Source organism: Pelophylax lessonae (genome assembly GCF_965119305.1).
Source record: "Pelophylax lessonae genome assembly, chromosome: 2".
In the NCBI taxonomy this organism is placed as follows: Eukaryota; Metazoa; Chordata; class Amphibia; order Anura; family Ranidae; genus Pelophylax; species Pelophylax lessonae.
In genome coordinates, this window is record NC_138769.1 from 132,487,549 (window position 1) to 132,743,343 (window position 255,795).

At 45.6% G+C, this 255,795-nt stretch overlaps 1 protein-coding gene across 1 annotated transcript; it reads right to left on the bottom strand.

Annotated features, from left to right (window-relative positions):
• Positions 1-48,142: 48,142 nt before the first annotated feature.
• On the bottom strand, positions 48,143-213,398 carry TMEM248 (transmembrane protein 248). Its single transcript, XM_082244959.1, has 7 exons — positions 213,248-213,398; positions 173,091-173,267; positions 140,063-140,348; positions 113,557-113,707; positions 113,278-113,461; positions 50,384-50,527; positions 48,143-48,593 (listed from the first exon to the last, which is right to left on the bottom strand). Exons 2-7 carry the CDS (start codon positions 173,250-173,252, stop codon positions 48,573-48,575), a joined length of 948 nt encoding a protein of 315 aa, XP_082101085.1. The 5' UTR covers positions 173,253-173,267; positions 213,248-213,398; the 3' UTR covers positions 48,143-48,572.
• Between the last annotated feature and the right edge of the window lie 42,397 nt (positions 213,399-255,795).

Here is a 255,795-nt window from a genome sequence, read left to right on the forward strand (position 1 = left end):
CATAAACACCCTGGCCCCATGCAGCAGCGTTTCTGGATCCAGGCGTGGTCATAGGGAATGCCGTGTGTGGTGATGTATACTTTTATATTGCATATTCCATGGCAGCAGTTGTGTATGTTTGTCTCTTTTTTCTTCCCTGGCTCTAGTGTCTTCCAGACTATGGCAGCTGGAGCGCATTTGCGTTCCAATCCACTGCTCTTTCTTCCAGCCTGGCGTCCCTGGGTCACTCCTGCCCAGGTAATCAGCGCATGCACGCTTTGGGCAGAGGTGGCTTCATTACAGTGGAGAAATTCAATCAGTGTCAATACTGTTGATACTGGGGTTTCTCTGTGGTCAGCTTTCAGCAGTTTTCCCTAAATTCATTGTGCTGCCTGGGTCCAAGAATAAAATGCTGCCCCCCCCCCCCCCAAAAAAACTCACGCCCTCCAAAAGGCCCTCACATTCTAAAGGACTATGAAAGCAGTCAGAGGGGTGTGAGTGTGTACGGAGTGACAGCAGGAGCAGGACAGAGCAGTAGACACTGGGCAGATGAGCGCACCAGGCTTTCTCTTGTCTATAGTGCCAGAGTGCCCTGCAGTGCTGCGGGCATGGTACAGGAGAATGCAGTGCTGCGAGCATATTACAGAAGAATACAGGGCTGTAGGCATGGTACAGGAGAATGCAGGGCTGCGGGCATGGTACAGGAGAATGCAGGGCTGCGGGCATGGTACAAGAGAATGCAGGGCTGCGGGCATGGTACAGGAGAATGCAGGGCTGTGGGCATGGTACAGGAGAATGCAGGGCTGCGGGCATGGTACAGGAGAATGCAGGGCTGTGGGCATGGTACAAGAGAATGCAGGGCTGCGGGCATGGTACAGGAGAATGCAGGGCTGTGGGCATGGTACAGGAGAATGCAGGGCTGCGGGCATAACACAGAAGAACGCAGGGCTGTAGGCATGGTACAGGAGAATGCAGGGCTGCGGGCATGGTACAGGAGAATGCGGGGCTGCGGGCATGGTACAGGAGAATGCAGTGCTGCGGGCACGGCACAGGAGAATGCAGGGGCTGCGGACATGGTACAGAAGAATGCAGGGCTGCGGGCATTGTACAGAAGAATGCGGGGCTGTGGGCATGGTACAGGAGAATGCGGGGCTGTGGGCATGGTACAGGAGAATGCGGGGCTGTGGGCATGGTACAGGAGAACGCAGTGCTGCGGGCACGGCTCAGGAGAATGCGGGGCTTCGGGCATGGTGCATGAGAATTCGGGGCTGCGGGCATGGTGCAGGAGAATTCGCGTCTGCGGGCATGGTGCAAGTGAATGCAGTGCTGCGGGCATGGTAGAGGAGAATGTGGGGCTGCGGACATGGTACAGGAGAATGCGGGCTGCGGGCATTGTACAGGAGAATGCGGGGCTGCGGGCATGGTACAGGAGAATGCAGGGCTGCAGGCATGGTACAAGAGAATGGGGGGCTGCGGGCATGGTACAAGAGAATGCGGGGCTGCGGGCATGGTACAAGAGAATGTGGGGCTGCGGGCATACCACAGGAGATGCAGTGCTGCGGGCATGTACCATGCCCGCAGCACTGCATCTTCTGTAGTATACCTGCAGCCCCACATAATGGCAGGTAGTGTGGCTGTGGAGGTGTCTCACTTACCTGTTCCTAAAGGCGCCTTAGGATTTTAAAATGGCGCCGCCCGGCTCCAACACGTCACCGCGCATGCGCCACCGCCGCTCGGGAAAGCCTGTACATGTTTTTTTTTACTCGAGTATGAGCCAAAGAAGAGAAGAGGCAGCCGGGGGCTGCCCCTCTCTAAGTGCCGCCTGGGTCCCATGGTCCCACCTGGACCCATGGTAGGGCCGGCCCTTTGTGTAATCATCACAGGCATTTGCCCTGCATTAACACCCTTGTATGCTGCCTGGGTGTGTGATCCTGCATTGGTTCTCACCTGTGCAGTTTGGCTGTCGGTGCAGTTTCCACACTACGGATGTATCACCCAACCCCCCCCCCTGTGCCAAGCCCTTGTGTAGTGGATATGAGAGGCTGTGTTTAACCCTTTCCTTTCCTCCTTTGCCTGGGCACTCCTTTTGGGTTTTTAACCTTTTCCTTTCTATCTATTTTGTTTTTTTTTTTAGGTTTTTTAGTCCTTCTAGGTCAGATTGACAATACACGGCATGAGATGACAATGACCTTATTAGGTCATTACATCAACATTCTTCTTCCAGAATTAGTCGTCATTGGTCACCGTCAAGGTCTAGCCTTCATGGCAGAAGCTCGGATTCCACCTTTAGGCACCACATCCACCGCCATGTCAAGGAAGGAGCCTGCTAGGGATGCATGCCTTAGGTCCCAGAGGGCAAGTCTCTGTGTGAGCCATGCTAAGCCCAGGTGGTTGGAAAAGAGGATGGTGATTTCCAGCAAAGGGAATCTTTGGTGAGGTGCGTAGTGCAAGAATCCATAAAGAGTGCCGACAATACATTACAGCCGCGAGCAAGTTTAAATGACATTTTTTCCTTTAGAAACGTCAGTATTGCTGCAGCAGGCTACATACATCATACAAATGTGCCACTTTACAGGCACATTAAGGGGACCCCCAAAGCACGATATTGAAAGGAATTTTTCATTTTTATTGTTTTACTTTAAGCATTAATAAAATTACTGCTCCTTTAAAGAGGTTGTAAACCCATATAAATATATATATATTTTTTTGTAACCTGAAAGAGAAACACATAATGAGCTAGTATACACAGCATACTAGCTCATTATGAAATACTTACCTTAGAACGAGCCCCCGCCGTGCCGCCCGCTTACCTGTATGACGGGCGACATGTCCAGTCGCCCGTCTTCCGGGATCGCGGCATCCGGCCATCTGATTGGCCGGAGCCGCGGTGACGTCACTCCCGCGCACGCGTGCGGGAGCCCATGGTCACGGCACAGGACTCTAAAGGAATGGCACCAACGGCCGTTCCTTCAGAGCGCATGCGCCAGTGACGTCACTGGCTGCATGTAAGGTAAATATCTCCTAAACGGTGCATGTTTAGGAGATATTTACAGTACCTATCGGTAAAAGTGTCAGAGGAAGGTTTACTTCCTCTTTAAAAACGATTGTTTTAAAAAAAATTATTTGCATTGGTATATGTTCCCCTAGAGCAGTACCTGGACCCCCATACACTTTTTTTGGGCAATAACTTGCTTTGAAACCTTTAACCACTTTACGTCTGCTCACAGTAATACTACTGCGGCAGAGTGGCTCGTTATCGTCTGACGACGTAGTATTAACGTCGTCAGACACTCCCCCTTCTGGGCGGCGCTTGCGCGCCGCCGGAGGCTCGCTCCCGCTGTTTTCATTCACAGCGGGAGTCGGGCCAGGGGAGGAGCAGCGGCGATCGCCGCTGCTCTTACCCGATCGTCGGGGATCGAGTCTGGGCGGATCTCCATAGTGACAGGGAGTGACAGATCGGACTATTCAGCATAGCTGGACATCCGATCTGTCCATGACTCACTCAGTCACCTCCCCCCCTACACGTCAGTAAGCACCAGGCATACATTAACCCCTCCCTCTCCAATAAAATTAACCCCTTCCCTGCCAGTGTCATTTTTACAGTAACAGTGCATATATATAGCACTGATTACTGCAGTAATGTCACTGGTACCCCCAAAAGTGTCAAAAATGTCAGTCAAGGGTCCGATCTGTCCGCCGCAATGTCGCAGTCCCGCAAAAAAAATCGCAGATCGCCGCCATTACGCGTTAAAAAAAAAAACACCAAAAATGACAGAAATCTTTCCCTTTGTTAGTAAACGCAATAACTTTTGCGCAAACCAATCAAAATACGCTTATTATGATTTTTTTTACCAAACATAGGTAGCAGAAAACAAATTGGCCAAAAATTTTTTAAAAAATTGTTTTTTACATCTTTTTTGGGGGGAATTTCATATAAAAAAATGTTAAAAATATTGTTATTTTTTCAAAATAAACGCTCTTTTTTTGTTTATAGCGCAAAAAGTAAAAATCGCACAGGTGATCAAATACCACCAAAAGAAAGCTCTGTTTGTGGGAAAAAAAGGACGTAAATTTCGTTTGGGTACGGCGTCGCACGACCGCGCAATTGTCAGTTGAAGTCACACAGCGCCGAATCGCAAAAAGTGGCCTGGACGGAAGACAGCAAAATCCTCCGGTGGTAAAGTGGTTAAAATGAGGACTTTGGATTTTTCAGGTTCGAATCCCAAAGACTTTAATGGATTTCTAATGAACTTTTCCCCCGTTCGCGGTATTCTGGTACGAATCGAACAGGGGGGGTGTTCAAAACTTCCCTAGTTGCTGGTGGTTAGCTTCAGAATTTGATATAGAAACTTCTAAAGTACTGTTGTTACTTTTGGTTATTTATAGAGCTTCTTTTAGGGATTGGTTTTTGAATTTCAAATGTTTATATTGCTTAGCCATCCAACAAGCAGCAAACATCAGTGGTGTCTTTCCCGTGCGCTTACTACAATGTTTTTCAGTGAAGTTTAATTATTACATCCTTGTCCCTTCTGCCTGCAGACTTTCCTCCCTTAACCACTTAAGCCCCGGAAGATTTTACCCCCTTCCTGACCAGGGCCTATTTTGCGATTTGGCACTGCGTGACTTTAACGGACAATTGCGCGGTCGTGCGACGCTGTACCTAAATTAATTTGAAGTCCTTTTTTTCCCACAAACAGAGTTTTCTTTTGGTGGCATTTGATCACCTGTGCGATTTTTTGATCATGCGCTATAAACAAAAAAAGAGCGTCAATTTTGCAAAAATAACAATATTTTTCACATTTTTTTATATGAAATTCTCAAAAAAATTTAAAAATCAAAAATTTTTAACATTTTAGGGAAATTTTTTTTACCATGTGTTTGGTAAAAAAAATCGCAAAAAGCGTATTTTGATTGGTTTGCGCAAAAGTTATTGCGTTTACTAACAAAGGGAAAGATTTTTGTCATTTTTGTTGTTTTTTTTTTTTAACGCGTAATGGCGACAATCTGCGATTTTTTTTTTTTGCGGGACTGCGACATTGGGGCGGACAGGTCGGACCCTTTACTGACATTTTTGACACTTTTGGGGTTACCAGTGACATTACCACAGTAATCAGTGCTATACATATGCACTGTTACTGTAAAAATTACACTGGCAGTGAAGGGGTTAACTTTTTTTGAGAGGGAGGGGTTAAGTGTGTCCCTAGGGGCGTGTTTCTAACTGTTATTGGCTGTGGCTTGATGTGTAAGAACAGTGATCAACGGTCCTACATAGCAGAACCGTATGATCACCATTCTTACACAGGGGAGAATGACAGGCGGCTTTGTTTACATTAGCCGCCTGCCTTTCTCCCGATGTAACGGGTGATCGCGAGTGCCCGGCGGACATCGGGTCCGTGACCACGCGGGAGTGCGCCTCCGGCGGCGCGCGCTCGCTCCCTGGAGCCTCACAGGCTAGCGACGTACCCCTACGTCACTTTGCCTGTGAGGGGCTGACCGCCGCCGTAAATAGTCGTGCGGTGGTCGGCAAGTGGTTAATTCCAGCATTTCATCCTTTCCCTGACTTGCTGCTTCACTTTCCTCTTCCTGTGCCTCACAATCTCCCTGTAATTCACTTTTTACTGGGGTATCAAACGTGTTATTTTGTTGCTCTCTCTTTTTGTCAGCTGCTAAAAGGTGACAGTTCATATCAGCGCTTGAGCACTTTGCTGGGCAACTGCATAAAGCCGAAGTCCTGATAATTGCTCATTGTCCCCCTGTTCAAAACTGCCACAACTTTGGGCTTTTGACTTGTGTGACAGTTTCTACTTGTTTGGAATGATTTCTCCTTAAATCCTATAGTAAAAACATTCACTTGCTCTGCCCTATTCAATGACTCTAGCATCCTTATACTCCAAGCATCTCTGTCATTTTGGCATGACATCGTTTTGTAATGAACATAGTACAGGTCCTCCCATGCTTTAAGCCTAAATGTACCTCTTTTAGAAAACTTCTTTCCAGTCCAACCTTTATGAATATATTGTACCACCCGGGGGTCAAAATGTATCAATCATCTCTTCCCTTAGGGTCAGTTGGTAGGGCTTACCACACTTAGACGCCCTCATTGAGTTGATGTTGTTACCCATCCTTACGGATACAGGACCATGAAATAATTTCCCCTATCTTAAACGGTTGTCCCCAACCTTTAGAGGTTGCCCCCAGAGGTAGCTAATCTCTAGCCAGTAATTGGGTTGACAGGTACCGCCCCTGTCACCGTTGCTGCTTTTTACCTTTTCCCTGTTCTGATTATAGTCCTTCAAAATAGCCTGGAGATTTCCAGAACACGTTAATAGTACAATCTCCCTGTGGACTTTTCTGAAATATTCTGAAAGATTGCCTAAAGTAGGACTATTACTTCTATTATCTCAAAAAAATATATAGATATATATAAATTAATGCTTGGAGTACAGAAGGCAGTTAATGGAGGCACAACTATTTGCAATATGGTTTACAGCAGCCACAATATGACCAGTGTTCACAGGTTTACAAAGCTTACAATCCCCAGTTAGTAATTACGGAGAAGATAGATTCGTACACAGCAAGATCAATCAGTGTGATTCAGTCTCACAGGTGCATTTCAATTACAAAGATTGGGAAGCGCCTTGACCTAATCTCATTCAAGGGTCAACTGGAACTGCTTTTTGGCAAAAAGGTACAAATCCTAATTTTCTTTCACTGCCTCCAAGAAGCCAATCAGAACCCTGACGTTCATGCTGACACCCTCGTGCAATCAGGATGTTTTCTCATTCACTCTCAGTAAAATTTTATTATAATTATACTGTTCATATCAATCTCATCAAAGTATTAGTAAAGACAAAAGGTACAAAAGTGAGATTTCTATGAAGCTTGCTGAGTATTCAGACAGGGGATACAGAGGTGAAAACATATCTTAAGACTTTGCCACATTCAGTCAACGGAAGGGGGGCAATCTTAGGTCAACTTTAGGTCACCGACTCTCATTTATGATCAAGAGAGATGTGAAAACTGCGCTACAAACAATCACAGTAGCAACTATCCTGCGAAACACACACAGTACCAAATATTATATATCCATATAGAGTTGTGCTTAATATTGAAATTAAAACAAGAAAGAAGGAAAAAAAGTCAAATTTCTGAACAAGTCCTTTAAACGGTCAGTGCACCATCCATCCTCATAGAAAGTGCATGATCCCGAGTAAACACCTCCACCTTATAAAGTGCTCGCTTACCAGCTGATGGTGACCCCTTATTACGGAAGGTCAATATCACTTGTGGCTCAAAACCCAGCCATGGCCTCTGTCCATCCAGGGGGACTTGCAATTAAAGATAGGAGAACTCACCACTCTTAGGAGGACTTAATCATATAGGTTCCCCAAAAAGAGATAAAACTTGCTATAGCATAAAATCCTTTAAACATTTATTCCATGCAATTACACTTACAGACAGAAACTTTAGACACACATAAAAAGTACAAGCCGGTCGGCTTCGTGTAGCAGCCCATCCTTCGGGGAATTGCGTACGCGGGGGTGACAGCATGTCACTCCACCGTACGCATTTCATCACACTTTGAGTTCGTCCAGGGGCATGGGCGGCATACTGACTCACCACTATATATAGAGAATACAAACAAACCACACCTTGTTCTGAGCTTTGAGCAGTCTCTTACAAGAATCAACCATTTTGGACAAGGGCTATGCCCTTACAAATACACAAAAAAATAAAAAAAATGGTTAAAAAAAGTAACTACCACCTACCAAGTTCAGGGTCCGCACCATAAACAACAGGCGGATTTGTATCATAGATGGTAATAATATCTAATAATAGTACATTGTTTTATAGCAAACGTATGAGCCGCAACAACAGGTAATAGCAAAATAGTCCCATAGGTATTACAACTCAGCGTGTAATAAAAACTAAGATTACAAAATGAGCAAAAAAAACACGTTTTTGTAATATGTATTATTAAAAAAAGGATAAATCGGGCAGATGTAATTTAACATGTGACCGAAAATCCCAATACACTCTTGTACAAAATAAATGGATCAAAACATGTCAACCTCATGTTACCACAGTGGCACTAAATATCTTAAAACACCAAAATAGAACAAAAAAAAGGCGTCTATACTAGGCCATTCTAAATTAAAATATCAGGAAGTATCTTTTTTTCACCATATAGGGTCACATCAAGCAGAGGCCATTAGCGGCCCCTACTGGGAACACCATATACTGCATACCTGAACTAGGATTTATATCTTATATAGACTCCTCTCTATAGTGGGTTTAGTGAGTGTTAATTCACCCTCGGTACCATTTAATTCTACCTTCTCTATTCAACATCAGAGTATATTTTGGGCAATGATCGAGGGCTGAAAACAGTTTTGCCTGATAAACCACAAGCAAATTTTTAGGGGGGCTCCCTCTCTTAGGGATAAAATTGCTCCAAATGTATTTAATCCCCCATAAAAAAAATTTTTTTTTTTTTCAAAACCTTACAGGCTATTACCAATATCGAAAGTGTCAGTTGTACTCACTAAATGGGTGAAGAAATAGGAGAATGAATGGTTTTGTCTTTGCTAGTACATCTGTGAGTTTTGAGATTAAGCCATTCATCACATGTTCCACCACTGGAGTGGTGTTCCTGCTGCAGTGCCCGTGTGGGTTACAATATGTAGGCAGGACCAAGCGGACACTGCAAGTCAGGTTGATTGAACATATTAATAATATCAGGAAGGGTTTCAAACACCACTCTGTGTCAAAACATTACTAAGTGTTTTGAGGAGATTATCTAAAGTGTTAAAGTGTCGCCCCAGAACGAGAGCCACACCGCTCCGCCGTCATTTGATGGTGGGCGGGCGGCAATTGGTTAAGGTACAAGCTATAGCATAGCGCTTTTGCTTTTTCAATTGCCCCTTTATATCTACTACAAGAAGTGACCTACACTCAGAGCAAACATGCGTTCATATATACCATGAGTGTGTACTAAGTTTATCACTTCAGTTTTGGATAGGCGATCAGTGGATTTAGAGTGTTTAGCAATAGTTAATCTCTGTGCCAGGAGAATGTGGAAAGTTATGCATTGGAGACGTTGAGCTATCACGTCAATGCCTATGTTAAGCAATGCGAGTTCAGGGGATAGAAATGTTGAGATGCCAGTGACCTGGGATAATAATTGGGAAATGTCAGTCCAGAAATTGATAATCTTGGAGCATCTCCATAGAGTGTGGAGTCCCTGGGGACCCACAGTTTCTCTATCATAGGGGTGAGGAGGTTAAGTCATCTGCATATATCTGGGAGGGAGTTAAATACCTTCAAAGATTAAGTTTGTGGTTGAGTTCCCAAAAGTTAGAGGAGCAGGTTGCTTTATGAGTGGAATTGAAAGCTATTTGTCACTGGGATTTAGTGAAAGAACATCCCAGATCCCTTCCCCTTTTCACTGGGAGGTGATTTATTGAAGGATGTTTTGCTTTGTAATAAGTTATAAAAAACGGTAATACATTGGGGTAGATATTTTATCGTTAGATAGGTACAGGCATGCTTATTCTGGTGCATATTTGTGGAGTTGGGGTTTGTGTAGTAAACATTGGGTCATCTGTAGATACTTAGCGTAATCTGTAGTAGGGAGAGAGAACTGCCTTTGAAGTGATGGAAATGTTTTGAGGAGATTATCTAAATACAGGTCTATATATTTGAGATATGCCCTTTTTTTTCCCAACAGGTTAGGTGTAGGTTGGGAACCAGTAGCGCAATTACTGAGATAGGTAGGGGTATTTTGTAAGGCTTCAGCCCATGAACTGTGTTAGCGAGGAGATAGTTAAAGTGATTGTTACCCCCCCAAAAAAAATTATGCTTTGGTCTCTTTAACTACTTGCCTACAGGGCACTTTCACCTCCTGCCTTGCCTTCCATGTGCCATAGTGATCGTTCCTGACTTCTATGTGTCATACTGACACTTCCTTCCTTCCCTGTACAATAGTGACCCCTCCTTTCTTTGTTTCATGTATATATATATATATGTGTGTGTGTGTGTGTGTGCATGTGAGTATTTAGATGTGTGTATCTATAAATGCACCTTCGTATGAATATATATGCATGCATATATGTATACGTGCATTGTATGTATGTGCATTTATGTATGCGTATATATGTTTACATGTGTGGGCATGTGTGTATGTCCATTTATGTATGTAAACGTGTATTTATGTGTGCATGTGAATGCCTGTATATATGCTTACGTGAATGCATACATGTATGCATATACATATGTGTGTATCTATTAATGCATGTGTGTATACATTTATGTCCATGTATGTGTGTGCCTGTCCATGTATGTATGGGTGTATGTGCATGTCCATGTGTGTATGTATGTATGAGTGTATGTCCATGTGTGTATGTGTGTGCACGTATGTCCATGCGTGTATGTATGTATGTATGCGTGTATGTCCATGTGTGTATGCATGTCCATGCATGTATGTGTATGTGCATGCATGTATGTATGCATATATATGTGTACATGTGTGTATGTGCATGTGTATCTATGCATGTATGCGTTTATGCACATGCGTGTATGTATGTGTGCATGTATGTATACATGTATTTATGTGTGAAATGACAGGTTGAAAAAAAGTAGGGGCTTCAAGTAGTGGCTGTTGGGTACATAGTAAAGAAGCCTGGTCATTGAGGGGCTAATTGTAATCCTCTCCCTCCCCAACAGCTGTGGGGTTAAATCTGTGTTTTGTCTTCCACTGGCTCTGTTGATAATGATGACTCTAAAAGCACTCTCCCCCTGTAGTGTATTAACACAGACCAGGCTGTACAGGTTGCTTCTTTATTCACTGAACATCACGCATGCAACTAAACTTCAGCCACACCCAGCTCCCAGACATATACATAATTGTAACATTTTGCAGACAGCAATTTAACCCGTTGCTTACCATACTACATTCCCTCCTCTCTTTGAATAAAACATAACATGCACAACGTTTTAATAAGATTAACAAAATGCATGGATGAACAACTAAAAATTTAAACTATAAACTCCTGACTATACACATAGTCCTTAAGGTAGGCCGGTGGATTAGTTGCTCGTTTTTCTCTTGGCCATTCTGATGTGGATGGTTGTGGATTGAAGTCTGGATCACTGGCAGTATCATCACTACTCTTTGCCTGTTCGCCGTCTTCCGATACTTGACCTTCTGACTCAATAAATTTCTTCACAAATGAGGAATTACGCACTTTTGTGTGTCCATCTAAATCCTCTAAAACCACTTGAGTACCTCTTTTCTCCTTTACAACATAAGGCTCAGGTTCAAAGGACGGAGCCAGTTTGTTAAACCAATCATTTTGAAGCAACACCTTATCACCCTGTTGAAGGCCACTAGGTTGACACTGGCGGCGGTGGTTTGCATACTGTTCAGCACGAATCTTCCTTTCCTCATCAATATGCCGAAAAGGTTTCTGACTCGTAGGAGGACCCCCAATGTCTGGCAATTTTGTCCTGAATTTGCGACCACAAAGAAGTTCCGCAGGACTAACTCCAGTGACAGTATGCGGAGTTGTGCGATAAGCCAAAAGAAAACGCCACAGTTCCTTTTTCCAGTCTCTTCTCTCTAAATGAGCAATCCGCAAAGCTTTCAGCAAGGTTCGATTCTGGCGTTCCACTTCCCCGTTAGCCTGTGGCCAGTATGGAGTTGTACGATGATGTACAATAGCATTTTATTTCAGATAATCCTGAAATTCCTGAGAAGTAAATTGGGCACCGTTATCACTCACAATCCGTTTAGGCAACCCATGAGACGCAAAAATGCTCTCCAACCCCTCAATTACAGTTGATGATGTAGCTTTAGTGAGAACTACCACCTCTTGCCACCTTGAATAATAGTCCACAACAACTAAAAGATGGTGTCCCGATGGAATGTCACACAGATCAATGGCTAAATCTTCCCATGGTCCTTCAGGTAGAACAGTGTGAGTTACCGGTTCTGGTTTAGGTTTGCTGCCCACCAACTGACATGCTCGACATGAAGAAACCAAACGTTCCACATCCTTGTCAATTCCTGGCCACCACACTTTCTCACGTAATCTTTGTTTGGTGCGTACAATGCCTTGATGGCCCTCATGGGCTAAATGTAATGTACGTTTCCGTAAGTCTTTAGGCATCACAATACGATTGCCACGTAAAACTAGTTGTCCTGCAATACTCAGCTCCTGTTTGATTCTGTGATAGCTTGGGTCACAATCCACCCAAACCCCTTGTCTTACACATTTTCTCAACCGAGCAATTTCCGGATCCACAGATGACAATTCTTCAACCTCCCGCGGTGTCAATGCCTGAGGCATGGCGTTAGTAGCCACAAAACGAATGTACTCTTCTGCTAGGTTATGAACAGGTGCTGAAGACTGAGGCAATCTGGAAAGTGCATCTGCCGCATTAGTCGGTCCAGGTCTGTACCGCACTGTAAATCGATACGGTAACAATCTGAGAACCCATCTTTCAATTCTGGCGGATGGTTTTGAGCGTGGCGAATATATCACTTCCAGAGGCTTGTGGTCTGATGATTTCAAAATCAAGGCCGTAGAGATAGGTGTGAAACCTTTCACATCCCCAAACAACAGCCAAAGCTTCTTTCTTGGTCTGAGAATAACGTCTCTCTACATCAGTAAGGGATTTGCTTGCATACTGAATAGGCCTGTAATCGCCTGTGCTTTGTCTTTGAACCAAGATGGCGCCTAACCCCACAGGGCTAGCATCGACAATAACTTGGGTGTGTGCAGTAGGATTGAAATAAGCCAAAGTTGTGGCGCAAGTCAGCCATCTCTTAAGTTCATCAAATGCACCTTGTTCCGAAAGGCCCCACTTCCAAGGGACTGCTTTGCGAGTCAACAATCTCAAAGGTTCACTGACAGTCGCCATATCTGGAATAAACTTGGCACAGTAATTCACTAGCCCAAGAAAACTGCGTACTTCTGCAGGGTTTTCAGGATTTCTGGCAGCAGACACAGCTTTAATTTTACAGTCCTCTGGACCAATGCCCCTGTCAGACAGCACATGGCCCAAAAAAGTCATTTTATTCATTTGAAATGTGCACTTCTTCTCATTTAATGTTAACCCTTTCTCCTTCAAGCAATTTAGCACTGCACGGAGACGTTCATCGTGCTCCTGTGTGTTTGTTCCCCACACAATTATATCATCAGAAATGTTATGCGTGCCTTCTCAACCATGTAGCACCTGCTGAATCACATGTTGATAGGCCTCCGGTGCTGACGATACGCCAAACATCAACCTCTTGTATCTAAAAAGACCTTTATGGCTTGCAAATGTAGTGATGACTCTAGATGCTGGGGTCAATTCAATCTGATGATAACCCCATTTCAAATCAAGTTTACTGAAGACACTTGCCCCATTCATTGCATGTAGAACATCTTCAATAGTGGGAATTGGATGTCTCTCTCTCTGCACAGCTTGGTTAGCACATCTCATGTCCACGCAAATCCGAATATCTGGGCCCTTTGGTACAACAACTAACGGCGATACGCACGGAGTGGGTCCTTCTACAGGTTCAATAATGTCAAGGTCTAGCAGCTCTGCCAGTTTGTGCTCAACAGGTGATCTCAGGCTATAAGGAAGTCTGCGTACTGGCTGTGCAATAGGCTTTACATGTGGATCAATGTGAAGCTCCAACTGAAAATCCTTTAATTTTCCAAACCCAGAGAAGCAATCTTTAAATTCCTCTGTCAATGCAGAAATAGCAGGAGACACCATATTCACTCTTGCGCTGCCTACATCACGGCCAATCTTTAACACCCCTAGTGCCATTGCGGGTTGACGACCAAGCAGAGGCGACCCTGTGCCATCTACAACATAGAATTCGGTCTGCAATGGAGGACCAGTCTCATGTGTTTGAACAGAGGTATAAAATTTGCCTTTAAGTTGTAGTGGTGTACTGGAGCCATAAGTATAAATCTGTTTAGTGGTGTTACACAATTTAAGGTGATTTTCTCTGCCATTAAGACTGTGCCAAGAAGCTAAGTCCATAACATTGCATGTAGCTCCAGAGTCAATCAACACTGACACATCTGTATTTCCAATCTTAATGGTTAATGTCCCAGCTTGCAGAGAACACAGGGAGAATATAAATTCACAGTCAGGAGCACTTTCTTTATCCGCAGCTATAACATTTACTTGTGCTGATGGTCCTTTGGTTTTGTTATCTCTGGGTGTACTTCTACACACAGCTGCAAAATGACCTGTCTTTCCACAAGCATAGCACATTTTATTCTGTACCACAGTGCAGTCCTGACTTGTGTGTCCCTCTCTGCCACATTTACTGCAGGTTACATGTAAAGTCCTCTTTGGAAAACTCTCTTTCCTACTCCAGATATTCCTATTATTATAGGTAGGTTTGGAGACTGTATTGACAGATGCAGTGTCCTTGGTTTCAATATGCAGAGCCTGGAGCTCAGACAGTTCAATGGCTCTTGCAATCTCCTGCAGACTAGTAAGCGTGAGACTAGGTTCTCTCAATAATCTCCTCCTGAGGTGCACAGATGTGCATTTCTCTATGACCTGATCTCTGATTATGTCCTCAGTTACAGTCCCAAAATCACAAGACTTTGCCAGATATTTCAGCCTAGTCACATAACTGTCTGTGGTTTCTCCCGATTCTTGCACAGCCTGTCTAAACTTATATCTTTCATAGGGAATATTTTTCTTTGCCTCAAAGTACTCAGTCTATTCATGGCTGTCTCATAGTCTGAATCTTCCCCTGTTGCTCCCAGGGTTTCAAAAATGTCCTGAACTTGAGGTCCAGCTAGATGCAGCAGCATGTCTCTTCTGAGCAGGTGCAGTCACTCCCGTGGCTATAACATAGAGCTGAAATCCCTTCTTCCACTTGTCCCAGCGCTGTGAGAGACTAGTGTGGTCTCCAGACACATCAAACGGTCCGATAGCCGGTAAATCCAGAAAGTTAGCCATCCTCGTCGCCAAAATGTAGTGTATTAACACAGACCAGGCTGTACTGGTTGCTTCTTTATTCACTGAACATCACGCATGCAACTAAACTTCAGCCACACCCAGCTCCCAGACATATACATAATTGTAACATTTTGCAGACAGCAACTTAACCCGTTGCTTACCATACTACACCCCCCCCCCCCCCTTAGTAGAGATAAGCAGGAAGTGTTGGTTCTAATGATTTCTGACAGTCACTCTGCTCTCTCCTGCCTGTGAAATGCTGCATCCCCAATGCTTCAAATGTTGCTCGGCGTTTCACGTTCTATGCAGGCTGGATCTTGATTGCAGATTCTCCTAATATATTGGCACACTGCAAATCAGACACAAGGTCAAAGTTTATGCAGTCCTCTCAGCAGAAGTCTACCAGCCCTTCCCATATCAGTCTTGCAGCTGGAGAGAGGGAGCAGAAAAAATCACCTGACTGCTATATCAGGCTACATGGAAAAGGTATTTAGACACTTTATTTAAAAAAAAAAACTCTGCCAATATAGGGGCCCAAAATTAAAAGGGATAATACTGATTTAAATGTTTGACTTTACAACCACTTTAATCATTTCTGGACCGGAAGGTTCTACCCCTTACTGTAAAAAGCAGAAGGGTGCAGCGCCACTGATGTATAACACTATTGTGCAGTGATAATTCAAAATTACACATCAACATTGAAGGAATACATCATCACAATGTTGCTCGCAATTTGTGCATATAAACTGAACATTCAAAAAGTGTAGCAATTGGAAAGGAGAAAAATTTGAATCATTCCCCCAGCAAAAAAAGCATAAACAGACAGAAGTCCTTTCGGTTGATAGGTGACAAAAAAAAATAAGGGTAGAAGATTGAGGAGAGGTCCCGCTCCCAGAGTTAGATCTAAACCCAGTGGTAACTCCACCGTCATGCTCCACGCAGACAAAACCCTTACAGGAATGTGTGGACCCTCAACTGAATGAGTGGTCAAACAAGCCTATGATGTAGTACGACTGTCATAGGGTCCGCAGCGTGTATTTCGATCCTTTAACTCCTCACAATCTCCAGTGATGATAGATACCAATAAAAAGTATCCCCCTCTGAACTTCACCAATCAGCAGCAATCAGACAGGTAAACCTGTGCCATTGATAACATGCTTTCCATTATTATTATGGAGTTTAGTGTGGAGAGAGTATTCCCTTTTTAAATATAAAGCTCCTGTAATGGAGAGCAGGATACAAAGGTTCTTACATCACTCCCTTTTAATGACCAGGCCATTTTTTGCGATACGGCACTGCGTTACTTTAACTGAAAATTGCGCGGTTGTGCGACCCTGTACCTAATAAAATTGATGTCCTTCTTTTCCCACAAAGAGAGCTTTCTTTTAGTGGTATTTATTCAACTGTGCGATTTTTATTTTTTGTGCTATATACAAAAAAAGAGCGACAATTCTGGGGGAAAAAATATTTTTTAATTTCTGCTATATAACATTCCCAATAAAAAAATGTAACAATCAAATTTTTTTTCATCATTTTAGGCCAATCTGTATTCTGCTACATATTTTTGGTAAAACAAAATTCCAATAAGTGTATATTGATTGGTTTGCGCAAAAGTTATTGCATCTACAAACTAGGGGAAAGATTTATGTAATTTTTATTTATTTATTTTTTACTAGTAATAGCGGTGATCAGTGATTTTTAGCGGGACTACGACATTGCAGTGGACAGATCGGACACCTAACTAACATTTTGGAGGAACCAGTGACACTACTACAGTAATCAGTGCTAATACCCTGGCAGGGAAGGGGTTAATACCAGGGCCGATCAAAGGGTTAAAGTGTCCCTAGGGGGTGCTTTATGTAGCACTGTCCCCTTGAGGGCTGTTGGTTGATGGGTGTCCCTTAGCACTCCTGTGACCTTGTGAATCATCCAACCCACCTGACACTTTAGGTTCCGACATTATATGTATACCTTTAACCACTTCTCTACCACCCACTGCCTTTTTACTGCGGCAGGGTGGCTCTCCTGCGCAAACCGATGTAGGTCTACATCGGTCACGTGCGGGAAACTAGGGGGCGGCGCACTCCCGCCCCTACTCTGCAGCGGGAAAGCCGATGCACAGGTCAGGCAGCTTCGATTGCCGTCTGACACCCACGATCGCTTCCCGCTGAATAAGAAGGATGGTCTTCTATATAGGATCACATGTCTCTATGGTCATTTCAGAAGCCACGCCCCCCCACAGTTAGAACCACTCCCTTAGGGTCACATTTAACCCCTTGATCACCTATACTGTTAACCCCTTCCCTGCCAGTGTCATTATTACAGTAACAGTGCATATTTTTAGCACTGATTACTGTAGTAATGTCACTGGTACCCCCAAAAGTGTCAAAAATGTCAGATAGGGGTCCGATCTGTCTGCCGCAATGTCGAAGTCCCACAAAAAATCACAGATCGCCGCCATTACTAGTAAAAACAATAAAAATGACATAAATCTTTCTGTAGTTAGTAGACGCAATAATTTTTGCGCAAACCAATCAAAATAAACTTATTGTGATTTTTTTTACCAAAATATGTAGCAGAAAACAAATTGGCCTAAAATGTTAAAAAGTTTTGATTTTTACATTTTTTTTTTTCAGAATGTCATATAGCAGAATGTGAAAAATATAGGTTTATTTTTTCAAAATTGTCCCTCTTTTTTTGTTTATAGCACAAAAAATAAAAATCACACAGGTGATCAAATACCACCAAAAGAAAGCTCTATTTGTGGGAAAAAAAGGACTACAATTTTATTTAGGTACAGGGTCGCACGACCGCGGAATTGTCCGTTAAATTAATGCAGTGCCGAATCACAAAATAGGGCTTGATCATTAAGGGGGCAAATCCTTCCGGTCTTAAAGTGGTTAAGAACACACTGACACAAGATAAATGAGGTTTTGCGGTTTACTTAAAGGATAAACAGATATAACTCTATCAGTCAGCCGAATTTTGCCTAAACCAGCAGGGTTCAGCGAGACTGATATAAAGAAATTACAAATAAAGAATTACAATTAGAGATCGACTGATTATCGGCAATGCTGATATATCTAGGGCCCATATGCACTTTCCCCGATATATCGGAATGGGCCCCTGAGGTTACCGATATTGCCGATATTCCTGTATTCCTGTAGTCCGATCCTGGCTACATCCTCCCCCCACTTGAAAGTCTTTGGTTCCCAAAGACGGAGGAACCTTCCCTAAGGTGAATCTAATGTATATTAGTCCAAAAGAAGAACGAAATCAATAACTTCACTGAATGGAACTCACTGTAGCATACAACTGACTAATAGAAGAACTCTCAGATAACAAACTGTACAAAGCATCAGAAAGAGTTGAATTTCTCTCAAGCAGGCCAGTAATAAATTAGTGGCCCACCTAGTAGTGTCAGATGGTGGAGCAGGGTCATCCTCTACCAAAGGCTCGGTAGAGGAGGCTGGTGCTTGGCTAGAACGTTGAGTAGTTGTGATGAGTTCATCCAAACTCTCTCCAGGAGTATTATTAGTAAGTCTCTTTGGTGGGTGAATTTCCCTTTGAAGTCTAAAACACACATTTTCTGCAGACCCAGATTCAGGCCTCTGGCCCCAGAAACAACATCCAGGCTGTGGCTCTTCCAAACTGTCAGGTACCACTTCATGGTTATCCAATGGTGACGGGGCCGAACTTCCTTCCACAATAGGTGATTCAACAATTTCCAGAGGAAGAGAATCTAGATCTCCAGCACTGAGTGGTTCACGGTTAGTTAATGAAGGTACGACTGAAGTCTCTTCAACACTTGGCAATTCAAACCGGTCAATAGGCTCTGATTTAACCACTTCTGGACCGGAAGATTTTCCCCCTTAATGACCAGGCCATATTTTGCGATTCAGCACTGTGTTACTTTAAAGGACAATTGCGTGGTCGTGCGATGCTGTACCCGTAATAAAATTGATGTCTTTTCTTTTCCCACAAATAGAGCTTTCTTTTGGTGGTATTCGATTACCTCTGTGATTTTTATTTTTTGCGCTATATAAAACCAAAATAGCGACAATTCTGAAAAAAAAAAACAATATTTCCTGACAGTCTCCATGGCAGCCTACGTGTGGATTAACTCCGCCTCCTCTCCAATGGTATAGGACCCCCCTCTATGAATTTCAGCTTGCAGGTACAGCCAGAGTTCCTTTTTTGTCCTCCTCCAAGGACCCTTTTTGTATTATTCCTGTTGAAAATTTTGGTCGGCTTACCTCAGAATGGAATGCGGTGTCTGTGTCCAGGGCCCAGGCACGGGCGGGTGAGTGACATTCAAAAATCCCCTCTGGCTGATAAACTGTGATTCATATGGCCGACGGATATCCTGACAGGGTCTGAAGATTTCACTTTCTCTGTGGCAGCGTATTCGTTATGTTTTGTGTGTCTTAAAAACGTTCTTTTCTATCCCTGGTGGACCAATGGCGGCTGGAACGCTCCCTGCGTTCCAGCCATCTCCTTCCTGCTCCTCCTTCCGCACAGCCCAGAGGGCGCCTGCACAGTAAGGGATCGGAGTTCAGTTCCCGGCTCGCACATGCGCAGTTTGCCGCGATTGAAAGCGAGGCCTGGTTCGAGCATGTGCACTCGCAATTGTGTCCAGGTCACCGCTGACGGCTGTCAGCCCCAGTGCGATTGGGAAGCACTGTGGGCATAGCGACAACTTCCCTGTGCCCTTATCCTGCGTGATCCAGGTATGTGGGGACTGGGGGGGGGGGACGGATGCTGTACACAATGGCGGTGTGGAGAAGAGGAGGGGAGAGGATGGATGGATGGTTGAGGAGACACCTTATGGTTCTCTGTACTTTATCATGATCCATTGTATGCTTTTTCCCTTGTCAGTTGGGGTTTTGCCTGAAACATGGATCCTGCATCACCGCCCCCTTGTGGCCAGCTCTCTCACAACAGGTGGGTGCTGGTACATTTTAGGGGGACATGGAGGGGGGATGCTGGCTCATGATTCATGGTTAAATCCTGTGTCTCCCTGGTTTTCTCTTTCTCCCAGCTCCTCCATGTCTGGTCAAGAAAGAGACCCTGTCAGGCCCCATAGAGAATCTTCTTCACAGTCAAGACACCATGAGTCTCCTTCAGGGAGCAGGCTTGAGAGGAAACGCTCAAATTCCTCCTCCAGACAGCACACACACCGCCACAGTAGCCATACGGCCCAGAGAGCCTGTTGGGGTTGTAGGGCGCATGTCCCGGAGGACAAGTCCCTTTGCGAGCCCTGCTTTGCTTGCGCATCCGGCTCAGCACCTTCCAGGCAAGAAACCTCAAAGTCTTTTTGAGATTGGGCCCGTTCAGACATGCCAGGTGGGGCACGCCTGCTCCACTTTCAGCGTGTCTGGGCGGCCTCAATCTCAGACTTCTGGACCATCAAGACAGTGTCCAAGGGACACACATGGAGAAAAAGAAGAGGGGAGAAGCGCTCTAAGTGCAGACAATTTATTGCAGATAACAAGGCAGGTGATATACACTCACTAGACATGAAGACTGAAAAAGCTGTATGTGTCAAAGCAATCCTGCAGCCATCCTCTGGAGGGTGTCCTCTGGTCACAGGAAGCCGTATGCAGTACTGTCACTGGCGGTGGGAGGGAAGAAAGCCGGCTGTCTCCCACAACATCAGCGGTGAGCGGTCAAGCGGCTCGGATCTGCGGTTCCGTGTTGCGAGTGATGGATGGAGGCACTCTCACCCACAGGGATGGTGGGATCTGTCCGATGTGTTACGGCATGCACGACGCGTTTCTGAGCATGCGCGGGGTCCTCTGCACCCGGCGCGCTCTTTCATCAGGTGCTAGAGTGCCGTAGTCTCTGTGGGGCTTTATGTAGTGTAGACATGAAGACTGAAAAAGCTGTATGTGTCAAAGCAATCCTGCAGCCATCCTCTGGAGGGTGTCCTCTGGTCACAGGAAGCCGTATGCAGTACTGTCACTGGCGGTGGGAGGGAAGAAAGCCGGCTGTCTCCCACAACATCAGCGGTGAGCGGTCAAGCGGCTCGGATCTGCGGTTCCGTGTTGCGAGTGATGGATGGAGGCACTCTCACCCACAGGGATGGTGGGATCTGTCCGATGTGTTACGGCATGCACGACGCGTTTCTGAGCTATGCGCGGGGTCCTCTGCACCCGGCGCGCTCTTTCATCAGGTGCTAGAGTGCCGTAGTCTCTGTGGGGCTTTATGTAGTGCTGAACAAGAGGATAATTAGGCACAGCTGAAGTAAGGGGATGGCAACCGCCCACAGCACTGAGCAATAACCTAACCAATCAAACATTTTTGTAGCAATGGGAGAGATTAAAAACAACTTAGAAGTGGAGTGTGATCGGTCGGCTGCCCTTAAATACACATGTATGTGGGCTAGACAACCGCTTATCACAGTGATAGCAAACAATTAGGCAATACAAAACATATAATAAATGTAAAATAGGGGTAAGCCTGGGTTCATCAAGGCTTATGAAGAACATGTAAAAACGTTCCAGGTTTAAAATGATACAATTATAAAAATAAAAAAGTTAATAAAAAGCATCTTTAAAAGGTATATTTTAAGAGCTAATGCATAATACCTATACAGGCTGTGGTATGGAGAAACATATAAGCAAATGAAACAATAAAAGGAGGAAGGGGGAGGGGGGGGAGTAAAAAAGCCTTATATATTGGATAAGAAAATGGAGGATGGATATAACCCATATATAGGTGTACATATGTATATCCTAATAATTATATTTTCTGTATAAAGGATTTTTATATGGATTACCAACTACGGTACCACATGTATGATATATAGGGGAATAAGCCTTCTGATTGCTCAGTAGGTAAACCTTATAAAGTTTGTATAAAAGATTTATATACCAGAACCAGGGCCAAAGTGTATATATTAAAAAATCATCTGATATGATGTGATGAAAAAATAATAAATAAAGACCAACAGAAAACCCTGATAATAATTATAAGATAGTGTGCACGTCTAATTCTTCATTTAACCCTCGAGGAGCGAGAACATCTAACGTATAGATCCAGAAAGTCTCTCGCATACATAATTTGGAAAATCGTTCTCCCTCCGGCAAATCTTTGGGAATCGATTCGATAACCCAAATTTTTAGTCCCTCGGTGGATTTTCCGTGGACTTCTGAAAAATGTTGAGGGACACTATGAAGGTCACATCCACCTTCAATAAGACGGCGATGTTTGCCGAATCGTTGTCTGACTGGTCTGATGGTTCGACCTACATAGAGCAACTGGCAGGGACATATCAGACAATACACCACATAGTCTGTGGAACAGTTGAAAAAATTGTCCAAGACATAGGTTTTGTCATTATGTGTAAAGTTCTTTTGGCCATGTTGCACAAAACTACACATTTTGCATAACTTTTTACGGCAGGCATACATGCCTTTCAGGGGGATCATCCATGACGGATGATTAGTGGCCTTGATGTTCTTTAATTTGCTGGGTGCTATTTTGTTTTTCAAGGTGGTAGCCCTCCTATAAGTCACTTTTGGCTTGTCCAAAATGACCGAGTTCAAGTGGGGGTCTTGTTTTAGGATATCCCAGTGTTTTGATAGAATTTTTTCCATTTTTCTATACTGACAATGGAACTTAGTGACAAAACGAACAGGGACACACATGGACTTTCTCGACAGATCCCGTTCCCAGGTTCATTTCCACCCGCTTGCCTTATCAGTATGAGAAAAGAAGTGTTTTGCTCGACTATGTAAGCACTTTGGTGGCTCAGGGCGCAATAGTTCCGGTGCCCGTGCAAGAAAGATTCCAAGGCGTATATTTGCCCCTCTTTCTAGTACAGAAAAAGAATGGATCATGGACAGGGCCAGCCTTAGGTGTTCAGGCGCCCTGTGCGAGCTAATCCTGTGCCCCCCCCCCCCCAGCGCGCGCATTTTCTTTCACCTTTTTTGCACTATATTTGACTTTTCTTTTTTATGATCACTAATAACTTAGCCCCCCTTACATCAGAGACCCCCACACAGATCCCCCCTTACATCAGAGACCCCCCACACAAAGCCCCCATTAATTTAGAGCCCCCCTACATCAGAGAGCCCCCCCACACAGCCCCCCTTACATCATAGACCCCCCACACAGAGCCCCCCTCACATCAGAGACCCCCCCACACAAAGCCCCCGTTAATTTAGAGCCCCCCCTACATCAGAGAGCCCCCCCACACAGCCCCCCTTACATCATAGACCCCCCCCCACAGCCCCCCTTACATCATAGACCCCCCCACACACAGAGCCCCCCTTCACATCAGAGACCCCCTACACAGAGCCCCCCTCACATCAGAGACCCCCCACACAGAGCCCCCCTCACATCAGATACCCCCCACACAAAGCCCCCCTCACATCAGAGACCCCCCACACACAGAGTCCCCCTCACATCAGAGGCCCCCCACACAAAGCCCCCCTCACATCAGAGACCCCCCCACACAGAGCCCCCCTCACATCAGAGACCCCCCACACAGAGCCCCCCTCACATCAGAGACTCCCACACAAAGCCCCCCTCACATCAGAGACCCCCCACACAGAGCCCCCCTCAAATCAGAGACCCCCCAAATCAGAGACCCCCACACAAAGCCCCCCTTACATCAGAGACCCCCCACACAGAGCCCCCTTACATCAGAGACCCACCACACAAAGCCCCCCTCACATCAGAGACCCCCCACACAGAGCCCCCCTCACATCAGAGACCCCCCACACAAAGCCCCCCTCACATCAGAGACCCCCACACAGAGCCCCCCTCACATCAGAGACCCCCCACACAAAGCCCCCCTCACATCAGAGACCCCCAACACAGAGCCCCCCTCACATCAGGGACCCCCCACACAAAGCTCCCCTCACATTAGAGACCCCCCACACAAAGACCCCCTCACATCAGAGACCCCCACACAAAGCCCCCTTCACATCAGAGACCCCACACACAAAGCCCCGTTACATCAGAGACCCCACACACAGAGCCCCCTTACATCAGAGACCCCCACACAAAGCCCCCTTACATCAGAGACCCCCTACACACAAAAAGCCCCCTTTACATCAGAGACCCCTCCACACAAAGCCCCCCTTACATCAGAGACCCCCCACATCAGAGAGCCCCTTACATCAGAGAGCCCCCCTTACATCACAGACCCCCCACACAAAGCCCCCTTACATCAAATCCCCCCCACACACAGAGCCCCCTTACATCAGAGAGCCCCCCACACAAAGCCCCCCTTAAATCAGAGACCCCCCACACAAAGCCCCCCTTACATCAGAGACCCCCCACATCAGAGACCCCCCCACACAGAGCCCCCTTACATCAGAGAGCCCCCCTTACATCACAGACCTCCCACACAAAGCCCCCTTACATCAGAGCCCCCCACACAGAGCCCCCCCACATCAGAGAGCCCCCCTTACATCACAGACCCCCCCAACACAAAGCCCCCCTCACATGAGAGACCCCCCTTATATTTTTTGAAGGAGAGAGACCTCACTTACCTCACGCTGTCTGAAGCTTTTTTTTCTTTAAACTTCCCGCACACACATCCCCGGGGAGTGTGGGCGGGGCAGGAGGAGGAGGAGAAGGGGCGGGAGGAGGAGGAGCTGACGATCTCTCCTCTGGCATCCCTGCAGGGAGGAGGGATCTATCAGCGTGGATCGGAGGCTGAGCTGTGTGCGATACACAGCTCAGACTGCAGCTAGGAGACCGGGGCACAGCCGCACAGTGGGAGGTAAGCGGCGGCTGTGGCCTGTGTTAACCCTGTCCAGGCCGCGGTCACCGCTTACCTCCCACTGTGCGGCCTGATTTTCTGCGAGCTCTGATGGCCGTACGGCGCCCCTGTTGCCCATGGCGCCTTGTGCGGCCGCACAGCTCGCACACCCCAAAGGCCGGCCCTGATCATGGAGACCTGTGATAGACCTCACCTATCTCAACAAATTCATAAAGAACGAAAAGTTCAAGATGTTAACCTTATCTGCCATTCAAAAAGCAGTGCTTCCAGGAGATTGGCTAGCGTCAATAGATCTCAAAGACGCATATTTCCACGTGCCTGTAGCTGTGAACTTCCACAAGTACCTTCATTTTTCGCAATAGAGCATCGGCACTTCCAGTTCATCTGCCTCCCTTTTGGCCTGTCTACATCTCCAAGGGTGTTTTCCAAGGTCCTTCTGGCTGTGGTAGCTCTATTCAGAACAAAAGGTGTACGTCTACATCACTACTTAGACGATCTCCTACTGTTGTCCCAAGACAGGGATCAACTTCTGTCCCACAGGGATCTGGTCACTGCGACTCTCATGGAGTTCGGATGGTTGTTAAATCTACAAAAGAGTCATCTGGAACCTACTCAACATCTGGTCTATCTAGGGGCCCAATTCAACACCGTTCAAAATACACTTTCTCTGCCTCTAGAGAAAATCCGGTGGTACGGGAGAGGATCCGTCCGGCCCTCTCCTCCTCCTTTCTGAAGGCATCCCAGTGTCTCAAGATCATCGGCACTATGGTTTCAACGGCCCCTATGGTCAAGTGGGCACGTTGGCAGACACAGCCTTTTCAAAGGGGCTTCCTTCTTCAGTGGAATCTGGAAGAACCCGAGCAGCGTATCTTTATTTACCACAGCATGAGAAACAGCCTGTTATGGTGGCTCCAATGCAAGAACCTGCTCAATTGCCATTCCTTAGTTCCCATCTCTTGGGTTATCATTACAACAGACGCTAGCAACTCTGGTTGGGGAGCCCATTGCATGGCAGAAGTGGCTCAAGGGAAGTGGCCTCCACAAGCCCACTCCCTGGTCTCCAATATCCTGGAGCTCCGTGTGGCTTTTCTAGCTCTTCAAGCTTTCCATCATCTGGTAGAAGGCAAATCCGTGCTTCTCCGAATGGACAACACTACAGCAGTGGCTTATATAAAGAGACAGGGTGGAACCAGAAGTCTCTCCCTTCTTCAAGAGTTAGACCCAATCATGACATGGGCCCAGGTCCATCTATCCAACATCTCGGCGGCCTACATTCCGAGGCTGCAGAATGTCCAGGCAGATTTCCTTTCCAGAGTCCAGTTGAATCACAACGAGTGGTCTCTCCACATCGACTCTGTCACTAGGGGTCTCACCCAAAGTAGACCTGTTTGCATCTCCATGCAACCACAAGCTGGACCAGTACTTCATACGCAGCAGGTGTCACCAATCCTGCGGAACAGATGCTCTGACCCACAGATGGAAATTCAGCAGGGCATATGCCTTTTCCCCGTTTCCCATCATCCTCAGAGTTCTACAAAGACTCCAAGCAGAAGATGTGGAGATCCTCATGGTGGCCCCTCATTGGACGAACAGGCCCTGGTTCCCACTTCTCCTGCAGCTCAGTTATCGGAACCCAATTCCCCTGCCTCTCAGACCAGACCTTCTCTCGCAGGGAACAACATTACACCCCTGCCCTGCTCTGCTCCGGTTAACGGTCTGGTTCTTGAGAGGAAGAGGTTGGAATCCCTCGGATGCCCTCCTGGGGCAATCCCTACCTTAATGAACGCTAGGAGACCAAGCACGTACAAAGTTTACTGCAGAGTCTGGGCGAGATTCTTAGAATTCACGTATCCGGAGGGAAATTCTTCCTCAGAGTTTTGAGTTCAAGAAGTTCTGAAGTTCCTCCAAGCAGGACTAGATAAATCTCTCTCAGTTGGGACTCTCAGGGTGCAAATATCAGCCTTATCTGTATTTTTAGGGTTCCCCTGGGCCAAGCATGCACTTATACAACAATTTTTCAAAGGGGCGGTCAGACTCAGACCTCAGAGGAAACCAAGATTTCCGAAATGGGACCTTCCTCTTGTCCTTAATGTCTTTTCAAGATCTAGCTCAACGGATCCCATCTCTATCAGAGAACTTACCATTAAGACAGCCCTTTTGGTGGCTATTACTTCAGCCAAGAGGGTTTCTGAGATCAGTTCCCTTGGTCATAAAGAACCTTTCCTTACGTTCTTTCCGGATCGAGTGGTCCTAATTCCGATGCTCGATTCCAATCCAAAAGTGACATCGGTTTTTCATAAGAACCAGGAGATTGTTCTTCCTACCTTTCGATCTTCTGAGAATAATGAACCTCATCCCTTGGATGTAGGGAAAACTCTAAGGGACTATCTCCAGTCAACAGCTTCCTTCAGGCAATCAGATAATCTCTTTGTCCTCTTCTCAGGCAGAAATAGAGGAAAGCGGGCCTCATCAAGGTCTATTGCAGCCTGGATTGTGTCCGCTATTGAACAAGCTTACAGTGTAGAGGGTTTGGCTCCTCCGGAGGAGGTGACAGCTCACTCAACGAGAAGCATCTCCACGTCCTGGGCGGCTTCACATCATGTTGCGCCAGAAGTAGTCTGCAGAGCGGCTTGCTGGTCTTCTGTTAATACGTTTATGACATATTATTGTGTGGAGCCAGCCTCCTTATCATCAGTTAATTTTGGCTTGACTGTTTTGTCTGCTAATAAATTGAAGTAAAATTTTCTTTGTTAAAGCATTTCCCCCCGTGTGGCTTGGGCTAGTTATTTCCCACATGTAGGCTGCCATGGAGACTGTTAGGAAAACTGAAAATTCCTATCAGATACTTACCGTAATTTTCCTTTCCTGATGGTCTCTATGGCAGCCGGAGTTCCCACCCTCTGGTCTTGGATTCGGCTAAGATATGGAACACTGGCTGTACCTGCAAGCTGAAATTTATAGAGGGGGGGTCCTATACCATTGGAGAGGAGGTGGGGTTAACCCACACGTAGGCTGCCATGGAGACCATCAGGAAAGGAAAATTATGGTAAGTATCTGATAGGAATTTTCAGTTTTTTCACATTCTGCTATATAACATTCCCAAAACAAAAAAATTAAAAATCAAAATGTTTTAACATTTTAGGCCAATTTGTTTTCTGCTACATATTTTTGGTAAAAAAAAAATAGCAATAAGCGTATTTTGATTGGTTTGTCAAAAGTTATTGCGTTTACTAACTACGGGAAACATGTATGTCATTTTTATTGTTTTTTTTTTGTTTTTTTTAATAGTAATGGAGGCAATCTGCTGTTTTTTGCGTGACTGCAACATTGCGGCGGACAGATCGGACCCCTGATTGACATTTTTGACACTTTTGTGGGGACCAGTGACATTACTACAGTAATCAGTGCTAAAATTATGCACTGTTACTGTAATAATGACACTGGCAGGGAAAGGGTTAACAGTGTGGGTGATCAAGGGGTTAAATGTGTACCTAGGGGCGTGTTTCTAAGTGTGGGGGGGCGAGGCTTGTGGAATGACCATAGAGACCTGTGATCCTACTGTATGTAGTAGGATCACTGGGGCTCTGTGATCAATCCAGGGAGAAGAACGGTCAGCTGTGTTTACAACAGCTGCCCGTCCTTCTCTCTCAGCGGGGAATGATTGTGGGTGTCAGGCGGCACGCGCTCGCCCACCTAGCTGCAGACGTAGCCCTACGTCGGTTTGCCTGGGAGAGCCACACTGCCGCAGTAAACAGGCGGCGTGTGGTCGGCAACTGGTATTTCCCTGATTCCTCTGCCGGAGGGTGATGTAGACCTTCTCATGCCCCTTAATTGACGCCTCTCCCTTACAGGTGAGGGCAACATTTGGCTGCCCTCTGCAGAAGGCCGACAACTTTCAAAGGTATATCCCAAGGGAGGGGACCACAACCAGTCGAGTATTATCTCTTCCTCATCTCTATCTTACTCTCTCTCTTCCAAAGCCGAGAGCCCTGGCACCCGTTGAGTCCTGGGCCGCAAACTGTGAGGGTGAGATGTATCAGAACAAGGAACTGAGGGTACCCGAATAGCATCTGAAATGGGTAAAAGATGATTCCTATGCCAGGTCTTCACTGGTTCAGTCTTGCCCTCAGGACGAATCTGATACACGGGTAAGCCAGATAACCTTTTACAGATGATAAAGGGTTGAGAGCGTCAACGATCAGCCAGCTTATGTTTACCAGACACTCCCAAATTCCTTAACAAGACTTGATCGCCAAGCTGCAGATCTTGAATTCTCACCTTCAAATCAAAATTCTTCCTGTTACGTTGCTCCCTTATAGCAGATGCTTTTAGAGCTTTCTCATAGGCTAACTTTAAATTTTTCCTAAGTCTGTCCACATAGCCACGATAGGAAGTCTGAGAAGTAAGATCAGGTGACGTCCCAAAAGCTAAATTCACCGGTAGTCGAGCCTCTCTCCCAAACATCAAACAATAAGGAGCATACCCAGTAGAGTCATTTACAGTTCTGTTGAAGGCATAGACCACAGCAACAATGTGTTGCTTCTTCTCCAACGGTAAAGTCCCCAACATGTTCAATAGGGTACGGTTAAACTGCTCAGGTTGTGGATCCCCCTGAGGGTGATACGGAGTAGTTCTGGACTTCTGTATGCTCAGCAATTCACAAAGTCATCATATCAACTTACTCTCAAAGTTCTGACCATGATCTGAATGGATGCGTTGAGGTAGACCATAATGAATGAAAAACTTTTCCACAAGAGTCTTAGCAACTGTACTAGCTTGCTGGTCTCGAGTCGGGAAAGCTTTAGCATATCTAGTAAAATAATCAGTCACAACCAGGACATTACTACGCCCACCCAAGTCAGGTTCAAGACACAGGAAGTCAATGCACACCAGCTCCATTGGTCCTTAACTTCTTAAGTGGCTCATTGGGGCAGCTCTGCTGCAACGCCTTCTTCTGAATACACTGGATACAGGAACGACAATAACTTTCAACTTCCTTTCTCATGAAGGGCCAATAAAACCGATCCCTGACCAAGGTTCGATCTGGTCCCAGGTGTCCATGATCATCGTGGAGGGCTGTCAGTCGGTGCTTTTCTGGTAGGAACAACTGTTGAACTCCATCCGCCTCTTCCGCAGGACACATCCAATACACAATTCCATCTTCCAGTTTCAGCAGGTCCCAATCCTTATAGACCACTCCAATCAGACAATTAAACAGGATTTTGAGGTCTCCGGAAGTCAATGCAGTTTTTACTAAAACACACAGAGGATCCTCCCATTGATCATTCCTCAAATTCCTCCTTTGTCAACTGAGGAAGCTCCTGACTTTGTACTTGTGTCAGATCACAGTAACAACGTGGAACTCCAGCCTTGGAGACTCCCACAACTTCAGCTTCTGTAGCTCCTCTATGTCAGTACTCCACTCCTTCAAGCAAAAAGGAATGACCGCACTTCCGATGAAATTCAGAAAAAGGAGTGTCTTTATTCCACATCAATCAAATGGCAAATACAGGTACACACTGTGAGTGCAGGACAAAAAACGGTAGACGCGTTTCACGACTGGATGTGTCGCTTACTCATTACCAACATGAGTAAGCGACACATCCAGTCGTGAAACGCGTCTACCGTTTTTGTCCTGCACTCACAGTGTGTACCTGTATTTGCCATTTGATTGATGTGGAATAAAGACACTCCTTTTTCTGAATTTCATCGGAAGTGCGGTCATTCCTTTTTGCTTGATGTAATCCTGGATTGCGGATCCGACCAGCACCTGATCCCAGTCTCACCTGGAGCGGTCTCCCCAGCTTGGACTCTGCCTAGTACTCCACTCCTTGACATACAGCTTGAACTCCCTCAGGGGTCAAATGTACCCAGTCTCGAGCATCTCCATTGGGAGCATAGGGTCTTCAGGATAAGGCATTTGCATCCAAATTCTCTTTTTCTGGCCGGTACTTCAAGCTGAATTAGACTTCGGACAAAGCAGCCATCCACCGATGCCCAGTGGCACCCAGTTTAGCAGTATATAACAGATAGGTCAGAGGGTTATTTTCCGTCTTCACCACAAAGGAAGCTCCATACAAGTAGTCTCGCAACACGTCTACTTTTGCCCATTTGAGAGCCAAAAACTCCAACTTGTGTATTAGGTAATTCTTTTCAGAAGGTGACAGATTGCGACTCACATAAACCACAGGGCGAAGCTTCCCAGCAGTTTCTTGATATATTACTCCACCAAGACCGATTCTGCTAGCATCTACATGCAACTCGTATGGCTTGGCAGAATCAGCATAACCCAAAACGGGGGCCTGTGTGAGACTTTTTTTCAGACGCCCAAAAGGCCTGCTCGCACTTCGGGGTCCACTGAAATTAAAGAGTAAAAGAACATGAAGTCCTCTGCCCATTCAAACCCTTATGAATAAGGGGAATGATGGCACCAATATAGCATTTCACTGCTTCGTCCAGCTGGACCGGGTACCTCCACAACTAGGCTCAAAGCAGAGAACATACAAAAAGTCAGTCCATGAGATCCCCCAGTGGGGGGTACTCAAGGGAATAGTTGTAACAGAGAACCATCAACTGTATAAAATGCAACAATTTTATTGAAGTACTGGCACAAGGTATGAATTACAAAAAATAAAAGTAAAAAGTACCACCCAAACACCCAGTGGAATACACAAAGACAAGTACATAAAACGGGCCCCACCCACTCTCTCTTGCACTTCGGGGTCCACTAACCTTGGATAGATTCTCGGGGTCCTCTGGGCCCCATAGGACGTCGTTCCTTTAAACTTGACTGCAGACGATGGGTACAGCTGGAACAAGCTCAAACGGAAATACCACTAAAAAGGGCCGCTTGGTGTTTTAGTATTCTGCCATCCAAGTTGAGGATGCACCACTTAATAGGTAATACTCTAAAAATAGTATCAGGGAGCGGCCCTCGGATTTTGGGCCACATGGATAGATCTCCCTTATTCCCTTTTCTAGGGAATCCGAGTTTTCCTGTAGGCCTAGATGCACATCCCTTTGGAGATATGCGGGATAATGGTGTGTTTCAAGCTTTACACTTTCTGGTGGGGAAAAAATGGCCCACGATAGAACAGTTGATGGACAGGGAGGGTAGATATAGGTTACTATTTTGGAATGCGATACAGTTACATCATTTCTTGCACTCTATCCCTAACCCCCAAGACTTTGATAGACACTTGACTCTTTTTGAAAAATATTGTTCAGACCCAGGTGACATAACCCATACCTTGTCTAAAATGTACAAATTATTAATCACACCTCTGGATCAACTGAGCTCAATTAGGTTTGATAAATGGGAAAGTGAATTGGGGTGTTCTTTCTCTCCTATACAGCACCATAAAATAATAGAACGAGTTTTTAAATCTTCAATATGTACCAAGATCCAAGAGACTAATTACAAAATACTGACAAGCTGGTATTATACTCCAGATAGATTAAATAAGGTCTACCCTACAGTATCGGATAGGTGTTGGCGCTGTCGGACAGAACAGGGCACTTTAATTTATATATTTTGGACATATTCTAAGATAAGACATTACAGGGAAGAGATCAAAAGAGTGACACAAAAATTTACTGAAATAGAGATTACAATAGACCCTGCTTTCTTTCTTCTACAATTGTCAGGAATTTCAACCAAAAAATTTAAGAGCTCGATAGTAAATCATTTACTAAATGCAGCAAGAGCATGTATTCCGAGAAAGTGGAAGAAAGAGTTAGCACCTACGGTAAAAGATTGGGTAATGAAGGTCGAGGAAATAAATAAGTTGGAAGATTTATTTTTACCTCTAGACATCATAGGGAAAAATATAAGCAAACCTGGGAAGCCTGGAATTTATTTATTCTCTCGGAAGAAGGAAAAGCCCTTATGGAGTATTGACCCTATGGGGGAAAATGTAGTGCCATTGGATGGAAGGGATGTGGGAGGGAGGGGAAGGGCAGGAAAGGAGCAACATTTCTTTTTTTTTTGTCTTGTTTTTGGTTTTACAGTTTGTTTTGAGGTAAATGAGGGATATAATAGGTGAAGGCATCAACAGGTTTTTTTTGGGGGGATAATAAGATGTGACTACAATGTTCTCATTATTATGAAAATTATATTGTAGACAATGCATGTTTGTTTATCAATGATGCCTTTAATAAAAAGATTAAAATTGAAAAAAAAAATAAACTTGACAGCAGGAGTTCTTCACCTCCTTCCTTCTGCAGAAGTTCATTCAGGGGGTTTGCTATCTGCGCAAAGTTCCTCACAAATCTCCAGTAATAGGAACAAAACTCAAGGAAGGAGCGCAGTTCGGTCACAGTCCTTGGCCTGGGCCAGGCCGTAACAGCCTCCAGCTTCTGGGGACCAGTGGCTACTCCATCAGCTGAAAACACGTGCCCCAAGTAAGAGACTGACGTCTGATAAAACTTGACACTTCTCCAAGAACAACTTCAGTCCTTCTGCATGTAGTGTCTGGAAAGCCTTCTCAAGTTGAGCTTCTTTAACAAATAAAAACCAGAAAAATTGGGCGTGCAAAATTATTCAGCCCCCTTAAGTTAATACTTTGTAGCGCCACCTTTTGCTGCGATTACAGCTGTAAGTCGCTTAGGGTATGTCTCTATCAGTTTTGCACATCGAGAGACTGAAATTTTTGCCCATTCCTCCTTGCAAAACAGCTCAAGCTCAGTGAGATTGGATGGAGAGCATTTGTGAACAGCAGTTTTCAGTTCTTTTCACAGATTCTCGATTGGATTCAGGTCTGGACTTTGACTTGGCCATTCTAACACCTGGATATGTTTATTTGTGAACCATTCCATTGTAGATTTTGCTTTATGTTTTGGATCATTGTCTTGTTGGAAGACAAATCTCCGTCCCAGTCTCAGGTCTTTTGCAGACTCCATCAGGTTTTCTTCCAGAATGGTTGTATTTGGCTCCATCCATCTTCCCATCAATTTTAACCATCTTCCCTGTCCCTGCTGAAGAAAAGCAGGCCCAAACCATGATGCTGCCACCACGTTTGACAGTGGGGATGGTGTGTTCAGGGTGATGAGCTGTGTTGCTTTTACGCCAAACATAACGTTTTGCATTGTTGCCAAAAAGTTCGATTTTGGTTTCATCTGACCAGAGCACCTTCTTCCACATGTTTGGTGTGTCTCCCAGGTGGCTTGTGGCAAACTTTAAACAACACTTTTTATGGATATCTTTAAGAAATGGCTTTCTTCTTGCCAATCTTCCATAAAGGCCAGATTTGTGCAGTATACGGCTGATTGTTGTCCTATGGAGAGAGTCTCCCACCTCAGCTGTAGATCTCTGCAGTTCATCCAGAGTGATCATGGGCCTCTTGGCTGCATCTCTGATCAGTCTTCTCCTTGTATGAGCCGAAGGTTTAGAGGGACGGCCAGGTCTTCTTAGATTTGCAGTGGTCTGATACTCCTTCCATTTCAATATTATCGCTTGCACAGTGCTCCTTGGGATGTTTAAAGCTTGGGAAATCTTTTTGTATCCAAATCCGGCTTTAAACTTCTCCACAACAGTATATCGGACCTGCCTGGTGTATTCCTTGTTCTTCCTGATGCTCTCTGCGCTTTAAACTGACCTATGAGACTATCACAGTGCAGGTGCATTTATACGGAGACTTGATTGCCCACAGGTGGATTCTATTTATCATCATTAGTCATTTAGGTCAACATTGGATAATTCAGAGATCCTCACTGAACTTCTGGAGAGAGTTTGCTGCACTAAAAGTAAAGGGGCTGAATAATTTTGCACGCCCAATTTTTCAGTTTTTTATTTGTTAAAGTTTGAAATATCCAATAAATTTCATTCCACTTCAGTATTGTGTCCCACTTGTTGTTGATTCTTCACAAAAAATTACAGTTTTATATCTTTATTTTTGAAGCCTGAAATGTGGCAAAATGTCGCAAAGTTTAAGGGGGCCGAATACTTTCGCTAGGCACTGTATTTTGAAAGATTATGTCACGTCGAGTAAATAGATAACATGTTTCGGTTTAAACGTGTTACGGTTTAAAATTGGCGACAAACTACGGTCAGTAAAAATCTCCATAGGCGACATTTTAAAAATGTTTAATGGTTACCAGTTTAGAGTAGCTCTTTTTTTTTTTATTGCTCTCGCTCTGGCGATCGCGGCGATACCTCACATGTGTGGTTTGAACAACGATTTCATTTGCGGGCACGACTTCTGTATATGTTTTCTTTCGTGCGCGAGCTCACAGCGATGGGGGCGGTTAACATTATTTTTTTCCTATTTTTTTTATTTTAGCACAGGTTTTTTTTTAAAAAAAAAGTCTGATCACTTTTATTGCTGTCACAAGCAATGTAATTCCTTGTGACAGGAATAGGCAGTGACAGGTATTCTTTATGGAGGAATCGTGGGTCTAAAAGACCCTAGACCCCCTCCACTACACTTCAATGTATTCAAAATGCTGAAAACTGCATTTTTGAATACTCTCACTTTTTAAATTTGGCGCCATTAGCAGCCAAGTAACCCGGACGTGACGTCATGGACGCCACCTCCGGGTTACAACATCGGAGACCTGATCGAAGCCGCATCCGGCTTTTATTGGGACTCCAAGCAGCCGGCTGGTTGCTTGGGTCTCCCCGTGGGACGGCAGAGCCGCGAAAGGGGGGGGCATCCCCTCCCGCTCGCTGGGGTAACAATCGAGCGGCTCCTGAGCCACATCGGTCATTACCACCTGAAAGCCGACCGCTGGCTCTAAAAAATGGTACCGGGATAATGCCTCTAGCTGCAGGCATCACCCCGGTACAACCACTTATTGCAGCCAATGTCAATTTGCGGTAAGTGGTTAATGCAGTATATTTCAGTGCGTTAGGTGCAGTTTAACGCAGTATAATTCTGTGCATTACTGCACATTTAACGCAGTATATTTCTGTGCGTTAGTGCAGTTTTACTGCAGTTTATTGTAGTGTGTCAGTGGAGTGTGTCTGTGTAGTGAGTACTCAGGTTAAAGTGCACCAAACACCACTTTCCATTGATTAAAGTGCAGCCTTGCACATATTTCCACATCTTTATTACATTTTGTTAATAAGCACCTACCCATCATGTCTGGGAGGCCAACAAGGAGAGGCAGACGTTCCCATGGCACTGTGAGGGGGCCAACAGCGTGTGTATCCACACCCAAAGGTGGATGTGGTCAGTCCTCAGGCAGGGCATAATTTCCTCTGTTAAGTGATGTTGTCTGTGCTATCCAGCCACAGCATGCAGAGGAGGTAGTGAACTGGCTTACTAAACCCTCTTCATCCTCCTTGACACAAGCAGAGACTAGTGTGCAGGCCACTGCAGCTGCCAACGTGGCTAAATTTGCCTCCTTGTCCACAGCTATTCCTGCCAAATCCCCAGCATCAGGCATGGAGTAGTCAGCTGAGTTATTTGAATACAGCATCAGCCATTTGCTCCTTGATGATGCACAGTTATTACTTGATTCAGATGTTGCTTCTGAAGTTGAGGGAGGTAGAACAGGAGCCTACAGAGAGGGAAGAACACTGGTACACAAATTGGCAGTCATGTTCCCACAACCGCAACATGTTGCCAAGTTGTCTCCAGTGGTAATGAGGATGGAGGAGATGATGATGATGTCACTGACACGATTTGGGTGCCGTATAGAGCAGAAGAGGAAAGTGAGGTTAAGGCAAAAGCCTAACGAGGCAGCCATCATAGAAGTGTAGAGAGCAGAAAATATATTCCATCACATTGTGGAGCTGTTATTTACCGGTACCCTTCCCACAGCTCAGCTGTCTGGGCCTTTTTTAGCACATGTGCAGCCGATCGCACTGTTGCAATTAGCAAACTTTGTCTCAAGCAAATCAAGCGTGACAAAAACACCAGCCATTTGGGTACCACATGCTTGACAAGGCATTTAACCTCTCACCACTCAGCCTGTTGGCAAGAGCACCTGAAAGCCACACAAAAGGGACGCAATTCTGGTTCTCCTTACTCTCCTCAGTCTACCCCCGCTATACCTCGTGTCCCAGGTCCTTACAGCACATCTGCCACTAGCACAACACCAGCTGTCCACTATAGCTGGCAAATTTCTCTGCCCCATCTGCTGCAGCGAAAAAAAAATACAGTCACTGCCATCCACATGCCCAGTGTCTAAATGCAAGCTTGTCAAAGCTGCTGGCTTTACAACTTCTGCCTTTCTGTCTGGTGGTTTCTGCCCCCTTTTGTGAATCTTCAGAATGTGCTGTACCACAATGGCAGGTTCCCAGTCTGTATTTCTTTTCACATAAGGCCATTCCAGCTCTGTACCATCACGTGGAAGGCAATATTGTGTCATCGTTGGGCAAGGCAGTCAGCCGCAAAGTCCACGTTACTGCTGACACGTGATTCAGCAAGCATGGTTAGGGACGCTATATTTCATTCATAGCACACTGGGTAACTCTGCTTGCAATTCGGAAGGATGCAGGACAAGGCTCAGTGCTGCAGCTTGTTGTGCCACCACATCCCAATACAGCTAGTGGTGATGATGCAAGATTTGTCAGCTCTACCCCATCCTCCATGCCCTCCTCTGCTGAATTGTCCTACGAACCACAAGTACCCCCTATGCATTCCAGGGGCTATTCAATGAGTTAGGCTAAAAGGTGCTATGCATTGCTTCAGTTGGTGTGACTAGGGGACAGGAATTACACCGGAGCAGAGATTCTTGCAGCTCTGCAGGGGCAGGCCCAGAGGTGGTTCATGCCACACAAGCTGGCGCCAAGAATGGTGGTGTGCGATAATGGCATAAACCTCCTGTCCGCCCATAGACATGGAAAGTTGACACGTGACATGCCTGGCACACGTCCTCAATTTAGTGGTGCAGCGTTTCCTAAATAGGTACCCAGGGTTGAAAGATCTGCTAAAGCAGGCCAGAAGAGTATGTAGCCATTTCAGGCAGTCAAACATAGCCAGTGCTCGGTTGGCTGAAATTCAGCAGGTATTGCATCTGCCCATAAACCGCTTGATTTGTGACATGCCCACCAGGTCGAGTTCGACTTTGGCAATGCTGCAGAGGCTGCACATGCAGCAGAGGGCCGTCAACGAGTACCTGTGTGAGTATGGCACAACGACTCGGCTATTTTTTCCCATGCCAAAGGATGCATACAATGTACTGTCACCATTCGAGGAGGCCACAAGGTTGGTGAGCCGTGACAATGCATGCATTAGTGACACAATCCCTGCTGTGTTCCTGCTGGATTAGACTCTGCATGGCAATATGGACAGAGCACTCGAAGCAGAGCAGCAGGAGGAAGAGGATGACTTCCTTTCCTCTCAAGGCCCACTTTATGCAGACACCATGTCGTGGAAAATGTAGTTTTAACGCTTCTGTTGGTCAAGAGAGGAGCGTTGGAGAAGGGGGCCGCCTAAGTGATGCATTTCACAATTTTTTTAGTCCTCGCCAGGGCTCTCAGCTTCCACATCCCATCGGCAGCGTCTGCATCATATGATGGGCGATTATCTAGGGCCGAAAACAGAGATGGAGAGCTTTCCAGTTGATGATCCACTGGGTCATGAGAATAGACCACTGGCCATAACTTGCCCAGTATGCAATTGAGCTGCTGGAGTGCCCTGCATCCAGCGTGTTTTCCGAATGGGCATTCAGTGCTGCTGGAGGTTTTAATACAGATAATAGAACGTGTCTGTCCACAGACTCCGTGGACTGTCCGACATTTATCAAAATGAATCAGTCCTGGATTACCAGCAGCAATTACAAGCCCCTGATGCCAATGTCACCAGTGATTTTGGGATGTGGAATCACGGCAAAACTTCTAGGCTGCCTAGTGTTGTGGGTGTGGATTTAATCTGGAAGAATTTTTTTGGTGTAGGTTTCATGGGCACAATTAACACCCAAAGACCAATTTTTCCGCACCTGTTTGACAGGTGCATATCATTTTAATTTTTGACAGCAAGGCAAATCTTGCTTTCATCAAGCCTCTATAGAGTTACGGTGGGAAGGCACCTTCGACACACAAAGACCAATTTTTCCACACCTGTTACTTCTATCCAAAGTCTGCGGAAGAGACACCAGAATTTATCCAAAAAATCTCTAATCTTGTTCCCGGTGCACTACATTTTGGCCTCATCATACAGACTGTCTCCCCAAGCTGTTGTTTACAAAATAAAGCTTGCAGGGAAAATATAATTTTTTCTGGCTTCATAAATGCAATTATTTCTACAGATGTGCCACTTTACAGGTAGACTAAGGGGACCCCCCCCCCCAGGACCTATATTGAAAGGAATTTTTTATTTCTCACTTTAAGCATCAATAAATCACTGCTCATTTGAAAATGAAGTTTTTTACAAACTTTTTTTTCATTGATACATTTCCCCCAGGGCAGTACCTGTACCTCCATAACCATTGCATGCCCAATTACTTGCATATAAGCTTTCAAAATGGGCATGTTTGATTTTTCCAGTTAGAGTCCCATAGACTTCAATGGAGTTTGTTATTCAGTTTTGAAGTTTTGAGATGTTCAAAAGTTCTGGTGCGAACCGAACAGGTGGCCGTTCGGTCCATCCCTAACAGACATATATGAAGACCGCTTGCAACTGCTGACACAGGTCCATAAGCAGCAAGAGGTGTCACCAACAAGGAACATCTTTACAGATCACACTGATGCTTGTGTGGTGTACTGCAGCAGCTTACTCCCAATTTTGCCAGGATTCATTAGTGAAAGAGAATTGCAGGCCAGGGATGATATTAATTGATATCTCCAGGCCTGCATGTCAACGAAACAGAATGGTTTGCCACCACCAGGGTTTCAAATGCTTCCTGCTGCCTCCTTCTCTTGTCCAGGCATATCTTCCATGCAGGATCCTGCCACTAGCATGGCCTATGTTCCAAAACGCAGCCATAATTGGATTTTTGACTTACCGTAAAATCCTTTTCTCTTAAGCTCATTGACAGACGCAGACTTCTTGATTAATATCAGTAGGTATATACTGCCCCCTACAGGAGTAGGACACTAGGCAGGAAAAAAGTTCTGGCCACACCTTATGGGCAGTCCCAGGGGGTATATCCTCTCTCTCCCTGCTACAGGATGTCAGTTATGTAACAAAGCAGTGTCAGAGAATTCAACCCAAACCAACTCAAAAATAGAGGGGCGGGTCCTGCGTCTGTCAATGAGCTTAAGAGAAAAGGATTTTACGGTAAGTCAAAAATCCAATTTTCTCTGTCGCTCATTGACAGATGCAGACTTTTTGATTAATATCAGTAGGGATGTCCCAAAGCAGTGCCACAAATGAGGGGTGGGATAACAGAAATAAAAATCCAATCCAGAAGGCCCAACCGGAGCCAACCAGAAGCATCAAGGACTCATCGAACAAAAGGATGAGACCCAACTGAAAAAAACAAAAAAAAGATTTATCTAAAAAAAAAGCTTGCCAGGACCAGAGATCCCAGCAAGGAACTTAGGTCCTTACTCCTGACTAGGCAGAAAAAAACTGACATCCTGTAGCAGGGAGAGAGAGGATATACCCCCTGGGACTGCCCATAAGGTGTGGCCAGAACTTTTTTCCTGCCTAGTGTCCTACTCCTGTAGGGGGCAGTATATCCCTACTGATATTAATCAAGAAGTCTGCGTCTGTCAATGAGCGACAGAGAAATTTAAATTGCCCTCTCCTGGTGTGTATTTACCACATCATAGTTGCATAGTAGTTGAGGTTGGATAAAGACAACAGTCCATCCAGTTCAACCTGTGTAGGTGTGTGTGGACGTATTAATTTCCCATAACCCTGAATGTTGTGATCTTTGAAATGCAAGTCCAAGAGTATTTTAAAAGTAGCTATACTCCCTGCAGCTACCATCAATTGTGGAAGAGAGTTCCACAATCTTATTGCCCTTAAAGTGAAAAACCCCTTACGTAGCTTAAGGTAAAACTGCCTCTCCTCTAATCTCATTGTGTGGCCATGTGTCCTCTTACAGTCCTTGAGACTAAATCATTTTTTACCTATGCTGAGATCACCATTGAGGTATTTGTAAATCGCTATCATATCCCCCTCTCAGGCGTCTCTTCTCTAGGGAGAATAAATTGTGCTTGCTCCTTATAAGTAAGGCCCTCGAATCCCCCAATTAGTTTAGTTGCCTTTTTTTGGACTGTCTCCAGTTCCAGCACATTCTTTCTGAGGATTGGCGACCAGAACTGGACAGAGTACTCCAGATGTGGCTGGACCATGGTTTTATAAAGTGGTAGGATTAAAGCTTTATCTCTAGACTATATCCCCTTCCTTATGCATGCTGATATTCTGCTGGCTTTGGCAGATGCAGCTTGAAATTGCATGTTATTGCTTAGCCTATCTTCCATTAAGACTCCCAGATCTTTCTCCATTCTTGATTCACCCCACAAGTTCCCCCCCTAAAGCGTATTTTGTGTTTATGTTTTTAGCCCCCACGTGCAATACCTTACATTTCTCCACAAAAACCTAATTTGCCATGTAGTTGACCACTCTGTTATTTTGTTCAGGTCATTCTGTAAGATTTCTATATCTTGATAAGAAGTTCTTGCCCTGCCTATTTTTTTTGTCATCCGCAAAAACTGAGATTGAGCTAATGATCCCGCCCTCTATGTTATTTATGAATTTATTGAACAAAATTGGTCCCAGGACTGAGCCTTGGGGGACCCCACTTACCACTCCAGACCACCCTTTGGACATGCCCCTGTAACCAGTTTTCTATCTAAGAACAAATCTTGTGGTCGATGCCTGCAGACCTTAGTTTGTAGATTAAGCGTTTGTGGGGAACAGTATCGAATGTCCATAGCAAATTCTTGGCTATGGTCCCTTATCAACCCTTTCAGTAGTTTACATACTATTGACGTCAGGCTGACTGGCCTATAGTTTCCTGGGATATGCCTCTGCCCTTTTTTGAATATTGGTATCACATTGGCTTTCCTCTAGTCACCTGGTACAGTTCCTGTCAAAATACTGTCTGCAAAGATCAGGAACAATGGTCTAGCTATAACCCTACTGAGTTATTTGAGTACTCTTGGGTGCAAGCCACCCAGTCCTGGTGATTTATTTGTGGTAATATTATCAAGTCTTTCCTTTATTTCACCCTCTGTTAGCCATAGCGGCAAGTACTGTGATGTGCCACTAACCGTACAGTCATGGTCAGTATACCCCTCTTTTTCCTTTGTAAAAACTGAGAAGAAAGCATTTAGTACAGTTGCCTTCTCTGTGTCCCCTGTAACCATCCTCCCATCATCGTTAATTCTGTGAGTAATGTGCTCTGACCTCCCTTTTTTGCTATCAGTATATTTAAAGAATTTCTTAGGGTTTTTTTTTTTACTTTCCTCTGCTATGTGTCTCTCAAAGTCAATTTTAGACGTCTTGATTTCTTTTTTACATTTCTTATTAGATTCCTTGTATTGGTGGAAAGCCGATAATGTCCCTTCCGATTTACATTCCTTAAAGGCCATTTTTCTTTTCTAATAAGCTTTTTTTACATTACGGTTTAGCCACCTTGGCTCTTCTAAATGTATTTCCCGTTAGAATGCACTGTGAGATACTTTTGTTTAATATCTTCCCAAAGCTTTCCCATTTTTCCTCCGTGTTCAATATTCCTAGGATTTGATCCCAATTTATTTTCTCTATTATTGAGCACAGTTCCGGAAAGTTTGCCCTTCTGAAGTTTAGGGTTCTTATGTTCCCCTCTTGTCTTGCTATCTAATGATTTACGCTAAATGTGATCATCCTGTGATCACTAGAACCCAAGTTGTCCCGGACTTCTACATCTGTGATTAGACCTGGGTCGTTCGCAATTACCAGATCTAGCATCATGCATTTTTTCTAGTAGGAGAATCCATCAACTGAGACATGTAGTTGTCCTGTAATACATTCATGAAATGACGGGCCTTTAACCACTTTCAGACCGGAGGATTTTGGCTGCTCAATGACCAGGCCCTATTTTGCGATTTGGCACTGCGTGACTAACGGACAATTGCGCGGTCGTGCGACGCTGTACCCAAAATTGACATCCTTTTTTCCCCAAATAGAGTTTTCTTTTGGTGGTATTTGATCACCTTTGCCATTTGTATTTTTTGCGCTATAAACAAAAAAAAAAGCGAAAATTTTGAAAAAAAAAAAACATTCTTTTATATGAAATTCTCAAAAAAAAAAGTAAAAATCGAAAATTTTTAACATTTTAGTCCAATTTGTTTTCTGCTACATATTTTTGGTAAAAAAAAAAAACGCAATAAGCGTATTTTGATTGGTTTGCGCACAAGTTATTGCGTTTACTAACTACGGGAAAGATTTGTCATTTTTATTGTTTTTTTTTCACTAGTAATGGCGGCGATCTGCGATTAATTGCGGGACTGCGACATTGGGGCGGACAGATCGGACCCCCAACTGACATTTTTGGGGGTACCAGTGACATTACTGCAGTAATCAGTGCTAAAAATATGCACTGTTACTGTGATAATGACACTGGCAGGGAAGGCATTAACCCTGTGGGTGATCAAGGGGTTAAACGTGACCCTAGGGGCATGATTCTTGTTGTGGTTGGGGGGTGGCTTGTGAAGTCATCACAGACGAGACATGTGATCCTATATATCAGGGTCACATGACATCTGTGATAACTTCAGGGAGAAGTATGGACGGCTGTGTTTACATCAGCCACCCGTCCTCTGTCAGCGGCGGGAGATCGCGAGTGGCCGGCGGCCATCGGAGCCGCCTGTCACACGCACTAGCTTCCCCACTGACGAGCGGGGGTGGGAGCGCACCTCCGGCGGTGAATGATCGCCCCCTAGCTCCTCCCAGGCGAGCGCCGTACATGTAAGGGGCTTTGCCTGGGAGAGCCAGCCTACTGCGGTGGCTGGGGCTAAAGTGGTTAATGAATGTGCAGTCCCCTCTTGCCAGTCAATATCGGGATAAATGAAGTCCCACATTACAATGACTTGTCCCTGCTTTGCCACTATTCCCAACTGTGATAAAAATTCCAGCTCCACCTCCTCCATTTGGTTGGGAGGCCTATAACATACCCCCATTATTACTTTCCCCCTTACTTCTTCCTTATGGAGTTCTACCCACACGGATTCCACCTCCGCCCTCATCCCTTCCATAAGGTCAATCCTCGCTACCACCCTTACATTATTTTTGACAGAGGCGTACCCCTGCCCCTCTTTTTCCTTCCATGGTAAAGAATAAAACCAGACTCTTGTTAGGCAAAGTATGGGAGCTTAAATTTGTTCTGAAGGTATAAGCTTCAGGACCTCTTGGTGCATATCAGGTGCTCTGACAATTCACTGACTGCTAACTTCTGTAGCAGTGACTCATTTAGTAATACAAAAGCGGTGAGGGTACCTGCTCAAGCATCTGCAGGTTAAAAAAAAAAAATCCGTAATGACAGCTAATTTGTCATGACAGATTCCCCTTTAGGAGAAAAACTAGAATAAAGGTGCAACCATTCCTCTAGGATTTAATATGGAAGGGCATTGGAATTTTTGGCAAGTGAGGTAAAGGCATATGGGAGAAGCAGTGAGGGAGGTTTTAGGTATAGTGGTGAGAGGATAGGGGTGGGCTGGTGGTGCAGGCACAGTGATGACACTGGGGAGGAGGGTGGTGTGATAACCCTGTCAGCTGTAACTCCCTGGGTGGTAGTAGGCGGCGTGAGCTGACAAGGTCAGAAATTAGTGGGCTATATCCCATTGCAACAGACACCTACTCTAGATGTGTTTCCCACTGGGTATGGCTGTTGTAGATAGGGCTGGATTTATACAGTATTTAAACCTTGATGCTACAGCTCATGCATAGTAGCGACATTATTTCCTACCTGCATCACCTATTACCACCATTTTGGGTTATCCTAAAAGATCCACACTAGCCCCAGAGCACCAACTGCCATTTATTTAGTGCTGCAAGCCTGCAGTGATCTTTGCAGATATCAAAAATAGGCTCCCAACACTGGAAGTCTCCTGTCACAAATAGCTTATTTCTGGCTCCTACATAATGTTACAAGATCTACTGAAGAGTGCAGTTGATAAATTATTAGCAATGGGAAACATTCTGTGCCAGGAGCAGATTGTTGGTATGTATGGGGACCACAGAAAATTAGACGAGATCAGCAGCAAAGCCATTAACTCCAGAGTGTGGGTACTGCCTCCTATGCATGCACAGTAGAAGCTTAGACTTTCTATGCAGCAGGGCAACATCAATCTGCAGAGATTTAAAAGGCAGTGTTTTTCTACAACACAGGCAGCACAAAATAGAAGACGTGCCAGCTGCAGGTAAAGATTGCAGCAGGACTGCTGGTGGACTAGGTGCCAGAACTGCGACTATACAGTGGAGAAGCCAGAGGATGAGTTTGAGCTGCACAGTAAAAAAAAAAAAAAAAAAAAAAGAAGGGGGGGTTTAAAAACTTTCAGAAAATGCAGCATGAAAGTTCCTTATCCTTTCTGCATGATGATTCTTTGAACAATAAAACTGTCCAACTTATTCAAAGCTTTACTGCTTTAAACCTGTCTGCTAGGATCTCAAACATAATGTAGCAGCTGAGATTTAATCTAAACTAAAGGTCTCTCAAAAAAACATATGGAAAGCACATGTTGCCTTGCTGTTTTGGGATGTCTTTCCTAAGTCCTCATACCACATTCAGCACAGTGCAGATTCATTCTGCACAGTGCAGATCGCCTTCACATTATGCTGTTCAATTGTCTGCAGGTAAAAGTGGTTGTAAAGTCTCAACGTTTATTACCTAAGTGCATTCTATGCATTAAGGTGAAAAATCTTCTGTGCTGCAACTCCCTCTAGACCCCCCCTTTTTATTACCAGAGCCGATCCAGCGATGTGCACAAGCGCAGCAGGTCCAGCCGCTCTCTCTCTCCTCATTGGACAGATTAATATGCTGCTGTCAATAAAATCCAGTGACAGGGAGTGGCCGAGTCCCGCTTTGTCAATAGATGCAGCAGCAGGACTCGGGAGCGAGCCCACATGGGTGCCCGTATAAAAAGCAACTTTCTGTGGGTGCATCCGATGAAGAGGGGTCTGAAACGTCAGGGGGCACCCCAGAAGAGGAGAATAAGGGCTGATCTGTGCAAAAAAAATTGCACAAAGCAGGTAAGTATAGGCATGTTTTTTTTTTTTTTTTAATAAAAACAAAAGAGGGTTTCTAACCTCTTTAATGTGTGTTGAGGCATAAAGGCAATCTATACTTTTAAATAACCTAATCCCAATGGCCTCCTTCCCCATACTAACTTAACTCTTGCACATAACTTGGATCAGAAGGTGATACAGTCCAGAAGTTTACGCCCTTAACACTGAACCTGCCTGCATTCCAGCACCACTGCCACTGAAACCCAGCACCCGTGACTGCACCTTTCTAGCAGCTAGAACCTCCTTACCACCCAGTAACTATAGCACTGCATATTAGGACTATTGTACCGTGTGGCACTACTTCCCCCTTGTCACCTTTGCAGGGAAATCCAGAGAGAAGAGGCTGCACCCATTGTTTGTGTACTCAGCATTTGGCGCTGCCCACTTTCTCCCCAGAGCAGCCTGTAAAAAGGACAACCAACAGTCTGGGGGTGCTGTGCAAACTGTGTCTCTCATTTGGGGAAGAGGGAGAAGGTGCATACTTCCCAACCTAGAGGAAGAGGGAAGTCAAACGCTTAGATGTTACTATCAAGTTGCTCATTGCCTACGGAAACTCTACCACTGCAGAAGCAATTTTCTGGAACTCCAACATTGATATTTATTCTTCATTACTTTTAGAAGTGGTATTGTATTTTAAATAAAATACTTATATATGTTCTCCCAATCCTAAACTTTTAACATTATTATTTTAGGTATGCACGTTCTATATCAGGCTAATAAACTCCATTTTTCTTCCCGTTTTCTTTTACAATAAATATAGGATAAGTCAAAGTCACAGTACCAGGGATAGCTTTATTCAGAAAACCAAACAGCATTCCACATAAACCGGAGGCCATAGTTCAGGAGACTGAAGACAGATGGAAACAACATTGATGAAAACTAGGACGGCTGGCATTGGCAATTACAAGGATTATTTCAAAAGGAACCCAAAACTGTTCATTGCTGATTAGACAGGACATGTTGAATTGTGCTGGGCCTCCTCTCCATGGCTGAGCTGCATTGTCAAGCAAGGACAAGGAACAAACACTAGAAGGAAAACCTGAAGTGACTGGTATTGCCACCTGTGGCTCTTAGCTGAACTGTATGTCTATTGTGTTCTACAGCATAACCCCTGGAATATACCATATCTACATAACTGATCTCTTTAAAAGGGTAGACATCACTATCCGTTACCAAACATAAAAATAGCTTCTATGCTGCTTTTTTTGGTTTGCTTTACGAAAAAATGCAGTTTGTATAATGAACAGAAACAACACAGCTAATATTTTAGGGCCTAAAGAAATTTTCACTACAGTCTAAGTGGTGCAGTATTAAATCTGCTGGTTTAGTTTAGCCACAGGGCCCCTTTTCGTGTGAGGTCCATGGTCTCAAGGCAGCAAATAATTTTTATTAAGATGGTAACATGTTTCAAAACCTATAAAACATATAAAGCAATAAAATGTACCTGCGCAAATTTGAAAATGCAGTGTACCGCTAAGCACAGGTTGTAGATTATGGTGCCATTCAAATTGAACCAAAATGCACCACACTGCAATGCATGCATACTCATGTATTACTTTAGGTTTCCACAAGATAGGTGTAAAACCAGCATTATAGGGAATCTACATTCCTCCAAATTTAAGACGTTAAAGATAGTTTAGATATACTTAACCAGACAGCAATTTGCCTTTTCCTTCTTTGAAGTCAGGGTTAACATTAGTAGAGAGCAAAACAGCATTTACCATAAGCTTTAAAAAAAATTGGGTTGGCCTACCCCAGGCAATCTGCTTCTCAATGGCCACACACTGAATTGTTTCTGTTACTGTAAGCAAGCTACATACAGCTGAGTTTGGTAGGCAGCAGAAGGAAGCAGCCACTGCATTGTTACAACCGTTTTCCTGCCAACTGCAGTTTTATTCTACTATATCTGGTATGCCCTCTCCAAAGTAACCAATGAAAAGAAAATGTGGGGGGGGGGGGGGGGTGCGCAGATGATCTGCAAAGAATGAAAGTTGCCATCTCCAGAGTTTTTAAAATCCTGTAAATAATTAAATTTAATTCTTCTAAATGGCAAAAAAAGTACACCTCCAATACATGTAGCAGGGTCCCACAGTCACTAAAGGTGGCTCTGCTCTATTTTATTGATGTCAATGGTAAAGATACTCCCGGTAGGATACAATACAAAATAGAGGCTTTGCAAATAGGTCCCATTATTTCTGTAATGATTACGATTTTACATTCAAACCAACATTTGGATAATTAATGGATATATAGACTTCAGAGCTGGTGTGCTATGAAGAATGATGCTTTTAGACATACAGCTAACAGAATAAAGGCCTTTTCCATGCAGCAGCAACATTTCATCCTTTAATTCAAATAAAGATATAATTTCTCTAGATACTGAAAAACAAATAAGTGCAGTGTTGCTTGAGATCAGGAACTTATTCATTAAACATATGAATCAATCAGGCAAGTCATACTGCCCACTATACACAGCCACTAAACATATCTACACGAGAAAACAACGGCTAGTCCACAGGTACAGGGAGTAAAACACAAGTCCCTGCGATGCAGTACATTTGCACCAAGCCTCTTTAAGTGTACCTATTTATAAATATGTACAAATCAATTACAGGCACTTGAAATGTCTTTGGTTGGAAGAAACCAACATTGCGAAGTTGTGTGTTCCTCCCTCCCCCCCCTAGAAGGACACAGGACACATTCTCCTGGTGGGGTCAACAGGCAATGACTCCAGTTCATATCTGATGGTGCAGGAAGGATGGCTATGCCTCAGAAAGAGCAACCTGAAAAATAAAAAATGATACATTTTTTAAAAGAGGAAAAAATAGGACTTTTTTTATCGAATGTAAAATAATTTTATTTAAGTCAACTGAGAGATATGGTGTTCAGAAACAGTCATGTTATACTGCTGCCTACAGGAGGTTGGAACACTAACAGAAAAAGTTGTATACACTAACCCTCGTATAACCCATCTACTCAGTATTCCTCAGTTTTGTGAAAAAGCAAGTACATAAAGCCTATAAATAATAAATAACTGGCGCACCACGGGGAGAAACAGTATCACCAAAAGACTATACCGATAATACTGGACACATACTAATGAACTAGTGAAAAGGAAAATCAATGTGATATAAAAAGTCCATAAGTCCATATGTGACACAGTCAATAAAAAATTCCAATGTGCACTCCTTAGGCAGCTCTAGTGACAAGGTAGAAGTTTTGCTTGTTGCCAACTGAAAAGAAACACAGGCGCCACTCTAAGTGCAGTAGCTGGAATTTTATTAAAAGGATGCAACTTAATGTTGGGTACTCACAAGGGTAATAAGTAATCAAGCACAGAGAATGCTCCGGTGGAGAGTCAGGATGGCCAGAGCGATAGCAATGGGCAGGCTGCAGCGATATCGCTGTACTTCCTCGTCTCGGGGACACTCAGATGCCGGTCCGTCGTCACTTCCGAGAGCGTGGGCGTGATTACGTCATGGCGCCGGCCTGACTCTCCACCGGAGCATTCTCTGTGCTTGATTACTTATTACCCTTGTGAGTACCCAACATTAAGTTGCATCCTTTTAATAAAATTCCAGCTACTGCACTTAGAGTGGCGCCTGTGTTTCTTTTAAGTACATAAAGCCAACTGAGGTGTGGGCAACAGTCACTGACTCCAACAAATTTAAGAACCATACGCAATTCATCGGTATCTGAAAGACTAACACGTAAATCAACTCGAGATGACGTGAAACCCTGTGCAAGGGCCAGGTTAACGCAGAGGCTATTGGAACTGTAACTCCAGGCCCCTACCATAATATAGGCCCAAGCTGGCCAGGTTTGCTGTCACCACTATTTGCTGTCACTTGTAAACACAGAAGCCTGGCTTCTGTGCTACAAATGACAGCACGCTTCTCCCAACAGCTCCCTCAGAACCTCTGTGCACAGCACTCAGGGCAGACACAGAGGACAGCGGCCATGGCACAGATGTGTTTATAGGCTTCAGAAAGGGCATCCCATGCTGGCTTAAAAAGAGCCTGGTGCTTGGATGACGATGCCCCTTCCTGGACAATCTCATTGCCGCTGCTGCCCAGTAGTGGAGAGGCAGAGCTGCAAATGGACTGTGTGGGACATTGAGATCAGCGGCTTGTGAGAGGTGAGCAGATGGAGGAAGGGGTGGATGTTTATGAGGGCAGTGGGGGAGCAAGGGTCAAAGCTGGAGCAGCTGCACGGAGAGTTGCACAATATATGGCACAGGTTTATTGTTATTCATTGATGTGAAAAGCACTAGTACTTGAATATTTATAATTTTTTCTATACTACCAGGTACCAAAATCTGGTAGCTAAGGGAGTCAGATTGCATTTGCACTTTTCTTATTTGCACTATATGTTTGGATTTACTAGATTGTGTTAATTATTTATTTTGAATACCTCACACATAGATAAAGTCCCACATATTCTATTACAGCAATTTTGATCAATATTACGGAACAAGTTATTGTGCTGATTTTTCAAAAACTTTTCATTTAATAAAATTTGCTACCTCATAAAGCACTTTAAAATACAGGTTTTATTTTGGCAATTACGGTACCTTCTCTTGGCAGAAATCGGCATTGTTTTGTCTTATCTTGCTTGGTCGACCTCTGATGACTGCATAGCAGAACATAGTGATGACCATTACAAACAGGAAGTAGCTGGTGTCCATCAGATGCAGATTAATAAGGGAGCGGTCATCCTATAATCACAAAGAAAACACATATTGAGAAGTCCAATAGCAAAAGAAATCAGTCCTTTGAAGTTTCTTACAATACAAAACCCTTTTAATTAGAGTATAGCATCAAGTCAATCAAACTCCTGGGATATTGATCTAGTCAGTTAAGTAGCAGAGGAGGTTGTTAATCAGTTTCAGCTGCTTTTGTGTTAATGAAATTAACTAGGTGGGCAACAATGAGACAACCTCCAAAACAGGAATGGTTTTACAGGTAGAGGCCAGAGACTTTTTTCCATACTCCTCTTTTCTGACTGTTTCTCACTAGTTTTGCAATTGGTTAGGGTCAGTGTAACTACTGGTAGCATGAGGCGATACCTGGACCCTATAGAGGTTGCACAGGCAGTCCAACTCTTCCAGGATGGCACATCAATCTGTGCCATTGCCAGAAGGTTTTCTGCGTCTCCCAGCACAGTCTCAAGAGCATGGAGGAGATTCTAGGAGAGCTGGAAAGGGCCATAGAAGGTCCATAACCCATCAGCAGGATCGGTATCCGCTCCTTTGGGCAGAAAATGATCGTTAGCAGGCCACTGGTGTGAATATGTCTGACCAATCAGAAACCGAATTCATGAGGATGGCCTGAGGGCCGATATCCTCTAGTGGGCCCTGTGCTCACTGCTCAGCACCATGGAGCTCGATTGGCATTGGTCATTGAAATCCAGAATTTGCAGGTCCGCCACCAGCTGCCTGTGCTTTTCACAGATAAGTGCAGGTTCACCTTGAGCACATGACAGACATAAAAGGGTCTGGAGAAGCCGTGGAGAATGTTATGCTGTCATTAACATTCAACATGACCAGTTTGGTGGCGAGTCAGTGATGGTCTGGGGAGGCATATTGGTGGAGGGATGCACAGACCTCTACATGATAGACAATGGCACCCTGACTGCCATTCGTTATCAAGATGAAACCCTTGAACCCACTGTCAGACCCTACGCTGGTGCAGTGGGTCCTGGATTCCTCCTCGTGCACAATGCCCGGCCTCATGTGGCATGAGTATGCGGGCAGTTCCTGGAGGATGAAGTAATTGATATCACTGAATGGACCCCACGCTTGTCTGACCTAAATCCAATAGAACACCTCTGGAAGTTTATGTTTCGGTCCATCCGACGCCACCAGGTTGCACCCGTCTGTTCAGGAGCTCAGTGATGCCCTTGTTCAGATCTGGGAGGAAATACCCCAGGACACCACCCGTAGTCTCATTAGACGCATGCCCCAATGTTGTCAGGCATGCATACAAGCACGTGGGGGGGGGGGGGGTGAGATACAAACTACTGAGTACCAGGTTGCTGTTTACAAGTTCAAATCCGTAGTTTTTGCTAGAAAACTACTTAGAACCCCCCCCCAACATTATAAAATTGGATTTTTGTAAGAATTTACCGTAAAATCCTTTTCTCTGAGTCCTCTGACAGACGCAGCTCTCAATGTTTCTTCACTAATGGGTAATGCGCCATCTACAGGAGTAGACTAGGCAGTGAAAAACTTTCACTTGACACGCCTATAGGGGCTGTCCCTCATGACATTACCCCAGACACACTGCTCTAAAATCAGTTTCATAGCAAGCAGTGAAAGAAAACACAACAACCCCAAAATAGAGGGGCGGGAGCTGTGTCTGTCAGAGTACTCAGAGAAAAAAATCCACGTCCTCTGACAGACACAGCTCTCCATGTTTCTTCACTAATGGGACGTTCCAAAGCAGTGTAGGCATGAGGGGTGGGAAGAACGCAACCAAACATTAACGTATATCCAAGGCTAAACGTAGCCAACTGGTTGATATTGATAAAAAAGCTCAACTCAAAACAACAGGCGCTTACCCCAGAAAAAAATGTCACCCCCTAAAGAGAAAATAACAAGGCTCTTTAGCAAACAGCAGCTAGCAAAACTTTGCGGCCAAAGGAAGTATCCAAGGATGCCAGAAAAGCAATCTTGTATAATTTTGTAAAAATGTGTACAGACGACCAGGTCACCGCTTTACACACCTGAGCCACCGAAGCCTGAGGGTGAAAAGCCCAAGAGGCACTCAGCGCTCTAGTAGAATGCGCCCTCACAGGGAGAGGAGGCACCTGACCCTTCAATGAATAGGCCTGAACAATAGTCTGTCTGATCCACTTTGATATGGTTGCAGCAGACGCAGCCGAATCCTTACGAGACCTCTCAGGAAGGACAAACAGAGAATCAGATGTCCGGAAGGACTCAGTGGCTGACAGGTAGACCCTGACCGTCCTAGCCACATCCAGTGAATGCAAGGCAAATTCCTTGGGATGCTTGGGCTTAGCACAGAGCGAATGTAAAAAAATATCTTCACTGAGGTGGAAAGCTGACACCACCTTAGGGAGAAAAGATTAGTTAGGACGCAGAACAAGCTTATCACTATGAACAACCAGATAAGGCGAACGGCAGGATAGAGCCGCCTACTCAGACACCCTGCGAGCAGAGGTGATAGCCACCAAAAAGGCAGCCTTCTGAGATAAAGGCAGAGAAATTTCCCTGATATTTTCAATAAGAGGTCGTTGGAGAACAGACAAAAAGGGGATCTCCTCGGCAGAGCCAAATGACGCACCCCTTGAATAAAGGTGCAAATCAAGGAATTAGTCGCCAAGGGACGTTGGAAGTAAAAGTCTAAGACCGACACCTGACTTTTAAGCGTTCCTAAAGCCAAACGCTGCTCCACTCTAAAACCTCTAAAAGGCTAAAACCCTCGCCACCAAGATGGAACGAGGATGCAATTTTTGCGACTCACACCAGGTAATACGCATCTTCCAAGTACGATGATAAATCTTCCTGGAAGTCTTCTTCCTAGCTCTCAGCAAGGTAGGAATCACAGAATTGGAGAGACCTCTGTCCCTCAACACCTGGCCTTCAACAGCCACGCCGTTAAAACGAGCGACCGTAAAGCAGGATGGAAGATCGGCCCTTGAGACAGCAGATCCTCTCGCAGAGGCAGCCGCCATGGAGGCTCAACGGCCATCTTTACCAGGTCTGTATACCACGACCGGCAAGGCCAGTCTGGGGCCACCAGGATTACCTGCACCTTCTCCACGGCCAACCTGCGGAGGAACCTTGACAACAGCTGTATCGGAGGGCAGGCATAAATCAGCCAATATCGGCAGCAAGGCACCACCAATGAGTCTGTGGCGTCGGCCAGAGGATCTCGAGCCCTGGCCACAAAACCTCTCCACCTTTTTGTTTAGACGAGATGCAAACAGATCCACCTCCGGAGTTCCCCATCGGACACACAGGAGGCGAAAAACCTCCGGATACAGGGACCATTCCCCCTGATCCAGAACCGGACGCCTGCCAGTTCTCCACTTCTGGGATGTGAAATGCGGAGAGAGCCGCAACATGTGCCTCGGCCAAAGTCAGACTCTCGGCCACTTCCTTGCCCACCCGGGCACTCTTGGTGCCCCCTTGGTGATTGATGTAGGCCAAAGCTGTGGCATTGTCGGATTGCACCCGAACTGGAAGACCACGCAGCCGAGGCGTCCAATGGAGCAGACATAGTTTGATCGCCCTGAGCTCCAAGACATTTACAGGTAAAGACGATTCCGCCTGCGACCACGTTCCTTGGGCACAACGGGTGTCCAGCACTCCACCCCAGCCCGAAAGGCTGGCATCTGTGGTGATCACCGTCCACAACAGCGGCAGAAACTACCTGCCCTTGCTCCGAGTGGGCGACTGAAGCCACCATGCGAGCTCCGACCTCGTGAGACGGCTTAGACATATCATCCTGTCCAAGGACTGCGGATCCTTGTTCTACTTTGCAAGAATCTCTGCTTGCAGAGGCCCCATGTGAAATTGGGCAAATGAGACCACCTTGAAGGCCGACACCATCAGCCCCAGGGACCTCATACACGTCCGCAGGGAGGAGAGATCATTGTCCCCCAGGATCCTGATCTCGCCCTGCAAAGTCTGGAGTTTTTCTTCTGGAAGAAGGACCCTCGCTTGAAAAGGAGTCTAAAACCATGCCCAGATAACGCAGACATACTGACGGGGTCAGCGCAGACTTCTGGAAGTTGATGGTCCACCCAAACTCCTGAAGCGTCTGAACCGTGAAGGTCAGGTCGCCCGACAGGGTGGCACAAGAGCTCGCCCTTAACAGGAGATCGTCCAGATAACCGAGTACCGCAATCCCCTTTTTGCGTAGCAAAGCCAGCACCGGAGCCAAAACCTTGGTGAAGACTCTGGGAGCAGAAGCTAGACCAAAGGGTAATGCCACAAATTAAAAGTGTTCCTCCGCCACCGCAAAACGTAGATACCGCTGATGACCCTCGTAAATAGGGATGTGCAGATACGCATCTTTTAAAAATCGATGGCGGCCAGGAAATCCCCTTGAATTAAAGATGCCACCACCGACCGAATGGATTCCATCCGAAACTTCTGCACCCACACAAAGCAGTTCAGCGACTTGAGGTTCAGAATCGGATGCACCTTGCCCTCCTTCCTGGGCACCGTGAACAGGTTTGAGTAAAAACCTTGAAACCTGTTCTGCTGAGGAACCGGGACGATTACGCCCTGTGCAAGGAGTTCCTGCACTGCCTCCATGAGATGTGTCAAACGATCCGGAGACAGACGGAGATTTGATGGAAAGACCCTGTCTGCCGGGCAAGATCAAAATTCAATCTTGTACCCTGAACGAATTAGTTTGTGAACCCATTTGTCTGATATCAGAGACGCCCAGGTTTCTCGAAAGTAACGCAGACGTCCCCCCACCCCTGAACCGGGTGAGGGCGTCCCTTCATGCAGAGGAGGACTTGTCCGCTGCACCGGACTGGCTGGCCTTGGGCTTACCCGTCCAAGCCTTCTTGTTTCCTCCAGAGGCCCTGAATGGTTTGCCTTTTTCCTGCGCCCCGGAGGCACGAAAAAGCCCCCTTGTGAGCTTTGAAGGAAGGCCTCCGATTGCTGCGAGGTGCCTTACCTTTTGTGGATTGAGGGAGAAGAGTACTCTTACCCCCCCCCGTGAGACCCTTGAGTAACTCATCCAAGGAGTCACCAAACAGACATTCACCCAAAAATTGAAGATCAGTCACGGCCTACTAAGAAGCCTTGTCGACCGACCAGCCCTTCAGCCGCACCATGCGGCGTATGGCGATCCCCAGCGCAGACACTCTGGCAGCCAGAGGAGCCGTGTCCAGGGCCACATCACATAGGTACACCATGGCCTAAGCCATCTGATCCGTAAGCTCAATTAGAGTTGGAGGAACCGACTCAACGTTCAAGTTGCTCCTAAGCACCTTGACCCATTCAGTGACCATCTGAGAAACCAGGACCGAGGCGAACACAGGTTTTAGAATCAAACCCACCAACAAATGCAGGTGGTGGTAAACGGATTCCATTCGCCTGTCCACTGGGTCCTTAAACACCGGGGAGTCTTCTACAGGTACCACAGTAGATTTATTCAACCTGGAAACAGTGTGATCCACCTTAGGTGACACAGTCCAATGATTAATTAATGCGCCACCATTGCTCATTCACAATATCGTAAAAATCCTCGGGACAAGGAAAAACCTGACCCGACTTCTGGACTTTGCGGGAGCCGAAGACAACCCGCTTTCCTGACTGTGTGGGCTCATCATCAAATTGCAATGTTTCCCTTACAGAACAAATCAAAGCTTCCACCAGAGCACGTTGTCGCGCTGCAGCTGAGGACTCATCCTTCTCACTGTCAGACTGAGGACAGAGATCCCTCAGGGAGGGTGTTGTCAGTGGCAACCACATCAGACTCTGAATCAGAGGACTGAGAAGGCATCGGCTGTTTGTTGGTAGAGACTTGTTTCATCACAAGATCCACCTTTGACACCAGGGTTTCTAAGGCTGCAGAAAGAGACACCAGAGATGGTGATCCGGATAGTCAGGATGAACAAATAAAATCAGAGGGGAAATTTTCACCTTGGGACTCCATTTTTGTAGCAGAGAAAAAAAAGGAGCACACTGCCCCTTTAAATTGCGATCGTGGTCCGCACTGATACACCGTGCTAAAGCCGGAGTCCCCCTTTAATGTTTCAATGCATCCTGACAGGAGCCAAGTGTGTCAGAGGAATGCCCAAAGGACTAAACATCCCCTTACCAGCACCCTGAGAAGCAGCAGCTCTGCCGTCAGTCTTCCAGCATGTTTAACTTCTGGGAGGAAGTGACCAAACATCACAAGAGGCCGAGCCCGTCTGGTGCAGCCCAAAAACTACAACAAAGTGGTGCCAATAGAAAAACATAGGAAGCAAAGGGAAAATGGCCGCTGCCCATACAGCCTGACCTATGCCCACACTTACATGGTGCCCGAAAACAGCGGCAAACACTCAGGAGGCTAATAGAAAAAAAATGCGGCCTTACACTGATGCGGCCTATGCCCATACCTAAAATGGCAGCTGAAAACAGCGCCAAGCACCCAGGAAAACCAGGAATGAGGCCCCCGTGGGATCCACCTAAAAGGACCCCACAGGACAAGGTAACACCATACATACCCCCCGGCGTCAGACGCCGTTATAGCGCCCCCAGAGGGAGCGGGGAGGGCAGGACTTGTCCTGACAGGCCTGGGGGATCTTCCAGAGACACAGCCCTGTTATCCCCAGGAGAGGGCCCCATCTCCCCCTCAGAGGTCTGTCTCAGGGACACGGGGGATGTTGCATCACTCAACATACTCCGCTCTGAAACGGCTCCCCCCCCCACCCTGAGTGGAAGTGCTGCCAGCCAGAAGGGGTACGCTGCAACTCAGGGCTTTCCAGGACGATGTGTCTCGGTGAAGCATCTGCTCGCAGGCTCGTCCCCATCCACCGGGGCTCTGTCGAGGAGGACCACAACCTGCGCATGCTCGTTGGCCAGGCTGTTGCTTGTAGTTTGCCAGGATGATCCCCCTGACACTAGCTAGCAATAGTGAGTAAAGAGAAAAAAACATTTTCAAAAGAAAACAAAAAACTGAGACCGAAGTCCCAGCAGGGAACCTAGGTCCTACTCCTAAACTAGGCAGCAAGAACATGGTTTTAGAGCACACAGTGTGCATGGGGTAATGTCGTGAGGGACAGCCCCTACAGGCGTATCAAGTGAAAATATTTCACTGCCTAGTCTACTCGTGTAGATTCCGCATTACCCATTAGTGAAGAAACATTGAGAGCTGCGTCTGTCAGAGGACATAAGATAAATATATTTTTTAGCAGAGACCCTAGAGAATAAAATAGAGATGGTTGCAATACTTTATGTCACCCAGTATTTGCGCAACGGTCTTACAAATGCAATTCTTTTTTTTTTTTTTAAGAAATACAATCAAAAAGTAAGAAAACAGTAAAGCTAGCCTAATTTTTTTCTATAACGTTACGGCAAATAAATGTGATAACAGGTCATGCTTTAAAATAGCGCACAATCATGGAATGGAGACAAACCTTTGGTACTTAAAAATCTCCATAGGCGACATTTTAAAAAGGTCTACAGGTTACCAGTTTACAGAGGTGGTCTAGTGCTAGAATTTTTGCTCTCGCTCTAACGATCGCAACGATACTTCACATGTGGTTTGAACACAGTTTACATTTGTGGGCGCGACTTGCATATGTGTTCGCTTCTGCGCGCGAGCTCAGAGGGACGGGCCACTTTACATTTTCTTATTTATTTAACTTTTTATTTTTACACTGTCCCTTTTTTTTTTTTTACCACTTTTATTCCTATTACAAGGAATGTAAACATCCCTTGTAATATAAATAAGCAGGACAGTGCCTCTAATGTGAGATCTGGGGGTCAAAAAGACCTTGGATTTCACATTTACACTTTAAAGCACAAAAAAATATATATATGTATATATATATATATATATAAATAAAAAATGGGATTTTGGACTTTTTGACTTAATGTAAAAATCCATTTCTCTGATGTTCATTGACAGACACAGCTCCTGATTCTTCTTAGCCATTGGGTTATACTGCCCCCTACAGGAGTAGGACACTAGGCAGGAAAAAGCTTGACTACACCTATGGGCAGTCCCACTGGGTATACACCCAATCTCAGCTATAGGCACTCAGTTTTGTTACAAGCAGTGTCAGAAGAAAGCCAACTCCACAGAAGGGTGGGTGCTGTGTCTGTCAATGAACATCAGAAAAATGGATTTTAGGGTAAGTCAAAAATCCCATTTTCTCTTTCGTTCATTGACAAAAACAGCTCCAGGTTCTTAACCACTGGGACGTCCCAAAGCAGTGTCAAACATAAGGAGTGGGAAAAGAGCAGAAAAAATTCCCAAGGCTAGCCATAGCCAACCAGGTAACATGGAGCTCCACCTAACAACTGGAGCTCACCTGAAAAAAACAATACACCCTCAAAGAGGACCAGGTCCTCTAAAGAGCAGGGTGCAAAACCTTGCGGGCAAAAGAAGCATCCGCAGAAGCCCAACACATCCATTTTTAAAACTTTTTAAAAGTGTGCACAGACAAGATGGCCTCCTGCAAACCTGCATCACTGATGCCTGATGACGAAAGGCCCAGGAGGCACTAAGCGCCTGTGTAGAGTGTGCCTCAACAGGGAAAAGAGGAACCTGACCCCTAATTGAATAGGCCTGAATCACGGTCTGTCTGATCCATCCAAAAAAGGTAGCAGCAGAAGCGGCCAACCCATTTCAAGGTCCAATAGTGAGTACAAATAGTGAGTCTGACTCCCTAAAAGATTCCCTTGCTGCCAGGTACACCCTGATTGCCCGAATCACATCCAGGGAATGCAGAGCAATTTTCTTAGGATGTTTAGGCCTGGACATAGGGAAGGCAACACAATGTCTTCAATCAAATGGAAATCATACACAACCGTTGGAAGGAACAACGGACAGGGACGAAGAACCACCACCGTGACTCTGTAAACTAACAGGTAAGGTGAATGACAAGACAACACCGTCAGCTCTGACACCCTACACGCAAAAGTAATAGCCACCAAAAAGGTCACCTTCTGGGACAACGTAAGCAGGGGAATCTCCCGATATTTTTGAAGAGAAATTCCTGGATAACTGACAACCCCAATTTGAGGACTTATGGCAGTAATGAAGACCGCACTGGTGGAACCAAGTGTCAAGCTCCCTGGATAAAGATGCGCACGCAGGAAAGAAAACTGCCAAGGCCGAAACCTGGCCCTTGATGGTACTTAAGGCCAGGCGCTGCTCAATCCCCCATTGGAGGAAAGCCATGATCCGAGCCACCGAAAAGGAGAACCCCAAAAGACTCACACCACGCAACGTACATCTTCCAAGTACGATGGTAGAGCTTCCTAAAGGAATATTTTTTAACCTTTAACAGTGTAGGAATACCAATTCAGACAAACCTCTATCCTTCAGCATCTGGCTTTCAACAGCTAAGCCGTTAAAACCAGCGACTGTAAAGCAGGATAGAAGATTGGCCCTTGGGACAGATCCTCCCTGAGAGGAAGTCTCCAAGGAACATCGGTGACCAGCCATACCAGATTGGTGTACCAAGACCGGCAAGGCCAGTCTGGAGCCACTAGAAAGACCAGAATCCCTTGATGCCTCGATCCTGCACAGGAGTCTTGACAGAAGTTTGAGAGGGGGAAAGGCATAAATCAGACATTACTAAGACCAAGGAGCCACTATTGCGTCTACGGCATTGGCCAGAGGATCCTGAGACCATGCCACAAACCTCTGTACCTTCCATGGAATGTGTACAGCAGAGGGCTGGAATGATCATTCTGCCCATCTTAGAATCTCGGCTACTTCCTAATCTGCTAGGATACTTCTTGTGCCCCAGTGGTGATTGACATAGGCCACGGCCATGGCATTGTCCGATTCAATTCGTACTGGACACCCCTGAAGACAAAACTGATCGCTCGGAGTTCCAGTTCATTGATCGGCAGTATGGACCCTTCCCGAGTCCAGACTCTCTGAGCACAAGTTGTGCCGAGGACGCCTCCCCACCTGGACAGGCAGGCATCCGTGGCGACTATTGCCCAGCGTAGAGGAGAAGGATTTCTCGGTGGAATCGCCGGAGAACAAAGCCACCTCTAGAGAATGTGGATCCTTGTCCCATTTCACCAGAATCTTTTTGCAGAGAGCTCGTGTGAACTGTGCAAACGGAACCGCCTCAAAAAGGTAAACACCATCAGGCCCAGCACACCCGCATGCAAGCCTGGAGGGATGATTGTCTGCTGGACAACAAAAGCTGAATTGGGTCCTGCATTTTCTGGAGTTTTTCCAGAGGAAGCAACACTGGCTGAGGCCGAATCCCCATCCAGTTTTGTGGACGGAACCAGAGCAGATTTCTGAAGGTTCAGAATCCAACTGAGCACCCTCAGAGATCGCAGAGTAATCTCCAAGGTGCTCATCAGAGCAGTCCGACTCTACTCGTAGACGATCGTCCAGGTACCCCAATACCGTGATCCCCCCCTGATGCAACAATGCTAGCACCGGGGCCTTTGTGAAGACCCGAGGAGTGGAGGCAAGACCAAAGGTAAAACGCCACAAACCGATAATGCTCCTATCCCACTGCAAAGCAAGGGAAGTGCTGGTGACCGGCATATATTGGAATGTAAAGGTAGGCATTGCTTGATGTCGATAGAAGTGAGAAAATCCCCCAGATGTAGGGACGCCCCTACTGTGCTGATGGACTCTATTCAGAACTTCTGTACCCGCACAAGTCAGTTTAGCGCCTTGAGGTCCAGAATTGGACGTACCTTGCCTTCCTTCCAGGGAACTGTAAACAGGTTTGAGTAAAACCCCTGAAAACATTCCAAAGCCGGAACCAGGAAAATCCCCCCATGAAGTAACAAGTCTTGCACTGCCCCAAAGTGATCCCGTAAGCGATCTGGGGACCAGTGCAGGTTGGAAAGGAAGAACCTTTCCGGAGGAAGACCGAAACTCGATCTTGTAGCCAGAGAATGACTTTGTGGACCCACTTGACCTGTACCAGAGAGGTCTACGGATCTGGAAATCAGCAAAGACTTCCCCCCCCCCCACCCCAGATACGGGTGAGGGCACCCCTTCATGCAAAGGCCTACATTTTTGTGGATGCCCAGCCGCTTGGGCGCGACGCTCAGCGGAGCCGACCACCCAGGGGCAGTGGAGGGGAGGGCGGATGCCCAAACAAAGGGTAGTTGCTTCAGCCACCCTTATTGGGGCTGCCCCACATAGCTCCCGACTGGTAGGCTGCAAGGACGCAGCATAAATTTGAAGACTGACAGTGACCATCACTTTTTTAGAGGGCGGGGGGGGGTCGGGGATCCCACCATCTCAGGTAGTGACCCTGGTCCACCCCAAAACCCTCCAGGGGTAGAGGGGGGACAGCTACTTACCATACCAGGAACAGGACGGGCACTACTCCTAACAGACCACCGCTCCATTGGGATGTAGGTGGCTGTCGGCCAGGAGGAACGCTGGGACTCAAGCCAAGGCCCAGTCGTATGCGCCCTCACAAGAAGTTTAACTCTCAGGCCAGCCCCCGTCCAGTGGGAGTCCAGCCTAGCGTGGGACTGAGGCCTGCACGCCTGACCTAGCGGGGAGCTTAGGCCTGCGTGTGCTCACTGGCCAGACTGGGGGGACCCTCTGGATCTAGATTATCCAAACCATCTCCCAGTCTGGCAGTTGATAGTAGATTCTTACAGGAACAAAATAGCAAAGATAGAAATAAATCAATTTAAAAAGGAAAAAAAATTGCCAGGACCAGAGATCCCAGCAAGGAACTAGGTCCTTACTCCCGACTAGGCAGAAAAAAAAAAAACTGAGTGCCTATAGCTGAGTGTGGGTGTATACCTCCTGGGACTGCCCACAGGCGTAGTCAAGCTTTTTCCTGCCTAGTGTCCTATTCCTGTAGGGGGCAGTATAACCCAATGGTTAAGAAGAATCAGGAGCTGTGTCCGTAAATGAATGAAAGAGAAAAGTTTTTTTTTTTTTATAAAAAAAAAATGTTCCTTTTAAGGCTGGAGGGCGGAAGTGACGTTTGACGTCGCTCTGGTCCTCCAAGGGCATAGAGGTGAGTGGGAGCCATCTTGCCCTCACTTGACTTGCTGCCCATCCGCACAGAGAATCGGATCATTTTCCCTGCTACCAAGGGCCGCGGCAAGCGGGGAAAACGACCTGGAAGCGGTCACCTCTCCCACCGCCCATAAAAGAGATTCCTTGGCGAATCCACCGCTGGGACCACTTTTATGTTAAAGCTGACCGCCCTCTGGTTAAAAAAAAATATACCGGGGTATGGCAGCTATCTGCTGCCATAACCCCCCGGTATTTAACGTCAAATTAGCGACGTAAATACATGGCGGGGCGGCCTGGAAGTGGTTAAAGCGCGCCAGCCCATCGTGCTCACATGCAGAAACAAGCACATGCGTAGGTCATGCCCACAAATTTAAACCGCATTCAAACCGCACAGGAGGTATCGCCATAAATGTTAGAGTGAGAGCAATAATTATAGAACAAGACCTCCTCTGTAACTCTAAACTGGCAGCCTGTAAAAATGTTAAAACATCGCCTATGGAGATTTTTAAAGTATCAAGGTTTGGAACCATTCCAGGAGTGTGTGCAATTTAAAGTGTGACATGTTAGGTATCGATTTACTCGGCATAACATCTTTCACATTATACAAAAAAAAAAAAAAAGGGATCAATTTTTTTTTTTTAATTTGTGTTTGAAAAATTGCTGCACAAATACCATTTGACATAAATTGCAACAACCACCACTTTTTCCCCCCTAGGGTCTCTGTGGAAAAAGAAAAAAAAACTGAATTTTTGTAAAATCTTACCTGTAAAATTCCTTTCTCTGAGTCCTCCGACAGTCGCCGCCTCTTCATATTCGTCACACATGGGGTATTAGACTTTTCTCCGAAGGACTAGCTAGGCAACAAAATATGCAAAAGAAGCTTTTAACATATCCCACCCTCAAGGGGTGGTCCCCTCAGTCAATACCATCCTACTTCCTGCAACCATATCTCAGTTTCAGTGGAATAGCAGTAGAGTATACAACCAAACCCCAAAAGAGGGGCGGGGGCGTCGACTGTCGGAGGACTCAGAGAAAGGAATTTTACAGGTAAGATTTTACAAAAATTCCGTTTTCTCTTACGTCCTCCAACAGTCGCCGCCTCTTCATATTCGTCACACATGGGGACGTCCCAAAGCAGTGCAAACATGAGGGGTGGGAAACGCATCCGCGCCGAAAGGCAACGCAGTTTCCGCATCAAAGAAATGAACCTTACCAAAGGAAGGAAACCAGCTGGGCTACAGGAAAAACAAGTGCTCAACAAGAGCAACAACCCAGGAAAAGACAAATAACCAGGGGATAAAAAACTTATCCCAACAGCCAGAGGTCCCCAACAAGGGACCCTAGGGAATTGCCGCACTAAGAACCTTGCGGCCAAAGGAAGCATCCGCCGATGCCTGAACATCTACTTTGTAGAATTTTGTGAAAGTGTGCACGGTCGACCAGGTCGCCGCCTTACACACCTGGGCTACAGAAGCCCCATGACGACAGGCCCAAGACGTACTCAGAGATCTAGTAGAGTGCGCCTTCACAGGCACAGGGGGAACCTTCCCCTGCAAAGAATAGGCCTGTTCAATGGTCTGCCTGAGCCATTTGGCGATGGTAGAGGCCGACGCCGCCATGCCCTTCCGAGGACCCTCTGGAAGAACAAACAAGGAGTCCGTCTTTCGAAAAGACTCAGTCGATTTAAGGTAAACCCTTATCGCCCGAACAACATCCAAAGAATGTAATCTCACCTCCTTTGGATGTTTAGGCTTCGCGCACAGCGAAGGCAAGACAATATCCTCATTAAGATGGAATTCCGAAACTCGCTTCGAAAGAAAAGAAGGATTAGGTCGCAAGACCACCTTATCCAAATGAACAACCAGATACGGAGACTTGCAGGACAAAGCCGCCAGCTCCGACACTCTGCGAGCCGAAATGATCGCAACCAAAAAGGCGACCTTTTTGGACAACAGACAACGAGATCTCCCTGATCTGTTCAAAAGGAGCACGTTGTAACACAGATAGAACGAGATTCAAGTCCCAAGGGGGCAGAGGATCCCTCCTAGGAGGAACCAGATGCCGCACTCCCTGAACAAAAGTGCCAACCAAGGAGTTGGAAGCCACGGGACGTTGAAACAGAACGGCCAGCGCAGACACCTGACCCTTTATCGTAGCCAGCGCCAAACGCTGATCGACACCCGTTTGAAGGAAGGACAGCACTCGGGAAACCGAGTACGTGCGGGGTGAAAACCCCCTGGACTCACACCAGGCAAAATAGGCCTTCCAAGTACGGTAATAAACCTTCCCCGAGGAAGACTTCCTCGCGTTGATCAAGGTATGAACGACCTCTGGGGAGACCCTTCTCCTTCAGGACCTCGGTCTCAACAGCCAGGTCGTAAAAGCCAGCGACTGTAAAGCAGGATGGTATATCGGCCCTTGAGACAGGAGATCGTCTCGAAGAGGCAGACGCCACAGGGCGTCGACCGCCAGATTCACGAGGTCTGCGTACCAGGACCGGCGAGGCCAGTCCGGTGCCACAAGAATCACCGTGCTGCGTTCCGAGTGTAACCTGCGAAGGAACCTGGACAGCAACTGAATCGGTGGAAACGCGTACATCAGCTTGTACTGATGCCACGGGGCCACTAACGCGTCCGACGCGTCTGCCCGAGGGTCGCGCGTCAGTGCCACGAACCTTCTCACCTTGTTGTTGAGACGAGACGCGAACAGGTCCACATCTGGAAGACCCCACTTCGCGCACAACATCTGGAAGACAGCCGGGTGGAGAGACCATTCCCCCTGATCCAGGGTCTGGCGACTCAGATAGTCCGCCTGCCAGTTCTCCACCCCTGGAATGTGAACCGCCGTTATCGCCGGGACATGAGTCTCGGCCCAAGACAGAATGTCGGCCACTTCTCGAGCCGCTCGGGCACTCCTGGTGCCCCCCTGGTGGTTGATGTAGGCCACCGCCGTGGCATTGTCCGTCTGCACCCGAACCGGGCAGCCCTGCAGCCGGTCCGTCCAGCGATGAAGACAGAGATTTGTCGCACGCAATTCCAGAATGTTGATCGGAAGGGAGGACTCCCCCTCCGACCAAGTCCCCTGGGCGGACAGAACGCCCAGAACACCACCCCAGCCCGACAGGCTGGCATCCGTGGTGATTACCGTCCACGAGATAGGACCAAACGACTTGCCCCCGGACACCATCGGGGACTGGAGCCACAGAAGGTCTCTTCTGGTGCGATGACTCAACGAGATTTGAAGATTCAGAGATTGAGGTCGCCCGTCCCACATGGACAGGATCTCCGCTTGGAGACCCCGCGTGTGAAACTGGGCGAAGGGAATCGCCTCGAAGGCCGAGACCATCAATCCCAGACATCTCATGCACGTCCGCAGAGACGAGTGCGGAACGTCCCTGAGGGACCTGACTGCCTCCTGAAAAGTTCTGAGTTTGTCTTACGGCAGGAAGACCTTCGCCTGCACCGAGTCCAGAATCATTCCCAGGTAGGGAAGACGAACCGACGGACTCAGTGTCGACTTTGGAAAATGTATCGTCCAACCAAACTCCTGCAGAGTTTGCATCGTGACAGACAGGTCCTTCTCCAGACCCTGGCTGGTCGCAGACCGAACCAGAATGTCGTCCAGATACCCCAGGACAGAAATGCCCTGGGCCCTCAATAATGCCAGAACCGGTGCAAGCACCTTGGTGAAGACCCGCGGAGCCGAGGCGAGACCAAAAGGCAACGCCACGAACTGGCAGTGATCCTCCGCAATGGCGAATCGAAGGTACCTCTGGTGACCCTCGAAAATGGGGATGTGTAGATACGCATCCTTCAAATCGATGGAGGCCATGAATTCCCCCGGAACCAGGGCAGCCACCACCGACCGCAGGGATTCCATGCGGAACTTGTGAACCCGCACAGAGCGGTTCAGAGCCTTCAAGTCCAGAATTGGACGAACCTTGCCCTCCTTTCTGGGCACGGTGAACAGATTGGAATAAAACCCCCGAAATCTGTCCCGATGAGGCACTGGAACCACCACTCCCTGAGCCCTCAGGTCCCGCACCGCCAGGTGCAGGTCCCGTAAACGCTCTGGAGACAGTTGAAGATTTGAGGGAAAAAATCTGCTCTCCGGCCGAGAGAGAAACTCGATCTTGTAACCAGATCGAACGATCTCCTGAACCCATCTGTCCCGCAGGCGGGCCAAACAGGGCTGAAGAAAACCGAGCAAGCGTCCCCCCACCCCAAAACTGGGTGAGGGCGCCCCTTCAGGCCGCACTGTTATGGGCTGCGGATCCGGATTGACCGGACTTCTGTTTTCCAGACCAGGGCTTCTTCTGAGAGCCTTGACCTTTGAACGGTTTGCCCTTGTAGTGCGACCGAAAGGCACGAAAGGACCCCTGAGGGGGCCGAAAATTAGCATGCTTCTTCCCAGAAGCCCCCTTAGCCTTGGGGAAATGGGGCAAGAGAGTGCTCTTACCCCCGGTGATCCCCTTAATCAACACATCCAAGGACTCCCCAAAAAGGCGAGACCCATCATAAGGCAGATTGGCTAAGGTCTTACGTGAAGATTGGTCCACCGACCAACATTTCAACCAAACCAGGCGGCGAGACAACACCGCCACGCTGTGCACACGTGCAGCCAACGGGACTAGGTCCAAGTCCGCATCACACAGATACATGACACCCTGGTGGATTTGATCCACCATATCCAGGGTCGCCGGCGAGGCCGAATCGGCCACTAGGACGCGCCTAAGCATCTGCGTCCAACTTGCGACAGCCTGGGCCGCCATGAGAGAGGCAAACAGAGCCTTAAGCATAGAACCCGTAACAGAATAAGTATGACGGGCAAGAGACTCCAATCTCCTATCCGTGGCATCACGGAACACAGGGGAATCCTCTGCAGGAATCGCAGTGGATTTGTTTAAAACCGCAATTGCGTGATCCACTGGGGGTGGCACACACCACCTTTCATCAGTGGAAGGCGAGAAAGGATAACGCAGCTTGAACCTACTTGGTACAGCAAAAGGTTTGCGTAGATTGCGCCATTGTTCCTTAACAGCGCGCTGAAAATCATCATTGCAGGGAAAAACCTGCGGCGTCCTGCGTTTCCTCTGCGTCCCATAAGCCGCCAAGGCAGCGGGGGGACACACTTCATCCTGCAAACGCAACGTTTGTTTTATGGAAGCAATCAATTCATCCATGATTGCAAGCTCTTCAGGCGAGCCAGGGGGAGAATTATCAACCCCTTCAACTTCAGCCTCCACCTCGGACCCCACTAGATCCAGGGAGGAGCGGGACCCCGATAAGGAGGCCCCCGCCATAACAGCCCCATCACCTTCACCCTCAGAATCAGAGGAAAGAGAAACTCTGGGTCTTTTAGTAGATTGAGCAGCCACCAGCATCTGCACCTGAGCAGCAAAGCCAGCCACAATAGTGGCTAAATCCCCCCCTGGGGGGGGGGGAAACAGCGGTCCCCTGGCTTTCCACCAAGGAGGTAGGAAATTTGCCCTCCTGAGAATCCATTGCCCCAATTACAAATGCCGGATAATAAAGGGTTAACTGCCCCTTTAACAAGCGCGGCGAGCGCAGCCCACCGCACCACACACAAGCACAATGAGACCCCCACAGGGACAAACTGACACAGGCAATGGATAAGAAGGATATAACCTGAGGAGACCCTCGCTGCTGCTGCCTCGATCGGTGTATCCTGGAGAAGAGGAAGTGATGCGGCCAGGGCGCTCTATTAAAGCCTATGGTAGGCTACAAGAAAACGGCCGCCATGCATGTAGAACATGCGGCCGGAGCGAGTGTAGGCAAAATGGCGCCGTTTGGCGCCGAAACCGCCGCTCCACAGTACAGTAATGCACACATGTTATCCATGTATAAAAAAACATGCAGCGATCGCTGTATAGTGCCCAAACATGCCACAAAACATGCCCCACAGCACACAGCTTCTCACACTGACAAGGCTGACACACACAGTGTCACACAGCTCCCCCCCTTGCAGCCCACAGCATGCAGCCGAGTGATAGGGAGACAAACAGTGAGAACAGAGGCAGGTTACACAGTCCCAGACTGACACCCCCCCAGACAGACAGGTCCCCACATAGATACACTTACCTCACAAAAGCGTGGGGGGACCCGCACAGGCGAACAAGCCGCTACACATGAGGCAGGGAGAGTCGCATACAAGACGCACAGAATGGGGGTTAAGGAACCGCACAGCGTCCAGTGAGGTAGCCACCTCACCAATCATCCCTGCACCGAACAGGGATGGTTCGTTCACTGTGCCAGGAGCGTTACCTGGCTGAACGCTCGATGGCAGGCTGGGAAGCCACTGACCCACGACCTGCGACCAGGGGGATCAGCCCGAGACCCAGGCCGCATGATCCTCTTCATCCGAAGAACTAATTAATGCTGACAAAAAGAACAGCTAAGTAAAGGTAGAGAGAAAACTCAAACAAAAAATCAAAAAAGAAGAAAGAGTCTGGGGCACAAAGCCCCAGCACAGAGAGCCAGCCACTCCTGACAAGCTAGACATTGAAACTGAGATATGGTTGCAGGAAGTAGGAGGGTATTGACTGAGGGGACCACCCCTTGAGGGTGGGATATGTTAAAAGCTTTAATGTTAACATATTCTGTTGCCTAGCTACTCCTTCGGAGCAAAGTCTAATACCCCATGTGTGACGAATATGAAGAGGCGGCGACTGTCGGAGGACGTAAGAGAAAAATATATATTTTATATATGTGTTCGGCCCCCTTGAACTTTGTGTCCTTGTGCCACATTTCAGGCTTCAAACAAAGATATAAAACTCATTTTTTGTGAAGAATCAACAAGTGGGACACAATCATGAAGTGGAACGAAATTTATTGGATATTTAAAACTTTGTTAAATAAAAAACTGAAAAATTGGGCATGCAAAATTATTCAGCCCCTTTACTGTCAGTGCAGCAAACTCTCTCCAGAAGTTCAGTGAGGATCTCTGAATGATTCAATGTTGATCTAAATGACTAATGATGATAAATAGAATCCACCTGTGTGTAATCAAGTCTCCGTATAAATGCACCTGCACTGTGATAGTCTCAGAGGTCCGTTTAAAGCGCAGAGAGCATCATGAAGAATAAGGAACACACCAAGCAGGTCCGAGATACTGTTGTGGAGAAGTTTAAAGCTGGATTTGGATACAAAAATATTTCCCAAGCTTTAAACATCCCAAGGAGCACTGTGCAAGCGATAATATTGAAATGGAAGGAGTATCAGACCACTGCAAATCTACGAAGACCCGGCCATCCCTCTAAACTTTCAGCTCATACAAGGAGAAGACTGATCAGAAATGCAGCCAAGAGGCCCATGATCACTCTGGATGAACTGCAGAGATCTACAGCTGAGGTGGGAGACTCTGTCCATAGGACAACAATCAGTCGTATACTGCACAAATCTGGCCTTTATGGAAAATTGGCAAGAAAAAAATCTATTTTTTAAAGATATCCATAAAAAGTGTCCTTTAAAGTTTGCCACAAGCCACCTGGGAGACACACCAAACATGTGGAATAAGGTGCTCTGGTCAGATGAAACCAAAATCGAACTTTTTGGCAACAATGCAAAACGTTATGTTTGGCGTAAAAGCGACACAGCTCATCACCCTGAACACACCATCCCCACTGTCAAACATGGTGGTGGCAGCATCATGGTTTGGGCCTGCTTTTCTTCAGCAGGGACAGGGAAGATGGTTAAAATTGATGGGAAGATGGATGGAGCCAAATACAGGACCATTCTGGAAGAAAACCTGATGGAGTCTGCAAAAGACCTGAGACTGGGACAGAGATTTGTCTTCCAACAAGACAATGATCCAAAACAAAGCAAAATCTACAATGGAATGGTTCACAAATAAATATATCCAGGTGTTAGAATGGCCAAGTCAAAGTCCAGACCTGAATCCAATCGAGAATCTGTGGAAAGAACTGAAAACTGCTGTTCACAAACGCTCTCCATCCAACCTCACTGAGCTCGAGCTGTTTTGCAAGGAGGAATGGGCAAAAATTTCAGTCTCTCGATGTGCAAAACTGATAGAGACATACCCCAAGCGACTTACAGCTGTAATCGCAGCAAAAGGTGGCGCTACAAAGTATTAACTTAAGGGGGCTGAATAATTTTGCACGCCCAATTTTTCATTTTTTTGTTAAAAAAGTTTGAAATATCCAATAAATTTCGTTCCACTTCATGATTGCGTCCCACTTGTTGATTCTTCACAAAAAACGAGTTTTATATCTTTATGTTTGAAGCCTGAAATGTGGCAAAAAGGTTGAAAAGTTCAAGGGGGCCAATTACTTTCGCAAAGCACTATATATATATATATATATATATATATATATATATATACACACACACACACATACATACATACATACATACATACATACATACATACACATATACACACACATACACATAGATACACAGTTGTGCTCATAAGTTTACATTCCCTGGAAGAATTTATGATTTCTTGGCCATTTTTCAGAGAATATGAATGATAAACTTCTTTCACTCATGGTAAGTGTTTGGCTGAAGCCATTTATCATCAATCAACTGTGTTTACTCTTTTTAAATAATAATGACAGCAGAAACTACCCAAATTACCCTGATCAAAAGTTTACAAACCCCAGTTCTTAATACCATATTGCCCCCTTTAACATCAATGACAGCTTAAAGTCTTTTGTGGGATTTGTGGAAGAGGCTCTTTATCTTCTCAGATGGTAAAGTTGCCCATTCTTCCCGGCAAAAAGCCTCCAGTTCCTGTAAATTCTTGGGCTGTCTTACATGAACTGCACGTTTGAGATCTCCCCAGAGTGGCTCAATGATATTAAGGTCAGGAGACGGAGATGGCCACTGCAGAACCTTCACTTTATTCTGCTGTAGCCAATGACAGGTCGACTTGGCCTTGTGTTTACGATCATTGTCATGTTGGAATGTCCAAGTACATCCTATGCACAGCTTCCGGGCTGATGAACGCAAATTTTGCTCCAGTATTTTTTGATAACATGCTGCATTCATCGTGCCATCAAGTCTAACCAAATTGTGTGCCTTTGTAGCTCACACATCCCCAAAACATCAGCCATCCACCCCTGTGTTTCACAGTATGAATGGTGTACCTTTCATCATAGGCCTTGTTGACTCCTCTCCAAATGTAGTGTCTATGGTTGTGGCCAAAAAGCTCAATTTTGGTCTTATCACTCCAAATGATTTTGTGCCAGGTTTGAGGCTGGTCTCTCTGCTGTTTGGCATATTGTAAGTGGGATACTTTGTGGCATTTGCGTAGTAATGGCTTTCTTCTGGCGACAATACCATGCAGCCCATCTTTCGTCAAGTGCCTCCTTATTGTGCATCTTGAAACAGCCACACCACATGTTTTCAGAGTCCTGCATGTCACCTGAAGTTATTTGTGGGTTTTTCTTTGCATCCTGAACAATTTTCCTGGCATGTGTGGCTGAAATCTTAGTTGGTCTACCTGACCGTTGTTTGGTTTCAACAGAATCCTTCATTTTCCATTTCTTGATTAGAGTTTGAACACTACTGATTGGCATTCCTTGGATATCTTTTAATATCCCTTTCCTGTTTTATACAGTTCAACTACCTTTTCCCGCAGATCCTTTGACAATTCTTTTGCTTTCAGAATACAGAAACGTCAATGCAGCACTGGATGAAAGATGCAAGGGTCTGTCAGGAGTCCAGAAACTCATTGACCGTTAATACACACACAAACGGCCGGGGCAAGGATTTTTGCCGCCCTAGGCAAAATAAAAATTGCCACCCCCCCATATGCTCTCCCATGCCCCATCCCAAGTTGCTGAAGGGGTTAAAACCAGTGGCGGCTGGTGCTCCATCGGTCAGGGGGGCAGCAGACGGACCTGGCTATGGACCCCCGTCGCTCTAGAGTTTGGTCCACACCATATTCCCCCCCGGGCGCCAGTTCACTTACCTTGTTCCTCCGGACGGCGATGGCTTCCCCCCTCAGTCTCCTCCCTCCTTCTCCGCCAATAGGATGCCTTCTCCTTTGGCCAATTGGGAAACTGATCGCAGGACCCACTACCTGATTGGCCGGGAGAAGAATCAGTGTGGCAATACCAAATATTCATTTGCTATTGTCACACAACTGGGTGGGCTTTGCGCCCCGAGCCCACCCTTTTTTGAAGCCTACTAGAGCCTCTGGCTCTAATCACGTGCTTCTAGAAAAAAAAAAAAACCCTCATTGGAATCCATGCATCCAGCGCCCTGCATGTAGATTAGGGGGCCGCACGCATAGATGGGGGGGCGCCCCTGCGCCCCTAATGGACGGGTCGGCCGTCACTGGTTAAAACCCCTTCAGTGACTTACGGTAAGTCACTTACCTCGGGTCAGGCTCCGCCGGCGCCCCCTGTTAAGTTGCGCCCTAGGCAGCTGCCTAGGTCGCCTTACTGGTAGCACCGGCCCTGCACACACACACACAACTAATTACAAGCAAACAGATCACAGGTGAGGATGGTTACCTTTAATAGCCACTCAAACCCCTTTGTGTCAACTTGTGTGCATGTTATTAGACCAAAATAACCAGGGTATGTAAACTTTTCATCAGGGTCATTTCTGTTGTCATTAGGATTTAAAAAGAGTAAAACAGTTGATTAATAAATGGCTTCAGACAAACACTCCGTTCCGGTTCACATTAGTGCGATCACAGAGATCGCATGTAATTCGGAGCGCACTGCTCCTAAATTACATGCGATCTCTGTGCGGTGCAAATTTCAGCCATACACTTTGTATGGCTGAATTCGCACCGCAATCGCACTAAAGACGCACATGACCCTTTTTTTTATCCACAGCAGAATCGGATAGCATGGTGGTTCACACTAGTGTGGTCCGATTCTGTGTGAACTTGCAGATTGCACTGTGATATGCGATCTCAACTGGGGGGTGTCGTTAACTTTTAGTTGTCACCCCCTGCGTATCGCATATGGCAGTGTGAACTGCCAGGGGTGCAGATGCGATGCGGGAACACACTGTATATTCGCAGCGTTCCCGCATCGCAGAAGTGTGAACCAGGACTAACCATGAGTGAAAAAAAAAAGTGTCCGTCATCATTCATATTCTCTGAAAAATGGCCAAGAAATCAAATTCTGCCAGGGTATGTAAACTTATGAGCACAACTGTATATGTTTGGGGGGTTCTGATAATTTTCTAGCAATAAAAGTGATGATTTTTACATGGCTTGGGCTGGAAGAGATTAATCAATAATAGATATATTAAATTAACCACTTACCCACTGGGCACTTAAACTCACTTCCTAACCAGACCAATTTTCAGCTTTCAAAGCTCTCACATTTTGAATGACAATTACCCAGTCATGCAACATTGTATCCATATGAAATTTTTGTCCTTTTTTTTGCACACAGTTTTCTTTTAGTGGTATTTAATCATCATTGGGTTTTTCATTTTTTGCACTATAAATGTAAAATGACTGAAAATTTTGTAAAAAATGCATTTTTCTTCGTTTCAATTTAAAAATTTTGCAAATGTTGTAATTTTTCTTTATTAAATTTTGGCCAAAATGTATACTGCTACATATCTTTGGTAAAAAAAAAAAAAAAAACCCAAATAAGTATATATCATTTGGTCTTTGTGAAGTTTTATAGAGTATTCAAACTATGGTGATATGCCGACAGCCTCTCTAATTTCTTGAGACCCTAACAAGCCAGTAAAGTACAAATACCCCCCAAATGACCCCTTTTTGGAAAGCAGACATTCCAAGGTATTTAGTAAGAGGCATGGTGAGTTTTTTGACATTGTACTTTTTTTCCACAATTCTCAATGAATATTTGTATTATTTTTTTCACAAAATGGTCATATTACCAAGTTATTTATCACACAATGTATAGGCATACTTGCAACTACACCCCAAAATAAATTTTGCTACTTCTCCTGAGTATGACGATACTACGTGTGGCACTTTTTCACAGCCTGACCACATACAGGGGTCCAACATCCAAGTAGCACCTCCAGGTGTTCTAGGAGCAAAAATTACACATATTTTCTGACAACCAATTACACTTTTGAAGGTCCTGGAGCACCAGGACCCTATTTTGGAAAGCAAACACCCAAGACATAATCTAGGAGGCATAATGCGTCCTTTGAACATGTCATTTTTTTCCACAAGTTTTTGGAAAATGTGGAAAGAAAATGAAAACGCATTTTTATTTTATTTTTTTTACACACAGTTGTCCAATTAAAGATATTTCTAACAGTAGTATGTGCATAGCAAAAATGACACCCCAAAATACATTCTGCTACTCCTCCTGATTATGGTGATACCCCATGTGTGACACTTTTACACAGCCTAGCCACATACAGAGGCCCGTCATTCAGGGAGCACCGTAATTTCCTGACTTCCCATTACAATTTTTTGAGGCACTGATTACCACTGACGTGGCATGGATAAGGCTCGGATGACCACTGACATGGCATGGATGAGGCACGGATGACCACTGACGTGGCATGGATGAGGCACGGATAATCACTGAGGTGGCATTGATGAGGCACGGATGACCACTGACATGGCACAGATGAGCACTGACGTAGCATGGATGTTGCACGGATGACCACTGACATGGCATGGATGTGGCACGGATGAGCACTGACGTGGCATGGATGTGGCACTGATGTGGCATAGATGAGCACGGATTTGGCATGGATGAGCCACGGATGAGCACTGAGGTGGCATGGGTGGGCACAGGTGAGCACTGAGGTGGCATGGGTGGGCACGGATGAGGCACAGATTTGACACGGATGGGCATAGTTGAGGTATGGAGGCAGCTGCAGTCTCTCTCCTATCCATGCACACTGTACCGATCGTTGTGTACAGTGTGCGAGGAGAGCAGAGAAATGAACCAGACATGCGCCGGTTTGTTGACAAGTGATCGCTCCCTCATTGGACGGAGCGATCACGTGGTAAAGGGCTGCTGTCATTGGCTCTTTACCATGATCCGTGATTTGTGCCGGGTGCTGGGCACATGTGCCCGCCCCAGGGGAAGCACGATTCTGGGAGGACGTCATCGTATGCACTCCCAGAATAAGTCAACTGCACTGTAGCCATCATTTGGCTATGACCTGGTCGGCAGTGGTTAAAGAGACCGGAAATTGCTAACTAAGCCCAAAAAATGTCATCAAAGTATACAGTATTTGTGTAGTATATACATTCCTTCTACCCCTGCTACCACCACTCTCCCTCTTGCCAGCTGTAGGGCACTGATAATCACTGAAGTGGCACTGATGACCACTGACGTGGCACAAATGACCACTGACATGGCACGGATGACCACTGACATGGCACGGATGACCACTGACATGGCATGGATGTGGCACGGATGAGCACTGACGTGGCATGGATGCGGCACGGGTGAGCACGGATGTGTCATGGATGCGCCATGGATGAGCACTGATGTGGCACGGATGAGCACTGATGTGGCATGGGTGGGCACGGATGTGCATAGTTGTGGTATAGAGGCAGCTGAAGTCTCTCTCCTCTCTACGCACACTGTACCAATCGTTGCTTACAGTGTGTGAGGAGAGAAATGAACCGGACATGCGCCAGTTTGTTGACAAGTGATTACTCCGTCCTTGGACGGAGCAATCACATGGTAAAGGGCCGCGGTTATTGGCTCTTTACAACAATTCGTGATGTGCCGGGCACATGTGCGCGACCCAGGGGGGAATTCTGGGAGGACGTCATTGTACGCCCTCCCAGAATAAGTCGGCCGCGCTGTAGCCGTCATTCAGCTATGGTCCGGTCGGCAAGGGGTTAAAGACACCAGAATTGCTAAATATGCCCAAAAGATGTAATCAAAGTACGCAGTATTTGTGTAGTACATACAGTCCTTCTACCCCCCCGCTACCACCACTCTCCCTCTTGCCAGCAATTCTCATTATTTATCAAAGCTCTGAGTTGCTATGTAAATACAGCAGCTATTTCACAAAGAACCATTTTTATCAACACCATTCAGATGCGGCATAGAAAAGGTACCTGTGTTACTTTTACATCTACTCGGTTTAGAAAATGCATCTGTAGGTTAAGCTTCGATCTGCAGATGTCAGGTAAAGCAACTTGAAAAACTTTTTTTCTCTAGGGTAATACTGCCCCCTACAGGAGTAGGACACTAGGCAGAAAAAAGTTCTGGCTACGCCTATGGGCAGACCCTGAGGGTATACCCTCTCTCTTCCTGCATAGGATGTCAGTTTATTTCTGCCTAGTAAGGAGTAAGGACCTAGTTCCTTGTTGGTAGTTCCTTTGGTAGCTTTACTGCTCTACTGGTAGATAAATTTTTTTAGCTCGCCTTTTTTTCTCCGGAACTTTTTTCTGTGAGATCTTCAAGCAATTATGCCAGGCTGGGTGACAGACTGGACCTCCATATCCAGTGGTCACCCCAGTCTGGCCATCAAGTGCGTGCAGACCTTAGTTCCGCGCTGGGTTGGCCGCGACATAGTCCCACTCGACGGGGACTGGCCCCACGAGTTAAATGTCTCGCCAGGACACACATTACAGGGTCGAGGCTGATGTCGCAGCGTTCCTATTTGGCCGACAGCGTTCCTATTTGGGATCCTGTCAAGAGATGGCACCTGCCTGTTTTCCCAGAATAGTGAGTAAATGTACCCTCCCCCCCTTCCCTGGCAGATTTTGGGATGGACGCGGGCCCTCTCCCTGGGACGGTCGGACCCTCACACTCCTGGGTTTCCCTCTGTCCTACACCTCCACCAGATAAATGTGCCTCTTAACAGAAGCTGTGGATCACCATGACCAAGGTAATCAATCAAGCCTTTAGGAAAGAATACTTGGAACTCCAAAATGACATATGATATGCAGCAGTGTATAATCCAAGAGGAAAAAACGCTCTCTCAATGTCAATAGCCGGTCATTCCAAAGCAAGTTTCACATGTGTAGGATGGAAAAGAAGCTCATAGTGAAGTATGCTTAAACAGGATACTAGTTTATTTAGATGAATTACACTCACCAAAATGCAGAAAGTATACATCCAAAAGATAAAAGCTTATTGAAACAAAACACCGGAGCCACTACACAAGCGGTGGACCCCTTCTGGCAGGTGAAGTCTATCGCAGGGAAGCTCCCCCTATATGTTTTGTAGTAAAACTACGTCATCAGGGGGCATATACTTGTATAGTCACCTTGTCGTTTTGGGCAGTGGTTGACCGGAGTCTACTTGACTGGAGTGTTGGTTTGAGGCTCAATCTTCTAAGAAGGTCTTAATGGATCTCCCTTTTCAAGGGGTTCGCCTGTTTGGCGCTGCCCTGGATGACATTACGTAAGAGTCTCACGGAGGGTTTTCTTCCACAGGCTGTCAAGGGTGAGGGCCTTCGTCGCAGTTCCTCCCTTTCGGCTCAAACAGTTTCTTCATCCGTCGGGGACAGTCGATGTGGCGAAGTCCTTCCAGACTTCCGCGTGGGTTCCAGACGACCCTGGTCTGGCGTACATGAGATTGTTTTTTCCAGACCTGCGGACAAGGCCTACTCGGCCTGAAGGTGCTTCCTCTCCCATCTGTGGGGTTGGGGGAAGTTCTTGCCAGTCGAGGACCTATGCCTGGCATGGATCCCAGGCTACTGGGTTCAGGAGGTGTTGCCATCTTGTGTCCTAAGCCCCCTCATTCTACAGAATGTGCACTGCATACTCTGGATGGAGTTCGGGCACTTGAGGGGTACTTGGTGACTGAGTCTTCCCATAGTCAGGTTCGCTCTGTGCTCACTGATGGCCCAAAGACAGGGCTGCCTGTGTCTGCTGTGACTATTTCCAGGTGAATCGGACAGTCGGTGGTGCAGGCTTCTTCATTGAGGAGTCAGATCCTACCTTTCCCTGTTTCGGCACCTTCTACTTGGGCACCTAGTGCTTCCTGGGCTTTTTGCCATACAGGCATCTGTGCTTCAGGTTGCAAGACGACTAACTGGTCGTTTGTTCACACCTTTGCCACGTTTTATAAGGTGGATGTGCTGGCATCTGCAGATGCCTCTTTTTCGGCCGCAAAGGTTTTTTGCTGGCTGCTGTTTGGAGGGCTTTTGGCCTGCCTTGAGGGTGTTTACTGTTTTTTCAGGTGGGCCTCATCTTTTGTTCTGATGAGTCCTATGTTGCCTGGTCGGCTATGTTTGGCCTTGGGGACTTGTTCTTTTCTGCTGTTCCCACCCCTCATTTTATGGCACTGCTTTGGGACGTCCCTACTGATATGAATCAGAGCAAACTGCGTCCGTCAATGAACGATAGAGAAAACTGGATTTTTGACTTACCATAAAATCCTTTTCTCTTAAGTTCATTAAAGGACGCAGTACCCACCCCTCTATTTTGAGTTGGATTGGTATTACTTTCTGACACTGCTTTGATACAACACTGACATCCTATGTAGGAAGAGAGAGGGTGTACCCTCTAGGATTGCCCATAGGCGTAGCCAGAATTTTTTTCTGCCTAGTGTGCTACTCCTGTAGGGGGCAGTATTACCCTACTGATATGAATCAGAGAGAATTGCGTCCCGTCAATGAACTGAAAAGGATTTTTAAGTCAAAAACACAGTTTTTTCCAAACAAAAAATGTGTCCGCACCTAGTGTTAATTTCATCGACAAAAATATTTGTCATAATCAGCTGCATGTTTTCAGTGATGAAAGCTAAACAAAAATAAAATTAGAATTACACTAAAGAAAAATGATAAAAAAAATGCAACACTTGTTTTTGCCCCCATTTTTCACGAGCTGAACTCAAAAAATCTAAGACTTTTTCTATGTACACAAAAGGCCTATTTCTCTTCAATTATTGTTCACAAATCTGTCTAAATCTGTGTTCGTGAGCACTTCTCCTTTGCCGAGATAATCCTTCCACCGCACACGTGTGGCATATCAAGATGCTGATTAGACAGCATGGTTATTGCACAAGTGTGCCTTAGGCTGGTCACAATAAAGGCCACTCTAAAATGTGCAGTTTTACTGTATTGGGGGGAGAATCTGAAAACCTGTCAGTATCTGGTGTGACCACCATTTGCCTCACGCAGTGCAACACATCTCCTTCGCATAGAGTTGATCAGGTTGTTGATTGTGGCCTGCGGAATGTTATGTCCACTCCTCTTCAATGGCTGTGCGAAGTTGCTGGATATGGGCAGGACCTGAAACAATGCTGTTGTATACGCCACCAGCCCCTGACCCCCCCACCTCTGAAATAGTAAAAAATGTACAAGTCTGAATTTAAGCACAATAATTTAGGGATAATTTTGAAATACAGTTACAGTACATATTTTAGGAACTTCTATTTATTCTTTTGATTGTTACAAGTACCTATCGTGTACTGTACTGTACATTAATGACAGGTAAAAAAAAAAAAAAAACGCAAATCTTTTACCTTGGATATGAAGGTTAAAATGATTAAATTGTATAATGGTGTAACTCAAGCTAAAATAGGCCGAAGGCTAGGCTTCACTTGGACTACAGTTAGCACCATCATGAAAAACAGAAAAAATTCTTGCAGAAATTAAGTGTGCTACACCCGTTAACACAATTCGAAAAAGGGGTAGCATTGTTGCAGACACGGAGAGACTCTTAACACTTCAGACTACATGCCATGTTCCTGTCAACCAGGCAATCATACAAAGTAAAGCCTTAAGCCTATTCAAAGACCTGAAGGCTAAAAAAGGTGAGGCAGCAAAGGATGCAGATTTTTTTTTGCCGTGGATGGTTTGATAGGTTCAAGAAGAGATCTACCCTACATAACATTAAAATACAAGGAGAGGCAGCTGCTGCAGATACTGAGGCTGCAGAAAGCTATCCAAGCGATTTTGCCAAAACTATTCATTCATATTTAATGTGGATGAGACTGGGCTATTTTGGAAGAAGATGTCTGCAAGAATCTTCATTGCAAGACAGGAAAAATCAATGCCAGGATACAAGCCAGGTAAGATAGAATAACCCTTCCGTTAGGTGGCAATGCTTCTGGTACCGTAAAGCTAAAGCCTTTGCTAATTTAACGATAGCAAAATCCAAGAGCCTTGAAGAACTACGTTAAAACTAGACTTCCAGTGCATTGGAGAGCTAACAAAAAAGCATGGGTAACTGCAACCCTTTTTGAAGATTGGTTTGACAAGTGCTTTGCTCCTGAGGTGAAAGCCTATTGCAAAGGACAACGGTGTCCCTTTCCACATTTTGCTGCTGGTCGATAATGCCCCTGGACACCCTCGAACGCTAGATGAGCTGAACCCTAACATTCGAGTGCGATTCCCACCACCAAATACCACCTCACTACTGCAGCCAATGGATCAATGTGTCACAGCAGCCTTCAAGTTGAACTACTTGAAAAGAACATTCAGTAATTGTGTTGCAGCAATAGACAAAGAAGAAGGTGAGGGTAAAGAAGTCCTATCCAAATTCTGGAAAAGCTAAACCATCTTGGATTGCATTAAAACCATAAGAGATGCTTGGAATGACAAAGTAATCCCAGTGCACTGAATGCCTAAATCTAATAAAATATCTCTCCACTAAAAAATTGGATTTTTGACTTACCGTAAGATTTATTTCTCTGATCTTCATTGACGGACACAGCTCCTGATTCTTCTTAACCATTGGGTTATACTGCCCCCTACAGGAGTAGAACAAAAGGCAAGAAAAAGCCTGACTACGCCTTTGGGCAGTCCCATGGGGGTATACACCCACTCTTACCTATAGGCACTCAGTTTTGTTATAAGCAGTGTCAGAAGAAAGCCAAATCCACAGAGGGGTGGGTGCGGTGTCCATCAATGAACATCAGAGAAATGTATTTTACGGTAAGTCAAAAATCCCATTTTCTCTTTCATTCATTGACGGACACAGCTCCTCATTCTTCTTAACCATTGGGAAGTCCCAAAGCAGTGTAAAACATGAGGGGTGGGAAAAAGCAGAAGAAAAAAAATCCCAAGGCTAACCATAGCCAACCAGGTTACAAAGAGCTCAACCATAAACAACTGGAGCTCACCTGAAAAAAAAAAATACACCCTCAAAAAAAGGACCAGGTCCTCTAAAGAGCAGAGTGCAAAACCTTGCAGCCAAAAGAAGCATCCGCAGATGCCAACACATCCACTTTATAAAAAGTTTGTAAAAGTGTGCACCAACAACCAGGTGGCCACCTTGCAAACCTACATCACTGACGCTTGATGACAGAAAGCCCAAAAAAAAAAAAAAACAACACTAAAGCGCCCTAGTAGAGTGCTCCTTGACAGGGAAAGGAGGAACCTGACCCCTGATGCAATACGCTTGAACCACTGTCTCTGATCCATCAGGAAATGGTCGCAGAAGAAGCAGACAACCCTTTGCGAGGACTGTCCGTGAGCACAAATAGAGAATCTAACTTCCTAAAAGACTCTGTAGCTGCCAGGTACACCCTAATTGCCTGGACCACATCCAAGGTATGCAAGGTCATTTCATTCAGATGTTTCGCAAGGGACACAGGGAAGGCAACACAATATCTTCATTCAAATGACCATCATTTCTTCCTAAGGTGGTCCCTGACTGACAGGGGCGAAGCACCACCTTATCCTTGTGACTCACCATACAAGGTGATCGATAGGATATCACCACCAGTTCCGCCACCCTGTGCACAGAGGTGATAGCCACCAAAAAAGGCCACCTTCCGAGGCAGCGCTAGCAGGGAAACCTCACGAATATTTTCAAAGGGAGGCTTTTGTAGAGCTGAAAGCACCACATTAAGATCCAAGGGTGGCAATGGAGCCTGCACTGAAGGAACCAAATGTTGGACACTTTGAAGAAAAGTACGCATCGGGGAGTGTGAGTCCAAAGGTCACTGGAAAAAGACCACCCAAGCAGATACCTGGCCCTTGATGGTACCCAATTTCTGTTTAACCCCCCGTTAAAGGAAGATTAAGATCCAATCCACCAAGAAGGAGTGAGGATGAACCCCCAAGAGACTCACACCATGCAATGAAAGTCTTCCACGTACGATGGTAGAACATCCTAGAAGTAGATTTCCTAGCTTTCAACAGTGAAGGAATCAACGACACAGACAGACCTCCATCCTTCAGAACCTGGCGTTCAACAGCCAAACCGCAAAGCCAGCAACTGTAAAGCAGGATGGAAGATTGGTCCTTGGGACAGTCAATCCTCCCTGAAAGGAAGCTCCCAAGGAGCATCGGCAACCAGCCGTACCAGATCGGCATACCAAGACCAGCGAGGTCAATCTGGACGGAATCCCTTCTGCTTTGATCCTGCACAGGAGTCGTGGGAGAAATTTGAGTTGGCTGGAACGAATCTGTCAGCCGACCTTGGAATGCCGGCTACTTCCGGAGCCACCAAGACACTACTTGTGCCCCCTTGGGGATTGACATAGACCACAGCCGTGGCATTGCCTAAATTAATTTGTACCGGGCACCCCTGAAGACGAATTGTCCAATGAGCCAGACAAAGTCTGATCGCTCGGAGTTCCAAAACATTAATCATCAGTCTTGACTCTGCTAGAGTCCAGACCCCCAGAGCACATCTGTGCTGAGGACGCCTCCCCACCCAGATAGGCTGGCATCCATGGTGACAACCGTCCAATAGAGTGGAAGAAAGGAATTTCCCTGTCGAAGTGCTAGAGAACAAAGCCACCTTTAGAGACCGTGGATCCTTGTCCCATTTCTAAACCAAAGAGACCCGTAAGTGATCTGAGGACAAGTGCAGGTTAGAAGTGAAGAACCTTTCCAGAGGATAAGACCGAACATGAACTCGTAGCCTGACCGAATAACTTTGTGGACCCACGTGTCCTATACCATATCTGGGAGGTTTATGGATCCAGAAACCACTGAAGACACCTCTCCACCCCAGATACAGGTGAGGGCACCCCTTGATGCAGAAGCAGCCTTGTCCGCATGTCTGGAACAACCCCGCTCGTGGCTTGCAGGCCAGGTCTTCTTGGAACCTCCGAGGCCCTGACTTTTGATCCCTTGTCTTAAGACCCTGAGAGACGGAAAAAAACCTCTTGAGCCGAGGAGAATGGCCCACGTCAACCTTGCCCTTAGTAGCCTGCGGAAGAAGAGTACTCTGCCCCCGTAAGACCCTTAACGATGTCATCCAAGGAAGCTCCAAACAGGCAATCCCCTACAAGGGGGTTGGGATCAAATAAGGCCTTCTTAGAAGTCTGATCCGCAAACCAGTATTTCAGCCAGATAATACGCTGAAGGACTACTGCTGATACAGACAGCCTAGAAATCAAAAGGAACCGCATCCAAGAGGCATCACAAATAAACTGTAGCCCCTGGACCAACTTTTCCACCAGCTCTGCAAAGACAGGTGGAAGCGGTTTCACCTCCAGGTCCTGGCGTAAGAGTTTAGCCTACTCTGTCAGAGCTTGCGAACCCAGGGCAATAGTAAATACTGGCCTAGGTGCCGAACCAGCCACAGCGAACATATGGCGGGCCAGACCCTCTGCCCTCCTATCAGCTGGATATTTAAAGGCCAGAGGCTCCTCAACCAGGATGAAGGTAGCTTTATTTAACCTGGAAACCGACGAGTCCACTACAGGTGAGACCTCCCACCTTTAACGCAGTTATTCTTCATAAGGACACCGCAATCAAAAAGTGCTTAGGAAACACTGCGTTTTGGACAACCCCACTGTTTCATGACAATCTTGTCAAAGTAAGTGGAAAAGGGAACACCCTAACCGCTTTGGAGAGCCTGTGGGTGCCAAAAGGGACCGGTGCCTCTGACGCAGCATCAGCCGCAACCTCCTTTTTTAAAGTGTCACGCACTGACACAAACAGTGCATCCACAAGCGCCTTTTCATGTGGGGCTAGAGGAGCAGAGGAAACATCCCCACTATCTTAGCACTCAGGGTGTGGACGACGCAGACCCAGTAGGGTCGCTATATACTAAGCTCACCCTGAACACATATCAGGGGAGTTCGCCAACTGCAATCCCGCAAAGGGGATGCCAACTAAGGGCCCACAAATCAACAAGCAAAAAATTGGGGGAGCAAACCCTGAACATGTATATCTAAAGCCGGTGAAGCTATGGACCAAGCAACATGTATATTAAAAAAGAATAGCGCAAACATGCAAAAGAAATGACTATCAAATATGGAGACAATCCATAAATAAAAATGGGGATTTAGTTCCACCATATGGCCATATCGTGCTCAAGCCCACCACTGCGTCAAAGTACCCCATTATCAGTGGGTCCTACACTATCCATAAAAAAGGGGTGAATCCAGCCTCTCTTACCCTTGGAGACAACACTCCTTGCTGGGAAGATGTGCTAATGCACTGCAGGGGACTCCTCCTATATCTACTTGATAGAGAACACCAATAGAGTACAGGTGTGTGTGGGGGATGGGATGCTCAACCCCATAAGTCTGGTCAGACCGAATACATAATAAACAAGCAAAAAATTGGGGGAGCAAACCCTGAACATGTATATCTAAAGCCGGTGCAGCTATGGACCAAGCAACATGTATATTAAAAAAGAATAGGGCAACCATGCAAAAGAAATGACTATCAAATATGGAGACAATCCCCATTTTTATTTATGGATTGTCTATCGACAGATGCAGCTCCATATCTTCTTTAGACCATTGGGTTATGCTCCTCCAATCATGAATAGGTCACTAGGCAGGAAAAAGCTTTGGGGGCTGTCCCTGCAGGCATAACCCCACACACTCTGCTACAGCAGCCAGTTTCATTGCACGCAGTGTTTAGAAGACAAAAAAAAAACGATTCACTCAGAAGCAGAGGGGCAGGTGCTGCGTCTGTTGAACTTCAGAGAAAAGGATTTTACGGTAAGTACAAAAATCCAGTTTTCTCTATCGTTTGACAGACGCGGCTTCATATCTTCTTTAGACCATTGGGATGTCCCAAAGCAGTATTTTCTACAGCGCATGAGCAAGATCGCGATCTGCCTTCTTGGTAGCTGAAACCAGGAAGAATGACACAGCGGGGGACACAGCGGCTTCAGACGCCCACACCGGAGATGGCCGGGCTCTTCAATAAATTTTAAAGGTAAGATTTTATCTATATTCATTTACTGTACACTACTGTAATGTGGGGTTAGTGTTAGCGTAATTGGGGTTCGCTTAGGATTAGGGGGGGTATTTTTAGCTAAAAAATGTGTATGTGGCCGGAAATCCGCTTTAAACAGCAGCCTGCAAAACCTTGCGGCCAAAAGAGGCATCCAAAGATGCTAACACATCAACTTTGTAGAATTTTGTGAACGTATGCACAGAGAACCAAGTTGCCGCCTAGCAAACTTGCATCACTGACGCATGATGGCGAAAAGCCCAAGAGGCAATCAGCACTCTAGTAGAATGGGCCTTCACCAGGAGAGGAGGAACCTGACCCGTCAGCTAATAATCCTGAACAACCGTTTGCCTGATCCACCTGGAAATGGTCAGACGCAGCCAATCCCTAACGAGGTCCCTCAGTAAGGACATAAAAAGCATCTGACTTTCTGAAAGGCTCAGTAGCCATCAGGTAAACCCTAATCGCCCAAACCACATCCAAAGAATGCAAGGCAATTTCCTTAGGATGCTTGGGCTTGGGACAGAGTGAAGGCAGCACGATGTCTTCATTCAAATGAAAATCAGAAACCACTTTAGGGGGAAAAGATTGATTTGGTCGGAGTACCACTTTATCTCTGTGGACCACAAGATAAGGTGAACGGAAGGACCCGAGGCCGACACTTGGCCTTTGACAGTTCCCAAAGCCAACCACTATTCAACCCCTTTCTGCAAAAAAGCCAAAACCCTAGCAACCGAAAACAAGTGAGGGTGCACCATCAGCAATTCGCACCATGAAATGTACGATTTCCACGTACGATGATATATCTTCCTTGAAGTCGACTTCCTAGCCTTCAAAAGCATAGGGATCACAGAGTCAGAAAGACCTCTATCCCTCAACACCTGGCGTTTAAAAGCCATGCTGTTAAAGCCAGCAACTGTAAAGCAGGATGGAAGATCGGACCTTGAGAAAGCAGATCTTCCCTGAAAGGAAGCCTCGGCAGTAGTTTCAGTGGAGGAAAGGCACAAATCAGCCGATACCGACCCCAAGGAGCCACCAGTGCATCTGTGGTGTCGGCCAGAGGATCTTGAAATCTAGCTATGAGCCTCTGCACCTTCTTGTTGAGATGAAAAGCAAACAGATCGATCTCGGGTGTTCCCCACCTGACACACAGGAGATGAAACACCTCTGGGTGAAGGGACCACTCTCCTTGATCCAACACCTGACTCAGGTAATCCGCTTGCCATATCTCCACACCTGGGATGTTCCTAAACTAGACAGAAAAACTGGCTACTGTAGCAGAGTGTGTGTGTGGTTATGCCTGCAGGGACAGCCCCCATAGATGTGGTGAAGCTTTTTCCTGCCTAGTGACCGATTCCTGATTGGAGGAGCATAACCCAATGGTCTAAAGAAGATATGGAGCTGCGTCCTTCGAACGATAGAGAAACCCAAAGTGACCACCAAAATATTAGCGCAGCGGGGCTGGGAGGAAGGAGAGGAACCCCAGGGTCCCACCGTCCCAGCGAGGGGACAGTTACTTACCATACCAGGGACAGGGTGGGCACCGCTCCAGACAGACCACCGCTCCATCGTAATGTGGGTGCTGTTGGCCAGAAAACGCTGTCACTCTGGCGGAAGCCAGTTTGCATGCGCCCTTGCGAGACATTTAACTTGCAGGCCAGTCTGCGTCCAGTGGGGCTATGTCACGGCCAATCTAGCACCGTGCTACGGTCTGCAGGCGCTCACTGGTCAGACTGGGAGGACCGCAAGGATCTAGATTATCCAGTTCGTTGCCCAGTCTGACACTTGATTGTAGATCACACAGGAACAAAATAATAAAAAAAAAAAAAAAAAGTCCATTTAAAAAGAAAAAATTGCCAGGACCAGAGATCCCAGCAATGAACTAGGTCCTTACTCCTGACTAGGCAGAAAACAAAACTGAGTGCCTTTAGCTGAGAGGGGGTGTATACCCCCTGGGACTGCCCACTGGCGTAGTTTCCTGCCTAGTGTGCTACTCCTGTAGGGGGCAGTATAACCAAATAGTTAAGAAGAATCAGGAGCTGTGTCCGTCACTGAACGAAAGAGAAATATCCAAATTGGTTACTAAAATGCAATAGACAAGAATTCATGTTATTAAACTACTAAAAAAAACACCATAATAATTGTAACATGGGCTAATAACAAAAGGTGTCAAATCTAAAACTACTGTATATACTCAAGTATAAGTCGAGTTTTTCAGCATGTTTTTTCACGCTGAAAAAGCCCCCCTCAGCTTATACTCGAGTCACGGTCTCACTTACCTTTTCCCCGTCAGTGCGCATGCGCCGCCGCTCGGGAAAGCCCGTACATGTTCGGCTATTCCCGGGCAGACGGCGCATGCGCAGTGGCCATTTTTAAATGTAAGGCGGAAAGGTAAGTGAGACTTCTCCACAGCACTGCAGGTAAAAGGTAAGTGAGACTCCTGTACCATGCCTGCATCACCTGTACCATATCTGTGCCATGCCTGAACCTTCTCCAGTGCCATGCCTGAACCTTCTCCTGTGCCATGCCTGAACCTTCTCCTGTGCCATGCCGGATCCATCTCCCGTGTCATGCCTGAACCATGCCCACAGGCCTGCATCTCCTGTACCATGTCCGCAGCCCTGCACCATGCCCGCAGCCCCTGTTACGGGTCTCGTGGTGGTCCAGTTGGGTCAAGTAGCTGCTGCATTTCCCACCCTTGGCTTATACTCGAGTCAATGCGTTTTCCCAGTTTTTTTGTGGTAAAATTAGGTGCCCCGGCTTATATTCAGGTAGGCTTATACTCGAGTATATACAGTATATCTTACAAGATATCTGGGGTAGAATCAAATAATGATATAAAAACCCATCATAAAATTTATAATGTTAAATGAGGCATAAGAAATGACTAAACTAAAAATTTTAAAAATGCTTCTAAAACTGATGTCATAATAAATAAATAACTAAGTATAAGATATCATAATGGACACAGAGTCCATTATAACATCTTATACTTAGTTATTACTCACTTCCTAAGTGTGTCATAGAAGGAATACAGTACTAGACGAATTATGTCCGACTGTAAAATATTATATCTAAAATATAAATCATTAATAAATACTGATGAAGCAAATATTGTCAAATTGCAATATTGCATTACCACAAAAGTAGGAAGCATAATGTTGGAAGGAAAAAAAAAAAAAAGGCTTCTCATTCCATTTTTCTTAATATTTAATGTTGGTAATACACTGTATTTGGGTAATGTGCAATGACATTACAGCCAATAGAGTCTACATTTTTTTTTTTTTTTTTAGTTGCACTTCTGTTTGTAAAAACTGGATTTTTGTCTTACCGTAAAATCCTTTTCTCTGATGTTCATTGACGGACACAGCTCCATATCTTGACCCTTGGGTTTATGCTGACCCCAACAGGAGAAGGACACTAGGCGTAAAAAAGTTTGACTACGCCAATAGGGCAGTCCCAGGGGGTATACTCTCACTTCCTGCTATAGGTCTTTAGTTTTGCAACAAGCAGTGCCAGAAGAACATATAATCCAACTCAATAGGGGTGGGTGCTGTGTCCGTCAATCATCATCAGAGAAAAGGATTTTACGGTAAGACAAAAATCCAGTTTTTACTTTCGTTCATTAATGGACACAGCTCTATATCTTCTGGACCCTTGGGACATCTCAAAGCAAAGCAGTGTCAACATGAGGGGTGGGAAGAACACAGCAATAAATACACTGCCCAAAAGGCTAAACATACCCAAACAGGTAAAACAGGAGCTCAACCAGGAACAACTGGAGCTCACCATACAAAATACACCCTCTAAGAGGACTAATCCTCTCCAACAGCCACCTGCAAAACTTTGTTGCCAAAGGCAGCTTCCTCAAATGCTAACACATCCACCTTATAAAATTTAGTGAAAGTGTGCATGGATGACCAAGTGGCCGCCTTGCAAACCTGCACCACTGACGCCTGATGACAGAAGGCCCAAGAGGCACTAAGCGCCCTTGTAGAATGCGCCTTAACAGGGAAAGGAGGATCCTGACCTTTAATGTAGTAAGCCTGCAACACCGTCTGCCTGATCCCCCTGGAAATGGTCCCAGCAGACGCGGCCAGCCCCTTACGGGGTCCATCCATAAGGACAAATAGGGAAGCCAATTTACGGAAGGATTCAAGTCGCCGCCAGGTACACCCTGATCGCCCAAACCACATCCAAATAATGCAAGGCAATCTCTTCAGTGTGCTTAGGCTTAGGACACAAGGCAGGCAACGCAATGTCTTCATTTAAATGAAAACCAGAGATGACCTTATGAAGGAACGACTGGCAGGGAACACCGCTCACATTTTTGTAAATATTTTATTATATCTTTTCATGTGACAACACTGAAGAAATTACACTTTGCTACAATGTAAAGTAGTGAGTGTACAGTTTTTTATAACAGTGTAAATTGAAGTGAAAATGTCCAAATAGGGCCAAATTAGTCCTTTTCCCTCCCCAGTGTCATGTGACCCAGTGTCAGTGCTCAGACAATACGCCGCACACTGCATCAAATTGGTCTGCATGTCTGTTCTCCCAGAAGAAAGCCTCTTCTAGCCCGCAAACCATTTGCTGAAGACAAGCAGACTAAGGACATGGATACTGGAACCATGTCCTCTAGTCGGATGAGACCAAGATAAACTTATTTGGTTCAGATGGTGCCAAGCATGTGTGGCGGCAACCAGGTTGAGGAGTACAAAGACAAGTGTGTCTTGCCTACAGTCAGGCATGGTGGTGGGAGTGTCATGGTCTGGGGCTGCATGAGTGCTGCTGGCACTGGGGAGCTACAGTTCATTGAGGGAACCATGAATGCCAACATGTACTGTGACATACTGAAGCAGAGCATGATCCCCTCCCTTCGGAGATTGGGCCACAGGGCAGTATTCCAACATAAGGACCCCAAAACACACCTCCAAGACGACCACTGCCTTGCTAAAGAAGCTGGGGGTAAAGGTGATGGACTGGTCAAGCATGTCTCCAGACCTAAACCTTATTAAGCATCTGTTGGGCATCCTCAAAAGGATGGTGGAGGAGCACAAGGTCTCTAACATCCACCAGCTCCGTGATGTCGTCATGGAGGAGTGGAAGAGGACTCCAGTGTCAACCTGTGAAGCTCTAGTGAACTCCATGCCCAAGAGGGTTAAGGCAGTGCTGGAAAATAATGGTGTCCACACAAAATAGTGACACTTTCGGCCCAATTTGGACATTTTCACTTTTGTTGCCAGTGGTTCAGACATGAATGGCTGTGTAGTGAGTTATTTTGAGGGGACAGCAAATTTACATTATTATACAAGCTGTACACTCACTACTTTACATTGTAGAAAAGTGTAATTTCTTCAGTGTTGTCACATGAAATATATAATAAAATATTTACAAAAATGTACATATACATACACAGACACACACAGAGAGGGTAAAATAGGTATTGATAGCGTCACCATTTTTCTAAAGGTGCTATTGACATGAAGTTTTACCACGTCAGTAACATCATCTACCAGGGTGATGAAGATGAAATGAGGGTGGACATTTCATCAAGACAATGACCCTAAACACAAAGCCAAGGAAACTCTCAATTGCTTTCAAAGAAAGAAAATACAGCTGCTAGAATGGCTCAGCCAATCACCTGACTTGAATCCAAAGAATAAAAAAAAAAAAATTATAGTTTTTAATCAGAGTTCCTAGAAGAGGCCAACGGAACCTTCAATATTTGACTACTGTTTATATGGAAGAATGGGCTCAAATCAAACCTGAGCACTGTATACGACTAGTTTCTCCATACAGGAGGCGTCTTTAAGCGGTCATTACCAACAAAGGATTTTGTACGAAATATTAAATATATTTCAGTTAGCGCGTTCAACACTTTTTCCCTGTTATTCAATTTATACACATAACTTAATTTCTGAACAACTTATTTGTTGGTGAAAATTTCAGGTTAATAGCACCTTTAGAAATATATTTTCATTCTGTCTAGCTAAACTTGTGATCCAAGTACCCCTGCAAGACAGCAGATCCAGCTTCTAGACCCATGTAAGGGGAAATGGTTGTCGCTACTTGCGACACAGCCAGGTGAATAAACAATAAGGAGCAGTGTGGTCTCAGCCTACAAGTCTCCACCACACCACACACCCTGATGCATTTCACCCCGCCCACTACAAGCTGAAGTTAGAAGCCAATTGGCTACCATGGACAGCTGCACCAGATTTTGCAATCTCTAGTTTTAGTAAATCAACCCCTTAGTAGGTCACTAAAGCAGGTTATTCTGGGCCAGTTAGGTGTAATTCGAATCAGTTAGCCTCTCTTGCTCTCTTTGAGCCGGTGAGGCAGAATTTGCACTAGGATAGCGTAGATCTGAGACCAGAGTATAGCCAAAGCATCTGAGGCTAGTGCTAGCTGATTCTTGTTCATGGCTACTACAAACAGAGGAGGTTTGTTGTTAAAACCTGGATGCTAGGATATCTACATCTGTAGTTCCCCATTTCTGACATATCAGATTTAAGATGGCTTGGTAAAGGGCACTTTCCCCTTGATCCAGGAGATGGCAGTTGAGGTAGTCGGCTTTTCAGTTTTCCACTCCTGGGATTTGGACTGCAGAGATCCCTGCACAGTGAGTTTCCATCCATTAGATGATCTGGCTTGCTTCCTTCAAGGCTGCATGACTCTTGGTGCCCCTTAATGGTTTATGTAGGCCACAGCATTTTTTGACTATACTCTGACTGCTTGTCCTCAAAGAAAGGGCTGGCTTCAATGTTATAGAGCCAACTGAACTACTCTAGATTCTGGTATGTTGATGGGGAGTTTAGCACGCCTCCCCAACTCAAGACTAGTGCCTTATCACTTTCTACTGACAGGGAAGGAAAGACCTCCCAACTCCTAGGGCTGGGCTTCACCAAGATAGGGGGCCCTTTGCTTGGCTGGACAGGAGCATGGGTTGGCTGGAAGGAGGAGCATGTCTGTTCCAGGTTGACAGGATGTTGTATTGGAGAGCACTTAAATTAAATTGGGCAAAACAGTACTGCATCGAAAGAAGCTATGAGGCCTAGAACTCTAATGAAGAATCTCATTGCCTGAAGCATCTGAATAGTCCTGTGGAAAATTGCTGAGGTTTTTTGGAGGGGTAAAAATACTTTCTGGAGGATTTGTCAGAGATTGCACATTCTATCTGTTCACGGAAAAAAAAAAAAAAGTTTTGCTGGGCTTTTGCAGGCCTCTTTGTACAAAAAAAGGGTGTGGCAAGACGAAGAAGTATCAAGCTGCACAATGTCAAAGCTTTTGCGGATGGCCACAGCAAGTTTTTCCATGTTAGCCAGCATGTTGCATTAAGCTCCCACTTCAATATACTGCCAACCTGGGGGAGAAAAATAGGATTTTTTTTACTTACCGTAAAATTAATTTTGCTCAGTTTATTGGACGGATACGGCGCTCCATGTTCAGACCCAAAGGGTTATATTGCCCCCTACAGAAGTAAGACACTTGGCAGAAAAAAGACTTTGCTACCCCTATGGGCAGTCCTACCTGGTATACATACCTCTCTCTGCTATAGGCCTCTTTCGTTCATTGATGGACACAGTGCTCCACATTCAGAACCATAGGGATGTCCCCAAGCAGTGCCAAACATAAGGGGTGGGCCAAAAAAAAAAAAAAAGAAGATCCCAAGGCTAAACACAAGAAGCCAACCAGGTAACAGGAGCTCAACAAAAACAAGCCTGTAGCCTACCTGAACAATACACCCCCAAAGAGGGAACAGACCCTCTAAACAGCAACCTGCAAAACCTTGTGACCAAAGGTAGCATCCACAGATGCCAAAAACATCCACTTTGTAGAATTTAGTGAAAGTGTGCAAGTTATCGCCTTACAAACCTGCGCCACCGACGCCTGAAGATGGAAGGCCAAAAGGAGCACTAAGCGCCCAAGTAGAGTGTGCCTTGACAGGGAAAGGGGGAACCTGACAACAGAATAGGCCTGAGTCACCGTCTGTCTGATCCATCTGGAAATGGTCGCAAAAGAAGCGGACAGCCTATTTCCTGGCCCTTCTGTGATCACAAATAGTGGGTCTGACCTCCCAAAAGACCTCCCGAATCAACCGAACCACATCCAGGGCATGCAGTGCAAATTCGGGCATGGGATACAAAGGAGGCAAGACAATGTCTTCATTCAAATGGAAGTCAGAGACCACCTTAGATAGAAAAAAAAGGTGTGGACGAAGAACCACATTATCTTTATGAACCACAAAGTAGGGGGTATGATAAGATAATGCCCCCAGTTCTGGCACCCTGCGATAAGAGGTGATGGCCACCAAAAAAAGCCACCTTCTGAGACAGGGTAAGCAGGGGAATCTCCAGAATATTTTCAAAGGGAGGCTTTTGGAGAACAAAGCCCCAAGTTCAAATCACACGGCAGTAGAGGAGGCGGCACCAGTGGAGTCAGGTGTCAAACCCCTTGAATGAAAGTACGCACCAAGGAATGCGTGGCCAAGGGTAGCTGAAAGAAGACCACCAAGGCAGACACCTGGCCCATGATGGTACTGCAAGCCAACTTCTGCTTAACACCTTGTTCAAGGAAAGTCAAAATTCGAGCCATCAAATAGGAACGAGGGTGAACACTGATTGCCTTACACCACGAAATGTATGCTTTCCACATAAATCTTTCTAGGAGGTAGACTTCCTAGCCTTCAGCAGTGTCAGAATCACTGACCTAGGCAAAACTCTATCCTTCAGCACCTGGCTTTCAACAGCCAGGCACTCAAAGCCAGCGATTGTAAAGCAGGATGGAAGATCGGCCCCTGGGACAGAAGGTACTCCCTAGGAGTACTCTCCAAGGTACGTCCGTGACCAATCGCACCAGGTCGGTGTGCCAAGACAGGTGAGGCCAGTCCGGGCCACCAGAATGGCCGGAATCTCTTTGGCCTCGATCCTGCGCAGAACCCGCGGAAGAAGCTTGAGAGGAGGGAAGGCATAAAATCAGACAATACTGGCCCCACAGGGCCACTAGAGTTGTCTGTGGTGTCCGCCAGAGATCCTATGATCGTGCCACAAACCTTAGTAAACTTTCTGTTGAGCCGAGACGCCAACAGATCTACCTCGGGGGTGCCCCACTGCAGACATAGATGAAACCCGTCCGGATGAAGGAACCACTCCCCTTGGTCCGCCTGCCAATTTTCCACACCTTTTATGTGTACGGTGGAGAGGGCCGCAATGAAGCGTTCTGCCCACCGTTGAATTCCAGCTACTTCCAGAGCCGCCAGCACACTGTTCTACCCTGGTGATTGACATAAAGCACCGACGTGGCATTGTCTGTCTGGATCCGTACCGGGAGCCCCCAGTGCCAATCCGTCCACTGATCCAGGCACAGGCTGATCCCCCGAAGTTTCAAGACATTGATCGGTAGCCTGGATTCCTCCAGCATACAACAACCCTGAGCAGAGCTCAGTCCCAGGACACCACGCCACCCGGACAGACTGGTATCTGGAAGAGTCGAAGAGCAAAGCCACTAGACCAGGGAGACAGAAAAAAACCGAAGGCCTATAGCAGAGAGGGGGATGTATACCAGCTAGGACTGCCCATAGGCTTAGCCAAGTTTTTGTTCTGCCCAGTGTCCTACTCCTGCAGTGGGCGATATAACCCTATGGTTCTGAATATGAAGTGCTGTGTCCGTCCTGTGTATCACCCTGCATCTGACAACATGTATTGGCACAAGTCCCAAGGTGAGCACCCATGCAAGATCCACTACCCAAAGCTTTACCCACAGTGTGGGGTCCAGGTTTGGCTCCCAAGGTTTACAGAGGTTGCGCTTATCTGGATGCATTGCTTCTGTATGTGGTTTTAGAAGGCAAGGGTTGAAGAAATTAAACATACAAAAAAAAAAAAAAAAAGAATACAAGTGGTTAAGTGAAGGGTGATATGTAAAATAAGGAAGGTTTCTTATAGGATAAGGTGGGCAATTTAGAGGCATGCCTCACAGAAGTGACAGCAACAAGGAGGATCATCTTGTGTCTGATGTTAGAAAAGGGCTCTTTAAAGAGCTTACAGAACCAGGCTGAGCTCTCATGGAGTCATAGGTGTGAATGCAGGGAAAACTATGTGGGCAGCTCCCTAAACAAGGATCTTAATCAGGGAATGAGATACTCAATGTTCCAGTCTAAATTGGAGGAAGGTCAAAACATGTTCCAGTACGTACTTTGTGGGATGACAGCAACCTCCTTGCGCTACGAAAATATGTTTCGCATATGCAATAGTGCACGGAGAGCTAGAATGCCTAGCCTAAAGGAGCACAGGAATATCGGAGTTAGAAAGGCCCCTATGTTTCATGACCTGGGCTTTAACAGCTAACTTTAAAGGCCAGCTACTGAAGTAGTTAGCTGGTCCTTGGGACTGAAAGTCCAGGCAATCAGCGAGAGCCCGAAAAGAGTCTGCAAGATGTCAGATGAGGCCCAAGTACCAGTTTCCTGGATGAATTTGGTGCAATGAAAATCACCTGGATGGCCTCTCTCTTGATCCTGCAGAGCAGATGGAAAAGGAGCTTCAGAGGAGGAAAATCATAGATCAGGTTGATTTGATTACAGAGCTACCAATGCACTGTCACTACTAGTGAATATTTGCCTATGGAGAAAAGTATCCAGGTTCAACAACAAACTGAGCTATTAAGATCCTAATCCAGCGTTCCCTATCTGCACCAAAGGTTTTGAAATTAATGTGGGTGAAGGGACCACTATCTGGTGTCTTAAGAAAATCTACCAGCCAATCGTTAATGCCTGGAATGTGTACAGTGGACAGGATAGGAACAGGACAGTCTGCCACAGACAGAAACCAATTTGCTTTCTTTGAGATGTAAGACTTAGGATTCCTCCTTGATGGTTGATGTAGTCCACTGCTTAGGAATTTTCTGACTAAATTTGGGTTGGGTGACTCCGCAGAAGATGATTGGGGGGAGATCAGATCACTTGAAGCTCCAGGTGATCGGAAGACAAATTAACACCAGTGATCAAGTCCCCTGCACTGCAAAAGGTGTCCAGGACTCCTCCAGAGCTTGTTAGGCTGGCACCCGTGATGAGTATCTTCCAGGACAATGTAAGGACAAACTTTATCCACACCAAGGCTAGAGTTACCAGGCCAGAGACAGTCTGGTCTAAAAAGATAGGTGCATTGGAACCAAAATGAGTTCTCATCCAACGCAGCCCGAATGTTGAGTTGCAATGTCGTGGAGGGAAATTGGGCATACAAACTGTGTAAAGAGGCTACTAGCAGACCCAGAACCCTAATGCAGAGGGGGAGAATTAGATGTTTCCTGGATTAGGAGTCAAGAGCTTGTCCAGAGGAAGGAAAACCCCTGGACTGAGAAGTATCTAGGAGAAGACCAAAATACTCCAACCAAATCGTTTGAGAATCTGAATGGTCTATTCAAAGTCAAGTCAAATCAAGTTAAAGTCAAACTGTTGACTGAAAATGACTAATGACTGTTCCCTCAGCAGGAGGTGGTCACAATGGAAATGCCCTGTAAACAAAACAGAGCAAGCATTGGGGATAATTCCTTGGTGAATATGCAAGGAATATAGGACAACCCTAAGGGAATGGACAACAAAGTTCTGTATGCTCACAGCAAAGCACAGATTGTGTTGGCATGCTTGATAATGGGGAATGCGATTAGGCATTCCTGATGACCACAGAGTCCAGGAAACCTTCTGGCTAAAGGAAGGCGCTGACTTTTCTGGTGGGAATTTCTGTACCCAAATTAAGCCACTGAGAGTTTACAATCCAGAACGAGACCTATACTAGAAACCATATGTCCAATCAGACTCTCAATAACTTGTAAACAAGAAGTTGTAAAATGGTGATTCTTATACCAGGAGAAGAGTGGGAGGGTTATTTTGCCTAACTTGTTTGCCAAGTGTACAATATTCCTGTATGCAGCAATATATCTCAGTTGTCTCTAAATATATGATCCATTATTGAACGATTAAGAAATTAGACTATTTATCCAGTCGCCAGCCACCCTACAGCAGTTTAACTGCTACAGGGTGGCTGGGCTGCCCATGAGCACACACATACATACATACATACACACGTGATCCGCGCTCCCTGCATGTTCCCGAGCCGGGGGCGTATGCGCCCGCCGGTGTCGTGATTTGTTTCAGCACCAGCCACTTAACAGGTCTAGGCCAATGATCTTTGACCTGTGCCTGCTGATCGGTTTGGGCGACTCAGCAAACCACATGTGCCTCTTTTTACAAAACACAGGCACAGGAAATAATGCCCTCTTCTCTTGTGGAGCCCTTTTCAGTTCCACAGAGAAGAGACAACAGCCACTATGAGTAAAAACACTACACTGACACCAGTACAATACAATACAATTTAACGATTTGATTGCCAGTGACACACACACGCTATACACCTCCATTACTAGTATAGTGTCTGAAGGGATCAATATCTTTGATCATATTAGAAGTATGCTAGGGTCCTCAATAGTATAGTGTTCCCAAAAATGCAGGGTTCCCAGGATAAGATCCGACACCTGCCAGCACCTTCGTTTAGCCCCCCACCAAGTGCAGTGTCAGTAGATCACTAACTTCTGATACACAAAACCGCAGCTTTAGCAAGATCAAGAATGATCTTTGCTAGCATTAGGAGGTACATTTTTTTGTAGTGCTTCAAACAATCTGACAGCCAGGTGCTTTTTTTTTTTTTTACCTGTGAGCCGCACTAGGTACCTATAAAATTTAGTGGCCAAACTGTCCAAAGAAAGGTACACTAGTGAAGAGGCATAAAGGATTGTGAGCATGTCATATGAGAGCAATGGGGAAGCCTCACTGACAGAATAAGGCTCTGAATATGAAGCTGTAGAGAGCAGCGGCACCCTGACAGATAGCTCAGATGATGGAGTAGAGGTCCTTGCTAAGGTCAGGTGTACCAGACCCCATGCCCAGGTTGCTGAGAAAGTACAATCACATGATGATTCCCGTATGCAGCAAAGTGCCAGTACTAGTGTCGCTCTACCTTTTGGTGAACTAGTGAGCACCAGCGGCCTAGTACATCCTGGTCTTAAGACACACCAGCACTGCAGTAACACTTGGCGACGTAGCAAGTCCCATAAGTGCAGTTCAAGCTGGTGCGGTGGCAAGCACAAGTAATGTCTCGTAGCCAACCAGAATTCGAACACAGGCCTGTAGAGAACCCATAGTTTCCTTCCTGATGTGCTTCCAAATCTTGATTGGGAGCCTACAGATTCTGCAGCGCCCATACTTCCCCCATTCACTGGCCACCCGGAATCCAGGTGGAAACCGCAGATTTAACTCCCCTTGTTTTTTGGCGCTGTTTTTCACAGAAGATCTGTACAGATCGATTGTGGACTAAAGCAACTTATATGCCGAGCAATTTATCGCCACAAACCCAAATTCAAACCTTGCCAGGTAATTTGCATGAAAACATCACGGTCTCCGAATTAAAGACTTTTCTGGGCCTAACCCTCAACATGGGCATTACTAAAAAGAATAAGTCACGATTGAAACTAAAAAGAATAAGTTGCGGTCATATTGGTCCACAGACCTAATTTATCATATGCCCATGTTCTTTTCTGCCATGGCCAGGGGTAGATACAAGAATATCATGCAATTTATGCACTTCAACTATAATGAACTCCGTCATCCTCAGGATGACCCTGGATATGATTGGCTCCACAAAATTTGACCCCTCCTAAATCACTTTAACCAAAAATTTGCAGACATGCAAACAACCCAATAAAATGTCTGCGTTGGAGTCCATCCTTACATTTTCCTGGCCGCCTTGCTTTCAAGCAGTTTCTCCCCAGCAAGTGTGCCAGATCCGGGGTGAAAATGTAGGGAAAAAAATAGTCACGAGAAGCCCCACGACTGCCCAGACTGTATAGGGAACAGTGACAAGATTGTTTGGGACTTGGTGTCTCCCTTGTTCTGTAAAGCATACTATTTGTACATGGACAACTTTTATACAAAGCATGCCACTTTTTAGATTCCTTTTTGAATTAGAATTTGGCTCATGTGCCACAGTGCAATCTAATCACCGGGGCTTGCCCCAATGACTTGTAAATATCCGACCTGGATGGGGGGAGAAAGCCTACTTGAGAAACAATTAATTGCTTGCAGTGAAGTGGAAGGACAAACAGGAAGTTTTCGTCCTAGCGTCCATTCACGCAGATACAGCAATCCAAATTGCAATGGCAACTGGTGTTGAGAAGCCCCTCTGTGTCCACGACTTCAACCTTAACCTTAATTTCCCGTAAAGCCAGACGCTGGTACAAGAAAGCAAACATTTAAAAAGTCCCGCGCTAAGGATAAAGGGAAAGATAAGGCTGCAGCCTCCCTCAGATACAGCCAAAGGCTATATCAAAGATTAAGATAAAAAAAAAAAAAGGGGGTAAGGGAATTGGCGCTGCCAGAAATTTCTGAGAGCGCCAATTCCCTTATCCCCTTTTTTTTGGTACAAGAAAGCGTCTGTATATTTATTCCAATTGGCTCAGTTCAAAGCTCATGTACTATACAAAGCGTCAGGTAGAAGTGGATCCTTCCTTACATTTCAGGAAGAGATCATCACAGCCCTTTTGTATCCAGAAGGTGCTGTGGCCCAATTTCCAAATCCAGATGCAGCGAGCTGGCTGCTTGAGAGGCATTTTCCGGATTCCATTGCTGGTACCCTGACCCAAAGGTCACCCCAAAAAAGAGGTGTCTGTACCAGACACGGAATAAGAAAAGACGCCCGCTTTTTTTGTCCCTCCTGTCCTGGCCAACCTGGTCTCTGCCTGAAGGACTGCTTCCGTTGCTACCACAGCATGGCACGGTATAGGGCACATGTTCACACAGGGTCTCGAAAAATGATAATCAGGAAACTGGCTATCGCATTTTGAGAGACTGTAGTCTTGAAAGTTTAGTTTACAAAAAAGTAAAAAAAAAAGCCACAAAAATTTGTTTAAAGTTTTATTGAGTTAATGTTCTGTTCAGGAACACCATTTAACTGCAGCGCTGATCCATTTATTCTGACAGCAGCAGGGTGTGCCTTTAGAATATACATGCAATTGCAGCGCTGTAGATTTCTCCTCCGCCGTTAAAGAAAGTATATGCCCAAGCATGAGGGGCCTGGTGTGGTCGGGTGGATCGCATTACGCGTCAGCATATATTTTTTTCACTTTTTTTGGCAGAGATGTTTTTATCCACATCAATCCAATTTTTCTTTTTTATTCAGCCCACGGACTGTTTTTCCCAATTTTTTAAATTGAGAAAGCATCCGATCACACAGATCTTGGTGTGGTCCGATGCTTTAAGGGCAGAGGAGAGATCTAGAGTTTAATAGACCCCAGAATTCTCAGAAAAGAGTACCTAGCACCGTCTATTGCTAATCACAGGGGATATTTACATTCCCTGTGATAACAATACAAGTGAAAAAAAAGCATCAGTCTCAGGTCGCAAGTGAACAGCAATTGCACCATGCATGTGAGGTATCACCATGAACGTCAAATCAAGTGCATTAATTCTAGCACTAGATCTTCTGTCTAAATCTAAAGTAGTAACCTCTACAGGCTTTTTTAAAAAAAGTGTGAAATTTGTCGCTGCTGCACAGGAGTGCGCAATTTTAAAGCATGTCATGTTGGGTATCCATTTACTCGGCGTAAGACCTTTTATATCTTACTAAATTAGGAAATATATTGTATTTTTGTACATTAAAATTAAAAAATCATCATAAAAAAGTGATTTTTTTCCAAAAAATTTGCATTTGAAAAATCACTACACAAATACTATCACAAAACAAAAAATTGCAACACCCACCATTTTATTCAAGAGGGCCTCTGCTTTAAAAAATATATATATCATGCTCAAAAGTAACTTTCTGGCCAAAAAAAAATATGTGATTTTTGACTAAAGACTGTAAAATCCATATATATGATGTTCATTGACGGACACAGCTCCTGATTCTTCTTAACCATTGGGTTATACTGCCCCCTACAGGAGTAGGACACTAGGAAAAGCTTGACTACACCTATGGGCAGTCCTAGAGGGTATACACTAGGGATAGACCGATTATAGGTTATCGGCCCCAGAACTGGCCGATATTTTTGTGACGTCATTCTGCTTTCTTAGACCGCCTCCCTCGCCTTGGACAGCCTGGTCTGGAGTCGGGACTAGTCTTGCAGGAGTGTATCACAGCCATAGACCCACCCACAGCAGCCCGGTGCCAGGCAGCCACCCACATCCACAGGCCCTGTACCAGCCGGCCACCCACAGACAGGGTGCCAGACAGCCAGCCAGCCACCCACCCACAGACAGGGTGCCAGACAGCCAGCCAGCCACCCACCCACAGACAGGGTGCCAGACAGCCAGCCAGCCACCCACAGACAGGGTTCCAGACAGCCAGCCACCCACAGGCCCTGTGCCAGCCACAAGCACTGTACCAGCCAGCCAGCCACCACAGGGGGTCAGCCAGCCAGCCACCACAGGGGGTCAGCCAGCCAGCCACCACAGGGGGTCAGTCAGCCAGCCACCACAGGGGGTCAGTCAGCCAGCCAGCCGACCACCACAGGGGGTCAGTCAGCCAGCCAGCCGACCACCACAGGGTGCCAGCCAGCCGACCACCTCAGGGTGCCAGCCAGCCGACCACCACAGGGTGCCAGCCAGCCGACCACCACAGGGTGCCAGCCAGCCACCACAGGGTGCCAGCCAGCCACCACAGGATGCCAGCCAGCCACTCGACCACCACAGGGTGCCAGCCAGACACTCACCCACCACAGGGTGCCATCCAGCCACTCACCCACCACAGGGTGCCAGCCAGCCACTCACCCACCACAGGGTGCCAGCCAACCACCCACCACAGAGTGCCAGCCTGCCACCACAGGGTGCCAGCCTGCCTGCCACCACAGGGTGCTAGCAAGCCAGCTATTAAGCATTAAACAAAAATTAACATGTCCAGTACCAGATTTGTGTCAAAAATTGTCTATTTTTCAAAACTTTAAATTTACAAAATATCGGCTCATATCGGCGGACACCGATACGTTGTGACCAAAATATCGGTATCGGCCCTGAAAAAAACATATTGGTCTATCACTAATATACACCCACACTCAGCTATAGGCACTCGGTTTTGTTACAAGTAGTGTCATTAGAAAGCCAACTCCACAGAGAGGTGGGTGCTGTGTCCATCAATGAACATTGAAATGAGAAATGGATTTTACGGTAAGTCAAAAATCCCATTTTCTCTTTCGTTCAATGGCGGACACAGCTCCTGACTCTTAACCATTGGAACGTCCCAAAGCAGTTTTAAACATGAGGGGTGGAAAAACAGAAAAAAAACTCCCAAGGCTAAACATAGCCAACCAGGTAACAGAGCTCAACCATAAACAACTGGAGCTCACCTGAAAAACAATAAACCCTCAAAGAGGACCGGGTCCTCTAAACAGCAGCCAAAAGAAGCATCTGCAGATGCCAACACAACCACTTTACAAAAAACCTTGTAAAAGTGTGCACCATCGTGCCTTGGCTGCCTTGCAAACCTGCATCACTGACACTTGAAGACGGAAGGCCCAGGAGACACTAAGCGCCCTAGTAAAGTGTGCCCAAACAGGGAAAGGAGGAACCTGACCCCTGATGCAATAGGCCTGAACCATCGTCTGGATCCATCTGGAAATGGTCGCAGATGAAGCAGACAACCCTTTGTGAGGTCCGTCTGAGCGCAAATATCTGACTTCCCAAAAGACTCCGTAGCTGCCAGGTACACCCTAATTGCCCGGACCACATTCAAGACATGCAAGGCAATATCCTTCAGATGTTTAGGCCTGTGACACAGGGAAGGCAACACAAGGTCTTCATTAAAATGACAGTCAGAGACCACCTTAGGAAGGAATAATGGACAGCGATAAAGCACCATCAGGTGAACGACAGGATAACAGTCAGTTCCGACACCCTGCATGCAAAGCTGATAGCCACCAAAGAAGGCCACCTTTATTGGGCAGTGTAAGCAGGGAAACCTCCCGAATATTTTCAAAGATATGCTTCAGTAGAGTTGAAAGCCCCACATTAAGATTGCAGGGCGGCAACGAAGCCCGCACTGAAGGAACCAAATGTCGGACACCCTTTAGAACACCCTGAAGAAAAAATATGCACCAGGGAGTGTGTGATCAAAATTAGTTGTAAAAAGGATGCCAAAACCCGATATCTGGCCCTTGAAGGTACTCCAGCCAATTTTTGTTCATCCCCGTGTTGAAGGAAGGTTAAGAGCCAATCCACAAGAAGGAGCGAGGATGAACCCCAAGAGACTCACACCACAGAATGTACGTTTTCCACGTACGAAGGTAGATCTTCCTAGAGGCAGACTTCCTAGCTTTTGTAAAACAGGATGGAAGATTGGTCCTTGGGACAGCAGATACTGCCTGAGAGGAAGTCCCCCAAGGAGCATTGGCGACCAGCCGTAAAAGATCAGCATACCAAGAATCCTGCACAGGAGTCATGGCAGAAGTTGAAGATGGCTGGAACGAATCAGTCCGCCCTTCTTAGAATGCCGGCTACTTACCGAGCTGCCAGGACAATTCATGTGCCCCCTTGGTGATTAACATAGACCACTGCCGAGGCATTGTCTGAATGAATTCGTACCAGACACCCCTAAAGACGATTGTCCACTAAACCACACAAAGTCTGATCGCTCAGAGTTCCAGTACACTAATCCGCATTCTGCCAGAGTTCAGACTCCCTGAGCACGTCTGTGCTGAGGATGCCTGCCCACCTAACTGGAAAGGCTGGCATCCGCGGAGACAACCGTCCAAGTACAGGAGAAGGATTTTCCCTGTCGAAGTGCCAGAGAGCGAAGCCACCTCTAGAAACCGTGGATCCTTGACCCATTTCACCAGAATCTCTTTATCAAGAGATCTTGTGTGAAACTGTGCAAATAGACTGCCTTGAGGGTAGACACCAACAGGCCCAGCATACGCATGCAAGCCCAAAGGGATGACCGTCTGCTGAACAACAAACTGAATTGCCTCCTGCAATGTTTGGAGTTTTTCCCAAGAAAAAAAACACTCTGGCTGAGGCAGAGTCCAGAGTCAGAAAAAGATAGGCCATTTTTGTGAAGAGAACCAAGCCGACTTCTGAATGTTCGGGATCCCACAAAACTCCCTCACAGTTCACAGAGCAATCTCCAGTAGTCAGGGACTCTGCTCGCAGAAGAAGATCGTCCAGGTACCCCAATATCGCGATCCCCCACTGACTCAAACAATGCCAGCACCTGGACCAACACTTCTGTGAAGACCAGAGGTGCGGAGGCGAGACCAAAAGGTCAGTGCCACAAACTGAAAATGCTCCTCGTCCATGGCAAAAAACGGAGGAAGCGTTGGCGACCAGCACTTTTTAGAATGTGCAGGTAGGCATCCTTGATGTCGATAGATGCAAGAAGAAATCCCCCTGATGTAGGGATGCAACTACCATATGCATGGACTTGGACTCCATGCACAACTTCTGTACTTGCACAAAGCAGCTTAATGCCTTGAGATCCAGAATTGGACGTACCTTGCCTTCCTTCCTGGCGACTGTAAAGAGGTTTGAGTAAAAAAAAACCTTGAAAATGTTCAGAAGTCGGAACTGGAACAATCACCTCTTGAAATAAGTCATACACTGCCCCAAAGAGACCCCGTAAGTGATCAGGGGACAGGTGCAGGTTGGAAGGAAAAAAAAACCTTTCCGGGGGACAAGACTGAACCCAATCTCGTAGCCTGACCAAATAACTTTGTGGACCCACTTGTCCTGTACCAGAGAGGTCCATGGATCAGGAAAACAGTGAAGACGTCCCCCCACCCCAGATACGGTGAGGGCGCCCCTTCATGCAGAGGCAGCCTTGTCCACAGGTCTGGAAGAACCCGCTTGTGGCTTGCCAGACCTGGTCCTCGTAGAATCTCTGGTGGAGGCCCCGACTTTTGATCCCTTGTCTTGAGATCCTGAGAGATGAAGAGGCCGCTTAAGAGCCGAAGAGAAAAGCCCACGTCTACTATGGGGCTCCTTGCCCTTGGTAGTTGCGGAAGAGAACTCTTCCCCCAATAAAAACCTTAATGATATCATCCAAGGAAGCTCCAAACAAGCGATACCCTACAAGAGGGAGATGAAATAAGGCCTTCTTATAAATCTAGTCAGCAGACCAGCATTTCAGCATGACAATACGCCGAAGGACCACTGCTGATATAGACAGCCTAGAAATCAAAGGAGCAGCATCCAAAGAAGCATCACAGACAAACTGCAGCCCCTGGACCAACCAATCTGCCAGCTCTTCAAAGACAGGGGGAAGCGATTCTCCTAGGTCCCATTGTAAAAGCTTAGCCCACTCGGTCAGAGTTTGCGACACCAGTGCAATAGTAATTACGGGTCTAATTGCCGAACCAGCCACAGTGCACATATGGCGAGCCAGAGTATCCGCCCTCTTGTTAGACTCCTCAACCGGGATGAAGGTAACTCAATTTGACCTGGAAACCGGCAAATCCACTACGGGTGGGACCGTCCACCTTTTACGCAGTAAATCCTCATAAGGATACCGCAAGCAAAAAATGCCTAGCAACCACTGCTTTTTGGACAACCCCACCGTTTTGTGACAACGTTGTCAAGGTAAGCAGAAAGAGCAATACCCTCACCGCTTTGGAGGGCCCGATAGGGCAACAGCTGCAACCTCCATTTTTTAAGTTTCACGCTCTACACAAACAGTGCATCCACCAGCACCTATTTAAGTGTGGCTAGAGGAGCAGAGGAATCATCCTCACTATCTGAGCACTCAGGGTGAATGGATGCAGACCCAGTAGTGTCACTATATACTGAGCTCACCCCGAAAACATATCAAGGGAGGCCGCTGGCCAAGGGTCCACAACTGGACCACCTATTGGACCCCGCAAAAAACAAGGTGGTTGTCCTCTGAACCCTCCATAGAGGACATAATAGGATATAGCCCCTAAAAGGGGGCCGTCTGCCGTGACATGGACACGCAGGCAGGGTACCCTCGCTAAATCAAGGCAGGTGCCTCACACAATAATGGTGGCAAGACTGTCATTATAAATGAAGCACCCCCACAGCGCCACCCAATCCAAGGGAGGTGCCAAGCTGACGTGAGCCCCAGCAGAGCCGACCACCCAGGGGCAGCGGAGGGGAAGGCGGATGCCCAACGGGAGGCAGTGGCCGCAGCCATCCTCACAGGGGCTGCCTCACGTAGGTTCCAACGAGTAGGCCTAATATTTTGGCTGGATACGTGCGCGTACCAGCGGATGGTAAAAACATCCGCTTCCCCAGGTAACATCCACCACAGGGAGCATAGAGGACATCCCTGCACAAGTCACCAACCCCCAGATGGCGAAGGGGGGCCGAAAGACCCACAGTGACCAATATTTTAGAGGGGCTGGGGGGAAGGGAGGGGAACCTGGGGTTCAGACCATCGCAGGGAGGGGCTCACATCCACCCCCAAAACTCTCCAAAGGTAGTGGGGGGAAAGCTTACCACACCAGGAAAAGGGTGGGCACCACTCCATCGTAATGTGGGTGCTGTCAGCCAGAAGGAAATGCTGTGACTCAGGCCAAAGCCAGTTCATATGCGTTGTCACGAGACGTTCAACTCGCAGGCCTGCCCCCCCTCCATCCAGTGGGGCTTTGTCGCAGCTGACCTAGCGCAGAGCTGAGGTCTGCACACGCTCGCTGGCCGGACTGGGGGGGGGACCCTAACGATCTATATTATACAGTTCTTCGACTGGTCCGGAACAAAATAATAGAGAGACAAAAAATGTATTTAAAATGAAAAAATTGTCAAGACAAGAGATCCCAGCAAGAATTAGGTCCTTACTCCTGACTAGCAGAAAAAACTGAGTGCCTATAGCTGAGAGTGGGTGTATACCCCCTATGGACTGCCCATAGGCGTAGTCCAGCTTATTCCTGCCTAGTGTTCTACTCCTGTAGGGGGCAGTATAACCCAATGGTTAAGAAAAAGCAGGAACTGTGTCCGTCAAACGAAAGAAAATTTTTTTTCCATGTAAACAAAAAGTGTCAGAAAAGGCTTGGTCTTCAAGTGGTTCGAAGAGTGGGTGATGGGTGGCATAAGCTTCTAATGTTGGGCATAAAATGCCAGGACAGTTCAAACACCCCCCAAATGACCCATTTTTGGAAAGTAGACACCCTAAAAAGGTATTTGCGGAGAGGCATGTTGACCATGCAAGATTTTATTTTTTCCCACAAGTTTTTGGAAAATTGAATTTTTTTTTTTTTTTTTACACAAAGTTGTCACTTACATGATATATTGCGCACACGTCATGGGTTTATGTGGAACTACTCCCCAAAATACATTCTGCTGCTTCTCCAGAGTATGGGGATACCACATGTGATAGCCGCATACAGGACTCCGAAATCCAACAAGCAACTTCAGGCTTTTAAAAGGGAGTTATATCCTCATTACACTCGGACTGCCTATTACGGTTTTAGAGGCCCTGAAATGCCAGAATAGTATAAAACTCCTCCAAATGACCCCTTTTTTGGAAAGCAGACACCAAGATAATTGTGATAGGTAGTGAGGAAGTGAAATAAGCAGTTTACACCCTTTGAAATCCTGAAGGTGGGGATTGGTTTTTGGCAACCGTACACGGCTAGGCTCACAAAAGTCTCACATTTGGCATCCCCACACTCAGAAGCAGCAGAATGAATTTTAGGGTGTAATTGCAGATACATCTATGGCATGTGTGAGCAATATATCATTTAGTGACAACTTTGTGTAAAAAAAAAAAAAAGAAAAAAAAAAAAACCAACACAAAACTGTAATTTTTGAAAAACTTGTTAAAAAAAAAAAAATTAAAATTCCATGGGCTCAACATGCATCTCACCAAATGCCTTGCGGTGTCTATTTTCCAAAAATTAGTAATTGGGGGGGGGGGGGTTTGTACTGCCCTAGCATTTTAACACTACAAGAAATGTGATGACAGTCAGAAAGTAAAAGCTGCGTAAATTCCAGTATATATACACCACAGTTTTTTTTTTTTTTTTTCAAAACATTGTCATTTTTCGTTTTTATTACAAAAAATAAAAAACTTAGTGGTGATCAACTAGCTCCCAAAGATAGCTCTATTTGTATGAAAAAATTGGATTTTTGACTTTTGACTTACCGTAAAAGCCATTTCTCTGATGTTCATTGACAGACACAGTTCCTGATCTTCTTAACCACTGGATTATACCGCCCCCTACAGGACGACGACACTAGGCAGAAAAAAAGACTGACTACAGCTATGGGCAGTCCCAGGGGGTATACTCCTGCTCTTTGCTCTAGGTACTCCATTTTGTCCAAACAGTGTCATAATTAACACAATTCCACAGAGGGGTGGGCGCTGTGTCCATCAATGAACATCAGAGAAATGGATTTTAGGGTAAGTCAAAAATCCCATTCTCGCTTTCATTCATTGACAGACACAGCTCCGGATCTTCTTAACCACTGGGATGTCCCAAAGCAGTGTCAAACACGAGGAGAGGGAAAATCAAGAAAAAATCCCCAAGGCTAAACTACAGCCAACCAGGTAACAGGAGCTCAATCAAAACAACTGGAGCCCACCTAAAAAAGCAATAAACCCTCAAAGAGGACCAGGTCCTCTAAACCGCAGCCTGCAAAACCTTACGGCCAAAAGCAGCACCCGCAGATGCCAACACATCAACTTTATAGAATTTTGTCAAAGTGGGCCCTGATGACCAAGTGGCTGCCTTGCAAACCTGCGTTATGGACGCCGGATGATAGAAAGCCCAGGAGGCACTGAGCGCCCGAGTAGCGTGCGCCTTCACAGGGAAAGGAGGAACCTGACCCTTGATTGATTAGGTTTGAGTCACCATCTGTTTGAGCCATCTGAAAATGGTCACAGAGGAAGCAAACAGTCCTTTCCGAGGCCTATCCATGAGCACAAATAGTGAGTCTGACTTCCTAAAAAGACTCCGTAGCTACCAGGTACATCCAAATAGCCCGAACCACATCCAAGGTATGCAAAGCAATTTCCCTAGGATGTTTTGGCCTGGGACATCGGGAAGGCAACACAATGTCTTCATTCAAATGGAAATCAAAGACAACCCTTGGAAGGAACGCCGAACAGGGGCGAAGAACCACCTTTTCTCTGTGAACCACCAAGTAAGGTGAACGAGAGGATAATGCCATCAATTCCGACACCATGCATGCAGGTGATTGCCACCAAAAAAGGCCACCTTCTGGAACAGCGTAAGAGTATCTCCTGAAGATTTTCAAAAGGGAGGCTTCTGGAGAACTGACCAAGTTGAGGTCCCAAGGTGGTTAACAGAGACCGCACTGGAGGAGCCAAGTGTCAAACCCCCTGAAGACAGGTACACACCAGGGAGTACGTTGCCAAAGGTCGTTAAAAGAAGACCACCAAAACCAACACTTGGCCCTTGAAGGTACTCAAAGCCAGTTTCTGCTCAAGCCCCCGTTGAAGGTCGGTCAAGACCCGAGCCACCAGAAAGAGTGAGGATGAACACTAAAGACACTTACACTACGCAATTTTCATCTTCCACGTATGATGGTAGATCTTCCAAAAAGTAGACTTCCTAGCTTTTAACAGCATTGGAATCACCGACTCAAAGAAAACCTTTATCCTTCAGCACCTGGCTTTCAACAGCCAAGGCGTCAAAGCCAGCGAATGTAAAGCAGGATTGAAGATTGGCCCTCGGGACAGAAGCTCCTCCCAGAGAGGAAGTCTCTAAAGGGATGTCTGTGACCAGCTGCACCAGGTCCTAGACCCAGCAGTGAGGGAGAGCAGAGGGGGGGGGGGTGTGAGGGAGAGCAGAGGGGGGGGGGGTGTGAGGGAGAGCAGAGGGGGGGGGGGTGTGAGGGAGAGCAGAGGGGGGGGGGTGTGAGGGAGAGCAGAGGGGGGGGGGTGAGGGAGAGCAGAGGGGGGGGGTGTGAGGGAGAGCAGAGGGGGGGGGTGGTGTGAGGGAGAGCAGAGGGGGGGGGGGTGGTGTGAGGGAGAGCAGAGGGGGGGGGGTGTGAGGGAGAGCAGAGGGGGGGGGTGTGAGGGAGAGCAGAGGGGGGTGTGAGGGAGAGCAGAGGGGGGTGTGAGGGAGAGCAGAGGGGGGTGTGAGGAAGAGCAGAGGGGGGGGGTGTGAGGAAGAGCAGAGGGGGGGGGTGTGAGGAAGAGCAGAGGGGGGGGGTGTGAGGGAGAGCAGAGGGGGGGGTGTGAGGGAGAGCAGAGGGGGGGGGTGTGAGGGAGAGCAGAGGGGGGGGTGTGAGGGACAGCAGAGGGGGGGGTGTGAGGGACAGCAGAGGGGGGGGTGTGAGGGACAGCAGAGGGGGGGGTGTGAGGGACAGCAGAGGGGGGGGTGTGAGGGACAGCAGAGGGGGGGGGTGAGGGACAGCAGAGGGGGGGGGGTGAGGGACAGCAGAGGGGGGGGGGTGAGGGACAGCAGAGGGGGTGGGGTGTGAGGGACAGCAGAGGGGGGGGGGTGAGGGACAGCAGAGGGGGTGGGGTGTGAGGGACAGCAGAGGGGGGGGGTGTGAGGGAGAGCAGAGGGGGGTGTGAGGAAGAGCAGAGGGGGGGGTGTGAGGGAGAGCAGAGGGGGGGGGTGTGAGGGAGAGCAGAGGGGGGGGGTGTGAGGGAGAGCAGAGGGGGGGGTGTGAGGGAGAGCAGAGGGGGGGGGTGTGAGGGAGAGCAGAGGGGGGGTGTGAGGGAGAGCAGAGGGGGGGTGTGAGGGAGAGCAGAGGGGGGGGTGTGAGGGACAGCAGAGGGGGGGGGGTGTGAGGGACAGCAGAGGGGGGGGGGTGTGAGGGACAGCAGAGGGGGGGGGTGTGAGGGACAGCAGAGGGGGGGGGGGTGTGAGGCACAGCAGAGGGGGGGGGTGAGGGACAGCAGAGGGGGGGGGGGTGAGGGACAGCAGAGGGGGTGGGGTGTGAGGGACAGCAGAGGGGGGGGTGTGAGGGACAGCAGAGGGGGGGGGGTGTGAGGGAAAGCAGAGGGGGGGGTGTGAGGGACAGCAGAGGGGGGGGGTGTGAGGGACAGCAGAGGGGGGGGGTGTGAGGGACAGCAGAGGGGGGGGGTGTGAGGGACAGGAGGGGGGGGGTGTGAGGGACAGCAGAGGGGGGGTGTGAGGGACAGCAGAGAGGGGGTGTGAGGGACAGCAGAGAGGGGGTGTGAGGGACAGCAGAGAGGGGGTGTGAGGGACAGCAGAGAGGGGGGTGTGTGAGGGACAGCAGAGGGGGGGGTGTGTGAGGGACAGCAGAGGGGGGGGGTGTGTGAGGGACAGCAGAGGGGGGGGGGGTGTGTGAGGGACAGCAGAGGGGGGGGGTGTGTGAGGGACAGCAGAGGGGGGGTGTGTGAGGGACAGCAGAGGGGGGGTGTGTGAGGGACAGCAGAGGGGGGGGTGTGTGAGGGACAGCAGAGGGGGGGGTGTGTGAGGGACAGCAGAGGGGGGGTGTGTGAGGGACAGCAGAGGGGGGGTGTGTGAGGGACAGCAGAGGGGGGTGTGTGAGGGACAGCAGAGGGGGGGTGTGTGAGGGACAGCAGAGGGGGGGGTGTGTGAGGGACAGCAGAGGGGGGGGTGTGTGAGGGACAGCAGAGGGGGGGTGTGTGAGGGACAGCAGAGGGGGGGTGTGTGAGGGACAGCAGAGGGGGGGGTCTGAGGGACAGCAGAGGGGGGGGGGGTCTGAGGGACAGCAGAGGGGGGGGTCTGAGGGACAGCAGAGGGGGGGGTCTGAGGGACAGCAGAGGGGGGGGTCTGAGGAACAGCAGAGGGGGGGGTGTGAGGGACAGCAGAGGGGGGGGTGTGAGGGACAGCAGAGGGGGGGTGTGAGGGAGAGATAGTGGGCTAGATGGTCCACAGGGACCATCAGACACCGATGAGGGGGGGTGCCTAACTGGAAGAAGGGGCCCATGTCCACCCCAAAACCCTCCAGGGGGAGAGGGGGGCAACTACTTACCACACCGGGAACCAGGCGAGCACCGCCCTAGAGAAAACCTCCACTCCATCGAAATGGGGGACTGTTGGCCAGGAGGAACGCTGCGACGCAGGCCAAAACCCAATCGTATGCAACCACGTGAAGCATTTAAGTCGCAGGCTAGCCCCTGCCTGGTGGGGCTATGTCGCGGCTGACCTAGCGCGGAGCTGAGGTCTGTACGCACTCTCTGGCCAGAATAGGGTGACCATTGGATCAAGATTATCCCGCCCATCGTCGAGTCCGGCAGTTGATTGTAGATCTCGCAAGGCAAAAATAGAAAAATAAAATCCATCCAAAAAGGAAAAATTTTGCCAGGACTAAAGATCCCAACAAGGAACTAGGTCCTTACTCCTGGTTAGGCAGAAAAAAAAAGTACCTATAGCGGAGAGGGGGGTATTAACCCCCTGGGACTACCCATAGGCATAGTCAGTCTTTATTTCTGCCTAGTGTTCTACTCTTGTAGGAGGCAGTATAACCCAATGGTTAAGATGATCAGGAGCTGCGTCCATCAATGAACGAAAGAGAAAAAGGACAAATTTTGTTTGTGTACAGCGTTGCATGACCGTTGCAATTACCAGTTAAAGTAGCGCAATACCGAATAGCAAAAAATAACTGATCAGGAAGGGGGTTAAACCTTCCAGAGGTCAAGTGGTTCTAAAAGCTAGCAATATCTGTAGTCCACAAAATGTACAGTATAGGTACCTGGAGCTGGTAAGCTATGTGCCATTGATTATTAGAAGAAAAACTAGGAAAACAGTACAAGTATATATAATATATATAATATGACCAAATAAATGGATAAAAGCAATCATGTATTCACCTCTGGAACAATAACTGTAAGCTTAGGGTTTAATGCATGGTACACCTTCCCAATTGCTCCCTTATAACACCAGAAAGGGTTGTAGTCCTGTGCATATTTTGTGCCAGAGTCTCGAGCAGTAGTAAAGATTTTGTACCACAGGGTGGCATTGCTGTATGTTTCGGGAATGCAGTGAGGTGGTTGTCTGAAACAAACAAGACAATACATTAATGTCTTCTTTTTAATAGGCTATAATTAGCATACTGCGACAACGACTTTATTAAAAAATAAGCTGCTCACACAGTGACTGGAAACACGCTGCTCATTGCCGTCACAGTCATACAAGTAGTAAATACCACCTGCTCGCAGTGCCCATGGAGGATACATTCATCAGAGTTCCAGGCAGCCGGCAGAGTGAACGTTATATTCATTTCCTCATGGGACTCTCTGCCTTAGATAGGGAAGCAAAGGGGAGATATAAATAGACAGGCTTCAGAGAGCAATAAAAGCAGGATGTACAATTCTGTAAAATAAAAGCAAAAGGTCACATACAAGAGACCAACAGGAATCTAAAATGACATACATTTGACATAAACCAAAGCCTTTCAATAATTCCTGATCATTTGGAGGTCATTGGAATCTCAGCAAGTATAAGATCCATATTAAAGCTACGTTCCACCCAAAATCCCAGTTAACTTTACTCAACATTATGAACCGTGCGGAGGTTACATTATTAATTGTGATGTTTTTGCGTTAATTGTAACACTTTGCTATATAGCAAAGATTGGAAATTTTTGTCAAGTTAATCAACGCATATAGGCGCTGCGAATTTTGGACTCGGCTTCGATGGCTCCTTGGCACAAAAGGTTAGAGCATGGATCCAAACTGTATACTGTAAATCCCTGCAGTGAAACAGTCAAACTAATGGTCATTTTTAACATCACCCTTCTCTCACACAGAAATGCAGATTGAAAAATGTACTTCTATTTAAAAGTTCTTTACATCCTGTAAGAGGTACATCCAGATCCCCTGTGTATAATGCAATAATAGCCAAATTTTATAGAGCCATTTATTCCAAACTGAACACAGTTGTTTCAGGCTATTTGGCCATCAGTGCAGTGAAAGAAAAACTGAATTTTGTCTTACCGTAAAATCCTTTTCTTTAAAGTTCATTGACAGACACAGCTCCATATCTTCTTTGACTGGTGGGTTATACTGCTCTTCCTAGGAGTAGGACACTAGGCTAAAAAAGGGTTAACAAAAGTTAATGCCTAGCTACGCCCATGGGTAGTCCCAAGAGGTATACTCCCACTTCCTGCTCTAGGATCTCAGTTTTGTAACAAGCAGTGTCAGAAGAATACATAACCCAACTCCACAGAGGGGTGGGTGCTATGTCTATCAATGAACATCAGAGAAAAATGATTTTATGGTAAGACAAAAATCCAGTTTTCTCTTTCATTCATTGACAGACAACTCTCCATATCGAATTTGACCCGTGGGACATCCCAAAGCAGTGTCTACACCACTTTATCTCTGTGAATCACCAAGTAAAGTGAATGACAAGACAAGCTGCAAGGTCCGACAGCCTACGTGCAGAAGCAAAAAAGCCACCAAGACAACTACCTTCTGGGACATGCAAGCAGAATAATCTTGTGAATATTTTCCAACAGTAGTTACTGAAGAACCAACAGCACCAAGTGGAGATTCCACAAGGGCAATGGAGACCGCACTGGGGGAGCCAAGTGGCAAACCTCCCGAACAAAAAAGGTGCAAACCACAGAAATCGTAGCCAAAAGGACGATGAAAAAAACCACCAAAGGCCGAACCTGGCCTCGGTGGTACCTGAGGCCAAACGCTGCTCCACACCTAGTTGGAGGAAAGCCAAACTTTGAATCCCCGAAAAGAAGCAGGGTGAACCCCAAGAGATTCACACCGGCGAAATATGCTCTTCAAAACGTAATGGTAAATCTACCTAGAAGTAGATTTACTAGCTTACAGCAGCGTGGGAATCACTGATTAAGAAAACCCCCTAGACTTCAGCACCTGGTTTCCGACAGCCAGGCCATTAAAGCCAGCAAGAGCAAGACGGAAGATTGGCCCTTTAGCCAACAGATCTTCTCTAAGAAGAAGTCTCCAAGGAGCATTGGCGACCAACCGTACCAGATGTGCGTACCAAGACCGGCGAGGCCAGCCTGGAGCCACTAGGACGGCCGTAGTCCCTTCTGCCTCGAGCCTACGCAGGGGTCTTGGCCAAAGTTCTAGAAGAGGAAAGACATCAGTTGATACTGGACCCAAAAGGAGCCACCAGTTTGTGTGGCGTTGGCCAGAGGATCCAGATACCTTGCCACAAACCCAATCGCCTTCCTGTGGAGACGAGAGGCCAACAGGACCACCTCGGGAGTTCCCCTCTGGAAACAAAACTGGTGAAACACCTCCGGAGGAAAATGTCCAGTATATCAATCCGTAGTCTAGACTCTTTCAGAGTCCAGACCCCCTCAGCACATTCCGTGCCAAAAAAAAAAACACCACCCCACTCGGACAGGCTGGCATCCATGGTGATCACCGTCCAGTTCAGGGGAAGGAAGATTTACCCTGTCAAAGCTCCCGAGAGCAAAGCCACCGAATCAGGGACCCTCTCATATCCCAGCTCAACAGGATCAGATTGTATAGGGACTGTGGATTCTTGCCCTACATGGCAAGAATCTCTCTTTGCAGAGGTCTCGTGTGGACATATTTTTGGAACTCGTCCCATGGGAGGAACACACTTGCTGATAGTCCAACTAGGTGGACGAAACTAGAGCCAATACCTGGAAATTTAATTTCCAACCGAACTCCTGCAGAGTCCCCACAGTAATCTTCAGGATGTCCTTCAGAGCAGTCAGAGACTTTGCTCGCAGAAGATCATCCAGGTACTCTAGTATCGCAATTCCCCTCTGGCACAACAATGCCAACACTTGCAAAAACCAGAGGGGTTGAGGTGAGACATCTTGATAATGCTCCTTGCCCACAGCAATCGGAGGAAGCGCGGATGAGCGACATACCGGAATATGAAGGTAAGCGCCCTTACTATTGATAGAGGCCAGAAGATCCCGCTGATGTAGGGATGCCACTACCGTATGAATGGACTCCATTCAAAACAACTGTACCCGCACAAGGCGGTTCAGAGGTTGAGGTCCAAGAATGGACCAATAAACATGAAACAAACGTTCCGAGACCAAAACAATCACCCCTTGTACTAGCAAGTGTTGCACCGCCCCAAAGAGACCTCACAGGCGGGCTGGGGATGAATGCAGGTTGAAGGAAAAGAGCCTGTCCGGAGGAGAAGACCGAAAACTTGATCTTGTAGTCCGGCCAAATCAGCTTGTGGACCCACTTGTCTTGAATCAGGGAGATCCACGGGTCCGGAAAGAAACTAACCCACCACAGATATGGTTAAGAGTGCCTTTTCAGGCCTTCTCCGGAGAAGGTCATTCCAGGGAGGCTCCGAAGAGACGATTCCCCATAAAGGGAAGATCACATAAGACCATTTGGAAAGTCTGGTCCGCAGACCAGCATTTTAGCCATATCATGCATCAAAGGATCATTGCTGTCCTGGACAGCCCAGAGACTAAGGGAGCTGCATCCAGAGAGGCATCACAGCCTAACTGCAACCCCTGGACCAACTAGTCTACCAGCTATGCAAAAGCAGGAGGAATCCATTTCCCCTCCAGATCCTGGCGCAAAAGCTTTGCCCACTCAGGAAAGTCAGGGACACTATGCTATGGTGAACATCAGGCTAAGGACCGAACCGGCCACAGAAAACGTGACGGACAAAAGTCTCGGCTCTCCCGTCAAAAGGATCTTTAAAAAACTGAAGACTCCTCCATCGGAAATAGGGCAGAATTATTTAGCCTGGGAGACACAAGCCACAGGTGGGACTGCCCAAATACTCAGAGACTCTTCAAGGGATACCGTCTATCGAAACGCTTAGGCACTGCCATATTGGGTTTAGAAAAACTCCACTGACTCGCGACAATTTTGTCACAGTAGGCGGAAAAAGGGTTAATACCTTTGTCGCTTTAGGGAATCTGCAGGCCCCAAGGGGACCAGCGCCTCTGATGCAGCAGTAGCTGCATCTCCCATGTTTAAAGTTTTCCTGCACCGATACAATCAGTGCATCCACCAGTGCCCTTGCATGCACATGTGCAGTAAAAGAGAAATCATCCTCACCGTTAGAGCACCTAAAGTGCATGGACGCAGACCCAGTAGAGTCGCTATATACTAAGCTCACCCTGAGAAATAACAAGCAGGGGAGGTCGCCGACCACAGTCCCAAAAGGAGACGCCGGATAAAGGTCCACAAATGGACCACCTATTAGACCTAAGGGTTGCCCTCTATAGAGGACATAGCCCCCTAGAAAGGGGAAGAGGGGGCAGACACGCAGGCAGAGTACCCTCACACAATAATGGCTGCTTCACTTAGCTAAAAAATGCAGAGCCCCCACGGCTCCCCACCCGGTTCAAGGGGGACGCCAGACAGACCACATGTCCACCCCCTGGGGGGGGCAGCCACCAGTCCACTGCTCCATCAACCCAGTCAGCAGCCCGAACAGCCTAGTCATTAGCTCGGACAGCCTGGCCAGCAGCTCAGTCAGCCGCAGTTAGGCCGCAAAGCCGCAGCCTAAATTTGGGGCACGATCCGGCCGCGAGTCTGCCGGCAGCTCTGTTAGCTTGATCAGCAGCTCGGACAGCTTAATCAGTCACCTGGACAGCCAGCTCCGTCAGCCGCGGCCCCAACTTTCGTCCCAAACTGGCCATGTGAGGCGCACATCCATTGGTAGCACCATCCTTCATAGCAGCAGCTCGGCCAGGCACCCGGACAGCCGCGAATAGGCCCCAAAGCCGCGGCCTCAATTTTTGGCCCGATCCAGCCACGTGAACCGCAGACCCGCAGTTGATGCGAAATCTGCCCCCCCAGCCAATAACCACCCCAAGGAGCCCAGAGGACATTCCTGTCCCAGTCACTAACCCCCAATGGGCCAGGAACTTGCTCAAAGATCCCCGTGTGTGATCCGGACAGCCTGCCAGCAACAACCACATCCACCTTCCACAGAAGCAAGTGCCAAAGCCAGCTCCTACCTCATCCGGGGTGGGGGGTAGGTTGGGGCCAAAAGACCACCGTGACTGTTAGAGGAGCTGGGGGGAATGGAAGGGAACCCAGGGGTCCGACCATCCCAAGGAGGGGCCCACGTCCACCCTAAGGGACCACAAAGGGGAAAGGGGGAACACTACTTACCACACCATGGAACCAGGTGGGCACCAGTCCGGGCAGACCACCTTCCCCATCTTGAAATGGGGGGTGTTGCGGGTTAGAGGTACTCTGTGACCAGGTCGTGTGCGTTCTTGCGAGGTGCTTCACTCGCAGGCCAGTCCCCATCCTGTGGAACTATGTCGCCGCCAACCTAGCGGAGTGTTGAGGCCTGCGTGCGCTTGTTGGCCAAACTGGGAAGAAGGTAAGGATCTATGAAATCCAGTCCGTCGTCCAGTACGACAGATGAATGTAGTTCTCACAGGAACCAAATTGATTGTAGTTCTCACAGAAACAGAAAATAATAAAAAGAAAAAAAATTCTGCTTAAAAAAGGAAAAAATGCCAGAACCAGAGATCCCAGCAAGGAGCTAGGTCCTTACTCGTGACTAGGCAAAAAAAACGAGATCCTAGAGCAGGAAGTGTGAGTATACCTCCTGGGACTGCCCCATAGGCGTAGTTAAGCTTTGTTAACTTCTGTTAACCCTTTTTCTGCCTAGTGGCCTACTCCTAGGAAGAGCAGCATAACCCACGGGTCATAGGAAGATATGGAGCTGTGTCTGTCAATGAACGAAAAAGAAATCATGGATGTTAAGCAATGATATGTATGTCCTGAGATGAGGAAAAACCCTTTTGTTTTTGGGATAGGTTTTGAAATGAGTCAAGTGGGGAGGAAACAGGCTGGAGTTCTGCATTAATGGCAAACTTTTTTTTTTTTTTTTTTTAAAGAGTAAGAAAGGGTAAACCCCTATCTGGATATTTTTTGCTGTGTCCTGCTGGAGAAATTTCTTATCAAGAGGATGCAAGAGGACATCTCTAAAAAGAGAATTATTTTTTTTAACTTAAGAGAATTGTCCCCCTTTAGAAGAATTTCCACCACTTCTTGATCTAGTGACACTTCTGAAAATTTGGAAATTCTCATTACTTTGCCTCAGAGACAACGGTCACTAGAACAAATGGGCACTAGTGGAAACAAAGAATGCAAAAAAAAAAAAAATTATGCCTTTGTGAATATTTTAATTTCTAAAGATGAAAAGAAAAAACTTCAATTTTTAAACAAATGTAAACTTAAATTTTTATACAAATGTATTGGAAGAGTATACTGTAGAATATTTTATTTTATATTTTTTTTATTTTATTGATTTTTAACATATAGGTTTTTTTGTATACTTATATGGATTTTCAATTAGTTGATATTCGGCCTCATGGGTTTTCATTTTATTGATATTCGGCCTCATTGATTTTAAATTTGGGGTGCACATCTATGGAACATTGGGGGAATAGAAATAGGTGCTGAATATGTGTTTGGTTAACGAACAAACATGAATAAAATATGTATAATTTAAAAAGTTTAAATTGGAATGTCTACCCAGCCATCTTGCAGCCAGTAAAAGTTGATATAATCAATATTATTCATTCAGGGTATTGTAAACATAAAAGGGATTAAAAGATTGATGGGAGGAACAGGCTATAGGAGCGAACAAACCAGGAAGTGAGGTGGGTTAGAAGGGCAAAAGTAATGAGGATAGCGAGTATATCGAGAATAGTAAAGATGGAGAACTTCCTTCCGGTGGGCAGAAAAGCTGATTGCTTCAACAACATTAAGGTTATAAATACCACAACCAAAACGGCGATACTAGCTTCCTGATGATACATGTCCAATTGAGAAACGTGTTAAGACTATTAGAGGGAGGTTGGCATAACTTCGGGTTCCTGTCTCGCCAACGAAATCGGGGCTTGGAGCGCATCCCAGCTCCACTGAATGGAGCGGCGAATGTACAGGCTTAGCGATTGCTGCACAGACTTCGCACCAGTCCAAAAGGTACCATCGCATGTGAGTAAATTTTTTTATGGGATCTAAATACATTTTAATACAATGTTGCGCAATGATGGCTATCATTTAATTCCATGAACGTATGAGAGGGAATTTAGGTGGAGTGAACTGGGAACCAGTGGAACATTGTCATCTGTATCCGGAACAATAGGAGACGCATATACTGATCAGGCCCTTAATACACTACTTTCTGGTGAGTGTGCATTTTGGACAGTGGTGGATTTAGGCACGTTCAGCTGGGTGAATCACCATATGAGCAAGATATTACTAATGGCATGGAATAAACCTATGGACACTTTATTTTGAATTTGTACATTCACTTTATTTGGACTCTTTTTGTCTTGGATATGCATAGTTCATATATATCTTTTTTATTCGAATACATTTTTAACTTTTTTTGCAATACTGTTTACAGTACAGTTTTCTGTCATCAATCACTGGTTATATATCACTAGTGGTGTAGTGAACATGTCGGATAATTGAATTTAAGAAGAAATGGTTCCCCTAAGTGGGACTTTAAAGGCACATAGATAATAAAGGATATGTAGTAGTACGAAAAAAAAAATAATACATTTTATTGAATATAAAGTACAATTGAGGAATTAAAACAACATGTGCAGACAATAAGCAGCAAGACAAAAAAACTCATAACGCTAAGATGGATACCCAACATGTTTCGAAGCCATAAAAATTATTTGCTCCTTCAGGGGTTGTTCTCAAAGCGGTACTCTGATAATATAAAGATAAAGGTAAGAGACCCATATTTTATAGAAGATTAAATGATGTGCAATATTCTTGCAATTCGCATAACATAATAAATAGACTGTGAGTACTTACAGAGTTTTGAGTCAGAGTTGAGCTTACATGGTATGCACAATGGTTAAAAACAACTGATGGTATAGATCCGTCCGGCAGTATATGTGGCAGAGTAAAATTGCACTTATCATCAATCAATAAGCATCTTAAATGGTGGAATTAGAAGGGTGCCCTAATGGTAGCTGAGCATCTGAAGTCCTAAAAGAGAGGAGCCAGGAACAATCCCAGATGGTATAAAGTATCCCCAGGGAAACCGGGTATAACCGATCTAAAGAAATAGGCAAATAGTTGCTGGTCAATAAAATGGGTCTTGATTGAATGGGATGCAAATAATTAATATGCAAATCTAATTGCAGAAAGGTCCCAAAGGGGATCCAAAATTGGGGCAAAAGTATAATGGACCATAGAAGAAAAAGGAGTATAGACCAGTAACAGTACCTTAAAGTAGGGATGCACCGAAATTTCGGCCACCGAAATTATCGGCCGAAAATGAGCCTCTCTCATTTCGGCCGATAATGGGTTAACAGTGCCGAAAATAAAAATGGCCGCCGTGGGGAAGGAGGAGGGCGTAGCGCAGCGCATGGCAGGTTTCAAAAGTCCCGCCTCTGGCCGGCCGTCCGCCTCTTAATAATGTCCCTACTACTCTGTGCATTATGAATGGACATACTAGGCGGGGGGCGGGGAGAGCGGCCGCTATAGAGAGAACTATTGTGATCCTTCACTGTCAGCTCCTCACGTCTATGTATGAATGAGAACTGAACTGAGCTGACACCGGGCGGGGGGGCGGGCGGAGCGGCCGCTATTAGCTGTGACTATGTGAGAGTTTCACTTCCCTGACAGGCACGTATCTCCGCTGACAAGGAAGAGAAGCTCTCACATAGTCACAGCTAATAGCGGCCGCTCCGCCCGCCCCCCCGCCCGGTGTCAGCTCAGTTCAGTTCTCATTCATACATAGACGTGAGGAGCTGACAGTGAAGGATCACAATAGTTCTCTCTATAGCGGCCGCTCGCCCCGCCCCCCGCCTAGTATGTCCATTCATAATGCACAGAGTAGTAGGGACATCATTGAGAGGCGGTGCCGCCGGCCAGAGGCGGGACTTTTGAATGCAGGAGAGGACACCCGAGGAGGAGGACGCTGAGGCAGTGGGGGAGGGGGGAGGGGAGCTGAGGCAGCTTACCAATGCTATTAGTATTATGAGGCATGAGGGGTTAATGTATTGTCACTGCTGGTCACTCATCTATTAGTGACTGACCAGTGGCAGTTAATTAACCCCTTTTGTGCTGCATTAGTGCAACCAGTGTCAGTGTTAATTAACACTGGTTGCACTAATGCAGCACAAAGGGGTTAATTACCTGCCACTGGTCAGTCACTAATAGATGAGTGACCAGCAGTGACAATACATTAACCCCTCATGCCTCATAATACAAATACCATTGGTAATTAAATTAACCTCTTGCCAACCCATCACAGTACATATACTGTGACAGGGTGGCAGCGACAGGTGTAGGTGTACGTCGCTGCCTGTTTTTGGTTTATGTCCCTGTTCTATCCATTTCAAATTTTTTTGGGGGAAAAAGTCATTTTCGGTTTCGGTTTTCGGCCAAGGGCATCCTGCATTTTCGGTTTCGGTTTCGGCCCAAAATTTTCATTTCGGTGCATCCCTACCTTAAAGTATGGTGTAAGCGTTGAATGAGCGTCCTCTCCACACAGCAGCCAGCAGACGAATGCGCTGTCTGTCTGTGAGGAGAGGGATCTATTTAAATGCTCAGTAATAACAGCTGAGATGTGTCAGCTGGCGTCCAGGAAGGACTTCCTGGAGCGCCGGTGCCGAGACCGCCCCCAACCCACGTGACGCGCCGACAGCATGACGTGGTGTGGGCGGGATCGGCATCTGCGCTCCACCGACACGGGGAAAGAAACCGGAAGTGTACGAGTACACCCTGGCTTCTTGTTGGTCTACGCCGGACCGGAAGGTGCAGCGGAGGTGGATGGAGACCAAACCAACACATCGTGAGAAGCGATGGGTGTCTCACCCGTGCCGGGATGGACAGCTGGAGAAGGACATAATTTAATGGTGGAGAAAATGAACCGCAAAAGTGATAAATACAATAGTTGCGTTATGATGTACATAATGTACTATTGGCTGATGAAAGGAATTAATTAAAATGGGAATCCACAAAAAGCCGGAAGATCAACCATTCAGGTGTTTTGTCATTACAATCACAGATTACAATGAACAGAGAAATCAATGGGGGAAGAGAAAACATACAGAGTGGAATGTAATATAAGTTTGTTTGATTATTTTTACAAAGAACAAACAAAAAACAAGCAAAAACAAATATCATGATACATTAATGGTACATGAATACATTATACATTATACATTTTCTCCACCATTAAATTATGTCCTTCTCCAGCTGTCCATCCCGGCACGGGTGAGACACACATCGCTTCTCACGATGTGTTGGTTTGGTCTCCATCCACCTCCGCTGCACCTTCCGGTCCGGCGTAGACCAACAAGAAGCCAGGGTGTACTCGTACACTTCCGGTTTCTTTCCCCGTGTCGGTGGAGCGCAGATGCCGATCCCGCCCACACCACGTCACGCTGTCGGCGCGTCACGTGGGTTGGGGGCGGTCTCGGCACCGGCGCTCCAGGAAGTCCTTCCTGGACGCCAGCTGACACATCTCAGCTGTTATTACTGAGCATTTAAATAGATCCCTCTCCTCACAGACAGACAGCGCATTCGTCTGCTGGCTGCTGTGTGGAGAGGACGCTCATTCAACACTTACACCATACTTTAAAGGTACTGTTACTGGTCTATACTCCTTTTTCTTCTATGGTCCATTATACTTTTGCTCCAATTTTGGATCCCCTTTGGGACCTTTCTGCAATTATATTTGCATATTAATTATTTGCATCCCATTCAATCAAGACCCATTTTATTGACCACCAACTATTTGCCTATTTCTTTAGATCGGTTATACCCTGTTTCCCTGGGGATACTTTATACCATCTGGGATCGTTCCTGGCTCCTCTCTTTTAGGACTTCAGATGCTCAGCTACCATTAGGGCACCCTTCTAATTCCACCATTCAAGATGCTTATTGATTGATGATAAGTGCAATTTTACTCTGCCACATATACTGCCGGACAGATCTATACCATCAGTTGTTTTTAACCATTGTGCATACCATGTAAGCTCAACTCTGACTCAAAACTCTAAGTACTCACAGTCTATTATGTTATGCGAATTGCAAGAATATTGCACATCATTTAATCTTCTATAAAATATGGGTCTCATACCTTTATCTTTATATTATCAGAGTACCGCTTTGAGAACAACCCCTGAAGAAGGAGCAAATAATTTTTATGGCTTCGAAACATGTTGGGTATCCATCTTAGCGTTATGAGTTTTTTTGTCTTGCTGCTTATTGTCTGCACATGTTATTTTAATTCCTCAATTGTACTTTATATTCAATAAAATTTATTATTTTTTTTTAGTACTACTACATATCCTTTATTATCTATGTGCCTTTAAAGTCCCACTTAGGGGAACCATTCCTTCTTGTACTTAACCAGGGATGTGGCACCTTCTTTCAACCTAGGTCCTCAGCACCCCTTGCATATTTTTAGGTAGAAAATACCACCCCCGCCGCTCTTTTTGGACCTTTGGTTCTTTTTGGGTTTTTATAGTTTTCCCTACATATTTTCTAAAATATATAAACAAAACTAAATTTTTTCCTGATTATTTCTTTGTAATATTTTTGATAAACTTATAGGTAAATTATTTATCAATTTTTGACCAATCACTGATTTCCACAATGACACATGATACTACGCCATCAGGTTTCATTGGGGACGAGTGGAATAGCTTAACGCAACAATATGAACATGAATTTGAACACAAGGAATTTGTAGAGACGGAACTCACCTCCCTCTTTTTCCAACTCTCCAAGCTTTTGGAGAGGAAATCTACACTTTTCTGGAATATTAGATCCTTCCAGGAACATATTAGGGAAAACATTAGCCCATTTGGTTTGAGGCCCCAAGTGTTTCCTATACTTGAAGATTTAACCCCTTCGTTTAAACTCAAGTGGGAACAAGCCCTACAACACTGTTCGGCGGCTCTCATGAACCTCCTCATTGAGGAGTATACTCTGCGATCAACAGAATTGGATACCTTCATAGCTTCTACATGCGAGAGGCTAAAAAAACTAAAAACTCATACCACCTTCCCTCATCGGGAGTCCAAACTTAAGGAGCAACTGGATATCTTTAATAAGAACACTTTAACAAAGAAACAGAAAATCTTAAACAAGGACAGAAATGTTTTTCAACAGGGAAAGGCCTATCATTGGATAACCAGTAGGACCAATGCCAGACCCTCCCCCAAAGATACCAATACACAATTCAATCAAAACACTTTAAAACAACCACTAATCCCTAAACCTCACAAAACACTAGTAGAGCGTACTAAACGCCCTTATCACAATGACTCCGGTCCGGATCACAAATCCAAAAAATCTAATACTAAATCCCAACAACAAGAAGGCCTATCCCTCTTTCCACCATCCACCGAACTTCCACCGCCCGACACACCCACACCCCACTCTTCACTACCCCCTATACAATCTAATTCCACTACACTGCCTACACACCATTCCTCTATCACTAACCTTCAAGACCAATCTTTTTTAGATCTTGTCCACCTGCGCGCCCTCCAACTCACACCCACACCACTATCCCACCCTCCCCTTCCCACATAAATCCTCCTTTTCACTTCACCACACAAGACTCATTAGATTTTTCTATTATTAATCTATCTAAATATGAGTTGTCACAAGCGGAATTGTCCGTATTACAAAAAGGTCTAAATTTCTGTCCCACATCCAATATCAACAAGTTTGAAATTATCAAGGATATCCATTTGTTCGCGCGCAAACTCAATTTCAAACACATGTATCATGAAGACAATAAAAAAAACAGACAAACACGACCCGATCTTAGACACCTTAATCTCGCTCCTTGAGGAGAATGAAGATCTTATAGATCGAGTGGATCTTACCTCTCTTTTGGCTGTTATCCCTCCCAAACCTGTAGAGCAATCAACTGTAGGCATTGATCTCCGTAAGAAATCGGATGCCTACCCGCCAATTCAAAATGCAAATATCAATGCGTTTTTAAAGGTCGTGTCTAACGACATTGAAAAATTAAATACGCGTCCCACTCTTCAACCAAACATTTCCCAAACACAGAGAGAGGCAATCAACAAATTAGCTACCAATAAACAGATCACCATAAAACAGGCAGATAAGGGTGGTAACATCGTAATAATGGACAATACTCAGTACATACGAATGTGCAATAACATTCTAAAAAACTCCAATTGGTATAGGCGCATAACATCAGACAGTTTTAAAATATAATCTTGAGTTCTACCATTTGGTAGACACTGCCTATTTAAATAACGTCTTTCCAAAACATACCTGGGAGTTTATACGTACCAAGTTTCCCACCACCCCGACATTTTATGGGTTGCCTAAAGTGCACAAAAGCACTATCGATCCACCTGCCAGACCCATTATTTCGGGCCGAGGGTCTATAACCGATAATGCAAGTAAACTTGTGGATGCCTATCTTCAACCCTTGGTCTACAGGTTGCCTTCATTTATCAAAGATACAATTCAATTTTTGAACAAAATTGAGGATATGTGGATTCCCCCTACTGCCTCCCTAGTGACCATTGATGTAGAGGCCCTCTACAGTTCAATCCCCCACTCCAAAGGCATTGCGGCCATAAAACATTCCATATCTGGTCAAGGTCAACTGGACGCATATGGGGAATTCATTATAGACCTTTTACAACACATCCTTACACACAATGTGTTCACGTTCAATGGCTCCCACTACCTCCAGGTGCAGGGAGTAGCGATGGGCACTTGTTGTGCCCCATCCTACGCCAACCTGTACCTGGGGGAGTGGGAGCAATCGTTCTTGGACGATGACACATTATCGACGTATACTGACCATATTAACTTCTGGGCCAGATACATCAATGACGTCTTTCTAATCTGGGATGGCCCATTGGAGACACTTAATGCATGTTTGGATCGCATGAACAAGAATGAGTTCAATCGCTCATTCACTATGAACACCGACCCACATCATATTACATTTTTAGATGTTGAAATCATTAAAAGTGAAAATGGGGTTCTACACAGCAACTTATATCGTAAACCTACTGCAGGAAATACGATCCTGCATGGATCGAGTTTTCATCCTACATCTCTTCTCCGGTCTATCCCAGTTAGCCAGTATCTGAGGCTCCGACGCAACTGCTCGGATTTCCAGTCATTCCGAGCGGCTGCCGACGAGCTCCAGATGTGACTTTTACGTCGAGGATATTCCAAAAAAATCCCTCAAATATGCCTATCAAAGGGCGGCATCTAGTGATAGGAAACAACTTCTTGCACCTTCCACAACCAAAATTTCAGATACTAAAGAGACACTTAGGATCATTACTCCGTTCATGCAACAACACCACAAAGTTAGACGGATAGTATCCAAGCACTGGCATCTCCTATTGTCAGACCCAGTGCTTGGCCAATATCTGTCAGAGTCACCGAACTTCACTTTCAAACGTGCCCCTGCAATTAGGGACAAGATAGTCCACAGCGAATTTGCTGACAGTTCATCCACCACCTGCTGCAAATACAAAGGAACCTTTATGTGTGGCAGCTGCAATTATTGTGGCTACATGCTCACACAGAAGGGTCCCTCGCTGCCTAATGGAACCATCCTGAAGGCTAAACCTTTCGCCAACTGCCGCACCATCGGCGTAGTCTACCTTTTACTTTGTAGTTGCAAATGCTTCTACATTGGTAAAACCAAACAGGAATTTTGGCGTAGAGCCTATCGCCATATCCTTAGCATGAGGAAGGTCGATCCGGACCTCCCTCTCGGTAGACACGTAGCTGCGGTCCATTTTGGCAAAATGCCCAGGATCAAATTCTTGATCCTGGACCGTATCCACCCTGGCCCAAGGGGAGGGGACTGGAATAAAGTCCTTCTCCAGCTTGAGCAAAAATGGATTTACTATCTTAAGGCCACGGAACCTCCAGGGTTAAATGGCAATATCTCCTATAAACCATTCCTTGAGGGTTTCAATTCTGGGGGCATGGAAACTTAGACATCATCTCTCAGTTATTTTTCAACAGTCTTTCATGTTTTTTCTCTATAATCAGTAGCAAGTCTACCCCCCCTATGTATGTCTACTCTGCCTGTGTTATCTTCTAATCATACTTGGCATATTCATGCACTGTGATATTTCCTTGGACTGATATCTAATTTCCTGTATTGAGTACCTCATATCATTAATGTATAATGTATTCATGTACCATTAATGTATCGTGATATTTGTTTTTGCTTGTTTTTTGTTTGTTCTTTGTAAAAATAAACATATTACATTCCACTCTGTATGTTTTCTCTTCCCCCATTGATTTCTCTGTTCATTGAATAATCTGTGATTGCAATGACAAAACACCTGAATGGTTGATCTTCCGGCTTTTTGTGGATTCCCATTTTAATTAATTCCTTTCATCAGCCAATAGTACATTATGTACATCATAACGCAACTATTGTATTTATCACTTTTGCGGTTCATTTTCTCCACCATTAAATTATGTCCTTCTCCAGCTGTCCATCCCGGCACGGGTGAGACACACATCGCTTCTCACGATGTGTTAGTTTGGTCTCCATCCACCTCCGCTGCACCTTCCGGTCCGGCGTAGACCAACAAGAAGCCAGGGTGTACTCGTACACTTCCGGTTTCTTTCCCCGTGTCGGTGGAGCGCAGATGCCGATCCCGCCCACACCACGTCACGCTGTCGGCGCGTCACGTGGGTTTGGGGCGGTCTCGGCACCGGCGCTCCAGGAAGTCCTTCCTGGACGCCAGCTGACACATCTCAGCTGTTATTACTGAGCATTTAAATAGATACCTCTCCTCACAGACAGCCAGCGCATTCGTCTGCTGGCTGCTGTGTGGAGAGGACGCTCATTCAACGCTTACACCACACTTTAAGGTACTGTTACTGGTCTATACTCCTTTTTCTTCTATGGTCCATTATACTTTTGCCCCAATTTTGGATCCCCTTTGGGACCTTTCTGCAATTATATTTGCATATTAATTATTTGCATCCCATTCAATCAAGACCCATTTTATTGACCAGCAACTATTTGCCTATTTCTTTAGATCGGTTATACCCCGTTTCCCTGGGGATACTTTATACCATCTGGGATTGTTCCTGGCTCCTCTCTTTTAGGACTTCAGATGCTCAGCTACCATTAGGGCACCCTTCTAATTCCACCATTTAAGATGCTTATTGATTGATGATAAGTGCAATTTTACTCTGCCACATATACTGCCGGACGGATCTATACCATCAGTTGTTTTTAACCATTGTGCATACCATGTAAGCTCAACTCTGACTCAAAACTCTGTAAGTACTCACAGTCTATTTATTATGTTATGCGAATTGCAAGAATATTGCACATCATTTAATCTTCTATAAAATATGGGTCTCATACCTTTATCTTTATATTATCAGAGTACCGCTTTGAGAACAACCCCTGAAGAAGGAGCAAATAATTTTTATGGCTTCGAAACATGTTGGGTATCCATCTTAGCGTTATGAGTTTTTTTGTCTTGCTGCTTATTGTCTGCACATGTTATTTTAATTCCTCAATTGTACTTTATATTCAATAAAATGTATTATTTTTTTTTTCGTACTACTACATATCCTTTATTATCTATGTGCCTTTAAAGTCCCACTTAGGGGAACCATTTCTTCTTGTACTTAACCAGGGATGGAGGTGATGGCGCTGCTTATGTTATAAAGTGTAGTTAGGTAGATATACCTATGTAAACATATATCATCGGATGAATTGTATATAGAAAAGACTATGGAGAATAGCCACAAGGTGGCAAAGTGTAATGTGCAAAGATGTGCTGAGGTAAATAAATATGTGTATATATACAATATGCAATAGTGATGGAAATAAATAATCAACAGAATCAATATATTCAACATTAAATAGATCAATCAATGAATAATATAAAATGACTCAAAAATCGCGATGATAAAAATTAGTAAAATAGTGCGGGAAAACCTTAACCAAACAGGGTAAATGTGCAAATATACAGGGGAGTATTATCCAAAGTGCGCCAATAGGTGATAGTACTAAAAATATAAAAGCTATAAAAATATAAGTTCGTGATCAGAAAATTGTGCAAAAGCAATAAATGTGCGGGAAACTTCTTTCCAAAGTGTGACAATGAGTAATGATCAGTCAATTCATATACTAGAATACATCCATAAATAGGTGAGTATACCCAGTGAGATAGGTGGGCAGTGACTTACGGTGACCCCCAAGGTGGGTGACTGGTGAGCTGCAAAGTGGCTACTGATGAAAAACCTACTCACCAGATATACCCACCCCACACAGGGGTATAGAGTGGGTACTGGAGATATGCCTCGCTGGTCTTTACTCTGTGTAGTGGTTCCCTTCCTTGGGGAGAATGGTATGGGGTCCGCGGGGTATCGCAGATATCCTAACGTGGGGTCCAGTAATAGGGTCCTGTTCCAATATGTCCGATGCTCCGTGGAGGGATCTAGTATGGCCACTCACAAGTATATGGATGGGAGGGTCATAGGGATTGGAAAGACTCGATAGTGTGATATCGTAGGGGATATTTTATTCAGCAGTATACAATAAATGAATACTCACAATCAATCATATGGTAAACAGCGTGGTATTGGCGTCCCGGAACGCAATGCGTTCCAACTGAAAACCGGAATCGGAAATGACGTGACGGCGCTGTACGCGTTTCGTCATGTGACGTCTTCTGCACCTCCTTTCTCATCTATTTATATAGTCTTTTGGCTATAGTGTAAGTGAGGCTGCAGCTTATTAGTACTTATTTATATCCTTTGATTCCTTAGCGCGGATTCTATTATCTTTTAACCAGGGATGTGGCACCTTCTTTCAACCTAGGTTCTCAGCACCACTTGGATAATTGAATTTATTCACATAGAGGTTAGCGCAGCTACTCACAGATTTGTATTGGAATTTTGCCATGAAAAGAAAAAGGCTTCCTATGGAATAAGAAAGACCTTTTAACGACTTCTGGCTGTCTGGTCATACACAGAGAGAATTTTGCCCAGTCCCTGATAAACCAGCTGAAATTCTTTCAGTGGCTAACCCAAGTCAACGGTCAGTCTCCGACACCCCTTGATTGAAAAATTGAAGGAGCAGAAAGAAAAATTGTCAGCCAAACAGCACCTGCATCCAGTTAGACGCTGGCACGATGTGGGAATTTTGTCAGCTAGGAGACAGCCAGAGATTCTTCCATCTGGTTCTGTGTAACGTGGATAGAAGAATGTGTTCGATTTTTTTTTTGTTCACCCCACAGGCTGAATGGAAAAAAAAAAAAAAAAAAAAACAACTATATTAGGTATGGCCAGGTTGAGATGAAAGTTTTAAAATGTTGTGTTTCTTCAGACTGCTATCTTATCTCTATGGGTTGCTTATCCCAGGCCCTAACAAAAATAAGCATGGGTAGAAGAGAATGGATATTACTGAGTTAATAAAGTGACATTAAAGGAATTTTTTTAAAATTACAAACATGTTATACTCAACTGCTCTGTGCAGTGGTTTTGTGCATTACAGGCCCCAATCTGCCTCTTCTCAGGTCCCCCCGCCGGTGTTCCTGGCCCCTCCATTCAAGCAGCTTGCTATGGGGGCACGAAAGTAGGTTTGCTTCTGAGCCACTGCTTTGCCTGTACATTCACACACAGAGCTGCAGCTTGGCCCTGCCCCCGCTCTCTCCTCATTGGCTGTGACTGAATAGTGGGAGCCAATGGCTCCCGCTGCGGTCTCAGCCAATGAGGAGGGAGATTCGCCAGAGAGCCGAGGCCCTTGTGCTCGTAGCTTGATCGTAATGGGGCTCAGCTACAGAGGGGTGCTTTTGTTTTTTTACCTTCATGCATAAAAAAAAAAAAAACTTTGAGCCTTTAGAACCACTTTAGGGTTTCTAGTTTATCATAAAAGAAGAAATGAAACCCTTAACACAATGTTCCATACATTGTGGAACAATATTCTACATTATTCTTACATTCCTTCCCCTGTTATTTGTCTCAAAGCTTGCAGAGTGAGGCAGAGATAGGGACAAGCAATATATTTCAAACGCTGCTTCAACGCATGATCTCTTCAATCAAATTAGAGAATATTGTCAGCTGCACTTGCAAAAAAAGCAGTTTGTGCATGTTAGGTTAAACATTCCTATCCCTTGCAGATTTTAGAAAGCTTCCACAAGAGTTGTTTAAAAGCATAGTCCATCTTAGTAATCATGTTTCATGTTACAACCATATTTATTTTTAGCATTGCTGTGCATGGCTCTATGAATGGAAAAAATAAGTCCCATTTGCCCCTTGTGGCACAGTGACTTGTCGATCTCAATGGAGCACTAAATGTGGTGATGTTACTGCACTTGCAGTCCAGAGTTTACTTCCTTCATATCAGAAGATCAGTAAAATACCCCTGTATGGACCCATGGCTAGGGGAAGAGGTTGCAGGAGCCTGTGCCAATGCACTAGTCACTGTTAAAATGCTCTACAGCAGGGGTGTCAAACTCAATTTCATTGCGGGCCGCATCAACATTATTATTCCCTGTAAGGGGCCGGTTATATCTGTAGGATTAGATGTCCAGAGCACCCCACGTCCCCTTACATGGAATGTCAAGAACCCCCACACCATCAGATGCAAGAGTCACCCACCCTTCCCTACATCACAATGCATCCCCTTACCTTGTGCTGCTGCCAGGAAGGAGATGCGGGTGGATCTAAGAAGTGCAGGGTCTGGAGGAGAACAAGAGGAGGGCTGGAGTCAGTGCTGAATGTGGAGTCGTCCAGGGAAGGCAAAGGCAAGATGGCATTGCGGCTGCACAGAGGTGCAGGATCTTCAGGAGGAGTTCTACCCTCCTCTCTGCTGCTGAACCTTTCTGCAGCTCCACAGAGGAGTGCAGGATCTGGCAAAAGAGTTCTGTCCTCTCTGCTGCCGATTACAGAGACAAGGTTGGGGCAGAGACAAGAATAGCCACCATAAAAACCACCTTCTGTGACAGAGTAAGCAGAGGAAGTTCATGAATATTTTCAAAAGGTGGTTTTTGAAGAACCGACAATACCAAATTGAGGTCCCATGGAGGTACCAAAGACCTTACCGGAGGAGCCAAATGGCGACCCCCTGGACAAGAGTGTGAACCAAAGAATTTGCAGCCAATGGCTGTTGGAAACCAACCCCCCACCACCCCCCACCCCCCCGAGACTCACACCAAGAAATTTACGCCATCCAAACTATGATAAATCTTCCTAGAAGTAGATTTTCTAACTTTTGACAATGCAGGAATCACAGAATCCGACAACCCTCTATTCTTCAGTACCTGGCTTTCAATAGCCGGGCCGTTAAAGCCAAGGACCATAAAAGCAGGATGAAAGAGCTGCCCTTGAGACAAAAGAACTTCTCTGAGAGGGAGCATCAGCTACCAGCCTTACGAGGCCTGCATACCAAGACCGGCAAGGCCAGTCTGGAGCCACCAGAATGACTGGAATCCCTTCTGCAACGATTCTGCACAGAAGCCTCGGCAGAAGCTGAAGTGGACGAAAAGCGTAAATCAGACGATACAGACCCCAAGGGGCCACCAGAGGGTTGGTGGCGTCGGCCAAAGGATACTGAGATCTTGCCACAAACCTCTAAACTGTACGGTTGAGACGAGAGGCCAACAGGTCCACATCGGGAGTCCCCAACCACAGACAGTTGTTGAAACACTTCTGGGTGACGAGACCATTCGCCCGGCACCAACGCCTGTCGAGGTAGTGCGCCTGCCAATTTTCCACCCCCGAAATGTGCACAGCAGAGAGGGCTGGAACATATTGTTCTGCCCACCTTAGAATTCCGGCTACTTCTCTGGCCTGCTAGGGTATTTTGTTGCCCCCTTGATGACTGACATATCCCATAGCCATGGCATTGTCCGACTGAATTCGCACAGGGCACCCCTGCAGACGATCTGTCCACAGGGACAGGCAAAGCCCGATTGCCCGAATCTCCGGGATATTGATCGGCAGACTGGACCTTCTACCGAGTTCAAACCCCTTGAGCCTCTGTGCTCAAGATACCTCCCCACCTGGACAGGCTGGCGTCCATGGTAACCACTGTCCAGTACAGGGGAAGAAAGGAGTTCCCTTGTCAAAGTGCCAGGGAACGGGGCCACCAAATCAAGGATCCTCCTGAGATTGAGGATTCTTGTCCCATTTGGCAAGAATCTCCTTTTGCAGAGGCCTGGTATGGAACTAAGAAAATAGAACCGCCATGAAGGTGGAGACCATCAAGCCCAGCACTTGCATGCAAGTCCTGAGAGAAGACCCACAGTTGAACAGGAGCCAAATCGCATGCTGCAATTTCAGCAGTTTCGCCTCCGGAAGAAAAATCCCGGCTGAGGCTGAATCCAAAGTCAGGCCCAGGTAGTCCAGGTTGTTGAACGGAGTCAAAGGCGATTTCTATAAATTCAGCGTCCAGCCGTACTCTTGCAGAGTTCGCACAGTGATGTCCAGATTGTCTTTTAAGGACAGATGGAGGCTCTGCTCGTGGACAAAGATCATCAAGGTACCCTGTACCGCGATCCTCCTCTGCCTGAGCAAGGCTAACACCGGGGCTAACACTTTTGTGAACACCCGAGGAGCTGAGGCGAGAACAAAGGATAATGGCACAAATTGATAATGCTCTTCTCGCACGGCAAAGCGAAGAAAACGCTGGTGCCAAACATATATTGGGATATAAAAGGTAAGCGTCCTTGATATCGAGAGAGCCCAGAAAATCTCCTCGATGAAGAGATGCCACCACCATACACATGGACTGTATCCGAAATTTCTGAACCCGCACAAAGCGGTTCAGGGCCTTGAGATCCAAGATAAGACAGACCTTGCCTTCCTTCCTGGGAACAGTAAACAGATTTGAATAAAATCCCTGAAAGGTTGCAACATGGACAATTACTCCCTGTGATAGCAGATCCTGCAACGCCCCGTAAAGGCCCTGCAGCCGATCCAGGGACAGGCGCAATTTGGAAAGAAAGAACCTTGCCGGAGGCAAGGACCAAAACTAGCTCTTGTAATCGGACCGAATCAACTCGTGGACCCACTTGTCTTGAATGAGAGAGGTCCACGGGTTTGGAAAGAAGCGAAGATGTCCACCACCCAAGATAGGGGTGAGGGCGCCCCTTCAGGCAGAGGAAAGCTTGTCTGCAGAACCAGAGGAATCCGCTTTTGACTTATCAGCCCAGGGCCTCTTGAAACCTCCAGTGAAGTTATGGGTGGGCTTTTGTCCCTTGTCCTGCGAGCCCGTGGGATCAAAAGGCCGCTTGTGAGCCAAGAAGAAAGGATCACATTTATGACGAGGCTCTTTGCTCTTGGCAACCTGTGGAAGCAGAGTACTCTTACCTCCCCATAAGACCTTTATTGCACTTTTCCACTGCAAGTACCGGCTCGGGTCTACGCGGCCCTGCTTGGCCTGGTTTGCTTTTCCACTGCTAGTACCGCATGGTACGGTGTTGGAACGGTTTGCTTTTCCACTAAAGTAGTACTAAAGTTAAGTGGGTGGGATAACGATTCTCTGACCAATCAGTGGCTAGTAGTGACTGCATGCAAAGGATTGTGGGATATGGTACCGGTATGGTACCTCTTGGAACCACAATCGAGGTGGTACTGTTTTAGAGAGCTGTACCGTTTGGTTCCATGCAGTGGAAAAGCGCCGCCGTACCATACCGAAATGTTCATACACCGTACCATGCGGTACCAGCAGTGGAAAAGCACAAAAGCGAGCCGAACCGTTCGGTTCCATGCAGTGGAAAAGCGCCATTAATGGTCTCTTCCATAAAAGCTCCGAATAGGCGGTCTCCTACAAAAGGGAGGTCAACACCTTTTCGGAAGCCTGGTCCGCAGACCAGTATTTCAGCCAAATGATGCAGCGAAGGGTTACAGCTGTCACAGACACTCTACAGGCTAAAGTAGCCACGTCCAGAGAGGTATCACAGATATACTGTAACCCCTGTATCAACTAATCTGCCAGCTCAAGAGGATGTTGACCCCTCTTTCAAATCCTGGCGCAGAAACTTAGCCCATTCCGTTAGGGTCTGGGAGACCCAGATAATGGCAAACACCGGTCCCAGCACTGAACCTGCCACAGTGTAAAGGTATTGGACCAGAGCATCAGCTCTCTTGTCCACCAGGTCTTTAAAAAGACAGGGAATCCTCCACCAGAAGAAGCGTGGCTTTATTCAATCCGGAAATGTGAGAATCCACCACCGGTGGAACTGTCGGTTTCTTCAAAAGGGGCTCTTCAAAAGGATACCTCCTAGCGAAACGCTTAGGTATCCCAACCATGCATTTAGAGTATCCCCATTGACTTGCGACAATCTCGTCGAATAGGCCGAAAAGGGGGGGAACACCTTGGATGGACTTCGGGTACCAAATTGCACCAACGCAGCATTCGCTGTGTTCTCCAATTTTAAAGATTCCCGAACTGATACAATCAGTGCCTCCACAAGCGCCTTTTCATGCGCGGCTGTAGTGGAAGAGGATTCATCCTCACTGTCAGAGCACTCAAGGTGCGTGAACACAGACCCGGTGGGTTGACTCGCGTCTGGAGCGGCCGTATCCACCTCAGAATCTGGGGAGGCAGAGGATACAGGTGAAGGCTGGGGGCGCTTCTTGCTAGGCCGCTTTGAAAGGGCCATACCTACTTTTGACACTAGTGACTAACCGGCCAGGGAAGACTGAGACCCAGAGGGTCCCACAGCTTCTGAGAGTGGGTTCGGTGGTGACACATGATCCAGGGGCTCCATGGTTAACCCGGAGGCCGCCCGCAATATGTGAAAAAATTGCAATAAAAAACCCCCCTTCACCGCTGCAGCGGTAGTACTACAAGACCCAGTGCACCAGCGGCGCTGCTAGAGCAGAAAAAGCTAGTTGTACACCCGCAGGGACTCACCACCACCAACTTAAAGAAGGATGCAGAGTGCCCAGCAGCTTGCCATGCGGCGATCAAAGAGAAGGAAAAAGCGCCATCACTGTCACTAGAGGCCCACTGCCGCATCACAGCTCGCTCCATAGGCTACAAAGAAAATGGCAGCCGCATTGATTTCAATGGGAAACACTGAAAACATAGCCGCGGGACTACACAAACATGGCCGCCGAAGCTACAGAGCGGCCATCCACAGAAAAACGGCGGCGTGGCATCCAGGACCCCCCCAATGGCACTCCAGGTATTTTTAGTCTGCCAGGGGGCCCTAACAGGGACACTCACCCTGACCATATAAGGTTTTTGGTAGCCGCCAGCAGCGCGCTCCCTCCGCATGACCCCTCAAAATAGCAAGGCCATCCCAGGAAGTGGAGACTAAGGGGAGTAGGTGAGGGTGACATGCAGGGGAGCCCCACCAGTGGGGGGAGGGGGGCACCAGGTGGTAAGGGAGGACACATAGGGGACCTACCAACCAGAGGAAAAGGGCCCGCGTCCACCCCAACATTTTCCCAGAGAGGGGACACTACTCACCACACCTGGGAACCGAGCGGGCACCAGTTCGAACAGTCCACCACACCATCTTGGAAAGGGGGTGCTGACGCCAGAGGTACGCTGCGACTCAGGTCGTGACCAGGGCTTTGTGTCCTTACGAGATTTTCACTCGCCAGACAAGCCCCCGCCCAGTGGGGCTATGTCGCAGCCAAACTAGCGCGGAGCTAAATTTGGGTCACACTCGCTGGCCAGGCTGGGAAGACCGTAAAGGATCTAGGATACCCAGTGCGTCACCCAGTTCGGCAGCTGATTGTAGTTCTCACAGGAACAGTAAATAATAAAAAAATTTCCATTTAAAAAAGGAAAAAATGCCAGGTACAGATTCCAGCAAGGAACTAGGGCCTTACTCCTGACTAGGCAGAAAAAAACTGAAGTCCTATAGCAGGAAGTGGGAAGTATACCCCCCTAGGACTGTCCTAGGGGTGTAGTCAAATTTATTTCCGCCTAGACCTACTCCAATGGAGAGCAGCATAAACCAAGGGTCAAAGATATGAAGCTGTGTCCGTCAGTGAACGAAAAATAATTATTTGATCCCCTGCAGATTTTGCAAGTTTGCCCACTTACAAAGAAATGAAGGGTCTATAAAATACGCCTAAGATAAAAATTAAACAATAGATACAGAATATCAACCAAAAATCCAGAAAAAACACATGATGCAAATGTAATAAATGGAGTTGCAGTTCAGTGAGTAAAATAAGCATTAGATCCCCAAGCAAAAACATGACTTAGTACTTGGTGGAGAAACTCTTGTTGGCAAACACAGAGGTAAGATGTTTCTTGTATTTGGTAAACAGATTTGCACACATCTCAGGAGGGATTTTGGTCCACGCTTTTTTACAGATCTCTAAATCCTTAAGGTTTCTTAGCTGTTGCTTGGTAAATCGAAGTTTCAGCTCCCTCCATAAATTTTCTGTAGGATTAGGGTCTGGAGACTGGCTAGGCCACTCCATGTGCTTCTTCTTGAGCCATTTCTTTGTTGCCAAGCAACAGCTAAGAAACCTTAAGGATTTTGAGAAGATCTGTAAAGAAGATTGGACCAAAATTCCTCCTGAGATGTGTGCAAACCTGGTAACCAACTACAACATCTTACATCTGTGCTTGCCAACAAGGGTTTCTCCAAGTACTATGTCGTGTTTTGCTTGAGGATCAAATACTTATTTTACTCACTGAACTGCAACTGAATTTATAGCATGTGTTTTTTTTTAGATTTAGATTGGTTGATATTCTTAGCATTTAGTTAGTTAGTCTCTAGCATTTAAAATACGCCTAAGATAAAAATTATAGACCCTTCATTTCTTCGTAAGTTGGCAAACTTAAAAAATCTGCAGGGGATCAAATAATTATTTTCCCCACTGTACATGGTTAGACAGGCTGGAAATGGACCAGCTAGCTCAACCACAAAAAAAAAAAAAAAAAAAAAAACATGCAATCCCATATACAGAATTCTATACCCACAATTGATCCAGAGGAAGGTTTTAAAAATGCCCACAAAAACTAAGTGCTTTTCATATCCAAAATACAAAATTACAAACCAGTTGGTTGTCAATGTACAAAAGGCAGATAGGGCCCTCAAACACAGCCCTTGATATTACCAAAGGACTGCATGCATTATATGTACTGCTGACGACTGAAGACATACAAAAGGAGCTGGTCATTGACTGTGCTACAGTTGTTGGTACAGACTGGAGTCAAGCTGTCAGACTGGGGACATGTTACATTAAACTGTTAGGCAATTACAGCTATTGCAGATCCATTACAAATCACAACTCCCATTGCAGGCTGCGACGTCAGAGTGCCCCATTGCAAACATTAAAAAGGGCCACAGGTTGGGCGCCAAGGTTAGAAATCCCGGCCTGTGATCACCTTCTCCAAGAGCGAATTCATCCTTTGTTTGTACTGTATATGCTCAACCCCCCCCCCCCCCCCCCCAACCTATCAGTACAAAGTAAAGAAAACAGGCCACATGCAACAAATGGTTTAATGCAACCTTACTTTTTAAATGTTTTAGGTGCTTTCTACTAGCACATAGGTCAAACCTAAGAACTTCCACTTCATGACTTGCATATTATTGAGAAGGTGAGAAGAATAAAATATTAAATTACGCACTTTAATAAAGTCACATATGGGCAACGCATATTATGTATTCCTGCAGCCTAGAATTCTCTTTTAAACAGGTCACAACTTTATGGATACCTGAAAGTCCAATTTGATGACCAAAAATGGTAGAACTGAGATGCGTGATGTTACGAGAATAGCCTCCAAAAGGTTTCAGAGGATCCAACGTCAGGGTAATGGCTACAGAAATATTTATAGGTCCGGTATCTTCCAATGCCTGGGGAGTCTGTGTGGATGACCTAGCCTGGCCAGTGGTGACTGTACTCTCTGGTGGGCTGGTATCATTAAGAATATGCTTCAAGGTTTCATTTTCAGATATACAAAAGTCCAGATTATTAAATCTTAAGAGAAAGGTATTCCAGTCCTGCAGGAAAAAATAAATAAAGAGAAATAAATTTAAACAGGACTAATTACCACTAAATACAATACTGCTCAGAGTATTTCTTTTTACCTCAATAAATGCATTGGTACACTGAGAGTTAAGACAAACTTGCTGGTAATGGCAAAAACAAAGTAAAAATAGTTTTAGAATAATATTAGTTGATGCAAAAAAGCTGACTGTCTATGTAAGCATCAGAGAGCGGTGTTACACAATGACCTGGGGGACCAAACGTTTTTTAATAAACAAGGTGGAGGGGGGGGGGGGGCGCGAGGCAAAAAAAAAAAAAAGGCACAGGGAATAAAGTTGAGCTTTATTGTAAATCATCTTATTAAATTGAGTTAACGGTTTAATGAACTTGTCTCAATGCAACATTTGCACATGTATAGCTGGGGCCAGCTACAGTGGGTATATAAAAGAATTACCCCCCTGGGTGTCCATGCTAACACAGAGCTGCCGTTCAGCCCCACCCCCTCTCTCCTGATTGGCTAACTGACTTTGATTGACAGTGTCTCAGCCATTAAGGAGGGAGAGTCCCAGATGGCCGAGGGACCCGTGGACATCGCTGGACAGAGAAGAGGCACAGGTAAAGTACTAGGAGAGCTGGGATGGCTGCTGCACACTGAAGGCTTTTTATCCGAATGCATTCAGATAAAACAAAAAAACTTCTGCCTTTACAACTCCTTTAAAAATATGATGGTATTTCGCCCCATCCATTTTTCCTTCTATTCTGACAAGTGCGAGAAACACCCCCATAACAGGATATTATAACCTCCATGCTTTACTGTAGGAATGGTGTTAATTGGATGGTGAGCTGAGCTGTATTAGATTTCTGCCAGACATCGTTTGGTGTTGAGGCCAAAAAATTAAATAATAGTCTCATCTGACCATAACAGCTTTTACGATGTAGCACCAGAATTTTCAAGGTGGAATTTGGCAAAGCTCAGTCGTGACTGCATGTGGCTTTTGAGCAGTAGCTTTTCTATTGCAAACCTACCATAGAAACTACATTTGAGGAGAATTTGTGATATTGTTGTTACATGCACACAATGAAAAAAAAAAAAAAAGCACACACACACACGCACATATCCCACAACCACGTTGCTACCCCACCTCAAATTAATTTGTGTACAAAATGAGCTAAGTGCAGCTGTAAAACACCAGTGGAAACTAGTATATACAGTGAATCTGTTAACCACTTAAGCCCCAGGCCCTTTTCTGACACTTTTTGTTTACAGGTTAAAATCAGTATTTTTTCCTAGAAAACTACTTAGAACCCCCCAAACCTTATATATACAGTGGGTACGGAAAGTATTCAGACCCCCTTAAATTTTTCACTCTTTGTTATATTGCAGCCATTTGCTAAAATCATTTAAGTTCATTCTTCTTCCTCATGAATGTACACATAGCACCCCATACTGACAGAAAAACACAGAATTGTTGACATTGTTGCAGATTTATTAAAAAAGAAAAACTGAAATATCACATGGTCCTAAGTATTCAGACCCTTTGCTGTGACACTCATATATTTAACTCAGGTGCTTTCCATTTCTTCTGATCATCCTTGAGATGGTTCTACACCTTCATTTGAGTCCAGCTGTGTTTGATTATACTGATTGGACTTGATTAGGAAAGCCACACACCTGTATATATAAGACCTTCCAGATCACAATGCATGTCAGAGCAAATGAGAATCATGAGGTCAAAGGAACTGCCTGAAGAGCTCAGAGACAGAATTGTGGCAAGGCACAGATCTGGCCAAGGTTACAAAAAGATTTCTGCTGCACTTAAGGTTCCTAAGAGCAATGTGGCCTCCATAATCCTCAAATGGAAGACGTTTGGGACGACCAGAACCCTTCCTAGAGCTGGCCGTCCGGCCAAACTGAGCTATCGGGGGAGAAGAGCCTTGGTGAGAGAGGTAAAGAAGAACCCAAAGATCACTGTGGCTGAGCTCCAGAGATGCAGTCAGGAGATGGGAGAAAGTTGTAGAAAGTCAACCATCACTGCAGCCCTCCACCAGTCGGGGCTTTATGGCAGAGTGGCCCGACGGAAGCCTCTCCTCAGTGTAAGACACATGAAAGCCCGCATGGAGTTTGCTAAAAAACACCTGAAGGACTCCAAGATGGTGAGAAATAAGATTCTCTGGTCTGATGAGACCAAAATAGAACTTTTTGGCCTTAATTCTAAGCGGTATGTGTGGAGAAAACCAGGCACTGCTCATCGCCTGTCCAATACAGTCACAACAGTGAAGCATGGTGGTGGCAGCATCAAGCTGTGGGGGTGTTTTTCAGCTGCAGGGACAGGACAACTGGTTGCAATCGAGGGAAAGATGAATGCGGCCAAGTACAGGGATATCCTGGACAAAAACCTTCTCCAGAGTGCTCTGGACCTCAGACTGAGCCGAAGGTTTACCTTCCAACAAGACAATGACCCTAAGCACACAGCTAAAATAACGAAGGAGTGGCTTCACAACAACTCCGTGACTGTTCTTGAATGGCCCAGCCAGAGCCCTGACTTAAACCCAATTGAGCATCTCTGGAGAGACCTAAAAATGGCTGTCCACCAACGTTTACCATCCAACCTGACAGAACTGGAGAGGATCTGCAAGGAGGAATGGCAGAGGATCCCCAAATCCAGGTGTGAAAGACTTGTCTTTCCCAAAAAGACTCCTGGCTGTATTAGATCAAAAGGGGGCTTCTACTAAATACTGAGCAAAGGGTCTGAATACTTAGGACCATGTGATATTTCAGCTTTTCTTTTTTTAATAAATCTGCAACAATGTCAACAATTCTGTGTTTTTCTGTCAGTATGGGGTGCTATGTGTACATTCATGAGGAAGAAGAATGAACTTAAATGATTTTAGCAAATGGCTCCAATATAACAAAGAGTGAAAAATTTAAGGGGGTCTGAATACTTTCCGTACCCACTGTATGTATGTATGTATATATATATATATATATATATATATATATATATATATTAGCAAAGACTCTGGAGAATAAAATGGCTGTCATGTTAATATTTTTTGTCACGCGGTATTTGCGCAGCGGTCTTAAAAACGCAATTTTTTTGAAAAAATTACGAAAAATCACATTTCACTGCATTAAAAAAATAACTATTCAGTAAAGTTAGCCCATTTTTTGTATATTGTGAAAGATGATGTCACGCCGAGTAAATAGATAACCAACATGTAACGGTTTAAAATTGCGCACACCCGTGGAATGGCAACAAAGTACGGTCAATAGAAATCTCAATAGGCGATGCTTTAAAAAATTTTAACGGTTACCAGTTTAGAGCTCGCGTGTAGCTCTTTTTTTTTTTTTTAATTATTGCTCACGCTCTGGCGATCGCGGCGCTACCTCACATGTGTGGTTTGAACAGCGATTTCATTCGTGGCTCGACTTCCATATACGTTTCCTTTCGTGTGCGAGCTAACGGCGACGTGGGCGGCTATAAAAATGTTTTTTCCCATTTTATTTTTTTTAACCACTTAAGCCCCGGAAGATTTTACCCCCTTCCTGACCAGGGGGTATTTTGCGATTCGGCACTGCGTGACTTTAACGGACAATTGCGCGGTCGTGCGACGCTGTACCTAAACAAATTTGATGTCCTTTTTTTCCCACAAACAGAGCTTTCTTTTGGTGGTATTTGATCACCTGTGCGATTTTTTGATCACGCGCTATAAACAAAAAAAGCGCGTCAATTTTGCAAAAATAACAATATTTTTCACATTTTTTTATATGAAATTCCCCCAAAAAAAAAAGTAAAAATCAAAATTTTTTAAAATTTTCGGCCAATTTGTTTTATGCTACCTATGTTTGGTAAAAAAAAAAAAAATCGCAAAAAGCGTATTTTGATTGGTTTGCGCAAAAGTTATCGCGTTTACTAACAAAGGGAAAGATTGTCATTTTTGTTGTTTTTTTTTTAACGTGTAATGGCGGCGATCTGCGTTTTTTTTTGCGGTACTGCGACATTGGGGCGGACAGATCGGACCCTTGACTGACATTTGTGACACTTTTGGGGTTACCAGTGACATTTCTACAGTAATCAGTGCTATACATATGCACTGTTACTGTAAAAATACACTGGTTGTGAAGGGGTTAACTTTATTTGGAAGGGAGGGGCTGTGTGTATCCCTAGGGGCGTGCTTTCTACTGTGATTGGCTGTGGCTTGAGCTGTAAGGACACTGATCAACGGATCTACATACTAGATCCGTTTTATCAGTGTCTTTACAGCGAGGAGAATGACAGGCAGTTTGTTTACACAAGCTGCCTGACATTCTCCCTCTCCCCCGCCGATCGCCGAGTGACCGGCGGACATCGGGTCCGCTGGTCACACGCGCAGGGGGGTCCGTGACCACGCGGGAGCGCGCCTCCGGGGGCGCGCGCTCGCTCCCTAGACCCTCACAAGCTAGTGACGTAGCCCTACGTCACTTTGCCTGTGAGGGGCTGACTGCCGACGTAGATCGGCGTTAGGCAGTCGGCAAGTGGTTAACTTTATCACAGGTTTTTAAAAAAATAATAAAAATATAATCACTTTTATTGCTGTCACAAGCAATGTAAACTTCCCTAGTGACAGCAATATGCAGTGACTGGTATACTGGGGGGGCATCACCCCAGTATAACACCGCAAAGTCTGCCGACGTACCCATACGTCACTTTGCGGTATATTCGCAGCACTTCACTTTTTCCACATTTTATGTTACAGCCTTATTCCAAAATAGATTAAATTATTTTCCCTAAAACTCTACAAACAATACCCACTAATGACAACCTGAAAGATTGTTTGAAATCTTTGCAAATTTATTAAAAATAAAATGAAAGAAAATCACATGTACATAAAAATTCACAGCCTTTGCCATGACACTCAAAATTGAGCTCAGGTGCATCCTTTTTCCACTGATCATCCTTGAGATGTTTCTATAACTTGGAGTCCACCTGTGGTAAATTCAGTTGACTGTATAGGATTTGGAAAGGCACACACCTGTCTATATAAGGTCCCACAGTTAACCGTGCATGTCAAAGCACAAACCAAGCCATTAAGTCCAAGGAATTGTCTGTAGATCTCAGACAGGATTGTTTCGAGGCACAGATCTGGGGAAGGGTACAGAACATTTTTTGCAGCATTGAAGGTCCCAATAAGCACAGTGGCCTCCATCATCCATAAATGGAAGAAATTTGGAACCACCGGGACTCTTCCTAGAGCAAACTGGCCAAACTGAGTGATCGGGGAAGAAGGGCCTAAATCAGGGAGGTGACCAAGAACCCGATGGTCACACTGACAGAGCTCCAGCATTTCTCTGTGGAGAGAGAAGAACCTTTCAGAAGAAAAACCATCTCTGCAGCACTCCACCAATTAGGCCTGTATGGCAGAGTGGCCAGACAGAAGCCACTCCTCAATAAAAGGCACAGCAGCCTGTCTGGAGTTTGCCCAAACGCACCTGAAAGACTCTCAGACCATGAGAAACAAAATTCTCTAGTCTGATGAAACAAAGATTGAACTCTTGCCTGAATGGCAAGCAACATGTCTGGAGGAAACAAGGCACCGCTCATCACCTGACCAATACCATCTCTACAGTGAAGCATGATGGTGGCGACATCATTCTGTAAGGGATGTTTTCAGTGGCAGGAACTGGGAGACTAGTCAGGATCGAAGGAAAGATGAATGCAGAAATGTATAGAAAAATCCTTGATGAAAACCTGCTCCAGAGTGCACTGGACCTCAGACTGGGGTGAAGGTTCATTTTCCAACAGGACAACGACCCTAAGCACACACCAAAGATAACAAAAGAGCTGCTGTGGGACAACTCTTTGAATGTCCTTGAGTGGCCCAGACTTAAAACCGATTGAACATCTCTGGGGAGATCTGAAAATGGCTGTGCACCAACACTCCCCATGGTGATTGACATAGGCCACGGCTGTCGCATTGTCCGATTGAATTTGTACTGGACACCCCTGAAGACGAATTGTCCAATTATCCAGACAAAGACTGATCGCTCACAGTTCTAGCACATTCCTGAGCAAAGACCCCCCCAGACGCAAGCTGTGCTGAGGACTCCTCCCCACCAGACAGGCTGGCATCCATGGTGACAACCGCCCAGTACAGGGGGAGAAGAAGGATTTCCTGGTCAAAGTGCCAGGGAACGAAGCCACCTCTAGAGACTGTGGATTATTGTCCCATTTCACCAGAATTTCTTTGGAGATCTTGTGTGCAACTGTGCAAACGGAACTGCCTCGAAGGTAGACACCATCAGGTCCAGCACCCGCATGCAAGCCCGGAGGGATGACCGTCTGCTGGACAACAGAAGCTGAATTGCTTCCTGCAATTACTGGAGTTTTTCCAGAAGAAGCAAGACTCTGGCTGAGGCCGAACCCACCCAAATAGTCCAGTTTTGTGGATGTAACCAGAGCAGACTTCTGAAGGTTCAGAATCCAATCAAACTCCCTCAGATATCGCAGAGTAATCTCCAAGACGCCAACCAGAGCAGTCGGAGACTCTGCTCGCAGAAGATCATCCAGGTACCCCAGTACCACGATCCCAAACTGACGCAACAATGCTAGCATCAGGGCCAACACTGTCGATTCGAGGAGCAGAGGCGAGACCAAAAGTAAAATGCCACAAACTGATAATGCTCCTCGCCCACGGCAAAGCAAAACAGAGTAGGCGCTGGTGACGGGCACATATTGAAATGTGAAGGTAGGTGTCCTTGATGTCGATAGAAGCGAGAAAATCCCCTAGATGTAGGGACAACACTACCGTGCAAATGGACTCCATAGAAGCGAGAAAATCCCCTAGATGTAGGGACAACACTACCGTGCAAATGGACTCCATCCGGAACGTCTGTATACGTACAAGGCAGTTTAGCGCCTTGAGGTTCAAAATTGGACGTACCTTGCCTTCCTTCCTAGGAAGTGTAAAGAGGTTTGAGAAAAACCCCTGAAAACTTTCCGAAGTCTGAACCGGAACAAACACCCCTTAAAAGTAACAAGTCTTGCACTGCCCCAAGGAGACCCCATAAGCGAGCTGGGGACAAGTGCAGGTTGGAAGCGAAGAACTTTTCAGGAGGATAAGACCAAAACTCGATCTTGTAATCAGACTGAATGACTTCGTTGACCCACTTGTCCTGTACCAGAGAGGTCCATGGATCCGGAAACAAGCAAAGATGTCCCCCCCCCCCCCACCCCAGATACGGGTGAGGGCGCCCCTTCATGCAGAGGAAGCCTTGTCTGCAGGTCTGGAAGAGCCCCCCGCTCGTGGCTTGCAGCCTAGGTCCTCTTGGAACCTCTGGTGGAGGCCCTGAAGGGCTTTGATCCCTTGTCTTGAGACCCTGAGAGAATATAAGGCCTCTTATGAACCAAGAAGAATGGCCCAAATCTATGACGGGGCTCCTTGCCCTTGGTAGCCTGCAAAAGAAGAAGAGTACTCTTCCCCCCTGTGAGACCCTTAATGAGGTCATCCAAGGATGCTCCAAACAGGCGATCCCCTACAAGGGGGAGATCAGATAGGGCCTTTTTAGAAGTCTGGTCCGCAGACCAGCATTTCAGCCAGAAAATACGCAGAAGGACCACTGCTGATGCAGACAGCCTAGAATCAAAAGGAGCTGCATCCAAAGACGCATCACAGATAAACTGTAATCCCTGGCCCAACTGATCCTCCAGCTCCACAAAAGGTCCGGGCGTAAAAGTTTAGCACACTCGGTCATGAATTTGCGACACCTGGGCAATAGTAAATATCGGCCTAAGTGCAGAACCAGTCAAAGTGAACATGGGTCAGCCCAGAGCCTCCGTCCTCCTATCAGCCGGATCTTTAAAGGCCAAAGACTCCTCAAACGGACATAAGGTAGCTTTATTTAACCTGGGAACTGACAAGTCCACTACAGATGAGACCGTCCACATTTTAGGCAGGGAATCCTCATAAGGATACTGCATAGCAAAATCCTTAGGGACCACAAGAGTGCACTTTGGACAACCCCACTGTTTTGTGACAATCAAATGTCAAAGTAAGCATCCACCAGCGCCTTTTTATGCGCGCTAGAGGTGAAGAGGAATCATCCTCACTAGCTGAGCACTCAGGGGGCGTGGACGCAGTCCCAGTAGGGTAACTCGCGTCCGCGGCAGCCAAAACAGATTCAAGATCTGATGAGACAGATAAGGGCAGGGGAGGGCTTGGGGCGCTATAAACTAAGCTCACTCAGAAAACAATCAGGGGAGGGCCGCCAAATGATCCCACAAAGGGGACACCGACCAAGGGCCCACGAATGGACCACTTACTGGACCCCGCAAAAAACAGGGGGGGGAGGGGGGGGTCGCCCTCCAAGCCCCTCCATAGAGGCCTGCATAAAAGGAAATACCCCCTTTTATGCACGCAGGCAGGTACCTTGATGGTCCCGCAGTGCTGAAAAGGGCAGGTGCACTAAACAATGGCGGCATAGCTGCCATCAAAAAATAAACCACTCCAGAAGCGCTTCCCCTTCCAAAAGGAGGCGCCAAAGTGGCCGCATGGCCCAGTCTAAATTTTTGTGGAATGCCCAGCCGCAAGTGCACAGATGCCCAAAAGAAAGAGCGGGGGCTTCAGCTAACCTCACTGGGGCCGCCCACCAACAGAGGCGACCGACTTGGCTGCATGGCATTGTAGGCTGCAAGCCATGGCCTACATTTTTTTGGACGCCCAGCCGCTTGGACGTGAGCCTCAGCGGAGTTGACCACCAAGGTGGAGCGGAGGGGAGGGCGGATACCAAAAACGGAGGGTAGTGGCTTCAGCCACCCTCGCGGGGGTCGCCTGACATACCTCCGGACCTGTAGGCCACAGCCTAAATTTTTGGCCAGATCCGGCAGCGTGAGGTGTGGACCTGCGGATGCTAAACCATCCTCTCCCCCAGCCCAACAACTGCAGCAGGGAGCCCAGAGGACATCCCTTCCCTAGTCACCAACCCCCAGGGTGGGGAGGAACCCTGATTAACCCCCCCACCCCCGTTACACACCAGGAAAAACGTGGCCAGCAGCAACTCCTACAAGCCCCCCTTAAGAGCCTGTGGCAAAAGCCAGCTCCTAACCTCACCCAAGGAAGGGGGGCCGGAAGACCCACAGTGACCACTGAAATTTTAGAGGTACTGAGGGGGGAGGGAGGGAGTAAGACTGTCCCAGGGAGGGGTCCACGTCCACGTCAAAACCCTCCAGGGAAGAGCAGGGACAGATACTTACCATAAAACAATAAGGTGTAGCCACCCTTCTCCTGCGCTTGGTATCCAGACCCCTTGACCACACACTTCACGGGACTGGCAACTGGCTTCTCAGATGGCTAAGGTCTTGCTGCCTTTACGGACTGGGGTAGTCCACCGATACTAAAGGCAAAAAAGAGCAAAAAAGAACAAAAAAGGGCGCACCGACCTAGCGCATTATCCTCAATAAAAGGCTTTATTTAAATAACATAAAAAATGGCTACTCACAGACGTAGATAAAGGTATAGCATATCAAGCTGAATTGCCCAAAAGTCCGTGTTTAGTCCATATAAGCGTCCATGATGAGATGACGCGTTTCGAGGACCAGCCTCTTCCTCAGAGTCACTGTGTTATGACTGTCTCTTTGGTTTAAATAATGATGTAGTGAGGTGGCGACCCAGTCACTACCCCCAGGTGGGAGTGCCTCCTCCCCCGGGGGGTGTGTGGCTAGAGCACCACCCACCTTCTCTTGTGACATTATTGGTAATTTGCAGTGGCAAACATCAATCATAAAAATAAAATGCAAGTGCTAAAATGGTAATATTATATACGTGAAATAAAAACATATGCATAAGAACAGTGCAACAAAGTCTAAATGAAGAAACACCATGAGCTAATGTTAGAAGCAAATAAAAATGCTTTCTCGGTGCACTTAAAATCATTGCGGACATTCCCTGGACTGACAGTAGAGAGCAGCCTATACAAGTGTTATTATTAGGTAGTTACCCCACAATTTTTATATATTACCTTTACCATCTATTGTACCTGGTCCAGGCTGTAGACTCATCTATTCATAGTTGTAGTATTCTGCCCTCTCCATATTTTCCCCATGATGGTCTGCCCTCTCCATATTTTCCCTTTGATGGCTCCATCCTATTAGGGGGGGGGGGGGGGGGGGCTCCACACTGGAAAGAGGGATCGAGGAGGGGTAGAAGGCTAATAATGTACTATGTGCCCCTAACCTGCTTCATTAGACAAGTGGGGCACAGGCAGTACTGGATCGTGGAGCCGATCGGTCACGTTACACCGATCGCCGGCTCCGTGGAACGCACGCCGCTACCCTACTTCCGGGTTATTGCGTCATGCGTTCCACCCATCGTCACTTCCGCCGGCGTCACCTCCGCCGACGTCACTTCCTGTACCGGGGGAGGCAGTGTACAGCGGGGCGGTCCGTCTCCAGGGCAACTCTCTCTATCACAGCATTGGCCTGACAGACATCGACACCGCCCACAATACACAGCATCCCATCCTACTGTATTATACATCAGCGCTTCTATTAATTCCAGTGTTTAGGTCACGATATTGTTATTGTCTCTAATTGGGAAGCCTCTACCCTTCTAAATGTACAATCATGGACCATTTTGGGCCACTATATGTTTGATGGAATCAAGAACCAGTGTTTTTATTTATCCATGTGCATATTCTGTTTGCTTTTATTGTTAATGTTGGTGCAGCCTTGTTGCATACGCGTGTGAGCGCACATGCACAACCACATACATAGCCCACAAGGAGCCTGCAGGCTAATGCACAAACGCACACACAGCTACTTACCATACCAGGAACAGGGTAGGCACCGCTTCTGACAGACCAGCGCTCCAACAAAAATAATCAAAGACTTGAAAGCCTTTGCTTTTAAAACGATACCTACTAATTTGAGGTGTCTTAAAAAGGAGCTCCAGGCTTCTTCAGAAAAAATTAAAAGCCAGCAGCCAAAAATACTGTAGCTGCTGACTTTTAATATTAGGACACTTACCTGCCCAGAAATCCAGCAGGGCTCTCACCAGAGCCGATTTTTCAATTGGCTATCAGGTCCTGCCATCTCCACTAAGAGCCTTACAGTGGGGGGGGGGGGGGGGGGGGTCAGGAGACAGATAAGAGCATCTTCCCCTTTTGGTTGGAGCTACGCTTTTAGTTATCGTGACGGAACCGTCCAGCACCCCGCTTGAATGCTTCCATTAGTATACAGCTACTCCAGTCTGGACATAGGAACCAGATATTATAGCCGCAGCATACAAGACTACCAGGAAATAGCTTCCATGAGAACTGGAACTGTTAATTGAAAACTCACACAGAGTTTTTATACTACACAATCAGGTGAGGCAGATCACATTGTCGTATACTGAGGCAACTGTATGCAGGAATATAATCAACATAATTAAGGAACAGTCTATACTAATTCACCTCTAGCAACTAATATCTGACAGTGATATAATTAACTAGTCACTCAAACCAGCCTAGGTGGAGGCACAGAATACTAGCAGACAACAGGCGAGTTAATTAGCATAATTAACAATGGGTGAGACACTTAGGGAGCACACTAGACCTACTTACAACAAACACATTATAGCAGGTGACCCCAGACGGATGGCCTGAGCTGATGACAACATCTGCTAGGAGTCTCTCAGTCTGATACAGGGAAATAAATTTTCATACATTTGAGGGATATTGTTTTTAAATATTACTGTTCCATTTGAAGTAGTATCGACCGATTATCGGCAAGGTTGATATATCGAGGGCTGATATGCACTTTCCCCGATATATCGGAATCGGCCCCCGGCAGTAACCGATATTGTGCGCGGCACACACGTGACTTCATTCTCTGCGCGCTGCACACGTTTTGCCTTCTAAGACGGCCTCCCACAGCCTCGTGTGTAGACAGCTGCAGTCCAGTCATGGTGCCAGCTCCCGCCAGCCACCCACAGGCCCTGGCCTCAGCCACCCAACACAGGGTGCCAGCCAGCCACAGCAGGGTGCCAGCCCTCGACCCACCACAGGGTGACACCAAGCCAGCCAGTCACCCACCACAGGGTGACACCAAGCCAGCCAGTCACCCACCACAGGGTGACACCAAGCCAGCCAGTCACCCACCACAGGGTAACACCAAGCCAGCCACCCCCCCCCCCCACAACAGGGTGACGCCAAGCCAGCCATCCCCCCCACAACAGGGTGACGCCAAGCCAGCCATCACCCCCACAACAGGGTGACGCCAAGCCAGACATCCCCCCCACAACAGGGTGACGCCAAGCCAGCCACCCCCCTACAACAGGGTGACGCCAAGCCAGCCACCCCCCACAACAGGGTGACGCCAAGCCAGCCACCCCCCACAACAGGGTGACGCCAAGCCAGCCACCCCCCACAACAGGGTGACGCCAAGCCAGCCACCCCACAACAGGGTGACGCCAAGCCAGCCACCCCACAACAGGGTGACGCCAAGCCAGCCACTCACCACAGTGTTCCAGCTCAACCACCCACAACTGGGTGACGCCAAGCCAGCCACCCCACAACAGGGTGATGCCAAGCCAGCCATCCCCCCACAACAGGGTGACGCCAAGCCAGCCATCCCCCCCACAACAGGGTGAAGCCAAGCCAGCCATCCCCCCACAACAGGGTGACGCCAAGCCAGCCACCCCACAACAGGGTGACGCCAGCCACTCACCACAGTGTTCCAGCTCAACCACCCACAACAGGGTGACGCCAAGCCAGCCACCCACAACAGGGTGACACCAAGCCAGCAACCCACACTGCCAGGTGTCAGCCACAGACCCACAACAGGGTACCATCCAGCCACCCACACTGCCATGCATCAGCCACTGACCCACAACAGGGTGCCAGCCAGCCACCCACACTGCCAGGTATCAGCCACCGACCCACAACAGTGTGACAGCAGCCAGCCACCCCACAACAGGGTGCCAGCAAGCCACCGACAGCAGGGCAGGGTGCCAGCAGCAAGCCGTTTTTTTAACCTTATTGTCTCTTTCAAATTGCAATGGAGATGGATGAAGACAGAAAAAGTAAAAAAAAGTGTGGTCTGGGACTATTTCTCGTCTCAAGCATCTCCAGGAAAAGCAGCAGTGTGCAACACATGCACAAACAATATAAGCATAGGATCAGTAACTGCAAAAAACAAAAATACATCAAATCTTTGGGCCCATCTAAGAGTTCATCATATTGAATTATATCATGCAGCACAGAAAAAACAAAATTAATATCAATGTGGTTTTGAAATGCCTCCTCCACTAACCCAGGCAACAATAACAGATATGTTTCACAGAAAAAAAAACAGGTGTCACTGTCTAGATTCAGATGGAAGATCCCAACTGCTGGACAGAATAATCACAGAGATGATAGTCACTGACAACCAGCCATATACAATGGTGTCGGACTCAGGATTGAAGCGATTGATGTACATACTTGAGCCAAGGTACACACTGAAGAGTGAGAAGTATTATCGAACAGAAATGCTGAGAAAGATTCACCAAAAGGACGTTGAGAAAGTAAAGGCCAACCAGAGAATGCTTGCAATTCACTCTCATTCCCGACTGACTGCTGGTCAGGACAAACAGAGTCACTAATGATTCTTACGTGCCACTTCATTGACAGTGGATGGACAAAAAGGCAATTGGGGTTGAATAGAGAAGTGATGCAAGGATCCCACACTGAGTACAGTAAAGAAAGGTTGCTAGGCATGCTTGAAGACTCGGGAATCAGCAAAGCCCGAGTGATGCTTGTGCTCCTTCGAGACAGCGGAGCAAACATGCAGAAAGAATGATGCTTGCCGATATGTCAGACCTCAGTGTCATGGCACACAACACTCTCCAACTTTCAAATGATGGTCTGTCAAGCCAGAGAGATTTGATGGATATATGTTTTGAGAAGCATTAAGAGATTAAAAATGTTGTGCTGGCAAGTCTTTTGAATCCTCGATACAAGAACCATGCTTTCTCTTCTGATGATGTATTGGCCAAGGCAAAACAATGGCTGACAGAAGATATTCAACAGGAGGTGCAGGAGGTTCCTGCCGAAAAGACAAGTCCAGAACAGCATTTTTATAATCTGAAAGAGCAGCATGCTGCAAAAACAGAAAAATGTACAAAAAGAAGACGACAACGAACAGAAGAGAATCTCCTTCATAGTCGAATTGATCATGACATTTTCAGTGTTTTTTTGGGGCCTTATATTCTTCTGAATCTGCAATAATGAGCCTGGATGAACTTCATCTCTATTTGAAGGAACCAGTAATTGACAGAAGAAGTGGTGATCCTCTTCAGTGGTGTAAAGAAAATGAGGCACACTACAAAAGACTTGCTTCCCATGCTAGAAGATAGAGTGCCTTGCGAAAGTATTCAAACTTTTGCCACATTTCAGGCTTCAAAGATATAAAACTGTAATTTTTTGTGAATAATCAACAACAAGTGGGACACAATCATGAAGTGGAATGAAACTTATTGGATATTTCAAACTTTAACAAATAAAAAACGGAAAAATTGGGCGTGCAAAATTATTCAGCCCCCTTAAGTTAATACTTTGTAGCGCCACCTTTTGCTGCGATTACAGCTGTAAGTCGCTTGGGGTACGTCTATCAGTTTTGCACATCGAGAGACTGAAATTTTTGCCCATTCCTCCTTGCAAACCAGCTCGAGCTCAGTGAGGTTGGATGGAGAGCGTTTGTGAACAGCAGTTTTCAGTTCTTTCCACAGATTCTCAATTGGATTCAAGTCTGGACTTTGACTTGGCCATTCTAACACCTGGATAGGTTTATTTGTGAACCATTCAATTGTAGATGTTGCTTTATGTTTTGGATCATTGTCTTGTTTGAAGACATATCTCCGTCCCAGTCTCAGGTCTTTTGCAGACTCCATCAGGTTTTCTTCCAGAATGGTCCTGTATTTGGCTCCATCCATCTTCCCATCAATTCTAACCATCTTCCCTGTCCCTGCTGAAGAAAAGCAGGCCCAAACCATGATGCTGCCACCACCATGTTTGACAGTGGGGATGGTGTGTTCAGGGTGATGAGCTGTGTTGCTTTTACGCCAAACATAATGGTTTGCATTGTTGCCAAAAAGTTCGATTTTGGTTTCATCTGACCAGAGCACCTTCTTCCACATGTTTGGTGTGTCTCCCAGGTGGCTTCTGGCAAACTTTAAAAAACACTTTTTATGGATATCTTTAAGAAATGGCTTTCTTCTTGCCACTCTTCCATAAAGGCCAGATTTGTGCAGTATACAACTGATTGTTGTCCTATGGACAGAGTCTCCCATCTCAGCTGTAGATCTCTGCAGTTCATCCAGAGTGATCATGGGCCTCTTGGCTGCATCTCTGATCAGTCTTCTCCTTGTATGAGCTGAAAGCTTAGAGGGACGGCCAGGTCTTCGTAGATTTGCAGTGGTCTGATACTCCTTCCATTTCAATATTAATCGCTTGCACAGTGCTCCCTGGGATGTTTAAAGCTTGGGAAATCTTTTTGTATCCAAATCTGGCTTTAAACTTCTCCACAACCGTATCTCGGACCTGCCTGGTGTGTTCCTTGTTCTTCATGATGCTCTCTGCGCTTTAAATGGACCTCTGAGACTATCACAGTGCAGGTGCATTTATACGGAGACTTGATTACACACAGGTGGATTCTATTTATCATCATTAGTCATTTAGGTCAGAGATCCTCACTGAACTTCTGGAGAGAGTTTGCTACACTGAAAGTAAAGGGGCTGAATAATTTTGCACACCCAATTTTTCAGTTTTTTATTTGTTAACAAAGTTTGAAATATCCAATAAATTATGTTCCACTTCATGATTGTGTCCAACTTGTTGATTCTTCACAAAAAATTACAGTTTTATATCTTTATGTTTGATGCCTGAAATGTGGCAAAAGGTTGCAAAGTTCAAGGGGGCTGAATACTTTTGCAAGGCACTGTCCTCCTCTCCTCCTGTACCAAGTGAGCATGTTAATGAAGTGGCAGCATTATATGGAGAAAAAAAAACAGAAGCCGTTTAACAGGTGAACATGAACATGCTGAAATGTTCTGCTTTATGCAGTATAATATTGTTCTACTTAACTGGGAGTGTTGAAAAGTGTAGAAGTACTAGTAGGGATGCACCGAAATGAAAATTCTGGGCCGAAACCGAAAATGCAGGATGCCCTTGGCCGAAAACCGAAAATTACTTTTTCCCCCAAATAATTTTAAAATAGATAGAACAGGGGCATACACCAAAAACAGGCAGGCATACACTTGTAGCTGCCACCCTGTCGCAGTATATGGTTAATTTAATTACCAATGGTATTTGTATTATGCAGCATGAGGGGGTTAATGTATTGTCACTGCTGGTCACTGATGAATTAGTGACCGACCAGTGGCAGTTAATTAACCCCTTTGTGCTGCATTAGTGCAACCAGTATCAGTGTTAATTAACACTGTTTGCCATGCTACTGGTTGCACTAATGCAGCACAAAGGGGTAATTAACTGCCACTGGTCGGTCACTAATTCATCAGTGACCAGCAGTGGAAATACATTAACCCCCTCATGCTGAATACAAATACCATTGGTAACCTCACCTCAGCGTCCCCCCCACGCCTCAGCATCCCTCCCCCCCCTGCCTCAGCGTCCCTCACCATCCCAATGCAATCTCCTTACTTTCACTCGGCTCCTCCTGTGTCCTTCCTTTCAAAAGACCTGCCTCCCGGTGATGTCACTACTACTGCGATCTGTGCATGAATGAATTAACACACCGGGCGGGCGAGCGGCCGCTAATAGCTATAACTATGTGAGCGCTTCACTTCCCTGTCAGCGGAGATACATGCCTGACAGGGAAGTGAAGTGCTCACATAGTTACAGCTATTAGCGGCCGCTCGCCCGCTCGGCGTGTTAATTCATTCATGCACAGTTCGCAGTAGTAGTGACATCACCGGGAGGCGGGCCGCCGGCCAGAGGCGGGTTTTTTTGAAACCTGCGCTGCGCCCATGGCGGCCATCTTTAGTATCGGCATATTTAACCCATTTTCGGCCGAAATGGAATAAGCCCATTTTCGGCCAAAAATGTCGGTGGCCGAAATTTCGGTGCATCACTAAGTACTAGTGTCCACTCCAGTCCACCGTCTAGTTTTGTCTAGCAGTTTTGCACTAACTGCAGTAGCAATTTAAAGAGGTTGTAAACTCGTTTTAAAAAAATTTTTTTTTTTTACAACCTGCAATAGAAAGACATAATGAGCTAGTATGCATCGCATACTAGCTCATTATGAAATACTTACCTTAGAACGAGCCCCCGCCGTGCCGCTCTCTTACCTGTATGACGGGCGACATGACATGTCGCCCGTCTTCCGGGATCGCAGCATCCGGCCATCTGATTGGCCGGAGCCGCGGTGACGTCACTCCCGCGCACGCGCGCGGGAGCCGACGGTCACGGCACGGGGCTCTGAAGGAACGGCACGATCAGCCGTTCCTTCAGAGCGCATGTGCCAGTGACGTCACTGGCTCCATTAAAGGTAAATATCTCCTAAACGGTGCAAGTTTAGGAGATATTTACAGTACCTATAGGTAAGCCTTATCATAGGCTTACCTATAGGTACAACTTCCTGAGGAGGGTTTACTTCCTCTTTAAAATCATTGCAGTGAGTGCATTACTGCAGCGGTAGTCCATTGACTCCAATCCACTGTCTAGCTTTTTCTAGCAGTTTCGCACTGACTGCACAGCAGTAGTGATTTAAAATTATTGCAGTGAGTGCACTACTGCAGCAGTTTATGCATCATTCACAAGCAGATGATGTAAAAAAACTGATGTCCCTGCAAGTGCAGTTTTCCTATCAGTTTTCATGCAGTTAAGGAAACCTATTGGATTTATAAATTAAACACTCTTGTGCCTAATGGAGAGCTAGAATTAAATACTATTTTATAGGATTTTTTTTTTTGGATTATGAGTAATTCACATTGGAAACTGCCAACCTTTTTTACCCAATGTTTCTATCTAATTTATTTAGTTTTTTATATATTTTTTTCCGTTATACGAGATGCAGTATAGGTGCTAATATTTATTTACCTTTGTTAATTGTGAATCCTAATAATTTTTCTTCGATTAATTCGATCTTTTATAATTGAATAATGCAATCCAATGGGCCTTGCATTTATGGTTTCACTGTATTAAATGTATGTATAATAAATATTTCTGGTAATCATGGATTACAAGGTTGATTAATGTTTTTAAGGTTTTTAACTATATACACTGCTCAAAAAAATTACACTTTGGAAACACATCAGATTTCAATGGGGAAAAAAATATACTGATATGGACTGGGTAAAGTGTTAGGAACGAAAGGATGCCACATTGTTTAATGGAAATGAAAGTTATCAAACTACAGAGTGCTGAATTCAAAGACACCCCGAAAATCAAAGTGAAAAATGATGCAGCAGGCTAGTACATTTTGCTGAAATTTAATTGTAACAACTTAAAATGGTACTCAGTAGTTTGTATGGTCCCCACGTGCTTGTATGCATGCCTGACAAAGTCCAGGCATGCTCCTTTTGAGACAACGGATGGTGTCCTGGGGCATTTCCTCCCAGATCTGGACCAGGCTATCACTGAGCTCCTGAACAGACTGAGGTGCAACCTGGTGGCAACAGATGAACCAAAACAACGTCCCATAAGTGTTCTATTGGATTTAGGTCAGGCAAGCGTTGGGGCTATTCAATGGTATCAATTCCTTCAGGAACTGGCTGCATACTCTCGCCACGTGAGGCTGGGCATTGTCGTGCACCAGGAGGAACCCAGGACCCACTTCCCCAGCAAAGGGTCTGACAACGGGCCCAAACATTTCATCCCAATACCAAATGGGGGCCAGGGTGCCATTGCCTAGCCTGTAGAGGTCAGTGCGTCCCTCCATGGATATGCTTCCACGGACCATCACTGACCCACCACCAATCCGGTCTTGCTGAACAATGTTACAGGCAGTATAACGTTCGCCATTGGCTTCTCCAGAGCCTTTCACGTGTGCTCAGGGTAAATCTTCTCAACTCTGTTAAAAGCACAGGGCACCAGTGGCAGACCTGCCGAATCTGGTGTTCAATAGCAAATGCCAATCACGTTCCACGAATAGCAAATGTCAATCACGTTCCACGGTGTCTAGCAGTGAGCACAGGGCCCACTAGAGGAAGCTGGGCCCTCAGGCCACCCCCAATAAGTCTGCCTCTCAACCAATCAGAAACATTCACACCAGTGGCCTGCTAGAGGTCATTTTGTTGGGCTGTGGCAGTGCTTGTTATGTTCCTCCTTGCAGAAAGGAGCAGGTACCGGTCCTGCTGATAAATTAAGGACTTTCTTTGGCCCTGTCCAGCTCTCCTAAAGTAACTGCCTGTCTCCTGGAATCTCCTCCATGCTCCTGAGACTGTGCTGGCAGACACAGTAAACCTTCTGGTAAATGTACGTATTGATGTGCCATCCTGGAGGAGTTGGACTGCCTGTGCAACCTCTATAGGGTCCAGGTATCGGCTCATGCTACCAGTAGTGGCACTGACCCTAGCTAAATGCAAAACTAGTGAAAAACAGTCAGGAAATTATGAGTAGAGAAACAAATGTCAGTGGCCTCCACTTGTACAACCATTGTTTTGGAGGCCGTCTCTTTGTTGCCCAACTAGTGCCAGTTAATTTCAACAACACCAAAGCAGCTGAAACTGATCAACAACTCCCTCTGCTACTTAACTGACCAGATCAATATCTCAGGAGTTTAATTGACTTGATGCTTTACTCTGATTTAAAAAAAAAAAAAGTGCTGATTGAATTTTTTTGAGCAGTGTAAATTTGTGTGTAGTGAAAGTGATTCTGTATAGATGGCAGCAGTCTGGTCCTTTTTTTTTTTTTTATCTCTGAGGTTAAACTCCTCGTTGCCTTCTTATAGCCACTAAGTCTCCATAATGTGTGACTTGACAAAGGGGCGGGGCTACAAAATACCATGTGTGTAGCCAGAGGTGGGCGGTTCCTGTGAGCAGCATTGTCTGGTGACGATCTGTGTACATGTTGCAAGCAGCCAATCCTCCCTTCCGTCAGCATGCCTTCCAGCTTCTCCTGCTCTGTGCTCAGTGGTGGTTATTTGGCATCCACAGTATTCCAGCAGCTGCAGAAGGTTCTTTCAACAGGTCTGTCATCCTACATATTCCTGTGGCTTCCTGGTTGACAGCAGTGGCTGCGTCCGGCTCTCCTCTAGCTGCTCTTCTGTTTTTATTCCCATATGTCACATCTGCTCCTTTCCTCCCTGGCCAAGAGCTGCTTGTTGATCCATCCATCCAGGATTCTCTCCACACATAGCAGCTTGAACATGTGAGTGGATAATCTTAAAACCTTTGAACAATAATGTGAACTACTTTCTATCAGCTGGAACTTTGTTTAGCTTTCTCATTTGACCAGTGTTTCCCATGTTTGTGTGACACACACCAGCTTAGCATGGTGTATACAGGACTGTCTTAATGCAGAAACTGTATATTATCTCAATTCAAGATGTCTGTACTGGGGGCTGATTGTTAGACAGAATGTTTTGCATTTATTTAGTCATTAAACAACAATTTATGTACACTTATTTTATTGATTGTTTATTTTAATTTAAGTATTCGTATTAACGCAATTTTTTTTTTTTTTCATTTGTGGGGTTCTCTATTCCGTTTTACCTGGTGGACATATCCGAAATGCCTCCAAACCTCCCCAGCGGCTTACCAACTTCTATCCCTCTGCCGGCCTGCCTGTAAATATGGCCCGTCTTCTCAGGACAGTGGTGAGCTCTCTCCCCCCCCCCCCTTTATCTCCACCACACGAAGTCTAGCCAAATTTAGACAGAGGAGGGAGGACGACCCACAATATGCTATGCAGCTTCAGGCTGACCCTGGAGGAGACCTGCAGAGAACAAAGCACCGCCTACCTATTGATTCATTCCCTGCTGCTATCTCAGAGCACACCATGAAAAGTGTGCTGCTCTCTCTAAGAAGTTTTCAGTTCAAAATGTTGTGTACCAACGATCTAACCCCCCGCTGTGCAGCTATTACCCCCCCTGCCCTCATTTATCCCCCTACTCTCCCCCCCAACCAGCCCTCACTTTTCCCCCTACTCCCCCCCACCCTTACTTAACCCCTTACTCACCCCCCACGCTGCCCTCACTTATGCAATTACTGCTCCCTCACTCTGCACTCCCTTATGCCCCTTTACCCCCCCTGCCCTAACTTATACCCCTACTCCCCCCCCCCCCTGCCCTCACTAATGCCCCTACACCCTCCCCTCACTTATCCCCCTAACCTCTCTCCCCGACCCACCTCCTAAGGCACCCCTCTACCTACACTTCCTAGGCGTTCGGTATAGGGTACTTAAAAAAAAAAGTATCGCTACTCTGTGTTAACCACTTTAAGACCGGAGGATTTTCCTGCTTAATGACCAGGCCACTTTTTTAAACTTGGCACGCGTGACTTTAAATGAAAATTGCGCGGTTATGCAATGCTATACCCAAACAAAATTTACGTCCTTTTTTCCCCACAAACAGAGCTTTCTTTTGGTGGCATTTAATCACCTCTGTGCTTTTTATTTTTTTGCGATATTCATAAAAAAAAAAAAATGTTGCGGAAAAATTGACATTTTCTTCTTGACATTTAAAAAATATCCAAGATATTAAATTTTTGTCATATATTTAGGCCAAAAAGTATTTAGCTACATGTCTGACAAAAGGGGCGTGTCCGCCAGATGACGTCATCGGGAGACCCCGCCCGCTTGTGTCAGATTACGTCTTCTGTGACGCAAGGGGGCGGGGGTCTCCCGATGACATCATCTGGCGGACACGCCCCTAATGGCTATATAATAAGCTGCAGAGACCGGCATAATCGCCGGAGATGTCGTCGTCGGAGGACCGGAGGAAGAAGAAGAGCCGACAGAAGACCCCGGAGAGGAGAACACAAGAAGGGCGGACAGCAAAAGAGCAGAAGACCGGAGAGGGAGAAGACCGGAGAGGGAGAAGACCGGAGAGGGAGAAGACCGGAGAGGGAGAAGACCGGAGAGGGAGAAGACCGGAGAGGGAGAAGACCGGAGAGGGAGAAGACCGGAGAGGGAGAAGACCGGAGAGGGAGAAGACCGGAGAGGGAGAAGACCGGAGAGGGAGAAGACCGGAGAGGGAGAAGACCGGAGAGGGAGAAGACCGGAGAGGGAGAAGACCGGAGAGGGAGAAGACCGGAGAGGGAGAAGACCGGAGAGGGAGAAGACCGGAGAGGGAGAAGACCGGAGAGGGAGAAGACCGGAGAGGGAGAAGACCGGAGAGGGAGAAGACCGGAGAGGGAGAAGACCGGAGAGGGAGAAGACCGGAGAGGGAGAAGACCGGAGAGGGAGAAGACGGGAAGAAGATTTTTAATAAACTTTCTAAAATGTCTCCTGTCGTTATTTACACACACTGCCTTTTATGGGGTGAATGGGTAGGGGTACAGTGTACCCCATACCCATTCACATAGGGAGGGGGTCCGGGATCTGGGAGCCCCCTTGTTAAAGGGGGCTTCCAGATTCCGATGAGCCCCCTGCCCGCAGACCCCCACAACCACCGGCCAGGGTTGTGGGGATGAGGCCCTTGTCCTCATCAACATGGGGGCAAGGTGCTTTGAGGTGGGGGGTGCAGAGCCCCCCCTGCCCCAAAGCACCCACACCCCCCCCCCCATGTTGAGGGCGTGTGGCCTGGTATGATCCAGGGGGGGTGGGGCCGCTCACTCGTCCCCTCCCCTTTCCTGGTATGCCGGGCTGCATGCTTGGATAAGGGTCTGGTATGGATTCTGGGGGGGACCCCACGCCGTTTTTTCGGTGTGGGGCTACCCTCAAATTCCATACCAGACCCGAAGGGCCTGGTTTGGAACCTGGGGGGGAACCCCACGCCGTTTTTTCCCCCATTTTGGCGTGGAGTTCCCCCTCAAGATTCTCACAGCGCAAGTCGGATCACCCTGATCCGACCTGCGGTGCGACTTCCATTCAAATCAATAGGCTCCCATAGGGAACCATTGATTTTAAATGGAAGAAAAAAAAAAGTATAACGTGGCTTAACGCACGTTAAGCAACGTTATTCAGCCTTTAGCAGCGTTTTTACAGCTTGACGCTGCAGCTCCAGAACGCACAGTTCCAGGGTTTTTTTTGGAGCTGTAAAACGCCTATGCCACTTGGAGCTCCTAAAAGCTCTATGTGTGCATGAGGCCATAGAATATGGATGGGCGTTCTGCAGCTGCAAAAAAAAAACGTCTGATGCTGCTAACAGCAGCTCCAAAAACGTCCAGTGTGCATGAGGCCTTATGGAAGAGTGGCAAGAAGAAAGTAATTTCTTAAAGATATCCATAAAAAGTGTTGTTTAAAGTTTGCCACAAGCCACCTGGGAGACACACCAAACATGTGGAAGAAGGTGCTCTGGTCAGATGATGAAACCAAAATCAAACTTTTTGGCAACAATGCAAAATGTTATGTTTGGCGTAAAAGCAACACAGCTCATCACCCTGAATACACCATCCCCCCTGTCAAACATGGTGGTGGCAGCATCATGGTTTGGGCCTGCTTTTCTTCAGCAGGGACAGGGAAGATGGTTAAAATTGATGGGAAGATGGATGGAGCCAAATTCAGGACCATTCTGGAAGAAAACCTGATGGAGTCTGCAAAAGACCTGAGACTGGGACAGAGATTTGTCTTCCAACAAGACAATGATCCAAAACATAAAGCAAAATCTACAATGGAATGGTTCACAAATAAACATATCCAGGTGTGAGAATGGCCAAGTCAAAGTCCAGACCTGAATCCAATCGAGAATCTGTGGAAAGAACTGAAAACTGCTGTTCACAAACGCTTTCCATCCAACCTCACTGAGCTCGAGCTGTTTTGCAAGGAGGAATGGGCAAAAATTTCAGTCTCTCGATGTGCAAAACTGATAGAGACATACCCCAAGCGACTTACAGCTGTAATCGCAGCAAAAGGTGGCGCTACAAAGTATTAACTTAAGGGGGCTGAATAATTTTGCACGCCCAATTTTTCAGTTTTTTATTTGTTAAAAAAGTTTGAAATATCCAATAAATTTTGTTCCACTTCATGATTGTGTCCCACTTGTTGTTGATTCTTCACAAAAAAATCACAGTTTTAAATCTTTATGTTTGAAGCCTGAAATATGGCAAAAGGTTGAAAAGTTCAAGGGGGCTGAATACTTTCGCAAGGCACTGTAAGGCTACATTCACACCTGAGCGTAGCGTTTTAGCGCGTTTTTTTACCGCGATTTACAGGCGTTTTTACAGGCGTTTTTTGTGCAGGCGTTTTTAGATTGAATAGAAACCAATGGAAAACGCCTGTAATCTGCCCAAAAAGAAGCTCATGTACTTTTTTGAGCATTGGGCGTTTTGCTTACAGCGTCAAAACGCTCAGATGTGAACAGGGGCCATTGAAATGAATAGGATTTGTCTTGTTGGGCGTTTTGAGAGCTGATCCTAGAGCAGAAAAACTCCCCAAAAACGCCCCAAAACGCCTAGATGTGAACGGAGCCTAACATTCCCCCCAAAAAAAAAAAAAAAAATTACAAATCAACATTTAACATTTTAGGCCAATTTGTTTTCTGCTACATATTTTTGGTAAAAAAAATAAATAAATAAATCGCAATAAGCGTATTTTGATTGGTTTGCCCAAAAGTTACTAACTACGGAAAAGATATGTCATTTTTATTTTTCTTCTAGTAATGGTGGCGATCTGCGATTTTTTACTTTTGGGGGGACCAGTGACATTACTACAGTAATCAGTGCAAAAAACATGCACTGTTACTGTAAGAATGACACTGGCAGGGAAGAGGTTAACACTGTTGGTGATCAAGGGGTTAAATGTGTGCCTCATGCTTACTGACGTGTGTGGGGGGAGGGGGTTGGGCGACACAGATCGCAGATTCAGCTATGCTGAATCCTGTGATCTGTCCCTGCCTATCATAGAGAAGATCTTCCCCCTTTGTTTACACAAGCGAGTGGATTTTCTCAGTCTTTCCCCGACGATCGGGCAAGAGAGACGGTGATCAGCGTCTCTCCTCCCCTGGCCCGACCCCGCTGTGTCTAAACACAGCCTCCAGGGAATCTAGTGACGTAGGTCTACATTGCCAGACCCAGGGCTGCCACCTTGATGCTGTAGCAGCAACGTGAGCAGTCCTAAAGTGGTGAAAAAGAAAAAGAATCGGTGCATCCCTAGTGATTATGTTTTTGTGATTATATTAAGGGGGTGATTTTCTATACCCACTGTATATTTGCTCATTACAAATTGTGTCAGTGCTAAAGGAAAACAACAAACTCTCTGAAGTAATGATTAATGGCCATAGACTGACATCTAATCTGCCTAGGTTAGAAACCGGGAACCAACAACCATTTATCTATAGCTAGAAAAAACGGAATTTTTGTAAAATCTTGCCTGTAAAATTCCTTACTCAGTCCTCCGACAGTCGCCGCCTCTTCATATTCGTCACATATGGGGTATTAGACTTTGCTCCGAAGGAGTAGCTAGGCAACAGAATATGTTAACATTAAAGCTTTTAACATATCCCACCCTCAAGGGGTGGTCCCCTCAGTCAATACCCTCCTACTTCCTGCAACCATATCTCAGTTTCAGTGGAATAGCAGTAGAGTATACAACCAAACCCCAAAAGAGGGGCGGGGGCGGCGACTGTCGGAGGACTCAGAGAAAGGAATTTTACAGGTAAGATTTTACAAAAATTCCGTTTTCTCTTACGTCCTCCGACAGTCGCCGCCTCTTCATATTCGTCACATATGGGGACGTCCCAAAGCAGTGCAAACATGAGGGGTGGGAAACGCATCCGCGCCGAAAGGCAACGCAGTCTCCGCATCAAAGAAAGGAACCTTACCAAAGGAAGGAAACCAGCTGGGCTACAGGAAAAACAAGTGCTCAACAGGAGCAACAACCCAGGAAAAGACAAATAACCAGGGGATAGAAAACTTATCCCAACAGCCAGAGGTCCCCAACAAGGGACCCTAGGGAACTGCCGCACCAAGAACCTTGCGGCCAAAGGAAGCATCCGCCGATGCCTGAACATCTACTTTGTAGAATTTTGTGAAAGTGTGCACGGTCGACCAGGTCGCCGCCTTACACACCTGGGCTACAGAAGCCCCATGACGACAGGCCCAAGACGTACTCAGAGATCTAGTAGAGTGCGCCTTCACAGGCACAGGGGGAACCTTCCCCTGCAAAGCATAGGCCTGTTCAATGGTCTGCCTGATCCATTTGGCGATGGCAGAAGCCGACGCCGCCATGCCCTTCCGAGGACCCTCTGGAAGAACAAACAAGGAGTCCGTCTTTCGAAAAGACTCAGTCGATTTAAGGTAAACCCTTATCGCCCGAACAACATCCAAAGAATGTAATCTCACCTCCTTTAGATGTTTAGGCTTCGCGCACAGCGAAGGCAAGACAATATCCTCATTAAGATGGAATTCCGAAACTCGCTTCGGAAGAAAAGAAGGATTAGGTCGCAAGACCACCTTATCCAAATGAACAACCAGATACGGAGACTTGCAGGACAAAGCCGCCAGCTCCGACACTCTGCGAGCCGAAGTGATCGCAACCAAAAAGGCGACCTTTTTTGGACAACATAGACAACGAGATCTCCCTGATCTGTTCAAAAGGAGTACGTTGTAACACAGATAGAACGAGATTCAAGTCCCAAGGAGGCAGAGGATCCCTCCTAGGAGGAACCAGATGCCGCACTCCCTGAACAAAAGTGCCAACCAAGGAGTTGGAAGCCACGGGACGTTGAAACAGAACGGCCAGCGCAGACACCTGACCCTTTATCGTAGCCAGCGCCAAACGCTGATCGACACCCGTTTGAAGGAAGGACAGCACTCGGGAAACCGAGTACGTGCGGGGTGAAAACCCCCTGGACTCACACCAGGCAAAATAGGCCTTCCAAGTACGGTAATAAACCTTCCCCGAGGAAGACTTCCTCGCGTTGATCAAGGTATGAACGACCTCTGGGGAGAGACCCTTCTCCTTCAGGACCTCGGTCTCAATAGCCAGGCCGTCAAAGCCAGCGACTGTAAAAGCAGGATGGTATATCGGCCCTTGAGACAGGAGATCGTCTCGAAGAGGTAGACGCCACGGGGCGTCGACCACCAGATTCACGAGGTCTGCGTACCAGGACCGGCGAGGCCAGTCCGGAGCCACAATAATCACCGTGCTGCGTTCCGAGTGTAACCTGCGAAGGAACCTGGACAGCAACTGAAATCGGTGGAAACGCGTACATCAGCTTGTACTGATGCCACGGGGCCACTAACGCGTCCGACGCGTCTGCCCGAGGGTCGCGCGTACTTGCCACGAACCTTCTCACCTTGTTGTTGAGACGAGACGCGAACAGGTCCACATCAGGAAGACCCCACTTCGCGCACAACATCTGGAAGACAGCCGGGTGGAGAGACCATTCCCCCTGATCCAGGGTCTGGCGATTCAGATAGTCCGCCTGCCAGTTCTCCACCCCTGGAATGTGAACCGCCGTTATCGCCGGGACATGAGTCTCGGCCCAAGACAGAATGTCGGCCACTTCTCGAGCCGCTCGGGCATTCCTGGTGCCCCCTTGGTGGTTGATGTAGGCCACCGCCGTGGCATTGTCCGTCTGCACCCGAACCGGGCAGCCCTGCAGCCGGTCCTTCCAGCGATGAAGAGATTTATCGCACGCAATTCCAGAATGTTGATCGGAAGGGAGGACTCCCCCTCCGACCAAGTCCCCTGGGCGGACAGAACGCCCAGAACACCACCCCAGCCCGACAGGCTGGCATCCGTGGTGATTACCATCCACGAGATAGGACGAAACGACTTGCCCCCGGACACCATTGGGGACTGGAGCCACCACAGAAGGTCTCTTCCGGTGCGATGACTCAACGAGATTTGAAGATCCAGAGATCGAGGTCGCCCGTCCCACATGGACAGGATCTCCGCTTGGAGACCCCGCGTGTGAAACTGGGCGAAGGGAATCGCCTCGAAGGCCGAGACCATCAATCCCAGACATCTCATGCACGTCCGCAGAGACGAGTGCGGAACGTCCCTGAGGGACCTGACTTCCTCCTGAAGAGTTCCGAGTTTGTCTTCCGGCAGGAAGACCTTCGCCTGCACCGAGTCCAGAATCATTCCCAGGTAGGGAAGACGAACCGACGGACTCAAGTGTCGACTTGGGAAAATTTATCGTCCAACCAAACTCCTGCAGAGTTTGCATCGTGACAGACAGGTCCTTTTCCAGGCCCTGGCTGGTCGCAGACCGAACCAGAATGTCGTCCAGATACCCCAGGACAGAAATGCCCTGGGCCCTCAATAATGCCAGAACCGGTGCAAGCACCTTGGTGAAGACCCGCTGAGCCGAGGCGAGACCAAAAGGCAACGCCACGAACTGGTAGTGATCCTCCGCAATGGCGAATCGAAGGTACCTCTGGTGACCCTCGAAAATGGGGATGTGAAGATATGCATCCTTCAAATCGATGGAGGCCATGAATTCCCCCGGAACCAGGGCAGCCACCACCGACCGCAGGGATTCCATGCGGAACTTGCGAACCCGCACAGAGCGGTTCAGAGCCTTCAAGTCCAGAATTGGACGAACCTTGCCCTCCTTTCTGGGCACGGTGAACAGATTGGAATAAAACCCCCGAAATCTGTCCCGATGAGGCACCGGAACCACCACTCCCTGAGCCCTCAGGTCCCGCACCGCCAGGTGCAGGTCCCGTAAACGCTCTGGAGACAGTTGAAGATTTGAGGGAAAAAATCTGCTCTCCGGCCGAGAGAGAAACTCGATCTTGTAACCAGATCGAACGATCTCCTGAACCCATCTGTCCCGCACGCGGGCCAACCAGGGCTGAATAAAACCGAGCAAGCGTCCCCCCACCCCAAAACTGGGTGAGGGCGCCCCTTCAGGCCGCACTGTTATGGGCTGCGGCTCCGGATCAACTGGACTTCTGTTTTCCAGACCAGGGCTTCTTCTGAGAGCCTTGACCTTTGAACGGTTTGCCCTTGTAGTGCGACCGAAAGGCACGAAAGGACCCCTGAGGGGGCCGAAAATTAGCATGCTTCTTCCCAGAAGCCCCCTTAGCCTTGGGGAAATGGGGCAAGAGAGTACTCTTACCTCCGGTGATCCCCTTAATCAACACATCCAAGGACTCCCCAAAAAGGCGAGACCCATCATAAGGCAGATTGGCTAAGGTCTTACGTGAAAATTGGTCCACCGACCAACATTTCAACCAAACCAGGCGGCGAGACAACACCGCCACGCTGTGCACACGTGCAGCCAACGGGACTAGGTCCAAGTCCGCATCACACAGATACATGACACCCTGGTGGATTTGATCCACCATATCCAGGGTCGCCGGCGAGGCCGAATCGGCCAGTAGGACGCGCCTAAGCATCTGCGTCCAACTTGCGACAGCCTGGGCCGCCATGAGAGAGGCAAACAGAGCCTTAAGCATAGAACCCGTAACAGAATAAGTATGACGGGCAAGAAACTCCAATCTCCTATCCGTGGCATCACGGAACACAGGGGAATCCTCTGCAGGAATCGCAGTGGATTTGTTTAAAACCGCAATTGCGTGATCCACTGGGGGTGGGCACACACCACCTTTCATCAGTGGAAGGCGAGAAAGGATAACGCAGCTTGAACCTACTTGGTACAGCAAAAGGCTTGCGTAGATTGCGCCATTGTTCCTTAACAGCGCGCTGAAAATCATCATTGCAGGGAAAAACCTGCGGCGTCCTGCGTTTTCTCTGCGTCCCATAAGCCGCCAAGGCAGCGGGGGGACACACTTCATCCTGCAAACGCAGCGTTTGCTTCCATAAAACAATCAATTCATCCATGATTGCAAGCTCTTCAGGCGAGCCAGGGGGAGAATTATCAACCCCTTCAACTTCAGCCTCCACCTCGGACCCCACTAGATCCAGGGAGGAGCGGGACCTCGATAAGGAGGCCCCCGCCATAACAGCCCCATCACCTTCACCCTCAGAATCAGAGGAAAGAGAAACTCTGGGTCTCTTAGTAGATTGAGCAGCCACCAGCATCTGCACCTGAGCAGCAAGGCCAGCCACAATAGTGGCTAAATCCCCCCCTGGGGGGGGAAACAGCGGTCCCCTGGCTTTCCACCAAGGCGGTAGGAAATTTGCCCTCCTGAGAATCCATTGCCCCAATTACAAATGCCGGATAATAAAGGGTTAACTGCCCCTTTAACAAGCGCGGCGAGCGCAGCCCACCGCACCACACACAAGCACAATGAGACCCCCACAGGGACAATAAAACCGACACAGGCAATGGATAAGAAGAAGGATATAACCTGAGGAGACCCTCGCCGCTGCTGCTGCCTCGATCGGTGTATCCTGGAGAAGAGGAAGTGATGCGGCCAGGGCGCTCTATTAAAGCCTATGGGAGGCTACAAGAAAATGGCCGCCATGCATGTAGAACATGCGGCCGGAGCGAGTGTAGGCAAAATGGCGCCGTTTGGCGCCAAAACCGCCGCTCCACAGTACAGTAATGCACACATGTCATCCATGTATAAAAAAACATGTTAGATCGCCGCAGCGATCGCTGTATAGTGCCCAAACATGCCACAAAACATGCCCCACAGCACACAGCTTCTCACACTGACAAGGCTGACACACACAGTGTCACACAGCTCCCCCCCCCCCTTGCAGCCCACAGCATGCAGCCGAGTGATAGGGAGACAAACAGTGTGAACAGAGGCAGGTTACACAGTCCCAGACTGACACCCCCCCAGACAGACAGGTCCCCACATAGATACACTTACCTCACAATGGCGTGGGGGACCCGCACAGGCGAACAAGCCGCTGCACATGAGGCAGGGAGAGTCGCATACAAGACGCACAGAATGGGGGTTAAGAAACCGCACAGCGTCCAGTGAGGTAGACACCTCACCAATCATCCCTGCACCGAACAGGGATGGGTCGTTCACTGTGCCAGGAGCATTACCTGGCTGAACACTCGATGGCAGGCTGGGAAGCCACTGACCCACGACCTGCGACCAGGGGGATCAGCCCGAGACCCAGCCCGCATGATCCTCTTCATCCGAAGAACTAACTAATGCTGACAAAAAGAACAGCTAAGTAAAGGTAGAGAGAAAACTCAAACAAAAAATCAAAAAAGAAGAAAGAGTCTGGGGCACAAAGCCCCAGCACAGAGAGAGCCAGCCACTCCTGACAAGCTAGACATTGAAACTGGGATATGGTTGCAGGAAGTAGGAGGGTATTGACTGAGGGGACCACCCCTTGAGGGTGGGATATGTTAAAAGCTTTAATGTTAATATATTCTGTTGCCTAGCTACTCCTTCAGAGCAAAGTCTAATACCCCATATGTGACGAATATGAAGAGGCGGCGACTGTCGGAGGACGTAAGAGAAAAGTACTTTTTATTTTACTTTAAATAATGTAATTTGGAATCACATTGTTCACTAGCACTCTAATTATATAAAATGTAAGTTTTAATTATATATTCACATTAAAGAGTGTAATAAGGAGTTGATTAACTGCATTTTTAAACAAAACCTTGAAAAAAATTGCCATCTTGCACCCTACAATTTCTAAATTGAAGTCCCAGACCTTGGATGTAGACATACAACACCATTCATAACTGGGTTATTATTTATTTCTAGAGTCCAAAAAGCTGCCCCATCCCTTATCTGTTAATAGGACATTCATGCATGACTTTATGAGAGGCCCCTGCCACATTGACTTAGCACTTCCATGTGGCAACAGCTGAGGGTGTCTGTCCTCAAGATCTGTGAGAGTATAGCCTATTACACCCCAGCAGAATAATAAAGGGGGAGCGGCAAGTAACGCAGAGATGGAGTTTAAGGATTACTGCAGCCCATACTCAAACCAAACATGCGAGTGAGGGGAGCATGCGAGAGCTGCAAGGTCCTAATGGCACAAAGCAGGTGTCCCAATTAAAAAATCCCATGGGCATCTAAAATATATTGTTGGACTTCAGTTCCATTTTGAAGTAGAACTATAAGCAATACTTTTTCCCCATTTTGGTTAGAGAGGGTTATAACCCCTGTAAGGTTTATTTTTGCCATCTTTGTCTCAATGAGATTTACCTTCACTTTCTGTCCCATTTCCAAAAAAGGAAGTGAAAGGAAATCCCTGCAAATAACGGGAATCTCTTGGGGACCCCAGGTCATCAAAACTATTGTCCCCATTGAAAGGTTTCTCCTCTCTTACTTTTCTGGAGACAACTCAAAATTTGGGCTTTTCTTTTACCTTAATTTTTTAACAGTAAACAGTACAAATAGAGAGTGTGAACCCGACACCCAAAAAAAAAAAAAAAAAAAAAAGGACACAGACAGCAATATAAACTGACATGAGTTCTAGTCCATCTCACCTATATCCAAAACTTAAAAATAAAGTTTTGCCATAAGGTATACTTTAAGTGACAGCTAAACTGTGCAAAGTAAAAGGAATTTTCCCTCTAGATATTTTAAGGTTTACTTCCTCACTGCAAATATTTTTGGAATTTCTACCACAATCTGTCACATTGAAAGTGGTCACCACCAGGACAAAAGACAAAAAGAAAAAAAAGGTGTCCATGTCCTCCTAACAGGGACACAGACACCAATAAAAACCTGACAACTGTATTCTAGATCTAAAAACTTTAATTTTTTTTTTCCTGTACATATACTTTAATGAAAGTGGCCCATAACAGCTGCAGTAGTCTTTAGACACACAAAAAGTTCTTCCATCTGGACATCCATACCTCTGTCATTTCAGGTGATTTGATCTCTTTCATTTTGAAGAAGTAGCCAAGAGTCAGGAAAGCTATGGCCATGCCACTGACACTGACCATAAAAACCACCAGAGGGGGTCGGCTGCTGATGTAGGACTTAAGGTTCTCCAGGGGATGTAGGTTCAGAAACATCGTGGTGCGTGTGCCCTGGAAAAAAAGTTAAATATTAAAGCAAAACTAAAGACAAAAAGCTAAATACATCCTTGAAATACATATTTGTATACAGATAACCAAAACCAATTCAGAATTCTGTTCAGCTACATTTGACTATTGCAGTTACAGCTATTCATCTTGGTTTCTCTACCCAATTTTGTGACTGTCAAAACACTGATCTGGAGTCTAGTGACTGAATGGCATGGTGTTGGTGCCTTCGGATTTCCAGATTGTCAACACTATCTTTTAAAGCCCTGAAGGAGGAGGGGTTTTGAGTGCATCGGCTTCTACATCAAATAAATAAACTTTTTCCTGAATTATAGCCTTATGGTGTGACACGTCAGTCTACAGGTCAGAGTTTTGTCCATACAACTCAGAATTACGGTAAGGCCTATCTACCAATCGGATGCTCCAAAGATCATTTTAACATACTGGTGGTATCAATAGGAACAGAAAACGAATCACCTAATTCCAGCTCTAATTTGCAGCATCTTCTACCCCCCCCCCCCCCCCCAGAGCTAGTTTGTGCTTGAAGAGTGAAGAAGCTCACTGATGAGTCCTCTCTGCATTCTCCTCTTTTTTTTTTTTTAAATATAAATCTCTCCAGCCTGACTGGAATAAAGTACCACCCTTGCTCCCTGCTGTAAGCCCCGGTTCACATTTGTGCGATCATGGAGATCGTGCGGAGTGCACTGCTCCTAAATTACATGCGATCTCTGTGCGGTGCAAATTTCACCCATACACTTTGTATGGCTGAATTCGCACCACATCCACACTAAACACGCACCTGACCCTTTTTTTTTTATCCACAGCAGAATCGGATCGCATAGTGGTTCACACTAGTGCGATCCGATTCTGTGCAAACTTGCAGATCGCACTGCGATATGCGATCTCAACTGGGGGTGTCGTTAACCTTTAATTGACACCCCTGCGTATCGCATATGGCAGTGTGAACTGCCAGGGGTGCGGATGTGATGCGGGATCACACTGCATATTCGCAGTGTCCCCACATCGCACAAATGTGAACCGGGACTAAAGGGGATTAAAGGAGACTATTATAAAACTACAATACATTTTGGAGTAGTTTTATTGAATTTATTGAATACTAACTGGGATTGGATGTGTTTATTTTATATAAGACTCCCACATTTTAACCACGCTCAATGAAACACTAATGAGTTTTAGTTTCTCAATTAGGCAGAGCATAGTTGCAAAACTTTCAGAAACCATTAGGTTTTATACAAAAAAAGTGTTAGAACATACATGTTGCAGTAACATGTGGTTAAAAGAGAAGTTTAGGTTTTCATACTTAACTAGGTGGATGCAGCATTGGTCTGATGCTGCATCTGTCCCCTGCCAGTTTTAAGGCTGAGAACCAAGTTATCAACCACCACTTATCCCTCAGTTCTTAGTGCTCCATGAGCAGAGAGCTGATGACTGTCAGTCACTGGCCCTCTGCTCTAACCCCCTCCTCCACGCTCACTGGAACTAAGAGAGGGGCTCACAAAAAGGCTGAGCCAGGTGTCGGTCCAGGGATTTGGATGGATCCAGAACATATGGTGATTTTTCTCCAGCCCGGACCGGTTCTGCGACATCAGCTGAGAGTGGGCCAACAGGTCACAGGAGTGCAGAACAAACCGCAGTCCTGTGATCCATAGAAGTAGTACATGCTGCATAATACAAATACCATTGGTAATTAAATTAACCTCTTGCCAACCCATCACAGTACATATACTGTGACAGGGTGGCAGCGACAGGTGTACGTCGCTGCCTGTTTATGGTGTATGCCCCTCTTCTATCCATTTTAAATTTTTTGGGGGGAAAAGTCATTTTCGGTTTTCGGCCAAGGGCATCCTGCATTTTAGGTCCAAAATTTTCATTTCAGTGCATCCCTAATATATATATATATATTATATATATATATATATATATATATATATATACACACACACATACATACATATACATATATATATACATATACACACACACACACACACACACACACACACACACACACACACACACACACACATTCAATTCTACAAAAGGTACTACAACAAAGCATGTACAGATTATTGAAGAACGAGCCACACCAATGTACACATTGCAATGAGTTCAGCAAAATGAACAATAGACCTGTCATAGAATACAAAGCATTTTGAACTCTGAGGCAAAATTTACTACCACCTCAGGCATATCTGCACTGAACAGCAGCTTGACAACACAATTTGATGAGTCCTCTTTGAAAAATCATTTTTCATCAGATTGCAGTCAAGTATCAAGTGGAAACTAACTCTCAAAACGGAGGAGTTAGTTCAATTATAATGCTCCATCCTTCTCCAACCAGAAATGCTGGAAATGTTTTTCATTTTTTCTTCCAATTTTTTTTAAAAGGTTTTATTCTTGTCCTCAACCCCTGCTGCCATTCTGGCCTAGGCCAGAATGAGCTGTACCTGGTCCTGCAACCTCCTAGGATACATCTCCTCTCCCAGGAGTCTACAGGATATGCACACAGAGCAGCCAGAGGGAGGTTTGGGGGCAGGTCTGGTGAGTCATTGGAGTTGACTGCTTGCACCTGGAAGAGACAGCCAGCTGAAGACCAAAATGGCAGCATGTGACCTGCTGTATGGCACCCAAACAGTGGATCGCATCTAGATTTTCTGTGTAGGAGAGCGTGTGTTTTGTAGAAAATACAGGACTACAGATAAAAAAGAATGGGTGGGGGTGAGGGGGATTGCCGCTTTAAACAAGAAAAAAATATAAAAAACAGAACTTTTGGTTGCCAAAAAAAAAAAAAAAAAAAAAGAACAGTTCGAAAACAGGTCAGAAGTTCCCAAACGTAAATCAGACCTCCAGACAACAATCATTCAAAATTCACTGACGAAGTGCATTTGACCTGCAGTTTAAATCCTGACCTGCTTTAATGGAGTTTTGAATTTCCATAGACTTGTATAGGAATGCAAAATCTGTGTGATGCAAAAAAAAAAAAAAAAAAAAAAAGATTCAGTTGACACAGGCCCTTAACCACTTCCCACCCTTAGGACATATTTGTACATCCTTGGATGAGAGCATGGATATCTGGGTCATGGCTGCAGCCACAATCCGGATATAGGAGGTGAAAGGAGATTCTAATAAATTTTAATAGTCCCCAGATTTCTCCATAAAGAGGCCTGTCACAGTCCATGCTATCACAAGGGATGCGCAAATGCAAGGTATCACTGCGAACATCAGAGTGAGAGAACCAATTCTAGCAGCAGATCTCCTGTATAACTCTAAACTGAACCTGTAGGGCTTTTAAAAAGTCACCTATGGATAATTTAATGCACTGTAGTTTATCACCATTCCACGGGTGTGCACAATTTTAAAGCATGACATGTTGAGTATTTATTTACTCGGTATAACATCATCTTTTATATTTTACCCAAAAACGAGGTATTTTATTGTGTTTATATGCACTAAAATTCATTAAACTGTATTTTTTTGTGAAAAATTGCAATTGATAAACCTCTGCGCATATATCATGCGACAAAAAATTGCAACAACTAATTTATTCTCCATAGACCTTTCTGAAAAACCTAAAATGTTTGGGGATTTTAAGAAATGTTCTAGGGCTCTTTCACACGGCCGCTCCGTGTGAAAGCTCCGCTGCGGTCCTTTTTTTTTTTCACAGGGCGGATGACATTTCTGTCATCCGCTCCGTATGCCCGCATATCATCCCATCCGTTTGCGGATGATATGCGGACATAATGTAAGTCTATGGGGGTTTGCGGATGTCAGCGGATGACACCGCTGACATCCGATTTTCCTTCCTTTCCGTTTTTTGGACGGAACAAAAAGGGTTTTGTTCAGTTCCAAAAAACGGAACAGAACTGACAGGAAGAAAATCAGATGTCAGCGGATGGTATTCCGCTGACATCCACAATGCCATAGACTTACATTATGTCCGCAAATCATCCGCAAAAAAATAGGATGATTTACGGACATACGGAGCGCCCGTGTGAAAGAGCCCTTAGCAAAAAAAAAAAATCACGTTCATGTATGAGAGAAAGGTCTGAATCGGCTTGGGTTAAAGGTTGTTAAAGCGTTTGTTACCCTAAAATAAAAAAATGAAAATGGATCCGGTTTCCCTTAAAGCATAGTGCTTGTGCTGTGTAATTTGGTCCCCTGTATCGCCTAAAAAACCTGTCCGATCCTGCCAGTTTCTACCCTCCCCTCTGTACACTGACCACGGTGTATCATGGCTGCTGAGCCCTGACACCATAGTCCGTGTATGTGCCTCCGTCATCCTCTGCTATCTGCAGCTCTCCTCTGTCCCCCTCTGTCCTCCTCCCCCTCCCTGCCTGTCAGCTCTCACTAGTGCTGTTCTGCTCCCCTTCAAGCTGCTATAAAACTATGTTATCTTTAAACCACCTCCTCTGTTAAATAGCAACCCGTTATCCTAGTTCCTGGGCTTTGTTTAAAAAAGCCCTTCTACCGGTTTTCACAGCGCCTATTGGCACTCCCGTGATTCCCGGGCTCGCCCCCGCCTGCCTCAGAGGAAGTTCTCAGCCCCGCCCGCTGGAGATGTCAGATGGGGAAAGGAGAGAGACGGGAGTCACGTGAGCACTTAAAGGGTGCTATGATAACAGGTAGCAATTGTCTTTTTTTTTTTTTAAAGCACAGGCACTAGAATACAGGTTGTAATCCAACAGAGGGGATGGCGTAAAGATAACAGTGGCTTAACCACTTTAAGCAAAACCCTCTGATTTCTCAAAATGTTTTCTTAGTAAAGGCATTATTTAGGAGAGCAGGGGGACTAGTGATGCTTCAATGCAAAATACGTTTATAGACATCTAGTCTAAATAAAATAAATCCAAACAAATATATTACTGGACAAGTTGGTTGCGCGCGCTGTTTCCAGGTATCCTGGACAATATGTACTCATTGTACTCATTGTTTTCTGAACACCAGGTATGTATTCTACAACACACACAGCAATTCATATAAACAAACACAATGCCCTAACCTCTTGAGCTCCGGAAGATTTTACCCCCTTCATGGCCAGGCCTGTTTTTGCTATTCAGCAGTGCGCTACTTTAACTGGCAATTGTGTCACCAAGCAACACTGTGCCCAAATTAAATTTACATAACTTTTTTTTCAAAGCAGAGCTGTCTTTTGGTGGTATTTGATCACCACTGGGTTTTTTTTATTTTTGCTATATAAACAAAAAAAAAGACCAAACATTTTGAAATAAACACAATTTTCTACATGGTTGTAAAACCTATACAATAAAATATTATCAAAAATTTAGGCCAACATATATTCTGTTGCATGTCTTTGGGGGGAAAAAAAATCCCAATAAGTGTATATTAATTGGTATGCGGTAATTATAGCGTCTAGCAACTATGGTATATAGCTTTCTCTATTCACTTCCTCCTCAAAAGGGCACACTGATCGCAATGAGAGCCATTGACTCCTTCTGCTGTCAATCAAATATTGTGATGAGGCAGAGGCAGTGGGAGCATATGGTTCAGGATCGAGAACTCAAGTGCCCCCAAAGAAAGCAGCTTTCTATGGGGGCACTCGCCGAAGCAAAGGAGCCAAAAGTGCTGACAGGAGACCCCAGAAGACGAGGATCGGGAGCTGCTCTGTGCAAAACCTATGCATACATCAAGTAAGGATGACATTTTAACCACTTCAATACAGGGCAATTTCACCCCCTTCCGGCCCAGACCAATTTTCAGCTGTCAGTGCTCTCACACTTTGAATGACATTTAGTTATGCAACACTGTACCAAAACAAAATTTTTATCATTTTTTTTTTTTTCCAAACAGAGCTTTCTTTTGGTGGTTTTTAATCACCACTGGGGGTTTTTTAAAGTAAAAAAGGGCAAAAATTTTGAAAAAATATAAAATAAAAAGGAAAATGAAAAAATGCATTCACACATTTTTTGCATTTTGTCATGTTACAACCACAAACATAAATGTATTTCATTGGGATTTTTTGTGATAGAGGCGCAACACAAAGTGGCACGTAATTGTTAAGTGAAAAGGAAAATTATAAATGGTTTTCAAAATTTTTTACAAATAAATATCTAAAAAGTGTGGCATGCATTCGTATTCAGCCCCCTTTACTCTGATACCCCTAACTAAAATCTAGTGGAACCAATTGCCTTCAGAAGTCACCTAATTAGTAAAGAGAGTCCACCTGTGCGTAATTTAATCTCAGTATAAAATACAGCTGTTCTGTGAAGCCCTCAGAAGTTTGTTGGAGAAACTTAGCGAACAAACAGCATCATGAAGGCCAAGGAACACACCAGACAGATCAGGGATAAAGTTATGGAGAAGTTTAAAGCCGGGTTAGATAATAAAAAAATATCCCAAGCTTTGAACATCTCAGGGCGCTGTTCAATCCATCATCTGAAAATGGAAAGAGCATGGCACAACTGCAAACCTACCAAGACATGGCCATCCACCTAAACTGTCAAGAGCAAGGAAAGCATTATTCAGAGAAGCAGCCAAGAGGCCCATGGTAACTCTGGAGGAGATGCAGAGATCCACAGGTGGGAGAATCTGTCCACAGGACAACTATTAGTCGAGCACTCCACAAATCTGCCCTTTCTGAAAGAGTGGCAAGAAGAAATCCATTGTTGAAAGAAAGCCATAAGAAGTCCTGTTTGCAGTTTGCGAGAAGCCATGTAGGGGAACACAGCAAACATATGGAAGAAGGTGCTCTGGTCAGATAAAACCAAAATTGAATTTTTTGGCCTAAAAAGCAAAAAAAGTTATGTGTGGCGACATTAAAACCCTGCACATTACCCGCCTGAACCATGGTGGTCTCAGCATCATGTTGTGGGGATGATTTTCTTCAGCAGGGACAGGGAAGTTGGTCAGAGTTGATGGGAAGGTGCATGGAGTCAAATACAGGGCAATCTTAGAAGAAAACCTGTTCGAGTCTGCAAAATGACTTTAGACTGGGATGGTTCACTTTCCAGCAGGAAAAGGACCCTAAACATACAGCCAGAGTCACAATGGAATGGTTTAGATCAAAGCATATTCATGTGTTAGAATGGACCCAGTCAAAGTGCAGACCTAAAGCCAATTGAACATCTGTGGCAAGACTTGACAATTGCTGTTCACAGACGCTCTCAATCCAATCTGACTGAGCTTGAGCTATTTTGCAAAGAAGAATGAGCAGAAATTTCCCTTTCTAGATGTGAAAAGCTGAGAGGGACATCCCCAAAAAGACTTGCAGCTGTAATTACAGCGAAAGGTGGTTCTACAAAGTATTGACTAAAGGGGGGCTGAATACAAATGCAGGCTACACTTTTAACATATTTCTAAAAAAAAATGTTGAAACCCATTTATCGTTTTCATTCCACTTCACAATTATGTGCCACTTTGTGTTGGTATATCACTAAATCTTAAAATACATTTACATTTTTGATTGTAACATGACAAAAATGGGATTTTTGACTTACTGTAAAATCCATTTCTCTGATGTTCATTGATGGACACAGCTCCTGATCTTCATAACCATTAGGTTATACTGCCCCCTACAGGAGTAAGACACTAGGCAGGAGGAAGCTTGACTACACCACAGAGGGGTGGGTGCTGTATCCATCAATGATCAGAGAAACGGATTTTATGTCAAAATTTATTTTAGACAAAAAATTCAATTTTAGATTTCGTTCATTGACGGACACAGCTCCTGATCTTCATAAACATTGGGACGTCCTAAAGCAGTGTTAAACATAAGGGGCGGAACAGCAAAAAAATTCCCAAGGCTAAAACAGTAGCCAACCAGGCAACAGAAGCTTAACCAAAAAAAACTGGAGCCCACCTGAAAAAACAAATACACCCTCAAAGAGGATCAAGTCCTCTAAACAGCAGCCTGCAAAACCTTGCGGCCAAAAGAAGGATCCGCAGGTGCCAACACATCCACTTTATAGGACTTTGTGAAAGCGTGCACCGACGAAGAAAGTGGCCGCCTTGCAAACCTGCGTCACTGACACTTGATGATGACAAGCAAAGGAGGCACTAAGTGTCCTAGTAGAGTGCGCCTTGACAGGGAAAGGAGGAACCTGACACCTGATGGAATAGGCCTGAATCACCTGATCCTAGTAGCCTACGGAAGAAAAGTACTCTTTCCCCCCCGTGAGACCTTGAATGATGTCATCCAGGGTAGCACCAGACGATCCCCTTGAAAGGGGAAATCAGTCAAGGCCTTTTTAGAAGTCTGATCCACAGACCAGCATTTAAGCCAAAAGACATGCCAAAGGACCACTGCCGAAACAGAGCCGAGCCACTAGGGGAGTCGCATCCAAAGAGGCATCACAGAAACTGCAGCCCCTGAACCAGCTGGTCCACCAGCTCACTAAAGGCAGGGGGGAGCTGTTCTCCCTCCAGGTCACGGCGCAAAAGCTTAGCCCACTCGGTCAGAGTTTGTGACACCAGGGCAATGGTGAATACCGTCAGCCACAGTGTACATATTGCGAGCCACAGCCTTCGCCTTCCTGTAGGAGCCTTAGAGGCCCGGGGACTCTTCAACCGGAATCATGGTTGCCTTTTTCAACCTGGAAAATCGGAGGGTCCACCACCGATGGAACAGTCCACTTCTTAAAAAGGGACTCCTTGTAGGAGTAACGCCTAGTGAATCGCTTAGGGACCCCAAGGAAACGCTTTGGTGACAATTCTGTCAAAAAAAGGCAGGGAAAGGAAACACCTTTGCTGCTCTGGATGGCTTGTGAGTGTGAAAGGGAACCTGCGCCCCCGCCGCAGCTGCGTCCTCCATCTTCAAGATCTAAGGCACAGAAACAATCAGTGCTTCCACCAGCTCCTTTTCGTATGCGGTTGCAGATGTGGAGGAATCGTCCTCACTATCTGAGGATTCCGGGAGCGTGGTCCCAGAGCCAGCAGGGTGACCCACATACGCGGCGGCCAAATCAGATTCAAGATCTGATGAGCCAAATGAGGCAGGGGAAGGCGGTGGCTCTTTTTGCTAGCCTGTCACCTGATAGCCACCTCCACCTGGGACACAAAGAACTCCAGGACCGCCGTCAGTGCATCGATGGATGGTTGGGACCCGGAGAGCCCCGCAGCCTCAGAGTGGGGGGTCAGGTGGGGAGAAGTGCTTCAAAGACTCCATAGAAAGTCTAAAATACTGCAAAGGGACAGCCCCCACCGCGCTGGCAGCAGCACCACCTGGTCACCAGGCACAAAGTGATCCTCAGCAGATAGGGAGAGAACCCCACCAGACTCACCACTAGCAGAAACAGGCACCTGCAGCTACCAGGATAATCTGCACTCCACATGCTGCGATCAGGAACTGAAAAGATCCAGGAGTCAGCACCAGGGGATGAGGAGGGGCTCCCTCCACCAAAATCACCACCGCTATTTTCAAAGGCAAGCCACCGCAAAAGGGCCACCGAACTACACAAACATGGCCGCCGTGCATTGAAACACAGAAGCTACTGAAAAATGCCAGCCCTGCATAGCACTATGAGGCTCCCAGGGACCCAGGAGGGATCCATAGGCCTCAAGGACAGGCCCAGGCAGGCCTGGCAGGAGCCCCCATCAGGTACAACCCCTCCTCCGCACAGCCAAATGTCTGGTCGCCAGCAGAGCACCCCCTGGCCCTGTCCCCACCACAGGAGATGGACCAGACCACCCACAGTCCCAGCATAAGTGGAGGGAGGGTAGGATGGGAACAGATGAAAGGGGGAAGCCTGATGGGGAGGGGGGACCCCAGGGGGTTCGACTGTCCCAAGGAGGGGCCCACGTCCACCTCAAAACCCTCCAGGAGAGAGAGGGGGGGGAAGCTACTCCACATACCAGGAACCAGATGGGCAACGCTCCATACAGGACCCCTTGCCATCTAAATGGGGAGGGGCTGTCGGCCAGGAGGAACGCTGCGACTTGGGCTGAGACCGGTCGTATGCAACCTCGAGAGCCGATTAACTCGAAGGCCAGCCCCGTCCAGTGGGTCTATGTCGCGGCCGACCTAGCAAGGAGCTAAGGGTCTGCGCACGTTCACTGGCCTGGGCTGGGGTGGCCACTGGATCTCGATTATACAGCCTGTCGCCCAGTCCAGCAGTTGATCGTAGATCTCACAGGAAAAAAAAAAAACCCAGTAGAAAGAAAATTTCTACCTAAAAAGAAAAAAAAATTTGCCAGGACCAGAGATCCCGGCAAGGAACTAGGTCCTTACTTCTAAATAGGAAGGAAAAAAACTGGGTACCTATAGCAGGGAGAGGGAGTAGACCACCTGGGACTGCCCATAGCGGTAGCCAGATTCTTTTTCTGCCTAGTGTTCTACTCCTGTAGGGGGACAGTATAACAGGAGCTGTGATCAGGAGCTGTGTCCTTCAATTAACGAAAGAGAAGGGGTAGGAATAATTTTTCAAAGGCACTGTAAAATGTAACAATGGACTTATTATACTCGGCCTGCGCTCAGTACCTTGTTGGTAATGGTCTTAGGCTACAGTACATAAGCTACAGTACACACTGTTCAGCCAAGTACTAATTTGCTTACGTTTCTGCAACATGTCCCTTTCCTGTTCTATGTCAATAGATCTGCCTAGCATATGAGCAGTCTGATGCACGAGAGAAAAAGGTCTCAGAAATCATAAATATTCTTAGAGCGGTGTACAAACAAATCTCATAAACCCCTCACATAACCCTTCTTATTTTATTTTGCAACAATTACCAATTTCCTTTGATATTGGATAATTGTCAAAATTTAAATCAAACATTTTGTTAAAGTAAGCAAACACATAAAAAGATCATCCTCCTTTCTACATTTTTTTTTTTTTTTTTTAATTCCATAGTACAGGTATTACCATTATATAACCTTGTTTTCACATCAAAAAATATATAATAGTAATTACACTGGTAAAACCAGATTAACTAACCACTCAATATTTCATCATACTGATCATCCCAAGGAAAATGTTTCTGTTGTATTTGTTACCCAAATGGCACATCTCTATATGTTCCTTAGTGTATACTGAAACCAAAGCGGTAAACATTGGTTATATATTTTATGGGCATGTGTTCAAGTCTGCCAATTAAAATGTACAATATATAAAATATGTTGAAACATATAGCCCTGCTTATTTTTTTTCTTGCTTTCAAAACAAATAAAAAGGAATCATCCTCTGATCCAATGGTTTTGCAGAGCAGCCCTAAATCCTCCTTTTCCTGGGGTTTCCAGCCAGCGCTCTTGGGTCTCCAGCCAGCGCTCCTGGGTCCCCCCCAACCAAGATGCTTGCTATGGAGGCACTAGCGCGGGCTTGCTCACAAGTTGCACCCTGTGTCCATTGACATACACAACCAAGCTTGGCCTTGCCCCTCATTTTCCTCATTGGCTGTGCTTGACAGCAGCAGGAGGCAATGGCTCATCTGGCTGGATCTCCAGTGATAGGAGAAGGGTGCTGCTCTCAGGCACGGCTCTGGATTGAGATCAGGCTCAAGTAAGTAATGCCACAGTCCTGCAGACAGTCTGTATCTGTCTGCAAGTACTTCTGATGGGTTTCCAGGATCTGGTGCATCTGTAACATGTTACACCCTGAATATGTGTGTAACATGTTACACAAAAGTAAACTTATCCTTTACCTCTGTGTCTGTTTTGCAAACCTAACCACTTCCATACTGGGCCAATTATGGCTTTTTTTTCTATCAAATTACTCAGGACCTCCAAACATTTTTTTTTTTTTTTAGCAGAGAGCATAGCGAATAAAATGGAAAATGAATGACATTTTTTGTGTCACACGGTTTTTGTGCAGCAATTTGTTGGGAAAAAAAATAAACTTTAAAGAATTTTACACTTTTTTTTTTTAATTCTATTTGTTTCTAATAACGTTTACACCTCTTGTAATAGGAATAAACATCCATTGTATTAGGAATAAGGCATGACAGGTCCTCTTTATGGAGACACCTGGGGTCAAATAAGACCCCAGATATCTCCTTTACCCTGGAAAGCATGAGATCTGAAAAAACAAACAAACTGGCAGTGTTAACATCTGCCAGAGGTGGAAGTGACGTCATGACATCACTTTCAGGCTCCCAAGGTCAAAGAGATGGCCAGGGACCATCTTGTCCACAGCCAGCTCTATGGTAATCCGGCACGGTTACTGGATCATTAATCCGGCTTCCTGATTGTATGGGAGAGCCTGGAAAGGCACCTAAGGGTGGCAGGAGGGAACATCCCCTCCGACTGCCTGTAAAAGCAATCCAACAGCTGAATAGCAGCTAGAGTGGCTTTTACATTAGAAGGAATCTGAAAACAAAGATATCTGAATGACGCCTGTAGCAGCAGGCATTATTCAGATATCACATGACATCCTATGGGCAGGAAGTGATTAGAGAGTTTTTTTTCTGCTGTTGTGGCCCAATACTGATTATTTTCCACATTTCTCTGTCGTGTCACAACTATGGACATTTATTAACCACTTACGGACTGCCCACTGTAAATATACGCCGGTACTTTGACGTTAAATACCGGGGTTATGGCAGCAGATAGCTGCCATAACCCCGGTATTTTTTTTAAACAGTGGGCGGTCCTCTAACATAAGGGTGGTCCCAGCAGCAGATTTGCCCCGGGATAACTTATGGGCAGCAGGAGAGGTTCCCCCCCGCCGCTTCCCGGTTGTTTTCCCTACTGTCGTGAAAATTAATAGGGCTTGGAGCATAGAAACCCGCTTAATGTGCGGAAGATTAATAAGCACCAAACATTATTAATAGCTTGTACTGAAAAGTACAATTGTACCACACTTTTGCATAAGGATTTTCCAAGCCCTTGGCCATAAAAAAATGGGACAGACACGCTTGGTATATATGTGTGTGTGTGTGTGTGTAAGAGTTTCTGTGTGTCTTCATGGATGAATGGCTGTGTGAGCGTGTGTGTGAGCACGTGTGTGTGTGTGAGCACGTGTGTGTGTGAGCACGTGTGTGTGTGAGCGCGTGTGTGTGTGAGCGCGTGTGTGTGTGTGTGAGCGCGTGTGTGTGTGTGTGAGCGCGTGTGTGTGTGTGTGAGCGCGTGTGTGTGTGTGTGAGCGCGTGTGTGTGTGTGTGAGCGCGTGTGTGTGTGTGTGAGCGCGTGTGTGTGTGTGTGTGAGCGCGTGTGTGTGTGTGTGTGAGCGCGTGTGTGTGTGTGTGTGAGCGCGTGTGTGTGTGTGTGTGAGCGCGTGTGTGTGTGTGTGTGAGCGCGTGTGTGTGTGTGTGTGAGCGCGTGTGTGTGTGTGTGTGAGCGCGTGTGTGTGTGTGTGAGCGCGTGTGTGTGTGTGTGTGAGCGCGTGTGTGTGTGAGCGCGTGTGTGTGTGAGCGCGTGTGTGTGTGAGCGCGTGTGTGTGTGTGTGAGCGCGTGTGTGTGTGTGTGAGCGCGTGTGTGTGTGTGTGAGCGCGTGTGTGTGTGTGTGAGCGCGTGTGTGTGTGTGTGAGCGCGTGTGTGTGTGTGTGAGCGCGTGTGTGTGTGTGTGAGCGCGTGTGTGTGTGTGTGTGAGCGCGTGTGTGTGTGTGTGAGCGCGTGTGTGTGTGTGTGAGCGCGTGTGTGTGTGTGTGAGCGCGCGTGTGTGTGTGTGTGAGCGCGTGTGTGTGTGTGTGTGTGTGAGCGCGTGTGTGTGTGTGTGTGTGAGCGCGTGTGTGTGTGTGTGTGAGCGTGTGTGTGTGTGTGTGTGTGAGCGCGTGTGTGTGTGTGTGTGAGCGCGTGTGTGTGTGTGTGTGTGAGCGCGTGTGTGTGTGTGTGAGTTCCTGTGTCTTTATTTACAGCAAGTGAACAAAAGTGAGTTACAGGGAGTAGCTTCAAGAACTCCAATCACAGAACACGTATACATTCAAAAAACACAATAGAAACTGTGAAGTACATGCCTATGAATGGACACGAGCGAACAAAGGGCTCAACTGCCACAAGGAGCACATGGCTTTTCATTGTTCATTCATGTCAATCCATAAACATGGATCCGTTACTTGTTAGTGGGTCCAATCATACATGATTCACATATAAAGCATATTTGATAGTGACCATTCTATTTGTTCCAGTTGATGAGGTTTTATCTGCATAAGATAATAGCAGCAGCCCCTCAGTCACACCGATCGAATGTGACTAAAAAGGAGCCATCTATTAATCTTGGTACAATGCTAAGAATTTCCATATCACAAACATATCTCAGCAGTACAGGGCCCCGAACTGCAGACATAGATCTGTGCGATGGACTCTCCTTGCTACTAGTATTGTGCCATCTCATCCGATGGAAGGTTTTCACTAACAAGTCTTTCCTGCAATGACAGTTAAAGCGATAACCACTGTAAATAGTGACTAATCGGTAAAACTCGACACTGGGAGACATTATGACTAAACTAAAGAAAATGTCCACAACCAAAATTAAAAAAAAAAAAAAAAATGCTTACCGGAAAACCTATCAAAATGTTTAAACAGAGAAAATGTACCATTTTAAGAAAAAAAAAAAATAGTCATTTTGAAATTGATGGCCGCAACACATCTCAAAAACCTTTAGTAACATGTTATTAACATGATATGGTATGAAAAGAGCATCTTATAGGGTTAGAGTGTCTCAGAAGTAAAGATGGGCAGAGGTTCACCAATCTGCGAAAAAAGTGCATCTAAAAATTGTCCAACAATTTCACAATAATTTTTCTCAACATAAAAAATTGCATAGACATATATATATATATATATATATATATATATATATATATATATATATATATATATATATATATATATATATATATATATAATTTAAAGTCTATGCAATTTTTTATGTTGAGAAAAATTATTGTGAAATATTGTGAAATTGTTGGACAATTTTTAGATGCACTTTTTCGCAGATTGGTGAACCTCTTCCCATCTTTACTTCTGAGACACTCTAACCCTATAAGATGCTCTTTTCATACCCGATCATGTTAATAACATGTTACTAAAGGTTTTTGAGATGTGTTGCGGCCATCAATTTCAAAATGACTATTTTTTTTTTTTGTTAAAATGGTACATTTTCTCTGTTTAAACATTTTGATAGGTTTTCCGGTAAGCGTTTTTTTTGAAATTTTGGTTGTGGACATTTTCTTTAGTTTAGTCATAATGTCTCCCAGTGTCGAGTTTTACCGACAGTCACTATTTACAGTGGTTATCGCTTTAACTGTCATTGCAGGAAAGACTTGTTAGTGAAAACCTTCCATCGTATGAGATGGCACAATACAAGTAGCAAGGAGAGTCCATCGCACGGATCTATGTCTGCAGTGAATGAATGAACAATGAATGAACAATGAATGAACAATGAATGAACAATGAATGAACAATGAATGAACAATGAATGAACAATGAATGAACAATGAATGAACAATGAAAAGCCATGTGCTCCTTGTGGCAGTTGAGCCCTTTGTTTGCTCGAGTCCATTCATAGGCATGTACTCCACAGTTTCTATTGTGTTTTTTGAATGTATACGTGTTCTGTGATTGGTGTTCTTGAAGCCACTCCCTGTAACTCACTTTTGACACAGGAAGACACACACACACACACACACAATATCAAAAAAGATTCTGAGAAAAAGGAGAAATCTTCATACACAAGGGACAATGCTTAAAACACAATATTGGATGCCTGTGATCTTTGTGCCCTTAGATGGCACTGGATTAAAAACAGGGATGATTCTGTGATGGAAATCATGGGCTAATACTTCCAAAAGTCACTGTCTGTAAACACAGTTTGCTGTGCTATCCAAAAATGCATAGTAAAACTGTATTATGCAAAGAAATGCTGCTTTCTCTGCACCAAAGCTCACTCAAAATGGTCTGTTACAAAGTGGAAAACTGTTCTGAAGTCAGACGTATCGAATTTTGACATCCTTTTATACATTCTTGGACTAAAACCATGTGCTCTACTGCTTTATATACAGAGAAAGATCTAGGATCATAAACACAGTCATAGGTCACCTGTACAGTTCAATATCTCTACAGACAATTCTACGTTGACTGTGCAAACTATAATAAAAAATGAATATGTAACATTTCCATTTCTATGTAAATTATAGGAGGATAAAAAAGGCAAGCAAGGTTACTCTACCATGTCTTTAGTGAAACCAACAGGAAACAATCAGATTCACCCATCACAGCTTCAGTGCAAGTTAGAAAAAAAGAACTAGAACATGCAATTGACAGGAACAGCAGTATATCGTTACCCCAAAGAGATCAAGAACATACTCTGTATGTCTCTTCTGCAAACATACATGTCTTACCTGCCTGCCAGCAATGTGGTCTAAGCAGGTCAAGCAATTTTCCTACTAAAACCACTAGATGCAAAAAAGAAAAAATGCTGGATTCCCCAAGCAACACAGTCAGTGTTGATGGGGGAATCCATCCCATGGAGCTATTGTGTTCTCCTGGCAGGGAGCCTCCCCTGCCAGGAGAACAGATTATTGCTAGCAGCTATAGTCGTCTGCAATAATCACATGTAAAAATCTGACATGGTGGTTGAACCCAAGTCAATCCATCGATCGACTTGGGTACAATCCGCCTGCTCGTAGATGGATCGAATCTCAGATGGTCCCTGCTAAACCGGTTGATATTCTAACCCATCTATGGCCACCTTAAATGTACACCAAATCATGCATGTCCATCTCAGTGTAAAATTCCAGCAACCACCAGGATTAATTTTAATCGGCAGGTGCAACGTCATTCCAGGACAGCCAATCAAGATGGCTGAAGACGCCAAACCTGAAGCCCAGGCAAAAATATCAGCAATGGTACAGAGGGAAAATGGACATCACAGAATTTATTTTTCTAGTTTTGACTTGAATACAACTGACCTTTCAAATAAAATTGATTAGTATATGGCAATCACAGCAAACCTAGTGGTATTAAAAAGGAATGTGGTCAGATATAAAACCAGTGTAAAATCATCTGCGAATGGGTTTATTTAGCTAAAACAAAGCACTGAGAATTCACAAAGCCATTGAATTCATAATAATGTCTGTATGATGTTGCTTGATCCGTCGCTTCAAAATTTGTAAACATAGGAAAGGATGGTTTTATCCTGGACATAGGCAGATGCCGAAAAGATTCAATAGACCAAATGGCATTCGTCCAAGGTACAACTGTAAGAAAGTTGCTTAGCGATTTTCTAAATTTCAACCCGAAAAGCTTTTAAACCTATGAGGTCTTCAACCACAGTTCATATAAAGTATTCACCCTTTTGGAAGTTCTCATATTTTACAGACATAGAAAATCATATATATATTTTTTTAAGACTATACAGGCAGTCCCCGGGTTACAAACATCCGACTTACAAACGGAGGGAGAAAACAGGAAGTGAGATGAAATCTCCCCCTAGGAAAGGAAATTCACTCCTCTAAGTGTTATCATGGGAAAAAGGTGTCTCCACTGGAACTGTATCACCAATCCTTGTTTCCACAACAAGCCAAAATTTTCAAAATCTAGTTGTCATAGGGACAGAAAGTGAGCTGAAATCATCTGAACAGGGGTACAGACAGCAAAATAAATGGTACAGGGTTGTTAACCCTTCCCTATGCTATGCAAAAAACATAAAAATTATTATTTTGGCTGGGGCTACACTTAAAAAAATTTACCTGTTCTGACTTACAAACAAATTCGACTTAAGAACAAACCTACAGTCCCTATCTTGTTTGTAAACCGGGGACCGCCTGTATACAGTGCCTTGCGAAAGTATTCGGCCCCCTTGAACTTTGCAACCTTTTGCCACATTTCAGGCTTCAAACAAAGCTATAAAACTAATCAACAACAAGTGGGACACAATCATGAAGTGGAATGAAATTTATTGGATATTTCAAACTTTGTTAACAAATAAAAAACTGAAAAATTGGGCGTGCAAAATTATTCAGCCCCCTTAAGTTAATACTTTGTAGTGCCACCTTTTGCTGCGATTACAGCTGTAAGTCGCTTGGGGTATGTCTCTATCAGTTTTGCACATCGAGAGACTGAAATTTTTGCCCATTCCTCCTTGCAAAACAGCTGGAGCTCAGTGAGGTTGGATGGAGAGCATTTGTGAACAGCAGTTTTCAGTTCTTTCCACAGATTCTCGATTGGATTCAGGTCTGGATTTTGACTTGGCCATTCTCACACCTGGATATGTTTATTTGTGAACCATTCCATTGTAGATTTTGCTTTATGTTTTGGATCATTGTTTTGTTGGAAGACAAATCTCCGTCCCAGTCTCAGGTCTTTTGCAGACTCCATCAGGTTTTCTTCCAGAATGGTCCTGTATTTGGCTCCATCCATCTTCCCATCAATTTTAACCATCTTCCCTGTCCCTGCTGAAGAAAAGCAGGCCCAAACCATGATGCTGCCACCACCATGTTTAATAGTGGGGATGGTGTGTTCAGGGTGATGAGCTGTGTTGCTTTTACGCCAAACATAACGGTTTGCATTGTTGCCAAAAAGTTCGATTTTGGTTTCATCTGACCAGAGCACCTTCTTCCACATGTTTGGTGTGTCTCCCAGGTGGCTTGTGGCAAACTTTAAAACGACACTTTTTATGGATATCTTTAAGAAATGGCCTTCTTCTTGCCACTCTTCCATAAAGGCCAGATTTGTGCAGTATACGACTGATTGTTGTCCATGTCACCCGCCTCAGCTGTAGATCTCTGCAGTTCATCCAGAGTGATCATGGGCCTCTTGGCTGCATCTCTGATCAGTCTTCTCTTTGTATGACTTGAAAGTTTAGAGGGACGGCCAGGTCTTCATAGATTTGCAGTGGTCTGATACTCCTTCCATTTCAATATTAATCGCTTGCACAGTGCTCCTTTGGATGTTTAAAGCTTGGGAAATCTTTTTGTATCCAAATCCGGCTTTAAACTTCTCCACAACAGTATCTCGGACCTGCCTGGTGTGTTCCTTGTTCTTCATGATGCTCTCTGCGCTTTAAACGGACCTCAGACTATCACAGTGCAGGGGCATTTAGATCCCGTTCACACTGGGGTGATCCGACTTGCAGGGACGACCTCACAGGTCGCGGCGCGACCTTGGAGCGGCCGGCACGGACTTCATAACATTGAAGTCAATGCAGGTCGCTCCAGGTTGCCCCAAAGAAGCTCCGGACCCTTTTTCTAAGTCGGAGCGACTTGTGTCGCTCCTATTAGAACGGGTCCACAGCTTCTCTATGGCAGGCGACCTGTCAGGCGACCAGGTCGCCTAACAGGTCGCCCCAGTGTGAACGGGAACGTATACAGAGACTTGATTACACACAGGTGGATTCTATTTATCATCATTAGTAATTTAGGTCAACATTGGATCATTCAGAGATCCTCACTGAACTTCTGGAGAGAGTTTGCTGCACTGAAAGTAAAGGGGCTGAATAATTTTGCACGCCCAATTTTTCAGTTTTTTATTTGTTAAAGTTTGAAATATCCAATAAATGTCATTCCACTTCATGATTGTGTCCCACTTGTTGTTGATTCTTCAAAAAAAAAAAAAAAAAATTACAGTTTTATATCTTTATGGTTGAAGCCTGAAATGTGGCAAAAGGTCGAAAAGTTCAAGGGGGCCGAATACTTCGCAAAGCACTGTACATGTCAAATGTCAAAAGTGAAAAACAGATGTCAGCAAATAATTTAACTTACAATGAAAAAGAAAAACACAGAATACTAAATTGCATAAAGACCTCCTCAAGTTCCTTTTAGGATAAGTCTAACAGCTTTACACCCCTGGATACTGTAATCTCTCATTCCGCTGTGCAAAACTAATTTTGCCAGTTCTGTCAGGTTGCATGGAGATCATGAGTGAACAGCCGTTTAAGTCAAACCACATTAGATAGATTTGGACTCCAACTTGGCCATTTGTATATTTGGCTTTACGCATTGGATCATTTTCCTTTCTGGAAGGCAAATCTTCTCTTAGGCTTGGTTCTAGTGATCGACCGATATCGGTTTTTCATTGCCGATATTTTGGCCAATGCGTATCGGTATCGGCCGATATGCGCCGATATTTTTGTACATTTAAAAAACATTTTTTTTTTCTCTTGACAGGTACTCTTGTGGAGGGATCTGGGGGCCCTCCTCTGCACTTAAAGCATTCAAAACGGCAAGTTTGGCTGTTTTGAAAGTTGTCATTTTTTTTTTAATCTGGCGCCAGTACCCAGATGTCATGACCTCACTTCAGGGTTTTTGCATGGAGACCAGATCAGATCTTCAGCGGCCGTGCAGGCTGGTTGCCCGGGTCTCCCTGTGGGATGGGAGACCCTGGCGAGCTGCGGAAGGCCAAGGGAGGGGGGGGCGTCCCCTCCCGCTCCTTGTAACGACAGCCGAGCGGCTTCTCTTGAATTACCTTTTCAATGATATTCTATTTTTGTTAGATGTATCTGTTAAGGGGGGGGGGGGGGAGAGAAGGTGCCTTTAGAACCACTTTAAAGGTCAGCCTATTGTTTAAGCCCTCCACATCAGTCTCTGTTTTCATGTGGTTTCTTGTGAAAATTGTCTACCCCGGCTTTAAAACATAACCAAAAAAACCAAGCCAAGGCAGGGAGTTCCATAAAAAAACAGGGTGTTAAGCTAACCCATAGGGCTCAAATCAATTTTTTGGCATGCATTAACATTTTCTTTTAAAAATATTGCATACATAAAGTATATATGGGTTTGATTTTTTTTTTTTTTACTATGACAAGTCAGTCCAAATAATATGGCCCAGTTTTAGGCCATATGACCAACCTAATTTCTAAAAGCTTGTAGGGAAGAAAAAAAAAAAGAATGGAAGAAGAAGTAGTAGTGATAATTTAACTAAACAGGTGGTATATGTTCAGAGTGCCAAAAGTAACTTGTTGGAAAACAATACTACACTTTGTTTTCTCCTACTCAGTTAAGATTATGCACCATTTAAACAAAGACTAGCACTGCCAATTATCTACTCTCTGCAAGAATGTTTCTCATTTCAAAATATATAACTACTAAGATATCAAACTTATTTTACAAATTTAGATATAGATGCTTCTTATTCACTGTAAAATAATGACCTGCCATACTTTACTCATTGGAACACAAAGGATGATCAACATAGCACAGAAATGAAGGGCATCTGTCAGAATATGGAAAAATAGGAAGGCCCAAACATTAAAAAGTGTTACTAAACCCACAACAGTAAATTCAGTCTATATATGCAGTAAAGCATGCTTGTTATACTCACTGTGGAACATAAGGGGTTTACCCTGTGCATTGCGTAAAAAGGCTGTTTTATCTTGTATGCACAGATCCTCCTCTTGTTTCACGGACTCCAAAACATGTCCGAATAAGACAAAGCCTTTGGAGTCAGGCTGCACATGTTAGTTTGGGGTGTATTGCTGGAGAGGTTTTTTTTCTTGGGAGAGTGCATGTGATAAGCGCAGGGCCAACCAGCACTGTCCAGACAGGGGGCCCGGAGCCCTGCAGCCTGATAGGACAGCTCAGTGCAGTATGAAAACTCCTCCTACAAGCTTCACCAGGAACAGATAGAAGTCACAAGACTGCTCTATACTGCCGGTGAGAAAAAGTATTTAGGTGTTTATATTTACTAAAATAATTGCATTTCCATGTTCTGTGTACTGTAGGACACCAGATATAGTGAATGCAGGGTCCTGGATTTAGTAACACTTTAAGCTGCTGCAAATCATCATTAAATCTGAATTTGCAAAGTGAAAGTCTACTAATGGACATAGTAACCAGTGTGGTTTTCACAAATATATGGTTTAAGGAAACCTAACATGAGAGAAACACAGGGTCTGAAACTGCTGATATCTAGATTCTGAGCTACTGTAAATGAACACGAAGCATTTGTGAAGCAAATGAAGCTACGACTACCAATAGGCAAACCTGAACCATGCCCATCAGAAAATCAGACTAACAGCAAATAAACTTGCATTTTTAGATGGCAAGTTCAACCATGGCAGTACCTATGTTTCTAACAATGCTGCCAGACAAATATTTGAAAGGCAAGAATAGCCAATCATTTGATAACTTTCCTTCTACACAATAGTCTCTGGCAGGGCTTCTCAACCTTTTTTCAGTTAAGGCACTCTTTAAAATGATGTACAATCTCGAGGCACCCTATTCTAAAATGAAAAAGAAAGGAATAGTTTTACATAATGCATTGGCATTGACACACGTAGGACACCCAACAATAGAGAGGATTTATTTTATACATCTTTACACACTGGTACTGACTAGTTCCAATGATTCTCCTTGACCTCATTTTCCCTCCCTCATTAAGCTAGTGCAGATGGAGAAGGGAAAACAAGGACATCTTCCTTATCAATTTTTGACATTTATTAGAATCCCAGCAGTTAGCTCGCAGGGTGGCCAAGGTTTTAATGCTGCACAAATTAAGACCTGTGGCTTTGTGTAACAAAAAAAAAAAAAAGCAGGCAAGATCCATCTGCCAGCACGCTGACAATTGTGGGCAATTTTTTTACATTTTGCCAAGGCACCCCTGAAGAGACCAGAAGGCACCCTGGTTGAAAAAGGATGGTCTATGGTAACAATCTACTTGTTACTCTAATGCCCCGTACACACGTGCAGATTATCTGCAGACTTTTGTCTGCAGACTTACCAAAACCATATAATATGAGGTCAAACCTAAACACTTTCAATTTGTATGCAATCCGGCAGGCCCTTGCACTACATAGAAAAGGTTAAGTCTGCAGACAAAAGTCTTCAGATAATCTGCACGTGTGTATGGGGCATAACAAAGTACGCCATCACACAGTTTTTCCCACTTGTGAGAGTACTGAATCATGCAGTGGTCTTGGAACGTTTCTTGTACGTGGCCTAAATTTCTCTCACTCCACCATAGATAGTAGGTATTTTATGGATGCAATTATTCTCCAAACTGTATTTTTTTTTTTTTTTTTTTTTAACATCTTCACAAATGAATGTTAGGTAAAACAATCAGTGCAGGTAATGAATTTTCATTCTTCAAATCCAAATTAAAAAAAAAAAATGCAGATTTGTAGGTGGAAAACTTAAGTCCACACCCCCTACAAATTCCAACCACTTAAAATCCACGAAATTCTAATCAGGTGTCCCAGATTAGGTGTTAATGACCAGAACCTTATTAAAACGTGCACAGCTAAATCAATATGCATGCGACCTGATTTGCACAGTACTGCCATCCACTCCAATATCTTAAGTAGTGATTGACAGGATTCACCGCCTTCCCAAACTCTTCCAAAATCATATTCCTGATAATGTCTCAAGGGATGTCAGAACGCGTGTCAATTTCTACCACGTAAAGGACCAACTCATGTCCAATTTCCGCAAGATCACACAGCTACCTGACCAATACTTCCGCCTTCAACTGTACGCAGATCTTTCGCAGTTCATGTAGCAAAAACGCAAATCACTTCTGCTAATCACTAAAGCGTTGCGTAACCACAATATTGTGTACCATTGGGGTTATCTGATGAAACTGAATACGCATGAGATGCTACGACTAAAAACTACACTTGCTGAAGACCTCACCTTGCTTTGTTCTTGGGATATCCTCCCTAAGATACCGCACATCACCACCTAGAGTGAATACCTAAACAATACCGCAAACGGATCACTTCTACCCATAACAGGTTGTTATCCGAATCTCCCGGCTAGATGGATCACCTTTCCCACGACACTCTCTCTCTGTGAAGTGTGCAATCAGATTCATTATGGAATCGTCCTCTTTGTTGCCTGTTTTTTCACTGACTTTTTAGTTCTTTTATAGTTCTTGTTAGGTCTTCTGTCCCTCAACAGTTTTAGGTCTGACAAATGTAATGTCATCCTACAACTTATCCTCATGGCATCCCATCCGACATACCTTCTCCAAGGTTCAACCAACATCTACCAGGTTCCGCAATCTCTACTACCTCTAGGATCACTTTAAAAGGTAACAAAGGCTCTTTGAACTTTTGTCATAAATGGTGCTTAAAGTGACTTCCTTCAATATTCGCAGACTTGCCCTTTTAGCGGTGTAGTTGTCTCTGTTGAAAGAGGCCCTTAAACTGGGCAGGGATTTAATCTGCGTTCAGGAAACACACCTTTTGGCTTCAGCAACTCACATCATCTCACAAAGACTTACAAGTGTTCTTGCCATCTGCACAGTACAAAAAAAAAAAAGTTCTCATTGCAATTAAAAAGTCTGAGGCCATCTCGTTGCATGAATCCATCTGAGACCCTGAGGGCAGATACTTAATCCTCCTGTGCAAACTGAATAACAGACCTTTCACCACTGAATGCCTACGCTCCTAACCCGCATCAGCATCACTTTCTTAGAAAGCTTTTCGCAAAACCTCCACATCCAGACGGGGATCCCTCATAATTCGTGGGGACTTTAACCTTACAGCAGATCCACAATTGGACATATCCTCCAAGCCTAAACGAACACCTCCTCCTCTTACTAATAGAGCAATATGATAAGTATCTCAAGGCTCAAACGATCGCATTACTCATCCAGTAATAAACTTGGAAAGTTTCTAGCAAACCACCTTATAATAAGGCTTAACTGTAGATAAAAAAAATATCTCCTAAACCTCTACAGTTTAGGAGATATTCACACTGCATGCAGCCACTGACACCAGTGACGCATGCACTCTGAAGGTCCGGCGTATCTTGCCGGACCTTCAAAGCTTCTTGCCGGAAAGTGAACTCCCACGAGGGAACATGTCAGCTCCTTCAGCGGTGTCTGGGCAACCGTGTCAGGGCTTAGTTCGAAGGTATTTCATAATTTGCTAGTAATGCGATGCATACTAACTAGCACATTATGCCATTGTCCTGCCGTTTTTTTTTTTTTTTTTGTTTTTTTTGTTTTTTTTTTTTTTGTTTTTTTTGTTTTTTTTTACCCACAGCGGATACAACGGCTTTAAGGCTAAGAAAATGCAAACCAAAATTGCCTATTGGATCCTCACTCCAAACGGAAATAGACTCCTTTGCTTCCTATTACAGCTCTTTGTATAACTTAAACACTGACACCCTTACCCCTCAACAACCACAATGACGCCTTCCTTGCTTCTCTGCAACTACCCTTACTGGCGCTCAACTGCAAGCGCTGAATGCACCCATCACCCCACAGGAGATTACCATGGCTATTCGATCTCTCCCTAAAGAGAAGTTTCCTTGGCTAGATGGCTTATCAAATGCATACTATAAACAATTCTGCTCGACTCTCTGCCCCACTCTCTTCAGTGTTCGCAGCTGCAGTGTCCTCATTTCCACCTGAGATGCTCCAAGCATAGTTACAATACCAAAACCAGGCAAAGAACCTACCTCCCGGCCAATTTCAGGCCAATCTCGTTATTAAACACTGATGTTAAGCTATATGCAAAAATATTGGAGCATTGACTGTGCCCATTCTTTCAGATCTGATCAAGCCAGATCAGTCGGGCTTTATCTCTGGACAGCAAACCTCGGATGCTAAAAGGAGGGTTATTGATATAATCCAACATGCTGGGTTGGGTCGGTTGCCTTCTCTGCTTTTATCACTTGACGCGGAGAAGGCATTAACCGTATCCACTGGCAATACACTAGGGCTGCAACTAACGATTAATTTGTCTGTCGACTAATCTATCGATTATTTTTATGATTAGTCGACTAATCTAACGATTATTTTTATTTTATTTTTTTTGCTTAATTGGGTGTTTTTTTGATTAGCTAATTAATCCTGTAATTAATACAGACCCCTCAGTAAGTCCCTTCCCAGTACAGACCCCTCAGTAAGCCCCCCTCCCAGGACAGACCCCTCAGTAAGCCCCCCCTCCCAGTACAGACCCCTCAGTAAGCCCCCCCCTCCCAGTACAGACCCCTCAGTAAGCCCCCCCTCCCAGTACAGACCCCTCAGTAAGCCCTTAAATGGAACCTGCTGGCTAACCAAGGCTGTCTGTAATAGAACAAATTACTGGACCTTCCTGACCCAGATTTTTACTACACAGGGTTGCTGTAGATGAAGTGGAGAGGCACTGTTGAGCACCTCAAATGTCTTCAACACAGGGATGCTGTAGTTGTAGTGAAGATGCACTGTCCAGCCTCTATAAAATGTCACCTAGGCAAGGCTGCTGTAGATGTGACGTGTAAGCAAAGCACTTTTTAAATGTCACCTACACAGGGTTTCTATAATTTTGGTAGAGAGGCACTATCAAGCACAAATGAAGTGCCATCTACACAGAGCAGCAGTACATTTAGTGGAGCGGCACCATCAAGCACCTAGAAAATGTCACTTCTGCATGACTGCTATAGCTGTAGTAGAGGGGCTTCACCAAGCATGTGTAAAATGCTACATGACATTGTATGAATATGCTGTTGTATACAGCATGTCTAGTTTGTGGCTGTACCACCATTTGACACACTCAGAAGAAATATAGAAGAATGACAGTTCATACTGAAGACATTTTTAGGTTTTGTGGCAATCTTTCTGCATTTTGTAAAAATATGGCTAAGCTTTAATTATGTCACAAGTTATGACAATGTTTTATTTCAGTAAGTGAAAAAAAAAAAAAGGGCATAAGGGCATTTTACTAACTTTTGCACCAGCAGAGCATTGCACCACATCACTGCCTCAGTGTGCAGAGCGTCGCTCGCCTCCGGGATGTCATGCCGCTCGCCTCCGGGATGTCATGCCGCTCGCCTACTGGATGTCATGCCGCTCACAGCGGCTGGAGCACAGCGGGGGGCGGGGCAGTGCAGCGGCCCCAATCATTGCAGCGGCCGGCAATGCGAGCAGGGGGCTTGTGACGTCACGCGGTGACGCCTTTCACGCACGTCGACGAATTTTTGTAGTCGACTACGTTGACGAGTCGTGGCAACCCTACAATACACACAAAGAAATCTACTAGCGTTTGGCTTCAAAGGGCCCCTTCTCTCCGCTATACTAGCGTTATATTTCTCACCTGCTGCAAAGGTATACACCTCCAATATGCTTTCCCATCTCTTCCCGATCACCAATGGCACCTGCCAGGGATGTCCATTATCTCCATCTATTTTTAATCTTCTCATAGAACTCCCGGTGGAGGCCATTAGATCATCCCCACAAGTTACAGACTTTTAGATCCATCTGACTTTTCACACCATAAACTTATTTGCAGATGAAAAAAATATTTTCTTGACTAACCCATCCACATCCCTCGCTGCAGCCATTACAATTCTCACAGAGTTCAGTAAGCTTTCATAATGTAGCTAAATTGGCGACTGCCGGTGGATGTAGCTAAATTGGCGACTGCCAGTGCCAACTACACTCCTCTTATTACCAAACTAACTAGGGAAGCTCAACAAATTTCCAAATTTGAGCTCCCATGGTCAGGACGCTTTGCCTCCTTTAAAATGTTAATACTTCCCCAAATACTGTATCTCTTCAGAATCCTACCTATCCCAATTAAAAGGGGACATTTTCTGGCCTTAAACTCCCTAATTAAACACTTCATATGGAAATCCACAAGACCTAGCTGTTCCAATGCACATTTTATAAAACACAGAACTGCAGGGGACATGATCGATCTTCACGATTACTTTATGGACACACATTTAGCCCAACTGAAACATTGGGTCTCATCTTTCAGTGAAATCTGTGAAGAGACATAGAATTAACTTCCAATCCTGCCAGCTCATTCCACAACTCCCTACTGGTTGATATATGGTGCCCTTACCCTTTAAGGATCTTTCTCTTACTACTCAAGTCTCACTGATGGCATGGAGAGCATTTTATGCTTCAACCCCTTTGGCTCCACATTAGACTCCACTTTTGACCACGGTGTGCTCTCCTGCTTAGTGTAGTCAGTTTATTATGGGAAACCTAAGAGACTGGCAGGAAAACCAAAGATTACACACAAAGGAAGCAATACAAAAAAACTGGATACTTTCTCATATATGTACATGGTACAGCAGGCACATATCAGGAATACGAAGTGTTGGGGCAAAACATTAACTTATTTCCATCACATCCCCTGTGTTATGATATTTTAACGACACATTCTGTTAAATGAGGTATCCAGGGTTAAAACAAAGACCCTGATGTCTCACCTGACTTCCAATGAATCTAATGTAGTGCAGATCATTTTACAGATCGCATTTAGGTCCGCAAAAAGGGGAGAGGAGCAGACGCATACCTGCTCAGCTCCCTACCATCCATCCGGCTGCACCATCATGCCAGCTCCACCGATGGGAGCGGGTCAAACCAATCTGCAAACCGCTCCACCAGCAGTGTGTGTAACCGTAACCCTAACCCCAGTCCCCCCACCACCACTACTTCTAAGTGACAGGTGCCTACGAAGTACGGACCTGGCAGCGAAAGGGTTAAACTAATCAGCAGACAAATCATCAATTTGGGAGTGTGGGATTATTAGTGTAATACAGCTAAAAATGGGAAGCAGGTAGGAGAGAAGGCAGGGATGTGTTCATTTTACAGTGAAGAGATGAGAACAAATGGTTTTATGTGTATGTACATTTAAGCATGATGGAGCAAGAACAAAGCCTTAGATCGAAGATCAAATGTCACAAATGTGCTTTTACATTGTACCTTCCCACTAGAATGAAAGATCTGTCTACAGCTGAACTCCAGGCAAAACTAAATTTATTCCAGCTGTGGATATTTAAAGCTAAACTCTAAGCAGATGTATAAGACACATGAATGCAGCTCTGCAATCATTAATTCATCATTAACCACTTCAAGACCGCAATAAGTTTACCAGGATTATGGCTGAAGATATCAAGCATAACCCCGGTATTGTTACTTTTACAGCGGGTGGCTGGCTTTCTTCTGAAAGAGTTCTGAGCGGCTCATTGCTTTCTGAAGACATCCCCTCCCACCGGTGTTTCTCAGGCCTACCATTTACGCCGGCTCGCCTGGGAAACGATCCGACGATGTGACCAGCTAGTTCCAGGGGCGATCAAAGACTAGATCCTCTTTGATCGCCTCTATGGCCCTGGAGGACCGGAGCAACGTCATGACATCACTTCCGGTCTAGGCTGGCAGTAAACTATTTTTTTTTTTATCTTTTGCTTTTAAAAAAGGTAAAGGAGAGATCTGGGGTCTTTTTGACCCCAGATCTCTCCATAAAGAGGACCTGTTATCCTTATTTCTATTACAAGGGATGTTTACATTCCCCCATCCCTCTGTGCTCGTGCGTAGAAGTGAACGCATAGTAAGTCAAGCACGCATACATAAACGTTATTCACACCACACGTGAGGTATCACCGCGAGAGCAATAATTCTAGCACTAGACCTCCTCTGTAACTCTAAACAGGTAACCTGTAAAAGGTGTTTAAAGCATTGCCTTTGGAGATTTTTAAGTACTGTAAAGTTGTCACCATTCCACGAGTGTACTCATTTTTGAAGCATGACATGTTGGGTATCTATTTACTCAGTGTAACATTCACAGTTTACAAAAAAAAAAAAAAAAAAAAAAAAAAAAAAAAATCGGGTATATATTGTGTTTTGTTTTTTAATTCCTTAATGTGTATTTAATAAAAAAAACGTGTTTGCAAAACCTCAGAGCAAATAGTGTGACATAAAAACTTGCAATTGGACTTTTTCTCAGAGACCTGCTGGAGATCCAGCATCTGATCAGTGCTTGCAGCTACAGCCTGTCAGAATACAAAAGCACAGCGGGGAAGATCACCGCACCAACATCATTTGTGTTATGGCGATCTGTCAGGTTTTTTTGTTCAACGGTTGAACGATAACAAACTTGCAGTGTGTACTGTCATATAGGGTGAGCCCCTTCCAGGAGATGTCACCCATTATTTCTGGAGAGTGACTCAATGAACTTAAACCCAACATTTTATATTCCCGATATGTGCCTGCTGTACTAGTTTACGTGTATGAAAAAGTATCCGGTTCTCTTTGTGTTGCTTCCTTGGTGTGAAATGGCTTGCTATTAGAAACTGACCACACTAAGCAAGAGAACAGAGGATATGTAATCAATTATTTAAATTTAAAAGAAAAAAAAAAAAAAGTATTTATAATGTTATTTTATACACAAATGTTTTGCCTTTTATTTCTATTTTAAACTGAATGGCTTGTTTTACAAGGAGAGGTTTACAATCAATTTATCCTCTTTTGTATAGGCCTTGGCATAGTCTTGTGGTTATGCCAAGGCACTAGCTACATTGCCTATACCAGGGGTCTCCAAACTATGGCCCTTCAGTTGTTCAGGAACTACAATTCCCATCATGCTTAGTCATGCCTGTGAGTGTCAAAGTTTTACAATGCCTCATGGGACGTGTAGTTCCGCAGCAGCTGGAGGGCCGTAGTTTGAAGATCCCTGGCCTATACCATAGCATATTATTGTTATCTATACCACGGCGCCATGCTATTCCAGCAATTCTCTATCCACATCTATGTTTCGTTGAGGAAGGGAACCAAGACTTTGAAAGCATGCAGAAGCTAGTCGTGATTTAATAAGAGGACAAAACAATGTACCTTCTATTCTGGTTAGGGCCAGCCAACAATGTAATGCTACAATTATATAATAATGTCAATAAATAGGGCTCAGGGTGTTCCCAGGTATACTGTCCTAGTTATAAGCAGGCATTACACGTTATTAAATATTTTAATTGGATTTCTAAATGAACACACTAAATGGACCAGAGTTTACATAGATTAGCCGCAGCAACAACTCACTGTAAACATACCTGCAATCCTGACTGCTATTGTGTTAACCCAGATATCCTCCGACCCCTGCTGTCTGTGTCACCATATCCCCAGTGTCCCTGTTCCAGGTAGCCACATAATTATCCTGTCAGACGTCTTCTGTCCTTGCAGCTCCCTCATCTAATACTTATGACCTGACCCAACATCCCTGATAAGACTTAAAATGCCTCATCCCTTCCCCTCTGACCACATGGTGCATTTGAGGACTGAGGCCTCATTTACATGGCATTTCAGTGCCAGCTTCAGCAATAACCCAGAGTATTCCTGTGGCTAAATTCATAGGAGGATGTAGAGTTGAGGCTGATCAGCCTGTACAAAGCAATGAGGCTGCAGCAGCTGTCCACTGTTGCTCGGATGCAAGTGCACATGAAATAATTACCTGCGGTTAAGGACAGATGCAAGCTGCTAATGTCCAGGGGTGATCATCATTCCCTGACTACAAGTTGTCACTATGTGCAATTACATCTGAACACTAGTGGACAGCTGCAGCCGCTCCCAGCCTGTCATTGCTTGGTACAGGCTGAGCAACTTCAACTCTCCTATGAATCAAGACACAGGGATACTCTGGATTTTTGCTGCAGCTCACAATTAGTTCCCCTGTTAATGAGGCCTCAAGCTGGCCATACACTATACAATCTGATTGTATACTCTATGTACAATCTCATTCATATTTACCAAAACTATATAAATAGGTGGACACAGAGTTAACAAACCATTCAATTTGTATCCTATCAGACCGACCCATGCACATTATATATATTTATTTAACCACTTCACCACTAGGCCTATTTCAGACACTTTGTTTACAAGTTAAAATCAGTATTTTTTCCTAGAAAACTACTTAGAACCCCCAAACATTATATATATTTTTTTAGCAAAGACTCTGGAGAATAAAATGGCGGTCATTGCAATATTTTTTGTCACGCGGTATTTGCGCAGCGGTCTTTAAAACGCCATTTTTTTGGGAAAAATTACATTTCACTGCATTTAAAAAATACTAAACAGTAAAGTTAGCCCATTTTTTTATATATTGTGAAAGATGATGTCATGCCGAGTAAATAGATACCCAACATGTTACGGTTTAAAATTGCGCCCCCCCGTGGGATGGCGACAAACTACGATCAATAGAGATCTCAATAGGCGACACTTTAAATTTATTTAACGGTTACCAGTTTAGAGTTAGAGTGTAGCTCTTTTTTTTTTAAATTATTGCCCACGCTCTGGCGATCGCGGCGATACCTCACATGTGTGGTTTGAACAGCGATTTCATTCACGGCTCGACTTCTGTATACGTTTTTTTTTGTGTGCGAGCTAACGGTGACAGGGGCGGCTAAAAAAATTTTTTTTTCCCATTTATTTTATTAACTTTATTACAGTTTTTTAAAAAAAAAAAAAAATCTGATCACTTTTATTGCTGTCACAAGCAATGTAAACATCCCTTGTGACACCAATATGTAGTGACAGGTACACTTTATGGAGGGATCGAGGGTCTAAAAGACCCTAGACCCCTCCACTACACTTCCCTGTATGCAAAACGCCGAAAACGGCTTTTTGCATACAGCCGTTTTTCAAATTTGCCGCCGTTTTGCAGCACACTAACCCGGAAGTGACGTCATGGACGCCGCCTCCGGGTTACGTCATCTGAGACCCGATCGATGCCGTTTCCGGCATTCATCGGGACTCCATCCAGCCGGCGGACGCGCCGGCTGGGTGCTCGGGGCTCCCGGTGGGACGGGAGCCCCGGTAAAAGCCGCGGAAGGCGGCGGGAGGCGTCCCCTCCCGCCCCCCCGGGTAACGATCGAGCGGCTCCCGAGCCGCATCGATCGGTACCGACGGAAAGCCGACCGTCGGCTTTAAACCACGGTACCGGGATGATGCCTCTAGCTAGAGGCATCATCCCGGTATACCCCCGCAAAGTTTTGGACGTCATATGACGTCCGCCCAGGGGGAAGTGGTTAAAAGAAGTATGGCCAAAGCTTTTTTGGCCATACCGCTAATGGGTCACAGGAGTGCCCATTCTTTCATCCAGAACCAGTCGACAGCTGGCTAAATCCTGCTGTCAGCTGACATCACAGAGCCAATCCAGGCTCTGGAAGGATCTACCCAGCTGACTGAAAGCTGTGGCCCCAGTTCTCAGTGCGTAGCTGGGAGCCAAAGCCAACTGTGCCCATTCCCTTCCCAGCCTGGCACTCCAGTATGTGTTGGAGGAGCAAAGCCATCTCTTCTCATAGCGGATCAAGAACTGAGTGTTCATAAGTCATGTAATGGGCTCAGTTCTCAAACTTTTTTTAGTAACCCCCAAATGTCTCCTTTAACCACCTCAGCCCTGGAAGTTTTACCCCCCCCCCCCCTTCATGACCAGGCCATTTTTTGCGAAACGGCACTGCACTACTTTAACTGACAACTGGGCAGTTGTGCGACACTGTACCCAAACTAAATCAATGTCCTCCCCCCCCCCCCCCCCCACAAATATGGCTTTCTTTTGGTAGTATTTGATCACCTCTACGTTTTTTTTTTTTTTTTTTGCGCTATAAAAAGAGACCGACAATTTTGAAAAAAATATATATAGTTTTTACTTTTTGCTATAAATCATATCCAATAAAAATGTAAAAAAAAATAGAATTTCGTTTATCAAATTTAGGCCAATATGTATTCTGCTAAAAAAATGAATAAAAATTCCAATTAGGGTATATTAATTGGATTGCGCAAAAGTTATTGCTTCTACAAACTATGGGATAGATTTATGTAATTTTTATTTATTTTACTAGTAATGGTGGCAAACAGCGATTTTTAGCAGGACTGTGACACTAATACAGTGATCAGCAAAACATCGGGGTCACCGGACCCGCTGATTGGCTCCCGCTGTGTCCAACCACAGCAGGAGTGGGTCGCCAGCTGTTGCAGAACTACAAGTCCCATGAGGCATTGAAAGGCTGATAGTTACAAGCATGTCTCCCAAAAGAAGAGACATGATGGGACTTGTAGTTCTGCAACAGCTGGAGGGCCACCAGTTTGACATCATGGAGCAGATTTAGATACACTAACAAACTGAAGCCAAACTTCAGCTCACACTGCAGTTACAGTAACAGTTTGGGATAATGGTTTTACATAAACAAAAGCTGTCACTGTAGGCACCCCTGTCAGTGGTAAATGGTTTGTCTCACCCCCTGATATATTTGTAGAGCTTGTTCTGTTGAAAAACAGGCTTACTGGCCGGATCAGATGAAAATCAAAGTAAGAAAACATAAGAAAACGAATGCAGCCCTCACACCTCTAAGAATTGGTAAGCTGCAATATAAGAAGATGTACAATTAGATTGTATAGTGAATGGTCACCTTTAGGCTCTGCCACTGTCATGAAAAGCTGCCCGCGTTCCTGTGCAACTCAGTGCAGTTTTCAGCCAATTTATTTGAATAGACTGAAATCACATCAAAAGTAGTGTATGCACTATGCACTACTTTTCAAAAAACACGCTACAACCAGATCGCATAGTACTACGGTACCATGCGATCTGGTGCAGGGAAACGCATGAATTGCGGTGTCATTAGGAATATATTGACACTCACACAGATTGCACAATCCAGGGTGCTTTGAATGTGAAGGAAACATACGGAATGTGAAAAGGACATGTAGCTTCATTTTTGTCGCAAAGCAATGAAAGTGCTACAGGCGCGTTACCATAGACCTACATGGAAGGAGTTGGTAAGCTTCAACTCCTTCCAGATCCAACATTTAGCTCCATTTTTGCGCTAAAGTGACACATATGCTACCTGTTTTTAACCACTTGACAACCAGTGACATACCCGTATGCCTCTGGACTTCAAATGGTTGTACCGGAACTATGCAGTATTTTTTTCTCTAGAGCCCGCAGTCTGCCTTCTTGTGAAAGCAATCCTAGCGGCTAATTAGCCATTGGATTGCTTTTACAAGCAGCGGGAGGGGAGGGACGAAACCCCCCCCCCGTGGCTCTCCCATCCCACCGGGAGACTCGAGTGACCAGCCAGCGCTCCCATTGGCTGACCATAGAGGTAATCAAAGCCAGCCAGGACAGCTCAGATAATCCTTATGGTAGAGGAAACGGGAAGCGATGAACATGCATCACTTTCGGTTTATGCGGATGTAAACAACGCCATTTTTAAATGGGGAAAGCATCTGATTACACCTATCTTGGTGTAATCAGATGATGTGAAGGGCAGAGGAGAGATTCAGGGTATATTATCCATAAAGAGTACTTGTCAATGACTGCTGCTAACACAGGGGATAATTATATTCCCTGACAGAATAAAAGTAATAAAAAAAAAAAATTAAAGCAACAGTGTAAAAATGAAAAAAACAAAACAAGATTTAAAGTGCCCCCTAGCTCAAAAATTCAAACACAAATGTCAGTCCCGCATGCACAAAAAAAAAAAAACAATCGTTCCACGGTGTCACCGGGAACGTCAGATCGAGGGCAGTAATTCTAGCACCAGATCTCCTGTGTAAATTTAAAGTGGTAACCTGTAAAGGCTTTTAAAAGCATTGCTTATGTTTATGGATAACAAAATGTATGTAGTTTGTCACTGTTGCATGGGCACGTGCAATTTTAAAGCAGAACACGTTTGGTATCCATTTACTCATGAAACAATTGAGTATTATAGTGTGTTTTTGTGCATTAAATTAAAAAAAAAAAAAAAAAAAGTATTTCTTCCAAAAAAAAATAAAAAATTGCACATGAAAAACCGCTGAACAATTACCATGCGAGAAGAAAAAAAAAAAACTACAAAAAACAACATTTTATTCTCTAGGGTCCCTGCTTTAAAAAAAAAAAAAAAAATGTATATTATATATATATATATATATATATATATATATATATATATATATATATATATATATATATATATATATATATAGTTTGTGGATTCCAAGTAATTTTCTAGCAATAAATTCAGATTTTTACATGTAAACAAAAAAAGTGTCAGAAAAAACCTGGTCTTCAAGCGGTTAAAACGTGAACAGCTCTGTCCGCTGACCATATTATCCAGTCTGTGTTCCTGTGTGGTGCGATTTTCAGCCTATTCGTTTGAATGTCCTGAAATTGCACCAAATGTACTGCATGCACTACTTGTCAAAAAAGCACTGAAACGCATCGTATAATGTGGTACCATGCAATCCGATGCAGGCAAACGTACTGCATTTCTGATCTGTGGTTGGGGTGCCATGAGGAATACACCGACACCTGCAGCAGGTTTCACTCCCAGTCGGTTTCCCGCTCACTGGAAAGTGCACCAGTGTAGACAGAAGTGACTGCAAAGAGCCAGTGGGGGATCAGCAGCACTAAGAGGCAGTTAAGGTGAAGAAAGTGAAAACCAGGATCTTATTTATAGAACAAAATGTATTTTATCATAGACCCAGCAAATAGAATGCCATGGAGTCAGAGTTTAGTTTTGCTGCCAGGCCCTGAGCTCCACTTTTAACCTTCGCTGGCCAGGCCATTTTTGCAATTTGTCCTCTGCTTCTTTATTTTCCCTTACAGCTTTCAGAGTTTGTTAAAAAAAAAAAACCAAACCGTATATTTTCTGAAAGCACATGACCAGTAGAATACAAATAAGGTACTTTAGATTTTTAGGACACAATGATATTTGGGTAAATGTTTATCAAAACACTATTTGCTAAAAAATACACTAAAATCATTAGTAGCAAACAAAAACAGCACATTTTACAAAATTCCTGATAAATATAAAATCTAGCCTGTATTGAGAACAAATGACCACTATTTGTAAATTTTAGATTGTGCCTTTTTGCGAAATGGTGAGAATTGAACATACACAAAAATGGAAATATCCAAATTTCTCAAAAATCTAGAGGTTTTCATTGTTCCCTTACAGCTTTTAGAATTTGTTTAAGATCCCCCAAACCATATATTTTCTGAAAGCACATGACCTGTAGAATAAAAAAAAAAAAGATGCTACTGATTTTAACGTCCTGTGATATTTGCGCAAATTTTTATCAAAACTATACATTCGCTAAAAATTCTCTAAATTCATTTTTAGCAGATATAAACAGAAAACTCCTTATTCCTACTAAATATAAAAGCTGTATTGAGTTAATAAACAACAAATGTGTACATTTTTAATTGCACCTTTTGCAAAATGGTGAAGACTGAACGTACACAATACTGAGTAACCAAATTTCTCTAAAAATCTGGAGGTTTTCATTTTTAGCCTTCAGAGTTTTTAAAATACCCGCAAACTATACATTTTCTGAAAGCAAAGGACCAGTAGAATAAATGGAAGGTGCTACTGATTTTTAAGGCCCCGCGATATTTGCGCAGATGTTTGCCAAAACAATATTCCTGCTAAAATGCACTAAAATCATTATTAGCAGATACAAAACACAGCAAATCTGACAAAATCCCTGCTAAGTTCATTCTAAATATTAGGCTACATTCACACCTGAGCGTAGCGTTTTCGCGCGTTTTTTTACCGCGATTTTACCGCGATTTTTGTGCAGGCGTTTTTAGATTGAATAGAGACCAATGGAAAACGCCTGTAATCTGCCCAAAAAGAAGCTCATGTACTTTTTTGAGCGTTGGGCGTTTTGTATACGGCATCAAAACGCTCAGATGTGAACAGGGGCCATTGAAATGAATAGGATTTGTCTTGTTGGGCGTTTTGAGAGCTGATCCTAGAGCAGAAAAACGCCCCAAAACGCCTACATGTGAACGGAGCCTAAAAGTTAAACCTGTATTGAGTTAATAAATAACAAATATTTGTAAATTTTAAAATTGCGCCTTTTTGATAAATAGTGAAAATCGGACGTACGCAAACATTTCTCTACAAATCTGGAGGTTTTCCTTTTTCACTTACAGCTTTCAGAGTTTATAAAAGACCCCCCAAAATATATATTTTCTGAAAGTACATGGCCAGTAGAATAAAAAGAAAGTGCTACTGATTTTTTGGGCCCCCCAATAATTGTGCAAATGTACAGATCGCTGTTTTCACTAAAAATACACTAAAATCATTAATAATGCACAAACACAACATAAGTTGCAAAATTCCTGCTAAATTATTACTAAAGCTTTGTTCACATGTGGCATACTAAAGTGTACACCCATGGAGGGCCATGTTTACCCGCACAGGGATACACAGGTGGTGTTCCATGCATCCCTGTACAGGCAGTCCCTATTATGTCAATTGGGACGCAACTGCTGCACAGGCATAGCTGCTGTTCCCAATCGGACATCCGTGTGGGTGTGATTGCACGACCCCGAACACAGACAGTGTGAGCTCAGGGACATTCACGCTGACCTACATGGATGTCAATTGGAGTGACGGCTCTGTTCATGCAGTTGCTACATCTCAAATAACATCAATGGGACTGCCTGCACAGAGATGCACAGAACACCTGTGCATCCCTAAAAAGGTACGCTGTGTATGCCCGGCGTGAACAAGGCCTTAGGCTCCTTTCACACAAGCAGACTGATCGGATCTGCCTGTCCGTTTGTCCGATGGCCCAATTGAACCACCCATCATTTTCTATGGAGAGGCTGATGTAAACAGACATGTGTCCCTTTACACCCACCTGCGTCCAATCTGATCTGGTCCACTAAAAACAGACTGATGGGGATCCCATTCCCCACCCATCTAGCAGATCGGTTCGGATGGAAATGGACAGGTGGCCCATTTCCATCCGACCGCCCCATAGTGAACAGCGGGCTGTGTCCGTTCTGCATCAGCTGAGGGGACGTGGACCTGTCATCCGCCTGCTCAGCGGGGAGCAGCAGAGAGATCCCTTGCTGAGCAGGGGGATCTGGTTGACAGAGTCCGCTCCATGTTTTTTACTTTTTTTTTTTTTTCTTCTTTTACAAATTATATTTATTTTTGGGGGTGGAGGCGGGGTCTTTGATTAGATATCAGAGGTTGAAACAGACCCCCATATCTCTTATGTTGAAACAGAGAGCGGGACTTACAGTACCTTCCTCTGCAACACTTTACATGAATGAAATAAGGAGTCTGTATAGAGACTCCTTATCCATTCATAAACTGTCAGTCTGACACATAATAAACTCTCCGTTTACTATGTGATCAGCTGATCAACCGAGCTGTCAGTGGACACAGGAGCCATCCTTAGCAATGGCTGCCTCGGTCCACTGCACTTTAGGAAGCGGGCTGGTAAACACATCCATGTTTACCAAGCCCCAGCTTCACCAGCATGACAGTTCGCCGGACACAGTGCTGGTCAGCAGCTGCAGGAGGGAAAGGTAGGGATGCCGCTGGGGGGATGGGTGGGGTGCAGGGGATTCTTTGAACCCCAGCAACACCTGAAGACAGTGGGATCGGCAGAGGAGGGATGCCAGCTTCTAAAGGTAGCTGCAGGGGATCGGGTGTGGGAGAGGGGAGAATCAGTGCTAAAGGCAGGAAGGGGGGTGAAGGAGATAGGAAAGGGGGCGGGGGGTAATTTTAGATGACAGAGCAGAAAGGCTGGGGACAGGGGGGGTGGTCACATTTTAGGTTAAAAACTCTGATTGTTAATCCGCTGATCAGAGTTATAGAATTGTCCAGCAGGGTCTGGTGAATAATTCTGTTATTGAAGTGACCATGAACATATAGCAGGGGGAGAAATGAGCTGACCGACGGGCCAGCTGCAAGCAGTGCTGTAGGTCCGTACGGACCTGCCAATGAAAGGGTTAAAGCAATTGTATACCCTTTAACCACTTAAGGACCGGGCCTATTTTTGACACTTTTGGTTTACAAGCTGAGCCGCATCGGTCGTTACAGCCGGAAAGCCGACTCTAAAAAAAAACGGTACCGGGATGATGCCACTAGCTACAGACATCATCCCGGTACAACCACTTAAAAGTCAGCCGACATAGGTCTACGTCAGTTTGCGTAAGTGGTTAAAAAAAAAAAACTGCAAGATATTGTGCTAGTATGCATCACATACTAGCACATTATGAAATCCTTACCTTAGAACGGAGCCCCCACAGCAGCGCCCGGCCACCGCTGAGGTGGCTGACATGTTCCCCCGGCGTTTCTCCTGGGTTCGCAGGCCGCGATGACATCACTACCACGTATGTGCGTGGCAGGAGCCCTCGCTTTCGGCACGATATGCCGGCCCTTCGGAGCGCATGCCACCGTTTATATCTCCTAAATGGGGCACATTTAGGAGAGATTCATTTTACCTCCAGGGAAGCCTTATTATTGGCTTATTATAGGCTTACCTGGAGGTAAAAATAACAAAGTGAGGTATACAACCATGACTTCTGCTGAGTTGGTGGAGGTAACAAGAAATCCTCCTTTACATCGCCCTCCCCCCAGTTTGTGTATATATAAATATATATAGGTGAGCAGACCAGCAATGTCCTCCTCAGCCGCCTCTCTCTCACCTGTCCGGGCGTCCCCCGCTCTCCGCCTCTCCCCGGGTCCCGCTCTCAGGCGGCCGGTAATGCCCGGGGCTCTGTCATGCCTGGCTCCCAGTCACAAGCAGAGGTTTCTGCGCACTCCTCTTCTTACACTCCACTTCCTGGACGTCTACTTCCGGGGGCAGCCCAGGCTGTCACTCACACATTGCTTTCTTCTTTTTTTTTTTTTTCACCTTTTCCTTTTTTCTTTAAAACAACTTTATTGTCAGAGCTGTGTGCACACTCACAGAGAGGTGTTCACGCCTCACCTGTAAAGTCACAGTGCTGACCTTAACGTCTGTCAACCAGTTTATCAAAAATGTGCAATATGTAGAATAGTAGCCTGCAGTGTGTGACTTGTAGCACCAAAATATCTTAGAAATGTGCAGCGTATAAAATGATTCCACAGAACCTGCTGTGCATGATGACATCTAACACCAAACATTCTACAACAATACAAGCTGAACTCTCCCAAAAATCATATATGATCATTCTTAACCACTTCTGGACTGGAAGGTTTTACCCCCTTAATGACCAGGCCATTTTTACGATACCGCACTGCATTACTTTAACTGACAATTGCGCAGTCATGCGACGCTGTACCCAAATAAAATTGATGTCCTTTGTTTCCCACAAATAGAGCTCTTATTTTTTTTGGCGGTATTTGATCATCTCTGCAATTTTAATTTTTTGCGCTTTAACCACTTTACCACCGGAGGATTTTGCTGTCTTCCGTCCAGGCCACTTTTTGCGATTCGGCGCTGTGCGACTTCAACTGACAATTGCGCGGTCGTGCGACGCTGTACCCAAACGAAATTTATGTCCTTTTTTTCCCACAAACAGAGCTTTCTTTTGGTGGTATGTGATCACCTGTGCGATTTTTACTTTTTGCGCTATAAACAAAAAAAGAGCGTTTATTTTGAAAAAATAACAATATTTTTAACATTTTTTTATATGAAATTCCCCCCAAAAAAGATGTAAAAACCAATTTTTTAAAAAATTTTTGGCCAATTTGTTTTCTGCTACCTATGTTTGGTTAAAAAAAATTGCAATAAGCGTATTTTGATTGGTTTGCGCAAAAGTTATTGCGTTTACTAACAAAGGGAAAGATTTCTGTCATTTTTGTTTTTTTTTTTTTAACGCGTAATGGCGGCGATCTGCGATTTTTTTGCGGGACTGCGACATTGCGGCGGACAGATCGGACCCTTGACTGACATTTTTGACACTTTTGGGGGTACCAGTGACATTACTGCAGTAATCAGTGCTATATATATGCACTGTTACTGTAAAAATGACACTGGCAGGGAAGGGGTTAATTTTATTGGAGAGGGAGGGGTTAATGTATGCCTGGTGCTTACTGACATGTGGGGGGGGGGAGGTGACTGAGTGAGTCATGGACAGATCGCATGTCCAGCTATGCTGAACAGTCCGATCTGTCACTCCCTGTCACTTAGGAGATCCGCCCGCTGTGTTTACACACAGCGGGCGGATCTCCAGACTCGATCCCCGACGATCGGGTAAGAGCAGCGGCGATCGCCGCTGCTCCTCCCCTGGCCCGACTCCCGCTGTGAATGAAAACAGCGGGAGCGCGCCTCCGGCGGCGCGCAAGCGCCGCCCAGAAGGGGGAGTGTCTGACGACGTAGTACTACGTCGTCAGACGATAACGAGCCACTCTGCCGCAGTAATATTACTGTGAGCAGTCGTAAAGTGGTTAAAGAGGAAGTAAACCCTCCTCTGCCACTTGTAAGCCTATGATAAGGCATACCTATAGGTACTGTAAATATCTCCTAAACATGCACCGTTTAGGAGATATTTACGGCTCGGGCCGTTCCTTCAGAGCCCTGTGCCGTGAACATCGGCTCCCGCACGCATACGCGGGACTAATGTCATCATGGCTACAGCCAATCAGATGGCCAGATGCCGCTAACCCGGAAGAAGGGCGACCAAACATGTCACCTGTGAGAGAGGTGCGCGGTCACCACTGCGGGGCTTCGTTCTTAGGTAAGTATTTCATAATGAGCTAGTATGCGATGCATACTAGCTCATTATGCGTTTGTCTTTCAGCTGTTTTTTTTTTTTTTTAAATACTGAGGTTTACAACCTCTTTAAACAAAAAAAATTACAATTCTGAAAAAAAAAAAACAATATTTTTTACTTTCTGCTATAAAACAATTTCAATAATATATATATATATATATATATATATATATATATATATATATTTGTATCATTTTAGGCCAATATGTATTCTGCTACATATTTTTGCTAAAAACAAATCCCAATAAGTGTTTATTGATTGGTTTGCCCAAAAGTTATCACGTCTACAAACTAGGGGAAAGATTTGTCATTTTTATTTTTATTTATTTTACTAGTAATGGCGGCGATCAGCGATTTTTTTAGCAGGACTGGGTCATTGCGGCGGACAGATCGGACCCCTAACTGACACTTTTGGGGGGACCAGTGACATTACTACAGTAATCAGTGCTAAAAATATTATTATTATTATACAGGATTTATATAGCGCCAACAGTTTGCGCGGCACTTTGCAGTGTGAGGGAAGACAATACAGTTACAATACAATTAATTACAGGAGGAATTATGGGGCCCTGCTCGTTAGAGCTTACAATCTAGAAGAAAAATATGCACTGTTACTGTACTAATGACACTGGCAGGGAAGGGTTAACACCAGGGGCGATCAGAAGGCTAAATGTGTCCCTAGGGCAGGGGTACTCAAATGTAAACTTGAAAGGTCCACTTACAAATTTTCCATTCAGTCCGAGGTCCGGAAAAGTGACCGTCAAATTCCAAATACAGAACGCCAACAACAAAAAAAGGCATTCCCCAAAACTTGCCCCCATCCAATGCAGAGCGACCATTGTGCGTGCCCCCATTAATGAAAAGCAACCAGTGTGCATGCCCCCATTAATGCAGAGTGACCATGTGCGTGCCCCCATTAATGCAGAGCGACCATGTGCGTGCCCCCATTAATGCAGAGCGACCATGTGTGTGCCCCCATTAATGCAGAACGACCATGTGTGTGCCCCCATTAATGCAGAGCGTGTCCCCATTAATGCAGAGCGACCATGTGCGTGCCCCCATTAATGCAGAGCGACCATGTGTGTGCCCCCATTAATGCAGAGGGTGTCCCCATTAATGCAGAGCGACCATGTGTGTGCCCCCATTAATGCAGAGCGACCATGTGTGTGCCCCTATTAATGCAGAGCGTGTCCCCATTAATGCAGAGCGACCATGTGCGTGCCCCCATTAATGCAGAGTGACCATGTGCGTGCCCCCATTAATGCAGAGTGACCATGTGCGTGCCCCCATTAATGCAGAGCAACCGTGTGTGTGCCCCCATTAATGCAGAGTGACCAGTGTGTGTGCCCCAAATAATGCAGAGTGACCAGTGTGTGTGCCCTCAATAATGCAGAGTGACCAGTGTGTGTACCCCCAATAATGCAGAGTGACCAGTGTGTGTGCCCTCAATAATGCAGAGTGACCAGTGTGTGTGCCCCCAATAATGCAGTGACCAGTGTGTGTGCCCCCAATAATGCAGTGACCAGTGTTTGTGCCCCCAATAATGCAGAGTGACCAGTGTGCGTGCCCCCAATAATGCAGAGTGACCAGTGTGCGTGCCCCCAATAATGCAGAGTGACCAGTGTTTGTGCCCCCAATAATGCAGAGTGACCAGTGTTTGTGCCCCCAATAATGCAGAGTGACCAGTGTGCGTGCCCCCAATAATGCAGAGTGACCAGTGTGCGTGCCCCCAATAATGCAGTGACCAGTGTTTGTGCCCCCAATAATGCAGTGACCAGTGTTTGTGCCCCCAATAATGCAGTGACCAGTGTGCGTGCCCCCAATAATGCAGAGTGAAAAGTGTTTGTGCCCCCAATAATGCAGTGACCAGTGTGCGTGCCCCCATTAATCTGGACCGCCGAGGTCTGCTTCCTTCTGTCATCAGCGGGGGGGGGGTTAGAATTGAGAGGATCGGAGTGGCTGTGTTTAGCGCTGCATGATTACAAAAAGCCGAGTACAAGTTCTTCTTACCCGACGGAGAGGATGTCCTACAAAGTCCCGCCTCCTGGACACTGGCTCCTATGATAGACGTCACCAGTGTTCTGTCTATCATAGGTAACAGCCGGCCCAGGAGGCGGGACTTTGTAGGACATCCTCTCCGCCGCAGAAGAACTTGTACTCGGCTTTTTGTAATCATGCAGCGCTAAACACAGCCAGTCCGATCCTCCCGATCCTCTCCATTCTGTCCCCCGCTGAGACAGAAGGAAGCAGACCGCTTCGGCGGTCCAGATTTTAATCCGTGTGGGTCCGGAGGCGGCCCGGAGTCCGCCTATTGAGGACCCCGGCCCTAGGGGATACTTTATAACTGTGTGGGGGATGGATTTACTGGATGAACACAGAGACCTGTGTTCCTAAATTGGAGTAACACTTTTAACAAATAAAAAACTGAAAAATTGGGCGTGCAAAATTATTCAGCCCCTTTACTTTCAGTGCAGCAAACTCTCTCCAGAAGTTCAGTGAGGATCTCTGAATGATCCAATGTTGACCTAAATGACTAATGATGATAAATAGAATCCACCTGTGTGTAATCAAGTCTCCATATAAATGCACCTGCACTGTGATAGTCTCAGAGGTCCGTTTAAAGCGCAGAGAGCATCATGAAGAACAAGGAACACACCAGGCAGGTCCAAGATACTGTTGTGGAGAAGTTTAAAGCCGGATTTGGATACAAAAAGATTTCCCAAGCTTTAAACATCCCAAGGAGCACTGTGCAAGCGATAATATTGAAATGGAAGGAGTATCAGACCACTGCAAATCTACGAAGACCTGGCCGTCCCTCTAAACTTTCAGCTCATACAAGGAGAAGACTGATCAGAGATGCAGCCAAGAGGCCCATGATCACTCTGGATGAACTGCAGAGATCTACAGCTGAGGTGGGAGACTCTGTCCATAGGACAACAATCAGTCGTATACTGCACAAATTTGGCCTTTATGGAAGAGTGGCAAGAAGAAAGGCATTTCTTAAAGGTATCCATAAAAAGTGTCGTTTAAAGTTTGCCACAAGCCACCTGGGAGACACACCAAACATGTGGAAGAAGGTGCTCTGGTCAGATGAAACCAAAATCGAACTTTTTGGCAACAATGCAAAACGTTATGTTTGGCGTAAAAGCAACACAGCTCATCACCCTGAACACACCATCCCCACTGTCAAGCATGGTGGTGGCAGCATCATGGTGTTGGCCTGCTTTTCTTCAGCAGGGACAGGGAAGATGGTTAAAATTGATGGGAAGATGGATGGAGCCAAATACAGGACCATTCTGGAAGAAAACCTGATGGAGTCTGCAAAAGACCTGAGACTGGGACGGAGATTTGTCTTCCAACAAGACAATGATCTAAAACATAAAGCAAAATCTACAATGGAATTGTTCACAAATAAACATATCTAGGTGTTAGAATGGCCAAGTCAAAGTCCAGACCTGAATCCAATCGAAAATCTGTGGAAAGAAACTGAAAACTGCTGTTCACAAATGCTCTCCATCCAACCTCACTGAGCTCGAGCTGTTTTGCAAGGAGGAATGGGCAAAAATTTCAGTCTCTCGATGTGCAAAACTGATAGAGACATACCCCAAGCGACTTACAGCTGTAATCGCAGCAAAAGGTGGCGCTACAAAGTATTAACTTAAGGGGGCTGAATAGTTTTGCACACCTAATTTTTCAGTTTTTTATTTGTTAAAAAAGTTTGAAATATCCAATAAATTTATTTTAACTTAATGATTGTGTCCCACTTGTTTTTGATTCTTCACAAAAATTACAGTTTTATATCTTTATGTTTGAAGCCTGAAATGTGGCAAAAGGTCGCAAAGTTCAAGGGGGCCGAATACTTTCGCAAGGCACTGTACCTCTCAACTGTCCCTGCATACCTCCCAATTAAAATGGGAACAAGGGATACCTATTAGCAAAAGTATGTAGGCATAGGACACCCCCCCCCCGCCACGCCCCCTTAACCACTTTACGACCGCTCACATTGCTGCTACTGCGGCAATGTGGCTCGTTGTCGTCCAGCGGCATAGACCTACGTCGCTGAACACCTCCCCATGTGGGCGGCGCGCGCGCCGCCGGAGGCTCGCGGCCGCTGTATTTAGTTACAGCAGGAATCGGGCCAGGGGAGGAGCAGCGGTGATCACCGCCGCTCTTCCCCGATCGTCGGGGATCGAGTGTGGAGATCCGCCCACTTGTGTAAACAAAGCGGGCGGATCTCCTAAGTGACAGGCAGGGTCAGATTGCAGGATTCAGCATAGCTGAACCTGCGATCTATCCCTGTGTCACATAGTCCCCTCCCCCCACACACGTCAGTAAGCACCAGGCATACATTAACCCCTTGATCACCAATAAAAATTAACCCCTTCCCTGCCAGTGTCATTTTTACAGTAACAGTGCATATTTATAGCACTGATTAATGTAGTAATGTCACTGGTACCTCCAAAAGTGTCAAAAATGTCAGTCAAGGGTCCAATCTGTCCGTCGCAATGTCGCAGTCCCGCAAAAAAAAAAAAATCGCAGATCGCCGCCAGATCGCCGCCATTACTAGTTAAAAAAAAAAACAATAAAAATGACATAAATTTCCCGTAGTTAGTAGCTGCGATAACTTTTGCGCAAACCAATCAAAATAGGCTTATTGCGATTTTTTTTTAACAAAAATATGTAGCAGAAAACAAATTGGCAAAGAAAGTTAAAAAATTTTGATTTTTACATTTGTTTTGGGGGGAATTTCGTATAAAAAAAAATGTGAAAAATGTTATTTTTTCAAAATTGTCGCTCTTTTTTTGTATATAGTGCAAAAAGTAAAAATCGCACAGGTGATCAAATACCACCAAAAGAAAGCTCTATTTGTGGGGAAAAAAAGTTCATACATTTAATTTGGGTACAGCATTGCATGACTGCGCAATTGTCCGTTAAAATAACGCAGTGCCAAATCGCAAAATATGGCCTGGTCAGGAAGGGGGTAAAAGCTTCCGGTCTTAAAGCGGTTAAAAATACGCTCATTGAAAAATTTTTTGTCAAAGACATGTAGCTAAATACATTTTGGCCTAAATATATGACAAAAATGGAATATATTGGATATTTTTTAACTGTCAAAGTAGAAAAATATTGTTATTTTTTCAAAATTGTCGCATTTTTTTATTATCGCAAAAAATGAAAAGCGCAGAGGTGATCAAATACCACCAAAAGAAAGCTCTGTTTGTGGGAAAAAAAGGACGTAAATTTAGTTTGGGTACGGCGTTGCATGACTGCGCAATTGTCAGTTAAATTCGCACAGTGCCGAATCGCAAAAAGTGGCCTGGACGTAAGACAGCAAAATCCTCCGGTGGTAAAGTGGTTAAAGGAAAATTCTAAAAAAAAAAAAAATGAGTAGTTAAACCCACAAATGCTTTTTTTTTTTTTACTCTATTATTTCTTCATACTGGCCTTTGGAATTTAAAATGCAGCAATATATATATATATATATATATATATATATACATACATACAGTCAGGTCCATAAATATTGGGACATCCACACAATTCTAATATTTTTGGCTCTATACACCACCACAATGGATTTGAAATGAAACAAACAAGATGTGCTTTAACTGCAGACTTTCAGCTTTCATTTGAGGGTATTTACATCCAAATCAGGTGAACGGTGTAGGAATTACAACAGTTTCTATATGTGCCTCCCACTTTTTAAGGGACCAAAAGTAATGGGACAGATTAACAATCATAAATCAAACTTTCACTTTTTTAATACTTGGTTGCAAATCATTTGCAGTCAATTACAGCCTAAAGTCTGGAATGCATAGACATCACCAGACGCTGGGTTTCATCCCTGGTGATGCTCTGCCAGACCTTTACTGCAACTGTTTTCGGTTCCTGCTTGTTCTTGGGGCATTTTCCCTTCAGTTTTGTCTTCGGGAAGTGAAATGCATGCTCAATTGGATTCAGGTCAGGTGATTGACTTGGCCATTGCATAACATTCCACTTCTTTCCCTTAAAAAAATCTTTGGTTGCTTTCGCAGTATGCTTCGTGTCATTGTCCATCTGCACTGTGAAGCGCCGTCCAATGAGTTCTGAAGCATTTGGCTGAATATGAGCAGATAATATTGCCCGAAACACTTCAGAATTCCTTCTGCTGCTTTTGTCAGCAGTCACATCATCAATAAATACAAGAGAACCAGTTCCATTGGCAGCCATACATGCCCACGCCATGACACTACCACCACCATGCTTCTCTGATGAGGTGGTATGCTTTGGATCATGAGCAGTTCCTTTCCTTCTCCATACTCTTCTCTTCCCATCACTCTGGTACAAGTTGATCTTGGTCTCATCTGTCCATAGGATGTTGTTTCAGAACTGTGAAGGCTTTTTTAGATGTTGTTTGGCAAACTCTAATCTGGCCTTCCTGTTTTTGAGGCTCACCAATGGTTTACATCTTGTGGTGAACCCTCTGTGTTCACTCTGGTGAAGTCTTCTCTTGATTGTTGACTTTGACACACATACACCTACCTCCTGGAGAGTGTTCTTGATCTGGCCAACTGTTGTGAAGGGTGTTTTTTTCACCAGGGAAAGAATTCTTCGGTCATCCACCACAGTTGTTTTCCGTGGTCTTTCGGGTCTTTTGGTGTTGCTGAGCTCACCGCAGCGTTCTTTCTTTTTAAGGATGTTCCAAACAGTTAATTTGGCCACACCTAATGTTTTTGCTATCTCTCTCATGGGTTTGTTTTGTTTTTTTCAGCCTAATGATGGCTTGCTTCACGGATAGTGACAGCTCTTTGGATCTCATATTCAGATTTGACAGCAACAGATACCAAATGCAAATAGCACACTTGAAATGAACTCTGGACCTTTTATCTGCTCCTTGTAAATGGGATAATGAGGGAATAACACACACCTGGCCATGGAACAGATGAGCAGCCAATTGTCCCATTACTTTTGGTCCCTTAACCACTTGCCGACCGCCGTACGACTATATACTGCGGCGGTCAGCCCCTCACAGGCAGAGTGACGTATCGGTACGTCACTAGCCTGGGAGGGTCTGGGGAGCGTGGTCACGGACCCCCCCCCCGCGTGTGACCGGCGGACCCGATGTCCGCCGCTCACTCTGCGATCGGCGGGGGAGAGGGAGAAAGGCAGGCAGCTTGTGTGCAAAAAAAATCGCAGATCGCCGCCATTACGCGTTAAAAAAAAAACAACAAAAATGACAAAAATCTTTCCCTTTGTTAGTAAACGTGATAACTTTTGCGCAAACCAATCAAAATACGCTTTTTGCGATTTTTTTTACCAAACATATGTAGCAGAAAACAAATTGGCCAAAAATGTTAAAAAATTTTGATTTTTACTTTTTTTGTTTGGGAATTTCATATAAAAAAATGTGAAAAATATTGTTATTTTTGCAAAATTGAAGCTCTTTTTTTGTTTATAGCGCGTGATCAAAAAATCGCACAGGTGATCAAATACCACCAAAAGAAAGCTCTGTTTGTGGGAAAAAAAGGACGTCAAATTCGTTTAGGTACAGCGTCGCACGACCGCGCAATTGTCCGTTAAAGTCACGCAGTGCCGAATTGCAAAATACCCCCTGGTCAGGAAGGGGGTAAAATCTTCCAGGGCTTAAGTGGTTAAAAAGTGGAAGGCACGGGGGCGTGGTCTGACCTCGCATGGAGATGGCTGCCTGATCCCTGCGCTCCCGCCGACACGGACAACAGCATCCATAAGCTGGAGAGACCCGGGTGCTTCACTGCCCGACAACGATGGGATCCACCTCCCGGGCTTCCTCTGCCACCCGATCACGTTCCCCGAGGGACACAGGGGCTCAGCTGAGCCAAAGCATCCCTGAAATGTTCCGGACCCAGGGGACAAACATGGCGCTCACAGGCAGCTTGGCGCCCTCCTCCACACAAACTTCGCAGCCTGCTCGCTCCTATGCTGCGGCTACGGCCTCGGGCACCGATCCACCCGCTATGCCGACCCCCCCTCCTCCCTCGGTGACGATGGCAGACCTCCGGATGATCGCAGCCGACATTAAGGACACGCTGGGCTCTGCGATCCATGACCTGAGGGAGGAGATGAGAAGCCTGACCGGCCGAGTGCAGGGCATGGAAACTGTCACAGCACAGCATGACAGAGTGCTACGGTCTGTCACACGTGCGGTGGATTCTCACTCCCTGCAGCTTAGGGAGCTTCAACGGCATATGGAGGACTTGGACAATCGGGGTAGACGTCACAATCTGCGGGTACGTGGTCTCCCCGAATCTGTGGAACCCGACATGGTCGCCCCTGCTGTCACAGGTATTTTTAATACCCTCCTTGATCGCCCCATGCAATCCCCCATAGACATGGAGCGGATACATCGTGCGCTGCGCCCCAGGGGCAGGGATGGCGACCCTCCCAGGGACGTGGTCTGCTGCCTAGTGGATTACAAATTAAAAGAGGAGATCTTGCGAAAGGCCAGGAACAGGGCCAATTTGGAACATGAGGGTGCTGTTATTCACATCTATCAAGACCTCTCCAGCATAACCTTGCAGCACCGCAGAGATCTGCGCCCTCTGCTGGAAGCCTTGAGGCTGAAGGGGATACCATATAAATGGAAGTTTCCTTTTTGCTTGTCAGCCACCGCGCAAGGCCGTACGGCTCTCCTGAGGGTCCCGGAGGAACTCCCACACTTCTGTGCCGCCATGGGGCTCCCGCTGATTGATGTCCCTAACTGGTACGCTGCATTCCGTGGGGGTCCGCCAGCAGCACCAACGCCCAGAGAGGAACCTATGGAGGCCCATGATTCTCGTTTCAGGCGTCCTCGTTCACCCTCACCACTCAGGCCCCTCGCAGCTCTGCAGATACCACCATTGGCGGCGAGTCCCACAAAACCTCCCAAGCAAAGGAAGCCTCGTCAAGGTGACTGATGGTCGGGACACCAATGATCGTCTGGCAAGTATCACTGTTTTTCACGTTATATGCTCCCTTGCCCACTCCTTGTTCTCCCGTAGTTCACTGGACTGGCCACTCTCCCCCTTTATCCATGGAGCCCACGTTTATTTGTTTCCTCGTCCCATGTTTTGGCTGGCTATGATCCGTCCTACCTCCGCTCCACGTGCCTAGCCGATGTGCCTTATGAACATCCTCGGACTGCTCATTGACTCAATGCTTATGTATTGTCCAGCGCCCCTGTATTCTAACTGTCCTGCCCTCCTGACCGTTGAACGCAGATATATGCCCACCCATGCTTGCCAGGGTCGGGCGGCCAGCCTCCCCCTCCCTAGTCCTCCCCCCCCCCAAGGCACTGGCATATTGCCGCTTAGATCTCGCCTCTTGGCATCCGCAGCAACGTAGACCCTTTATGTGCCCTGCCTGTTCATGCTATTTGCTGACTAATGGTCGCTTTACCTCTGTTGGACTTCCTTTTACTACCCCGCCCCCCCGGTTACCACAGCCTAGTGGTTATGGACCTTGCAGGCTTCCCGACTGCTGCGGTGCTTTATATGGACCGGATTACTTTTGCACTGGGTGGGGGTTGGGTTGGGGAGGGTTGGCTTTTGGATTTTGGATTTTGGGTTTTCGGTTTCTATCGGACATGCCAGGTATACCCTATTCAGGTGGTCCGCGGGATGTGGTGGCGCTGTTGACAATAGCAATGTTGCCTAATTTAATGTTTATCGTAATGTGTTGATATTTCCCTGGATAATGCTAGCTTGGGGGGTCGGGTGGGCTGCCCGGGGTCGTGCAGGGGGGGATTTGCCTGTTCCGGGCGGATCCCTTCCGCCCCCGGGGAGTCGACCGGACCTCTCTTGTGTGATATATGCTTGGAGGATGGACTTCATAATATGTGTCTATGTTTTAGTGACCTTACAATGCTAATGTTGTAAGTAGTGGGGGGCCCACCCTCCCTGGTGACGGACGTCCATCGGGGGGGGTGGTCCTGCCATGCCCCATCCAGGGGCCTCCAGATTTTGGTTATGTTTTGCTAACTCGCTCCTGGCCTTGTGGTGGGTGACACCAGTGACCCCGGAGGCACGTGAGTGACCGGCTACTTTTCATGGTATGTGTTATACACCACGACGGTTCTCTAGTTTACCCCATGCCAGGTTTATACTGTTGCACTGATTATACGGGACTCCTTCCCCTATCCCTGTGGGCATTTGCATCTTGATCATCGTTAATGTCTCTCCCCTTTTTGCATCCCCTCTTATTTGTCCGTCGGCGGGGCACACAGTCAGTTGGTTCCTGTTTCTACCCGTGTTTCTCCTGTTTCCTTTTTTTTTCCTCTCTCCCACCCGAGTGTGGAAACAGGATCTCACGTGTGCCCTCCAGGTTAGGTTTTATCCAACCCCCCTAGTGTGTTACGGTTGACTACAATTGTCAGCTTAACGGCACTCATTGCACTTAAACACTACCTCCCCCGTTGTTGTTTCCGTGCTTGACAGGTAGGCAGGACCTCCTGCCACCGGATTGTTCCCACAGCCTTTCCTCCCCCTTGCCCCCTCCTCCCCGACTTAACCTTCCTTCTCCTTCTCATCCCCCGCACCCTTCTTTCTTTCTTTTCCTCTTCCTCTGCTCTTCCTCCTCTCTGCCCTCTCCCCCTCTTCCCTCCCTATTTCTCTCTCCTCTAAGCTGACCACCATGCCTGCCTCCTCTAAGGGGCGTGTGGCGCACTCCCCCGGGATGCATGCGCCGGACCCACTTTTGAAAATCCTTTCCCTTAATGTCAGGGGCTTGAACGTTCCCGAGCGTAGATCTAAGCTTTTGCTTTATGCGCGTCAGGCTAAGGCGGATGTGGTGTTTCTGCAAGAAACCCATTTCCGCTCGGATAAAACTCCCCGCTTTTACGATCGCTCCTTCCCGACGGTTTATCACTCAACGTCCAGCGTTTCTAAGTCTAAGGGAGTTTCTATACTGGTCTCTAAAAACTGTCCGTGGACTCTACAAGATTCTGTCTCAGATCAAGAGGGACGCTTTCTTTTCCTTAAGGGCACCATACGTGGTCAACTCTTTACGCTAGCGAACATTTACGCCCCAAACAAACGCCCCGTACCCTTTTTCCGGGCAACGCTTCTTCGCTTGACCGAATTTCAGGCGGGCACTTTAGTAGTGGGTGGGGATTTCAACGTAGCCCTCTCCCCCCTCCTGGATGTTTCCTCGGGCTCCTCCTCCTTACCGTACTCCGCCTTGCGAGCAATTAAGACTCTCCTTAGAGACCTTCTGCTTCATGACGCTTGGAGGACGTTGCACCCGGACACCAAGGACTTCACGTACTTCTCGCACCCCCATAATAAATACTCCAGGATTGATTATCTCTTTCTTTCCCAGGCTGCCCTCTCTTCTTTGCGCTCTGCGTCCATTGATCCTATGTTTCTGTCTGACCACCACCCTATCACCATCTCCCTCTCCCTACGGCCCGACCCTGGTCGATCCCGCTCCTGGCGCCTGGACAACTCCCTATTGACCGACCCGGTATATATCGCGGAACTGACCTCTGCTCTGCGAGAGTATTTTGCCCATAACGCCACGCCTGATGTGACCCCTGCTACGTTGTGGGCGGCCCATAAGTGCACCATCAGGGGCGTTTTTATTGCCATGGCTGCGAAACGCAACAAGGAACGACGGGCTCATATTGCTACCCTCACTAACCGCATCCATTCCCTGGAACGCGCGCACAAGCTCACTCTAGCCGCACACACTCTGACTGAACTGACTCAAACCCGACAAGACCTCCTCACAGAATTGGGCTTTATAACGCAACGTAAATTCGCTTTACAGCAACGTCTGTTTTATGACTATGGTAACAAATCGGGCAAATTTCTGGCCAGAGCGCTTCAAACTCGACGGGCGGCAAGGACGATCCACTCGATCACGGACCCGCGTGGCGGGAAGGTCACCTCCACCAGTGCTATCGCTCAACAGTTCCTTACGTATTACCGTGCGTTATACAACCTGGATATCCCAGACCCTGAAGTCCCCCCTGCAGACAGAACAGCACATATTAAGGCATTCTTGCAGAAATACTCCCCCCCTCCCCTTTCACCGGAAGCCTTGGCGGAGTTTGATGCGCCCATCTCCTCCCCCGAACTGCACTCTGCACTCAAACAACTTAAACCGGGGAAGTGTCCGGGCCCGGATGGCTTGACGGTGGGATACTACCGGACCTTCGGGGATATCCTGTCCTCCCCAATGCTTGCGGCTTTCAACTCCTTCTCTGATTCCCCTACTTTGCACCCAGACTACTTGGAAGCTCACATTACCGTCATTCCTACACCCGGCAAGGACCCGTCCCTGGTCTCCAATTACAGGCCAATTTCCCTCCTCAACGTGGACATCAAACTTTACGCCAAGGTACTGGCGAACCGCCTGCTACCCCACATTCCGGATGTCATCTCGCTCGACCAGGTGGGTTTTGTCCCCGGCCGCGAGGCCCGGGATAACACTCTCAAGGCACTCAACATCCACCATTGGATGACTTCCTCTGGCACTCCTGGTTTCTTCCTCTCGCTCGACGCGGAGAAGGCGTTCGACAGGGTTGCCTGGGACTACATGACTGCAGCATTGGAGTCTCTGGGCATCGCTGGTCGCATGTTGAACTTTATACGGGCTCTTTACTCGTCGCCCTCGGCTAGGGTACGGGTCAACGGGGGCCTGTCGGACGCCTTCTCCGTGTCGAATGGGACCCGACAGGGTTGCCCCCTTTCCCCATTGATATACATCATTACCCTTGAGCCCCTCCTCCGCCGCATTAACTCTAATCCCGATATAAACGGTATAACTATAGCCCATAAAACCTATAAGCTAGCGGCCTTCGCCGACGATGTGTTGCTGTTTTTGACGAACCCTGCAATCTCTTTACCTAACCTTCTCCGGGACCTTGACGCCTTTCGTCTCTTATCCAACCTCAAAATTAATTACGCAAAATCAGAGGCCCTGAATATATCCCTCCCGCCATGCAAAGTACAGTTCTGCAAGGACAATTTCCCTTTCCGCTGGGAATCCTCTGCTATCACATACCTAGGCATCCAAATCCCTTCATCTCTTGCTGACCTCTACTCACGCAACTACCTGCCGCTGTTGCAGTCTATAAAAGCAGACCTCTCCAAATGGGAATCTGGCTCCTTCTCCTGGTTCGGCAGGATTGCAGTGGTCAAAATGAGTGTTCTTCCTAGGCTTCTCTACACTATGCAAGCCGTCCCCTTAAAGCTCCCTCCAGCGTTTTTTCGTTCGTATCGCTCCGCATGCACATCCTTTATCTGGCGCTCGAGACGCCCCAGGCTGTCTTGGGACGTCTTGACTGCCCCGAAGGAGATGGGTGGCCTGGGATTGCCGCACCTTCAGAGATACTATTGGTCCTGCCACCTGGCAAGGGTGGTGGACTGGCACAAACATCATCATGTCAAAGCTTGGGTCGCGTTGGAAGACTCTTTCTCCCCCATCCCTGTTCAACACCTGCCCTGGATCTCGACGCCTTCCTTTCCGACGGTGTGCTACAAGCACCCGACCATCAACCCCACGATCGTAATCTTTCGCAAGCTGTGCAAGACCTTGCACCTGGCATCCTCGCCTGGCCCTATGGTACCCCTTGTTCAAAATCCGGACTTCCCTCCGGGCCTCTCCTACATCCCCCCGCAGGGTTCTGCCTCCGACGCTCCATGCAGGGCCGAACACTGCTTTCAAGCGGGCTCACTGCTCTCTCTCCATGATTGGGCACAGAAATACCCGGACTTTCAGCTTCGCTTCTTCAATCACTTGCAGCTCAGAGACTTTTTCCTACATACCCCTGATGTCTCCTGCTGGTCTAGGGATCTCACCCCCTTTGAGACCCTATGCAGATCGTCGGACCCGCAACGGCATCTTATTTCCCTACTATACTCCCTCATCTCTTTGCAACTTCCGCCTCGCCTCGTCCGTTTACGGGCTAAGTGGGAGGAGATCACCGCCAAAACTTTGTCGGATGATGATTGGGAGCGAATCTTCTTTCACATTCACAAGGGTTCCAGGAACGTCCTCACACAGGAGACTGGCTTTAAAATCTTCGCACACTGGTACAGGACTCCTGAACTTTTGCATAAAATGTCGGCGGACCTCCCCTCCCTTTGCTGGCGTTGCCGCCTCCATACAGGATCTCTCCTACATATCTGGTGGGACTGCCCGCGGATCCAGCCCTTTTGGAAGGCGATACATGCCCTCATAACTCGTATCACTACTTATACGCCGGATCTCAGCCCGGCACAATTCCTCCTCCATCATTCCTCCCTCCCTCAGCGGACGTACAGGAGGTCTCTGGTCTTTCATTTAATCTCTGCCGCCAACATGTGCATCCCGTGCCTATGGCTGTCTCCCTCCCCACCCACTGTAGCTGATTGGCTGCGGAGGGTTGGAAGGATCGCCCGTATGGAAGATCTCACGTTTCAAGCTCTTGACACTCCCTCCAAATTTTATGACATTTGGGCCCTGTGGATCGACTTTGCTGCATCGGATGACCACCGTCGCCTGATGAATACATAGTCTGTCGTTAGCTCGCCACACCCCACTTGCTTCCCGGTCGTCTTGCGGGGGAGTGCGCCCGCACTCCTCTTCTCCTTCTTTCTCCATTTTCTATCCCCCTTCTGCTCTCCCTACCTAGTGTGCTCTCTCTATCCCTCTACCCCCTCTTCTTATGCTATTGCTCTCTTCCCCCACTGTCTCATGACGCTCTCGGCGTCCTCCACCCCCACCTGCTCTCCCTGTGACCCCCCTCTCCCCTACCTCCTGGTGCCTACCGTACCCGTGTGCAGCGTTGGGCGGTCTATCTACATGTATGGGTGGTGCGCCCCCGGCCCTGGACACAGTGAGTTCCCCTTGGGGGTGTCCGATTCGGAGGTGCCCCATCCAGGACATTCATTCTCATGCCTCCTGTCTGCCCTCATCCTCACTTCCCATGTTTGAGGGGTCGGAATTCTCTCCCTTCATCAGTACTCCCTTACCCCCTGATTCCCAATACCCCATATGATTGCACTGAACCCCGTAACGCATTGGTTTCGGCCCATGCGGCGGGGATGTTAATCTACGCCGCAGTGGCCCTCTGTATTTGCAATAATATACTGAATTTTTGGCCATGTATTGTACGAGGCTGGGTCACTTTTGCTTTGTTTATTTTTTAGTATCTTCCGCAGATGGCATCTCTCTGCGCCCTGATACAGTTTGTGGTTATTTTGGATGTACACTGTTATTTGTACTTATGTCTGTTGACTGTACTATATTGCCATCACTTGTTAATGTGCGTTTTTTTTTATTCTTTTCAATAAATTGTTTATAAAAAAAAAAAAAAAAAAAAAAAAGTGGAAGGCACATATACAAACTGTTGTAATTCCTACACCTTTCACCTTATTTGGATGTAAATACCCGCAAATAAAAGCTGAAAGTCTGCAGTTAAAGCACATCTTGTTTGTTTCATTTCAAATCCATTGTGGTGGTGTATAGAGCCAAAAATATTAGAATTGTGTGGATGTCCCAATATGTATGGACCTGACTGTATATATATATATATATATATATATATATATATATATATATATATATATATATATATGTGTGTGTTAAGCACTGGGAAATACTTTTTGAAGGATAAAAAGTGCATTTTATATGCAACTATATAGATCAGACCAAAATGAGGGACAAAAGAGGAGGAAAGAGGGACAGAGGAACTTTGTTTTTTTAAATCAGGGATTTAGAACACAGTCCCTCTCTGTCCCTCTTTCCTCCTCACTTGTCCCTCATTTTGGTCTGATCTCTATAGCTGTATATAAAATGCACTATATCTTTCAAAAAAGTGTTTCCCAGTGCTAAACCTTTTATCCAATTTCTAAATTGCCGCATTTGTAAATGACAAAAGCCAATATAAAGAAATAGTAGTGGTAAAAAAGCACTTTGATTTTAACCAATCTTTTTTTTTTGTAAAATTCTCCTTTAAGGGGGGTGTGGAAGAGGGTGTGTCCTATACCTACTTACTTTTGCTAATAGGTGTCCCTCATTCCAATTTCAGAAAGTTGGGAGGGAGGTATGCATATAACACCAAACAATCATACTATAACAGTCCAAAATAAAATGTCCCAAAAACGTATAAAGTGATCCTTGAGATTCAAATTAATTCATGCATTATAATATTATGAAGTTCTGTATTAATTCATCATTCATGTACTGCTCCTCATGCAGATCATATGTGCGTACATAAAAAAAGTGCTTCAGTGCTGTGTGCTTTCTGTGCCTCCTTCACCGCTGTGTCCATTATGACACTCACCAGATACTTTTGACTATGTGTCTTTCAGCTACAAAGTCTCCATAGGCATGTGGATATTACCCTCCCAGGTTTTTACCAAGCTCAGGGTGCTCCTCCTCTCCTCCAACTTATACCACAGATAAATCACTCCTCATAGCTCATGCAGAGAACATAAGAGGGATCCACATAGTGTAATGCCGTTTATTTAAAAAATCCATTAAAAACATCAGATTGCACTCCTTTTTAAATGTAAAAAATTGCTTAGAGACCAAGAAGTGCCGCAGCAGCATTCATTCCACTGACCGGATATGACATCACTGGATAATCCCGCCCAATGCGTTTCACCATCCAGTCAGGCCTCTTTAGAGGTGGGGATTTGCTGGGGATCAGCAATTAGTTAAAGTGACAGCGCTGTGGGAAACAATATATATTGTGATATAATTAGTACCAGAAAGATTAATTGATAAACAGCAGCAGTCACAAGTCAATTTAAAAAAACAGCACATTTAACCATCTACATCCCTAGGGTGTTTATAAACATGGGTGAGAGTATGGAGGTTTTTAGTTTTTTAAGCAATAGTAACTGTGACGCTACTCACCATCACTGGGAGTGAAAGACAGATACTTAATGGACACTGAGAATATGGTTTGGATTGCTTCAAATGGGCTCTGTGTTTATGATAATGTGTATTGAACTTCAATGTCAGAGACAAGCTCTGCCTATTGTCCTTGTATTGAGGTGTGATGTGTATTCTGTTAAGCCTGTCTGTCCCATTGTTAATTGTTAATGAACTCACATATTGTTTCTGACCCGATGGCTAGATAATTAGTTCAGGTTAATTCTATTTCTGTATACAATTCTTGATTGCAAGCTCTAACGAGCAGGGCCCTCTAAATCCTCCTGTATTGAATTGTATTGTAACTGTATTGTCTTCCCTCATATTGTAAAGCGATGTGCAAACTATCGGCGAAATATGAATCCTGTATAATAATAATAATTTCATCTCAATATGATAATATAATCAGGCAACCCCTGAGCTGATGGGGTCATTTGATCAGGAGGGGGATGTCCATGCTGTATATAAACTGTGTGAGAATGTTCAATAAAGGAGAAGGTTCCAAAACTTGTACAAGCTAAGTTGTCGGCTTGCTTTGTATGGGGGGCGGCTAGGATATTTGATATCTATGTTGCACAGTGTGGGTCACGATTCCGTTACAGTAACAATAAGACGGAGGAATTGTTCTCATCAGAACCAAATAATATTAACACCCGTGCCGTTCTTTCAGAAACCTGTGCCATGAATAACGGCTCCCATGCGCATGCCCGGGAGTGGCATCATCGCGGCCTCGGCCTGTCACACAGCCAGAGTCCATGGACCCGTAAGGAAGACCAGCTGAAGATGGATGCTGCCTCCAGCGATTACATCGCTTGAGGGCTTTGTCTACAGGTAAGTTTCACATAATGTGCTAGTATGAGATGTATACTAGCACAATATGCTAGAACTGCCCTGCATTCTAGCAACCAATCAGTTAACTGGGGTAGGTCCCGCCCTCTGTCCATTACTTTGCTGCACTTCCGATGTCAGCTGCTTTTCACTGTGTAAGATAGGACAGGGTGATATAAAAGAGGCAGGGCAGAAATGTGAAGGGAGTGATATGAAGAGGGATGGAGGTCTACTCAGGGGGTGGACATTTTGGTTTGTAAATTTACCTTTTTAGTTATGCACCATGTACCTACTAACTGTTGACTTATTGTAACTGTTTTGTTTTCTTAGGCTGCTCAAGGGCTCCTAGGAGGGCTTTTTTATTTTATTTTACTCACTATTTAATACCTGAGATGGGAGGAGGCCATGCACTCTCCCAGTTTGTTGGACACTTCCCATTGGTTGACTTTGGCGGAGACTCCCACATTGCCAGAACTTGATTTCTGAACTACGTGCTAAAAAGATTCACGGTTTTCAGTTGGTCATTTTATTTGCTATGCTACACTCTTTGATACTGGGCGTTCTTAAGCCCATATATCTTTTAACCTTTTTTCTTCTTTCTCCTTTTTCTGTTTCTAATCCTTTTTCTTTTTTCTCTGAGGGTCAGTTGGAAATTCTCCTGGATCCCCAAGTTTTATGAACGCGGGCATTGGTGGGTGAGTCTGCCTGTTTACAGCTATTTTTATCTCTTCCCATGTCCACGTTAAATAACTCCACTGGGACCATATGACTGCTTTGCCATAATGTTCAGGGGTTGGGTTCACCAGCTAAACGTATTAAAGTATAATACTGTAGATCACTGGGTGGTTATATTGTAGGCCTTCAGGAAGCGCATTTTACTTATTTTTTCACTCCACGCTATATACATAAAGACTACCCTGGTTATTACTTTACTAATGCTACAGAGAAAACACGACGGGTGGTGCTCTGTTTGTCATGACAGCTTTCCTTTACAGAAACCAAAATATTAAAAAAGGGCGCTACGTATTGGTGAAGGGGCACCTGGGAGAGAACTTGGGAGCATTTTTGGTTGGGTTGGATCTGGGTCAGGGTTTCGTTACTAGATGACTCATTCTGACAGCTCTTCTGGTGCCTCCCCCTGTTTTCTGGAACATTGGAGAATGTTCTAGATGTAGTGGTTGGAAGCTAGGAGGGGCTGTCATGCATATTTATGAGGACCTCGACCAATCCCCAGCAAAAAAGGTCTGGAAGGGGGCAGGCCAGCTCATAAATAGACATGAGTCATGCCAGTAGGGAGTCCGGGGGAAGATGGAGATGGAATGCTTAAGAGGTTGTCAGTGGCGCTGGAGGGTGCCCCCTAGTCTTTGGGGGGTGACCTCGGGCCTGGGGCTCGGGTGCTGGAAGATTCCCTCTAAAACACACATAGAAAACCCTTCCTGGAGGCAGGGGAGCAAGAAGAGAGGACAGCGGGAGCAGGTCAGCATGTCTGGGTGACCTCCTGAGAGTCAGCCAGGCTGGCTGGTGAGTGTAAGTCTGGAGGACTGTGGGGAGAAGTTAGCCTGGAGGGCTAGGGAAAAGGGCAGCTGCAGCCAGGTGGGTTGGCAGTGCCTAAAGGTGGTGCAGGGATCAGTAGCCACAGGAGGAATGTAAGCTGGACATTGAACTCTGCTACACAGGGCCGCTGATAAGGCAATACAGCCAGCCCTGTTGTACCGGGCCTCAATTAGCTCAGCAGGGGGGCCCGAGCAGCTTTGTAGTAAATTTCATGTTAAAAAAAAATATATACCTTCATCAACTTGCATAAGTTCCTGAGCCCCAAAAGAGTAACAGAGGGGCCCAGGAGGTGACAGCAGAAGAGGGACTTTTTATCCATTTTTCGGGCGCAGGCAGACAAATCGCATGCTGCTCTGCACCAGTGTACCTGCACAAACTAAAGTTCCGGCCGCTCACGGTGTGCCTACCCTGGCGTATGGATTCATTTGTAATGTGGCTCCTGCTCTTCAGTGAGTGACAGCAGTGCAGTCTGAGGGGGAGACTGATCTCTGAGATCGCTGAGATGGCTGAAACGGCGCAGCAGCAGTAATCCTGGCGGCGGTGCACAGGCAAGCGGTTCCCTGCACATACAGTGACACATCACACAGGCTATTCTGGAAGGTGCTCATGGTCATCATTATTATGAGGATCTCATCACAGCAGGTGCTCTAGGGCTCGGTCAGTGTCACACGGCTGCTGGGTGTTGACTGTCTTAATTTTTGGCTGTACTGTGTGTTACAGACTATAACACAGTACAGCCATAATAAAGTCAGCACCCAGCAGCCATGTGACACTGACAGAGCCATAGAGCACCTGCTGTGCTGAGATCCTCATAATGATGATTACCATGAGCAGACAGTGAGATACTACTTTACACGTGTCTTGGGGGGGGGGGCAGTAAAAACACACAGCCAAGCTGCACTTTTACCACCCTCCAAAGCACTTCCCTTTGAGGACCTTTCACCTAGGCTTTGCAATGCAATTTGGTCCGCCTGTCAGTTTTTCTAATGCGGACCTGATTGAAAGCTCCATGTAGGTCTACAGGAGTCCAGATATGAATTGACTTGTATCCATTTAGACCCGCCTACCTCTGTGGCCATTCAGGTCCAAGAAAAAAAAATGGAAAAGGACATCCTATTCTATTTTTCCAGACCTAAACACTGACATCTCGCCCATTCTGCTCCAGTTATGATTGGTGGGCCGCTGTATAGCTTCCTGTTGGTATAGATAAGGTGGGGTCGGACTACGGTCCAAACATGACTGAGCTTATGCTTAATAATTAGTCACAAAAAGTTCTAAAACAAAACATCTATGCTGCTTTATAATAGTGCTAAAAATTTAGAGTAATAATGGCTACTAAAGGTTCACCTTTTGGAACATTTTATATGTTCCAGCTCCTGCCACCAGTCCTCCAGATCCCCCCCCCCCCCTTGTGACAGCGTGGGGTCAGTGTCCGAGCCAGGGGTGGAGTTGTGGGCGGGGTCTAGGGGGCCCCATCATGTAGGCTGTATGGAGCCCCATGATTTCTAACAGCGGCCCTGCTGCTACACATCCAAAAGACCTCAGGTTCTTGCCTGTAATGGGCCATTGCTTCCTCTAACTGAGTGACTGTTGGATAATTTACAGTGTTCCAGCAGGGTTATGTAAGTAAGTGGGTGATGGAGGAAGAAGAGGAGCTGTATATAGAGACTTTATATACAAAGAGTTGTCCCTGAAGTTTTGTTCTGAAGTCAAATGGGCATCCTATAATCTCCAATCCCTATCCAAGTTATTACTCTCAATAGAACAAAAAAACAAAGTCACGGACTGTTCTCTTACTCTGAGTGCCTGAGGAAATTCGGTGTGCCTGGCTGTGCAGGGTGGGGGATCCCATTCTACTTGCGGCTCCCTAAGGGGTGGGCTAGACCGCAAAACACACTGTGCTGGAATGTAAACATGCATTGGCAGCTCATTGTACATTCTAAAGAAGACTGAAAGCAGTCAGGTAGATATTCTTTTTTTGTTTCAGAAAAGGCATTGCTTGTCTTGTCTGCAATAAAGACCCTGCCTGCTTGCAGTTTGTTCATTTTAGAGTTTAGTTCTGCATTAAATTTAGGTAAAGGAGATGGACTTGGCTTCTGGTTGGAGGTGTGTTATTTAACCTCTTCCCTACCGGCGTATAGGGAAATGACGCTGGCAGGAATGTCTCCTCCCTCCGGGTGGACGTCATATGATGTCCGCCTGTTCTTGCCACTCTCCCGTGCTCCCAGGGGCACACAGCGCAGCGATCATGGATGAGGCGTGTCCTTTGGGACACAGTCCATCCCTGATCATTGTAAAGAGCCAATAAAAAAATGGCTCTTTACCATGTGACCGGCTGTGTCCAATCAGAGCCGGGCACATGCACTGTTCCTGTGCATGCCGCTCGTGCGTGCCCCGATAGGGGATGGAGAGTGTCACTCTGACACAGTCCATCCCCGATCTGGGTAAACAGTCAATGAAATCGGCTCTTTACCACGTGACCGGCTGTGTCTAATCACAGCCGGTCACAGAATGTCAACAAACCCGGTAACTAGCTGTTACCGGGCTCTCCTCCTCACACACCGATCCTGTGTGAGGAGGAGATTGCGGTAACAACTAGTTACCGATTACAGTGCACACCAAACACACTGATTGCCCCCCCCAATAGAGAGGACCTGTCACTAGCCCATCAAAGTACTTGTCACTAGCCCATCAGAGTACCCGACTACCTGTCACGAGCCCATCAGGTACTCTGATGACAGGTACTCGGGTACTCTGATGGGCTGATGACAGGTACTCAGGTACTCTGATGACAGGTAGTCGGGCACTCTGATCACAGATGCTCTGATGACAGGTACTCGGGTACTCTGATGGCGGGTACTCTGATGACAGGTACTCGGGTGCTCTTATTACAGGTACTCGGGAACTCCGATGACAAGTACTTGGGTACTCTGATGACAGGTAATCAGGTACTCTGAATACCTGTCATCAGAGTACCCGAGTACCTTTTACCAGCCCATCAGAGTACCCGAGTACCTGTCATCGGAGTACCGGAGTACCCGAGTACCTGTCATCAGAGTACCCGAGTACCTGTCATCAGATTACCCGAGTACCTGTCATCAGAGTACCCGAGTACCTGTCATCAGAGTACCCGAGTACCTGTCATCAGAGTACCCGAGTATCTGTCACCCGAGTACCTGTCTCCAGCCCAGAGTACCCGAGTACCTGTCTCCAGCCCAGAATACCCGAGTACCTGTCTCCAGCCCAGAGTACCTGTCTGCAGCCCAGAGTACCCAAGTACCTGTCTCCAGCCCAGAGTACCCGAGTACCTGTCTCCAGCCCAGAGTGTCCAAGTAGCTGTCTGCAGCCCAGAGTGTCCGAGTAGCTGTCTGCAGCCCATCAGATTACCCGAGTACCTGTCTCTAGCCCATCAGAGTACCCAAGTACCTCTCTGCAGCCCATAAGAGTACCCAAGTATCTTTTACCAGCCCATCAGAGTACCCGAGTACCTGTCACCAGCCCATCAGAGTACCCGAGTCCCTATCATCAGAGTACCTGAGTACCTGTCTCCAGCCCTTCAGAGTACCTGAGTACCTATCTGCTGCCCAATAGAGTACCCGAGTACCTATCTCCAGCCCATTAAAGTACCCGAGTATCTGTCTCCATCCCATCAGAGTACCCGAATACCTCTCTTCAGCCCACCATAATACCAAGTACCTCTCTGTAGCCCATCAGAGTACCCGAGTACCTATCTGCAGACCATCAGAGTACCCGAGTACCTATCTGCTGACCATTAGAGTACTCAAGTACCTGTCTTCAGCCCAGAGTGCCTGAGTACCTATCCACAGCCCATCAGATTACCTGAGTACCTGTCTCTATCCCATCAGAGTACCCAAGTACCTCTCTGCAGCCCATCAGGATACCCGAGTACCTTTCTGAAGCCGATCAGTGTACCTAAATACCTCTCTGCAGCCCATCAGAGTACCTGAGTATCTATCTGCAGCTCATCAGGGTAACTGAGTACCTATCTGCAGCCCATGCCTCCTAGATTATGAGGAAGAGGGTTCTCCCTCGAAACGCGTTAGCCATATGAACACCTTCAAGTTTGCCTGTCACAACTAAACATCATGGTCCTGTGGTCTCTGGACAGCTGAAGGGACTCTTTTTCACTTGTACATAGCGTACTCTTGTGAGTAGAATACATGTTGTTTTAACAATTTGTTAATAAATATTTTATGGTATTGAACTAGGTCAGTGTGCCCTTATCCTGTCTTTTTGCTTTCAGTTTATGTGTTGGGGTGTTTGCTTTGCAAGATAGGGTCATGTTGTGGGCGTTTCCATTGTCCTGGTGCTCCAGGGCCTTCAAAAGTGTAATAGGGTAGTCAGAAAATTATATGTGTAATTTATGCTCCGAGAACACCTGACGGTGCTCCTAGCATGTTGGGCCTCTGTGTGTGGCCAGGCTGTGTAAAAGTCTCACACGTGGTATCGCCATACTCAGGAGAAGTAGCAGAATGTATTTTGGGTGTAATTTTTGCTATGTACATGCTATGTGTTAGAAATATCCTATAAATTGACAACTTTGTGTAAAAAAAAAATAGGTTTTCATTTTCTTTCCACATTTTTCAAAAACTTGTGGAAAAAAAATGACATGCTCAAAAGACTCATTATGCCTCATAGATTATACATTGGGGTGTTTGCTTTCCAAAATGGGGTCATTTTGTGGGTAATTCCATTGTCCTGGTGCACCAGGGCCTTCAAAAGTGTGATAGGTCGTTAGGAAATTATATGTGTAATTTATGCTCGTAGAACCCCTGGCAGTGCTCCTTGCATGTTGGGCCTCTGTATGTGGCCAGACTGTGTAAAAGTCTCACATATGTGGTATTGCCTTACTCAGGAGGAGTAGCAGAATGTATTTTGGGGTGTAATTGCAAGTATGCATATACTGTGTGTGAGAAATAACTTGGTATTATGGCAATTTTGTGTATAAAAAAAAATAAAAAATAAATGTCTTAATTTCCCCAAGAATTGTGGAAAAAAAAAAATTACAACTTCAAAAAACTCCCCATGCCTCTTACTAAATACCCTGGAATGTCTACTTTCTAAAAAGGGGTAATTTGGGGGGGTATTTTTACTGTCCTGACATTTCAGGGCCTCAAGAAATTAGATAGGCCGTCAGTATATCAGGTGTGATTAGGAGTGATCAATTTTCAATGATTGGCCCCATAGCTTGTAGATTCTATAACTTTCACAAAGACTAAATAATATCCACTAATTTGTTTTTTTTTCCAAAGATATGTAGCAGTATACATTTTGGCCCAAATTTATGAAAATAAATTACTTATTTGCAAAATTTTATAATAGAAACTATAAAAAAAATCTTTTTTTTTCAAAATTTCGCTCTTTTTTCATGTATATCGCAAAACATAAAACACAGTGGTGATTAAATACTACCAAAAGAAAGCTCTATTTATGTGAAAACATTTTTAAAAAATTTGATTGGGTACAGCATGACTGAGTAACTAACATTCAAAGTGTAAGAACCCTGAAAGCTGAAAATTAGTCGGGGCAGGAAAGGGGGGAAAGTGCCCAGTATTGAAGTGGTAAAGAGGATGCCTGAATACTTGAGCGATAGTGTGTAAAAAGGATCTGTATGCAGGCAGCTGGACAGGTGTAGATTAATGGAATCATGAATACAAGAAAACACATGTGAACTTGTTCAGAAATTGGTGGTGGTAAAGGGAAGAGGGGACCCTCCTGACCATAAAGAGGGGATCGTTCAACATGTGAACATGTGTCTGGTGACCTGAGCCCTCATGTCTTAAGGCCCCCAGGTGCACAGTTGGACTTTTAAAGGCTTAAAGGATATGTTCACTTTAAAAAAGAAAATTTAAAAAAATGCAAATTTTTTTGCAGGTTAAAAAAATTAGCATTTATTATTTTTTGTTGCAGAAGCCCGTAAAGCATTGCACCAACGATCAGCAGATCACTAATGCCATGCAGGTCTCCTGCAGACCTGTCAGTTTATCAGCTTTCTCGCACCACATAGCGCTGCAGTGCCGGGGCAAGGTCCTCCAGCGCCCAGGGCAAAGGTGCCAAACTGCGCCCCCCCTTTCCGTTAGGGTTAGGGTCAAGGCGACCCCATCCCTGCAATAATCCATTGCGCCCAGGGCAGCAGTCCCTCCTGCCCACCCCTTGTCCCTGCCCTGCAGCACTGTGGTAGTTATTTGAAAACTATAAGCCAACAGCCGCAAAGGATGTTGGGACTTGTAGTTCATTCATACACAGAGCTCTGTGTAGGCATGACTCAGCCGTGTGGGCAGAGCCCCGCACAGGCACGCTATTTTTTAAAAAGTGAGAGCTAGAAGGGGGAAGTTCTTCACGTACTGCTGCCAAAGGGAGAACGAGCAGCGGGCTGCGGCTGCAGTAGTGGGAACATGCGACATAGTGAACTTTTACTTTAACCTGTAACAATGAAAGGAACTTAAGGTTTTGCTGTGTAAGTGACCCCCAACTGAATGGAGGGGTCAGCACTATAGTGGACCAGGGAGATGGCACAATGGGGTTTCAAACCTGCCATTCATACACACAGAAGCAGATAGGATAGGTCTGGTGGGTTTTGGGTGGTTTCAGTATAGAGAAAGTGTCCCCTGGATACCAATGGCTCTATTGAGTCTAGAGGAATAAACAGAATCTGAATAAATCACATAAATGTTTTAATGTAATCTAGTATTTAGCTCTTTGTTATCCCTGGATTTATCCATAACCTATCTAAGTCAGCTTTGCGTTCAGGCTATACTAGTCCAAGATTTCATATGTAGTTTTTACCAGGGCTATTTTTCCCAGAGAACGGATGCAGGAACTCCCTTTTTCAGAGTCACTCCTTTTCTCTAGCCCCTAGCCTCCTGTGAGCTCTGTTGCTTGGTTCCACCACCTTCCCACCTCCCAGTACCTTTTTAGAGAATACAGAACCAAGTAATATTTGTGGTACTAAGAAATTTGTATCGACTTTGTTAAGAAAAGCAATACAATATATCCTCTGCAGCCAGCAACAATAGACCCCCTCCCCCCAGCAACAATGGACCCTCCTCCACCTTCCCCCCCCCCCCCAGCAACAACAGACCCCCAGCAGCAACAACTGATCTCCCAGCAGACAGCACCAATAGACCCTCCAGCAGCCAGCAACAATAGACTACTCCCTCAACAGTAGATCCCTCACAGCAACAACTGACCCCCCCGAGTACCATAATACCCCCTTCAGTAACAATAGATTTCCCTGCAGCAACAATAGACCTCCCCAGCAACAATAGACAGCCAAGGCTTTTTCTTCGTGTTCCAGCACTGGGTGTGGAGTCTTGGCATACACAGTGTGATAGCTGATTGGGGGAAAGGCAAACATCATCTCCACATAGGCAGAGGAAGGAAGAAACATACAGAGCTGTGCTGTGAATAGACCAGCTCTCTGCTAATTTATCTCTATGCACCCACCCTGACACAAATTTCCAGCTGGTTTTATCTCCTGTGTTGGAGAACTTGTCAGAAGTTACCATGCTAATAAGAGAGGAACGGAGCAGCAGAAAGACACAGGACTTAGAGCTTTGGAGAGAGATAAGTAAACACTACAGATAGATGTGCCCAGGTCAAATTTCATGAATGGGGTTTACATCCATTTTTGTTAATGTGGTAGCACATAATGGCTAAATAACATCTGGACTGGACTCACTCTTATAAACAGTGCTTTACTGAAAAAGCCTTACTTTCAAATTTACTACACAATCCATTTTAAAATGTGTCCAGACATGTGTGCACCTTGATAATTAATACTTTTAAAAGAACACAAACAGTTTCCAAGGTTTTAAAATATCCAGCATTATGTTTCCAAGAGGTTAAAAAGAAACTGTAGGCACCTTTATTAATAAAAACCTCACAGTAATCCTCCTCCTCAACAATCACTGCGAGTTCTAGGCTTCTTAGCAACCATGGCTGGACTATCCATTAACCACAGAGAACAGACTGCTGCCCTCTCTTTCTTTGAGCTGTCAGGGATGCTTACCACCAAGCAGTAAATATTGGGATGAATAACACAGATGTAGAAGAGTTAACTTTTTTCCTTTTTTTTCTCTTCCCCTTTCCTTTATGCCTATATCTAATTTTCTTATTTCCTAAGTCTCCATTTCTACCTCCACCAAACTTTCCATCCAAGAACCACACATCTGTGGAGAAACTACATTTCCCCTTTCTACTTTTCCCCAGGTCCTAGAATATACAATTTGTCGTATTTTAGTCGACTAAAACCTCCAGTACATTTTAGTCGAATAAAATAATTTTAGTCAACTAAACTCTAATGTGTTTAGCTAAGACGTAATGAATTATTTAAGCATTTCTATAGAATTTCCAAACTCATTATATACTCCTGGAGTAAAAAAATCTAATATATTGTTATTTTTGGTATTAAGGTCTGAAAAAGCTCACAGATACAGATTTAGCCACTCTGGATGGTCTGAGGAGGCCTGTAATGCTGCAAAGTGCTCTGGACAGTGGTCTGAGGAGGCCTTTAATGCTACAGAGTGCTCCAGACAGTGGTCTGAGGCCTGTAATGCTGCATAGTGCTGGATGGTGGTCTCAGGTCTGAGGGATAGTCTGTGATGCACAGTGCTCTGGATGCCACCATGCCGGTGGTCACTGGTTTGAGGAGGACTGTAATGCTGCAGAGTACTCTGGACGGTGGTCTGAGGAGGCCTGTAATTCTGCAGAGTGCCCTGAATGGTGGTCTCAGGTCTGAGGGATGGCCTGTAAGGCACAGTGCTGCTCTGGTCTCTGGCAGTCATCACGGATGGTGCACACAGTCACTTCAACCCACTTGCTTGTTGGGAATGGAAGCAGGCGGAGCTCTGTGAAAACCGTAAGTTAGTAAACGTCTCTGCCACACATTTTTATCCTTTTTTCATTAGTTAACGAAAACGGATTTGATTTTCGTCATAGTTTTCGCCAGAGAATGAAAATGTGCTGTACTTTTTGTTTCCGTTACTGTAAAAATGCCGCTGACGAAGACTTTGACTAAAACGTTTTAGTTGACAAAATTAGCACTGCTCCACATCATCGCTCTGGATCGAATTTATGAATGTGATAATGGTGAGAACACAGAAGCAAGTGCCCTAATGGCAGGATCACCAATTATTACTTTATTATTACTCCCTATTTAGGATTCAAATCAACTTTTTTTTATATTACGTAATCAAGTTAAAGCTTATGTAAAATTTTAGTGATTGACTTTAAATCCATTTTAACTGCTTTCCATGTAGCCATTGCACGGATTCTTTTTGGATGTAGGAGGGTGTATATATATATATATATATATATAAGGCCTCCTTCATCAGCTGCTTGTGCGTGGCCTCTAGGGCCACAGCAGATCACAGTATGAATTTGGCCCTGTACCATGTGACCAATCACAATTGTCATACATGTAAACAAAAACCACACGATGCTGCCTTGAACCGTTTCCACTCACAGCCATCAGCACTGTATTGAAGTATATTTAGAAAATAAAATAAAATCACACCCCTCTGAGCAGTGCAGTGTCACTAAAATCACATTGTACTGCTGTGTCTAGTGATCAGAGACACTGGTTGGCTGCACTGATGCCACTGCATGCGAGTGCAGTGGAGCCAGTGTCTCTGATCACTAGGCACAGCAGTACAATGTCACCATAGTGACACTGAACTGCTCTGGCGACTAGGATTATTTTCTTTAACACATTGTCACCTGTGCAGCATGCATTATGGTGGCATTGTACTGCTGTGACTAGTGATCATGCACAGTTACATTAAAAATAATAGCAGTGTGTTTAAAAAAATTTGTAAAGCTCAAAATCCTTAGAATAGCTTTTATTTTTATACAGGCAAATGCTTTGGGAACACTGCACAGTCTATTCCAAATCAGAACATGAAGGAAAATGTTCCAAATTTGTTATTACTTTACAGAAATTGAAGAAAAAGGAATTTTAGGCTTTTCCAAAAAATAGTAGTGTCTGAATTTTTCTTTACAAACTGAAACATTTACTGTATAAACTAAAAAATGCTTGAAGATTTAGCTTTCCTGTCAATCACTGAACTAATATTTAGTTTTATAACCACTGTTTCTGAGAACTGCTTCACATCTGTGTTGTATGGAGTTGACCAACTTCTGGCACCTGTAAACAAGTAATCCAGCCCACGACGATTGTACGATTTTCCACTATTCTTCTGCATTTCTTGGTTTTACCTCAGAAACAGCATGTTTGATCTCACCCCACAAGTTTTCTATTGAAATAAGGTTCGGGGATTGGGCTGGCCACTCCATACCTTAATCTTGTTGTTCTGGAACCAAGATGCTGCTTACTTACTGGTGTGTTTGGGTTTGTTGTCTTACTAAAGCACCCATTTTAAGGGCATTTCCTCCTTGACATAAGGCAACAGGACCTCTTCAAGCATTTTGATGTAGATCGGTGATCCCTGGTTTGCGATAAATATGGCCAACACCACAGTATGAGAAATAGCCCATATCATTAAGCTTGCACCACTTTGCTTCACTGTCTTCGCAGTATACTGTGGTTTGAATTCAGTGTTTGGTGGTCATCTAAAAAAAACTGTCTGTAGCTCCTAGACCCAAAAAGAACAATCTTGCTTTTATCAGTCTAAAAATTGTTGCAGCATTTCACTTTAAGCCAATGTGTTCTTTGGCAAATTGTATCATCTTTAGCACATGTTGTTTTTTCAAAAATGGGACTTTGCAGGGGCTTCTTGCCAACAGCTTGGCTGCACATATGATCTTCTTATTGTTACAGGTAACTTTAGACCTTCTTTCATCACCCTGGAGCTGATCACTGACATTTTGGCTATTCTTCAATCCATTTGAATGGTAGTTATCCATTTTCTTCCACATCTTTCTGGTTTTACCGTAGTTGCCATTTTAAAGCTTTCAAGATCATTTTAGCTAAGCAGCCTATCAGTTTTCAGACTTCTTTAAGTTTTCCCCTCTTCAATCTACTTTTTAATCAAAGTACGCTGTTCTTCTGAACAATGTCTAGAACGACCCATTTTCAGAGAAAAATGCTCTATACCCAGCATGTACAACACCTTCGTCCTTAAATAAGGGCCACCTGTTTTTTCACAGACTGAATGACTACACTAATTGAACTCTGCACTGCTATTATTTTGAACACTCCCCTCAATGAATGATCACGTTTTTCATTTCATTTCATTTCATTTCAGATTTCATTTTAAATTTTTAAAACGTTTTTTTTTTTTAACAAAATGAATAACTCGCAATATGCATAGAAACATCGGGTTTTAAAAACCATAACAGAACAAAAACAACCATTTAGTGAAAGGAAAAAAAAAACAGGAAAACAGGCTAGCACAGCCTGTGACCTAACTCAATACTGGACTCATATGGGCTATCTATGGTGACCAAATGAAATCAAATTTCCTAGATTGATTTTTGTGAAAGAAGATGATATGTTTCTCATTGGAGATGCACTTATTAAGATCAAAAATCCAGACGGATATGGTCAGAGGATGTGGGGAGGTCCACTTTAGGGCAATCTGCCTTCGAAAAATGGTGACGCTATCAGCGCTGCTCTAGTGACCAAATAAATATATATATATATATATATATGTCAACCACAAATCTTCAATGCGCATTAAAAATACCATATAATAATACATAATAAATAAACCAAAGTGCCGGTGCTATATCACTGAACTGAAGTGCAAATACACATGAAACAATTGAAAAAAGTATTTTGGATTTGGTCAGATAAAGTCCTTATGCATAAAGTGCTTGTGCTCTTAAACAGCTGAAAATAGATGATCCTTATAAAAGTGCTCGTGCTTGAATACTTAATAGTGCAGACCACTCCGTGCTCCCCTCTTGTGTCCCCACTCACCAAACAATGGGGAGATCAAATGTAAATTCAGAGACTTTGCCACTTAGTGGATGCTGGAACAAGAATTTCTTCCAGTGGACTCAGACAGTGGGGAATGGCTTTATCTCCTGTGATTCCTGGACTCTCCGGTACCCAGATATAATCAAAGAGCCTCCATAGCGTAAAACCATTTATTAGGGATAAAAAGCAAAAGTAATACACATACATCTGATGATAGTAATGCGCTTAGCAGTATAGTGGGAGAGCGCTGTCTCAGCGTGCGGTTCACTACTATACCAGAAATGACGTTGGTGCGTTCCACCGACCAGAAATTATGTCTGATGCTAGATTCCTGCTTGATGCGTTTTGCCCTTCCTACTGGGCGTCATCTAAAGCTGGAATCAGCGTCATGCGTCCAGCTTGTTATACTCTATACTCTTACTCCACCTGCACCACCTTACTACACCCTGAGCTAAAGTCTCCTCCTACTCCACCCGCACCATACTGCTACACCCTTGTATGTCGATTACCCCTATGAGATGTCTCTAACTCCTCTTTTACAGCAATTTGATGTGTATATAATGTGTGAAATCCACTAAAGACTGTACCATCATGGCATATTGTTTAACAATACTGCTCACATGTAGTTGTATATATTACCATAATTTAACATAATTGAACTCATAATGCAAATTAGCTAATATCTGTTAGTATGAAATATTCATGAACATGTTTTATATTTTAACCCCAAAAATCCAGTGTGTTTATAATACTCACCCTAAGGTATAAATAGATGCCCTTTTTAGATTGCTAATGGAATTCCCTATTTACTCAATTGTGGTTATTGTGGTTATTGTGCTAGGCCATCTCACGATCCGGCCCAAATCACATCTCACTCATTACTGCATAATGTTAAAATATATAAATATTAAATAGATTAAAAATTATTAATAAAACAATTGATATTGGGGTCTATATTTAACCCTGCTGGTGCCATACTTTGCAATTGGTAAATCCAATTGGTTTCATTACGCGAGATAGCCCTCTTCATATTGGTGCCCCTCCAGTGTCTATTTACTCTATCTATGCCACAAAAAGATAATTTGCTAGGATCTCTATTGTGGCAAATTCTAAAATGATTTGAAAGACTATGTTTTCTAAAACCTTTTATAATGTTATTTACGTGCTCGCGTAATCTAACTTTTAATTCCCTGGTGGTCCTGCCCACGTATTGCAGGCCACATTCGCATTCCAGTAGGTACGTGACATGGGTAGTGCTGCACAATATAAATTTCTTTATTTGATAGGTTTTAGATGTGAAATTTGATTTAAAATGGGTTTTCTTTTTCTGTTCTTCTAAACAAATAAGTTTAGGATTTAAGTGTACCCCTCTTCAATAATTGTAAATATTGTAAATAATTTGTAAATAATTGTCGTTTACAGTAGAAGACAAGCCAAGGGTTCAATAGCTATGGCAGAATGCAGGGGTGACAGCAGGCACCCCTGCCTAGTGCTAAAGAAGGTTTAAAGTGTTTAAAGAAGGAAGACTGTATGCCATTACCATAATAAAGGCCATAGGGGCCGAATACAATATGTAAACACATTGGCAAAAAGTGGAGCCAAATTTCTCTAGAACAGCCAAAAGATAAGGCCATTCTACACGATCAAAAGCCTTACTGGCATCTAGTGCCAAAAAGGCACGGTCTGTAGGATTGATAATCGGAATCTGCATATTAAAATAAGCCGCCTAATATTGACAGCTGTAGACATACAGTAGCTCACAAAAGTGAGTACACCCCTCACATTTTTGTAAATATTTTATTATATCTTTTCATGTGACAAAACTGAAGAAATTACACTTTGCTACAATGTAAAGTAGGGAGTGTACAGCTTGTAAAACAGTGTATATTTCCTGTCCCCTCAAAATAACTCAACACACAGCCATAAATGTCGAAACCGCTGGCAACAAAAGCGAGTACATCCCTAAGTGAAAATTTCCAAATTAGGCCCAATTAGCCCTTTTCCCTCCCAGTGTCATGTGACTCGTTAGTGTTACGAGGTCTTAGGTGTGAATGGTGAGCAGGTGTCTTAAATTTTGTGTTATCGCTCTCACACTGGTCACTGAAAGTTCAACATGGCACTTCATGGCAAAGAATTCTCTGAGGATTTGAAAAAAAGAATTGGTGCTCTACATAAAGATGGCATAGGGCTATAAAAAGATTGCCAAGACCCTGAGACTGAGATGCAGCACAGTTGCTAAGACCATGCAGGGTTTTAACAGGAGAGGTTCCACTCAGAACACGCCTCACCAAAGACATTGAGTGCACATGCCCAGCATCATATCCAAAGGTTGCCTTTGGGAAATAGATATAGGAGTGCTGCCAGCATTGCTAAAGAGGTTGAAGGGGTGGTGGGTCAGCCTATCAGTGCTCGGACCATACGCCACACACTGCATTAAATTGGTCTACATGGCTGTCATCCCAGAAGGAAGCCTCTTCTAAAGATGATGCACAAGAAAGCCCACAAACATTTTGCTGAAGACAAGCAGACTAAGGACATGGATTACTGGAACTATGTACCGTGGTCTGATGAGACCAAGTTAAACCTATTTGGTTCAAATGGTGTCAAGCGTGTGGCAGTAACCAGGTGAGGAGTACAAAGACAAGTTAGTCTTGCCTACAGTCAAGCATGGTGGTGGGATTGTCAAGGTCTGAGGGTGCACGAGTGCTGCTGGCACTGGGGAGCTACAGTTCATTGAGGGAACCATGAATGCCAACATGTACTATGACATACTGAAGCACAGCATGATTCCCTCCCTTCTGAGACTGGGCAGCAGGGCAATATTCCAACATGATAACGACCCCAAACACACCTCCGAGATGTCCACTGCCTCGCTAAAGAAAAGGTGCCGGACTGGCCAAGCATGTCTCCAGACCTAAACCCTATTGAGCATCTGTGGGGCATCCTCAAACGCAAGGTGGAGGAGTGCAAGGTCTCTAACATCCACCAGCTCTGTGATGTTGTTATGGAGGAGTGGAAGAGGACTCCAGTGGCAGCCTATGAAGCTCTGGAGAACTCCTTGCCCAAGAACGTTATGTCAGTGCTGCAAAATAATGGTGGCCACACAAAATATTGACACTTTGGGTTCAATTTGGACATTTTCACTTAGGGGTGTACTGCCTTTTGTTTTTCCAGCGGTTTAGACATTAATGGCTGTGTGTTAAGTTATTTTGAGGGGACAGCAAGTTTACATTTTTTTTTACAAGCTGTACACTCACTACTTTACATTGTAGCAAAGTGTAATTTATTCAGTGTTGTCACATGAAAAGATATAATAAAATATTTACAAAAATGTAAGGGGTGTACTCACTTTTGCGAGATACTGTATTTGGCGGGTGAAGAATATGAGTTATCAGCTTTTTCACTCTATTGGCCAAAACTTTCACATCTGTTGGCAATAAGGAGATAGGGAAACATGACTCCAGATATAAAGAGTCCGTGTCCTTTTTCAGGATAACTACAATCGCAGCCTCCCTCATTGAATTGGGAAGACGCCCCTCTGATAGAGCTTCATTGCACATTTTAAGTAAAGCTGGCAGTAGTGCTTCACCATATTTATTGTACACTTCAATCAGAATGCCATCCACCCCTAGATCTTTACCATTTGGAAATCCAGTCCTTGCAGCTTCCAGTTCCCCCTAGGGGGGGTCAGTAAGAAATTGTTGATCTGCCTGCGATAGCACAAAAAAGAGTAATAGGATCAAGGTAGGTAGACAGCTCAGTCAACGTATAGTTTGTATAAGTATATGTATTAAAACAAATGAACAATAAAGAGAATAGAATTTATGTTAGTGCACACCTGCCCCTCTGTATCTTTTACAGCCACTACTGAAGTGGGATTAGATTGCACAGAAGCTACTCGAGCCAGTATTCTACCCACTGCCTTCCCTTCTGCCCAGGTCAGTCGTTTCTGGAACTATTGCTTATTTCCGGCCCTGTCCGTCAGCAGTAAATTTAATCTAATCTGTGATGCCTCCCAAACTGCTCTATTAATTGAACTGTTTTTCAGAATAAATAAATGGTTCAACTTAGGCTTGTGACGGTATCAGATTTTCATGCTGCGATTAATTGATTAAGGTTTTGCCACGGTATACGGTATTATCACGGTATTCTATCATTAAATTTTAATTATTAAATTTCCACCTCACTTCAATTTCATTGCTGAATTTAGGGGCTTTGGTTCACTTATGCACATTATTATATAGTCAGTCAGTACAGACTCTGTGAACCAGGCCTAAAATAGGTCATCAAGCAGTGTCTGGCCTAACTGGTGAGAACTGGTCCTGGCGCTTGGCTCCGATCCGATGGCCTCGTCATTAAGAGGGCAAATCCTTGTGGTCAAGAAGTGGTTAAACCTGAAGGAGGTGTTGTTTATAAATTACTTTACTATTGCTTTAGGCCTGGTTCACATGTATGCGGGTTGGTGGTTCACATGTATGCGGGTTGGCGGCCCACATTTGCACAGGCATAGCAGCCCATTGATTTGAACGGGCTGCTATGCCCTCATTTTCCGCAGAAAAAAAGTGCATGCAGCATTTTTTTTAAAATGCAGTGGCCTTGAAATCCATCCTGCTTTTGCACCATGCGACTAACCTGCAGTTCCTGCTCTGGCAAGCTTTCTGCATTTTTTGTATACGTGGGCACGGCCTTTAAAAACAGTTTGCGTGTGCAGCAACGGCAGGTAAGTCGCATGGTGCAAAAGAAGGATGGATTTCATGGCCACTGCATTTTTTTAAATTCTGCATGCACCTTTTTTCAGCTGAAAACGCAGGCATAGCAGCTCAAGCCCATTCACATCAATGGGCTGCTATGCCTGTGCAAATGTGGGCCCCCAACCCGCATACATGTGAACCAGGCCTAAAGCAATAGTAAAGTCATTAATTGGTTAAACCTGCAGGAGGACCGGTGTTTTTATCTTGATTTGCCCCTTTAAAAACCAGGCCATCGGATCAGAGCGCCAGGACCAGTCATCACCAGGTAGGCCAGACACTGCTTGATGGCTATATAATAATGTAATGTGGGCTGCTATGCGTGTGTGTGTGTGTGTGTGTGTGTGTGTGTGTGTGTGTGTGTGTGTGTGTGTGTATATATATATATATATATATATATATATATATATATATATATATATATTAGAGCTGCACGATTCTGGCCAAAATGAGAATCACGATTTTTTAGCTTGGAATAAAGATCACGATTCTCTTACGATTCTCTGTGTAACAAAAAAAAAATTGGGATAACTTTACTGTTACGTTTTTTTTTTTTATTCATTAAAGTCTATTAATTGCGTTTGAAAGACTGCTGCGCAAATACAGTGTGACAAAATATTACAACAATCGCCATTTTTTTCTGTAGGGTCTCTGCTAAAAAAATATATAAAATGTTTGGGGGTTCTAAGTACTTTTCTAGCAAAAAAAAAAACTGATTTTAACTTGCAAGCAACAAGTGTCAGAAAAAGGTCCAGTCTTTAAGAGGTTAAACTTCCTTTCTCCCTGGCAGAGGGAAGGAAAAGATACAATGTAAACATTTTTGTTTATAGTTAGGAGACTTAATGCTGAAAGGCATTAGCTGTGTGAGTGAATGAGTCATCCAGCTCACTAAAATGTATCAATTCACAAGTCAGACCCAGGAGCAGAGAAACTCGGTATTTTAAAAATGCCACAATAACAATACCGTGGCTATGCAATACCGCGATATATCGAATTACCGAAAACCGGCATATGTCTAGTTCAACTACATAGAATTAGGATGTCATGACTGTTGAGTCTGTTGGTTTTTTATTACTCTACTACACCTACTAGTAAGTTTTTTGTTATGTATATAATTTATACCAAAAACAGTGATTGATTTGGTTAGTGGTGTTGGACTGCTTTTAGTTTGAACACAACTGAACAATGGCTGGTTACTCTGAAATCACTATGTCAGTGCAGCCAGCCATCGTCCCTGTTCACCTCCACAGTAGTACAATGTTACAAGACCAGTGCAGCCCTACACAGTGTCCCCAATCCCCACGGCACTCTGATTAGATGCAAGAACCCTAGCAAGCTTTCCAGCAATAAGCTGCAGGAGGCAGCCCCAGTGAAAGCAAACTGCCTACATTCAGGTCTGATCACTTGCATGCAATTGTTGCAGGAGAGACTACATACAAGTGGCCGCGGTTAGCTGCAGACATCAGCCTCCCTTTGCTTTTAGTGGGCTGCTTCCTGCAGCTAATTGTAGGAATTTCAGCTGCGGTTCTTGCATCTAATCAGAATGTGGGTGCATTTGCAGTTGTAAATGAATCCTAATAGTCCAGCCAGTAACAGTGTGCCCGATCACTTCTCAAAAACAACATTATACTGGCGCAAAAGCACAGAATTAAGGACCCACTGGTTCCATAGAAAGTAATAATAATAGTACTATACAATAAAAAGGACAAATAGCAATCAAAGTCCATGGGTAAGCTAAAAACAAAGGTCCATATAAAAAAGGTCCATATAAAAAAACAGTCCATGCACATTCACTCGAGGGGCAGCTCTTGTGGCAAGCAAGAAGAGGGGACTTGAAATTGACTGTAGAGAGAACACAGGCGCCAATCTAAGTGCAGCATGAAAAGTTTATTTGGATGTAACACAAGCTATGGTACTCACATGCATAGGTGATATAAAGCGTGATCCATAATATGCATGATATCCATAAATGTAAACCATCAATCCAGTAATGTGTTCAGGATGGCCTCCAGCGGTCACGGCTCCCGCAGTCCTTGCCAGGAGGAAGCCACAGTGCGTACCGGGACCCAGAAAGTGCCGGTAACCACTGGCAAGGACTGCGGGAGCCATGACCGCTGGAGGCCATCCTGAACACATTACTGGATTGACGGTTTACATTTATGGATATCATGCATATTATGGATCACGCTTTATATTACCTATGCTTGTGAGTACCATAGCTTGTGTTACACCCAAAAAAACTTTTAATGCTGCACTTAGATTGGCGCCTGTGTTCTCTCTACTGATCACTTCAGTTCCAGTCCTAGTGTAACCATAATAGTGCATCCAATCACAGTGTCCCTAAACACCACCACACCAGTCAGAGTTTTGCCAGACCAGTGTAACCAGAAACAGTGTCACCAAACCCAATTAAGCCATCAATGGTGTTCCTGGTCGCCAACACAAAAGTCCCAGTGTCACCAGACCAGTGTAAGCCAGCAACAGTGTTCCTAATTGTAGCCACACTAGTCTCAGTGTCACCAGACCAGTGAAACCAGCAACAGTGTCCTTGATCACCACCATACCAATCCCAGTGTCACCAAACCAATGTACACTATCAACAGTGTTCCTGTTCATCACCCAGCTTCACCAGACCAGTGTAAGCCAGCAACAGTGTTCCTGATCACTGCCATACCAATGACTATACCATAGCAATGATAATGTCACCTGACCAGTGCAGCCAACAACAATGTTCCTGATCGCTAGTCATGTCAGTGCCAGTAGCACCAGAGCCCTGATCACCACATCAGTACAGTGTCACCAAAGCCAGTGTAGCCATTAACAGGGTCCCTGATTGCCGCCACATCAGTGCAGTGTTGACTCTGCTTGCCACCTGTAGTGACCTTGACCTGTTTATTGACCATGTTTATGCCTGTTGTCTGGACCGATCCTTTGCCTGTTTGTTGAGCTTATCTCTGCCTGCTGCCTGAAATTTTCTATCTGCACGTCCCACTGACTACATTCCTGGGAGACATCAATCCCAGCCATCCCCTGTGGACAACTGCACTCCTGGAACCACAGGAACTCTTTTGTTCTTCTTTTCTTCAGCCTCCGGTACTTCCTGGCCAGTGACATGGCATTCTCTGGGGGAAGTCACATAACAGTAAGCTAGGCTTGCTTGGCATATAGGACTGGGGACTGCTATATGTGGCGTCCTTGGGCACTTGTACACAGGGGAACATGACAGTACATTGTTATTGATAAAACTGGTTGATTTTTGTGATACACAAATTACAATGTCCGGTACATAATCAGTCCAAATATTATAAAAGCCTCACACATGTGAGATTCATATACCTTGGAGGAGTAGCAGAATGTGTTTTGAAGTTACATTCTAACTATCCCCATGCTGTGTGTGAAAAATACTGTATCTTATTAAATTGACAACTTTGTGTAAAAAGATCATTTTCATATTTTTCCACATTTTCTAAAAACTTGTGGCAAAAATTGAAGTCTTCAAAAGACTCTGTATGCGTATTAGCAAATACCTTGTGGTGTTCGCTCTCCAAAATGGGACATTTTGTGGGTGTTTCTACTGACCTGGTGCTCCACAATTGTGATGCGTAGTCAGGAAATTAGGTACTCAATTTATGCCCCTTGAAAGCTTCAAGGTGTTCCTTGAACTTTGGGCCCATCTATGTGGCGAGGCTGCGAGGTCTCATACGTGGTATCTCCAAATTCAGAAAGGGTACCAGAATGTGTTTTGGCATGTATAATAGAAACATAGAATGTGTCGGCAGATAAGAACCATTAGGCCCATCTAGTCTGCCCAATATATCTGAATCCTATGAATAGTCCTTGGCCCTATCTTATATGAAGGATAGCCTTATGCCTATCCCATGCATGCTTAAACTCCTTCACTGTATTTGCAGCTACCACTTCTGCAGGAAGGTTATTCCATGCATCCACTACTCTCTCAGTAAAGTAATACTTCCTCATATTACTTTTAAAGCTTTAAATAATTACAAGTATGCCCATGCAGTTTTCTAAGAATATCCTAATAATTGACAACTTTGCATAATTAAAAAAAGTAATTTTCTTTCTTCATCTTCCAAAAGTGCGTGGCAACAATTGAAACCTTCAAAAGACGTATCATGCCTCCTAAAAAATAATTTTGGTTGTTTGCTTTCCAAAATGTGGTAATTTTGTGGGTGTTTCCACTGTCCTGGCACATTAGGGCCTGGGCCTCCAAAATGTGATAAGCAGTCACAAAATTAGATGTGTATTTTATATCCCTTGGAGCCTGAAGGTGCTTTGTCGATTTTGGGCCCCTCTATGGAGCTAGGCTCACATATGTGGTATCCCCATACTCAGGAGGGGTAGCTGAATGTGTCTTGGGGTGTAATTCTAAGGATGCCCATTCTTTGTGGTAGAAGTAGCCTATATATTTACAACATTGTGTAAAAAAAAAAAAATACATTTTCATCTTCTTTTTACATTTATGAAAATTTTGTGGCAAAAAAAAAAAAATGAAATTTTCAAAAGACATCTTCATGCCTCTTAAAAATTACGTTGGGGTGTTTACCCCAAAAAAATGTTGTAATTTGGTGGATATTTCT

What these genes read in the sequence shown, in the direction of transcription:
- TMEM248 (XM_082244959.1), bottom strand. Translation starts at nt 173,252, where the DNA reads ATGTTTCTGAACCTACATCCCCTGGAGAACCTTAAGTCCTACATCAGC. An exon ending in TCATCAAATTGGACTTTCAG is followed by an intron (nt 113,708 to 140,062) that starts GTATCCATAAAG and finishes TCCCTATCTAAG; the next exon opens with GCAGAGAGTCCCATGAGGAA. An exon ending in AGCGTGTTTCCAGTCACTGT is followed by an intron (nt 113,462 to 113,556) that starts GTGAGCAGCTTA and finishes TGTTTGTTTCAG; the next exon opens with ACAACCACCTCACTGCATTC.